Source organism: Dermacentor variabilis, chromosome 1 (genome assembly GCF_050947875.1).
Source record: "Dermacentor variabilis isolate Ectoservices chromosome 1, ASM5094787v1, whole genome shotgun sequence".
In the NCBI taxonomy this organism is placed as follows: domain Eukaryota; kingdom Metazoa; phylum Arthropoda; class Arachnida; order Ixodida; family Ixodidae; genus Dermacentor; species Dermacentor variabilis.
Window position 1 is genome coordinate 79,282,838 of NC_134568.1, and position 288,358 is coordinate 79,571,195.

Below are 288,358 nucleotides of genomic sequence, written 5' to 3' on the forward strand. Positions count from 1 at the left end.
TATAGACATGCTGAGGCAAAACCACCTCACGGCACACTTTAGAGAAATGAAGCGGGTTCTCTTGGAATAAGCAAGGCTCGCGTGAAGCAATGGTACCTGGAAGGTGGCTTCGGTAGGGCCCACAAGAAGCGATAATCAATCGTAGAGTAAGTAAAATTAACAGTATAGTCTTAAATGGCGCCAATATAGACGAAAATTAACCGCATTGCATCATAGTGACACGTGGACTTGCTTATCTTTTTCCGGTGACCGCTTTTCACCGACAGATGCTAAACGTTATCGCTTGACGCAAGACGCGCCTGCATTTATCAGAACATTCTCGATTGTTGTAGCCGATTCTATTTGTTGTCTGTTGTCGCCGAGCCTCTTCTAATGAGATTACATGCCCGCCGCGAATAGTGCTGTAAATTTTAGAATTTATGCGAGCATCAGAGATTACGCTGGAACGTTCGATGAATCAACTATAAATAGCCGACGCATCTGACCCGCAGATAAGATTTTCGACCATCGACGAGTCTGCTCGCCGCTATCATTGTGCTGAGTGTTAGTTGTGTTGCTGGGTGCAGGTTCGCCCAATAAGCAGTTAGTTTCGATATTTGCATTGTGCCACTGTAGTTGTACACGATCACCACAACGTGACAATAGACTGCACTATCTCCGGGTTCAGCTCACCTGGCATCTTGGTCAGGAAAAGAATGGGCTAACCAAGTGTCGACGCTAAAGAAGACGAGGTCCACGTAATCGCGCTTGTAATGCAACACGAATGAGATATGAAATGAGCAAATATTGAACATGAAAAAGAGACAGAAAGAGACAGAATACAGAGACACAATCAACATTTAATCATCGAATCATTTGAACCACCATGTACGTCGACCTTGTCTTCTTCAGCGTCTACACTTGGTTGACCCTTTCCTTTTTTACCTTAAGTTCCTGTTGCATGTTCAGTCTGCAAAACATGTTCAAATACGTGTGAAAGACGCGCCTTTTCTGGCGAAAAATTCGCATAGTCGCGCAGCCTCAGCAACGGGCACTACTTCGTGCCCCAATTCCGTGCTACATGTAAGCCGAGATACCGACCGACAGGCCGACGCGAAACCGTCGTGGGCTAGGCAAAGAAAGAGTCGCTCGCTTTAAAATGCGTTGGTGGTTTGACAGCCTGGCAGAGGACGTCCCGATCGTGGTTCGCTGCCAATGCCATTTGCCTTTTCTGGGGACAGGTGTTCAGCCCCTTTATCCTGGAAAGCAGCGACACTCTTAGTATAGACATGTTTGCACAGCGCAAAAGACGAGGACTCAAGTAAGAACACAACACAGGCGCTGACTTAAACTGATCTTTATTTGCGAAATCGCCAGGACTATATACATGAGCAAAATCAATGAAAAAAACTACTTTTGCATTATGTCACACATGACACCCTATTGCACCACAGCCAGATACTTGATATCGTTTTTTGTGAGGGCAATAGACGGCATGCTGATGCAAAGGTCACCCAGCCACTCTGTCTTGTCAGCTTCTATGATTTCATGTGTAAGCGGTTCTCGGAGTTTGGAAATTATGACGCAGTTTTCAAATTCAGGGTCACAATGGCAGTCTCTGCAGTGAATGCCAAGATGACCTTGCACGGCGCACGGCGGTATAAACATTGTAAAAATGCTATTTCAATCGCTCATTTAAACATCGGCCTGTTTGGCCAACGTATTGCTTTCCGCAAGTCAAAGGAATGACGTAAACCGCACCCAGGGAGCATGCTCCAAACCGCTTCCTATGGTTACTATTGCAAATATTTCGTCGTTTGGCATGAGCATTCGCACGCCTACAGAGCACTGATAATTTTTCCGGGGCAGAAAAAACAACTTTAACATCTGCTTTGCTGCCTATCTTCTTCGAGCTGTGCGATATCTTGTGCAAGTAAGGGAGCACCGCGACTGGCTTATTGTCTCTGGCAGCGCTGTGAGCTGGTGCTTTAACTCCCAGCTTGATTTTCTTTAACATCTTTTCTGCGTCTTAAACTAACAAGAGCTCGGGGTACCCAGAATATGTTAGGCGAGAGGCCTGCGCTTGGAGACTGCGCGTTAAAGAGTGGAAGCAAGACTTGTTTAGGGCATTTGTGGAGCAAAGATTTACAATGCCCCGTTTAACCAGCTTAGAATCGGCCGACAGATGAGACAAAAGGGGCTTGTTCCCTCTGGGTTGGTACATCCAGCACAAGTGATCTCTAAAGATACTAAGTCGCAAATCTAAAAACCTTAACCAGTCATCTACCGGTAGTTCATGCGTCAGGACAAGTGGCGACAAACAGTCGTTGAATAGGCAAAGTGCATCTGAAACAGCAGCCTCAAAACCTTGACCTTCACTCGCAAGAACAAGAAGTCGTCCACAAAACGGAAAACCTTTACAACCCGGGTATTATCAAGGCGGCTATGAATAAATCGGTCATGGTAAGCGAGAAAAATGTCGCTTATAATTAGTGCTATGCGTGAACCAGTGCACACACCGCTTTCTTTAATGTAGATGTGTTCATGCCATGAGGCAAACGTTGTCCTTAAATATAATACAAGCAGCTCAAGGAAGCCGCTTACCGAAACAGCAGAAGCATTCTGGAACGCAACTGAGCCGTAATTGTCAATACAGTCCCTCACTTGCACAAGATATCGCACAGCTTGAAGAAGATAGGCAACAAAGCAGATGTTAAAGTTGTTTTTTCTGCCCCGTAAAAATTATCACTGCTCAGTAGACGCGTGAATGCTCATGCCGCACGACAAAATATTTGCAATACTAACCATAGGAAGCGGTTTGGAGCACGCGCCCTGGGTGTCGTTTACATGATTCCTTTGATTTGCTGAAAGAAATACGTTGGCCAAACAAGCAGATGTTTAAATGAGTGATTGAAAGAGCATTTTTACAATGTTTATACCGCCGTGCAAGGTCATCTTGGTATTCACTGCAGAGACTGCCATTGCGACCCTGAATTTGAAACCTGCGTCGTAATTTCCAAACACCGAGAACCGCTTACACATGAAATCATAGAGGCTGACAAGATAAAGCAACTGGACGACCTTTGCATCAGCATGCCGTCCAATGCCCTCAGAATAAATGAAATCAATTATCTGGCTGTGATGCAATAGGGGTTCATGTGTGACATAATGCAAAAGTTGCTTTTTCATTACTTTTGCTCATGTACATAGTTATGGCGATTTCGCAAATAAAGATCAGTTGGAGTCAGCGCCTGCGCTGCGTTCTTCCTTCAGTCCTCATCTTTTGCGCTGTGCAAACATGTCGATATTGAATCACCAACTCTTCCAAGCTTTCACCATAGAGAAAGAAATTTCAACAAGAGCGGACACTCCCATAGAGCCCAGCGGCCGAATTGACTGTAGCACACCAAGCGGATGGTATTAACTTCTTCCGGTTTCGGTTTTGGGCGCGCACGTTTTGACACCGGTTGGTACACGCCGCGCCGGCTCCGTTGTTCGGCGCAGCATTTTTTTTTTTTTTCCGCTTCTGCTCAACCCCGCGTGGCCTTGGCGTGGAATCGTTTCATCATTTAGTAAAAATGATTGCGAACGACCTTTACAAGACTCCGCCGAATCCGTCAGGTGCAATTTCATAAAGAAAACACAAGACGTCTTCTGAAATATGTTTATTTTGCGCTATATAAATACTCGTTCCGGGCTTCTACATTCATCCAAAGTTGGAGCACCAGGTAAGCAGCAGTCGTTGCCGTACAAAGCTCCACCGGATGCCATCAGCTGAAAGAAAGTAAATTACAAGCATGTATCATTATGGTATATTGACCCAACAGGAGTATTGCGTGTAGAGGCGAAACGTGCGTAAATGGTGAATGAGCGGCATTACAGATAAATTCACTTTTACGTACATTTCGCAGCAAAGACTCCTCCCTAACAATGCCATAAAATCTGAACAGAACATCCGATTTTCAAGCACCCCTCCCTTCCCGGGCATTATTTACTGCACTATAAGTGCACAAATACACGGGTGACCGCGTTTCCAAAACAACTTGGCCTCAGTCGACGCGATGGTACGCCAAGTACACAGAGGGGGCTACAACACAGGCTCAGCCAGACCATGTTACACGCTCGCAGAATGCCTTCTAGTCTCACTCAAGACAGGTTCGTGGGTGCAAAGCCTGTTTTCAGTGGCTCAGAATACATAAACGTCATGTTCTTGAGCTCCTCCATGTTATCTTTTACGCGTCCTGCCGGCGCATGCAACTTCCCCGTGTTATCACTCTCGGCAATCACTCGTCGCGTTTTCGACAAGCGTGAGTACCGAAATAAGGTATATGTTGTTGCAGGGCTATAAAATGCGTCACAATCTTGTCCCACTAAAATTCAGTACACGCAAAACTAACTCACTATGGCCGGCTTGCTTTTTTGCTAACAGCTTCACAAACCCAAGCGCGGCGAGCATGCCTCAAGATATCCCAAAAAGTTACAAAATAAATTACAATACTTTTTCGGGTCAGAAAATGCGTCACGAACTTCTACCAGTAGGATTCAGTACACGCGAAACTAACTGCGGCACACAGCCGAGCTGCTTTTCGCTAACTGCGCCACTACGCCTCATTACAATAAAAGTTTTCACACACACACACACACACACACACACCACGCCGAGCGCGGCCACTGTGCTTGAAAAGTACCCCAAAAATTAGTGAACTTAGTTACCATAATGTCAGGGGTCAGAGAAAGCGCCAGAACTTGTACCGGTAAGATACAGTACACGCGAAACTGCGTCACACGGCCAAGGTGCTTTTTGTCAGAAAGCCAGGTGCGGCGAGCGTGCCCAAAAACTACCGAAATAAGTTATAATTATCCTTGGGCTCATAGAAAGTGTCGTAAACATCTCCCAGTAGGAGTAATTAACTCATTAACTAAACTTGGACTACGGAGCTGTTTTTCGATAACTGCGTCACTATATAGGTTCAGTTTTGGGCAGACTGAACCTATATAGTGCGTTGCAGACTGTCAGACTATAAGTGCGTTGCAGACTGTCAAACAAAATTCCTCACCTTGCTGTAGTCCAGTAGAGCTGCGGTGCTGTGTCGAAATGCAGACGGAACACAAGAGCACGCCGGGAGCCTAAAAAACTGGCTACATCCAAAAGAGACGGGTCGCCGAGCACGCGAGCTTCACATGCGCAGCCAGCCTCGCTCACTCCTGCGGCTTGTCTGGCGCATGACGTATGCACGCGTGTCTGGCGTGCCGCGAGCTTGTTGCTAGGCATCGCAATAAAAATAAGTTACAAAGTATAAGTTCATTTACACGCAAAACTTTTTAACCTTTAGTGCGAAAGAATAAAAAAATAAAACGTTGTCTGGAAGTTTATTTCACATTCTTTTTTTCTGATGCTCGCGTCAACTAACGGATGGAGTTGAAACTAGGCGTGACGTGTTTCCTGTTGCCAGTTTTTGAAGAGTGTCCCCTCTTGTTGAATTTCTTTCCCTATGCTTTCACCTTATCAAGACCTTCTTAGATCTTGGCCGCCGCACCCTCGCCCGCGCCACTGTGTTGCTCTCTTTCCTCCTCGCTGTTGCCACGCCTGCGCTTCCTGCGCGCTGATTGGCTGCGGCGCACGAAACCGCCCTATCAGCCGACCTTCACACCAAGGAGATGTCATGAAACCTGTTTTAGCTATTTTTACTTTTTTTTTTGGACGCCACTCGCGGGCGGCGTGTACATCGCATTTTGCAAGTTAGGTGAGCTTCGTTTGCCGAAAGCATGCCTGGCTGTTGCAGTGAAATTTCAAGTGCAGTGAAAGTGCAGTGAAATTTCATGCATGGTTTTAGTTCACTGGGCACAGCGCATTGCATATATATGTAATGCAAGCTAAATTTCATGTTCATTACAATCTTACCGGCAAGCTCTTGGGAGCTGCATTTACCTCATGAAATTATGTTCACCAATTAGAAGAAAAAAACTTTCAGGTCACAATAACTAGTGCGAGGCTAACGTCCAAGAGTTTTTTTTTTTTTTGCTAATCGCCTACCAGTCACGAACAATTAATCACGCCTACAAATCCCTGAACCATCTTTTCATTCATTAATTAGCACTCGAATCCCTAGAAGCTCGACAGTTCCGTAGAGTTAAGTATCGGAAATTCTAGAACGCCGGCGGCGAATGGCTTGACTAAAAAAATGCGCATAAGAAATGGTATCCTAGCTGTCAAACCAAGTAATGTCAAGTTCTTATGCATGAATCGGAGAATGTGGCCTGATTTTTCAAAGGCATGCTGTAGGCGCCCACCCTTAAGTTTGTGACGTTCCGAATGACAAAGAAACTATCAATTAACCGCTGCTAAATGTTATGTAGTCATCAGCTGTACAGTAAGCAGCCAGCAACACGAAAGAAAATTGCCTAATTGACGGGCTTTATTCGATGCTTCTGACAAAATGCGATCTACGCGCATTGCATTTGTCCCATTAATCATGGTAAAATGTACATGTTGCATGCTGTTAGTTTATCGTGAAGCGACGCAAGCTAGGTTCACTCGCGTGCATTGTTTCCTTTATTGACTCCTCGCCAAAGCCCAGAAAGCGTCTTGCGTAGTGGTATTGGATCAAATACTTTCGGTGCCCTCTATAAAGGTGGATTTACTGTAAAAAAAAACATCATGTATATTTTTGCTTATTTTTCGTAAGTTTTTAAATCCACCCATATGAAATGAACGCATGAATTGTCTGCACTGCTTAAATTTGCCGCATTCCATACTCCGCCGCGCCATGGAGGGCCAAAACGACGCGGCCATGGAGAGCAACCCGCTGAACGATAACCATATTTTAAAGCGCTTCCGCTAGTTTATCTCGGAGTCTTTCTTCGAAAATATTCGTCAGCACGACCTATCGCAAGTTTACTATAGTCGTATCAGTGTCATTAGGTAATTAATGGAGTAATAATGCTTTGAACGACTGAAACAACACGCGCGCGCATTTATTCTTACGAGGCGTCCGACATCCGCTGGCCCGAAAAGCGTGTCGTGCGCAGTGCGCCAGCCCATGGGAGAGAGTAATCCCAGGATAACTGAGGAGAAAAGCGCGCGCGCGAAGAGGAGAGTGTTGCTACTTTCTGAGAATAAAAGGGTTATAGAGCTACCTGGAGCATGTACAGTAACTCTAGAGATTACTAGAGTCTAGATGTCCTCCTCGCCCGCCGCTCCGTACAGTGTGACGCGCTGACGGTCGTTCTGTACGTATGCAGACGTTCGTGCAAGGATTTTTTTTTTTTTCAGCTTGGGCGCACCTCGAACAAGTTTGTCTCTGGAGCTGGTGCATCAAAAATCAACTTCTTTTTTTCTCCTTTTACAGTTGTGAAGAAAAAACAGAACACATCTGCCTCCAATTTCTGCGCATATATTTTTTAAAGTAAATACTAAATAATAAAAAATGTTTGCAGGGTACAGTTGGCTCACTTCACGTATTTCACGTAAGAAAAGAGCAGATTGGGGGAGGGAACAAACGCGAGTTAATGACATCTTGGTTGAAATCAAGAAAAAAGAATGGGGGGGGGGGGGGGCATGGGCTGGACATGTAATGAAGAGGAAGATAACCGATGGTCATTAAGGGTTACGGACTGGATTCCAAGGGAAGGGAAGCGTAGCAGGGGGCAGCAGAAAGTTAGGTGGGCGGATGAAATTAAGAAGTTTGCATGGACAACATGGCCACAATTAGGACACGACCGGGGTAGTTGGAGAAGTAGGCCTTTGCCCTGCAGTGGGCGTAACCAGGCTGATGATGATGATGACATATTTCAAATGTTAGAGGTGATACACAGTGCATGATGCAGCGGCAGATCAGCCGCCACCCCTAGTCATATATTCGGAAATAATACGGCAAACAACTAACTAACATAGACTGTAGTTCCACTAAATAAGCCAAATTTATTGGATGCTGATTCCTGAGCATGTTTTGTGCCCACGGCCGTCAATCACTCATGTTTAATTTAATTTCACGCAGATGTATCCGCAACCTTAGTGAGCGTAGCTGGCGATCAGAATGTTCTCAACAATCTCCTTGTGCTGGTGACATGCCTCCACACATGGCTTAAAAAGAATTCTAGTGAGATGCCTGATCACAGCCTGCACCGGCGACCTCACTTTGAAGACCGTGTCAGTTCAAGCAACAATGTCACTGTAGTGCTCTTCACATGATTTCAGCGTTTTCATTAGTTCTGTGCTTGTCCAATAAATATGTTCGCCTTCGCGAACATATTATTTCAGAGTGAATAGATAGGCTTGCTCTCTGGTACTTGCCCCCAAAAATGCATCTCTGCATAACACACACTGATCTATCCTCTTCAGGATTCCTTTTAGAAGGAAGCCTGAAAAAGAAGGAAGCCTCTAAATGAAAACACTGTTGCCACAGCATTTGGGGTCAGCTTCTTCCAGCCTTCTTCCAGATAGATGGAAGCTAGATTATTCTAAGTGAGCCTGCAGGTTTACAAAAAGCGCACCATGTTAATCTGCGGAGAATAAAAAGACCACACGCTCACGGTGGTGTGTGGCACATAATTAACGTCCCGGAGTACTTCTGAGCGCCAAGTAATTGTCGTACATTATAGCTAAACGAAATATCTGCACTGCATTCAAAACAGTGCTCGGTGGTCTTGGTTTACGAGCGCGTACCTTCCGTGCTTTGTGTAGTGATACGCAATCATGCATGGAAACCCACGAGATCTACAGAGTAGGACTGGCTGTGGCTGCAGCACAGTTTGCCAGTAATTACCTTTTATTTCATATTTTACACGGAATCTGTTATCGCGACTGTATAAGCGCTCGGAAAAGTAAGTTGACACGTGCAAGAGTAAACGAACGACGCGTAAATACAAACGTGTGTACATAGACGCACAGCGTAAACCCGAACCTATATGAAGAACCAAATTTCGCAGCGAGCTGGAAATTGTAGGTAACTCTGGAAACGATAAAGGTAATATCATAGGTACGAGAGGGGGAGAATTGCCTCCGCTGTAAGAAATTACGTCAGTTTCGGTCATTTCAAACTTGTTCGGACCAATTTAGGGGCTTCATAAACCGTCGCGAGCGAAAAACTAGATTTGTAAGACACAAAGCTCCTACGAATACAACGTACACCTTTGATAACGTGCAGACGAAATTAGAATTTTGTAGGGCAAGTTAGGAAGCCAGAAAATATCAACATTTTACTACAACACTTGACGCTTAAACCAACTGAAGTGTGTACTCTTTAGATAATTTGGAAGGAATAAATGCATTTGGAAATGAAAAAGGGGTTCGCAAGTGTCTATCAACGCTAACAGCCTCGCTGAAACTTGGATATGATTCCGCAAGGTTGCACAAGTCCGACGATTTTTTTGCAATGTCGCGTGGTCAACACGTGCACGAACAAGCTATCAACTTTACTTTGTGATAACAAACCAGTTAAAAGAATGCAGAACATGTAGTATACTCACATTGCAACACACGATCCATTCGTTGGTTGCCACTTGTCCCATTTAATCCTCACCGTCCATAGAAGCCTTCCTTTTCGATCTCTCGGAAATGAAAACAAACGCCAGCTATTTGTAAGATTATTAGAGCACTGCGGGACGGAGCACCCAGTCATTCTGCAAAAGCCACAACACGACTGGCAATTGGCGTGCGACAGCTGCTAACCACTCACATGTACGGCGGCCGTCGGAGGTGAGATGAAAAATGGCGCAGCCTCCCGAGAAAACTGTTTTCCCAGTGGTTTTGTCGGCATCGACCCCTTCAAATAATGTCGCCACCCTGCACGGAGCGGGAGAGGAAGGGCGCATTCAGGCACGTACCTTAGTGCTACTTAGCCCCCATTAGAGCCAACTAGGGAGCGTTCGAACACACGCCTACGCCCTGCGCTTGAGTGCGTGTGCGTATGAAAGCTCCGTAGAGCTAACCCGGGCCGCAATTTTGTTGCGATGCTTTCCCGATGCTATTCCTTTTCGTGTTTCTCACACATGGCCAGTGGTCATAGCGACGCTCCGCCTGCGTTATCAGTGGGATCAGCTGGTCAGGAAGGGTGGATGGTAAGAGTGATATAGGATCTGGCATAAATAATCGCTACATTATAGCGGCCCTCCACAGCACGGAGTCATCAAAAAGAAAGCGAGGAGCATAGAGACGGTAATGTGGATGCAAATGATGGAAACAAAATAAGTCCACGGAGATTTACAAATACAGAAATAAAGAAATCAGGAGAAAAAAGTCACAGTTTCGCCCGAAAGGTGAAGCATCGATTGCGATAGCAAATTGTTAAACAACTATAGAAAGCAAGGATAGTAGTTTTATTGGCTGTGAAAACGTGTAAACATTCGCTTAGTAACAAAATTAACAAGCATGGTGCCACGCGCGCACAAGCAAACATAACCACATCTCACTCTACGACCACGGACACTCGCTGTCAAAATGCTGGCGTAAGAGCGACTGCAGCGAGTGGATTGACCGTCATGCTGCCTCTCGCTTCAACGCGAACTAAGCGGCGAGAACAAAGCACAGACGAAACTATCAGCCGTCGGCGAACCTATACTCTGTACCCATCACGGATCGCTTTCAAGATAGGGCCCGCGCGGCCGCACTCAGCCGCGCCATACGCAGTCGCCTCCGGAGACGACCCCATCCTCGCCCCCCCCCCCCCCCAACTGTGCATTGTGTGCGATGGAAGACAGCGAGCTTTCTCCCCGTGTTCGTCCCATGCGCGCGCAAGGTCAAGCCACCATCCTCGGCTCACCCTCGCAAGATTTCACTCTCACCCACAGCATACGGCGTGTGGCCACGATGTTATCGCACTTAGACTTTGTACAGAACATCACGGCGATGCTGACGGCGAAAATGCGCCTGAGGTGTCCATATAATTGCTCTCACAATACAAGTTGTACGATAACAGTAGGGTCAGTGCCTTGCTATATGAGGCCCGAGCTGGCTGCCTGAGGGCAAAAACGTACCGGCGCAAATATCCGCAACAGGATGACTCTTGTATCTGCTGCAGCAAAATTCTGTAGATGACTCAGTGCCTTCTAACCAAATGCCAAGTACTCAGCAAGTAACCTCGGGAACGTCACCTTCCAGAAGCGCTGGAAGTCAAACCGGATAGGAGCATTAACTAGTCAGAGGGCGAGATAAGCAAAATATGGTTGGAGTATTGCTGGAGAAAAAACACACGGAAGACATCGATAGAGCCGGGTTCGTTACAGGCATAGGTAACAGTACAATATATTTAGAGATAGAGGTTTAAAATATTGCAGAGACAACCAAGGAGAGATCGGTAAAATGCTAGACTGCAGCAGATGTATATAATAAAACCTGATTAGCTCACACAGGCCAGTTGACTATTTATCGCCGCCCCATTTCAAAGGGGATGCCAATCGAGATAATCGGCAGCAGTAGCAGCCAATATGCTCCCGCCTTCGCCCTCCGTAGGTTATCGCTGCTAAGATTAGCTAATTGAACACTTTCAATACCGCATGTCAAAGCAACAAAATAAAGGGAACAAGAACTAAAACATCTGACTTGAAGTCAGGTGAAAAATGCACCATGGACTGCTAACATACACTGGAACGTAAAGTCAGCTCACATAGATGCATGAAAGGCTTTTCATGTTGAGTGCCGGCTTGTTCTTTCATATTTATATGTATGCGTTCTATGTGCAAAGTAGTTACCGGCACCACTTAAAGACGCCAACCTCTCCTAAATGTGATGTAATGCAAACATTTAGTGCATGCATGAATGAAAGCGCTGGACTTCTCCAGTAACCGGGAGTCGTATTGTGTGAGGATTCTTTTCGTATGCTTCTATTCATTTATCAGCCGCCTCGCTGAGCGGCCGATTAAGGCGAAAGCGAGAGTGCGGGTATACGTGAGGGCAAGAGACGAAGGGAAAAATACTTAAAAAGAAAATGTTTACAGAAACTATTCCCGGTGACTGTCAACGTAAGCGAATAGACAAACGCTTCTAGAACACCATTTGCTTTATTTATTTATTTGCTGCAGCGAGGGCATTCAGGTAGCGCTTGTTGTTACTTTACGTAATTCCGTGAAGAACCATTCCGTAAAGAACAGAATCGTCAACCAGCACATTTGTAGTGGCAGTATAGGTGGCCATGCATATAAGCCGATTCGTCATATGTATGTTGTCTTCAGAGGCGCGAGCGCCGGCGTGGAAGGCGACTGCCATCGCCCTCTCCAGCAGCCGGAGCTCCTTCTCACAACCGCCACAGTTGGAGAGGACGGAGAGGAGGAAGATGGTCCTTCTTGAGCGCTCTACTCCAGCCGTTTAAACAATCAGATACCCAAAGCTCCACAGCAAGTGCGTCTGAAAGAGTTTTAATAGTTGGCGTTCGGTGACGAACGCGCCCGCCACTAGGCTGTGCAAGGGAGCGTGCCCTTGTTATCGGTGCCTTTGTAACGAGCTATGGAAAGAAGAATGATAGGTATAACGTTAAAGGATAAGAGCTGATTGGGTGAGCGAACAAACGCGAGTTAATGACATTTTAGTTGAAATAAAGAAAAAGAATGGGGGGCATGGGCAGGATATGTAATGAGGAGGGAAGATAACCGATGGTCATTAAGGGTTACGGACTGGATTCCAAGGGACGGGAAGCGTAGCAGGGGGCGGCAGTAAGTTAGGTGGGCCGATGAGATTAAGACGTTTGCAGGGACAACATGGCCACAATTAGTACATGACCGGGGTAGTTGGAAAAGTATGGGAGCGGCCTTTGCCCTGCAGTGGGCGTAACCATGATGATGATGATGATGATGTAACAGCGGGGAAATTCTGACCACAACGAAAACGGGCTAAAGAGCCAAAGATAGCTGTTTGCTTGAAAATAATCCTTACATAGGGTGGCCACTGTTTGATTTCCTTAGTGGAGGAGCAGCTGCATTTTCTACCGCGTTCTTGTAGTTGGAGCATGGTGGAAGCTCCGAGAGCCCACATGCATTATTCAAGCCCCACCTCCACTCACCCCTTCGTATTTACTAGTTGCTTCCGCCAATGTTCTGGCAGCTTGAAGCGAGCTAAACCAAATCTTATCGCGTACTTTTACCTCGAAGATCACACATGTGATTGGTTAATGCAGGTCTCGCGCTCGCTCTACCGCTCAGCGTTTCGCAACTGGCTCCTTTTCGGCTTATGGACGCGGCGGCTGTGTATTGCGGTAGTACATCGGACTGTGTGGAATACCGCTTGATGGCATAAATTAAGACCAAAGCTCCAACCGGTCAATCCAGTGCAGCTGCGAAAGCACTAGATTTTGCACTCCAGTTGTGCGCAACTATTGACAATTTTCCTGTCATTACTAGTGAAAAATGCCTACATTTACATACGAACAAATGCTGTTATCAGTTGCAAGAACTGACATATGCAGCAGTACCATTTAAGGCATAAGGGGTGTGAACAGTGGTATTTGCAAGATTCGCCGATGGGAGCCGCAGTGCTTTACTGAAGCTGAGTCCTTTCCTTTATGGCTTTCTTCTGAACGGCTATTCTTCCATAAATACGGGCTAGCAAAACATCCGTGGTCTCGTTTTTCCCTCCTATAAAGATAACATTTGCCGTCCACCGTTTCATAGATGATATCTGTCGGAGCGAGAGGAATCAAATGCGAAGGGCAGAGAGGTTAATTGCAAGACAAACATCCAGTTTGCTACCATGTAAAGAGGAAAGGGTAAGTGGAGACAGAAAAATGAAAACGCAGACGTACAGAAAGAGAAAAACAACACACACATACGCATACACACGCACGCACACAAAAAACGCGTGAATGTTAAAGTCCTTCAACTTGAAAGGAGTAACTTCAGTAGCACCTTCGTCGCATCCTGGTGCGAGGACCGGCATTCCAAGACTGTCTGATCAGAAAGCGACCGGCCGTCGAGGCGTGCCAATATTGTCGCGAGCGACTGTCTGTGCATGGGTGCTGTAGCGACGATAACAAAAAAGGACGTGTTCGATTGTTTCCTCGCTGTCCTAACAGTAACAGGCTGCACTCACGTTCATTCTGATGCAGAAAGCAAAATTGCTTTCCCAAGCCACGGTCGGTCGGTCGGTCGGTCGGTCGGTCGGTCGGTCGGTCGGTCGGTCGGTCGGTCGGTCGGTCGGTCGGTCGGTCGGTCGGTCGGTCGGTTGGTTGGTCGGTCAGTTGGTCCAGCAAGCCCCAGTCGGCAAAGTATGGTAGGTCGGTTCGTTGGTCAGTCGGTCGGTCGGTCCAGAAAGCCCCAGTCGGCAAAGTATGGTCGGTCGGAACGCCTCTTATTTGCAGGTTGTCAAGTAGCGCCTTCCTTTCGACATCGAAGCACCGGCAGAACCAAATGAAGTTTTCCCATGTCGTCAATTTCTTTACATTCTTTGCATGAAGGAGAGATATAACTCTTCCAGTTTTAAACGCTCATGCTGGATTACAGGCCAATGCTTAAAGTGGTTGCGAATTACATCCTTTGGGAGCCAGTGGCGAATCGGTTCTCTGCCTATTGGTGGCCTTGAGAGCGCTTCTTCTCAATAATGTCAGCTCTTTCATTCCTAGGAATACCGACATGGGAACACATACAGTGGGAGACAATATTATATTCTTTGCTTCTCAAATACTTAATTAAAGCCAGTGACTTCCGACACAATTTCTTAAGGAGTATCACCACGGAAGAGTACTTGAAGTGCAGGTCTCGAGTGCGTTAGCATGACGGCGTTCCGTTCAGGTCCCTGTTTGAGCCTTGAGCATAGCTCAGCTCAGCCTACTCAACCTACTACGAGCCTTGCATAACACGTGAACATATGGAGAAAAGGAGGGTTCAATAACTGTTTGCAAAAGTCATAATTAAGCCAGGAACGTTAAAAGGTCCGCGCATATATTCCCTAACATGGTCCATTTTTTCCACTGAATGTGATCTTGGTGTCACGTTCAGTTCTCTGGCGCAAAATGCTTCACAAACAAAAAACTATGTCATCTGAACGCTATAAAGACAGCCCATAATGATACGAAAATTCTCGAATGTTATCGTAGCATATGTATCTTAATTTTTGTTGCATCACGTCATACTACGTCACGGCATCTAGCTTCATCATGTAAATAAATCCATACCTTTGTAACAACAGGTGAGCAGCGTGAAACAAAGTTCACTATCTCTCTCTCTTACTTCATCAAGTTTTCGCTGTCTGCGCTTCGACGTGGAAAATTTCCACGAAGCCACAATTGTGCTCCAGAAGTAACAGCAGTCACTGAAGGTACAATACAAACTGCAACACGCATATCGGACAGCACAACCGGTTTCCTACTGTTCCTGAACGCAGCAGATGCCCTGAGCACAAGCAGTATCCTCCATTACGACGAAGCGTCAGCGATGGCCTGTCTACGCAGCGCGCGCCGACTCTGCGCACTGCGTACATTTGATCATGCGTACAGTTCAGTGAGCCAAGGAGATCACTGTGGAGAGCCACATGACTATTCCCGAGGCGACGCACCCCGTGCTGCGCCGAATTGATGCAAAAGGCGTCGTCTGCTTCCGTAGAATTTCAGCAACAACGACCCTGGGCAGGACCTGTAGTCGAAGCGCCGTTCGGAGCCGTGCCTGCGAAAAGTACGGACTCGATTCTAAGTTGGAGGAAAAAATGTCGGTTCGGTTTGGTTCCGGTTCAGCTGAAGATAACGGTTCAGCTCTGGCTTTCGGTTCAGTGTTTCGTTTCGTTTGGACACCCTGGAATGATGTATGTGTACATGGAAGGTGGCGTATTTATTTATTTATTCATTCATTCATTCATTCATTCATTCATTCATTCAAAATACCTCACAGGCCCGAAGAATGGGTATTCGGTAAGGAGAGCTTCAAAATTTTACATGGTATAGAGAGCATACAATTATTCAAATCATAAGAACACTTTGTTAATAATGATACATGAAGAATCAAGTGTACACAAAGTCGAAAATACTCAGCAAAAAAGACAAGAAATGCAGTCAATAGGTTAATTAAAGGAAGGAATGCGTGTTTGTGTTGTGACGGAGTTTTTCTTTGTTAGCTTCAGCTACCAGGATATCGAGAAGGTCGTTCCACAATCAGATGACACGGTGAAGGGCAGATGAGTTAAAAGCGTCTGTTTTACCATAGATGCGCGTGAAAGAAAGATGATTATATAATCTTCGTGACGTTAATGTAGATAGATAGATAGATAGATAGATAGATAGATAGATAGATAGATAGATAGATAGATAGATAGATAGATAGATAGATAGATAGATAGATAGATAGATAGATAGATAGATAGATAGATAGATAGATAGATAGATAGATAGATAGATAGATAGATAGATAGATAGATAGATAGATAGATAGATAGATAGATAGATCTGTCTGCTTCCCTGTTCGACACGACATTCTCAGGGTACTACTGGCGCGTTGTCGGGTGTCCTGTAGAGTGACCGGCAGCTATCCAATTTATTAAATATATGTTACATTGTGATCACGTGGGTAACTGCACCATAAAGATGCTTTAGCTGACTGTCGAGGTGAACCATGCATCTGGTTCAAAATTGACTTCGAAAACCAGAACTGTAATCATGAAGCTTTACCGACATCAAATATGGCAGATGCGATCGAGAGTAAGCGACTTTTGTGGACGTTAATAGAAGACAACAAATGCTGATGTATGCGGTCAGCGATCGAACCGCTGCTGTATGTACGTACGTATGCTCTCTTAGCTAAGGAGAGTAAGAATGGAGGGCTCCTGTGTTCAGACGTGAACGCCCCCTCCGTGCCGTAACTATACGGGCGTTCCACTCTGTTGCATACGTCTGCGTGAAGTTAACATACTCCACTTCTGTGACACTGCGTGCATAGGCATATTACAAACAAATTACTCGAATCAATTTGCAGCGTTAATTACAGAGTGAAACAAAATACATAAAAAATTTGTTTCATTCATTGCATAATATACGTCAAGAGTAGTGTGAGTTGCCGCGAATGCCACTGCTGTATACTATTCATGTTCCCGTTCATTCACACGGCAATATTGTTTGCCAATTTCTACAAGGTTTTATCCGATACTGTCCAACGTCTAGATTAGGGGCCGAATTCACAAAGCTTTCCGTTCCAAAGTGCTATAGTCCATTGGTCGGGCCGTGTCTGCTAACTATACGTTTAACAATCACGATTGGCTGCACCTGCTCTTGCGAACAGCTGTAGCGTAAAAATTTCGGGCCGAACCATTCACATGGCGGCGGATTAGTCAGTATAGAGACGCCCCGTTTTCGAATAAAAGAAACCTTTGTCATACCTCAAGCACAGATGTACGTACATATACTTCCGTGTATTCTACGGCAAAATTGATTGATATATTTGTGATTACCTGCAGACGAAATCTGTTGAGAATCTGCAGAGTTCTCTTTTGCCGCACAACGGCGGCGCTGGCCATTGTCTTTCTTGCGCGCTCTGTTTCTGTTGTGAAAAACCTGAAGCTTGTCAGGATCCCCGTTTACAAACAACAAAATCGCCTATGTGTGCAAGGACCTGGGTTCGTACCCCATCTTCGGCGAGCTGCTCTTTCATCCACTTTCATTTCCATTAATTTATCATTTCTTTAATTCAGTTAGTGAGTACAAGTAAGTTCCCCTATGTTGTCTTTGTTGACTTCTTATGCTATGACTAATAAAAAATCGGACCCCTCGGTTTTCTTTCTTCTCGTTCATTACATAGCGAGGGTCTCGAATCCGGCAGCTTTGATGCCTTCAGGTAGCATGTGTGCTTTATCGACCAGTTGCCTTCTGCTAAAAAGTTAACGCAGACATGACGCGTGCGGTAGAAAGGATGTTCCACATCCGCCGCCAAGGCTTGTGAGTGGTGGCGCTGGCTAACATACACCCGGGGGTAGTTCTAGTAGATAAACATAAATAGCCCAGAAAGTGGATGGGAAAACGGCGCCGCAGTAGCTCAATCCGCATTTTCTTCATTTTCCTGTGCTGCCCTCTGCCGCACGCCGCTGGAAACGTTTTGGAAGGGTTCCGGGGCTTTCGCCGGTTGATTTGTGTACCTGCGCCCATGTTGAGTGCATGCCGATTGTGCGTTTTGTGTATCGCGAATAATTATTAATGGCTCCTCCGGGGCAGCATGTCGTTCCCTGGAAGCCATGTAGCACTCACCGACTACTGGGTGAGCAGGACCGAGTGCGCTGCGGTGCTAACAGTGCAGCCGATAAAGGCACACTCAGTTCCGCCTGCCGACGCGGCTGCCTTGGAGCTTCTTGTCGCTGATTTCTGCACTTGCACATCGCTTTTTATACTCTTTTTACACATTCATTTGACATTTCGAATTTCAATAAGTCTTCAAGCGCAGCCTTCTGCGTCGCGTTTACCGAAGCAGTGCACTTCTTTACAACAACTACAACCACAGATCGTTGTTGTTAGCGTCAAATACTGGGGAAAAGGTGTATCACTGATACGAAATAATGTGGAAACGTAGCAAAACATACATATCGGCGCATATGAGCTGCGTTGTTCCAAAGTGAGGCGAGTCAATATGAGCGGTCGAGTGACTTAAACAACGGCAACTGTGATCCGGATACACAGTATGTTACGGACTGTAAATTTATTATTAATTCTCGCTTTTATTTTAGTGCTTAGTGATTCTCGCTTTTGTGCATGCCATAAAGCGTTATTAGAGAAAAGTGTGGTCGCATGAGCGCTCATTTATAGGCCATGTTGTTCTCGCGCGAAAGCGCTAATGCCTTCGTTGACACAGTATAGGTATAACTGAGCGAGGCAGTTGTTTACGCTGCTTCACCGAACGTCTCTTGTTTCCCGTTTGACGGAGAGGTAAACAGTGCATCTCTTGAATTAAGAAATGCCTCAGCACATCAACACGTATAGACCCACCCATCTACGTAGCGAATGCGACCGGCAGCCTACGGGAGGGGTGACGTACAGAGTTGGCACAGCGCTGTCACCGCTTGCCACTTATTGTGGCACGCTGGGCGAACTCAATAGTAGTTGATTTCTGATCGCTAAGGCCAGAACTGAACTATGAAAGCAGTTTCCTTTGTCCTTACTTGCTTACTTTTCAGTTCAGGTCCTCCGGTAGCGGGTGCACGAACTCAATGCCGCCAGCTGAATCAATCGTGGTCCTGTTCACCTTCGCTGAACAGGATCAACATTGGCTCAAGCTTCATGTGCACGACTTGGGAGGGCTGAAGCTTGTGTATTTCAACTTCGTAGGTATGGCTTGACTCATTTTGAGCAGGATTAATTATATATACAAGCGAAGGCGCTGCGGCTATCGCGTTGTCGGTTCGACGGCCGATTGCGCGGTCGGTTCGGTCGAACGATGGTGAGCACGATGATTTTATCGGTGCCGTCGAGAAAAAGTCCATCGCAGTATACGACTACTCGTTCTCGGCGGTTTTCGGCCTGGTATGATAAAATGGTCTCAGCGACACAGTGTGCTGAATAGTCGGTCAATCGTTGGCGTGAGCGTCATGTCGGTCTCGCATCAAACCAGTGTTATCGTGACTTAAACGAGTGCGTGAAGTTAGGCACATGCTGTCACTGCCAGCAAGTGAGGCCCGGCGCTGGAAGAAGACTTCTTCAGCAACGTGATATCTTTAAGTGTCGCCCAAGTGTAACACAGGAGGCTTTAGTTAAGTTTGCTAGCCACCAGTGATAGGCGGCAACTACGTGGCTTACGGTGCAGTCCGGACCACTCATTAGTCCGGTCGGAGCCCTGGATGCTTTCTGCTTTGGAGTTGAGTTGTAGTCTTACGCTACGCATGTTTTCGGCAGTGCACCGACGTCGAGCTACCAGTGGAATTACACCGCTGTACACGGCACGAGTGTTCGCAGCAGTGCCTGTCGGAGCGCTTTTTTTTTTTCGTAGAACTTCGAAATCGGGCAGCGCGACCGTGTGCGCGTCCCTCCCAAAACGTTCCGCGACTAATCCGCTATGGCAGGGCGCATGCGCCTTCGCGCCGAGAAAAAGGCGGATTGGTAAGAACATCGCACGCGTAATGCGAGGGTCTGAGGTCGTATCCCACCGGCGACCCGTTGTTTTCTTTTTCATCCGCTTTCATTTCCATTAATTTATCGTTTCCTTAATTCAATTAATAATTCGAACTAATTTCCCCTATGTTGTCCTTGGTGTCTTGTTTGTTGGCTTTTTATGATATGACTAATAAAGGTCGGCCCCCTCGATTTCCTTTCTTCTCATTCACACACATGTGCGTGCGTGCGTGTGTGTGGAAGGAGAAAATTAGAGGTAGCAAAAGCAGATCGAAGGAAAGACAGACACGCGCGCTTTAAGGAGCGCCCGAGGAAAGGGGCGCGGATCTATTGTACAGGCGAGGCCTGTTCAGATATGCTTTATGGACGCCTCGAAAGCAGGAACTCTCTGCCTCTCGAGGCAACATTTTCCGCACCAGGCGGTTTTGCAGACCCGAATGACTGTGTACCCAACAATCAGCCTTCATGCAGTAGAGGTGGAGTTGGCATGTTTACTTGTGGACAGGTCGCGCGGTGCGAAGAAAAGCCTACTTTTATTCAATGTCTCTAGTTCCAACTGCAAACGTGGTAGGCCCGGCAGAAAGAAAGAATGACTATGAAAAGAAAGGGGCGAAATGGTTGTCGGCCCCTAAACGCAGACCATTGCCTCAAGACTATTCCCTCTCGCGGCCACTTTCCCCTGCCCTTTGTGGTCCTCCGCTCCCGTCGGAAAGCACCGCGGAAAGGCGCTCATTCTCTTTTTTAGTGTTCCTCGATACGCTCCCGTACCACTCTCGTTGTGGGAACTTCTCGGCGTCGCTATCTTTTCCAAAAAGCTTTTCTGAGAAGCCTGAGTGGAACAAAACAGCCCGAGAACGTATAAGGGCTCGCTCTGTCAAGTCACTGGCGAAAAGAAACCGCCAATGTCATTGCCCTGTACTAGTGCTATTCACTGCACTGCTCCCTAACAAAAAAAAAAGTGCATTAAGAAGAAACGAAGAAAATGTGTTGAAACATGTATCTACGCAGCACGTAACGCTTGGGGCGACTCTACGCATGGATGCGACAGCAGCGTGTCGTATATGCCAGCTACTCGCCGCGGTGGCTCAGTGGCTATGGTGTTCTTGCACTGAGCGCGACATCGTTGGTTCGATTTGCGGCATCCACTTTCGACGGGGCGTAAAGAAAGACGTACCTAGTGTACTTTGATTACGGTGCACATTAAAGAATACCAGGTGGTTACACACACACACACACACACACACACACACACACACACACACACACACACACACACACACACACACATATATATATATATATATATATATATATATATATATATATATATATATATATATATATATATATATATATATATATATATATATATATATATATATAGAACACCGGGCTTGTAATCGGAAGGACGTAAGTTTGAATCCTAGTCCGGTCCACAACATTTTCAGGACATTTTCAAGCTTGGATTGGCGCCTGCCACCGGAAAAAAATGCCGAGAGCCAGCGGGGCTCTCGGCATTTGTGGCACTAGAAACTGGTGTCATTCTAAGAATTCATTCGAAGTGATACGCCTTGCGCACTCAGCGGCTACAATTGATAAATTGCAATATGTGTCGTAAAGTATTTTTTTAATACGTCTTTATTTCTGCGTTTAAATGGAGGGCATGAGGTACTGTACAAATGAAGTAGGATGAGGCATAAATAAAGAACGCAGAGAAATATTTACAAAACGTCATCGATGCCCGTTTCGTAAAGTTACGGCATTCTGAAACAAGGCATGGACGCTCCATCATTCACTTCGGTGGCTTGAGTTTTGCATAAGTCCGTATATTTATTATTGTACCAGAACTTCCCTCAAAAGTTCTCTCGACGCGATCAATCCGGAGCATTTACACACCAGCAGGTATTCGGCCATAGCCACCACACCAAATACAGCGGACCCGCATTGCTCGCCACGAGTTTTCTTTTCACTTGAAATGCTTGAAACGCCGGCGATAGGGCTGATGTCCTTCGCGAACGATGCAAATATGTTTCTTGTCGCCTTGGTTTAGGTAAGGCGGCCTACGCGTCCGTCCAACTTTCTACACTAACATGTCTCTCCTAATTTTACTATACAAGCTTTCTCTCTGTCTCTCTGATTTTTCTTTTTTTCTTTTTTACGTGAATTGTTTTTAAAATCGGCCCCAGGGGGTCGCTTGCTAAACCGCATGCGACGAAAACATGTCATAGCATTATCGCTTATATCGTTGCAACCGTGCTAGCCGCGCGTCTTATTTTCGTATCGTTGGGTAGAGGAAATGAGTAATTGAGCGATCATGCTTATTTGACGAATACAGATGGCACCGTTGTTGCGCCTCGCATAACGCAATCGCAACTGCTTAAATTTAGCCTCTCTCTCGACGTTCATAGGCGCACAGCTCGGCAGTACGTTTCTCGATCCGAGCGTTTGAGAGAGCACACTGAGCCTTAGTAGGAATAATTAATCAAACTCAAACCATTTGCCTTCAGGAGTAATAAGGCCTACAAGTGTGCAATTCTTTTGCAGAAATTTCACGCTTGCTCGGTTTGGCCCCCCTGTGTTCGACACGTATGGTCCAGAAATGACGTGAAGAGACTCGGGCAACAAGACAGAGGGATGCCCAGCGCCTTCTACCACGGATGAAGGGGGAAGATCATCCACATGTTTTTATTTATTTTTTTAAAGCTTGCCTGAGTATATACCCGTCTTTGCAGGGATATATACGCACTTTAGTAACGAGGATTTAGCTTTAGATGCAGCACACCGAACAGCAACAAACTTGGAACAACAAACAATGACAAGCAAAAAGATATTTCTAGATCAATGTAACTTTTTCAGCCTCGTAACTGCTGCAAATTTCACCTGGTTCAAGAACTTTTTTGCATAAACTTGCTCGAATAAAGTATCCCTCTTCGCATCCTTTCGCCATTACAAGGCCTGAAGCGGAAGCTACGGAGACCCGACGCGAGAACGTTTTCGCAAACAAAATTAGTTTTTCGGAAAGCTTGACGGAGTTTTCGTAAAAATTCGGGAGTTGGCAGGTGTGCCCCTCTCTCTCTCTCTCTCTCTCTCTCTATATATATATATATATATATATATATATATATATATATAGCGCCGTACACAGTCTGCAGCCCGCACAAGACGTTTCACGTACCCTACTGTGGCTACGTCTCTAGTAATACTTATGGGCTATTCCACTCCGCGTGCCCCAAACGTGTCGCTCGACCATCTCTAATTTCAATTTTAAAAAATTGTGGCTCTTTACTACCTTGCTCATAGTTATTTCCCAAGGTCTTTATGATCGTCCCATTGTAGCGATAACGCCGGCGTCTGTAGCAGCAAAATGCACCTAAATTTGCATTGGCTGCGACGCCACGTCACATGCGCGCCTGGACGGAGCAGAGCCGGCCAAACGGAACGCCTTCTGCAGCGATGGAGCGCCAGGTGTTGCGCGAGGGGAGAGGGCATCGCCGCGGCGTCACCCTCGCTCTCGGAAGCCTGTGTTATTCGCGCGCTCGTTGACCGTGCAAGCTCTCGCCTTCGTTCTAACTTCGCCTCGGTAGTCGCTGTAAAGAAAGTAATGTATAAAAAACAGAATAAATTCGAAAGGAAAAACGTCAGTGGTAGTGCGTTTCGAAGCTACAAGCCCACGCTCAAAAGGTGATTACCTTACCTACTGAGCCATGACCAGCGCCTCTGAGAAATAGCAGGCCTGCGTACTTTATGACATCCTGCTACTTGGACTGTAATTTCGATTGCAAAGTCCGGCATGACGAAGCGGTGACGTTAAAATCATCGCGGCTTACTCGGAACCGTCCCCATTAGATTCTATGGCAATCGGGCAAGGCAGCATGACGTTCCGGATCGAAGTGCACCGGTCTTGTGCTATTGGAGCCGTTGTCCAAGCGTCTCAACGCGCTCTCTTGCCCGCGAGGAGTTCATAACTCAAAGAAGCATTCAGCGGGGTTCAAGTGAACATTAATTCTTTCGCATTCACAAATCCTAAGAAGTGCTTAGGTGTCCTCAAATTTTTGGTTATCTGGTATCTTTTAAATGTATCAGCAATGCAAGCATGCCAGCGAAGGTTTGTATAGATTGGTTCGTTACATAATATGATAACAGCGCTCATATTCACATGTTTCTATGAGTGATTTCTCTTGTTTGAATACAACGCTTGTGTCCAAAAGGAGGCCTATGACAACCGTTTGTTAAAGTTGTCACAAAAATCCCCCAACCTCGCACTGCCAAGAAAACAAAACGATTTCTCGCTGCTTTTTCTCTTAAAACAGCACCCAATTTTTACCCCCCGAACTTCAGAAAATATAAAACCCATAAACGATGGACCCTGAATATATAAAAGAGGCTGATTTTCCCCCTCTTAAATACCTATATATTATAAAGGAGATTTATTGGGGTTCGTAGCAACCGCGGGTTCTAGGATGCACCGAGCAGTTCACGAGCTCGAGCCTCTGCTGCGCGCTTGATGCTGCCGATACTGCTGACTCTGTGCGCACGTTGGTTATCTTCCTTACAATGGCGCCGCGGAAATAAAGGAGCCGTCCTGGCGACTTAGTTTTCTGGAAGGACAGTAGAATGGTAGTACGGCTTGAGACGCTGAACCTGAACGACTTCGCGGTTACGACGTCGCATGTCGGACGGCGGCGTTAGCGGCTCAACCAGGTAATTAACGGGTGATGTTCGCTCGAGAACGCGGTATGGCCCGTCGTACTTCGGCAGGAGTTTTGAAGCGAGCCCAGCCGTGCGGTGTGGCACTAATAACCAGACGAGAGCACCCGGGAGAAAAGTGGGAGTCGAGTTCTGGGCATCGTGAACGGCTTTTTGACGGTTCTGGTCATCCGAAGTGAATCGGCGGGCCAGCTGGCGACATTCCTCGGCGTGTCTGACAGCTTCTGAGATCGGCAGGAATTCTGATGGGTCCGGCCGGTAGGGCAGAATGGTGTCGATGGTGTGCGAAGGATGACGGCCGTATAGAAGGTAAAAGGGTGAGAATCCGGTAGTGGCCTGAGTCGCGGTGTTGTAGGCGTAGGTGACAAACGGAAGAAATAGGTCCCAGTTAGAGTGATCAGGCGAGACATACATGGCGAGCATGTCACCAAGAGTTCGATTAAAGCGTTCCGTTGTACCGTTAGTCTGTGGGTGATAAGCAGTGCATTTACGATGTACAATAGCGCATTCAGCAAGCAGTTGTTCGATGACTTCAGATAAGAAGGCGCGGCCTCTGTCGCTTAAAAGTTCACGTGGACCTCCATGACAAAGGAGAAAACGGCGAAGTATGAAATTGGCTACCTCCTGCGCTGTAGCATTTGGTAGAGCAGCAGTCTCCGCATAACGGGTTAAGTGGTCTACCGCAACTATTATCCACCTGTTGCCGGTAGGAGTCAACGGAAGTGGCCCGTAGAGATCTATGCCCACGCGATCAAAGGGCGGTGGTGCTTTGCGGCGTTGGCACTCATGACAAGAGCGGACGAACTTTCGAACGAAATTGTACATTCCCCGCCAGTAATAGCGGCGTCGAAGTCTTTCTTAGGTCTTGAAGACTCCCGCGTGGCCACACTGAGGGTCGACGTGGAACGAGGAGCAGAGCTCTGATCGCAAGATTCTCGGAATGACGAGTAACCAGGTGCGTCCCTCTGGGGCATAGTTGCGTCGATATAGTAGTAGCTGGTCGCGAATCGCAAAATGAGGAACTTGGCGCCGAAGCGTACGTGACGCTGGAACTTTCGACGCATCCGAGAGAAGGTTGAGCAGAGATGCAGTCCAGGGATCATTACGCTCTGCAGCAGCGATAGCGTCAACGTCCAGAGAGGATAATGTGCCCTCGCAAGAGGAGTCGTGACTCGCCTTCGGGGGAAGCGGCGATCGCGATAGCGCGTCAGCGTCGGAGTGATTTCGGCCGGAATGGTAAACCACGCGGATGTCATATTCTTGGATTTGCAATGCCCAGCGGGCAAGGCGGCCCGATGGATCTTTGAGCGTCGACAGCCAACATAGTGCGTGGTGGTCGGTTACTACGTCAAACGATCGGCCGTATAAATATGGACGAAACTTGCCAAGCGCCCACACAATGGCCAAACAGTCCTTTTCTGTAACGCTGTAATTGGTCTCCATCTTGGTTAACGTGCAACTCGCGTATGCGACGACGTATTCTGTGTGGCCAGGTTGACGCACTGTGCCAACACAGCGCCAAGGCCTACACCGCTTGTATCGGTATGGATTTCGGTTGGCGTTTGAGGGTCAAAATAGCGAAGAATGGGTGGCGTCGTGAGAAGACGACGCAAGGTTGTGAAGGCGTCGTCACACACTGGAGACCACGATGAGAGATCTCTAGCGGCACCAAGGAGCTGTGTGAGAGGCGATATAATTGACGCAAAGTTTCGAATGAATCGCCGGAAGTAAGAGCAGAGGCCGATAGTAGTAGGTTTCGAGAACGCAGTAACAGCACGTAGCTTCTCGGAATCCGGGCGAATGCCCTCCTTTGACACGACATGGCCTAAAATTGTGAGCTGACGAACAGCAAATCGACACTTCTACAGGTTAAGTTGCAACCCGGCGTTGGTCAAGCAAGTGAGTACGTGCTGGAGGCGGAGCAGGTGCGTTGCGAAATCAGGGGCGAACACCACAATATCGTCAAGATAGCAAAGACAGATTTTCCATTTGAGGCCACGCAGAACATTATCCATCATTCTTTCGAACGTAGCAGGTGCGTTGCAAAGTCCGAAAGGCATGACGGTGAATTCATACAAGCCGTCTGGTGTAACAAAGGCAGTTTTCGGGCGATCGGCCTCTGCCATCGGAACATGCCAGTAGCCTGACCGCAAATCCAGCGAAGAAAAGAACTCGGCTCCCTGCAAACAGACCAGAGCATCATCGATGCGTGGTAATGGGTAGACGGCCTTCAGCGTGATCTTGTTCAACCGTCGAAAATCAACACAGAAGCGGATGGAACCGTCTTTCTTTGTGACAATGACCACGGGAGAGGCCCATGGGCTTTGGGAAGGTTGAATGACGCCTCGACGGAGCATGTCATCGACCTGGTCTGCAATGACGCTACGTTCCGTAGCGGAGACGTGATATGGTCTTTGTCGCAGCGGTAAGTGAGAGCCAGTGTCGATGTAACGCTTGACCATCGATGCACGGCCAATAGATGTTTGCGCAACGTCGAAAGAACGGCGGAAGTGCTGAAGGATTGCGAGAAGTTGAGATCGCTGCGAATGCGTCAGATCTTCGGCGATGAATAGGCTGAACACACCAGTCCATGTTGAGTCGGGTACGGAGAGGGCACTCAGTTCATGGACGGCAGTAGAAGGCACTTCGTCGAGGACGGAGAAAATTCGTGTTGAATTGACCGACTCGACGTAACCAAGGCATTCGCGGCGGAGCAGTGATAGCGGCGACGAAAGATGATTGTAAATGGGCATCGTGCTGACACCGGCGGCAAGGTCAAGAGCTGCAAAGGGCAAAGGAAGCGCTTTTCTGGTAACAAAGTGATGAGAGGGCATGAAGAAGACCGTCCCGTCGGATATGGTAATACAGAAGACTGGTACGAATGTTGAAAAGCACGGGGGAATACAGGTGTCTTCTTTCACGACAATTTTAGCGGCAGGATGAGCATCGACGGAGGCCAGGTCACCAAGGTGGAAAAGTTCAATCTCAGCCCGAGCGCAATTGATGAGGCATTGTGGCGTGAGAAAAAATCCCATCCCAGAATAACGGCGTGGGAGCACGATGAAAGAGCTATGAATTCAATTGTGTACAAAAGGTCCTGTATGGCCACACGGGCAGTACAAGCAGCAGTAGGGCAAATGGTTTGAGCACTCGCCGTTCGAAGCGACAATCCAGCCAGAGACGTCGTCACTTTACGTAGCGAACGGCAAAACCTAGCATCCATAACTGAAATAGCGGCACCGGTATCGACGAGGGCGACTGTAGCGACATCTTCGATAAACACATCAATGACATCGGTAGGTAAAGGAGGAGGACTTCGGCATATCGACACTTGCGCAGTTCTTGCCTCAGGAACTGCGTCGTCTAGTTTCCCTCTTCGTTAGAGACGGGTCGTCGACGCATAGGGGAAAGCGATCGGCGACGTGGGAAGGGCGATCGGAGGCGTTCGATGCGAGGACGGCGATCAGTCTGGGAGCGAGCTGGTGATGGGTCGAAGGGCCCGTAAGGTGCATTTGAATCAGGCGGCACATAGGGAGCTCGGCGATCGTTATCGAACGCCTGCGATCGGCGGCGGCAGAACCTTGCGACATGACCGGGATACCTACATGCGAAGCATACGATTGTCCGGCGTACGCCACGGTATAGCGACGGCAGTGGTGGTCCAGGGGACGGGAGGGAGAGGGCGGTGCACAGGCTGCTGGAAGCGACGCACGGGCACAGTGCGAGGGGCCATTGCAGCAACCGTGGCATAAGTGACAGGTGTAGTCACGACATCCTGCTGGTGAACAGCCGGCAGCGCTTCCGCGACCTCTTCGTGGATCACGTTACGGAGATGAGAAGGCAAAGTGCTGGCAGACTCCTGAGTGACGGACACCAGAGATAGCTGTCGTGCGACTTCGTCGCGAACGAGATCCTTGATTTGGGTCATCAGGGAGGCTTGTACTGGGCCGGTGGTCAGGCTGCAGAGTGACGCCGCATTCGGTGTGGGATGTCGCCTTGTCAGAGCTCGCTGCTTACGCAATTCATCATAGCTCTGGCACAAGCTGATGACGTCGCCAACAGTGCGCGGGTCCTTGGCCAGAAGCATCTGGAACTCTTAATCATCGATTCCCTTCATGACGTGCTTGATCTCTTCCGCTTCCGTCATGGCAGCGTTCACGCGCCTGCACAAATCTAGAACATCTTCTATATAGCTGGTGAATGTCTCACCCGTGTCCTGTGCGCGTGTACGCAAACGCTGCTCGGCTCGGAGTTTCCTGACGGCGGGTCGGTCAAATACTTCTGTAATCGATGTCTTCAACGCCGATCACGTTCGGATATCCCTCTCGTGATTTCTGAACCAGAGACTGGCCACGCCGGCGTGGTAGAATGATACGTAAGCCAGTTTGTCCGAGTCATTCCATATGTTGTGCACGCTCACCCGTTCGTAGGACGACAGCCACTCTTCAACGTCGTTGTCGTCGGTTCCGCTGAAGATAAGAGGCTCCCGCTGGCGAACGGTGCCAGCGCAAGGGACGGGTGGCGATGGAAGAGTCTGATGGTCGGCGTCCGGCTTGGCGCAGGGTAGCGTCCGAGAACGGAGTTCCAGGATGGTAGAATGGAACGTTACCCTGCACGGCTCCACCACTTATAAAGGAGATTTATTGGGGTTCGTAGCAACCGCCGGTTCTAGGATGCACCGAGCAGTTCACGAGCTCGAGCCTCTGCTGCGCGCTTGATGCTGCCGATGCTGCTGACTCTGTGTTCACGTTCGTTATCTTCCTTACAATATGAAATCCGGTTTGCAGAACCGAGGTTATTTTTTGTTGTTGTTTTATTTTCACGCCTGGTGCGTGCGTGTGTGTGTGTGTGTGTGTGTGTGTGTGTGTGTGTGTGTGTGCGTGCGTGCGTGCGTGCGTGCGTGCGTGCGTGTGTGTGTGTGTGTGTGTGTGTGTGTGTGTGTGTGTGTGTGTGTGTGTGTGTGTGTGTGTGTGTGTGTGTGTGTGTGTGTGTGTGTGTGTGTGTGTGTGTGTGTGTGTGTGTGTGTGTGTGTGTGTGTGTGTGTGTCAAAAACGACATAGCTGGAGAAGAGAAGAACGATAACAGGGAAGACCGCAATGGCAGCTGACTAGTATAATGAAAGTAGTGAAGACTTTTACCGTGTGTAGGAACATTATATCTGGCGCAGCCAACAGGATGGATCAACATGTGGATGAAATTCTGCCTCGCCAGACGGGACGGCCACCCTCTCGTCACAGGCTATGCTTTCGAAGGTGAGAACTTCGTTGTAGCGCTGGAAGAAATGACTACACCAGGCCTACTCAAAACCATCACCGACAAAGCCAAGGCGCCAATTAGCGACGTCACCGAAAGAGGTACTGTGAAAATCGACATGGAACTGGCAGAACTTGAATCTATGAGGAAACAAATTGCAAATAAGTGTGATGCAAATATGTGATCAGAACGCACTGCCGCATCTTCAAGGCATATTAAATGCGATAGCACAACTAACGCAAACGGAAATGCAGTACATGGAACAACAGCAAGCAATTTTGTGCACACTTGCCGCTGGATCGATACGCCGAGATACAGTGAAGCTGGAGATGATTGATGGTAGCACAGCTGGTACCGCCCTCTGGTTGGCTTTTTTCCAGTACGTGTGTAAGCAGAACCACTAGTTAAATGACTCCGATCAGATACCAAACATGTGCCCGTACCTATGTGGCAGTGCTAAAAAGTGCTATGATCTGCGCATCACAGAACATATGACAGAAACATGGGAAACGTGGAAAAAACGTTTTATTCAGGCATTTCAATTGAATCCACTCCACTTGTGGGACAAAGCAATTTTTACGTAGGCCGATCCCGAAGGTAGTGCAATCCCAGGCCGACCCAGAGCGCAGGAGAAGCAGGCGTTAAGCAATCCTCATACGTGGGCTGATCCCGAAGATAGTGCAATGCCGGACCGAACCCCCCCGGAGGGAAAGCAGGCATTAAGCACTCCCCATACGTGGGCCGATCCCCAAGATAGTGCAATGCCGGGCCGAACCCCGCCGGAGGTAAAGCAAGCGTTACGCACTCGCCATACGTGGGCCGATCCCCAAGATAGTGCAATGCCGGGCCGACCCGGGGCGGAGGAGAAGCAGGCGTTAAGCCCTCCCCATACGTGGGCCGATAACCAAGATAGTGCAATGCCGGGCCGAACCCCGCCGGAGGTAAAGCAGGCGTTAAGCACTCCCCATACGTGGGCCGATCTCCAAGATAGCGCAATGCCGGGCTGACCCGTGGCGGAGGAGAAGCATGCGTTAAGCCCTCCCCATACGTGGGCCGATCCTCAAGGTAGTGCGATGCCAGGCCGAACCCCGCCGGAAGTAAAGCAGGCGTTAAGCACTCCCAATACGTGGGCCGAGCCCCAAGATAGTGCAATGCCGGGCCGACCCGGGGCGGAGGAGAAGCAGGCGTTAAGCCCTCCCCATACGTGGGCCGATCCTCAAGGTAGTGCGATGCCAGGCCGAACCCCGCCGGAAGTAAAGCAGGCGTTAAGCACTCCCAATACGTGGGCCGAGCCCCAAGATAGTGCAATGCCGGGCCGACCCGGGGCGGAGGAGAAGCAGACGTTAAGCCCTCCCCATACGTGGGCCGATTCCGAAGGTAGTGCAATGACGAGATGACCCGAGGCGGAGGTGAAGCAGGCGTTAAGCACTCCCCGTACGTGGGCCGATCCCGAAGATAGTGCAATGCGGGGCCGGCCCGCGGTGGAGGTGCTGTTCGCCATTATTCGCCCACATACATAGCTTCGCTGGTCATCCTTCTTCACAGAGTGGAAGGGCACCGAGATTTTTTTTTACATGATTATAGACAACAATTTGCTAGACTGTTACTTTAAGAAGAGGGGTCTGCTGCGATTGGTGGATTCCACGCTTCCGTATTCCTGTACCGTGTCGCTAGTGACACACGGGAGGTTGCCAAAAACAAGTCCAGGCTCAAGCACCGTCCTCTTCCGCGCAGCGGCTCTACTGCTTAAATTATGTGTCGTTCGAGCCCTGGCCTCAATATCCGTCAATACGCGAGGTGCAACACAAACTGGAAAGCGAAGGCACACAGAACAGAAGATTACCCTGCCAACATGAGTTGTCACATCCCTAATCAAGTCGAATCCGCTTAGAAAGTGTTCGGAAAGTCCGTGAGCATCAGGACATCTGAGACGCAGGAGACAATATTCCTTGTGAAATCCAACATTTTGTTTGTCCCAATGATCGTGAATAATATCGAGATGCCCGCGGTCATTGATACAGGTGCCTCGGTCAGTCTGATTAATGAGAAAAGAGTTGATAAAGACGAAATCTTTGCCTGAAAAGCTGTCCAAGTTCAAGGTGACGACGGCAACTGCCGAGAGCTAGCAAAATGGACGGATGCAAAAGGGAAATTCAGAGATCTAGCGCTCTCCGTGAGGAGCCTTGTCATCTGAGTAGCGGAGTTTCATTTTCTTTTACCCCTGCCTGACATGAAACTATTCAAGACGAACATTCTTTGAAACGACATCATCACCACCCAGAATTACAACCTTATTCAGTCACAAGATAGGACAATCACAAGCCCTAACGAGGTTTCGTTGAAATTTCTGGAACTTTTGTGTGTCGGCATATATCCTCCCGCGACGACAGCAATCTAAGTGCCTTTTGAGCTTCGAGACAAAAGTGTTGCGAGGAAGAAAGCCTATGAGCTAAGCCATGAAAAGAAAGTATGGCTTAAACAGTAGCTACAAGGAGCGTTGGATTCTGGCATCATCAGACCTACGACCTCTCCGTTTACCTCACCCATTACCATAGTGCCAAAAGAAGACGGATCATATCGCTTGTGCACAAATTACCGGCATATCAACCGACAAAAAGACTTGTTCCCTTTCTCGATGCCACGAAGTGATGCAATAATTGACGAGACCGGTGGGTATCAATGGTTTTCCAGGATATACCTATGTAAAGGGTATTGGCAAGTACCACTCAAAGAGGAAACCAAGATGTTAATTGCGTTTATTCCACCTTTCGACATCTACGAATATAACCAGCTACCATTTGTGCGGGAAAACTCAGGCGCATGGTTCCAGAAAATTATTAACTGTGTGCTAAAAAATTTATTGGCAAATTTTGTAGTGTGTATGTCGTCGACATACTTGTCTATTCAAGAAGAAGAGTTGACCGCATTAGTCATATATCAATGATTCTAGGTGCACTGAGCAGAGCACAGCTTAAAGGCCTCCCACCAGGCCCCATAACAAATTTTGTTTATACGCTGGAAGTTGTTACGTGTCCTCTAGGGAGCGTTCTGCCGTAAACATTTTTCAGGTCAGCTCATTAATAGCCGAGATAGAAATATTTCAGTGCCGCGAACCCATGATTTCAGCAGGCAGGCTCCACTGCCAAGCAAGATGCTCTCTCCAGTCGCTCCGTCTAGCTACCGCATGCGAAATTCCTTCCCTGCGTTCTCTTATATCGGACCTCGAGGAGCGCGTGACGCATACGTCACAGGCCCCGCCTTTGTTTTTTTTTCTCCTCGTTTTTTTTTTCGGCGCTACGCATTTCCGCTGACGGCGTCGCGCGCGAGCTGCTGTCTCATTCGCGCAGCGCACTATTTTGCGCGCCGCGCACAAGGAAACATGACTAGCGGTATAATTCAGTGCTACACGAATACTGAGGCAGAACAAGCGAATCGCGGAGCATGATCACGCGCTGGAACACGGTAGAAAATGGCGTAGTTCGGGCACCTGCGGGCGTGACCACACGACTGTGGGAACAAGCAGACGAAGGGGAAGTACTTCTCTCTTGATTCGGTGCGAAGTAAAACAAAAAAAAAACACGCAGACATTCCGTATGCGTGTTTTATTATTTCTCTAAACTTCAATTCTTCAATTCAAGCAACAGATCTCACAGATAACAGATGTTGTCTTGAATAATTCTCGAAGTCACGTGTCACCACGAGCGACGTCACACTGCGGACACCAATTCGTAGGCGAAGGCACACGAATACGTCATCCTCCGGCTTGGAGCGGGGCGTCCGCGAGGAGAAGGAAAAACGGCGTTCGGTTTAATATTTCAGATATTTCCGCGACGCGTAGTGATGTAATACTTTGCAGACACGATCGTTATCGCGCAATGTATGCTCTGTGCCTGTCAGTTCAAAATGGCCAGACCTGGTGAGGGGCCCTTTAATATCAACGTCAGAAAGAGAATTCTTCTGCCAGGGGGTTGTTTTTCTCGGCAGAATGTTCGATGGGAAGACAAAGAGTACCAAAGAAGGAAGTGTTCAGCTTATCAAGCATCTTCCCAAGTCCTTTGATCTGCACTCTCTTCGATTGTTCTTAGGTCTTTCTGGACCTTTCCGGGCCTTCATAAAGGATTATGCAACAAAGACAAAATGTCTCACAGCCCTTACCCGAAAGGAGGCCCCATTTATGTGGTCTGAAAACTGCGAGCGTTGTTACGCAGAACTTGTTTATATTATTTCTTCAGATCCTGTCCCGACTGTCCCAGACTTTAACCTGCCTTTTGAACAGTACACTGACGCCTCTCATTATGGTACAGGAGCCATTCTTTATCAAAGACATGTCAACAATCCTGTCGCGAAACAACTAAACGTGATAGGATATTTCTCTTACACATTACACAGTAAACTATGCTACGACATAAAAAGAAGCATTGGTTGTAGTCATGGCCCTCAAATATTTTAGAAGCTTTCCAGAAGGAAGAAGCTTCAAATTGTTTACGGATAATCAAGCCCTGACTCGCCTCTTGCAACTCACACAGCCAAAAGACAGAGTAGCAAGATGGGTGAGTGAAATTCAACAGTACACTTTTGAAGTAGTGCATTGCCCAGGACAAAACCACCAGGACGCAGATGCTATGTCTAGACTTCATGTACCAAGAGAAGTTACCCATGTAGAAGTGAATATGAGCAAATTGTGGGAAGGAACGCAAGACCTGAAGATACAAAACGGAAAGTTAGAAGTGCCAGAAATAGCAATATCGACCATACTGCGACTCTGCCACGACAGTCGAGAGTCTGGAGGCCATGATTGGTTCACTAAATGTACAAAAAGCTAATGCAAAGATTCGCTTGGAAAGGCATGAAGACAGATGTCGCTAAATATATAAAAATGTGTCACAACTGCCAACTTTGCAAAGCCAAGTTCAGGCTGCGTGGAAACAAAATGGTCACGCCGGAATATTCGAATGTATTATTCGAAATACTACATCTTGATTTTGCTGAAATCAAAAAGAAGGGCAAGGGGTCAAAAATACGGAACCATTCCTAGTTGCAGTGGATGAATGTACGTGGTTTGTGGCTGCTAAAGCTGGCAGGGAAGATGCGAACTGCGTAACTTCTTTTCTGGAGTGGGTATCTTCTCCAATGTTAAGGTCATCGTTGCGGACAATGGACCGGCATTCCGAAGCGAAAAATTACGCCGTTAGGCTGACGCAAGAGGCGACGAGCTGCGTTTTCTAGCACCCTATCACCCAGAAGTGAATTCTCTCGCAGAAAGGGTGATTCGAGATTTGAAGACATTTCTAGCTCTATGCCCCGACTTCAAAGGCGGGTCGAAGTGCCCTCTGGAAGCAGCTGTTCGTCACCATAACCGATCTCACACTACAGCATAGGGATGTACCTTTGCTTCGCCGCTATTCAGAAACCCTGTTGGTTACCTGCGGACAAAGCACTTGATATAGTTGAAAAAATAACACTTCGCGAAAAGCCACTGGATTTGAACCAAAAAGAAAAGAATCGTAAAACAATGAAAAAGAACTTCGACATACGTCACTAGTCCACGATGCCCGATATTGAACAAGGATACATGGTGCTAGTCCGTAAGGGGTTGGATTCAAAGTGCCCCTTTATAGGCCCATATACTGTATTGAAAGCAGCAAAGCACCAAGAGATTCTGAAGACCGCGTATTATCAAGGACCCCGAGGAAAAACAGAAGAGCCGTCAATCGCTAATATTCTACAATATCATCCCAAGAGAGACGGTAATAGAAGCTCGGGGGGATGTAGTGATCCGGGATGAGCCGATAACGGAGATGGAGAAGAGAAGGAGAACGAAGGCAGGGGAATACCGTAATGGCAGCTGACTAGTATTATTAAAGTATTGAAGATTTTTACTGTGTGTGGGAACTTTATAATATATATATATATATATATATATATGTATGTATGTATGTATGTACAGCTAACGCATCCATAATGGCCCGAAAAGCACCACGAATTTGCCACTTATTGGAGTAGGGGCGACGGTCGCTGCAGCTCGCTCGGTACAAAGAAACTTAGAGCGCAGATGGCGAAAAAAGGCGCGTTTTTCCATACGTCGTCTAGACGGCCCCGCGGCATTCAGTTGCGTTCCTTTTTGTGTCTCCATAAATATAGGTTACCTTTCACATTTTGTTCCTGACCCTATTGCCTGGTTCAGTTTGTCGTATCGCGTGTTTGCTCTCCAATGTGCGACAAGTGCAATTCTTTATGAACATTTGAAGTATCGTTTATAAATATTTATAAAGAAAAGAACAAGCATTTCTCACAGCAGGTCTGTAACAGACACAATCATTCAAAATAGTCCATTATTTTAATTTTGATGTGTAGCTCTGTAGCTTTTATAGCGACTATACGGAGCAAAATATTTTGTTGCGCGGTGATTCCTTGAAAAGATTACGGCGCTCAAAAAAGAGAGAAGTCAAACATGCGCAAGAATAAAAATACGTCTTGTTTTTCCATTCCACAAGAAAAAAAAATGAAAGCAGCTATATACATAAAAACAAAAAGAGCAAATAGACTCGAATAAATCTCTATAAACGCCTCAGTTTGATGATCCTGGATTTATTAATGAGGATCACTCAGGCGTACGATCCATACCATTCGTGCAATAATTATAATTCATTAAGTCGTTCCTTTGTTAAACAGAAATAAGCTTATGCCACAGTATACAGCTGCACAGGCGCCAGTTCCTGCGCGATGGCACGGGGCCTGGTAAAGACTGCTCAATAATTTCCAGCCACTCGGTAAGAATGCCTGGAAATGTATTCCAGGCATTCAGAGGCATCCAAGGCAAGGAAATGTGTTAATTGGTAAGTCTCATTGTATCACTTTAAAACACTTGCTGTGCTGCTCCCTCCTTCCACGAATGCAACGCTCTACATGCACATCGTGACATGCTGTTGCATTGTTTCACTACTGTCATTTTCATGGTGCACGACATAAGTTCTGCTAATTTCTCAGGAAATTAGCAGAACTAAAGAAAATAACGTTAAGCTATCCAACAAGACATCTTAAGACTCTTCTTAATAGTTATAGTCTCATTAATTTCGATTTGTTTTCTTGTTCGCGCGAAGAACTTCATACTATGTGTTTAAATAGCATGGCTTGAGTTTACTTATGTGTACGCATTGCTGTTTCGTGTATTCTTTAGTGATTACTTGATATAATTATCCGTTTGTTTGTTTTTTAATTGTACAAGTTCCAGTACTGCCTCCCTGCAGAACATTAGGTTTGTAGACTTGTCAAGCTGCCCTGCTGTAGCTTTTTTCTGCAACCCCTCCATCTGTATTGTAAGATAGGAAAATAAAAATTGAAATTGAAAATTGAAGTGAAATCAGTCGTTCCTCATTTACCAACTTCCCGATTGGGCAGACGTCAAGTTGCGAACAGCATTGCATGCATTTCTCAAATTATGCGAATAAGCTCGTTCTTTTCTTTCTTGTTTTTTTTTTTTTTACAACGCGGAATCCACGCAAGATTTATAATTAGCTTTTATTATGGAAATGAGAAAATATGCTATATTTGACTCGATATTCGGGGGTCCTTTTTCTGGAATATCCGCATTCGATTCGATTGGGAAATAGCGCTATTAGAACACTTCTAATGAATGTTGAAAGCTGTTGAAACCCAATGTTGAAAACTGTATGGGAAGGAATGAAGTGCGAAACGCGGATGTTTTTGTCACATGAAGCGACTGCTAAGGATCACGATGACCGTCGACGAATACGTCCACCTCATATGAATATCCGCTTGACGCTCTTAGTCATCAACCCGCCGTGGTTGCTTAGTGGTTATGGTATTAGGCTGCTAAGCATGAGGTCGCGGGATCGGATCCAAAAATGCGAAAACATCGGTGTACTTAGATTTAGATGCACGTTAAAGAACCCCAGATGGTCGGTCCTAATTATTCCGGAGTCGCTCCACTACGTCGTGTCTCATAATTAGATCGTAGTTTTGGCACGTAAAACCCGGTAACTTAATTTTAATTTTAATCTTAGTTATCCTACATTATCCACAGCACTCCCTGTCGCTGTCATCATTTAAAAGCAGCCCTTATCACGAAGTGCAGGAGGAAAATGTATGCTGTTAAATGGAAGAATTACGGACACAAGGGCTGACTACCAGCTCAACCTTATTGGACAATGAGAGGTTTTGGTTAATTAAAATAGAGAATGAAATCCAGGGTTCGACAGAAGTGTATGTGAGGCGATAATACGTGGTAGCATCGGTAGACCTATAGTACTGACATGACATTTCTGTCTGGTCATTTTTTATCTCGTTAAGCTGAAATAATAATAATAATAATAATAATAATAATAATAATAATAATAATAATAATAATAATCAGCCTATTTTATATTCATTGCAGGACGAAGGCCTCTCCCTGCGATCTCCAATTACCCTGTCCTGCGCCAACCGATTCCAAACAGCGCCCGCGAATTTCTTAATTTCATCACCCCACCTAGTCTTCTGCTGTTCTCGACTGCGTTTCCCTTTTCTTGGTACCCATTCTGTAACCCTAATGGTCCAACGGTTATCTAACCTGCGCATTACATGACCTGCCCAGCGCCATTTTTTTCTCTTAATGTCTATTAGAATATCGTCTATACCCCTTTGCTCTCTCATCCAAACCGCTTTCTTTCTGTTTCTTAACGTTATGCCTATAGCATTATTCCTTCCAACGCTCTTTGTGCGGTCCTGAACTTGTTCTCTAGCCTCTTTGTCAGTCTCCAAGTTTCTGCCGCATATATCAGCACCGGTAAAATGCACTGATTGTACACCTTCCTTTTCAATGATAATGGTAAACTTCCAGTCAGGAGCTGACAAAGTCTGCCGTATGCGCTCCAACTACGTTTTATTCTTCTGTGAATATCCTTCTCATGATCATGGTTCCCTGTGAATAATTGACATAGGTAAACGTACTCCTTCACAGACGCTAGAGGCTTACTGACGATCCTGAACTCTTGTTCCCTTGCCCGGTTATTTATCATTATCTTTGTCTTCTGCATACTCATATTCAACCCCACTCTTACACTCTCTCTGTTAAGGTCCTCAATCATTTGTTGTAACTCGCCCCCAGTGTTGCTGAATAGAACAATGTCATCTGCAATCCGAAGGTTGCTGAGATATTCGCCGTCGATCCTCACTCTTAAGCCTTCCCAGTTTAACAGCTTGAATACTTCTTGCAAGCAGGCAGTGAATAGCATTGGAGAGATTGTGTCTCTATGTCTGACCTCTTTCTTTATAGGTATATTCCTGCATCTCTTGTGTAGAATTAAGGCAGCTGTGGAATCTCTGTAGATATTTTCCAGGGTATTTACGCAAGCGGCCTGCACTCCTTGATTACGTAATGCCTCTATGACTGCTGGTATCTCTACTTAATCAAATGCCTTTTCATGATCTATGAAAGCTATATAGAGAGGACTTTGCGGATTTCTCGATAACCTGATTAACGACATGGATGTGATCCATTGTAGAGTACCCCTTGCTGAAGCCAGGCTGTATCTTTGGTTGACTAAAGTCCAGGGTTGCCCTTATTCTATTGGAAATTATCTTGGTGGATATTTTATACAATACTGGGAGTAAGCTAATAGGCCTATAATTTTTCAATTCTTTAACTTCTCCATTTTTGTGGATTAGTATAATGCTTGCATTCTTACACTTCTTTGGGATCCTTGAAGTCGACAGACACTTCGTATAGAGAGCCGCCAGTTTTTTTAAGCATTATGTCTCCTCCACCTTTGATTAAATAGACTGTTATTCCATCTTCTCCTGCTGCTCTTCCTCGTTTTATGTCTTGCAAGGCCCCTCTAACCTCATCATTAGTTATAGGAGGAGTATCCTGTTCATTACTGTTGTTAATGGAGGTATCCTGATTCCTCTGGGTATTGTACAGGTCAGTATAGAATTCTCCCGCGTCTTTTACTATATCTTCGAGATTTCTTACGATATTACCCTGCTTATCTTTCAGTGCATAAATCTTGGTTTGTCCTATTCCAAGTTTCTTTCTGATTTCAGGTTGCGTACGTTCTTTACCGCTTCTTCCGTCTTTCTCAAGTTATAATTTCGAATATCCCTTATTTTCTCCTTGTTGGTCAGTTTTGACAGTTCCGTGAATTCTATCTGATATCTTGGGTTGGACCCTTTCATTCTTTATCGTTTCTTTATTAGGTCCTTTGTTACTTGCGAGAGCTTGCCTACTGGTTGCCTTGGTGCCTCACCTCCCACTTCAACTGCTGCCTCTGAAGCCAGCCTAGTTACAGTTCCATTCATTAGCTCTATGCCATCTTCATCTCTCTGTTTTAAGGATGCATATTTGTTTGCAAGTAGCAGCCTGAATTGGTCTGCCTTTACCCTTACTGGGTCTAGGTTGACCTGTTTCTTCCTGACCAATTTTACTCTTTTTCTCTCCAAATTGAGGTGAATCCTACGCCTCACCAACCTATGATCACTGCACTTCGCTCTGCCTAACACTTCAACATCCTTCACTACGCTGGGATTGGCAGAAAATATGAACACTATTTCATTTCTTGTTTCACCATTAGGGCTTTTCCAGGTCTCCCTTCTGTATACGCTTCCTGAAGAAGGTGTTCATTTTTCTCAGCTTATTCCTTTCTGCGAATTCTGCCAGCATCTCTCCTGTAGCGTTCCTAGAATCGACGCCGTAGTTGCCAATTGCTTGTTCACCAGCCTGCTTTTTCCCCACTTTTGCATTGAAGTCACCCATTACTACAGCATACTGAGTTTGCACTGTTCTCATGGATAATTCAACATCTTCATGAAACTGATCTACTTCATCATCATCATGACTGGATGTTGGATCGTAGGCTTGTACTACCTTTAATCTATACCTGTTATTAAGTTTGATTACGACTATACTGCTACCCTCTCATTAACACTGTAGAATTCGTCAATGTCGACCGCCATGTGCTTGTGGATTAGGAATCCTACCCCGTATTGCTTCTTATCTGAGAAAACTCTGTAGCAGAGGACAAGGCCGTTAGTCAACACTGTATAAGCCTCAGCAGTTCTTCTAATCTCACTAAGGCCACTGATATCCCAAATAATACCTGATAGTTCCTCAAAGAGTACTGCTAAGCTAGCCTCATTCGACGGAGTTCCAGTGTTAAAGGTTGTCAGGGTCAGTTTCCATTGGCGGCCTGTCCGGGTCCAGAGATTCTTAGCACCTTCTGCTGCGTTACAGGTGTGACCGTGGCCTTGGTCAGGTGCTCCGCAGCTGCTGGGGACTGAGGACCATTGATTGATCGAATGAGCCATTTGGGAGGGAGTGGCCGAATACTTCACCAGGGAGGCCAATTGCTGTTCTGGTGAGGGAGTGTTTTTGTTGAAGCTTAGCGGTTCTTCCTCATTTGGTTGTACCTGGATTAGTATAACTCCACTCGCTCCTGGCATCTTTTGCCGGTGTCAGGCGCCACTCCAAGTCTGGAGATGTAGTGCTCTGGAGGAGGTGAAATTCGAACTTACCATCCTCAGATTAATATATATATATATATATATATATATATATATATATATATATATATTGTCGCGAAGCTCTTTGAGCAGTAGGTGTTCGTGACTAGAACGATAGAGCATGGAGAGGTAGTATAGCCGATCGAGCAACGAAACAAGGTTTTTCTCTCTTGTCGTCGTGGTCTCTCTCATGGCCACAGCCCCACTGCTCCTTATGTTACAGTACAGTTATCTCCCCCGCGGAAAAGGAAGCCGTCCCGGCGACCTACGGGTAAGACAACACAGGCGGATCATAGTAGGGCTTGAGACGCTGGACATGCACAATTTCGCGTCCTCGACGGCGATGATCCAAAGGTAGCTCGAGGGGTTCCACGATACAGTTGACTGGAGACGTTTGGTTGATCACGTGGTATGGGCGCTGGTACTTCGAGGCGAGTTTCGGTGACAGTCAAGGGTAGGAGCTGGAACCCAAAGCAACACTAGCGAGCCAGGAGCATAGTATACAGGAGCATTGGAAGTTTCTCGATGGTGCTTCTGGCGTTGCTGGTCTTCTGACTAAAGTATACGGGAAAGCTTGCGACACTCTTCTGCGTGTGCAGCAGCTTCGGATAAGGTAGTGGTTTCCGTGGTATCAGGGCAGTACGGAAGGATAGTAGCCATTGTGGAAAAAGGTTCGCGTCCGTACAGGAGAAAGAAGGGCGAAAATTCCGTGGTAGTCTGCGTGGCAGTGTTGTAAGAATAGGTGAGAAAAGGTAGAACATGATTCCATTTGGTTTGGTCGGATGCAACGTACATGGCCAGCATGTCACCAAGAGTGCGCTTAAAGCGCTCGGTCATGCCATTAGTCTGCGGATGATACGCAGTAGTGGTGCGATGGGTGATGCGGTATTCTTTGAGGAGACCCTCGATGACGTCGGAGAGGAAGACGCGGCCTCTGTCACTGAGTAATTCCCTGGGAGCTCCGTGGCGAAGGATGATGTGGCGCAGCAGAAACCAGGCGACGTCACGTGCAGAAGCGCTGGACAAAGGGGAAGCTCCGCATAGCGCGTAAGATGGTCGATGACCACGATTACCCAGCGATTGGCGTCTGATGTGGTTGGCAGAGGTCCATAAAGGTCGATGTCTACTCGATCAAAAGCACGTATTGGGCAAGGCAAAGGCTGCAATGGGGCGGTTGAACGACGAGGGGGATCTTTACGGCGTTAGCAAACGAGACAGGGGCGGACATAATGACGGATGAATCGATACATCCCCCGCTAGTAGTAACGAAGGCGTAGACGCGCGTATGTCTTCAGTACACCTGCATGCGCGCACTGGGGATCGTCTTGGAACGCTGCACAAATATTCGAACGCAGATGCCGAGGGATGACAAGAAACCATTTGCGGCCGTCCGGGAGGTAGTTGCGACGGTACAAGAGCCCGTCGCGAATGGAGAAGTGATGTGCTTGGCGACGTAATGCGCGATTTGTAGTGGGTGTCGATGGGGTGGACAAGAAACGCAGCTTGGACACAATCCATGGGTCGTTCTTCTGCTCCAGAAGAATGTACGTGGCAGCAAGGGAAGACTCGGACAATGAGGCCTTCGGGGAGCTAACCTCGTCTGTTAGTGGCGAACGAGACAAGGCATCCGCACCCGAGTGTTTTCGGCCAGAACGGTACACCACTCGAATGTCGTACTCCTGCAGTCGAAGGGCTCACGCGCAAGACGACCGGATGGTTCTTTTAAAGAAGTACTGACACAAAAATTTGAAGTCGAGATAACTTGTGAGATCGATTTAGTTGGTTACACACACATCGTCTATAGAATGTCAGCGGCGAATATCGCTTAGAACATATTTAAAATCAATTTTAAAGTACGTGCGCGCAGCCAACCGCAAAACAGAGCACCTCGCGACATTGACATCAAGCGGGATTGTAAATAGCCAAGAAAACGCTACGTCATGTGGTTACGTCACGAATTTTCGTTGGCTGCCATGCGGCTTACATGTGCTCTTCTCCTATGTTGTTGCTTGTTCTAGCTGTTGTACTTGTAGTGGGACGCTCTCCGTGTCGCTGCAACTGCAGTTTTTGTCGTGTCCATCGGGATATTTCCCACACTATCAGCTTGACTGCGCTGCCACAACGTTCAACGCCGATTTGTTGTGTCTTACCATTGATCGTGGCCGATGCGAGGGTTTTGTTGAGGTTCGTCCTCGCCATCGCCGGCCGCAATATCTTAGTTGCTAAGTGATTGCCCACGTCTAAAGCGCGAGACGCATGGGGCGATTTTCCGTGCGATCTGTCGTACGGCGCGTCGTGTGCGACTTGCCGCATGCGGCGATTCGGGACACATGGTACGAATGAGCGAGCGGCGGGTAGCTCTTCCCAGAACCGGCGCCCCTGCGTGGAAGTTCGGAATGCTGCGTAACTTCGAACAGAAAGTGAAAGCAACCGTATTTGCACAGCTATCTTGTTTGAAACAAACAATGACAATATAAACATATCTATGCGAGCACAGTAGACGTGTTTCCGCAAGGCCGCGTTAGCAGTATCGGATCCGTTGACAGCCGCCGATGGCGAGCCGGCAGGCACAGCTCGCTGGGCCATCTAATCCGACACCGGTTGCGCTTGTGACACGATCGCTTGCAGCTCGTATAACGAAGCGCCTATGTTAGTCGGCACAACGTGTACACAGTTATGTCACGCTTAAATTGCAGCACATTTGATTTCACTGGCGCCGACAGAAGCGAACGAGCATGTCAGGCGAGCTTGCGATCGCTGGGAGACGATGTAGGCCTAGCTCGCCGGCCGTCTATCCGGGCCGAGGGTCCTTGCGATGCGTCTGCAGCTCGTATTAAAGCGCCTAAATTCGTCAGCACAATCAATGCCTGAACATTTATGTTTCTCTTAAGTGAAAATACGGTTAGTTTTCCCGGTGCCGTTAGTAGCGATGAGTAAACACGCCAGTCAGGCGAGCCGCTTCGTATACAGACGATTGCTGGCGCGTCTGCGCTTACCGCGTCCGAGTAGAAATCACGCCAACGATTTACTATTTCGCACAACGATTTATAACTCGTACTCTTTCGAGATCACTTTATTCTAGAAGTTATTTCGTGTCAGAAACAAATTGTAGCCGATTTATGTGCCGCCGTCAGCGGCGAAAGAGGCCCGCGTTTCGACCAGGGAGAGAGAAAAAAAAAACAGACATGATCAGAGCGGTGAGGCGCCCGCTCGGCGGCCCCGCCCCGCCGGGTCTATCACGTGGCCATGACGTTCACGATACCGGCGCTGTCATTGGCTGCGGTCGTCCGACCGATGCGGCAGTCGCACGACAATATTCAGCCAGTTGGTCGCGCACGCTGGCTGGGTGTCAGAGCATACGTCATGGCTTTTTGCGAACACGTGACCACTTTGTTTACATTCCCGTTTCTCCCGTCTCGTTGCTCTCTGGAACCGAAACTTCGACTGGTCGCTACAAAAAAGACTGCAAATAATTACCTGTCGCGCTCTGAAGTAAATGAGGTTTCGTGCCGTGATTACTGGGTCATTAACTACTTATTAAAGCAAAAAAAAAAACACGTGGATTTTTTTTTGTGTCAGTACTCCTTTAAGGACGACAGCCAGCACAGCGAATGGTGATCAGTTATCACGTCAAATGGGCGGACATAGAGATACAGACGAAATTTGGTTATGGCCCAAATTATAGCCAGTCATTCTTTTTCTGTTACAGAATAGTTCGATTCAGGTTTAGTGAGTGCACGACTGGCGAAGGCAACGACGTACTCATCGAAGTCAGCCTTACTCTGAGCGAGAACGGCACCAAGGCCAACGCCACTGGCATCCGTGCGTACTTCAGTTGGAGCACTTCGGTCGAAATGGCGCAGTATTGGTGGTGACGTCAAGAGACGACGCAGCTTTGTGAATGCGGCATCGCAATCCGGTGACCAGGTCGAAAGGTTGCGGCCACTCCGAAGAAGCTGCGTTAAAGGTGTTATTATGGTGGCAAAATTGCGGATGAAACGGCGAAAATATGACGCTAACCCAATGAAGCTGCGCAGTTCTTTCAAGGTCGTTGGTCGCGGAAATTGGGCAACAACTTGTAGTTTCTCCGGATCAGGGAGTACACCTTCTTTCGACATGACATAGCCGAGGATAACTAGCTGCCGGGCAGCAAAGCGACACTTCTTCAAGTTAAGCTGGAGGCCAGCATCGGCGATGCACTTGAGGACACGTTCAAGTCGAAGTGGGAAGGAAAGTCTGGTGAAAAGATAACGATGTCGTCCAGATAACACAGACATATCTGCCATTTGAGACCGCTCAAGATGTTGTCCATCATTCTTTCAATGTGGCAGGCGCGTTACACAGGCCAAATGGCATCACGGTGAATTCAAATAAACCGTAAGGTGTGGTGAAGGCCGTTTTTAGACGGTCTGACTCAGCCACTGGCACTTGCCAGTACCCGGATCGTAAGTCGGGTACCCTGATCGTAAGATGAGTAGAATTCGGCGCCTTGGAGGCAGTCTAGCGCGTCGTCAATACGGGGTAGCGGATAAACGTTCGTGCGGGTGATCTTATTGAGTCACCGGTAGTCCACGCAAAAGCGAATTGTGCCATCTTTCTTTTTTTACCAGCACTACAGGAGAAGCCCAGGGACTGTGCGGAGGTTGTATGACGCCGCGTTGGAGCATGTCTCCAACTTGCTCAGCGATGACGCTACGCTCCGTGGCGGATACACGATACGGCCTGTGGCGAAAAGGCGCATGGTTGCCGGTGTCGATGTGATGGACAATAGTGGAAGTACGGCCTAAGCGAGATTGTTGTAGTTTGAATGACGTGCGAAAGTGGTCTAGGAGATCAACGATATGGGCGTGCTGCGCTGGAGTGAGGTTGGAATCAATACACTGGTAAAATGTTGGGTCACACGGCGGCGTGGGGGGAGAAACTTGAAGGGCCAGAGCATCAACCGGAGGAGAAGCCGGGTCGTCAGGCACATCGTAAAGGAAGCTTGGTTCGATTTCCTCGGCATAACCAAGACACTCATTGTGGAGCAGGCTAGCAGGGCAAGGAAACAGGTTCGATACATAAAGTGCGCTGGAACCTTGTCGAATGGCAAGAAGGGCAAAAGGAAGCAAGAAAGGATGACGGCGAGCAACAAGCTTAGACGGCGTGAAAAGAACTGTGGAGTCGGAAAACCCAACGCAGGAAACGGGTACAAGTGCGGCAGAGTATGGAGGAATGTCGGTGTCGGCGGTGACGAACACACGCCCGGAAGCGCCATCAGTATCTTCAAAAACGTTATTGCCGAATGGCGACAGCGCGAGTTCAGCACGGGCACGATCTATAACGGCATGATGAGAGAACAGAGAGTCCCATCCTAAAACCATGGCATGGGAGCAGCGAGGCAGAACAACGAACTCAACATGGTATAAAACGCCGCCTATAACAACACGCACGGTACACTTCCCTAAGGGTTCGATCGGCGCAGCGCTTGCTGTACGTAATGAAATGGCAGAATATGGCGTCGCGACTTTTCTAAGGGTAAGACGAAGCTGGTCTGAAACCACTGATATTGCTGCTCCCGTGTGTACAAGCGCATGAACGGCAATGTCTTCTGCATAAAATTCAAGGAGGTTCGCAGGAAATAAATGAGGTCTTGAGGAGTTCGTTGAGATCGCAGTTCTTGCCTCCGGAAATGCGGTCCTTAGTTTTCCTCTCGGATAGCTTCAGGGCGACGGATAAGCGGCGACAGAGAACGCCGACGGGGAGACGGAGACCGACGGGTATTGAAGGTTCAGGAAGCAGGAGGCGAGGCTTCGAAGGGCTGAGCGGCAGTAGCGGAACGGGACAGAGAGTCGAAATCGTTGCTTTGTGCCCTCGGATAATCGAAGGATACCATCTGCGCCGGCGGCAAAGCCGTGCTACATGTCCAGGTAGGCCGCACGAATAACAGATATGCCGGTTGTCATAGGTGCGCCATGGATTGAGAACAGCGGGAAATATTGGAAATATTGGCGAGGTGGGCGCACGGGCTGCTGTGGCGCCAGTAGCTGCTTGGAGGGGGGGGGGGGGGGGCGTAGGCGCATATGTTGCAGCTGCTTGCGGAGGAGAGGGAAATGCGCTGGTAAGTCTGGGTTGAATAGCTGCAGACGAAGGCCTTGGATTCGCGACAACGGCAGCGTAGGTAAGAGGAACAGGCGTAGGTGGCGGTTGATGAGCAAGCTTTACTGCGTTAGCGACTTGTTCTTGTATCACCTGACGGAGATCGGGAGACAAGGGCGACTCTGAGGCTGGACGGACTGGCAGAAGAGAGGGTTGGCGTGCCACTTCTGGTACAAATTGCTTGATTTGGTCGAGAATTGCTTAACTGCAAGGAATAGAACTGACACCATCACTCAGAGCTGAAAGCGCGACGTCTGGAGCGAGAGCTCGGCGAGTAGAAAGCCGTTGTTTACGCAGCTCCTCATAGCTCTGGCAAAGCGTTATGAGGTCGTTGACCGTCTGAGGATTCTTTGCCAAGAGCATTCTATGCTTTGTCTCTTCTATGCCTTTCAAGATGTTCTTGACCTTGTCATCTTCGGTCATATCTAAGTTGATACGCCGGCAAATGCCAACTACATCTTCAATCTAGCTCTTAATGTTTCGCCCTTTTGTTGGGCACGACAGCGAAGCTGTTGTTCAGCCCGAAGTTTGCGCACAGCAGGACGACCGAAGACTTCTTGAAGTGTCGTTCGGAATGCTGTCCAGGGGGAAAAGTCAGCCTCATGGTTGCGGAACCAAAGATGGGCGACCCCGGAAAGGTAGAATGTATATTGTATGTGTATATTTTCATACGAGGATTCGAACTTCTGACTATGACAACCGAGCAACCGACATAGCTCAGTCAGATAATCCTGTAGGCGGCGAGGCTATCTTCACGCGGAGAAGTCCAGCCCAGAGGGTCTTACATGCCTAAAAGATCCCTTGATTTATCCCTCGAATTGCCTATGCACGAAGATACACCCGTCCGCTTTTTGTCGCGTCTGCCTGCCTGTCTGACGGCCGCTTTCTGGCCGTCGTTTGCATATATACCGAAACTTTCGCCCCCAGGCAAATACTAGAGTGGCGAGACGGGCTGCCAGAACAATATGGTCCTGAGCCGCACGTAAAACAGGTGACCTCGACAGAGGCTAGGTATCTTCGACCTTTCTACAGGTTTGGACAGCGCTTATACCAGAGCTAATGAAAAGAAAGAAATAGCAGAACGGGCCCCTTAGCTTACCGCGAACGCTTCAGACTCAAACGCTTGAAAGTCAGGAATGTTATGCCTCCTTTAAGCTAAAGCAAGGCCGTCTGCGATCAGTAAGACATGGTTTGTACACATCGCGCGTGGAAGCAATTGACGGTCCTGTTACCGCCGCGCTCGCAATACAATTCGTGGGAACACAAACGAAAACACGCAAGAACGAATAATTGCAAATGTAGAAGAAAGGAATAGACGCAAATACGACCGTTCTGACGTGATGAAAATCTGTGAGTTAACTTTGCAAGTGGTGTCGCTACGTGCATTTTCCTTATTCTTTGCGTGAATATGGCGTGAATACTGTAAAGCCTTCTCGTCACTTTTCTCTGTTCATTTTGCGCGGAAATTTTGCATCATCAAAGAAAGCACGTTTCGGCAGCGCGCCTCGTAAGTTGCTGCGGATAAATTCTTGTGAACATTTGCGGTGTTATGGAGTCTTTACTCTGGGGGAGACAGAGAGAGAGAGAGAGAGAGAGCGAGAGAAAAGAAGAATGCCGGCGAGCTTCAGCGAGCCCTAAGTAATTACCACTTTCGGTTTCGGTAACCATGACGCCATGAAATTTTGCAAGGCTCACCCCGTTCCTGCGAACGCTGCGGCTACCACTCGAAGCACACCGAAAAGAAACACGGGCAGCGCGCTTGTTTATTCTTTAGTAGCACCGTCACCATACCTAGCCTTATTGTTACACGGTGTTAGCAAACATTGCTTTTTATCATGACGTCCGATATATAGACCCTTTTCATGCTTACAAACATAGTTCCCAGAAGACTTCCGGTTAAACACTCCGGGGCAACACAAGCATAGACGCAAATTACAATAGCCTAAAAATTTATAGGACCCTACATCTAACACCAATTCTGTTGCAGAGTAGGAGTGTTTGACAAGTGAATTGCAGTGTTAAATGCAAAAAAAAAAAAAAAATAACGTGTATACATGAGATCGACATACGGCGCACGCTTTATATATCTGAAAACATCAAGAATATGTGTCTACATTATACTATGCGACAAAACACTTCTTTTTTTCTTGGCTAACTGGACTGTCAAAAATGGCTGACCGGAAGTTCTGTGGGGTTATGAAGGCACTGCTGCTACATCGTGGATGAAAAATGTCTATAACTTCACAACACCCCAGCATTTTCGTACCAACGTTGTTCGTACTATAGCTTTAGTATCATACTAAACGTGTTTCCAAACCTTTCTACTTACATATGTGTTATCCACGGTGGAAGGTCTCTTAATTAAGTGCGAAAACCATATGGTAGAGTTCCTACAGCTTCAACAATATGTAAAAAGTAAGGAACACCAGAAACGATTAAACGGACTTAGTGGGCAAAACAACGCACAATTTCAGATATTCTAGATTAAGGGGCACAAATGTTCAAAAGAGCGAATTCGTCGTGCAAGGTCATTGAAGGTTGTCTAACGCATCTGTCACTTAGTTTTCTTTTTAAACATGTAGAATGTTTCCCAGATTTCTTGCGTGTCCTGATCGTGGTGGTGATCTAATATTGTACATTCCAAATACAGCGCAAAAAATACACATACACATGCCCAACAGACGGTTTTTATGGTGATCTAATAAGACTGTGGCCTCCAATCACCCGCACCCACCTACAATACATAACTAGATGAGAACTCCTTTTATCGATTTCAATAATTTTTATGTTCGGCCAAGCCAGTGTCACATTTGGCCAATATAGCTACGGCGGCAAATGAACGGTATGCGATTTTTTACGTTTGTATTGCATCCGCCAGCTGCTAGACGAGAACTGAACGCCAGAGCTGCGAATGCACTTTTTCGACCAACACATTGCGGCTAGCAGACGATCATCTGCTAGCCGTCTTGAGTTGGCGCCATGCCTAGATGACGCCACTAAATGTTCTAGATGTTACTCATAGCAAATAAAACATAATTTTACTTATTTTATGACCTCTTATTTTAAGCGCTGAAGGGCATTTATTTTGCTTGCAAACTATGAAGCATCTTGTACGAAACTGCGACCTGCTGTATCCTCAATCCACTTCCCGTGTATTTGATGCTAGATTAATGGCGGACGACCCGATGGCGGGTTTGTAAGGCTGGCGAAATGTAACGTCTCTGTTTGTTAATATATGGCAATCGATCTTCATGTTCAGCGATAATTTGATGGAGAAGTGGATGCCGTAGAACTAGGTACTGATTCTCGATGCTTTATTATTTGCCTTTTCTGTTACTACTATTTGGCGCATTGTAGCGCTTACTCAACAAAAGGCCTAGGTTGTTCCAAGTCGCCGAGCAGAGCCGCGTTGTGCGGAAGAAGCAACATGGATTATCCTTCACCTTCGCTTTGGTTGTATTACATAATTTCTTGTGCATTCAACGTGAGCTGCGTTATATGCGTTTCGAGGCAGCCTACTACCTTAACGTGATGCCTGCGAGGAGTCCCAGAGATCGTTTCGGTTGAACTGCCGTCGTCTACGTGGGTATACACCTCGTTATCGTGGAACTTCCGTTTACATCTCATGGCGGTGGTTAGATAGCGGTTCTACTCGCCCTATTACCTTGCTGCCGCATGGTGACTGCTTGCCTTCGACTTCCGAGGCGCGCTTGTGAACTCGGGTTTTTCGGCTCTGGCGCTGTTTGACCGCTGATGGTAACGCTGGTTATTACGTAACCGAACCATGCGCTGCCCGCCAATTTTGCTGCGATTGCATGTTTAGTGTGCCAACATTTGTCCGCAATTATTAATGCGCCGAAAGACCTTCGATTTTATTTACACAACGGCCGGCAGGCACTAGTCATTTGAACTTCCGCACCCCTAATGGTGCCAACACGCATGGCATGTTCTAACAGTAAACTGAAAATTGCAAGGTAACAACGCTGTCCTTGCGCGCCTTGCACCCAACTTCGAAGCCAGTGTCGCAGATGTGAGGTTAACAAAGCGAAAAAATGCCACGCTAAGGCTGCTGAGAAAATGCCACGCTAAGACTGCTAAGGAGGACATCAGTGTGAGTACAGGAAGCTTTTCGCAGTTTTTTTGCTACAGTGCATCGCGATGGTGTCGCTGGCATTTCTCGCATGTGTACGTGGATAGCTATTCGCGCCTGTCGTGTTGAGGCGCCCCGCAGGTAGTACTTGGAGCAGCAGCTGCAATGCGACGAAAAGTGCTAGTTTTAATTCCTCCATAATTTACTGGCGAGGCAGCCGTTGCTCGGTGGCGTTTTGCGGAGAAGATTACCCAAGTGAAACATAATAGTGTTTGAAAGAAATGTAACAATTTCACAATGCTTGAGTTGTGTGTTCTCATGCTGCACAGGACAAGAGAATATGTGTACTCAATGCTTATGTTCAAATTACTTGTAACAGCTGGAGAGTTTATAATCATTCCACAAAATTTAGCAAGGGTCTCTATGTGCTCTACGCCTTTTCAAACAGGTCTCACTGGTGACATAAGCAGATGCCCTTATGTCATGAGTGAAATCTATGCACATTTATTGTCTGGGTTTCCTATCCAATGTCTGAGTAGTAGCATGGTCACTTAGGCCATTCGCTGTGATCATTGTGATTGATGGCACCATTGCGCAGAATCCATTTTAGAGAGTTTGTGTTTTCCTTTAAAGCAAATTTCTTTTCGTCGTCTTAAAGCATGCAGCCATTCTTCAGAGATCACTAACCACTGTCTTAAGGAATTAATAGCAGGTCTGTAAACAAGGCACTGATAGCAGCAGTGTGAACAGACTGTGCTTTCATTGTAATCCTGTTCATGCCTTTGCTTTTTGTATTCCTGCCCAGAACATTTCTCAGTGCATACCCTTGGCATGTCTGGATAGCTAATCATTCCTTCTTTGTTGTGATACACTGTCACTCATCTTAAGAAATGAAAGGTCTGTGTACTACAGAACAGTTGCTGCTGTCTAGAGCCCTGACTTATTTAAACTGGCTGCGTTAATTTTTTTATTGTGGCATGCACAATTATGGCAGTATTGCTTGTGTGCATGTTCTACTCACTAAACCTCTCTGTGATGTGTGGGAATAGACGATTTCAAAATCCCACACCTATTGTGTACATTATCTTCGTGATGCATAAAACACCACAATGGTGCATGAGTGTCTTTCTAACGGCCAACAGCTAAGTATCATTTTTAAGCTTGCATGGTTATGTTCTCATCGATATTACGTGCTTTAAAATGTTATATTATCGTCAAAAGGCACTGTGGTTTATGGCTTTTCCTTGCACAGAGCCATCTTTGCATAGCATAAATATATTTAAGCTCTTGTGTTCATTTGAACATGTTTACAGGCTTCCACTTATGGTCCCGTGTCATAGGAAGAATCATTTTGCTATGTTCATTGGGTTCACCTTTTTGCCTGTGCTGATTGAAAAGTAGGCTGCTGAAAGCACCTTCCTTTTCTGTGCTTAATACTAGCCTTCTGGAAGATTTAATTTGCTGCTTGTATATACACCTACATCAGTACAATTTGAGTGCTGTTCAAGATCTAATTTACAGACACTTTTGACACTGTCTATATGAGGAGGAATCTAGTACGCCTTAGTCCAGATTACCCAGATCGTCTACTGCTTGAGATACTTTTTTGACTGTGCTTACTGATGCAGAAGCAAGTTTGTTCAATGCAATCTCAAAGATATAAGGCAGTTTAACCATTTTTGCGCTGGGTGTTCTGAACTGCAACAAATTCAATTTTTAAGGAACACATTAGCAGGCTTTAAATTCAAATGCTATTTTATTGCAGATATATTGGAAGAAAGATTTTACTTATCTTTGAATCTGAAAATTCAAACAAAAATTAAAATGTGACAATTGATTTAAATTAGGATAATTGTTGTTCCTCGGGCAACATATTCTTTTTGTCGTTGTTCGTGCCCTTAAAAACCACCTCGTAAACAATATTGAAGTTCTTTGATACAGTGTACAGCGGAAGTTATTAAATTACTGCATTGTTCAAAAAGATATTTACTGGCTTTTTGAGCTGGTCCGCCATGTTGGGAAAACAATAGACATGAGTAACACCAACAGTCAATAAGCTTTATTGCGCCGTCTAACCTATAAAATCAAAACCTACCCTAAAATTTTTATTTAACCAACTTCTGAGAAGTTGGTGCAACCAGTTACGAATGTTTCATGTTCACGAATTGTCACGGGTGACGAGCATCGGCGCCAGATGAGTCTTTTTGGGCACGGCACTTAAAGGGTTAAAGAACCCTTCCATTCAGCCATTCCCAGACATTGCGAGTTTCTGCAGTGTTAGTGGTGAAGTAGTAAATTATGCAATGTGTAGAGAGATGAATATTTAAGCTGATGTTGTGAAAATAAAATGATTTAGCACAGTAGTAGTAAAGGGCACATGTACTACATGTGCCCTTTACCACTTAACAGTGGTTGTATGTACAGTAGGCCATCACTGCAAGGGCATTCATAGGTACTATTCTTGGTTTGTCGACAATTACAAATGCATAGCACCTGTTATTTTTGTGACTAACAACAGCAAGTTATCCCCCCTTTATTGAAAATATCCTTTTTCATATTTGGAGAGCTGAGGAAATGATCTGGAATACAGCCAATTTCAGTCATTGTTTGCAATGAAACCAACCAGGCCTTAATAAAAATGATGTGGGCTCGCACGCTGTCAACACACAGCATGCTGTAGGTATAATTTTGCTAAAGGCGGCAGCAAGCAGTTCAAGCAACAGAATAAACCTTTAAAAAAAAATCAAGGAGCCATTTCACTCTGTGAAGGTGGATGACCAGTGAAGCAGTAGCACATCACACAGGATTAGACAAGGGTACAGGTATTAATTTTCATCATTTGGTAATGGTAGTGATGATAGAATTGTGATTACTGATTGGTACTGTTGCAGCCTTAGATGCTGAGTGAACCATTTCTTGTCTGGCTTTGAAATGTCCACATTGAAGTCTGCAATGATGATGACTGGGGTAGTGTCATCACGGCTAACCTATACAAAGTGCGTGGTCATGAACTTCTCAACATCAGACTTGAGTGTACCTGAATATATGTACACAGTGGATATCGCAATTCTATTTCTTGTTTGTACGGCCGAGACATCCCCACAGTTGGTGGCATTGACCTCTTGCGAGTCAAGGGTGTATGGTTGTAAATACATTTTGTCCTTTGCGCATAAGGAACACCTCCTGCTCATTAACCCATGTGCTGTTCACAAATTATTCCAGTATACCCGTCGACTTGAAACAATGCATCTTGATTTATTGATTTCATTTATTAATATTTATTATTGGTGAAATGCGAAAGCACCTGTGTAGTTAGATTTAGGTGCACATTAAAGAACCCCAGGTGGTTGAAATTTACGGAGTCCTCCACTACGGTGTGCCTCATAATCAGAAAGGGCTTTTGGCACGTAAAACCCCATAATTTAATTTTAATATTTATTATTATTACTATTATTATGGGCAGAGTGCTTGAAGCTTGCTTCACCTCCATTGCGGGTTGGCCCAGTGTTGCACTATCTCCAGGGTTGGCCCACGCTCACCATTTTTATTGTTGACGCATGAACACAAAAAATATATGGAACCCTAGCCATATACAGGTTCGCTGTAACATGTCAAATGATGCCAAGTTTCTGTGTTGTTTTAATGAAGTCATTTAAAGTAGAGAAGGCAAATGATGATACTACTTCTTAGAGTCACTTATCTAGTTTATGGGTCTTGTCTTGCTTGGCAATGTTAAGGTGACATTTATTTTCTGCAACTAGACTGTGTGTTTCTATTTCTATGATTTCACAAGCTATAGAACTATACTAGATGCTTCATTTATTGCATATTATTAATACACTACATTGACCTTTGACTACCTCCTTCGAAAGCAGTGTGATTACTATTAATTTGGCTGCAGTAGCATACTAATGCATATTGGACAGTGTGTAACTTAATAGTGCTTGTGCATTTATGTGTGTGTATAAACTGATTTTTGAAACATTTGGGCCATCATTCAGCGTTTTGTCTTATGCTAGGCAGTAAAACTTTGCAGCACGATAACTTCAGAGTGCTTGAAACCTGTAGCCATGATGGCAAGCAGATATGGACTTTAGTGACAGAAGTAAACCAGTCGCAGCCAGTTGTAATATTTAAAGGCACGCGCCACCTTTTGAGCAGGGTGAGATATTGCATTCGGTTGGTAGAAGTGGCAGTGCCACCCGTCTTTAGTTTTTGTGCCTTTTTGGACTTGTCAAGCATCTTCTCACAGTAAGAAAGGCATTCTTAGTATCATAGAAGTACTAATGCAGGTGAAATCATTTTCTCTTTAATGTCCCTTGAAGAGAGGCAGTTCTTTTATTGATGATTGACTACTTGCTACTGGGAATGCAAGACATACTTGCTCTATTAACATTACCGTTCATGCACTGCATAATAAAAGCATTCAAGAACTTCAGACAGAAAGATGTTGTCCTTTTGGTGCCAAACAAGAAGCTGATTAGATTTGTACTAATGCAGTATAAAACCTTCATGGCTTAATTAATTTGCCAGATAACCATACTATACCAACTATACGAAGAACTGATAGTACAGAAGCAATTGATATAGAGGCACAACTTCTAACCAGTTTTAAGCAAGATTGTATATTCCTGGTCTATTTTACTTGCTTGCTGTTACCAAGCTATAACATAAAAACCACAATGCTTTTATTGATAATGCAGGCTTTAAAATAATACCTAGCTGGTGCTTTAAAGAGACAGTCTTGCAGTTTGGAAGGATGCGTTTATGCATCACAAGGATAATATACTGAAGATGTTGCCGCTTTAAAGATAGCAATAGAAAGAAAAGAAATCTTACATGTTTTCTGGTGTTGCTCGTTTCTCCTGTATAGATTGGGTTTAATTTGGCAGAATGATGCCTTCTGGTATCTTGGCTTATGTCGTGCCGAGAGTCAGTTTCATCAGTCCCGATTTGCATGATCTGCATATGGCTTTGATACTAACCTTTTATGTTTTGTGCAAGTCCATGCCCTCACTTGCATGTGCCATGGTATGCTCGCTGTTTGTAGTGCCTACGTTAAGCAACGATCATCAAATGCACACCTTGCAACAGCAGCTGTACAAGGCAGTATAGTGTGTATGGTACAGCAGCTTGGTGTGCAAGCTGCTCTGTCTGCCACTCGCACGTAGGTACCAGGCCATAGGCAAAATCGGAGATGTATCAAACTCTCCTTGAAGGCGTACATGATTCTATTTGCCATTTTAGGGTGACCTCTTATTTTTGTTCATAAAGTTTGTTCATTACTTGTGACCCTAACAGGACTGCGTTATTCTTACAATGAAAGCGGCGCGACACACAAGGAAAGACAAAAGGAAAGGGCGGCAATCGCAGCTAACTTTGTTCCTTGAAAACATTGCAATATATAGCCACACCATACATGAGTAGCACGGTTCTGCACGTCATATAACCATAAATCTGTTATCAGTCATGTGCTAACTTAAAAAGTATATAAAAAAATTCTAACTCAGCACTGCGTAACACTACTGACTTATTGCTAATGCAGATAGATATCTTTTTTTCTTATGTAATATGCCTCCAACATTTAACGTGCCAGCACCTCGTTTCTTCTGCCAAAAATTTTTTTAGAAGCTTTTTAAGCTAGCACATTAATAATATTGACATACTTATGGTGATATGATGCATGGAACCTTGCTGCTCATGTATGACATGGCTATATGTTGTGATCTTTTCACAGAATAAAGTTAGTTGCAAGTGACGCCCTTTCTTTTCGCCTGTCTTTCTTGGTGTGTTGCGTCGTTTTTGTTGTAAGAAGCATGCACCAACTAGCCCAACAAGTGTTATTAGGACTGCATTATATTGATTGGTTGGAGCTTTCTGATACCTTGGCTATCACAGTGTCCTTATTTTAGTTTCAGTATTACAAACAGGCTTTAGCTTGTTTTTGTGTGGAGATTACAGTAAAATTTTGCTAATTGAGCTCCTCCCTTGGCATTCCAGTCACCCACGAAAATAAGAGGTCAAATTTGGTTTCATTGGCCATGGTGGCTCTGTGGCTATGGTGATGTGCTGCTGAGCGCAAGGTCACAGCTTTGATTCCTGGCTGCAGCAGTTGCATTTTGATGGGGCAGAACGCAAGAAAAAAAAAAGGCCTTTGTGATATGGTTTGCGTGTGAATTAAAAATAACCCTGGGTTGTCAGCATTGACCTGGAACCCTCCACCACACTCTTTCTCATAACCCACTCTGCAGTTCCAGGATTCAAACATAATTTTTTAATAATAAAATCCTGGTCTAGTGGTACTTCACACTTATAGTTATTTTGTTGCACCAGCATAACTTAAATGGACAGCCTGGTAAAAAGTACTCGTGCAGCATTGTTTATTCATATGACTGTGCGTGAGACAAATCATTAAAAGAGCATCTCCTGCTGTTCTGACTAATTTAGTAAATAATATCATCATGCTCTTTGCTGATAAGCTGTTGGCTGTAGTGGCTGTGAAGTGAAATGTGTGCTGCAACACTTTGGCAATGTAACTTTAGTATGGACAGTGGCATTTGTACTTAATGATACAGCAATATTATTTCACGTTATACAGTAAAAACTTGCTAATACATACCTGTTTAATAAGTAATTCTGGTTTAAATATAGCCGTGACTAATCCCCCACCTGGCCGCCATTGAACTTAATGTATTGTCTGACAGCTTAAGCCGTAGTCACTTATCACATGCCAAATGGTTAGTGCGTAGTATTCACTTCATCTTTTGGCATAAAATTGGTTATGTGCCCTGCGCGCAGACCATAAATAGGGAAACTTCAGCACATGGACTTTTTACGGACTGCAGTTGCCACTTATAGCAAGGTCAAAACATAGTGGTCATGATGTAGTTCCTACTCCAATAGCTTCTGGCGCTTCCACGTTGTCCACGGCGATGATGTAGAAGTAGATAATGGCCCTTCTGTATTCAATGTGGCACGTGCATTGACCGTCATGAGGGCGTTTGCAGAGAAGTGGGGCCTAGTGGAGAAACTGGCTTGTGGCATTGCCGAGTTTGAGGGTAGCGTCGTCGCTGCAAGGCTGCCACGATGGCAAGTTAAAATCACAGATGTTTTGATGCCTCTTCACAAATAAAACTTGTCTGTGTGTGTGTGTGTGTGTGAGAATCTGGCCAGTAAGTCTATAGTCACTCATCTGTTCTTGTCGGTTAATGAGTACATCACTTAGTGCGTGCCTGATCCACATTCCCCACCATTTATGTATTAGCAAGGTTTTACTGTATATTAGTCACATGTTTTTAGTGTTAGAAACAATGCCAGTTGGACTGCATTATAATGCAGCTTTATTCAGCAACATTTTGCTTCACTTATAGCTGTGCATTACTGCTTCACACACACACACGCACATGCTCCAAAAAAAACTGTTTGCTTAATTTTGTTTGCTTGGAGAGAGATTTAGCACTTATTCTGCGCTCTGGCTGCAGAGGTTGCACATGCCTTAATAGGTGTATAATAGCATCAAGCATGAAGAAAATGTTATCAGACTTTCTGGCTTCCTGTCATGTTCAATCCTGCGTTTTGCCTTATAGGCAAAGGGTGGGTTCCCTGAAAGTTAAACTTATCCATTCTATTCACTGTGAAACTGTGTTTGTTTCTAGTAATATTGAGGCCAGAAATGTGTGCTTGAGACCTACTTATTGGGATTTTGCTTTCGTAGGTCTACATCATGTCAAAGTTTGGAGCAAAGACTTATGGCCGCAAGCATGACTGCCGCTTGGCTCCTCCTTTGGATCAGATTCTTCTTGACAAAGGAGACAGCAAGACCAGTTCAGCCAAAATGTCAGTTGCAGCTGTGCACCGGTGGGGCATGACTTCATTCACGTCGCTTCGTAAGGCGACTCAGGTAGGTCTTGGGAGACCAATCCCTTTTCCTATGAAGAACATCGTTATTTTTTTTTTTTTTGACAAGTTTCCACTGGTGGCCCATCTGTGCCATTTGTCCTGTTCTGATATAGATATTCTCACTGTTTGTGGCCAAGTGCCTGTTAGCAAGAAACCATGGCTGGTATAATGTAATGATTCTATTCCAAAGTGCTATTCCTTTTTGTTCTTTGTCAGTGGTCCGAGCGGCGCTCTCCCCATGTTATCACTGGAATCAGCTGGCTGTGAACAGTGGATTAAGAAAGTAATAGAATCAAGCGAAAGAAATCCTTGCATTATACTGGCCCATGCCTCACAGAACCAGCGTGAGCCTGTTGATCTATCTGTTGGTTCCTCCTGAGAACTAAAAAAAGGAGAAAAAAAAATAATGGAGGATGGCTTGCTGTCGACCTGATTTTCATTTACTCCAAATTTGCTTACTCTTTTTGGTTGTTTCTCAGTAGCACCAATGGGCAATTATGCAGTTGCATAATTACGCTTTTATGCTAATTGCATTTGGCTACGCCTCTTTGGGTACATCCTAGATATAGTTCAATGTGAAATCAATGAAAATCAATTTCATGTTGTTATTGCACACCTTCTTGAAACACCTTGGAGCATGCATGTGCTGTGTGTGCTGTTTACTTCTTGAATATACGTTTGTTCACTGACTTCTGCTGAATGGGTTCTATCTGCCCAGTATACGTACACGGCACCACTGCATGAACTGCTAGAAAGCTTGTTTCGTTTGTCGTAAACATCGTTGTCAGGTAAGCGTCTCTCTTCCTCCTACGTTGAATACTGGCCAATGACTTGGCACCTTGCAATGTGCTTCCTCATACCTTTCCTGGGCAGTGGAAGTAGGTCTGGTGGAAGCTGACAAATGAACATGCTTGCAAGATGGTGATATGCCCATTCTGGGTCCCAGCAGCCAGCTGTGTAATATTACATGGCGTAGCAGCACAGTTTTGTTGACTCTCCAAGGCCTTGTATATGTTAATGCTTACAGTACACTTCTTGCTACCCCTGTGGACAGCATATAGAGCTGTTGTATGGCTCTCGCGCTGACTGGTCTGGTTGAAGGTGCTTTTTACCTCTCACCTGTAGGTTGTTGCTAGCGGTGTCATGGATGTTTTAATGGTGTATGTTGCGTTAGATGAAAGTGAGTAATAGCTTATAACTCACTCGGGAACTTTTGTACCTGTGATTGCTGTAGAAGTAAAGTATGATTGTTTTGCTGTAGAATGTTAGTGTAAAATATAATTTTCATTTCTGAAATTCATTTCTTAATTTTAAGTTTCACTTTGATAGGTGAGGAAAATACGTTGACTAACTTATGCAAATGTATCTGACTTTTTTCAGTCTAATGGCCAGCCTGACGGGATAAATGATGGACCAATGTCATCTGATGCAAAGGCTCTCAACCCTTCAGTAGATGATGATCCGTTCAGTTTTGACATTGACCATGACGAAACGTCCCGCAGCAGCAAAAGTGCGTTCTCACGTTTGCATGGATCGGCACAGGACCCTGCACAAACAAGCAGCCAACCGCTGCCTCCAAAGCCCAAGAAGTTCTTCAAGAGCCGCAACACCACTTGTACATCATCACCATTGGCATCTCAAACATCAGCGCGTGCATTGGCACAATTTGATAGACTGCGAACGTCAAGTTCCAACTCCGTTGCGAGCAAGTCGAAGGACAAGAATGAACCTGTGTCTAAAGTGGGCATAAGCTGGGGTCCCGATGATAATGTGGACTTTCGGTGTGTAAAGCTGGAAAAAAGCAGTCGTGCAGCTGCACTTTCAAGGGATCATCCACTTGCTTCTTCCCTGTCATCTGGACCTGCAGCTGCTGCTCTTCCAACAGCTGCTTCATTGACTGTGGCTCCTGTGGTGGCTGCTGCTTTGACTGTGGCTCCATCTGCCTCATTACCTTTAACCGCTGCACCTCGGATGTCTGCTTCTCTGACAGCTGCTCCACAGCCTGCTGCGCAAGGCTTACCAATGCCTTCTACTTTTTTCACTGACGAGTCTGTAAAAGGCAGTGACCCCTGTGATGGTAATGACCAGAGCTCATTCCATGCTCCACCAGCCATACGGACATACACTCGCAAGAGAAACCTGGGTGCTCCAGTGGAGACACCAGGCATGGTGATACCTGTCAAGAGAACTGCAGCAACAGTAGCTGTTAGTGATGCCCTAGTATCTAGTTTGGTGCTCGTGGTGCCTAGTACAAACGTCGGTGTGACCTGTGTGACAGATGTTAGCGAGGTGGCAAGCTCTGGTGAGACATCTTCTGGAGAGGTGGCTAGCACCAGTGAGACACTTGCTGCTAACTCATCGCACATGGAAATGAAAATGGATGACGAACCACCAATGACCCTGCAAGATACTCTTGCAGTGACCTCAAACTCTCAGCTTCCCAGTTCTCAGGACTCTGAGCTGCTCCATATGACAGCTGATGGAACCTCCCAAGGCTCAATCACAGATTCGCAGGAGTCGGAACCTGCATCGCAGAACTTTGCATCAGGTTCACAAGAGGATGCAGAAAAACCTCCTGAACCAAAAGCATCATCTTCTAGATGCATATTCAAAAGCAAAAAGATATTCCAAAGCCCGAAGAAGGTGAGCAGCCAAGCTTATAGAAGTGCATCCATGACATTTGTCATTCTGTAGCTGCATAAGGCCTCAATATTGTACTGTATGCTGTTACTAGCATACAGTACAGTGTCATCACTTATCTAAATATGTACAGGATATGTGTTCATGTTAAGGCGATATTAGAAAGCATAATGGCCCATGTGACACTGCAAATTACTAGTAGTATGCACATAAGAGACTTGTGATATGCAAAAAGTGTATCAGAGAATGGATATGTTGAGAATGGATTGTTAAAGTACTAATATTCTGTAGTTTTTGTCAAAAGAGCAAAAGACAGCATCGAAAAAGGCATCACTACAATATAGCGGCCCTGCTCTAACCATGCTTTCAAAAGAAGGGGAGTCGTGCACCAAACTTTATATTTCTCGTCCTCTGTTCCTGCTCTAATCCAACAAACCCCACCTGCGGCAAGTTGTTTTTTCATCCACTTTCATTTTCATTAATTTATCGTTTCTTTATTTCATTTATTAAGCATAAGTAATTTCCCCTATGTTGTCCTTGGTGTCAGTGCTTGTTGGCATCTTATGATATATCTTTCATATCTGGTGCACAATTTTTTTGTGGTGAATGTGAGCAGTGAAAGAAGTCTCTCTAACCTTTTTGGCATTGCCTGCTATGTATAAAACAGGTTATAGGTAATTAAATTGTTGCCTGCACTGTGTATGCATGCAGTTATTTGCCCAAGTAGTTCAGTGGCTATGGTGTTCTACTCACGACAACATAACCACATGGCTAAATTGGGAAATCAAAAGTAATGTTCTCTGCAATTGAGTTAAAGAAATCAGGGCCACCAGAATAAAGATTAAAAGGACTTTCTAAAGGTATAATCAGTGCATTGTAAGGAAGCGCAACACACACACGGAAAAAAAGATGAAATTAACTAAGGGGGCAGGCACATTGTTTTGTTGGAAAGGTTGCCAACTTTTTCTCTCTTCCTTTTTATGCAGCTACAGGGTGTCTACCAACCGGGAAAACCGGCAACAAGGATTTTGAATAGTCTGGAAATACTCGGGGAAAACTCGAGGAATTTGTACTTCTATCAGGGAAAATTAGCTGTCATTTTATTGAAAGGGAACAAAACTCACCCGAATGCTGGCTCGAGTAAAAGAGAGGAATCGTAACGAATTGTCTTTGACGCCATGTCGTCTGCTGGAAGAGTTGCGAATGTACAGTCACCGACCGATTTTCTGAGCGCCCGATTTTATAGACATGCCCGATAATGCGGACGGCTTCGCGGAACCACCACGTAGCCCATAGACTCAATGTCTGAAATGTTTGAATGTCTGAAATTTCGGACGCAAGAACCCTTTGCCGTCCGACTTGCTGAACTTTTTGCCGTGACCGCAGGTCCAAAACGGCATTAATCAAAGCCAACGCCGCCGTTTTAATTATCCCGCCGCCTCGAACTGGCGCTGTTGCATGCAGATCCGCTGGCAGCCGTAGCAACTACCATGGCAACACGAGGCCTAGCTGCTTTGGTGTTTGCTATTAAGGTTCTTGGCGTTTGGCGCCATGTTTTTCATTGAAAGGATTCGCCATTGGCAGCAATGGCACCGACTCCGCCTCTGTAATCCTCGCGATTGGCTTCGAAACTTAGAAAGCATGGCGCTTTGCATAATGCCTGTTTCCAAAAAGCAGCTTCGCCTCAGCACTGCAATTTAACGCTGTGAAGCATACGTGAAGTATTGCAGTGAAGCTTAACTGTGGGAAGGGGCAATTGGCCATGGGACTCTGTACGTATTCCCTAACTATACGTGCGTGCACCCGCCGTCTCCTATCACAGTACGAGCATCGATATGTCTAATAAGTGTGCTGGCAGGCCTTAGCTTTTTTGGACGTGCCTGTGGCGATTTGAGCCCTTAAGGGCAATAAAAGACATGCATTCATTTTTCGGACTGCCCGATTTTTTGGATGTTTTCGCGGCCCCTAAGGAGTCAGAAAAATCGAACGTTGACTGTAAAACTGATCAAGAGGGTGCTTCAATAATTCGCGGAGCAAACACGCGGTGGAGTGAAGACGAGAACAGAAAGGACCATCGCATGGAGGAATGATCAGGAAAGTAACTGTGCTGCCTCTTCCTTGAAGGAGCTTGAGCTCAAAAAGCGAATTGTTGGCTGACGCTGAGATGCAGGTGTCCCTCATCCAAACCAAAATAGACTCTTTAAAGCAGTGAAACGCAACACTCGGGCATTGTGCGCGTGTTGAGAGTGTGCCAGGACAGCTGAGGTTGACTTTCCAGCTGCTGAGAGAATCTCAGTTGTGACAATGTTCGAACTTAATACCAATGAGTTTGCTATCACTTGATAGAAATAGCTCATTTTTGAAAATATTTGCTTCTGTATGCCTGTATGCATCTTTTTATTCGTATTTGAAAATGTTCGACTCAATTTGCAATGAGCTTTGCCATATTTTTAAAGATATTTTATTTGCCGTGCATTTTACTAACCCCTCCCTTCAGTTTTCTATTTTTAATAGAATAATCACTACTCCTTACTATTCAAAGTGGGTTAAGTTGTTTGTTTTTATTTTTAACATGCTTACTAGAAAGTGACAGTATCTGGCGACATGGTGTCACCCGTCTTGACGTAAAACAAAGTTCTGTGTCACTCGGGGAATTTTGCAAAGGCACTCAGGGAAAACCTGTAAAACTCTGGGAATTTGAAAATGTCAGCTTGGTAGACACCCTGAGCTACATATGTGTGTACAACTAATATATATTTTATGACAGTGGTATAGAATAAGCATTGTAGTGCCTACCCATCCCACTTCTTTGTTACTCCCCCTTTATTGTTTTAGGATGTGTGTGTCTGTGTGATTGAACTTCCTTACAGTGTCAAGAGCCACTCGAGAATTAATTTATTTTACATTATTTTATTTAATTACGTGACTTTCTTTGCTGTTATGAATGTTGACTGTAAGACATAAATTGCTAGGGCCATAGCAATGACATTGTGTGTGTTCTGTAGGCATGCATTACCACTTTGATTGTGGTAGATTGGATGCTTGCATGTATGTAAAGGAGTTGTGAAGGGCAACCTTTTAACTTTCTGACATGAAGTCATGAGCTCGGAGCACATACTTTACTGGCACTATTGAAACTTAGTGGTTTCAATGTACAAGAAGTTAATTTTCAATTTCAGTTGCTTATGGTCTATACCAATGAGATTTATCAAGAAACACTTGTATTTTCTTGTGTAGCCAAAAGCAGTCTACAAACTGCGACACTGGCAGACTCCAGATGCTGAGGAAGACCTTGAATTGACAGAGGTAAGGAATCCTGTCCATGGCATTCTTTCATTGCATTAAATGGATGCAATGTGTAATTTTTGCTGCATGCTGTAATTGAAGATCTAGAGGAGCATCCTTCATGACATTTATGGCCTGTTTAACTCTTTCCATACCATGGGGAAATTAAGTGGTTTTTGTTGGTTACATCATATTTCTTTTCTGAAGGAACTGCTCCACTTAATATTTCATGTAATAGATAAACAAAAAGTCGAATGAATGCACTTTGCACGCATAAAATCTTTATTTAACGAGATTTATGCCATAACAAAGGTTTATACTACAGTGAACTCTCACTTGAGTGAACTTCAAGGGACCCAAGGAAATAGTTCACTTAACTGAAACTTTACTAAACTGACTATTTCTTATAATATAGAACAGCATAGGGCACAGCAGGAATCGAGCCAAAAGTGTGAAATGCAATTTATGGAGTAACATACATGAATATATATGAAATATGTAACAGTTACATTGCTGCCTGTCTCATTTTGAAAATCTGATTTTCATTTGCACTGGTGCTCTTAAAGTGCAAGAAGTAACAAAGCCGTCCAGAGAGTATGTTTTTGTGCACTTCCTCTGGCACAGCGTGTTGCTGAGACACAGTCTCTCAACTTTCTAGGGCATCCTACAGCCTCGGCTAGAATTACAGGATTTGAATCTGCCTCTGCCATTGCATCTTCCTCGTCACACTCTTCTTCAGGATGAACACTGGAAACAATTTCTAGATATGATAGTTGATAGGTAACTAGCTCACTGTTACACTGCACATAGCCGCTGCTGGAGGGTCGATTTGGGGGCGGCGGGAATCGGTTATGCCAGCGCTGCAGAGCGCAAAACTTCGTTGAACTGATTTCAAATATGAGCCCAGGTCCACTGATCAAGTTCGCTCAACTGAAATATTCGCTATTCAAAAATTCGTTTAAGTGAAAGCTTTTTGCATTGAATGCATAGGAAAACTGCCGGGGATTTTCTAAAAGCTTGTTATGCTGAAATATGTTTTAAACCGACATTTGTACAACTGAGAGTTTACTGTAAATTGTCAGAATCAAAATTGTGGAATAAAATTGAACAAAGTTTGTGAAGACATGGTAGTATCTAGTAAGAAAAAAAAAACGTTACAAAAATTATGATATACAGAATGTATTTCTAATGGGCACTATCTCCGAAAAAAACCAAATTTTTTTTGGACAGGTATTCCACTGCAACAGTTGAAGTCCAAGCACTACAACTTGATGTACCGGGCTGCGGCCGCCATTGTTCAGGGCTGGCTTGCGTTGTCGTGGCTGGCTTGCGTTGTCGTCACTCTCAAAGTCAAAGCCCGATGAAAGGGCAGCACCCCGAGACTTGCTGCTCCTCAATCCATCGATAATATCAGCCGCAGAAGACGCAGTGGAATCGCGAAATCTGCTATCTTTCGAAGCATGTGCGCCACTCTCGGAGGTGGCCATTTTTGCCTTCTAATTTGACGATCATAGAATTTGAGTGCGTTCAAGAATTAACGCCTGGTGGGGAAAAAGCAAGCTGCTTAGAAAACAGAAATATACTGTATTTACTCGCATAATGATAGCACTTCTTTGTCAGAAAAAGTGACGCAAATTCAGAGGTGCGATCATTACGCGTGTTAAATTTCCTGCGAAAAAAAAAAAATTTTTTTTCTACCCGCGTTTGCTGCGGGATGCGGGTGCGGGACTCCAAAACAAAAATGGCGGCCGGCGGAGCAAGCCGAACGCGCCGAACACGATTTGTTTTTCTTCTCGCAAGTACAGTAGGTGCATTGAAACAGTTTCTTCCGTATCAGTGATGAATAATATTGCGACAATACCGTAGCCATGTCCACTTTGAGGGAACAGAAACAGATGGGCGCGCTTAGCTACCAGTGACAGAAACGCACGGCCGGCGTGCTGCGGAAACTGCGGCATCTGTCTTCACTACTATCCTAACACGGCATGTTTCCGCTAAGGGCGGGCGAATATCTTACCAGTGTTACAAGCGTCGGCGTATGAACAGGGTACACTTTTAACGTATCAGTGTAAATGTGGCTACTATCATTGCCGCGCACGATTTGTTGCGTGCTCACGAGTGCAGATGAAAAGAATCGAAAGGCGCCTTTTTTGTTTTTGTTGACCACAACCATTATAAAGCCTACCCATAATAAAGGCAAGTTTGGTTGTACCTCTTTTTGTCATGGAAGTGCGGAAAGCGATGAAAGTAATGAAATGAGGCATCTACCTAATGTTTTGTGCGTGCAGACAAGTCGTTCATGTAGCATTCGACAGATGGTAAGCGCGATAATTATTAGCTAGCCTTGGCACACGACATATCGCTGCGGCAAGTTCAGGGTGCGATCATTACACGGGAAATAAAAAAATCGAATTTTGACGACAAAATTTAGGGGTGCGATCATTATGCGAGTAAATACGGTAGTTCTCCTCCTTCACGTCCTATGACACAGAGTGTCCGTGAGTGGCGCGCTCGAAAGGGGTGTTTCAAAACATCGATAGCGGGCAGCCATCTTTGCTTTCTATTTTGACGATCGCGAAAACTTAGGAGTGCATTTAAAAACCACCACCGGAGGGGGGGGGAAGCGAACTGCTTACGAAACAAAAGAATAGTTCTCCTTCTTCATGTCCGATAGCACTTTGTGTCCGTGAGTGGCGCGGAAGGTCTCGAAAGTGGCATTTCAAACCATCGTTAGCTGGCTCAATGGGCACGGTACGGAAAGAATTAAGCTGTCACAGGACAGATATGACTCTGAGCAACGTCTAAATGTACTCACCACTGCAGCGACTTTACAATAAGAAAGATGTTTTACTAATGGTAATGGCGTCAAACTTGTTTCAGGTTGCTTAATGGTATGGTCCCAACTTGACGGCCAGGGTGAAAATACCAGGTGTTGTAGCTATCACACTGTAAAGTCCGCAAACGGTGGGTTTTGTCCTGCAAAAGGTTGCAACAGATGTATCGTGCCACCTTGCAAACCTCAAAAATTGAATGGTGCCTTTGAACAATCTGGCTCTCTACTATATTGTAGAAAATAATGAGGAAAAGGAAAAATGAAAGCAGATGGAAAAATAGCTTGTTGCTGGTGGGAGCCGAACCCACAACCTCTGCATTACACATGCGTTGCAATGCCAATTGTGCTACGGCGATGGCCATAAATGCATCCACTCTCTTGGATATTTATGTGTACTAGATCTAGCCCTGGGAACTAGCTAACACTCCCGATCAAGCACACATAAATACCTTGCTGGCTAACCTTCCTGGACTATATGTAGTACACATAAATACTCAAAGTAGTGAACGAATTGATGGTCATTGCTGTAGCAGAACCGGTAGTGCAATGCACCCGTAATGAGGAGGTTGTAGGCTCAGCGGCCACTGGCGATTATTTTTGCACCTTCATTTTCCCTGTTCTCATTACTTTCTACATTTAAATTTCAAACTCAGCTAATTACCCTTACGCTTTCCTTGGCTTCATTGCCTTTTGGCTTCATATGGCCGTGATTACCAAAAATCGATCCCCTCGGTTCTCCTTTTTGTCATTATTTATTATATTGCATTACAGGAAGTCTATTGGTAGCAGACATTAACAGCTCATGGCATGCTCAATGGACACATGGGCATGCAACAGCTTTTACAGTTTTCAGGCATAACACAGATTGAACAAAACACTGTTCGTGGCATTTTAATGTTTATTGCAGTGACGCTTGCAGTAGCTGTGATGGAACAGTTGCACCAGTGGCACCAAATTGTGTCAAGAGGGGTGTTTCGCGCAATCCTGCTCGAAAATGGCATTATAGTGGAAAATTGCACTGAGCCTGTGCCAAGGGAAGCATAAGAACGAAAGCCTCATTTCATTGATAGTGCCTCGCTGGTAAACTTAAAGCACCCTATCATTATCATCCTTGAAATTGATAGAGCAGCCGTAGCTGTGGATATAGCCAATGCCATCAGTCCTCGATACACTGTTTTGTGCTTTTGTTGCATTTCTCTTAAGTGGAGCTTCCATTGTATTGCCGCTATGTGGTTTCATGTCTTGTTGCTTGTGCTGTTTGTGCTGAAGTTTGGTATTCGTGATATTAGCATGGTATGGAGCACAAGGAGGATGTTGGATCAAAGGAAGCTTTGGATAACATCTGGTCTCAAGTCGTTTTGGTGTAGTTGTTGACAGTGATGCTTTAGAAATATTTCGTAATATGCATACTCAACCACTGAGACATAATTTGCTCATTAGCCTGCACGATCAGAAAAGCAGATTCCGCGATTGTAACTTAAACAGGTTTCACATGTTCTACTGCATAGTGGTGCAGGAGAAGTTGTGCACGTTAGCAGTAAAGAAACCTGTGGATGTCATTACTCTGAATTCTATTTATTCACGCATGTCTTGCTTGGTCTTGTTGACATGTTTTAATTCTGAGATCTTTATTGTTTTTTTCTTCGCTCACTCGAAGCACACCAAATGCACAAAACCTGTCGCAAATCGAAATGGTAGAAGCGACTTTATACCACAATATACGTGCAGGGAAAGTAATTCTATTAAAAATTTAAAGAAGTTTGGCCTTTCTCTTTTCCTGAATACATTATTGATGGGCATAAAGCTGGCTCCAATAGTATATTTATTGACTACTTCAATATTATATTGAGAAAATATCTGCAGTATAGATGTACACTGGACACTGGCAAAAGTGCTTGTCATTGTCCCCAATCATTTCTCTGCCTGCGCCAAAACCTGCGCCAAAAGAGCAACTAGCTGTTCCATCATTGCAGTAGATGTTCACCAGTGGGTGGACAGAGGGTGCTTGTGTACCAGTTGCTGTTGTGTGACGATGTGCACTACAACCAATGCTTCAGCTAAGCTGACCACAGCACATGCCGGTAGTTTTTGAAAACTTTGATAATTTTCATTTTTGAAAGAGGCACTTTTTGAGGCAGCATCAACTGAACTGTCTGCCCAAATTTATGGCCAGGTATAGCAGGCGAGCACTTGTTGTCAATTACTAAAACTCTAAAAGGCTTGGGTTTCTTTTTGCCGCAGCCTACTTCCTGTTCGAACTTTGCTTTTCCCTAGCCACAGTCATTGAAAGCAGGTTGTAGCTTAATGTCAAGCCAAAACTCTGTTTTGGTATTCAAACTCTGCCTTTTTTTTTTTTGAGAAACTGTCTTTTAATATGTCTGACAAATGCCTATTCCTGTGCACAACGCTCATTCTCTTGTTGCAGTGGTTTCTAGTTTAGGCAACTCACAATGTTAGCAGCCAAATGATATTTCAATGATAATTCTGTGCATTCTTGAAATATTAAAACTGAAATTATTATTTGAGCAAAATGGTTAAACATTTTCAGTGAGCTAACAATATATAAGAATTAGCTAGCATAATAACTGGTAAAGAATATATATATATATATATAACTAGTAGTACCCGCCGCGGTGGCTTAGTGACTGTGGTGGAGGTCGCGGGATCGAATCCCGGCCACAGTGGCTTCATTTCGATGGGAGAGAAATGCAAAAATGCCTGCAACCCAGGCGTTGGGGGCACGTTAAAGATCCCCTGGTGGTCAAAATTAATCCGGAGACCTCTGCTAAGGCATGCCACGTAATCAAATTGTAGTTTTGGTACATAAAACCCCAGAATTCAGTCAATTTTTTAGTGGTGGCAAGTAAAGGCTGACACACGTTGACTTTTAATACTGCATAGAATTTAAATTATCGCAGAATTAGATATATTGACTATATTTTGTGCAAGCATTCATCAAACAATCTTGTAGAAATGAATTCTTTTAATGAATTGCATAAATTCTATTTTACAACTGAATTTGTTTCTTGATGTGGGGAAAATAAGGTGTTCATATAATTTTCAGGCTATACAAGATCGAAACAAGCTTGCTGAGGAATTCGATGAAGCCACGTTCAGTGACAGTGCTCTAACGAGAGAAGTACATCAACCATCACGGCCATGGAAAGATGCTGTAACATCTGTGAAGTGCCCTCGCAAGGCTCGTGAGGTGAGAGTTCTTGTAATTTCTTCTTGGTAAAAGAAATTTAGAGTAAAGGATTATGCTAAGGAGTGAAATAAATGAACTTCATGGTTATAAGTAATCTGTGCAGCATGCTTTCAAACTAATTTGGGTACCTATGCAGCTGTTTGCCATACTTGACGATCAACATTTCTGTAATGACTGTGTGCAGTTAAGTCTTGATAAAACTAAGTTTCAAAAATCAGCACTTCATTACATAGAATTTCTTGTTATATTGAAGTATCATATATTGGTGCAAAGACATGCTGCCTGTGTAAGGGGTGGGGGGGGGAGCCTGCATTCTTGCATCGTATGTACGTCGCTTTCCGAAGTTGGCACCTACCGCTTTGCAGGTGCTGTGCATGTTTCTGCAGTAAGCTTTCACCACTTTCGCACAACCTGAGATGTGCATATAAGAGTGCCGTTGACTAAAACATGCATTTCGTATAACCTTGATAGCATTTTATTGTGCAGCCTTGCATGTGACGTGACGTCTGAATGCGCATCCAATAATGGCTCTGACTTCTAACACGATTGTGATTCGTCCACAAACAACCACATGTAATTAAACCATTTTGCCACTGGCACCCACAGTATAGTTCTGCTTTATTGCCTTGCTCTGTCTTTGGAACAGTGATGAAATTTCATTACATTGAAGCTGCGGATAAGTACAGTTTATTACTGTACCGTATTTACACGATTGTAAGTCGACCCCTTTTTTAAAATTTGAAAGTCTGAAGTTGGGGGGTTGACTTACAATCAAAACCAAAACATGGCCCGCCAAAAAAAAAGCGATACCAACAAGAGCTACAACGTAGTTAAAATTTTATGTTTGCTCTATGGCCCTACCCGTATCTTTTCGCTATCCCGCGTGTTTGTTCGCTTTTCGGAAGGGTTTTTCAACATTTTTGAGAGTCTTACAGTGCATGCAACACTCATGGGGGGGGTGTCGATAGTTGATGGAAGCGTCGCTGTTCCCATTTGCAGCGGCACCCTCAGAACGGTGGCGCTTGCGGGGAGTATCGGTAGTTCATGGAAGAGCAGACACCGCTCGCGTGTTTCTCTTTCTCTGTTTAAAGGCATTGGTATTGGTTTGACCAACTTTTTGACGCGCTCCACTTGACTGCCGGCTACGTGCTACTTCTATGCTTCCCCACTCGTCATGAGTGCTGCAGGCCCACTAATCTTTCGGCACTCGTTCACAGCAGCGTTCAAGAGAGCTGCCATCCTTTACGCCGAAGAAACAAATCACTGTGCAGCGGGCCACAATTTCGATGTTTCTAAACGGGTGGTGCGAGAGTGGCGACTGCAGCGAAGCGAAATTTTCACCCTGTGGCGGCAAGTGAGAAATTTCCCACGTGCCGAAGTCTGGACGCTTTCCGGAGCTGTAGGCTAAGCTTGCGGCGTACGTCGCTGAAATGCGTGATCGGTCCCTGCCATTGAAGTGCGACGTGGTCATGAAACAAGCCCGGACCTTCGCCTTAATTTTAAGGTTCTGCTCCGCCGTGAGTACGACGAGTGGCTGGCGGCAGAAGACTGCGAAATTACGCCAACCGGACCTGTCAAAAGAGCCTCCCTGACGGCTGCGTGTGGTTGGGTGCATTTGGCGTGGGCTGCTGTTCTGCAAGATGTCCTGGTGCGGTCGTTTGCCAAATTTGAAATTTCCCTGGACCACGACGCGCTGTGGGACCGCAGCAACGATGACGATGGCAGCGCTAGTGAAGACGAGTAGTCCAGTGACCATGTCGGCTACTAAAAAATTTTCGTTATTAAATGTGCCCTCGGGGTTTTTTTTTTTTTTTTTTCCTGTCAAGCGATATGGGGGGGTCGACTTACAATCGTGTAAATACGGTACTTATTCCAATATAAGGCAAGGTTTTTTCTCGGAATCCTTAGCCTTGAAGTCGCCTGATTCACTTGCAACAGCAACTGAATCTATCAGCCTTGAAGACTGATAGATTCAGTTGCTGTTGCAATATGGTGGCAGCAGTGCCACATTTAGGGCAATCCAGTTTTTAGAGGGCAGCTCGAATTGTAGCAACTAATAAACATTGGCAGGTGTGGTAGTACCGTATTTTTGTGCTATAACCCACACCACCAATTAGAAGAAAAGTTTGGCAGCATGTTACACTCCTGTAACACGTGAAGGCGAAAGCCTGCTGCACACTTGGTAATGCATTAAGCTATACGATCGGAAGGGTCAGACTTCTTGCAAGACCTAACGAGTCAGTGTGAAGCACACATGTGGCGCTTAGGTCGACCTCCTCAACGACACAGGCAACCACTTAATGCAATGCCTAAAGGTGCAGCATGCTTGTTGATAGTAAGTGTTAGAAATGTGTAACACAAGCCGAACACAATTATGTCGCATCCTCTCAGCAGGGGAAAGCAGTACTTGCGGTCGAATGCCTTGCTTCCGCCGCTTCGCATGTCGCACCTCGTTTCTCGCTTGACTAGCATCCTCGGACATAGCGTACTTCCGGGGCCTACCACGCAATTCACTAAGCCCTGGGTGAGTGTCCTCCCTCATGGTCTCTCTCGCTTCGCACTCGACTGTCACCACAACCGCCGCCGCATGACGTCAGCGACGCAACACTTGTTTCTTTGTCCGCACGCCACTCACTCGGAGACGGTCATGTGGTTTTTTTTTGTACCGCTCAAGTAGCCAGTGCATTTCTTTTTTCAAGGCCATCACACAATGAGCCACTTTAGGCTTTTGCCTTAAAATTTTAATACTAAATTTAACAGTAAATTTGACAGAACCCACCCTTTGTGGTGTAGCTTCACTGCAGTGTGGCGTACTCTGCCGTGAAGTCACACCACAAGGCAAAATTTGCATTTAACCTGACCCGATTATTTCAATTATTCTGGGGGCTTCGATTATTCGGTATTTAGGACAATCTCTGCAGATTCTGAATAATCCATTGGCCACTCTATATCGCCTTATACAGTTAAACCTCAATATAAAGAAGTATATAATTTTTTATAACTTTTTGTCCATAGAACACCATGTATTTTGAACATCAATATACCGAAGTGTGTTTATACATTATTTAAGTATAATGAAATTTTACTGTCACAGCAAGGGACTGCAGAGACAATAAATGGAAACTTTCGCAGCAGGTGCAGATAGTCAAATGATTGAATTACAAGTGGCTGCTAAATTGAGCGACACACGACCAAGAGCGACTGACTGCTGAGGTGAAGATATCATTAACATAGCATGAAACTGCATCTCTCGTTGCCAACTCTCAAATTTACATACAGTAATCCCTCGTTATAAAGAAGTCAGCAGGATGGCGAAAAAATTTGTTACAGCGGTCGTTTGATATAAGCGACCACTCGAGAAAAGCTAAAGCAGTCGAGTTCTAATTGTGCCACAACTATGAGGAAGTCAAATACAATGTATTCAGTGAAGCAAAACTTTATTCACGTGCAAAAAAAGCAGTGAGCTTTGCCTGTTTCAAGTTCTTACCGGGTGCAAGCAACCCCTGCTCTAATTTGACCAAGCATTGAACGAGGCCGTTGTTGCCGCCCATGCATTCGACCTTACTTCGCAGCAGACGTAGGTACTCCCGCGTCTGCACCATAGTTCATATTTCACGTGGCTTTTCATCTGCCGGCTTTTCGTCCTCGTCGGGGCCACCAACAGTGTCAATTAGTATCTCCGCTTCCGTCACTGGGTCGACCACGGGAGCAGCAGCGTCGGCCAACACGAATGTCTCGAAGTGGTCAGCAATTTTATGAACAGCCTCGTACAGATTGCTGCAATTCCGGTCATTGTCAGGCTGGTCATCGTCAAGGTTGCCGACGACGGCGCAGGTAGAGCAGGCGTGCGCAAAGCAGTTGGCAACCTTCTAAGGTGCGAGCTTTTTCCCTGAAAAGTTCGGCAAATAGATAGCACCAAGCAAATCAATGTTGTACCTCTTGCTGACGTCATACGCTGTGAGCATGCACTGTAAAAGAGCCTTGCAGTACTGTGGTTGTGTTTGCAGGCAAAAATTTCATAGTGATTGCCTTGATGTTGTCGATCTTCTCGTGGCTCGGACAATTGTTAGTTATGAAAAGCACTTGCCGATTCTTTGTGTCAAACTGTCTGTCCAGAAGGTGCATGTAGTCTTCAAAAATAGCAGCAGTCATCCATGCTCACTTGTTACTTCTGTAGATGCATTCCTTGGGAGTAGTTGCATTTCGGAAGCACCATGGCTTCTCAGCCTTCCCCAGTATTAACAAGGGAAGCTTGTCCTCACCTGTTACATTGGCACCAAACAGCACCCAGACTGCTCCTTGCTCTGTTTTCCTCCGGATGAGTATCCGCCAGCTGTAGTGAATGTGTGATTCGGTAGCATCTTGTGGAAAAATGCAGCCTCATCTAGGTTGCAGATGTCTTTGTCTTCATATTTTTCAAGTAGAGCTTGGAGCTGATGTTGGAGCCATACGTCTGTGTCATGGTTCACGACTGCACTTTCACCAACAACCAACTTCAAGGTCACGTCGTGTCATTTCTTGAACCGCTCAAGCCAGCTATTGCAGCATTTGAAATCTTTATGGCCCATTCGGAGAGCAAGAGCTTTGGCTTTTGCAGTAAGTGCAGGTCCATGTACAGGGAGAGTTGCACTCCTAACATTCTTCAGCCACTATAGAAGTACACCTTCCACTTCGGGGTATTTCGAACCACGATTCCTCTTTCTCTTTGTCGAGAAGCTCTTTTCAAAGCCATCCAGAACAGCTTCCTTGTTTTTCAATACAGTTGGTAAAGTAGACGGTGGTATGCCAAATTCCTTCGCGATGTCAGTTTCTGCCAGTCGTCTTTTTCCACTTTTTCTATCAGCAGAACTTTCCGCTCCAAGCCGGACACTTTCGCCTGGAGACTGATTGAGCCATTTATCACTGTAGACCACAAAAGCACATGCGAGGCATGCCTAACGAAGCACTCCGAATAACACACATTCACATGGCCTGCAGCATGGATACGAACGCACGTGCCGTCGGCACCAAAGTGACTGAATGTGGCGGGCGACGCAGAAGGCAGAAGCTTATAAACGTCATCGGGGCACCTTGCTTTCCTTGTCAGTGCGCGCTGGTGATGGTGACGGTTGCAATGGCGGGCTTGGGATCAGCTTCACATGTAGCGGAAAAAATGCGATTGGACTTGTGGAGACCAAGAAACAGGAACCGCAGAAGGGCACCCGTTGATGGAAGATTGTGCTCGGGAGGGCAGCCCGGAAAAGGGCAGCTTTGGAGGAGCACGACGTTGAAACTGGCAGCAAGGAGGTGAGGAGTTGACATGAAGGCGAGTGAGAGGAGTGACTGGCGTCCAAACGGCTTGCAGACTGGAGAGTGAATGAGGAGGGGAAAGCAGTGGCCGCTTTTATAGCGGGGGGGGGGGGGGGGGAATCACTGAAGACTACAAGAGTATTGCGCTGGAAAGCACCGCAAATGCCGTGGCTCGAGTCTCAGGTTGTGTTTGTTGTGCTCAAAAAACGATTAGCCGCTCATTGTGGGTACGCAGCACGATCGTGAAAACTGAACGGTTTTGCAGTAGGGGCTTTGCATGATCACTAAGCAATTTTTTCCGGAGGTGTGCAGCTGTGAAGTTTGTAAAACGAGAGTTTTTCAGCACACCATTGTCAACGACACTGCTAATTCTACGGTTCGAGTGTCAGTGTTTGGGCACTGTCGCGTCTGCACCATTGACAAATGTCTAGGAACAAAATTCAATGACCCTACCACACATTTAGACCGTTTGTCAAATGTTCATGGCGTGAATTGAGCATGATCGGTTCGAGAAAATTGCTGGGGAAACACCAGCTTGTGTTGACCCGCCATGTTGACAGCCTAACTCACCGCTGGCGGCGCTTGGATTTTTCATGTTTTCGGCAAGTTATCGGTTGATTTTCACCGTCAAAAGTGCAACGAAGCTAGGGGCAGCGTTTTATTGTGATGCAGGGTGTTTATGCCGAGCAGCAAACAAGTTTCTAGGCCGCCCCAAAGTCGTCTTCCCGATTTGTTAACATAGCTCTTTGCGTCGAACATGGCCCTTATAATCGGAGGGACACTTCTTTTGTGCTTTTCGGCATGTTTCAGCGCCAGAAGTACTCTTTAGAGCAGTAAAACTTGCTCATCAAGTGAACCCTATGGAATGCTATGGCACAAGCCTGCCCGTGGTTTTTTACCAAGATTTTTTGACATCGCAAAGTGTCAGGAAAACTTTATTTTTGTGTGTATTATATCACGGGGGACACCAGCGATGCGAGTGCGACTGAGATTAACGGTTCAGACGCACTGCACCATGGAATTTGACAGCTTCCGTTCACTTCGCAGTAAACAGCTGGGAGCACTCGGCATTCGCTTGTACCTGTTACTAGGCAGTCATCAGTCGTGGGTTGGGTACTTTTGTGGCCTGTTCTATGCCTGTATGAGACTAATTCGTCAGTGGTATTAATTTGACACTGCATGTGCAAAAAAAGTCTTCGCTCGCCACTTCGCTAAGCGGGTCAAGCTCTTTGTGTGCTTCGAGTAATGCGGCTTAATATGCATGCGATTGGGTCAGGACCGGGAAGAACTTCTAATAAAGCGATATTTCGAGTAAAGCAATTTTGTTGTAACAACGAATTACTGTAAGTGTATGTTTTTCTCATTCAAATTTGCTTTTTCCAATTTCTCGATAATTTGGAAAATTTTTCGGCCCCTTCCATGTAAGAAAAATCCGTCCGCACCTCTACTTATTTGTATAAAACATCGAATTTCAATATAACAGAGCAAATTGCCTTTACCAACTTTGTTATATCAAGGTTTAACTGTATTAGTGCGTGTACATAAGTTCTTTTTCTCGGGTTCCCCAACTGCACCCTCGCCTTATAATCGAATAAATGCGGTATTGAGTCTAAAAATATGTAGAGTTCTATGGACATAAAGTTATGAAAAGTAAGACAATATTTTCTGTTGAGGATTTAATAGGTTCGTTACATTGAGGTTTAACTGTATATCTCATGCATATAACCACTGCATATGTATCTCAACTATGTCGTGTCTTCTTTTTTTTTTTTTTCTGTAGCTCTACACAGTGGTCCGCAATGTGAAAAAGGCCTATCAATGCCATGAGTCGGGAGAAACCCAAGAATTCAATGACGACATTGATTACCTACTGGAGGGAGTGCAGCCTGGCAATCCCATAGGAGCTAGATGTCTGAGGTAAAGCAGGATACATGGCTTCTAGTTGCAGTTGATTATAGTTAAGAGCTTTCAAGTGGTTGTAAACTCTGCCAAGTGTGAATGCACTTGGTGACAATTGCATGCAGGTTTTGTAGCAATTTGCCACGGATTTCAAGTTCCTGCACTTCCACCATTGTATTGCAGTTACTTAGTAAACTGGCTATGCTTTCAGGTCTATAGTCTTGTATGTGCTGTATTTGCAGTGTTGTTGGCCTGGCATCTAAGTGCATGGTTCCAGCATTCCGGATGCACCTACGAGCTCATGGAATTGTGTGCAAATTCTTCAGTGCCTTAACTGATGCCCCTTCTGATCCAGTGAGTTTCATTGTTTATTCTTTTTCCTTTTGCATGCTTATCAGGGAAGGTCAGAGTGAACTCCAGATTATTAATAAATTTTGGCACTGGGAAAGCAGTTAATGCAGGTGTTCAACATAAAGCGGACTAGTTGCAGTGATAACAGTAGGAAAATATGTTAGATGCACCGAGTCACAGTGCAGCATAACATTCGTTTGGCAGTTCTTTTACGTTAGGTTTGGACTGATTTGCACAAATTGTACTGAGTCAAAGTGTTTGCTGTTTTCACACTTGCTCGTCCTAATTGCAGGCAGCACTGTGCTCTGGAGCTTAGAGATACAAAGGCTTGATTTATTGCTATTGGAAGGCTTTTAGCATTTGTGCAAGGAAAAGTTGGCCTTTTTGATCATCGGATTTGACTTATTATAGACCCTATTACAGTTCCTGTTACAGTTACTTTTGAGAAGTGAGAAAAAATTTGGAGGACGCTTAAGTTTCGCCTTTAAGAGTGGAATGCGATAACATTCAAAGCTCCCTGACTGCTTCTCACACTTCCCGCCATCTGCAGCGTATGTAACCGTAATGCTTACCGGGAAACACTCGTGGCGAACACTATGCATGAAGGCGGGCTTTCTGGTAGAGACGCGGTCTCTTTCATGGGCCGCGATGCGGTGCAGGCGAGTGCCATCTGGAAGTGTTTCAAGGAAGTGGGCGTGCTGCTCCGTGGACTCTGAGATATGTGTGTGCCGGGGTGTGCAAATGATGGACGCCGTCTCCGGTCTATGCATTGTAGAAATGCTGGAAAATGGGTTTGTTCGCGTTTTTGTGTAACAGAATCATGTTTCCTTGTATAGTCACATTGCAATACAAGAGCTGTCATGTCTGTAAGTTGTGTGCAAGTTGTAGTTTACAATTTTCCCATGTATGAGAAATTGAGAAATTCAATTAGTTCAGTCAATTCCTTGCGTCACATGGAAGTCCTGGGTATGCGTGGTTTGAAAATCTTTTTGCCGAAATGAAGTCTGATGCCGGATGCGGGATGCCCACAATGACACCAGATTTTCTGCGACACGGGCTCCTTAACGCTCTCGCATTGAAACTTGCTCTTGTTTTGGTTCTGAAAAAGTAATGGTGGCTAGTGGTCTATGATTACCGTATAGTATGTACCATATTTACACGATTGTAAGTCGACTCGAATGTAAGTCGACCCCCCCATATCGCTTGACCGGAAAAAAAAAAAACCCGAAGGCGCATTCGATAACGAAAATTTATTAGTAGCTGACATGGTCACTGGACTACTCGTCTTCACTAATGCTGCCATCGTCATCGTTGTTGCGGTCCCACGGCGCGTCGTGGTCCAGCGAAATTTCAAATTTGGCAAACGACCGCACCAGGACATCTTGCAGAACAGCAGCCCACGCCAAATGCACCCAACCACACGCAGCCGTCAGGGAGGCTCTTTTGACAGGTCCGGTTGGCGTAATTTCGCAGTCTTCTGCCGCCAGCCACTCGTACTCACGGTGGAGCAGAACCTTAAAATTAAGGCGAAGGTCCGGGCTTGTTTCATGACCACGTCACACTTCACTGGCAGGGACCGATCACGCATTTCAGCGACGCTGCCGCAAGCTTAGCCTACAGCTCCGGAAAGCGTCCAGACTTCGGCACGTGGGAAATTTCTCGCTTGCCGCCACAGGGTGAAAATTTCGCTTCACTGCAGTCGCCACTCTCGCACCACCCGTTTAGAAACATCGAAATTGCGGCCCGCAGCGCAGTGATTTCTTTCTTCGGCGTAAAGGATGGCAGCCCTCTTGAACGCTGCTGTGAACGAGTGCCGAAAGATTAGTGGGCCTGCAGCACTCATGACGACTGGGGAAGCATAGAAGTAGCACGTAGCCGGCAGTCAAGTGGAGCGCGTCAAAAAGTTGGTCAAACCAATGCCAATGCCTTTAAACAGAGAAAGAGAAACCCGCGAATGGTGTCTGCTCTTCCATGAACTACCGATACTCCCCGCAAGCGCCGCCGTTCTAAGGGTGCCGCCGGAAATGGGAACAGCGGCGCTTCCATCAACTATCGACACCCCCCATGAGTGTTGCATACACTGTAAGACACTCAAAAATGTTGAAAAACCCTTCCGAAAAGCAAACAAACACGCGGGATAGCGAAAAGATACGGGTAGGACCATAGAGCAAACATAAAATTGTAACTACGTTGAAGCTCTCGTTGGTATCGCTTTTTTCTTGGCGGGGCCATGTTTTGGTTTCGATTGTAAGTCGACCCCTCAACTTCAGACTTTCAAATTTTAAAAAAGTGGTCGACTTACAATCGTGTAAATACGGTACACTCCCAAGGCTTGCTGCTTGGTAAAGTACAGACTTTTTTTTTTTCATGGGCACCGCCATATTGTGTAGGCAGTGGCATCTTCTATGAGCTGTCGTTACGCTGGCTTGGGCAAATGCACCCCGTGTTGTTGTACGCCAGGTATATGCTTGGTGGCAGTTGTTGATGTTTGTTTTAGGGCTTGCATGGTGTACTTAGCATGACACGGGGTCTTCTACATTAGAAACGATTCTGTGCAATGCATTGAAGTGATTTAACTTGGCATGGCCAGAGTTTCTGCTGCTGGTGAGGCAGGTGGAGCACGCAGTGCGATATGTGTTTTTGTGTTTAAGCCTACAATCAGCCTTGGAGATCAGTTGTGCATTTCTAAAAATTATTTTCACAAATGTGTCCTTACTGCAACATTCTGCCTGTAATTGTAAGATGTGGTTTAGCGGCAGTGAGTAGTTAAGAATTAGTATACATGAAGATCATAACAGGTGTGGGTAATGCTCTGCTATAGAATAAGTTCTGCTGCTTACTTAAACAAGCGTTCAAATTGTTATGTTTGGATACAGTGTGCAACTACCTCATTTTTGGGATTTAGTTTCCACCCACAAATAACATAGTTTTGGTTAGTACTAATAAGAGCATACCGTACAATGTGAATACCACTTGTCGAGGGATCGAGTGGCTGGCTGTGGACTGCGCAAACGTCGGATGCAAAAGGTAGCTGCTGGGTTATAGATCTGTTTGTCCTTGGCACATGGGCTGAGCAAGCAGCATGACCATGCGTGGCCTTACTGAGACATCACCCGTGGCTGCTTTTTCTTCTCTTTTCCCTCCCTCGAGAGACGGTGACCGAATCGACCGATTGAGCACTCTGGACAAGCATGATTCAAACTTTACAAACTACAATGGGATGAAAACTGATTTTTCTGTTAGTCTTGATCAGCTCGTCCTCTACGACGCACTCACCCGTTTTACGGAAATTATGTCCTCAGTAGCCATCACATTCTTTTTATGTGATCCCCTTTGGATATTACTGCTTTGCAGGGTAAAGAGGCAATCCCAAAGCACAAAGCTTATGTATCATGCATGTTTATCAACTGCAGTGATCGCTGTGTTGAGCCACAGCATCGGCCTCATACAGGAGGCTAGCACAGACATAGCCTAGTAGACTTGAAATGCATGAAAATGATGCCAGTGGCTGAAGCAAATATTCTATCACTGTTGGTGCTTAGATGTTTCAGGGTTTCATTGGGTTAGGTATACACGAGCAGTCTTATGTTGCAGTTCCCACGCCAAGTGATCACATAGTGAGATTTTCCAATTCACACTGGCATTTCACATATGCTGTTGCTCTTCGTTGAGTGGAAACCAATAAAGCCAAAATAGTTGACAACATGTACACACACTGTGGCTGGTGATGCATGTCGCATGTTTGCACAGCCCCCCCAAAAAATTTGCATACTGTAGTTACTGTTGCACCCAAAAACTACACAGTTTCCCCCTGATGATTTTGTACGAACTGGCATCATGTAAATTTTCTCACAGAACAAGCTTAAAAACCTCCAAATCGTTCTGCTGCATGCTATGGCAACACATTCAAGCAGGGCCATGCCAACTCACACGAGCCAGAAAGAAGGAAAGGCTCACCATGCGCTAATTGCCAGACCTTTCCTCCTCACCCAAGAAATGTCCTCACCTGATGAAACAGTCTTAAGGACTGTACAGTGAAACCTTAATACAGCAGAGTTGTACTTGTAGCAAAATAAACCATTGCTAATTTTGTTAAAACTAGGTTTCTAAATTTCAGTAGTGGAAGTAATTTTTTAGAATCTGAGGACAGTCCTGATGGCTGTTGTCGTGTCAATAAGCATTTATCAACAACACCCTGAAAGAAACTAGTGCAATAATTATGGGATCAAAAGAACTGGCATGTGTGGCAGCGATCACATCAATCACAAAGCTTCAATGTTTCAAACCTATTGATAGCAGCCGCTATCAGAAAGCGCCATGCATACATGTGTGAAGGTCACGGCCCATCATCAGCTGTACAACAAAAGGCCCACAACAAGAGACATTGGCCATTGTTAAAAAAAAAATAATTTTGACACTAACAAAAAACTGATACAGTCGAACCCGACTATATCGAACCCGTTTACATCGAATTATTCTATATATCGAACAATTTCTGGACACGATATAGTTACAATGAGTATATATCGCAAAAATTACGTTTACATCGAACAAAAATAGCAGCGACACCCGATATATCGAACGTCAAGCGGCGGAAAGTGCCCCCGGAAGTTGGCTTTCCCTCGCGGTGGCGGAGAAAACCCGGCTGCGCGGCTCCATCTAACCGCTCTCCCTACCGTGACCGCGCCCAACCACGCTGCCTCGGACGAGCCGTCGGCACCCCCCCTGCAAAAAATGATCCTGGCCCGCCCACAGCGCTTGCTCAGACAGCCAATCAGATGCTCTTGTGCCCTCGTCATGCAAGACGGGGAAAGTGCGACTTGTCTCGCTGCTTTTGTGTGCGCCTTGTAGGCCTTCTCCCGCAGTGTTGCCGTGATGAAGCGGAAGAATTTGCCTTTCGTCGTGAAGCTCGCAATCATAAATCGTGTCGAACGCGGTGAGAAGTCGGATGTTCCCTCAGAGCACAAGATTCCGAGGAGCACTCTCGGCGCAATCTTGAAGAATAAGGGGGAGATTAGGGCTAAAGCGTCCAAACTCGCGACCCGGTGCCCGTGGCGCCCGACCCGTACGCACGGCTGTGTACGAGTGTTTAATCTGAAATTGCTTCAGCCGTGCCGACTTCCGCGTGCGCGGTGATGACCGTAAATTCTGATGAATGCGACGAAGCCGTTGCCAGTGTTGCCAAAGTTTGGAGCGAACTGTCAGAATTTCCGGAAGCTGTTGACGAATCAACGGTGGATGAGTTCGTGAGCGCAAATGATGTGTCGCGACCACGGGAGAGCCCGAAAACGAAGACTACATTGCGAACATCGTACCGAGCACAAGTGAAAGTGGGCACAATGAGGAAAGCAACGATGGTCCTTGGCCCACATCCTCCGAAGTGATTGGTGCGCTCGCACTAGTCCGGTGCTTCTGCGCGAATGCGGAAAGTTGCGGCCTCAGCTGCTCCGACTCCTTAATGTGGAAAAGTGCGTGCGTCGCAGGCAGCGAAATTGCCAAAGCAGAAGAAAATGCAGGACTATTTCGTGCGAAACTAAGCTAGTTTAATCAATAAAGTGATTTTATAAATGGTATGTGCTTTTATGACATCCAATTATTTAGCAGGCTTATATCGAATTATGCTCTATATCGAACTGATAGGCGTTTTTTTGCGAGTTCGATATAGCCGGGTTCGACTGTAAACGAATGTGTGAATTCTAATGCTTTATGCTTTTTTTTTTCATCTCTGCTTTCCTCTTTTTTGTTTTGCATTGTCCAGATGCACAATTATTTAGCATTTTGTATCAAATCAAATCAAATCAGAGTTTATTTCAAATACATTCTGACAGATCATGTTTGCTGGTCAATCTAAGCACATCATGCTTGTTAGAAGACCAGGCAGCAGATGGTACAGTTTTCAATAGAGATATGAAGCATTATACAATTACCGTTCAAAATTATACAACTTCAAAGTAAATATTCTAACATACAAAGAATAAATACTAAGTTTTCCAGTCACGTAAGAATATGAATAAAAAATCACATATTACAATAAACAGTCGAATACCACTTCCTCACGTGTTTCATAATTTTACCTTTTGAGTTTATATCATAGTGTTGCATCAAGTTCATTAAAAATATGGGGGACATAATTTGTTTTCTTTCCATAGTTTGTTAACACCCTTGGCTTAAAATACCTTTCTGTATTTCGTAACGCAACATCTTTTTTTACCAATACTTTAACAGAGTTTGAATAATAATAGCGTGTTACAACCACATACTTAAATAGCTCCTGTGCGAAGTACTCTTAGAATATTATACTTTTCTTCTCTGTCTGATTATTCTACTCCGGTTCCATAAGTTATGCTATTGACAATTCTTTTGACTGCGCGATCAGTGGCTTGCTTTTTATAGTCAGAACATATACCATATAATGTTATACCATATGTAATTACTGATTCTGCTAATGCCTTATATATAGTAACATATAGGTTGATAGGCGTTTTTCCGCGCATCATGGCCGCGACAGCTCTTAGCTTTCCACAAACGTGTGTGGCATGGTTATTCCAGGTAAGATGCTGATCAAATAAAATTCCTAAATACTTAACCACACACTCAAACTGTAATGGTTGACAAATACATGCGTTGCGATGGGAGGTGTGCAAATATGCATTCATGTTAAATGAAAGCACATTATGTGGATTCCTGAAGCAGATTAGTTTAGTTTTTTGATGATTTATGAAAATTGAATTGTGTGCGAACCAGTCCACGATAACTGATATGTCCCTTTGGAAGATTTGACATTCTGAGTTATAGTCGCTCATTTGTAGCGCTATCGCAGTGTCATCAGCATAATGAAAAAGTTTTGATTTCAGTGGTAGAGGCCGAGATCTGAGACATATATATTAAAGAGTATTGGCCCTAGCAAGCTTCCTTGGGCACACCACACTTTATTAATTTGAAATTGCTGTAGCTATCATCTAGTTTAATGCATTGTAGTCGATCAGTAAAATAATTCAGCAAAAATTTATAGAAGGGACCTCTGAACCCTAGATTCTTTAGCTTGTTGAGTAATATCTTAAGTACTACCGTGTCAAAAGCCTTTGATAAGTTTAAAAATAGGGCTAAGACTACATTATTATTTTCTATTGATGCACTAATATAGTCAGATAATTCTTCTAGCAGAGTAATTGTGTTTTTGTTCTTTGTGAAACCAAACTGCACCATGTTATTCAGGGAATACTTTTCGCAGAATGATTGCATTAGAGGACCACATATTTTTCCATTATATGTGCTACTATGGACGATATCGCTATCGGTCTGTAATTTGCACAATCGTTCCTCTTTCCGTTTTTGTAGACAGGCCTTACAATTGAAATATTCAGTTTTTTGGGTATTATGCCTGTTTTGAAAATTCCGTTTAGAGTTTAAAAGTGCTTGTTTAAGCATGTGAAGTTAAAGTACAAATCTCGAGGGCGAATTTTATCAAACCGTGGTGATTTGAACTTTGCCATGCCTTGAATTATTGTCCAAAGATCAACTTCGGTCATCGCTGGAGATAAGCTGAGTGCGCGCATGTGCGTTACAGTTCGTATTCTAAATGTTGGCCTCTTCCTGTTTCTTTGAGCCTCTCTGTGGCAGCAATAAAAGTTTCATTAAATTTATTGTGCAGCATTTGTATGTTTTCATTTGGGAAATTTCTTTTTACGGTATCATCAACGCTAACTCGTTTGGATCTGCCCACTAATTTGTTTGCCCTAGTCCAAGTCTTTTTCACCTCCTTCTTGCATTCCGAAAATCGGCGCATCAAATATTTTATTTTTTCCAGGCGTAACTTAGCTGTCATTGCATTTCGTAAAGTTCAAAATTCCGTTCTGTGTTTTTCGTTGCCTGGTTCTTTTCTACACCTTTGCCAGGCTTTGTCCTTTTGAAAGCGCAACTCAATGATATCACTCGTAATACATTTCGTATTAGGACTTCTTTGCTTAATTGTTATGATTTTAGAAGACTTTACATATATCATCCTGAAAGTTTCAACAAATTTGGCATATAAACGGGCTTGGTCTAAAGGTAAAAGTGAAATCCAATCTGTGTTCTTTATGTACATGTTAACTTTTGCATTGTCTATAATTTGTTTTTTTGTTCTTACATCGCAATCCTCTGTGTCATTATCGGACATGACTACAAGTGATATAAAGTAATGATCTGCTAGTTTGACTTTAATTACGCCGCTTGCATAGCGCTGCTGTCTGAGCCGAATGGCAATATGATCAATGAAGGTTTTCATTATTCTTGAACCCAAGTATTCCTCTCTGGTGTATTCATTAATTACATTTATCAGTCCATGTTCTGCTAGTAAAATAAGATAATCTGTCACTGCTTTCCTTGACACTTGCATTATGTTAATATTCAAATCCCCTACCAGTATAAGCTGCTGCTCATTAATGTACTTCTTCAACAGAGAGTTTAGCTCCTCTAGAAACAAATCTGTGTTCATTTTGGGAGGCCTGTATATCGCACATACGGTGTAGGTCACATCTACTTAGGGTGACAACAATAACTTCTACATAATCCAAAGCTACTTCGAGCCTATTAAAAACCCAGTTATCTTTCACAAATAAAAGGACTCTTCTCTTCCTCTTTGATTTTCTCGGCATAAAGCAATCTGGGAGTGACCCCTGAGCCTGTATCTACCTTGTTCACTTGCATTCAGATTAATCTTGGTGATCACAGTTACATTGATGGTTAAAGAGTCTCGTGTGTAAGTATGCAAATAATTGATCCCAATTCTTCTTTATGGTGCGCACATTTATGTGTACTAAGCCAAGTTCTCATTTTATTTTGTTATCAGCTAAGGTATTTGTAACATGAAGGTCCCAGTCATGAAAAGATCTGAACGAGGCCATCTAGGACATTTTTGCAAGATCATTCTCAATGGTAATGCTTTGTCAGTTTAAGTTTAAACAAGAGTGCCGTCTGCTTTTCTGAAGTGCTTACACCGCATTGTGCTGTGTGTCACTGGCGAAACTCCTTTTTGTAAGAGGTCTTTCAGCACGAAGTAATACCCCTGACACACGGGCAAAAGTAAAGTTCTTTGCAGTAAACCCCCTTTTGTTACTGAGTACTCTGAAGGACTCTTTACAAAAAAGAGTTGTGCCCATGACACACGGCACCGCACTAACTTCCTTGGGTGGTTCCTCAGATCAACGCCGCAAGAAACATAGCGCTGCTTGTTAAAGCAGCAAGAGAGAAAACTTTTTTTTAAAAGCTGCCTATTTAGATTGCATTTAGCTACTGTAGAACCCAAAACATTTTTTTTTGTTGTTGTTGTTGATGGCTTATAATGTGCATATTCGTTTATTTTATTCGCATTTTTTCGCTCTTAGAAGCAATTTGAATTGGTCCAGCAACTATGTACAGTCGGTGTTTTGCTGTCATGTTTGCTGTGCATGCTGTTTATTCTGGTGCTGCCCAAGTTTTTGTTCTTCCTTCCTTCGTGCATGCAGGCATAACGCGTATTATTCAATGTGTTATTCGCACAATTGCGATAGCGTGACAGAACTGCGCAGTTGCATTATGGCTCAGCGAAACGCTAGCAATGAAGGAAGAGTTGAGGTCACTCTGACGCTTGTCACTCTCGGATCTCTTGAAGATGAGATAAATGCAGCCAAGGCGAAAGTGGAAAACATCAAACGTTGACTCATCATGAACAGCGCCATGTTGACTGCTTCGACACTACCCTCGAGCTGCAAACTGCGGAAGATGGGCCTACGTGCACAATGAACGATGGTTTCATGATGCTAACACAACAAAGACGACACAGCAAATGATATTGCCGGAATTCAACATGGCAGCACTAGTGATGTGATGTGAGCGTTTGAGAGTATAGCTAGAGTAAATCTTCACCGTTCGACAAATCAGATTACCGCTAAAAATTTAAACATTTTCGCAAGGTAAAAATATACTTATGGGGCACCGTAGTTGTGTGGTGGGTTTCCTTCTATTGACAAGTTGGGCACTCTGTGTGCTAGAGTAACGCCTTTTCCACTCAAAAAGTAGATGCTCGATCTCCTTTCCTGCAAAGGAACTTCAGCGGGAGGGAGGCGCTTGAACGCCTTTCCAGTAGATGTCCCCCTACTTGAAGGACTTTAGAGTGCTCATGTGTCAGGAGTATAAAGGAGTTTACTTCAAAGGTTTTTAGTTCGTCCATGTGTCGGGAGTATGTGATATCATAAGAACCCAACAAACACTAACACCAAGGACAGCATAGGGGAAATTACTTGTGCGTAATAAATGAAATAAAGAAACGATAAATCAAAACGAAAACGATAAATAAAAAACAGAAATGAGAAATAAAGAAAATGATAAAAGGGTGGAAAATTTATCATTTATTTATTTCATTTATTAAAGGGACACTAAAGCGAAACAATAAATCAGTTTAGACTAATGAAGCATTGTTTGAGAACCCTGCAGGTAGTCATTTAAAAAAAATAGTTTGATTATTGGATGAGAAAATGAAGGTCCAAGTATCAGTATTTGAATTTCGCGCCGAAACCCCAGCGACCGTACGTCAGCTGACGTTAGGGATTCCAAAGTATGTTTTCGCATTTGGGCCGTGTTGGCTGAATAAAGGTTCCTGAAACTCGCCATGTTTAATATTTGGTTCCTTTAGAACACAGTGTAGTCAATCTGTACCGCTATATATAATTAGTAGGCCCTAGAAGATGCCATCAAAATCCAAGACGTCACAGCCCCCAGGTGCGTAAACTTAAGTAGGCGTCACCACCCGTATTTCCTTGTTGCGCTTTTTCTGGCTTACCAAACGTCTTATCGTTGTAAGAGTGGTGTTTTTGGTGTTGTATAGTGGTAATTTACTGATGCAGAACAAATCATTTTTCACTTTAATGTCCCTTTAAGCACAAGTAATCTCCCCTATGTTGTCCTTGGTGTCAGTGTTTGTGGGGCTCTTATGATATGACTAATAAAAATCGGGCCCCTTGGCTAACCCCCTTTCTTCAGGAGTATGCGATGCAGTTTCAATTTAACCACTTTTATACTAGTACTAAGGAAAAGCACACCTCTGACTAACTGTGGTGGTCAAATTGTCCACAGGATAAACAAGTAATTTTCCACCTGTTATGAGTTAGAAAGCAAGCTTCTCCCTGTGACAGGTAGTCATTGCAGTCCATCATTCAATGAGAATAGCTGCTAGTAGTTTCATGCAAGGTATGAGTGTGTTCTGAAATGGAAGCAGGAACTGTGCTTTCATGACTTTTTAGTTTTAATTAACACTCGCTCTGCATTGAGATATGCAGTTGTAATCATAAGTGGGAAGTTGTAAACAAGCGCAAGTACAGAGCAGCAGGAGAAATTGCAGTAGAGCCTTGTTGTTCCGAAGTCTGTTAAACTACCGGAAATGTTTGAGATAAGCATAACTTTGGATTATCTGAAAAGATAACTGGGGAAAAGAAGCATGAAACTTGTCTGTGTAAATTGCTATCACGCTTATCTATTTTTCAAGCCGGTGTATTAACCCTACACAGGCGAGCATACCCAAGGTGTCTACCAACCGGGAATTCTCAGGGATTTTGAGTAGTCTGGAAAAACTCAGGCAATTTGTGCCTCTATCAGGGAAAATTAGCGGTAATTTTGTTGAAAGGGTCGAAAGTCGCGGTAATGCTGGCTCGAGTAATAGATGGGAATCGTAATAAATCGTCTTTGACGCCCTGTCATCGGCTGGAGGAGTTTCCAGTGTACAGTCAACGACTGACTTTCCGGATGGCTGATAATTTGGACGGCTTCGTGGCACCACCACTGACCCCATATAGTCAATGTATCGGAACGTCTGAAATTTCGAACGAAAGAACCCTTCGCCGTCTGATTTTCCGGACATTTTGCCGTGACCACAGGTCCGAAACGGCATTAATCAAAGCCAACACCGCTACCGTATTGGTTACCTCGCCACCTCTAACCGGCGCTTTCGCACGCAGTTCCGCTAACAGCCGTAGCCAGCACTGCGGCAACGCTAGACCTAGCTGCTTCGACGTTAGCTATTAAGCTTCTTGCCATTGGGCGCTGTGTTTTTCATTGAAAGAATTCGCTGCTGTCAGCAATGGCACCGACTGCGCCTTTGTGGTCCTCGCAATTGGTGTTGAAGCTCGGAAAGCACAATGCGTTGGATAACGCCTGTTCCTGAAAGTCAGCTTCGCCTCAGTACAGAAATGTTACGTGGTAAAGTTTACGCAAAAGTATTGCGGTAAAGCATTACAAGCGTCGGAAGGGGTATTGTCGTGGGTCACAATATGCATTCCTTAATTATACACGCGTGCATCTGGGATCTCCTGTTACAGTACGAGCACCGATATGCGTAATACGTGTACCGACAGGCCTTCAGAGCGTTTTTGAATATGCCTGTGGCGGTTTCAGCCCTTAAGGGCAGTAAATGACATGCATTTATTTTTTCCAACTGGCAGATTTTTCGTACGTTCTCACGGCTCCTAGAAGTACGAAAAATCGGACGTGGACTGTGCAACTGACCAAGAAGATGCTTCAAATGGTTCGTGGGGTGAACGAGGGGCAGAAGGAGGACAAGAACAGAAAGAACCTATGCATTGAGGAATGAACGGGAAAGGAAGCGTGCTGTCACCGTATTGAAGGAGCCTGAGCTCAAAAAAAAATGTATTGGCTGATGCCGGGATGCAGGTGTCCTTCATCCAAACCAAAATAAACTCTTTAAAGCAGTGAAACACAACACTGAGGCGTCGTGCGCAGGCTGAGAGTATGCCAGGGCAGCTGATGTTGACTTACAAGCTCTTGAGAGAGAATCTCAATTTTGACAAAGTTCGTGCCTCATACCACTGAGCTTGCTATCAGTTGATAGAAATAACTCATATTACAAAATATTTGCTTCTGTATGCATCTCCTTCTTATTCAAATTTAGGATGTCCTACTCGATTCAATTTTTTGAAGACATTTTATTTGGTGTGCATATTACTAACCCCTCCTTTCTATTCTCTTTTTGAATAACATAAACACTACTGCTTAGTATTCAAACTGAATTGAGTCGTTTTTTTTTATTTGTTTCATATGCTTACTAGAGAGTGACAGCATTGGGCGACGGGGTTTCAACCCGTCTTGACATAAAACATAGTTCTACGTCACTCAGGGAATTTCGTAAAGGCACTCAAGGAAAACTTGGGGAATTTGGAAATGTCAACTTGGTAGACACCCTGATACCATTTTTCACACATTCATTTTGATACATCCAAATTTGGGGGCAAAATGCAAAAGCACCCATGTACTTAAATTTAGGTGTACATTAAAGAACCCCAGGTGGTTGAAATTATTCCGGAGGCCCTCACAGATTGTGGTACTGGCACATAAAACCCTGTAATTTAATTTTAATTTATTACATCCAAATTCCAATTTAAGTGTGGGAAACTTAATGCAAAGCCTGTACCTAGCATATATCATATCCTAGAGCAAGTATTCAGTTGTGGGTAGTTGAGGAAAACAGTGACTAAGTAATTCATATTGTAATTGATTATTTAATCAACTAACATTTCATTTTCTATGAATGTACTTTTCATAGTAAATTTGCAATTATCAGTGGCTGTATGCACTAATGAAACACTTTAAAAGATATGCAGCACAGCAGTGGTCTCATGTGAGAAAATCTTTGCAACAGTGAATCTAGCTTCCACACTGATGAGACACTCTCACTGTTTATCTTTGGCATAATCTTTACAGCTCTTGTCATCATCGCTGATTGTACTGCTGCTGAGGTCTTTGTCTTTGCTTGCTGTCACAGTATGGATATCTGCATCACTATAAAATCCACCTAAAATATGTGCAAGGGGCATCTCTTCAACAGCATGGGTGTTACCTGGCTGGTGTCATCATTATAAGCTGCTTACTTCCAGCAAACAGCTATTAATGTCTACTGTTTGTTCCATCTATGTCGAGTCTGCAATAGGAAATGATCATAAAATAATACAAAAATTCAAAGAAGGAGCCGGCATGGAACCTAGGCTATTTTGCGGAACAAAAAGAGAAAGAGATGGTCCGTAGATACAAATTCACTGGTCAGGACCTTCAAAGGAGGGACTATGAAGGGAAAGATTGCATTACCAGAAGTCCACTGTATCTGGAATTTTAATTAAATGTGTCTATAATTACTGAGGACTCTCACTGTCTTGTAAAAATTTTAAAGTGAAAGGTTTTCATGTATTACATGTTCTTGTAGTCGTGCAGTTGTTGCAGACTTGTTTGTTTGTAGCCTAGAGCAATGGAAGACCTCGTGTCAGTTAAATTTGCATCGATTATTGCCCTCGTTTAGTGTCATACCCATGGGCAACTTTCTGTGGCCATGCAGCCACACAGCTACAGAGCTAAAGTTCATGTTAGAGTGCTAGTACTGGATATATGCACCAATTTATCATTTTGTGGTAACAAATAAAGTTATTTCACTGCCTACAGCAGTACTTGCAGAACAAGTATACACTGCTCTTTGTGTTTGTGCCTAAGTTTAAACATGCTGAAATAGCATGCATACACATTACAAGCAACATGAGGGAACATGCCAGTACCTGCTCAGCTTGCTTCATCGTGAATGGCACAAAACGCTCTTGCTTCCTTTCAACTAGCAATGACCATGAAACTGACCACAAAGTGCGAGGTCTTTTGGAGACTACATTGCAATTTTTAACATCGGCAAGTTTAGTATAGATGTGTTGTTACGTAAACAACGCATCATAAAAGTAAGCTGTTAGAATGAAGAACTTTTTTTCTAACACGACCAAAGACAAAATGAAATAATTTTTTTTTGTCAGTCAAAGTTTTCTTTAGTTTGTTACTGTATAAAACAGGCAAAAATAGGGCGGAATATTTTGCTAGGTTTAACTTTTCTACAGTGATGGCTGTAGGCTAAGAAGTCAATATATTAAGCAGTGTAAAGCTGAACCAGATTAATTAGCAAAATAATTTTACATGGGCAGAAGCACTGGCCTGGTAGCTTTTCTTTCATACCCTATCTGGATTCTCTTTACAGAGCCTGTCACTGTGCACAGCTACGTTGTTCTTTGTCCTGAGCCAGGACCGTCTTACTATGGACCTGGACGCATCCACACTCTCTCTGATGCTGCAGCTGTTTGAGTCAGACCCTCAGCAAGGGGAGGGGGGCTTGACTACCTCCCGGAGCCCCCCTTCTGATCTCATTGAGAGGCATCGTGAGAAGGTACAGCAGCTTTGTGAACAGATGCAGCAGAAAGGCCATGCCAAGCACCTAAACCTCAACAGAGTCAATGTGAGAGCCCTGCCAATTTCAACATTCTTTTTTCTGTTCGCATGTTGTGCGTGATTGTTTGACTTTTGAATGTTAATTGAATATCACATCTTTCAATATCTGTATTAGATGTGAAAACTGTGTGTGGGACTGTTTTCGAATACTGTATATACTCGCGCATTGAATACGCTCATATATATATATATATATATATATATATATATATATATATATAAACACCCCAAATCTCGCTCTTCAAAATTTGAATTTTTGTTTTCCCCCTAATAGTGATTTATCACACTCCCAACTTTGGTCTTGCGCAGTCCCGCGATCGTATTCCCAACTTTGGTTGTGTGCAGTTCCATGATCGAACGATCGTGCTGTAGTTTCGGGACCTCCATGGTGTGCCCATGGAGGTCTCAATGCCTGAGTGTTCGGCAGTTTGCCCTCTTGTTGATTTCTGACATCAATGGCCTCCTCCCTTCATGGCTTTCTTTGTTTCTCGGGTCAGCTCAGGACGTCACAGGGGTCATAGGGGTGACGTTTTCTCTTAGACGAAGGCAATTAGTTCAAAAACAGCAGGCGAGCTGAAACATTGCCCGGACTCGTGACACTGAATTTAGGGCCAATTGTAACATCCCTCACTGGTCCATCAACCTTAGCAGGCGAGGTGCACGCAAGTTCAAGGCAGCTTACAAGTGTAACTAAATGGAATCAAATGAGTTTCTGATGCATTGGGCACTGTGGCCTTCGAAAACAAATCACAGCATGTCTGCTTGCTTTGGGTCATAGTGTGCCAGTTTCTTGCATAATATTAAAGACATCAGAGATACATCGACCCACATCAAGAAATAGTAGAATAGCTCAAATATGTTCGGGGGTGAGGCTGAAAAACATTTGTCTTCTAAAGCACCATCATATTTTTTTGCTCTGGACCTGAACCTGAACCCGAATCAGACCCGAAAAAGTTTCACTTCAGCACCCTGGCTGCAGAGCCATCTTTTGCAAGGTACTGCGGGATCTGGCAGAAAGAGTGGCTGTGATAACACTCAGCCTGTTCTTACCCCATGCTTGCCGTCAGTGCTCCCTCGTCATGGCTTTGTCGTCAGCTGCTCCGTCATCAAGCTTGCAGCTCCTGTGCAGGCTGCACCAACACATTGAGACGAACATCGTGTGCTTGCTCCAAACACATGTAAGAGATCAAAAGATTGCAGTCAAATTCCTTCATAGTGTCTAATTTACCATCTTGTCAGCTCTGATTGGCCCAGAGGGTTGCTCCAGGCTTTCTGATTGGCTCAAATTGTTGTAATTGTAGAATTTTACATTATGGTCCTTCACTGTGGACAATATGCTCTTTGATAGAATGCCCACTGTTTTATCCAGTAGTGACTTGTAGACAGTTGCGCCTAGTTGCTCAGCTACAAGCAGGTGAACCAGTAAGCTGTATGTTAGCCCTATCTTTACTACTTTGAATGCGAGTATTTTGTGACAGCATGTCCTGTTGCTTGCCTTTTCTGCCTGTCTTGTGTTTTTCTGTGTGCCACGCGCCATGTTACAACTCCCCCCTATGTCAACAACAATTTTGGTGCACGACTCATGTCTTGTGTGTTTGGGTGTGATATGACGCCTGCTGACGTCAGTTGCTACATCTTTGTGCTTCTTGTCACCCGAATGAAAGGACTGAAAGCATGGGAATTGTGCTGCTGGAAGGCATTTGAATGTTAACGTGAGCTACTGCCGGAAGCAGCAGGACAAGCTGCTTGCTACAAATCGTACGTGTCACGCCTTCTGGGGGTCAAAGACCGAAAGCTTCCTCATGTGGAAGAAGTCCTCGAATATGTCGGGAACCTGTCAAAGGAACATTGTGCCATTTCACACAAAATAACCAGAATGCATGTGCGAGCCACGGCAAGAAAGCATGGCTTTGCACGAGTCCATGGATCTTACGCTAGCAAAAGGTGACCTACATGGTTCATGTGACACAACGGACTGTGTTTGAGAAGACGCACTTCGCTTTGCCAATGTCTGCATTCTTGCTTCAAAGAGAAGATCCTCATTTTTCACAGATTTGTGATACTCCTGCGGTGGGACAGAGTTTCACCTCTCGTAGACCAGAAATGCCAATCAGACCCTAACAAAATTTGACATGCTGATAACAAGAACGGTCGTGGGAAGAGGTGTACACAGCATGCTTGTCAAAACGACAGGTGCTGAAAAGCAGTGCTTCTTAGTCATGCTTGCGAGAACAGCAAACAGCCGGAAGCTGCTGCCATATGTTATCTCCAAGAGGAAAACCATTGGCCACAAGGTCAAGCAGTCACTGCATGGCAGGCACTGGCTGAACCACAGATAGTGTGGATTGCACTGTACATTGTCTGCTATGCCTGCCGTGTTTACTTGTGTGTACTGTGGGAGTATCTTTAACTATTGCACCGGCTGTTGTGTTAGGTCTAGAAAGTTGCATGTTGCACATGCCGGAGAGTCTATTGCTGTTGTTTTATTGAATTTTCATCACATATGCAGCTGCGTAGCGGTTGTATCATGCATACACTTGTAACAGCATGGTAGAGCGAAGCTGCCTAAGGGCTGATCTTCATGATGGATGCATTTGCAAGTAGAAAGGCTTCTTGACTGTAGGTGTGCACCCACACAACAGCACGTAATAACAGATAATACAGCTGATAAACCAAGCAGCTCTTGGTTCCACCTCACTCCCTGCATTCTTAGGGCCATAATGAGGCTATACGAGTGCAGTGTCCAGCCCAGTTATGGCCCTCTTTGACAGGAAGATGGCCCGAGAGTGGACATTGTGCAATCCAAGACGGAAAATCTGCCTGCTGTCGAAAACTTTTGAGAGAACCAGCACAAAGTTTCTTCAAAGCAGCGATGGCCTTACAACTTGCACAATGTGACAAAGATACTAGCAACACGAGAGGAGTGTGCTTTCATAAATGAGGGCATCTTTTATTTTATCGCCATTGACTTGTCCAAGCATCTGATGCTGAACAAAAGTGGAAGTACTGATTGCCACACCTGCTGTGCCACAGGAATTTCACATACTACGATACACACATGAAAGAGAGAGGCAAGTAGAGAGAAAGGAAATGGAAAGTGTTCCCATGCTACCTTTCCAATTGATGGTCATAGCAGTGCACATTCCACTGCTTTGTTACAGTTCGACACTAACACCACTTTTGTTTTGTTCACTTGTCATCACCTTTGCAGCACTTGCCACATTCGAGGGCTTGTCATGTGGCAAGTGCACCATATGATAACTGGCATGTTGCCAAATGTCTCCAAGTTAAAAGATTGTATGTTGTGGAATAATGCACATGTTTTCAAGTAATTGTTGATGGCAAATTCGAAATATTGGATTTTCTTAGTGGTATAGGGTTAAATGAACAGAGTTTTACTGTAAATTGTTGTTAAAATCATTGCAATGTTTGAATATGTCAAACCTTAAAAAGTTGTAAATAAGTGCATGTGCATTTTATTATGCAATGTTTCGAACTAGGTAGTGTCTATATTCGATTTGTATTGAAATTTGATATTGGCACACTACAACTTTGGTGTGGGACATATGCAACCCCCAATTTTGCATGGAATACTACCATACATGACCTCTATCGAGGTCTAAGGTGCCTTGCTAGCTTATATAATATAAGTTCAGGGTGTTCATACACCTGGGAAGATTTTTGCAGGATTTCATGCAAATGAGCTGTGAGCGGGTTGCTCTAGTATTCTGTTGTGTTGATAAAGCTCTTTTTCAATGCAAAAGCATTATATGCGCCATTACGCTAAAATCCAATGGCGAAGGCCTGACTGAGCAATGGTACCAAAAATGGCCAATGGCACAAAGTGTAAAAGCACATCAAAAAATGCTTGGATGTTAAATTTGTCAGGGACGTTCTTGTAAACAAAGTAAATGAATGGCTTTGAAAAGAAAATTTGGTACATTTTGGTCTGGGTGGGATTCGAGCCTGGGCCTCTGGGGTGCGAGACGAGCACACTTCCCCGACGCCACGGCAGCTCCTTGGTTCTTGCTGACTAAAGGTGTGCCTAGTGCATGCATCATTGGGCATGTGATGGCACAGCCAGTGGAGAGGAGGTCACACTACGTCATGTGTGTACAAAATGAGCATGCTGCCTCCCATGTGTCACTTGCTCTCCGGATTTCATCGGTGCTGTGTCTGCTGCTATGGACTCGATGCCATGTCATAAGGGTATAAAATGAGTGCAAATATTTCACCAAAGTGACTATAATGCTTCCACATTCCCACACGTAAGCAGTCGTGTCTCTGCTGAATTTTTACTTGAGCCTTATACATGTGTTGTTTTTTAATTCAAGAAAAAGATGCGCTGTTGTTCTTTATTTTACAATTAACAGCTGTTAGTGCCACTCTTTGTACCATAGCTGCACTGTTGCCTCCCCATCCAAGGACTAGATTTCCACAACAAGAAATTATTGTCATCATTTCAACATAACTACAAAGAAGCATGCTTTTGACTGAAAGGCACAGACAACCGCTCAGAATATGAATCAAGATAACCCCGCTGATGGAAAGATTGCCTGTCGTAGTGGCTAAAACGACCCATGTTTTTCTCATTCAACATAGATTCATATTTTTAATATTTCACTAAAAGTCTCGAAAAATGACCTTTGGCGCCCCACGAGGCAAAAACATGATGCATAAGAGGCCTATCACGTGACTTTCTATTAGTGTACACGTTTCCTTGTCTTTTTATTAGTATTGAAATGCAGTGCACTTTTGTTCTAAGTTTTTTCTAACTCACCATGGGTGCAGATAAGCCTTCGTTTGTAGTGAGTGGAAAAGTGGCGCTGCCTTCGTTTTCGATGACTTGGCTTGGCTAGTCTATTGACAGAACAACGACGGGGGCCAGCCAGCCATGATTTAGGTGTGTACTTAGGGGAAAATGCGGTACAAATATAAGAAAGGTCAGTACAGCAATGAGAACTTATTGTACCAGCTTTTTATTTTCAAATGTGGTTGAAAAGGTCAAAATGTAAGTGGTTAACCACAGTTACACTCACTCCTGTGAAAGCAGAATGTTGGGCAGCTTTCAGAATTAACAAGTTGGGCTATCGACATCGCTCTCGCTTCTCAGCGTTGCTGGAGGAGGGACTCTTACTTTTTTAGAGGCTGCTCAGATAGAAAAATTCTGCTTACAAAATATCCACGCGCTTTTGGAAGTAACTGCTGCAGGTGTAAACACTACCGAGGGTGAGCTTTGCATTGCACCATAAAATAGGTCCTTAAAAATCGGTTGTCAGTCCCTTTAAGTTTTGTTGCTTCACTCAGTGCTGCAGCTGTCCAGCCATACCTCATCTGTAATAAAAAAGGGTTCAACAGAAAGAAGGTACTACAATCAGCATCAAACTTGGGACCCTTAAAAAATTGAAGTTCATCTAACTTCGCTATGACAACATTGATAAAACTGGAGGGTTAGAGGAAGCTTTATAGCTCGGGAGCACCTATCTAAATACATCAGAACGGTTAAATTTTTTTACTCAGCAACCTTTGCAGTGATTTGATGAGGTTCATGACATTTCAAAGGAAAAGCTAAAATCTTGTGTCTCTAGGAAGCAGATTTTTTTTATTTAGGCTGTCCATTCACCAAAAATGGTTGAAAATAAAATTTGAGAACAATTGACTATCGACTTTTCAACACAGTAACTCTGTTAACGAAAAAAATTAGAGCACAATTCTCTGAATTGCACCGACCAATACATAAATGCGAGCAAAAATTTGATTAATTGTACACTACTCTGAAATATATCACTAATCTGTGAGTAGGACTTAAAACCCTCATAAACATTGGAACAATTTATGTAAATTCATATACTAAAATTTCCCACTTTAGATGCTCTAACAGATGCAGTTTACAGAACTGTGATATTTGCTCTTGATACGGAGTTATGAATTTGTAAACGTTGTGCTTCAATATTTTTTTAAACATACCAATTTTTTTTCAATTTTTGAAAAATGTTACAGGCCCATATAAAAATTTTGCTTCCTGGAGTCACCACAATATAACTTTCTCAGGTGCAACAAATTTCACTCAAATCATTCCGGCAGCTCATAAAAGCATTTCTGCATTTTACATGTATTGCAATAGGGAAATCAAAGTTGGCACCGAGCTAAAGCTTCCTCTTGAAAGCAGCAATTGTTCACAGGGCACACATTGTAGTTTGTACTGCAGTGCACAAGGCAGTTTTATGTAAACCAGTATTGAGGTGAGACAAAGAAAGCAAAAAAAAGCAAAATTTATCAGCAGTTGCTGCAGAAGAATTGATGATGGCCCATTCCTATGGTGAGTAAGTGCCGCTATTTTAGGAGCAAGCAAGTGCAGTGAAGGGTTGGCCTGAGAAATCTTGCCTGCAGCATCTCAGGATTGTAGTTCACTTTTGTAATATTTTCTGCCCTGAACATTTCGATATCAGTGCAATCACCAATACCAGCAGTGTAACAGTTGTTCGCTGTGGTGTCAAACTGCTGAATGTTGCACAGGTCTCCCCCCTTTTTTTTTTATGTAAGTCTCCCTGGAATCTTGCAAGTCACATTCTTATTGTCATTCTAATATGTAGCAGCCAGACTGCCACAATTACTGCACTCTATTTTGTGTTTTGTCTTGCAGACTGGCACACTAGCACTTGAGACTCTACTAAGCTTAACATCTAGGCGAGCAGGAGAGTGGTTCAAGGAAGAGTTGCGGTTACAAGGTGGACTGACACATATTGTAAATACAGGTAAGGCACAAAAGCCTTGTCTGCCTTTCTGGTTTGGGTTGTCAATTGCAAGTCTACTTACGTGTTGAATTTTAATTTGCTTTGGTTACACGAGGTACAGCCCAATGTGCTTGAACCTTGACGTAGCTAACATGAATAGTATAACCAAGTTAATATGAAATTTGGTTGGCCATGCTTTATTTCAATGAGTATTCTACTGCTACTGTATAACAAAACCGAAAATGGTAAATTTTGGAAAATATCAGTTACAGCATAGGAAATATTTAACTTTCAGCCCAAGGTATTGTACTTATTCTGGTAGAAAGAGAGTCAAGTACTTGGCAAGAGTAACTAGAAAGTGCACATCCTGAACGCATGAGTGCATTTTGGCCAACGACTTAGCTTGGCTGACCTGTAGCTGTCATACCAACTCTCCAATCCTGTGGCATCACACCAACTGCATGGTCGCATATTAAAAGGACACTAAAGAGCAAAATGATGTTGAGCCGTGTAAGTTACCCTTCCACAAAACCAAAAAAGCTACACAAAGATGCATGGTCAGCCATAAAAGACGTAGAAATGAGATAGGTGGCAACGATACCTTGAAATTCCCGCACCAGCTTGCCGTAATGTCACAAATTTTGATGACGTCTGCTTGGTCCTAGTTAAATTTTTATCCTTAAGAATGGACCACATTGTATTCTAAAAGAGCCATGGGCTGAACTTGTGAAGTTTCAAGAAAAATTTCTTTGTAATCCATGATGTCGACTGACATGTGTATGACCCTGGGGTGTTGGCGGGAAATTCAGAAATGTTACTTTGAACATCATTATTTCTTCTGCTGTGAAATCAACAAAAGTATAGAGTTCTTTAAGGATATGTTATCAATGTAAACTGATTCAATGTTTCTCTTTAGTGTCCCTGTAATGACAGTGCACAGCGTGTTTGTAATATTGTCATTCAAGCTGCTGCAAGCCATCAAAATTGACTGAACCTTTGCTGGCCCATCAGGAGGCATTACACTTGCATTTCTTTTGCATAGACCCAATGACATTTTTTTTTCCTGCAGTATGTGCATTTATAATGACAGTCTGGCATAACGAAGATATGTTATGGAACTTCGTTATAACAAAGTTCGACTGAATAACAAATGTGATTAAGTACGTAAAAAGTGGTCATTTGTTGCATCTGGACTTAAATGATCAGAGGTTGCTCAGTTTTCAGAACCTTGCTTTAATGTAGAACCATGTGAAAAGATCCTGCCATGTTGTACAGTAAAGGGGATCCATGAGTCCGTACTGTTTCGCAACTTGTTTTGTGTACATTCTCCTGGCAGCTTGCCACATCAGTTGTAGGAGTTGAGGAAAAAAACTGTTTCCATGCAAATTTTGTGTGCAAGAATAAACAATCGTAATGTTATTTACTGAATAAGGGTACATTGATGGCAGTACACATTTGTCAATTGTTTCCTTTTGGCATCTTCTTCGGTCATGTAATACATTATTAAAATGTTAAGGCACTTTGTGTTCATCATGACCCCTAGATCCTTACATTTCACTGACCGATAACTGGTGGAAGCCACAGGGGAACAAAGCCCACAATGTGTTTTGTAAAACTGCTTTGATGTTCCATATGTAGTGGTGGCATCAGGTAACATTGCAGCACAAACTCGTACCATCTACTGCACTGTCCACTTTCAATAAGTGGAAACTCGCAAGAAAACCTTTATTCCATCCAACCTTACAAGCTACATTGTGAGAGGCAAAATCTGGGACAGTTAAAAGGACATGAAATGAGTTTAGACTGATAAGGTATTCTTTGAAAACTCTTATTTTTTTGCCAATTTCGCAATAATTGGTTAATTACTGTATTTACTTGAATCTAACGCACACTTTTTTTCCGATACAGGTCCAAAAGTTGCGTGGACGTTAGAATCGAGTACGACCCTAAATCTGCATTACCATATTGCCATCGGCATTTCAAAATGGCTGCCTCGTACGCGCTTCGAGCCTAGCTGCCGTAGCTTTCTCCATGTGCTGTAGTATGTGTGCTTAGGCAATGCTTCCTTTAGCTTACGTTAGTGCGCTGTCTGTCTTCCCGTTTTCTGCGTTTGCTCTAACAGTATGGAAGTGCCGACTACAAAGACATACCGAGTTTATCACGATACCGCAATTAAAAGGAAAGCAATCACGTGTGCGGAGGAGGCAGATGGAAATTGAGCCCCATCACGGGTGTTCAGAGTTTGTGAAACTTGCATGCGGGACTGGCGCAAAGAGGAGAGGCGTTCTACACCAACGGCTGCTATGTACGGTGTGGCTGTGTGGCCCCTATCTTGAAAACGATCTGCGACGGAGACATGAGTCCGCGAATCAAGGCGCACCACACTTTTCTCGTCACTTAGTTCACATTGAAGTGAGAGGCCGCACAAAGGTCTACTCCCTCACTCCTGCTACCACCCTTCCTCGCTCCAGCGTTTTGATAAAGCGTTTCCACAGTCATTGAGTGAGACGTGTTCATGTTTGCTTGTGTGCGCGTGACACCATGCTTGTTAATTCAGCTAGTAAGCAAATGTTTAAAAGTTTATATGGTCGATAAAACTACTATCGTTACTTATCATATAGCTGTCTACTAATTTGCTACTGTAATCGATGCTTCACCTTTCGGACAAAACTGCGACTTTTTTTATTTATCGCAACTTTAGTGCATTGGCAGTAAATCTTTGTGTTTTACAAATGAGAAAAAGCTGTATTTCTGTATGAAAGAATGAGCTGCGCGGTACTGTAAAGGACTTTTCTTTCTTTAGGTCACGGCAAACTGATGCGCGTTACAATTGAGGGCAGTTTTTTTCCTTTTTTTGGGGCACGAAAAACGGGTGCGCGTTACAATCGAGGGCGCAGTAGGATCGAGCAAATACGGTATTAGAAAAGAAAACGAAGGTCAAGTTAAATTCTATAATTTCATTACGAATTTTAAATGTTGTTTTCTTTTTCATATTTCAACCGTGTTGGCTCAGTAAAAGTTCACGAAACTTGCCATGATGAATCTTTAGCTCCTCTAGAACACGATGTAGTACATATTTATCGATAAACAATGAACTAGGCCCTAGCAGATGCCATCTAAATCCATGACATCTCGGTACGGGTACACCAAGGCGGCATCACTACCTGTCATTTCTTTTTGCAGTCAACCCTTTTTGCTTTAAGTGCTACAGTAAGGAAATTCATAATGCACGAAAATGCATAATGTATTCGTGTATGCAAAACTTGAATTCTGTCTGCTTTTCTGATGCGTGTTTATAAAGATCTCATTTATTGAGGTTTAAATTAGCATCCGTGGGGCAGTGGCTTTGGTGTTGCGCTGCTTAGCCTGAGGGTGTGGGATCACATCACGGCTGCGGTGGCGCCCATTTTGATGGAGGCAGAATGCAAAAACGCTTGTGTACTGTGCATTGGGTGCACATTAAAGAACCACAGGTGGTCACAATTAATCCGAAGTCATCAAATATGGTGGCTTCATAATCATATCTAGATTTAAGCATATAAAACCCCAGAATCTAAACCCCAGTTTTTAAAGACTTTAGTTCCTGTGTATAAATTGTAAACATAGTGTTTTAAAGCATATTTCGCAGTTTTCAGCAAATTTATTTTAAACTTTACATGCTCATTTTTTTAAATGAGATGAATGTGATCGCAATAAATCTCTCTACCTATTGAAAGCATTTTTTGCATTTTCTTTTGTTTTTTTGTGGGGAAATTGAAGGTTAACCAGAGTTGAAGCTTCTCAGTTTTTACGATCACACCTGTAATTTTAATCTGCATTATCGTTATGGCATTTCGTTGACATTATTACCAGCACTCACTTATGCCAGTCATTGTTTGTCTTTTATTTTAGTGAGTGAATGCCTCAGTTATTTTGGAGAAGGAATCACATTCATGGAAAATCCAACGGACTTCCAGCTGGAGAAGCTGAAGAAGATTGACAGGTGCTCTCGTGTACTAGAAAATGTGAGTTACGTTTAAGTTTGAAACACCCATGTCACACGGCCATCCTTGCGCTAAGATACTTTAATGGAGCCTTTCGGGAAGGGAGGTTGGCAATCTCCCTTAGCAGCTGAAAAGAGTACTCTTGTTCCCACAGTGCTTGATATAGAAATGACATGTTATTTTCATTTGTCTTTAATTTGCTATTGCTTGTAAATATAACAAACCTTGGTCCCATAACAGAACAGTTCAAGCAGTGGTTGATCACATTGATGCTTGCTGCTTCCTTGTACTCTGATATAGAGTGCCCCGTCGTGCTTCATAATTGTGCACAAAATGTCTTAAAAACAAATTGTTGCAGTCAGGGCACATAGTTACAGCAAGAACAGCAAAATCAGTAGCCGTGCCATGCCGCGCCAGGCACTCCTGCTGTGCCAATTGTGCTGAACTATACCAAGAGGCTCTGCTACATCCTGCTACATCCTGCTACATTTCCGCAAAATATGAGAAATCTGCGGCCACTCTGGTGCCGAAAGGGTTGATCTGGCTTTAGAAAATGGAACTACTAAGTCGTCAAGCACCTTTTCTCCACACCAGCAAAAGCGCGTAGCTTGGACCAGCGGCTGCAGTTGCCTCTGTAGTTGACCGAGCCAAACTTTTCCAATTAAGCCTGGATCACACTGCTGTTTCGTTCATGAACTGTTGTCTATTTCCAGTACCTTCCACCCCACTGCGTGCAAGTTGCTTAGGCAACAGAACAACGTCGCTTTTCAGGCGGCAGCTAGTAATTGTGCTGGCACCGAGCGCGACGCTGTATGGTGTCTCACTCAATTTTTTTAACGTAAAGCACACAATGTGGTCGTCAATATGGAATGGAGAGAAAAAAGTTCTTCCCTTCCTTATACAGTCATAATATACCTCTGCACCCAGTCTTCTTTTTAGGCAATGACCCTCTATTTAATTTTAAATCAGTGCTCAAGTTCTTAGAAGAAACTAATACCATAGCAATCATTTGGCCAGGCTATTTGTAGCACAGCCTCTGCTTAGAGGCTGTAGCTGCAATGAAATCACTCACACAGCACATGCCTCGCAGCCCTTGCACTGAAGGGCTCTGCAGAGGCACTGGTGCTGCTATAAATTAACATGTTTTAGTATCTTATTGATCTCAACGTACTTTTACAACCATAGGACTCACTTTTCATTGACATTATTTTAATAGATAGATATTTTACCCCATTTTAGGCTAATATACAGCCACTCGATTGCCGCCATATTCATCAATACTCATTGCCATTCATCACCAAATGTCATGGCGCTCTTTGGCCATTTCTGGCCCTTGCGCCAAGAAACGATATCCATCATCATCCATGGCGGCCATGAACAAGGTTGCCGCCATACAATTTGTCTCTTATGCCTCCTCTTTCGTCGGCAAGGCAATTTCATGGCTTTAAGAATGCCATATACGGCTGCTACTAAGTTTTTGTTTGACTCGGCACTAAACAACTTTCGTCGCTGGATACTGATAGAGCGGCGCTGGTTAGGCCTAGCTCCATTCTACGGCCGTGACAAAAATGAACTGCTCGCCAACATGGTGGTGGGCAGCAGGCCGTCGCGGTGAAGTGGCCGTCAATATGTACAGACCAGTAAACTATCTCGGCAATTGGGTGCGAAATCAGGAGCTAGTCTGGCGGCCGGAAGCCGAGATTGGGTCCACTGGTGACATGCCGGCAACTACCATGAACGCATCGCAGCCTAATCTGCCCACTCACTGCACAGTCAAAGGCTAGTTGTGCTTATCTGCACTTTGCGACAGCGTGTGATGCACACCGAGCTGCGCAAGAGGTAAAAGCGAAATGCCCCTGTGGTATCGATCATCATAGTTTTTCAAGTAGATCTTATATCGAGAAAGCATAGCACAGGGCAAATTTAAGTAAATTTTTTATATTGTGGACGTTTAAAGAAGCAACAAATTAATTTTACTGCTAAAGTTTGTTTTGGACTGCCTGATTATTTGTACACGTTTTGAAAAAATCGGTCAGCAGCTGTTTTCATCGTCGAGTTTCGCACTCAGTATGCTAATTCCACGTTCAGTGGCGAAAGTCCCGACACAAAGGCGAACCCACCATGTGATGTAGGTGATTATATAGCACACCAGCCTAGAAGCCTGGTGGAGCTATAGCAGACGCGCCACTGCCCTCTTTCAGTTGACATTCCCCCACAATAAGCTACATAAATTGGAGGGAGGGAGAGGGAATTTGTGTTTAGACTCCCACCCACGAATGTGAAATGGCCCTCAGTCCCCAGCAGCTGCGGAGCACCTGACCAAGATGGTGGTCAGACCTGTAACGCAGCAGAGGGTGCTAAGAATCTCTGCACCAGGACAGGCTGCCAATGGAAACTGACCCTGGCAACGTTCAACACTCGAAACCTCTCGAGTGAAGCTAGCTTAGCAGGACTCTTTGAAGAACTATCAGGCATTGTTTGGGATATCATTGGCTTTAGTGAGAGGTTAGAAGAACCGGTGAGGCTTATGCATTGCTGACTAACGGCCATGTCCTCTGCTATTGAGGACTCCAAGATAAGAAGCAATATGGTGTAGGATTCCTAATCCATAAGGACATAGTGGGCGGCATTGATGAATTCTACAGCATTAATCAGAACATAGCAGTAGTAAAAAACTTAAGGGGTATAGAGTAAAAGTAGTATAAGCCTACGCTCCAACTTCCAGTCACGATGATGATGAAATAGATCAGTTTTATGAAGATTTTGGATTAACAATGAGAAAAAGGAAAACTCAGTATACTGTAGTCATGGTCAACTTCAATGCAAAAGTGGGGAAAAAGCAGGCGGATGAACAGGCAATTGGCAACTACGGTGTCAATTCTAGAAATGCTAAAGGAGAGATGCTGGTAGAATTCACAGAAAGGAATAAGCTGAGAATAATAAACACCTTTTTCAGGAAACATAGCAACAGAAAGTGGACCTGGAAAAGTCTTAATGGTGAAAGAAGAAATGATATTTGTTTTCATACTTTCTGCCGATCCCAGCATGGTGCAGGATGTAGAAGTTATAGGTAGGGTAAAGTGCAGTGATCATAGGTTAGTGAGGGCTAGGATTCACCTGAATCTGAACAGGGAAAGAGTAAAATTGGTCAAGAAGGAACAGGTCAACTTGGAGGCAGTAAGGGTAAAAGCAGACAAATTTGGGCTAGTACTTGCAAACAAATATGCAATCTTAGAACAGAGAGATGATGATGATGACATAGAGGTAATGAATGAAACTGTAACGAGGCTGGTTTCAGAGGCAGCAATTGAAGTGGGAGGCAAGGCACCAAGGCAACCAGTAGGCAAGTTCTCCTAAGTAACAAAGGACCTAATAAAGGAACGACAAAGAATGAAAGTGTCCAACTCAAGAGATAGATAGAATTCGCGGAACTGTAAAAACTGATCAACAAGGCGAAAATAAGTGGTATTTGAAATTCTAACATGAGAAAGACTGAAGAAGCCATAAAAAATGAACTCAGCCTGAAATCAGTGAGAAGGAAATTTGGCATATGACAAACCAAGATGTATGTACTGAAAGATAAGCGGGGTAATGTCATCAGCAATCTTGAAGGTATAATAGAAGCAGCAGAAGAATTCTATACTGACCTGTATACTACCCAGAAGACTCGGGAGTACTCCATTCGAAACAATAATGAAAAGGATACAGAAACTCCTCCTATAACTAGAGATGAGATCAGAAGGGCCTTGCAAGACATGAAACAGGGAAAAGCGGCAGGAGAAGATGGAATAACAGTCGACTTAATCAAACATGGAGGAGAGATAATGCTTGAAAAACTGGCGGCCCGATATACGAACTGTCTATCGACTTCAAGGCTGCCAGAGAAATGGAAGAATGCCGACATTATACTAATCCACAAAAAGGGAGACGTTAAAAAACTAAAAAATTATAGGCTCATTAGTTTACTCCCAGTATTATATAAAATATTTACCAAGATAATCTCCAATAGAATAAGGGCAACACTGGACTTTAGTCAACCAAGGTAACAGGCTGGCTTCAGGAAGGGATATTCTACAGTGCATCACAGCCATGTCGTTAATCAGGTTATCGAGAAATCGGCAGAGTACAATAAGCCCCTCTATATGGCTTTCATAGGTTACGAAAAAGCATTTGATTTGGTAGAGATACCAGCAGTCATAGAGGCATTGCATAATGCTGCATACCGCTTACATAAATACCCCGGAAAATATCTACAGATATTCCACAGCCACCTTAATTCTACACAACAAAGGTAGGAAGATACCTATAGAGAAATGGGTTAGACAAGGAGACACACTCTCTCCCATGCTATTCACTGCGTGCTTGGAAGAAGTATTCAAGCTAGTAAAATGAGAAGGCTTAGGAGTGAGGATCAACGGCGAATATCTCAGCAACCTTCGATTTGCAGATGAGAATGTCCTTTTCAGCAACACTGGGGACGTGTTACAACAAATGATTGAGGTGCTTAACAGAAAGAGTGTAAGAGTGGGGTTGAAGATTAATATGCAGAAGACAAAGATAATAATGAATAGCCAGGGAAGGGCACAAGAGTTCAGGAACGCCAGTCAGCCTCTAGAGTCTGTGAAGGAGTATGTTTACCTAGGTCAATTACTCGCAGGGCACCCTGATCATGAGAAGGAAATTTACAGAAGAATAAAAATGGGTTGGGAGCACATACAGTAGACGTTGTCAGATGCTTACTGAAAGTTTATCATTATCAATGAGAAGAAATGTGTACTATCAATGCATTCTACCAATGCTGACATATGGGGCAGAGACTTGGAGACTGATAAAGAAGCTTGAGAAGAAGTTTAGGACTGCGCAGAGAGCGATGGAACGAAGAATTCTAGGCATAACTTTAAGAGACAGAAAGAGAGCGGTTTGACTCAGAGAGCAAACGGGTATAGACGATAAGACATTAATAGAAAAAAAAATGGTGCTGGGCAGGTCATGTAATGCGCAGACTAGATAACCGTTGGACCATTAGGGTTACAGAATGGGTACCAAGAGAGAAGAAGCGCAGTAGAGGACGGCAGAAGACTAGGTGGTGCTATGAAATTATGAAATTTGCGGGTGCTAGTTGGAATCGGTTGGCGCAGGACAGGGGTAATTGGAGATCGCAGGGAGAGGCCTTCATCCTGCAGTGGACATAAAACAGGCTGATGATGATGATACTGCTTTTACTTTTCTCCGTCTTGATTCATATCACATCAGAGTTCAGACAACACTGAGGCAGCGATGCTACAAGGTTACAGTATTGCAAAAATGGGCTACTACACGGCAATATATTCTTCTTGCTGCTTCCACATGGGTGGAGGCCATCAGTGCATGTACGTGGCATGTGATGATTTTGTTAAATAGAGATAGCAGTGCGAAATTTCTTTCTGAAATTATGAAAGTATTTTATGGTCTTTCATAAAGGCATCCTAAGGTAGTGGAAAAGGAAATGAAAATTAAATTGTGAGTTTCATTGAATTGACATTCGGCTGTATTTTTATTCAGCCCTTCAGCAGACTTTGTGTATCTGCCTAAAGTAAATAGAGATTAACAGACCACTAGAAAAAAATGTGTGAAAAAGTGTTGAAGGATGTCAGTGGTCAATAGGTACTGGTCGGTGCAGGTTAGTAGAAAGTCTATACAACGGTAATAACTGTTCTGATTGATCTGTCATATGTGTTTGGCCTAGGTTACATATATGAACCCTGACAACCAGAGGTACCTGCTGGATTTCAAGGGCTCTCTCATGGTGGCATCTTACGTCAGGCAAGTTCATAGCACTGTTATACCCACTTGGAACAATGCTGTACATAAGAATTTATAATTGCAATTTTTCAGACAATTGTACTTTCACATAATACATATATGTGTAATAAACTGTACTGCTGTATAAACTGGACTGCTGCACTTTTTGATGCGTTCTGAAAGAAATGGGAGAGACAAAAGTACCAAAGAAACTAGCTCAAAACATGCTTCCCAGTTTTTGTGGGTTGTATCGTATCACTATCAAATGTTGTCATTGAGGGCATCATTCAGTTACAGCAGATTCCCTTTGAGGTGGGCATGAGTCTGTGAACAAGTGCGCATGGGTTGTGCGTGTCTCCTGCCACTCAAAGACTCTTGTTTGAACATTTCCCATCTACTGTGTACAAGCTGGATTGCTTATTGATTGAGAGCATAGTGTGTTTACTAAGATTTACTAAAGGGGAAACCTAGCGTGAGTGTCTATGTGTGGCATGTGGTAGTTTCACCAATTTCATAGTTAAACCATCGTGAGAACAGTGGGCAACACATTGATTCATGTAACCTTTTATCTCTTGGAATGTTTGACTTTTTTTTTTTGGCATTGAAGTTGATTTGTTGATACACATTCATTGTATGGCAGAGGTTACCATTACAAATTTATTTGATCACATTTATATCCATAGTACAGTCGAACCCGACTATATCGAACCCGTTTACATAGAATTATTCTATATATCGAACAATTTCTGGACACGATATAGTTACAATGAGTATATATCGCAAAAATTACGCTTACATCTAACAAAAATAGCAGCGACACCCGATATATCGAACGTCAAGCGGCGGAAAGTGCTCCCAGAAGTTGGCTTTCCCTCGCGGTGGCGGAGAAAACCCAGCTGCGCGGCTCCATCCAACCGCTCTCCCTACCGTGACCGCGCCTGACCGCGCTGCCTCGGACGAGCCGTCGGCACACCCCCTGCAAAAAATTATCCTGGCCCGCCCACAGCTCTTGCTCAGACAGCCAATCAGATGCTCTTGTGCCCTCGTCGTGCAAGATGGGGAAAGTGCGACTTGTCTCGCTTTTTTTGTGTGCGCCTTGTAGGCCTTCTCCCGCAGTGTTGCCGTGATGAAGCGGCAGAATTTGCCTTTCGTCGTGAAGCTCGCAATCATAAATTGTATCGAACGCGGTGAGAAGTCTGATGTCCCCGCAGAGCACAAGATTCCGAGGAGCACTCTCGGCACGATCTTGAAGAATAAGGGGGAGATTAGGGCTAAAGCGTCCCAACTCGCGACCCGGTGCCCGTGGCGCCCGACCCGTACGCACGGCCGTGTACGAGTCGTTAATCTGAAATTGCTTCAGCCGTGCCGACTTCCGCGTGCTCGGTGATGACCGTAAATTCTGATGAATGCAACGAAGCCGTTGCCAGTGTTGCCGAAGTTTGGAGCGAACTGTCAGAATTTCCGGAAGCTGTTGAATCAACGGTGGTTGAGTTTGTGAGCGCAAATGATGTGTCGCGACCACGGGAGAGCCAGAAAACGAAGACTACATTGCCAACATCGTACCGAGCACATGTGAAAGTGGGCACAATGAGGAAAGCAACTACAGTCCTTGGCCCACATCCTCCGAAGTGATTGGTGCGCTCGTACTAGTCCGGTGCTTCTGCGCGAATGTGGAAAGTTGCTGCCTCAGCTGCTCCGACTCCTTAATGTGGAAAAGTGCGTGCGTCGCAGGCAGCGAAATTGCCAAAGCAGAAGAAAATGCAAGACTATTTCGTGCGAAACTAAGCTAGTTTAATCAATAAAGTGATTTTATAAATGGTATGTGCTTTTATGACATCCAATTATTTAGCAGGCTTATATCGAATTATGCTCTATATCGAACTGATAGGCGTTTTTTTGCGAGTTCGATATAGCCGGGTTCGACTGTAAAAGATGTGAGCAAGGCAGCAACCTGCCAATTAAATGAAAAAAAGTTATTCACGATGCTGCCGCCTTCGGTGGTGAAAATTTTCTACGGTGCATCAGAGTGCTAGAGCTTCAACACCTTTGACTGAGGGATAGCAAATACAGTCAACGACTGAATTTTCGGACGCCCAAATTTTCGGACATGCCCGATATTTCGGACGTTTTCGCGGCACCGCCACGAGCCCCATAGAATCAATGTATAAGGACATCTGAAGTTTCGGACGCTCGAACCCCCCGCCGTCCAATTTTCCGGACTTTTTGACGGACGGAAGGTCTTTTGGCTCCTCGCGCAGCGCCCTTGCGAAGGAAATCCACTTGCAGCCGAAGCATATCACCGCTTTGAACCACAACTAGCCGAATCTAGCCGTCACACCGATTTGGTCTGGCCACGCTGGGTATGTTCATCGCCGCACTTCCGCCTCCGGCGAAGTTTCCAGAGCGGCGCCTTTTTTTTTGTTTGTTTGCGCAGGCCACGTTTTGGCTAGCGTGGTGTGTGGTTATGCTGTTGTGTCAAGTGTGCTCTGCGACGCTAGGCCTAGGTGCTTCGACGCTCGTCAGCGAACTCCACTGTTCGCAACTTGAGGATTTCGCTTGCCTTCGATGGCGCCCACTCTGTCTTCGTCGTCCTCGCTGATGGCATCGAAGCGCGGAAAGCAGTACTGTCGGACGACGTGATCAACGACCTCCGCTCTGCTGGGGTTTCCATACCCACGGAAATAACTTTTGAACAGTTTGTTGACGCTGACTACGAGCTCGACTTCCGTGCAGAACTGACTGATGAGGAAATAGTCCGTTAGGTTGTGGGGGATTCAGAAGACTCCGATGTTGAAAATGAGGAGCCAATGCCTGCGCCGCCTACAAGCGCCGAGTTGACGCGAGCACTGTTGACTTTCATCGGTGTACAGTGCTGACATGACCCTTGCTCAGATCGAGGCGAATATGATCGCATGCAACCGGAACGCCCTCAAAACAACAATCAACAAGTTCTTCAAGCCATTGCAGCAATAACACCGGCTGCCCGACGATGCACATGTACATAATAAACCGGATATCGGCTGCATACAGAGTTTTTGAACGCCTCTTCTTATAGCCACTTACTGATGCTGTGGCAGGGTTTCGGAAGCCTGTTACTTCGCCCTTTACCTCTAGATCTGAGAAAAAAAGAAAAAGGGTGCGTGTTTTTTGCATGCATTCATTTTTTCGGACTGCCTGAATTTTCGGACGTTTTTACGTTCCCTAGAGGGTCCGAAAAATTGGTCGTTGACTTATTTCTTTCCTGCCGTTCCTTATGCTAAGTGCTGGTTGCATTTTTCTTACTGCATTTTTCTTACTTATATTGATCCCAGATATAACAATCTATCAGTTGTAACGACCACATTTTTTTTAATTTTATTATTTAGAAAATACTGCAGGCCTTGTAGTGGCCCTTGCAGGAGGGGCAGAAATACAGAAAAAGACAACAACAAGGAAATGCAAGAATACATGAGTAGCAAAACAGTAAGAGCAACAATTAATTACATTGGAATGATTGCAGGGAAAAAAAAAAAATTAAACAATTTCAGAAACACTGCAACAAAACAAGATAAAAAGGAGCAAACAACACTTTTCAACTGTCGCATGTTCAGCTTTCAACGCATTCAATGCTGTCAGTGTCAATAAGAAGCGATATGGGCAAGTTATTCCATTCGGTTATTGTGCGAGGAAACAAGGAATATTTAAAGGTGTTGGTCCTGGCAAAATATGGAGTTAATGACTTGGCGTGCCGGTGCCTTGTTAATCGCCCTGTTAGTGGTTGTATGTATTGCTGCGGATTAAGAGATAGCTGATTATTCTGAAGCAGATAGAGGAACTTAATCCTTTCAATCTTCCTCCGCAATTTTAGTGTTTGTATATTATTCATTTTCATTAAGTTTGAGGGAGAGTCTGTTGGACGGTATTTAGAAAATATAAAGCGCACAGCTTTTCGCTGAATTTTTTCTAATGCATCGATGTTGCGTTTCGTGTGCGGGTCCCAAACAATTGCCGCATATTCTAGTGTAGGCCTTATAATGGTGTTGTAAGCCAACAGCTTGGTTTCCGGAGGTGCCATTTTTAATTTATGCCTGAGCAGTCCAAGTTTTCTTAAAGCTGAAGCACATGTAGTAGAGATATGTTTATTCCAGGAAAGATCGTGCGTTATGATAACCCCCAGCTACCTATATTCCTCGACTTCGGATAAGGGTTGAGATGCAAGATCGTAAGTAAACAGTAAAGGGTACTTTTTTTTAGTAATTCTCATAGAAACTGTTTTATTAATGTTGAGCTCCATGTTCCACTGCTGGCACCAGGAATTAATGCTCTGAAGGGTAGAATTTAAGAGGACTTGGTCTTCGTGGCATTTAATTTCATTAAATAAAACACAATCATCAGCAAACAATCTTAATTGAACGGGTTGAGCGATTACTTCTACAATATCATTAATATATATTAAAAATAACAAAGGGCCAAGCACGCTTCCTTGAGGAACACCGGAAGTAACTGGCACTTCATCTGAAGAGCAGTCGCTTATGCTGACGAATTGTGTGCGCTTAGTTAAGTATGCAGAAATCCAGCTAATTAAGTATGGCGGCAGTTTTATTATTTCGAGCTTCTCAATTAGCTTATGGTGACAAACAAGATCAAATGCTTTTCTGTAATCCAGAAATACAACATCAATCTGACCAGGTTTATCAAGAATGCTAGCAAAGCTGTGGATGACTGAAGCTAACTGAGTGATTGTGGAAAACCCCTTCCTAAAGCCATGCTGTACCGGTGTGAGGATGCTGTTGTCACTTAAGAATTCTTTTATCTGGTTAGCTATAATATGTTCCAATAGTTTGCAGCAAGATGAAGTAAGGGAAATCGGTCGATAGTTCGTTATTAATGTTGCTTCGCCTTTCTTAAGCACCGGTACAACCCGAGCCGATCGCCAATCTTTGGGAAGGGCGGCTGAAGATAAAGATACACCAAAAATGCGCACTAGAAAACGTGCAACCATTTCTGCATAGCGGCACAAAAAGGCATTTGGGATGTTATCCGGTCCTGGTGATGATTTCGTTTTTAAATTTAACAGCATAGAAACCACACCGCTCGTCGATATAACAGCAGGATCAACATAACAAGGGGTACGGCTGAAGGGTACATGGTTCGGGGCACTTGAAAATACGCTGTGAAAAAATTGATTATAATGTTCTGCTATACATCGCTTCTCAGTAACCGTTACACCATTGTGTACAATGCAGTCAATGGGTTTCTTTGTGCTAGCTAGATGGTTCCAGAATTTTCCTGGTGCACTGCGCATAAAGCTAGGCAGGGTATATTGAAAATACCGTTGCTTAGCCTTGAATACAGCCTGATTCAAGGCCTCTTGAATGTTCTGGATCTCAGTGCAAAGTGCATGCCGTTGCCTTAGCCTTTTTAGTTTTCGTTTAAGTTGCAGTACTTTTCGTGTAATCCACGGATTACGTTTGGACTTCTTTTTAACTTTGTTTGGAATAAAGTTATCGAGACAGAAATGGCACATTTCTTTGAACTTATTCCAGAGCACCACGACGTCATTCCCATCAAATTCACTCAGCCTGTGATCTAAGTAGTCCAAAACACTTTCATCTCTGGCACGGGAAAAATCCTTTACAATCACTGTTTTATCAAGGGCAATATCGCAACGGTCCATGGGACACGAAAAGTATACAAGTTCATGATCCGAAATACCTTTTTCTACAGAGGTGACAAAATTTTCAATAGAGCGACTAATAAAAATGAGATCAAGCATAGTTTCACTATCTTCTTGTAAGCGCGTCGGCTGTGTCACAATTTGTTGCAAGTTATTAGTTAGCATAATATCAATCAAGTAATCGACATTCTGATCGTAACTGTAAGCAGAATAATCCCAGTTAACGCCAGGCAGATTGAAGTCACCAACGAGAAGTATTTTATCCTGAGAAAAAGTCGACATATGCGCATAAAGGTCATTTAGGAACTGCGTAGGTGACTGAGGTGCGCGATAAACCGCGAATAATAAAAAGGATCGTCCCCAACAACGAAAGTTTAGGCTGATACTTTCGTGATTTTCAATCTGCCGAAGTAGAAAAGCAGGTATGCTATGTTTGACTAGTACAGCTACACCGCCTCCTCTGGAAGGCCTGTCACGTCGAAATACTTGATAAGAAGGTGGAAAAACGCTTGTGCTATCAATGTCATCGCTCAGCCAAGTCTCAGTAATCACAACAACATGTGGATCGTAATTTAAAAGGGTAGCCTCAAGCAGGGCACTTTTGTTCACTACGCTGCGCGCGTTTATGTTTAAAACCCGTAGATTCTTAGTAGTCGAACTAATTCATTGAGGGGCGGATGAGCTTTGACGAGTATTTAATTCTATTCTGGAGTTAGTGTTTTCGTCCCACATAAACAATTGTCCATCCACTCGTAGCTTATCATTGATAAGTTTTACTTTCTTGCCCAGTTCTTTCTCGCTTTTTGCACTCTCCCACAAAAGTTTCCGCTTTCTGCGCGTGTCCGGAGAAAAATCGCTTTGAACTGACGTTCTCGATCCTTTAAGCTTGTATGCGTTTTTCAATACTTCCTGTTTTTCGTTATAATCTTGAAAATATATTATAACTGGCCTATTTTTGCTAGGTTTGCCCAACCGATGAATTCTCCCTACCGAGTTGCAGGTAACATTAAGTTTCTGTAAAAAGATGTCCCTCAAGACTTTTTGCTTCAAATCAGTAACAGTTTCGTCACTGCCTTCTTGTACCCCGAAAACAATCAAATTTGACCGCCTGCTCCGGTCCTCTAGGTCAATGATTTTTTTATGCAGAAGATTCACCGATTGTTCAAGGGATGCAACGCGAGCACCTTGTTTATTGATTTCGTCGAAACGTAACGCCATATCTGACATTAACTTTTTCATCGTGCTTTGCTGAGTCCTAAGTGCCGCCACTTCAGCGGTAAGTTTGTGTTGCCCTTCTAACAGTTCTTTCAGAAGTTCTGCTGTCTGTGGACCAGGGTTCAATTCTACATCCCCGCAAAGAAGCCGACACACAGAATACACATTGTACGCTATGATAATGCACTGTTGTGGGCATGGCACGACCAATATACTGCGGCAATCACTTCTAAGCGTAGTAAAATATGAACTAACCTGCGCGATACAGAAGAAAGGCTTAGACATCATGCCGAAGCTCGGTCTGCCATGCCCACTGAACTCGCAGAGCTGTAGTTGTTCCTTTATAGTCAGGCATGATGACGTCACTTGGTCCCGAGGTGGCGCTGAGGATGCGTCGCAGATGATGCCCTCGAAAACGAGGCACTGCGTCGCTGTTCCTGCTGTCCACGAGCAAGATTCATCCGGCGGTATCTTGAAATGGCCAGACAAATGATGAAGCGGCGTTGACGCTCCGGCTAAGCTCAGCAGAAAAGCCTGCGCGATACAGAAGAAAGGCTTAGACATCATGCCGAAGCTCGGTCTGCCATGCCCACTCTGCGGGCCACATTTAAGCGCATTACTGATTTTCCGACCCTCCCTGTGGAAACTGCTTCCAGATATAATGCATGTTTTTTATATAGCCGGCCACTCCACCCGCCACACTGCTTAGGCCTAACCAGTGCTGCTTCATGGGGAATCAGAAGCCAAAGTTGTGGTTTCATACGTACACTCCGTTTCATATTTAGCATGCAACACTGTGGACGCTAGACAAGAAGTTTGGTCATCCTGATGTATCAATTCGTGTATTTCATGGTCAAGTGGTTCAGACATGAAGCTATGAATCAAAAGTGCATTGGTTCGGCAGCAGACCTGGACACTTGAACATGAACTTTTCGTACCATCTGTCCAGCGTCATGCGAGATATGTGAGATTTCACACAGTGTCACGCTGCGGGCCACCAGTGTATGCTTGCCCCGCACGAGCATGCACATGAAGTTGCCGCGACGAGCTGCAAATGAAAAACACAAAAGGAAAAGAACAGCAAAAGCAAAGTAATCTACAGTCGCCGACCGTTTATTCGGACCTCACGGGGACTGCGGAAATGTCCAAATAAACAGGTGTCCGAAAAAGCAGATTAAGAAAAAAAAATGAAATCCTTTTATTTCCACGCACTTATTCGGGCTCGGCAGTAGGCTTGAAGAAATCGTGAATGCGCCATTACATGCTGTTCCGTTTACGTGCAATCAGATTAGCGTGAATCTCGGAGAGGGTCGTACGGTCACTATGGGCGGCTGAAAGCACAGTCACTGCTTGTACACACTCCGCAAGCGACGGCAGCGTAGCACATGGTGCGTCATCTTCCGACTCAAAGTCATCGTCTGGCGGTGCAGCAGATACCTAACGAATGATCTCGCCGTCGTCGAGTTCTGCGCATGTCAGTACAGCAGTGTCAGCACCTGTGAAACTGTCAAATCAGACTGTGTCCGGAATCACAATGCAACCACTGCGCAGGTCTCGGCAGAACATTTTCCGCGTCAGTAGGGAGCACATCGGAAGGCGACAAATCTTAGGCCTCCCGGCACCCGCTTGCTGGCATTCCCCAGCATAGTCTGCGCGGGCACTTTCGGCGCCATTAGACACTTGACGCAATGTTTCCGTATGCCGTCTTGGATCACCGGAACCTCGACACAGCACGCAAAGCAAAAACCGCCATGCCAACACCAATAGCACAAACGAAAAACATGGCCTACTCGCAACGTCGTGCGCAAAGAAATAAATCAGCTGCTGGATTGTCTTGACATGGCTTACTAAGCTGAAACCGGAACTGCTGTAGAGCTACTCTATCGAACCAGGCAGAAACGATGATGATGAGCGGGGATTTGCAGTAGCGCCACTTCGTGGGGCAGCAAGTCGAACCATGCACCGGTCAGAGTCGGTGCATGGTGCTCTCGATCGAGTTGGCTCAAGGAGTGTCCAAAAAATCAGACGAGAGGTTGCAAGGTGGCGGAACTTTCGGCAGTTGTTATACATTATGGTCTATGGGGAGAACGGTGGTGCTGTGAAGCAGACCGAATAATCGAGCATGTCCGAATTTTTGGAATCCAGAAAATCGGTCGGCAACTGTAAAACAATGTAGTACAGTTAAACCTCGGCATAACAAACTTCAATATAATGAAATTCTCGATATAACTAAGTATTTAATTTTTCATAACCTCTTGTCATAGAACACGATGTAGTTAGAACTTCAATATAACAAAGTGTGTTTATATGCGATTTATGTTATATGCGATTGTGTTATATGCAAATATGACGAAATTTCGCTTACACAGCAAAGGACTGCCGAGGCAATAAGCGGAAACTTACACGGACGCAGATGGTCAAATGATTCAATTACAAGCGGCTACTTGCAAATGCACCTCGCAAATCGCACTTGGCACGACAAAAGCGACCACCTAAGTGAAGCCACATCATGTTCCATATACAGTCCAAGTGCGATAAGATCGTATCGCGCACTTTGTGCTTTGTGCACAAGTGAAAGTGTGGAGGGCCTGGCCCACTGTTAGGTGGCCAACTTTTCGCTGCCTTTTTCACTCCTTTTGGATGGCGGTAGTTATCGGCATCTCCTGGGGTGTGAAGGCCAGTTTTCGCATCGATTCGGTGCCCGCGCGATTAATTTGTGATGCGTTCATTTGTCAGCATCTATTCAACAGCCAGGCGCATAGCTGTTGCTTCGTTGGTTCAACATTCTTTGTTTTAACTGATCAAGGGACCAGGAATGAGATTCGGTTCGTGGTCAGCTGGTCTGTATGTTCGTGGAACTAGTTGCGGCGGGAGAAAACACCAACTGCGTTTCACTTCATTAATTCCTCGAGCTCACTGCGACACTGGCAGATCCTTGGATTATACCCGCGTATGGGTTAGATAAGGTGGAAAATAAAATAATGTGAGGCAGCATCCATCATCAAACCATGCAATAACCTTTAAACCTATAAGCAATATAACTGTCACCCATTACCTCGTCTGGTTTTCCCTAATTGTACAGCACTTTTCGTGCAAAATTGGCAACTGGAAACAAGGAGTCGCAAGGAGGTGAGAAATTAAGTGATCTATTAAGAGAGAGAGAGACAAGGCAACAGCCAAACAGGAAGGAAAAATGAAAAGTAACAAATTTAACAATTGTTTTTGAAAATATTTATGGATCAATATCTATTTATTTAAAAAGGAAGTAGAGAAAATGGCGCCGGGCAGTGAGAATAATTCCGTGTATTTTGAATGACACTTCTGCAGTCATCAGTCGAGCCGCTTGATGTAGCCACTTCTCTGCTGTGCTTATGCGGATGTTTTGCTAACCTTCCGCAGTGGGCGCAGTGTGTCTAAAACCGTCGCGTCTTGCGCTGTGCACGGTTGTACGGGACTGGAGGCTACGCATCGTTACGCAAGTTCCCAAATAACAATATGAGTCAGTTTGGGCACTTAACTTTTGCGGGTTTACGCGTCTTTATGGCGAATGGTGGGCGTTATTCACATTTGTACTAGTAAAGGTAACCCCCCTCATTTGCATAAAAGAGTTACCTTGGGTTACCCCCCTCCCCCCCCCCCCTAGAAAGAAAGTCCTGGGTACGTGCCTGACAGTGTAACATGGCATTGGACCTGAAACGGGAACTTTCTCCAAAGCATCCTTGAACCATGTCAGCACTGTTGTGTCTGCATCCTGAAAGTATTGTGCAGTTGGCTCCTTTACGGGGCTAGCTGCGGTTCTTGCTGAAGCTTTATAATTGTTTTTTTCTTCGTGATTGTTGTGTTCGTCAGTGGTAACTGTCCATGCGCTTTGTCACACATGCTTGCTCTTTTGGGCATTTAGTATTTCATGAATTTTGGTTTTCTTACTGAAAGAAAATTGCCTATGATCTGTTTCACTAAAGCACAAGGCTAATTTGCTGCAGCAGGAATTCTGGCAGGCACTGTACACTTCGGACAAAATGGTTACCGTACTTACACGATTGTAAGTTGACTCCCCCCCCTCCCCATATCGCGTGACAGGAGAAAAAAAAGAGAGCATACCCGAGGGCGCATTCGATAACGAAAATTTATTAGTAGCTGGCATGGTCACTGGACTACTTGTCTTCACTAGTGCTGTCATCGTTGCTGCGGTCCCACAGTGCGTCATGGTCCAGCGAAATTTCACATTTGGCAAACGACCGCACCACGACATCTTGTGGAACAGCAGCCCACGCCGAATGCACCCAACCACACGCAGCCGTCAGGGAGGCTCTTTTGACAGGTCCGGTTGGCGTAATTTCGCGGTATTCTGCCGCGAGCCACTCGCACTCACAGCGGAGCAGGTCCTTAAAAGGCGAAGATCCGGGCTTGTTTCATGACCATGTCGCACTTACTGGCAGGGACCGATCACGCATTTCAGCGACGTACACCGCAAGCTTAGCCTACAGCTCCGGAAAGCGTCCAGACTTCGGCACGTGGGAAATTCCTCACTTGCCTTCACAGGTGAAAATTTCGCTTCGCTGCAGTCGCCACTCTCCCACCACCCGTTCAGAAACGGAAATTGTGGCCCGCTGCGCAGTGATTTGTTTCTTCGACCTAAAGGATGGCAGCCCTCTTGAACGCTGCTGTGAACGAGTGCCGAACTTGTGGGCCTTTAGCACTCATGACGACTGGGGAAGCATAGAAGTAGCACGTAGCCGGCATTCATGTGGAATGTGTCAAAAAGTTGGTCAAACCAATGCCAATGCCTTTAAACAGAGAAAGAGAAACCCGCGAACGGTGTCTGCTCTTCCATGAACTACCGATACTCCCCGCAAGCGCCGCCGTTCTAAGGGTGCCGCCGGAAATGGGAACAGCGGCGCTTCCATCAACTATCGACACCCCCCCCCCCCCCCCCCATGAGTGTTGCATGCACTGTAAGACTCTCAAAAATGTTGAAAAACCCTTCCGAAAAGCGAAAAAACATGCGAGATAGCGAAAAGATACGGGTAGGGCCATAGAGCAAACATAAAATTGTAACTACGTTGTAGCTCCCATTGGTCTTGCTTTTTTGGCGGGCCATCTTTTGGTTTCGATTGTAAGTCGACCCCCCAACTTCAGACTTTCAAATTTTTAAAAAGTGGTCGACTTACAATCTTGTAAATACGGTAGTAATCACAGTGCCCTTGTTCTGCAGGCTTTGTTATTATGATTGTGCAAAGGCTGGTTATAGGTCTTTGCACAAGCATACTGCAGTCAGGAACTAAATTAAACATTTGTACATGTCAGTGCTGAGCCGGTACTACATACATCTCTTGTGCATTCTACGAGTAGCTTACAGTGACTAACGGTATTTTTTTCTGTGTTTGCAGGCTGCTGCTGTTGTGCCAGTCAAGCCTGATAGTACACCCTGTTCTGAATGAGCCTGCTGCAGGAGCTGGTGGCAGCAAAGCAGGCGAAGGCCAGATCACCTCAGTAGTCTTGCAAAGCCTGCGAGGACCTGGTGCCGTTTTTTTCTCCTGCCTGTTATCTGTTCTGCGTGTGCTGTTGAATATGACACACGAGAGCCGTGAGTACACTGCACATGCTACCCTTGTCTTTCTCTTTATGGTGGCTTTCTAAAGCCATCATTGCTCCTGGAAGTGTGGTGCTTTCTTTTGTGTTCATGTATGTTAATGCCGACACAGTCTGACCTCGATATGACAAATACTGGTGTAACAAAGTAAACCTAAAATTTGGTTGGTCACGTTCTTATTTTATGAGCACAATTGCTGACGAATAATTTGGACACAGTGGGGACTGCATAAAAGTTCAAATAATTGTGAGTTTGAAATATCAAATTTGCCAGAGTGTGAGAAACACTAGTAGCCCCTCAAAAAAAATTCAGAAGCATTGCTGTGCGCAGATATGCTTGCATGCTCCTTGGTCACCCTGTATTTTAACTTTTGTCACGCTGTCACTACAGATAGACGAAAGGATGGTTGATGCGTGCACCAAATCTCAATTCCCCAGAGGTCGACTGCACTCCGATAGCTGTATGATCACAGGTTTCTTCACAACAGTCACAGTCCAGCACTTCTCTTGCTTCATTGTTGCCCTCCTTGGTGCAGATACTGAGGGTGGAGTTCGTGCCAATTGAAGCTACTTCATGATTCTGAGTGACGTAAATTCGTAGCAGCAGCCAAAGAAGTTGCCCAAAACTGTATTGATATTTAATGCACAAAGTAACTAACGCTGCGTACTACATAAAATGCTAAACTCTATGTGCATGAAACGCATGACAAATCTCAAGTGCAGCCTTTACAACTTGGTGGCCTGGCTTGGCAGCCTGGCTTGTTGTTTGTCCCATGGTTTTGGGCATGTTGTGCGTGCTGGATCAGCTGGGCTTCACTACTTTTTGATTTTAGGAGGTGCCAGTGACAAAAACATAGCTCTTTTGGCAGCTGAATTAGCATGCAGTCGTGCAGACAGAGTCCGAATTATTGAATGGTGCGCTGTAAGGCATCCTAAATTTTGGTTGCCCTTATACATTATGTTTATGGGCTGAGTGGTGGGGCTGTGAATAAACTGTCTTAGTAATTGAGCATGTACGAATTATCGGTCGGGGACAATGTCCTCCTGCTGCAAATGAACCAAAAATGCAGGATCTGACATTTATCAGTTACAGTGATGATCTTATTTTTAATGAAGCTGAAAATACAGGGGGTTTTTCTTTGTGGTTGCACCAAATTTTTTTAGTACTATATTGTGAGAGCCTTTTGGGCATGGGGACGTGATGCTGCCGCAAGGGTCGATGAGAAGGAGAGTGGCAGAAGGAGGCAACGGACAGTAGCGAGTCAGTGGAAATTGTGCGTGTTGTGTTGTGTGTGTAGATAGAGATGTGGGAGCGTGATTGTCGAACGGTGGAACTGAAATGACTGGACTTGGGGACACTGTGTGGTGACAAATGGTGAGTTGAGATAAGTGAATCTAATAGAATAAATCAGTGTGTTCACTTAACTAAGTTGCATTAATTAACTTTAAAAAAAATTAAATAAACAGTCCCTTGCGATAGCCACATGAACAAATATTCCACATTCAAAGTGAAACTTGGAGAAAGAGCGCTTGTAATGTTGACCTCACTGCCGCTTGCCTTTCATCGTGTTGCCACTGTTACCAATGGCATGACCCCATGTGTTGGTCTTTCTGCCTCCCGGCCTGCCTGCTTTCTTTTTTATCAGCTTTTTTCCTTTTTCTTTTTCCAGTGGCAAGCAGTTTAGAGCTTTAATGCTAGTAGTGTTAATGCTTACGGAAACCTTGATGCTGCATAGAAAGGATGCATGAGGGGATGATTGTGAAGGTTTAGCGCATCACTGGCATCACAACAGTGCGCTGCCACTGAAAGAAAGAAGATAGTAATGACGATTTTCAAGGCACCTCCTCACAACGCCATACCAGTAGTGCCAGTGCCAGCGGGATTAAATGTGGAGTCATGAGATCGGGACGTCATAGGCACTTTTTTTTTCTATTAAGTTTCGTTTTCATTGGGCTTTTGAATGTGAAATATTTTTTCGCATAGGTGTTACAGGAACTTGTGTAAGGAAAGTTTTATCGCTAATTAGCTAATTTGTTTTGGTCAACTAAGATCAATAATTTAAAAAATAATTAATGTAACTTTGTTAATTATGCAGGTAACTGCGTGAGTTAATTTTGGTGCAGCTTGTGGCCCACACTGGGACAACGCTATCGGGAAAAGCGCCGGCAGCGGGAGCGAATGCTTCATCTGCCTCTCGCTTCAGTGGGTTACCGAAACTCGAGATTGCGCAACCTCCAATACTAAATGCGCGGTAAGACAGCTTACATTGTGCCACGCCATCTCGGTGCACCCACTCTTTACACACGTGGCAGATTACCTCTAAAGCAGGGTGCGCGGCTGCGTATGCGCTCAGCCATGCGTAATTACGGCCAAGACGCGCCCCAGAAATCAAGGCGCACACCAACTTACCCCCACTTTGCCCCCTCGTGCGCACTTGATCGAGTTACCACGAGCGAGCTCCCTTCCCCCTCTCTCCCTTTGCTCGCAAGGGAAGGCGGCACTCTTTAAGCCACCATCTTTCTTGTCTCACCCTCGCACACGTTCACTCGCACCTAAAGCACACGGTGCGTGGGGCGCGATAGGATTTTTTAAGGCGTAAGCCTTTAGTGGCGCATGAGTGTTCGGGCTCAATCCGTGGTTGACGCAGGAAAGCAGTGATCACCAGCGAAGGGAGCAAGGAGAGGAGGTGCCATGCCAGTAGCGCTGTGCGAGTGAGTGCATGGGAGAACGCGGACATGCGCATGAGAGAGCGCGGACATGCGCGTAGGGGTGCACGCACATCGGCCACAAACCTTGCAGCCAAATGGCTGTGATTGCATCCTATGCTTGCGGCCACGGCGGCGTCCGTTCGCGGAACAGTTCAGACAACAGCTACAGAGGCATTCATAGATAGGCTTTCGCCTATCGCAGTTTAGCTCAGCAAAGTGCCCATACATTATTATCGCACTTTATATGGAACGCGATGCAGCTCCACTTTGGCCGCTCAGCGCGCAATTTGAGAGGTGCATGTGCAAGCAGCCGCTTATAATTCAATCATCTGACCATCTGCATCGGTGTAAGTTTCCATTCATTGTCTCAGCATTCCTTTGCGGAGGCCTGGAAATTTCGTTTTGCAGTGAAACCTCGTTAAACCATAGTTGGCCGGAGCTTGGAAAAAGTATGTACTAAACTGTAGTACTGCTTAACCAAAATAGCATGAGACCACCCACTTACCTGTCAAAAACGGAACTCAAAGAGAGTGCGATGAAAGGGAAAAAACATGCAGTACAGTGGCCGACCGTTTATTCGGACCTCACGGGGACTGCGGAAATGTCCGAATAAACAGGTGTCCGAAAAAGCAGATTAAGAAAAAAAAAATGAAATCCTTTATTTCCACGCGCTTATTCGGGTTTGGCAGTAGGTTTGAATAAATCGTGAATGCGCCGTTGCACGCTGTTTCGTTTACGCGCAGTCAGATAAGCCTGAATCTCGGAGAGGGTCGTAAGGTCACTATAGGTGGCTGAAAGCACAGTCACTGTTTGTGCAAGCTCCGCATGCGACGGCAGCGTAGCACATTGTGCGTCATCTTCCGACTCGGAGTCATCGTCCGGCGGTGCAGCAGAAACCTCACGAATGATCTCGCCGTCGTCGAGTTCTGTGCATGTCAGTACAGCAGTGTCAGCACCTGTGAAACTGTCAAATGAGGCGGTGTCCGGAATTGCAATGCAACCACTGCGCAGGTCTCGGCAGAACATTTTCCGCGTCAGTAGGGAGCACATCGGAAGGCGACAAATCTTAGGCCTCCCGGCACCCGCTTGCCGGCACCCGCTTGCCGGCATCCCCCAGCGAAGTCTGCGCGGGCACTGTCGGCGTCATTAGACACTTGACGCAATGTTTCCGTACGCCGCGTTGGATCACCGAAACCTCGACACAGCACACAAAGCAAACACCACCGTGCCGACACCAGTCGCACAAACGAAAAACGTAGCCTGCTCGCAGCGTCGTGCGCGAAGAAACAAATCAGCTGCTGGATTGTCTTGACATGGCTTACTAAGCTGAAACTGGAGCTCCTGTAAAGCCACTCTATCGAACCAGGCAGAAACGATGATGATGAGCGGGAATTTACAGTAGCGCCACTTCGTGGGGCAGCAAGGAGGCTCAGTTGAAAACAAAAATGGTGTTCAGCAAGTTGAACTATGCGCCGGTCATAGTCGGTGCATGATGCTCTCGATCGAGTTGGCTCAAGGAGTGTCCGAAAAATCAGACGAGAGGTTGCAACGTGTCCGATCTTTCGGCAGTTGTTATACATTATGGTCTATGGGGGGAATGGCGGTGCCGCGAAGCTGACCGAATAATCGGGCACGTCCGAATTTTTGGACTACGGAAAATCGCTCGGCGACTGTATTTATTCACTTTGCGTGACAAAAGTTTGTTGTCTTCATTTGATGCTGCAGCGGCCTAGCAGCGATGACAGCAGCCTCAAGGTTACTGAAGCTGCGAGCCAGCTTTTCAGCCAGTCATCTCTTCTCGGCAAACACTCGCATGGCAGATTCCTCGTTGCTGTTGCATACCGTATTTACACGATTGTAAGTCAACCCCACCATATCGCGCGTGACAGGGGAAAAAAAAAAAAGCATACCCAAGGGCGCATTCGATAGCGAAAATTTCGTCTTTATTTTCGCCATCTTCACTAGTGCTGCCATCATCATCGCTGCTACAGTCCCATAGCGCATCGTCGTCCAGCGAAATTCCACATTTGGCAAACGACCGCACTGCGACATCTTGTGGAACAGCAGCCCACGCCGAATGCACCCAACCACACGCAGCCGTCAGGGAGGCTCTTTTGACAGGTCCGGTTGGCGTAATTTCGCGGTATTCTGCCGCGAGCCACTCGCACTCACAGCGGAGCAGGACCTTAAAAGGCGAAGATCCGGGCTTGTTTCATGACCATGTCACACTTACTGGCAGGGACCGATCATGCATATTAGCGACATGTGCCGCAAGCTTGGCCTACAGCTCTGGAAAGCGTCCAGACTTCGGCCCGTGGGAAATTTTTCACTTGCCGTCACAGGTGAAAATTTTGCTTCGCTGCAGTCGCCACTCTCGCACCACCCGTTTAGAAACATCGAACTTGCGGCCCCCTGCGCAGTGATTTGTTTCTTCGGCGTAAAGGATGGCAGCTCTCTTGAACGCTGCTGTGAACGAGCGCCGAATGTTTAGCAGGCCTGTTGCACTCGTGACGACTGGGGAAGCATGGGAGTAGCACGTAGCCGGCAGTCATGCCGGCAGTCAAGTCTAACGCATCAAACCAATGCCTTTGGTCAGACTAAGAGCTACAGGCAAAGAGAAACACGTGAGCAGTGTCTGCTCTTCCAAGAACTACTGATACTCCCCGCAAACGCCGCCATTCTGAGGGTGCCACCGTGAATGGAACAGCGATGCTTCCATGAACTATCAACACCCTCCTATGAGTGTTGTGTTCACTGTAAAACTCTCAAAAATGGTGAAAAACCCTACTGAAAAGCGAAGAAATATGCGGGATAGCAAAAAGCTACGGGCAGAGCCATAGAGCAGACATAAAATTGTAACTATGTTGTGGCTCCCATTGGTCTCACTTTGTTGGCGGTGCCATGTTATGGTTTCGACTGTATGTCGAGCCCCCCCCCCGCGCACTTCAGATTTTCAAATTTAACAAAATAGGTCGACTTACAATCGTGTCAGTACGGTATTCTTCGTGCATGGGTGTGGTAGTGCTGCAGAAGTCGCGAGGCGCCTTTTTCATTGTGGGGCACTGTTCTCGTCACGACAATTGCATTCATGAGGCTGACATAATGTGCAGCTTGTACCAATATCGGGCCTGAATCACCTGTGCTGTCGCTTTCCGTGTCGTCCTCATCACTGTCGTTAGGCGACACTTCGGCAACAGAGTTAACGATGGTGAAAAGTCGAACCTCGTAGCCGTCATCTTTTCGCGGTTGCAACAGTGCTTCCGAGCAACTTCTTCGCATTCCAAATGCCACACACCGTAGTCAACGGTAGATTGCTGTCACATGCCAGCGCCGACTTCTTCGTGCCACGTTCGATAGCATGAACGATGTCCAATTTTTCTTCTATGCTGAGCACCCGGTGTTTTTTATCCGAGCTTCGGCATGTTGCGAGTCCTTGCTTGCACAACACCAAAATGATGTTGCTGTTGACATGGCTTCACGTGCAAATGCACAGGGCACTTGGAGGCCGTTGTTCCAATCTCTGAGGCTCGTTGTTCTGACAGGCGACACACCACCGTGATTGCGCGATGAAAAGCAGAAACACTACGTGGTAACCGATACGTACGCAATAAGCTGGTCCGGTTGATGTGGATAGAGAACCCATTATGTTCATTGGTCGCGGAGTTGGGGATTTTACTTTACTTTTAAAACGAAACTACTGTTTAAGCGGGTACGGTTTAACGAGGTTTTACTGTATAAGTTTTTCCTGACTTACAATGTGCTGATGAGCCTTCATTTGTTGTGAGCATAAAAGTGGCGCTGCCTTCACCTTCATTTTCGTTGAGTTGGCTTGGCTCGTCTATCAACAGAACGACGGTGGGGGGGCCAGCCAGCCATAATGTGGGAATGTGCTTGGGGAAAAATGCGGTACAAATATAAGAAATATCTGTACAACAACGCGAACTTATTGAAAAGGTCCAAATGTAGGTGGTTGACCGTAAACTGTAAAACTGTTGACCGTTGACTTACCGCAAAAACCGGACTATAGGTCGGACCGGAATGTAGGTCGATCCCCCAGCTAACGAATTCTAAGAATGAAAAAAATCTTTTTCAATGGCAAAAGTACCGAAAGACACCCTTACCTTGAAACAAATGCAAATCAGCCGGATGCACAATGGTGACAGTCTTTATTTAAACGCTGCTCGCATGTGCACCCGGCCAAGTTAACAGTATCGCGCGAGCATCGACCCGCGTGCCTGTCAGCACCTTATTAACGGCGCTGAGCAGCGAAACAAACGAGATATACACATGTGTACACATGCGCTTACTTTCGCTATTTCGCCGCTCTGTGCCGTGATGATAAGGTGCTGACAAACACGCGGGTTGATGGTTGCGTGATACTCTTAAAATTTGGCTGGGTGTACAGTACACAGAAGGGCACGAAGTGCGCAAGCGCTACTCTGAATCAGAGCAACGCCCTTGAACAGAGTCGTCCGAACTAGAGTCAGATGACGAGTGCTTCTCGCTGCCCAGTCCAGCAGCCCGCGCGATCTCTACCGCTTTCAAACGGATGTTTTCGGCAGTCACAGGCAGCGATCTTACAGGCAGCTCCCGGACGAACTCCGCAACCTTGTCTTCCAGTTCTGCAGTGCGTGCTGTGATCCGCCCATGAATTGACGTTTTCTTTTGGTTGCTACAAGTTGTGATACGTTGCTTTTGCCTCCGCCACTACCGAATGCTCTTTTCGGATTCTCCAAGTTCGCGCTGTGCCGCCAGGTTGCCGTGGGCTTCCGTGCACTCAATCGCCTTTTTCTTGAAGGCGACGGTGAATTGATGTTGGCTTCCGCTCATTTTGAAACAAAATGTAAAAACGCAGCCTTTAACCAATATAACTTTGTGACAATGGAAACGCAAAATACTGGTGCCACAATGTCGCCACGCCGCGCTGCTTCTGATGGCGATGGCGAAGGCGGCTGTTTACTTCATCCGCCCATTGTTGCAATACTTCCGTAGTTTTTCCGCCAATGTCCAGTTTATAAGACGAGGGTTGACTTTTCGCGATGGTTTTTTTTAAAAAAGTTCAACCTGGGGGGTATTCCGGTTTTTACGGTACTCCTTTGAAAGCAGAACAATGGGCGGCTTTCACAATTTGCAAGGCAGGCTACTGACATCGCTCTCACTTCTCAGCATTGCTGGAAGAGGGACTGTACTTTTTTAGAGGCTGCTCAGATCGAAAAATTCTGCTTACTAAATATCTATGCATTTGTGGAAGTAACCGCTGCAGATGTAAATACTACCGAGGGTAAGCTTTGCATTGCGCCATAAAAAGCTAGGTCCTTAAATATTGGTTGTCAGTCCCTTTAAAACAATTTTCAATCACAGCCGGACACGTCGCTACTCATGAGGCGGCCAGCATCTCGTGCACCATGAACAAGTCCACGTTAGTACAGCAGCACATTCAGCAGCAGACGCTGAATCAACCTCTCTTTGTAGTTGCATCTGACGCTGTGAATGCCGCCTTGGTCAAGCGGCTGCAGCACGGAAGTGCAATTTGGTGGGGGGGAAAAAAAAACACGCGTTTCCAAGCTCCACCTCATCAACCATTTCTGAGCGCGCCCAAAATTGAGGCCTTGTTTTTCACATTTGTAGACAACAAGCTTCACATAGTTCTGATTTCGTCAACAATCTTCATCTTCTTCCTGCCCTTTTCAACCAGGGCAATAATTGTAGCCTTATCTTGCAGCGTCAAAAACTTTCCACTTTTTTGACTGGAAGCAGCATCTTGGCAGGCTGGCAAAGCAGACGGTCTGATTGCCTCACACGCACAGCTGACCCACCCTAGTACCAACCACGCACACCGACCGCACTGCGCACACATGATCTTGTGTGCAGTACACAAAGCACAAAGCCCATCAAAAGTGTCATTGGCATCTTCATGTGTGGACGTGGACTTGGCTTATCAGCAATTATGGATCAGGATGCTATATACAGGCGGTTCCGCTCCGCATTAGCCTGTGCCATGATGGCCCACAGGATATAAATGTGCCCACTGTGAGGTTGCCTCTGCTTTATTTTGTATTCCTTTTCTTTCTTTTTTTAAAATTTATATTACATTTCCAGTCTGGACACAGTGCAGTACTCACCTGTTGCAAAGGATCATCGTCATCACTGTTGCCTGTTGCCAGGTGCAACTGTTATACTGGTGGCTTTTTTTTTTTTTTTTCGTGGCCGGTGGCCGCCACGCAAGTGTACTGTGGTGGTAGCTTATGCAATTTAATGGTACAACCAGTGCGTTTGAGCAGTTTTTGGACACTTAGTGTTACGTGAGTAGGTAATATGCAGATTGCCATTTCAGCAAATTTCGTTAATGCGAGACTGCTGTCAAAAAGTTTCGTTGCTGCGAGAATTTCGTTGCCTCAGGATTTTCTTATCGCGGGTGTCAACTGTACAATACCTCGTTGAAATAAAGCATGGCCAACTAAATTTTATATTTGCTTCATTATATCTGTGTTCGTAATATCAAGGTTTGATTATTGTATTTACACGATTGTAAGTCGACTCGAATGTAAGTCGACCCCCCCATATCGCTTGACCGGCAAAAAAAAAACCCGAAGGCGCATTCGATAACGAAAATTTATTAGTAGCTGACATGGTCACTGGACTACTCGTCTTCACTAGTGCTGCCATCGTCATCGTTGTTGCGGTCCCACGGCGCGTCGTGGTCCAGCGAAATTTCAAATTTGGCAAACGACCGTACCAGGACATCTTGCAGAACAGCAGCCCACGCCAAATGCACCCAACCACACGCAGCCGTCAGGGAGGCTCTTTTGACAGGTCCGGTTGGCGTAATTTCGCAGTCTTCTGCCGCCAGCCACTCGTACTCACGGCGGAGCAGAACCTTAAAATTAAGGCGAAGGTCCGGGCCTGTTTCATGACCACGTCACACTTCACTGGCAGGGACCGATCACGCATTTCAGCGACGCTGCCGCAAGCTTAGCCTACAGCTCCGGAAAGCGTCCAGACTTCGGCATGTGGGAAATTTCTCGCTTGCCGCCACAGGGTGAAAATTTCGCTTCACTGCAGTCGCCACTCTCGCACCACCCGTTTAGAAACATCGAAATTGCAGCCCGCAGCGCAGTGATTTCTTTCTTCGGCGTAAAGGATGGCAGCCCTCTTGAACGCTGCTGTGAACGAGTGCCGAAAGATTAGTGGGCCTGCAGCACTCATGACGACTGGGGAAGCATAGAAGTAGCACATAGCCGGCAGTCAAGTGGAGCGCGTCAAAAAGTTGGTCAAACCAATGCCAATGCCTTTAAACAGAGAAAGAGAAACCCGCGAACGGTGTCTGCTCTTCCATGAACGACCGATACTCCCCGCAAGCGCCGCCGTTCTAATGGTGCCGCCGGAAATGGGAACAGCGGCGCTTCCATCAACTATCGACACCCCCCATGAGTGTTGCATGCACTGTAAGACACTCAAAAATGTTGAAAAACCCTTCCGAAAAGGAAACACGCGGGATAGCGAAAAGATACGGGTAGGACCATAGAGCAAACATAAAATTGTAACTACGTCGAAGCTCTCGTTGGTATCTCTTTTTTCTTGGCGGGGCCATGTTTTGGTTTCGATTGTAAGTCGACCCCTCAACTTCAGACTTTCAAATTTTAAAAAAGTGGTCGACTTACAATCGTGTAAATACGGTATTTATTTCTAATGCCCTATTTATGCTTTTAATAAAGCATTCTTCATAATGGGCAGTGCAATGACAGAAACTTGCTAACATTCTCAATACTTGGATGTGATCATTGCTTTATATTAAATGTAATCGTGAAAAAGACTGTTCATTATTTGCAAAGTATTTCATATTCAATTTGATTCACTTCTGGCACTATTTGACTATTGTTCATGGTCAATTCCACTTTTGTCAAAAATTATTTGCATACCCCTAATCTCACCGAACTAACAGATTTGTGTCCGCATTAAAGCTCATTAAACCGCGCATTGAAAGAGAATAGCTGTTGTTATGGTTATTTTTTAATACTTATCTCGTAGTTACTGTCAGTGCGCAGTAGCAAATTAAATGTGCATTTGGTACTACAGCTCAGGTGGCCAATAACAATCGTGAAAAATGAATTGAGTGAACTGCAGAGGCTCTTTATAGTCACTCTTGCTTTTATGGAAACTGCCTCATATGTTCTGAAGAGCTTACTAATGCAAAACTATCTTTTTCGAAAAGCCTTTCAAAACTTTTTATTATAGTCGTTGGGGAACCGAAAGAACCTCATGGAACTGATGATGATCATTATTTATTGGCATCCACTTTGAAATGGGGCGGTGACTAATAGTCTTGAATGAAAAACTATTGTGACTTTAATTTACACACAGCTGCACAAGACGTATTACACAGTGCCGTGATCCTATATAATATTTCCGGAATCTTCCGTTTCTTGCCACCTCGAAAACTAAAAAAAGGTTGCAATATTGTTGGTGTTGGTAGGGGGCAGACATTGCCTGTAGTGCCAACTCTCATCACCAAAGCAAAGTACGAGCTATGATCGGAGATAATAGTGACAGATACTGGCAACTTATTTTCATCTTTTAGACATGCATGCTGAAACTCAACAGAAAGGAATAAAAAGTGCAAGAAAAAAGACGGGATGTATAAATTATATTTTATTTTTATAACTTGTGATTATAAAAAACAAGAACCACACATGTTTCATTCCTACATTAAATACCTTCTTAAATGCCATGACTGCATGGCAAACATGTACTGGCAAACATAGCGGAAGTGACATCACTTGTAGGTGGGACAATCAGCATCGCTGTAATGTTGGGCAAAGATGATTGTTACAGCATTCTCTACAAAATATGTATGCATAAAATGTCAGGTGGCTTGTTTGGGCCCCTTCAAGTGCTTTTTAGCTTTTGTGCGACTACGAACAAAGTGTTCTTTTAGTCCCATTATAGTATGTGGATAATTTTTTTCTTTCTAGCTTTCCGTCTTTCCTTCTAGTCCGCAGTTCTGAAATTTGTCCTTATATTATTATTTGATTTTGTGTAATATCTTGGATGTTATGGTAATTGTAGTCCCCACCCAGCAGATTTCCCCATCTATTTTCAGTGTTGGGCAGCAAAGTTGTTGGTAGCCAGCCAGGATTGCTCTCTGCCATTTTGCTCTGCATCTTACAAGCCCCTAAAGCAGTGCCAACGGAACAGCGTTTTGATCTTCTGGTTTTGGTGAGTATAAAACTCTTGCCTTGTCTTCTATGAGCACACGTAGGCATGTTTTTGCCTCTTTTAGTGGCATTCAGAGTCCAAAGTTGGAAAATTTGAATCTTTGGAAAGTGATACCTTATTACTGGAAACCTCATATTTAGAATCTTTGTTGATTCAAAATGTTAATTCACTATAAAATTGAATATGAAGCATCCAAGCTTCATTTTTAATAATTGCAGCTGCACAGCTAGTTTGCGTGCAGGAAAACATCTCCACAGCCTCCTGCGCTCTCTGCCCATTGTAAATACCTTTTTCTTCATCTGTTCCTCAAGATATTGTGCAATTCTTTTGTGTGTCGAAGAGTTGTATAACCCCCTCCTGTGTCTCATCACACATTGGTCATTGTCACCAATTTGTATTCACAGTATTGCACCAAAGCCTCATATCAGTCATTTAGTCCCAGGACTTCACACGAATAGAAGCGCTTTCCTGACACAGCTGCTACAATTGACGATAGTGCAGTTTCACATGGCCTTAGTCAATGTGAACTAGTGCGTAGCATTTGCTGAAACTTGTCAAATCTTGCACATTGTTGAAGTTCAGTTGTTATTTCAGACCTTGCATGATGTTGCTAGTAGAAGAGTTCCAAAGGAAATGTTTAACAATGCATAGAAAACTGCAGATCAAATTGATCAATCTTTATAGGCGCAGTAATGAAAGAGCTAAAAGAAGGAACTGTTTTGAAGTGGATCCAGCATTCTTGGGAAGGCCGTGACAACCTCGAGGACTGTGCAAGATCAGGACACCTCTTCACCTCACGCAAAAATGAAAACATAGATCCTGTATATTCTCTTGTGCTTAATGACCACCAAGTGACTGTTAAAATGATATCAGAAGCATTTGGTTTGACAAAGTGGTCTGTGCGCTGGATTTTGACTAAAAATGAGGAAAACAAGAAGGTTTGCACCAAGGTGATGCCAAAACTGCCAACTCCTGGGCAAAAGCTTTTATGAAAAGAATGTTGCATTGCATCAATATTTCTTTTTATGCCAGTTGGTTTATGTGTACGTGTCTCCCTTCTTGTGGTCGTCTGTTTGCGCTGTTACCGATATGTTTGAGTGTTGCATTAATTGGAAAACTTCAGACAAACAGCAATGAATTCTTGCAAAGGGTCGTCACCAGCTGCAAAACATTGATTTATGAATACAGTGGAACCCCGTTCGTACGTCTTTCACCGGACCAGGGAAAAAAAACGTAACAGCCGGGAAAATGCAACAGTGAGGAAAGCTCCGAAAATGAATTAAAAAAAGTGCAGCTTCAACTATAGACAATTTATTTCCACAGTGCGCTTAGGACCTAAAATAAGTCCAGAATGGTGGCTTGCCGCTTCTTTCGCTCGCTAGAAATCACCACACGTTTCTCAATAGCCTGGAAGGCTGCATTGCTGTCAGCGTCACTGTGAGGTGCGACGTACCTGCGGGGGAGGTCCAGAGCCGCGACGGCTTCTCCAAAGCTAGGATTTGGCAACTCCCCGGCATCATGCGGCTCATGCATCGCAGTCTGAGGCTTCACTCGCGGCCGAGTTCCCAACAATCTCGGCGATGCTCTGACACTCTGACGTCACGATGACAGCATTCACGGCGACGTATATAGTCGTCGTATGTGACCGCCATTTTGGCTTTTGGCGAGTTTTGGCCGGGCTTGGCCGGGCTTGGCTATGGAACTGGCTGCAAGAAGCCGCACGCCAGTTCCATGGCGGCCTCTCAAACTGGCGTGCGGCTTCTTGCAGCCAGTTCCATAGCCAAGCCCGGCCAAAACTCGTCAAAAACCAAAATGGCGGTTGGAGCGCGTTGCCTACTTTAGCCCAGGCGGGTTCGGGGGGCTAAGTTGCGACGTATCATGCGGGAATGTTTTCACAGCTACTACGTAACAGCGGGGTTCCTTATACATTGGATCCTATGGAAGCTATGCCGGGACCGGATGAAAACGACGTAGCAGCCGGGAAAACGCAGCAGTGAGGAACGTAACAGCGGGGTTCTACTGTACACGTAAACCTTGTCATAAGGAAATTGAAGGGGGAGCTGAAATTCATTATATTAATTATTGCCCTTTACTGTAGTATTGGAATTGTGGACATACAGTAGCGCCATCTTCTGGTAGCACGGCACGCTCCTTATAGTTTGGCTGCCGGCACTCAAACGAAGCACCGTGGGGTCACCGTCCAGTTCTGTGTTTTCAAAACAAGGGCAGTTGGTAACCGCAGTATGACTGGTCCTAGGCAAACTTCAAACACGAAACACTATACACATGATGTATTTTCAAAAAATAACATTCACGGCCACTGGGTGCGGTTGTTCCAATGTAGTCCGCCAAGGTGATTTTGTGTGAAAGAAACGATCAAATGTATTCATGTTGTAGCATTGTTGTCGCAAGCAGCAGTCATACAAATTCCCAACTCGTGGTTGCATGTGCACGTGTATTTTATCGTGCAATATTTCCATTTCGCTGCAAGCGGTGTGTGTCTTGTTGTGTGCCTCCGTCTTGTTTCTTCTTTTTTTACTTGGAATGGATTTTGCCAGATCGCCTGTGAAGGATCGCTTGTCAGTCTATTCAAGTGGATTACATGAAGAGGTGGACATTATGTGCATGAAAAACTGAAATGACCACGTAGCTAATTAAAGTGATCCACTAATAAACTGTAAATTATTCACTTAATATTGCAAATTTGAAATTGAAACGTAGGGAAGTCCTATTTGCCTAGTGGAAATCCTGAGGCTGTTGCATCACTTTCAAGGTATTCATCCCCATAATGCTCTTAATTATGCATTGGTATTACACTTTTAGTTCCCAACTCTTATTAAAGCTCTTGTGAACCTGTTAGCAGATATGCCAATATATTTCGTACCATATTTTGGAGATGCAGATGTCAGTATTGATGCTAGTCAGAGTCTTTAGCAGGCATTACTTTACAACTGCTCAATTTCAATACATCTTTCAACATATGACGAAGTGAACAATTAAAAAGACAAGCAAATCTTTTCAATTATAGCTTCCTGTAAATTGCGATGTTCTGTGGAAATAATGTCACCAGATAACCCACCTAAACAGGCCGAAAGCGCTTTCAAGGCGTTTTTTTTATTTTAAAGGTATTCTTTATAACCAAAAACATCTAAGAAAAATAAATAAATCCGTGTATGTTGCAAACGAGTCTGAATTTAAGGGGAGACGTGGCAATGAAAACATCTTTTTTTTTTTTATGGGTATGAAAATGAATTGATTAAATTTCACGTGCAGAAGGGATTTGTTATTCTGATCTCATAACTAAAATCAGTTTTGTGCTATCTATTATCAGAGTGTCTACCAACCGGGAAAACCGGGAGTTTTCAGGGATTTTTAATAGTGTGGAAATACTCAGGGAAAATGGGGAATTTGTGCTTCTATCAGGGAAAATTAGCTGTAATTCTATTGAAAGGGAACGAAAGTAGTGGTAATGCTGGCTTGAGTAACAGAGAGGTATTGTAACGAATAATCTTTGACGCCATGTCGTCAGCTTGAGCAGTTGCCAGTGTACAGTCAACAACCGACCTTTCGGACTCCCGATCATTCCGACTGCTTCACGGCACAACCACGTACCCGATAAAGCTTATGTATAAGGACATCTGAAATTTTGGAAGCAAGAACCCCTTGCTGTCCAATTTTCCTGTCTTTTTGCCGTGACTGCAGGTCCAAAACTGCATTAACGCCGCCACCTCACTGCCTTGAACCGGCGCTTTCGCACGCAGATCTGCTGACAGCCGTAGCCACCACTGCAGCAGCAACACTAGGCCTAGCTGCTTTGATGTTCCCTATTAAGCTTCTTCCCGTTTCGTGCCATGTTTTTTCATGGAAAGAATTTACCGCTGTCAGCAATGGCACCGACTCCGCCTTTATAATCTTTGCGATTGGCTTCGAAGCTCGGAAAGCACAGCGCGTTGCATAATGCTGGCTCTCGAAAGTCAGCTTCGCCTCAATACAGAAATGTTATGCGGTGAAGCATACACAAAAGTATTGCGGTGAAGCATAACAAGCGGGGGAAGAGGCAATTGCCACAGGAAACAGTATGTAATCCTTAATTCAAGACGCGTGCACCTGCCGTCTCCTGTCACAGTACGAGCACCGATATACCTAAAGTGCACTGGCAGGCGTTCAGAGCTTTTTCACATGTGCCTGCGGCGAGCTTAGCCCTTAATTCTTTCGGTACCACACCTATTCAAATCGATCACCGGTGATGATGCCTTATATCACTGATATCGACATGTTGTATCCATTTCTTATCCACTTGAGGCCATCCAGTAGTGAGTACAGGCACTGACTGCACTTTCAGAATCAGTTTAAATTTTCGCGCTCTGGCGATGTGATTTCTGATGGAGCTTCTTGCAAAGTAATGTGAGTTTGTTGTAGTGAAAAGAGGCATAGCCATCACCTTCTGCTGCACTCGAGAAAAAGCATACCTGTCACGATTACTCTGCACTAGCATAAAAATTTTGTAATCAAATGACTCCCAGCAAGTCAAGGGTTAAATTATATCGCCGGCTTTGCCGTCTGACAGTGCTGAGTGGTGATAATTAACCGAAAATGACGTCAGCTGTTCACCAGCAAGCTTTGGTTTGGAGTCCGAGTCGTTTTATTCCACCAAAGTGTATTTCTGAAGGTCTGTCGCATGTCCAACATGTGGAGCTGGCTTTTTCAACCAGTTTCCAAGAGTTTCCAAGAGCAAGGAGCGCTGCCGGTGTCACTGCGCAGTTGTTGTCCCGCGCGGCTGCACTCTCACTTCAGTTTAGTGATGAGGACTTGAGTTATGATTCCAATGATGACAACAAAGCTATGATGGCGATGGTGTTTTGAGTCAGCATGGGACATGTGCAGCTGTTCACTGGCGAGTTTCCTTTACAGCCTTGAGCGGCCTCCTTCCTTGTGTGCGCTTATCTTCCGATTTTTAACGACCTGAGAGCTCTACTGATTACCGTATTTACTCTCATAATAGGCGCACTCGCATAATAGGCGCACCCCCAGTTTGGTCGCGGAAAATCGGATTTTTTTATTTCCACGCATAATAGGCGCACCCCGAACTTGGCACTGTGATCAGTACCGCATTTACACGATTGCAAGCCGACGCCCTCCTGCCCCTCCATCTTTCTCGGGTGAAAAAAAAAACAAAAAACGCACGCTCATTCCACAACCCAAGCTTATCAACGCATTTGCTGGACTACTAGTCTCATTAGTGTTGCTGACGTCGCAGCTGCTGAGGGCCCACAGCACATACAACATCGCCTTCCCCGAACCGCCCCCCTCCCTGAACCGCCGCGAAGCCAGCGAGCACGACGACTTAACGCGCCCGTAGAAACAAAAAAAGACAAAAAATGCATCAACGAGTGAAAAATAGTTCTTCAGATCGACTATCGATAACACCCCCCTCCCCTCCAAACCGCCGTGCGGATGTAAGCTTTTCGCTACGTTCGCTACCTTCGCTTGGAAAGCTGGGCGACTCTCGGAGGCCGGGCGACTCGACACAAGCGACAGTGCCATCGCCATCAATGCTCTACACAGGCTGACAAAGGCAAAGAAAAGACAAAACGCCACATCTCGCCATTTTGCAAGCGCTGTGCAGTTCGTGTGGTCGCGTGTTCCGCCATGGGCAAGTACGGCAGCTACACGGCTGCATTCAAACTGAAAGCTGTGCAGTATGCACTCGAGCATGGAAACCGTGCTGCAAGCAGGCATTTCAGTGTCGGTGAAACAAGCATTCGCTACTGGCGAGGTCAGCAAGAAAAACTTCAGGCCACAAAGAAGTCGCGACGGGCCTTCCGCGGTGCAAAGTCGGGAAAGTATCCGCAAGTGGAAGATCAACTAGTTCAACACATATGGGGCCTTCAACAGGACGGCTGTGCAGTGTCTCTCGACATAGTGCAGACTGAGGCGCGCAGAATTGCGCGAGCGCAGGGCATCGAAGCGAAAGACTTCAAAGCAAGCTCCGGATGGACAACGCGCTTCATGCGACGCCACGGACTTACCTTGTGGAGGCGCACAACGTTGTGCCAGCGCTTGCCCTCAGCATACGAGGACAAGGTACTCGAGTTCCACCGTTTTGTCATACGGCTCCGGCAGCAAAAAAAACTTCATTTTGTCACAGATAGGTAATGCAGATCAGACTCCTCTCTGTTTCAACATGCCGAGAAATACAACAGTAGAGGAAAAAGGTGCACGAAGTGTGCTTATTCGAACATCTGGCGCCGAAAAACAAAGGTGTACTGTCATGTTGGCAGTGACTGCGGATGGGCGCAAACTACCGCCTTATGTTATTTTTAAGAGAAAGACGCTCCCAAAGGGAAATTTCCCTCGAGACATCTACGTGAGGGTCCTAGAGAAAGGTTGGATGTTCGCGGAATTGATGGTGGACTGGGTCAAGACCGTCTGGGGCCGGCGGCCGGGCGGCCTGTTGTATCCAGCCATGCACGTTTTAGACAGTTTTCGCGGGCGCCTTGTAGAACGTGTACGAGAAAAGTTGTCAGAGCTGCGCACAGATATTGCCGTGATTCCGGGAGGCCTCACTTCCGTGCTGCAACCTTTGGACGTTTCCCTTAATAAGCCTTTTAAGGACAACATTCGAAGGCTGTACACCAATTATATGGCTGGAGGACAGCGTCAACTAACCCCCGGTGGCAAAATTAAGAGGCCGCCTATGGAAATGTTGTGCGAATGGATAGTGGAAGCTTGGCGAGAGATCTCCAATGACGTCGTCAGGAAAAGTTTTAAGAAGACTGGGATCTCCAATGCACTGGATGCAAGCGAAGACGACATGCTGTGGAGCTCAGACAAAGATGACGAGTCTCCACCCGGCGGTGATGAGGATGTTCTCTCCGACTCGGACTCGGACTCTGAATAATCTTAATAAATTTTATGTGTGTGTTCAGTCAACGTCTCTCGCCTGTTCATTAAAAGGTAAGTAGGTAGCTTTTATTTTCCCTTTTATCCTGGGTTTATTGGTAAATTATGTGAGAGTAGCCATATTCCTGCCATATATTAAAATTTAAACCGCGAGAATGCGAGTTGAAAAAATTTCGTAAATTTTACCCCGCGTAATAGGCGCACCCAGAACTTCGAGCCGGATTTTCTGAAAAAAAAGTGCGCCTATTATGCGAGTAAATACGGTATCTTCAGGGTGCATACCTCACTTGGTTATGATGTGCTGCCATCAACAGCAGAGAAATTTCCGTTCGTGCCAAGAAGGCTGCCCATAGCACATCTCGGCCCAGCACTACAGATCAGCGCAAGCCAGTTCAAAATGGCGTGGGATTTCTTTCTACTCTTCTTCTCTGCAGTGGTGATAAAGACAATCTGCAGAAATATGAACAGATATGATTGGATGCATAATCTTGTAGTTGCCCAGCTACGCTGAGAGCAATCGGTCCTGGAAGAGGTGCATGACTCTAGACGAACTGGTGAAGTGCGTTCCTTGGGCTTCTCATCAGACCATCCTCAGAAGGTGCCGAAAAGACAGAACTGCGAAATATGTTATGAGGACCGCAAAGTTGAACAAAAACCAGACATTTTGTGGGAAAAGTGCCGAGTGCACCTATGCATCACAAAATCCAGGAACTGCTTCACCGCATGGCATGAGCGGGGAACTAGTCTTCGTTTCGTTTTTGTATCCAAAAAATGGTCAACTTGATAAGTGTACATCACTTGCGTAAAAGCCAAATGGCAGCACTCATTGGCTGTTACGTACGTTTTCGCCACTTGTATTGCCACCACTGAAGTGAACTACGCTTATTGGTTGTGCTTGCTTTAAGGTCAAGCTACATTTCTAACTATACTTTTATATGCATAGATAATGTAGTAACATGTGAACGATGCTATGCTCACAGTGAGTATGCCACTACCATCTACAGTTGTTTTCATTGGCTATTACTCGGGTATGACAGACATGGGATAGCGAAGGGAAATTCATGAGTTTGCATGGGGAAGGTGTGGCAAAACATTTGATACATCCTTTTAGACACCACATAAATTGTGGGCTTCTTGGCTGTCTCTTGACATTCAAAAGGTAAAAATTGCTCCGAGACAAATGCTTCACAGTTGGACTGTTTCACCACAGCTTCCAAGTGCTGTTACGTGTCTTTCCTTTGTTGGCATGTATGCTATGTTTTATCTGTGTTATGCTTTAGGTTCTAACTCTTGTATAGTCATCTTCATAATTGTTACTTTGTCTTCTGTATCTGGATTTAGTCACTTGGATTACTCATCAACCTGGTGGAGCACTGTGAGGAGAACAGGGAGCGCCTGGCTGGTACACAAACAGTGGGTTCGTTCGAGTCCGTCTGTGACCAGATGGAGATGCCGGCGTTCAATGCTCTCATGGATGTGAGTAGGCATTTAAATTGTGCCCAGCATGCTAATGTGCACAGAGCTTCCAGTTCCAAAAAAGGTCTTGGTGTACTAATTACTTTAAATGACCTCAGACCACTTTTTGCATTATTAAAACACATTTAAAATAAACACATGTATTGTGTACAAAAACTATAATGGTAACCTTTGTCAAATATTACAGTACTGTGTGCTCCAGGAAAGCCGCAATCTTAAAAAGTAATCGTCTTGGGACCTTTCAATCCTTTTTTTCGTGTGTGGTAACACCAGCAAGACCAGGCCTAAAACATCATGATGGCAGGAGTTTTTGATTGAACAATTCACAAACTGTGTTAGTTCTGCTGCATCTGCCAGTTGCTCTTTGCCATGCAGTCATGCATGCACTGTTTCCTTGTTGTCATAGTGCCATAGTGCTATGTTGGCACGTTGTGTTGCCATACAAGTACACTGCACTGACACGACACTGATGCCAATGAGATACTAATTCCATAAATCAACTGACACATAAACAGACACAGTCACTGAAAGACTAGTTTGTCACTTAGCCACTAATGGCACCTATGCAAACAATAACCACAACTTGCTGTTGATGTTTGTGGTGCAAACAGTTAGGGAAGAAAGAAGAAACAGACAGGAAGAGCACCAATTTTCAACTAATCTTATTTCAGAAAAATGTGCGCATTCTTTGAATGCTTGGATGGTGCAGATCTAGAAAGAGTAATAAAAAATAAATGTACATGACCTGAGACACTATTGCAAAGCCATATCAAGCAACTGAAACTCCCTTTTGTAAAGTGATGCTGAAGGTATACTGATACATAAGGCACCCTTCTTCCTAATATAATATGCTTCCATTAGCTCTCGTGCCATCATATCACAGCTTCTTTCGAGAATGCACTTCCTTCGTCAAACTTTTGTACCTCAAGCATCTACAGCTGTGCACCAACTAGCCCAACAATGTACTTTGCTAAACCACGAATCGCCTTAGTGTGAACGGCTTTTGTGTTAGCAAAGCCGATAGAACCAGCCTTCCTGATGTCGTTTGACCAATGATTGGCTGTTGAACAAAAACATTGCACTGACATGACTGCCTTTATCTATGTGTATTTATAATGCAGGAACTTCAGCACCGTTCAACAGCCCACATCAAGTGTGAACTGATGTTGGTTTTGTTCATGGAATGAAATGCATCAGTCTGAGGCTAACAATATACACACAGTAAACCCTCCTTATAACGAAGGGAACGGGATGGCGAAAAAATTTTATATAAGTGCTAATTTAACGAAAGCGACTTGCATCATAAGAGCTAAAAAAGTACTGCTGAAAAGCACACACTGTGGAAGTCTAATACTGGTGTCACGCGGCGCATTTTCGATCGCGATCGAGCCAGATTGGGATTGAATTTCTCGGTCCCAATTGGCTCCTTTGCGCAAGCTGCGGGAGGCAGCCAACAGAGTCCTGGTTTTATTTTTTTAATTTTTTTTTATTTCGAAGACTGTTAGCCCTTTTCGGGCTGGTACAGGGTGGGAGGATTGACACATTTTGTCAACACATCAAGCAATGAAACAAAATAAATACATCACGAGAGGTACATTTCCAGTTTCCGTTCAAATGATTGTACAGTCATTGTGTCATCAAAAATCTGTACATCAAGGCCATTCCAGTCTTCAATTGTCTTAACAAGGGGAGAATATTTAAAAACATCAATTCTGGCATTGTAAGGCATAAAAACATAAGGATGATTCACACAGGGAGAGACTCTGCCAGGACGTAACAAATAGCGCGACTGATCTAAGTTAAATTTATTAGTAGAGAGCTGGTACAAAAACTTCAGTCGTGCGATTTTTCTGCGTGTTGCCAGTGTCGATAAATTAGCCCTAGCCAGCAAAGCGGTTACGAACTGTGTTTTGCGATACGCTGAAAATATAAACCATACTGCAAGCCTCTGAATGTGTTCAAGTTCGTTAATCTGATATTGCTGGTGAAGATCCCATATAACACTAGCATATTCCAAAGAAGGTCGTACAACAGCTGTATAGGCCTTAAGTTTAACTGCAGGCGTTGCATGCGCCAATTTTCTTTTCAAAAATCCAAATTTTCGCTGAGCTGATTTTATTTGTTGTTTACATGATTCTTCCAATTGAGGTTATTTGAGATGGTGACACCAAGATACAGTCGCCGACCGTTTATTCGGACCTCACGGGGACTGTGGAAATGTCCGAATAAACAGGTGTCTGAAAAAGCAGATTAAGAAAAAAAAATGAAATCCTTTATTTCCACGCACTTATTCGGGCTCGGCAGTAGGCTTGAAGAAATTGTGAATGCGCCGTTGCACGCTGTTCCGTTTATGCGCAATCAGATAAGCCTGAATCTCGGAGAGGGTTGTACGGTCACCATAGGTGGCTGAAAGCACAGTCACTGCTTGTACACGCTCTGCATGCGACGGCAGCGTAGCACATGGTGCGTCATCTTCCGACTCGGATTCATCGTCTGGCAGTGCAGCAGAAACCTGACGAATGATCTCGCCGTCGTCGAGTTCTGCGCATGTCAGTACAGCAGTGTCAGCACCTGTGAAACTGTCAAATGAGGCGCTGTCCGGAATTGCAATGCAACCACTGCGCAGGTCTCGGCAGAACATTTTCCACGTCAGTAGGGAGCACATCGGAAGGCGACAAATCTTAGGCCTCCCGGTACCCGCTTGCCGGCATTCCCCAGCGCAGTCTGCGCGGGCACTGTCGCCGCCATTAGACCCTTGACGCGATGTTTACGTATGCCGCGTTGGATCTACGAAACCTCGACACAGCACGCAAAGCAAACACCACCGTGCCGACACCAGTAGCACAAACGAAAAACGCGGCCTGCTCGCAGTGTCGTGCGCAAAGAAACAAATCAGCTGCTGGATTGTCTTGACATGGCTTACTAAGCTGAAACCGGAACTGCTGTAGAGCCACTCTATCGAACCAGGCAGAAACGATGATGATGAGCGGGGATTTGCAGTAGCGCCACTTCGTGGGGCAGCAAGTCGAACCATGCACCGGTCAGAGTCGGTGCATGGTGCTCTCGATCGAGTTGGCTCAAGGGGTGTCCGAAAAATCAGACAAGAGGTTGCAAGGTGTCCGAACTTTCGGCAGTTGTTATACATTATGGTCTCTGGGGAGAATGGCAGTGCCGCGAAGCAGACCGAATAATCGAGCATGTCCGAATTTTTGGAATCCGGAAAATCAGTCGGCCACTGTACTTTAGTTTTGTCATGCGGGCTATTTGTTTGTTGCCTACAGAGTAATTAAAACACAGTGGTATTTTCTTGTTCGAGACATTCATGCATGCGGTCTTTTCAAAATTAATTTCCATATTCCATTTGGAGCACCAATTGTGGATTCCTTCCAAGGATTTATTGAGTAATTTTTGATCATCTATTGATTTCACTGGGCAGTACAATATACAATCGTCCGCAAATAAACGAACCTCAACACTAGTATCTATATGCTCGGCTATATCATTAATGTAAATCAAGAATACTATCGGCCCCAACACAGACCCTTGCGGTACACCAGAAGAAACGGGTAAACTTTGGGAGTGTTGGCCATTAATTTCAACAAATTGCAGCCTATTTGTCAAGTACGCCTGAATCCAATTAATAATTTGTTCGTTGACCTCAAAGTCATAAAGCTTGCTGATCAGCCTGCTGTGACAGACCTTATCGAAAGCCTTTGACATATCAATTGAAATTACGTCAACTTGCGCTTTCAAGGTGACTGCCTTAGCAAAGCTGTGGATAGTTTCAAACAGTTGGGTCAGAGTTGATAGACTTCTTCGAAAGCCATGCTGCTTACTGTAGAAAAGATTATTATTTTCTATGTACTGAACTAAGTCCTTAGCAATTATGTGTTCCAGGACCTTGCATATTGTGCACGTAATAGAAATCGGGCGATAATTCCCAATGGCAAGCTTGCTTCCAGATTCGAAAATTGGTTTTACCCTTGCCATCAGCCAGTCAGTAGGTATAATACCACTGTGAAGCGATAACGAAAAAAGCTTTTCGAAAAAGCATGCCACCCACTCAGAATAATGTTTAAGAAAAGTGTTTGGAATCTTATCCGGGCCCGGTGACTTTGTCGTCTAGTCTTAGCAAGGCAGCAATTATACCTTCTTTGGTGATAACAATATCGTTGCTGGAAAGATTCATTTCCGAGTGTTTTACGACAGTACTATCATCCTTTGAAGTGAATACAGAGCAGAAGTACTTGTTAAATGCTTCAGCAAGGAGGGAGGGTTCAGAACATGACATACCATCTACAAAAACGGCTTTGATTGTGTCTCTACTCCTTGACATGTACCTCCAAAATTTCTGCGGCGATTCTTGCATATATTTAGTTAATGTATTGGAAAGGAAAAAGCTTTTAGCTTTTTTTAATTTGCTATGCACTTGCGCACTGAGGTTACTGATAGCTGTCGCGTCTCTCTGAATTCTCTGACGTGCACGGCGCAGTCGCCATTTTAGATGGTTTGGGTGACTTTGGGCATGCTGGGTACACAAGGTGGCGCCGAGTAACATTTAGTTGTCTGTTCCGTTGCACACTATTTCCGCAGCGCCGTGGTGCCATGGCGGCGCTGCCACTTGCCGCTTATAACGCACGGGTGCAGCACGTGAATAAGCCCTCGAAATAAAACTAAACGTAGAGGCGTTCTTTTATCTTGCCGCCCGAGCCAATGAGTGAGGGCAGGTGAAGAGGTCCGGGCCTTATTCGTGTCACCCTGTTGGTGGAGTGGAGTTGAAGTGAATTAGAAGAGGGTAGTGGGGGCTCACTCGTTGGCCGGCGCCATTCATTGTGATGACGCTGGCTATGTCGCCATGTTGTGCATCGGCGCACCTCTGCAACCGCCGCCTTCAATGCTTCTCCGCAGTTTGCAACCAGCATATTGCTAGAAGTGATTCCAGGCTTGTCTTTTATCTTGCTCGCCATACTGTGCGAAAGTGTGCGTTGAAAATGAATTGCCAAGTTTGTACAAGCCTGCTAACGATGTCACCGCAAGGATATTTTCAGCTTGCTCGCTTAACAACCTTTCGTGACAGTGAGTGGCTGTTGTCCCCTTCTAGTCATCTGTACAGTTTTGTGACGAAACTGGACAATATGTTCACGGATTGCCTCTCCTGCCATGAGCTGCATTCGGACAGCATTTTGGATTTACTGGGAGTTGTGAAAGAAAGGTTTTCACAAGTTGGGCGTACACAACATGCCTCTGTTCTGTCAGCAAACAATCAGCTTTTATGTACTTCTGCATTTCTTTTTTTTTTTTTTTGTCAAAGGCATTAATTCTGACAGATCAGAGAAGCGGGAAAGGCAAACATATAAAGTTGAGCCGCTGCTTGTGAAGCAGAAGTATCAAGTGATGAAGTGTGAGAATGGCTGTATCAAATAAATGTTCATTATTTGTGCTCAGGACTTGAGAGAGTCGCCTCCTATTTAGCTGTCCATTTTCATAGTGCATGTATTATAGCCTTCTGTAGAAATAGGTAGTTCACAGTGCCAAGGTTTAGAAGAACTACTGCAAGGATATCCAGCTGGAAGCTTTTAAGCTGTGGCTTACATGGCATTAATAGCTGGTGGTAAACTTTTCAAAGTATGTTTGCATCAGAGTCAGCATCGGCAGTAATTTCATGTGACCGTAACATGCATGCATGATGAAACAATGCTAAGCTTTTTTCCGACAAAATACTAAGAAAGGATCCAATTGGAAGTGCAATTGGAAAGTTCGTCATCACTGCTTTGCCCATGCCACTCCAATACAAATGCATGGAAAATATACGCACTAACCCACCTATGCGCATAGTTCTGTGCGCATTTTAATCGCGTGTTCGTAAGAGTAATAATGGTGACTGAGGTTTGGAAAAGACGCTATTTTCTGCAGCCCTATTGGCACGAGTACTGACCGTCTGCAGTGAATTTTATCTAATGCGTTAACAGCAGAACCATCTGCCCAGCCTTATGCATGAATATAGGTCAACGCATGTGCCTCGCGCTTTTTTCAAAATTTCAACTGCATTAGCGTCGCGTGTTATACTGCACAGATTCATGTGCAATTCCATGTAAATATGATGACCTTGCAAGAAAACAGCATGGTTTTAATCGTGCACAAGCACCTTTGTCAGGCAACGTCTTACATTGAAGCCGCTAGTGGTGCCACTTCACATGTAGCATACTCGGCATCAGGCAGGGGACCCAAGTAAGCCCACTACCCCCCTTCTAGCTCACTTTAGCAGAGTTGCAAGGTTGTGCACACGCCGTTTCCGCAGAAACAAGTGCACGAGCGTCCGCACACTGGCGGCTGTGCCTTTTGTTATCTTGTTTTTTTTGTCTTGACTTGCGCCAGCGCCATGACGTTGCTCTTGATTGCAGTGATTGTGGATTCGGCGATAAGCGACAGTCTGCATGCTGCGTAGCGCAATCGCCACGATCAAAAGGAACGAACTGAGAGGAGGAGCAGTGAGGGGAGGCGCATGTGACGAGGAGAGGCCATGAGTGCCGCCATGAGTGTGCACCTGCTCACTGCTGATAACATGCATGTAGCATGGAAGAAAAGGGTCGCTTAGCACGAAAGGCACTGAGCTCAGCCGTGACTATGCGCACACCCCTTGACAGTTCACTCTAAGCGGGCAGCTGATTGGTATGCTTCGTCTAATCTGGTTAAAAATGTGTGTGTTTGGGTCGGGAACGGGAGAGATTTCGAGTAAAGTGGCTTCATTATAACAAGGGTTTATTTTACTTTCATTTTCACAATCTCCACTTAAAGTGCAATTAGCACAATCTTTGCTCTTATACTTTAATCAGAGTCCATTCCACCTTTAGGAACTATATATGCATCAGCATTACATTGTACTACCAGGTAATTAAGCAAGAGGTGTTCTACTTTACAGTGCCCCTATCATGTTTCATTTAATGAGTATATTACCTGCTACTGGTGCATTTGGGATGAAGTAGAGCACTTATGACAAAGAAAAGTGCTTTTAGAATTCAGTTGAGACCATGAATTAAAGTTGAGCATTCATTGTGTCGTAGGGTGTCTAAGAAGTGGTAAATGCTGACACAGTGAACTGTCAATGTCATATATGCTTGTGCTGCCCATGTGGCGCTGCGAGAATGAAGAAAACTGCGGTCAGCAGCACCCTCCATGCCTTGTCTCTTCTATTTCGGGTACAGTTGAATTCCCACCACAATGAAATTGGTGGCGCTTTCCATAAAGTTTTGTCACTGCGGAGCTTCATAGACGTGAAATTTACAAGCAAACACGAACCATGGTTTAGCAGCACAGGAAGGAAGTTTTAATTGCAAAAGTGTGAGTTTGGCTTCCTTGCACTTGTTGGCCAGCAGTGATGTGACACGACTTTCGCATTTAGTCAGATGAGCCATTACAATAATGTTGCATGCATTTCTGATAAAACTCCAGATTGTATTGGTAATGTGATATGCTGCTGGAATGAGGGCATGCTCTGTGGCACTGCCATCACAATCCGATGAAGGAAAATAATCTTATACACGTGTCATGTTTTTGTTATTGCTCATTTCTTCATGAACACTGACGTGGGAGTTGGCCTTGACAGTCATGAGGGTGCTGACGCAGCAGTGGCATGCTTTTGCATCCCATTTAACTCAAAGTGACAACTATTTAAAGTGAATAGCTTTCCTTAGCTCTTTCAGCCGTTTTCGTGGTAGCTCGGTGGTTAGTACAATGATGGTCAGACTTGGGTGAGGGAAGGCGAGGAAGCACACCCTTGCGAGAAACATGTGCTTGGTCAACCGAGTTGCAAGGGGTAGGGGGGAATCGCGTGTTACGTATCGCATAACTGATTGGTGGGAAGGGGTGGGAAGAAGGGGGGTCGGTGCACTGTAGCTCCCTTGCTCGTTCGCTGCAGAAAGGTGAGAAAAAGGGTGCGTGCTTTTGGGCTAGCTAGTGGCAGGGAAGAACCATAGGGAGGAGGTGGGGTGGCTGTCAATCAATTGTTCGCTCGTTCGCCACACATCTCACTGGCCACTCGGGAATGGCCAGCCTATCGTAGACAATGCGTCACATGAGAATCCATAGCGGATTCTTGCCCACAAAGTATACATGGCAGATGCAGGCAAGCGTTCCGTCGAACGCTGACGGTGTTGACACCAACACATCAAGGAGAGCAAGAAATTGATGCGTTTACCCTCCACAACTGCCTCGAAGGAACTCCAGGGAGGCGAGGAAAAGGACATGGGCTCTTGGGGATTGTGGGGATTGGGGCAAGGAGTTGGGGGGACTTGTTCGTTCATTTGGGCTATTTGCTTACATTTACAATCTTTCTCAATGGTTTCTGCATAATTTTTTCAGAGTACTAAATGTCTCCAGAACACCAGAAAGATGTGATGCAGCTTTGTTGCCACCAGCTTAACAATAATGTATCTCTTGAATGAGCTTTCGTAATGAAAGGTATGCATTATCACCAATTACATGAAAACTTGTTCGGTCACCATCTTGTGATGGCAATGGTGATGACTCTCTCTCTCATGGTAGGGTATTGCTAATGATACCTTTAGGAACTTTCAATGACAGTGGATGCTTGCATGTTGCTCAGTTGTCAGCACTCACAGAAGTAACTTTTGAGTATTATGTTTTCATAATATGTTTTCATTATGTTTTCATTGGGAGTTGGTGGTGTTGTGGCTTGCTGCATGAAAGATTTGTTGGAACAAAAATTGGACCCTTCACAGACTTTGCTGTGGCAGTATTCTTGATGCATTGCATTCTGTAGTATACTGAAAGGGAAGAAAGGAAACTTCACTGTGCTGGAAATTTTGTTGAAAAAGTATTAGTTGTGCAGGGATTTGACTGTATACAAAAAGCAGAGTCTCTGCTAATGAATGAGTGCATGGAGCCCTGGTATGTCTGTCTGTCTGATCTACGCAAATTTCAAATAATTTTGTGCATAGGAGGTGTGCATTCACTCTACATCATGAAAGCAGGAAAAGTTTGTGCTGAATATGTAAGGGGCACACAAGAAGCCATAGGCGCAATTGCCTTTGCCACTTTCAGGTGCAGCTCAAGTTGCATATCAAGCTGCAGCAAACTTATGCGATGCATATTCATTCACTTTACATGCAGAATCTCAAAACTGTAGTCCCTGAACACTGATTTAATCAACTAACCAAGCTTATAAGAGTATGAAATCAGCTGCTAGCGTTTGCACTGTGACTGGCAGTCTGACCACCTGTTGTATGTGTTGACGCTTGCTGCTGTTAGACGGATAACCGTAATCATGTTTCTATGGCAAATGCAGAATTCCTGGCTGTGACAATCGATAAATGGCATGGTTCAGTTGCTGTAGGCTGTGCAATTACATGTGGAAAGATTGCATATAGCAAAAATAAACGAATAATGCAATAGCACTAGGTAAAGGTTTTATCTACTACCATTGCTGCTGTTGGTTCCACGTCAGCTGGTTTTCTTTGGCTTGTCATCACGGCAACCTGTATTGCGGACAGCCTGTGTTATGCTCTGAGCTTTTGCTTAATTGATTGTGCTGTTTCACCCACATTTTCCACCTGCCGTGTATTTCCATTATCGCATATTAAAAGCATGCAGTAGGCTTCCAACGCCACTACGCTTCGCGCTGTCAAACAGATAGGTCACCATGCTTATCGCAATAGTGTTGGCGGCAATAGCTGTGAATGTGGTGTGCGACGACCCGGGAAGAGATGTGCTGGTACTGGAATAGAAAACTGAGTGCGTGCTGTCATTTTCATGTCAGATGGATGAGCGAGTATTGTGGGGAAGCTGCTGCGGCAGGCGACGCTTCTCGATAGTGCACGCCTCGTGCCTTTGCTTGTTTACATTGGATTTAGCAGCCGGAAAACGTATCATACGGTTGCAGTTTAACAATGTACTGAACGTTGGTGCTGAAAGATCCTGTTTTCCGGGAACGTACAAACAGATGAAAAACAAGCGTAGCTGTATTGGGCAGTCTCTTGCGTTCTTGATCACAAGCGTTGGCACCGGGAAATCATATGTAATGGGATCATATCAATGAGGTTCTACTGTCATTATGCAAAATAGAAGTGAGGCGTGCAGACAGGACACAAGAGTAGAGAAGTGGACAACACGAACGTCGTGTTGTCCACAGCCGTGTTGTTCATAGTGTATACTGTCATCTTCATTTCTGGCACTGTGCAAAGCTCTCTATCTGCCCACAGTGCCAGGAATGCTGTCGGCCGCGTAATTCTACAAGTTCGATTCAGTGTCGTGTAAAATCTTGCAGAAATGCTCAAGTGATCGCTCAAGAATACCACCCCTGTGCGCTTGGTATCAGTGGGCAATGAAGCGCAAATGGCAATGACGATGCGCCACTTTCATTATGAAAGCTGATTTTTTTTATATCCTTTCTGTGAAAGTAAATTCTGCACATCTTGTTTTTTTCTGATTGTAAACATGGGGGAATGCTACACACACAGAGAGAGAGAGAGTAGAACCCCGTTGATACAAAGTAAGCAGCTGCCACTTCAATGGGGGCTGCCATATCATGTGATTGGCATACTATTTCATGATCTTTAGGTTTGGGCTAAATACAGACCCATAGACCTGTTTGCATATTGCGCTTGAGCAGTGACAAAATACTATTTCATGGAGTGCGTAAAGTGGTCACCATTTCTTAATTTGACTTTTGCTGTATTTCCGTAGTTGACCATACACAGGTTTTGTAGCTGTTCTGTGATTATGGTTTGCTCCCATGTGAACACTTGTTTCTTGGGCACACAGCTGTTCACAGACAAGGTTGAGGCGGCCCACCAGTCTGAGGAGCAAGCCAATGAGCTGCTGAGTACTCAGGAGAAAAAGATGAAAGCTTCCCTGGAACCTCAAAAAGGGGAGCCGCTGCCTGCCAGCCAACAATCTGCGCCTTCTCAGGCTGATGACCTTGAGGAGACCCTTATGAAAGGTAAGGGCACAGTGTTCCTGCTCCACTTTGCATACTTTACTCGACGCAACCTCCCCTACGCTGATTGCTTAAAGAAGTAGGAGTACTTATACAGAATGCAGGCTTCATACATCTCCTTGAAGTCCTCGAAAACCCTTGAATTCAGAAAAAAAATATTCGAGGGCTTTAAAGCTCCTTGAATATAATGTGTTCCTTGAGTTCCTTAAAAACTAGGGTTGGGGGTAACTCTTGAACCTTCAAAGTACCAAAATTCGTATAGAGGCTATGTCATGAAACTCTTATGGGGGAAAATCCAGACATTTTGTTTTGAGAGTGTCACTAAACGATTGCAATTGGCATGTGCACAGCCACCAATGACAGGCTTGTTTAAGTCGCAGCTACCATCGTGGAACTAGTCAGTCAGGTCTAAGCGGCCATGCCATGCCACTAGTGTTTTGCTTGTCTACACCACAGCGATTGTGGCTCCATTTTCAAGCCTCAGGCTCTAGAAGTGCCTGGTGGAAAGTAAGTTTCAGCCGTTTGACTATAACACGGCAAGTATCCTTGGCTGAAGTCAAACACTATACTAACCATCATGCCAGAATGCAATTGACATGATTACAATAGGAATGTCAACTTAGAGAAGCGACCGGAAGAGCTTGAGGCATGCGCTAGCAGCAGCTGCGAAAAATTCGACATCCTTGAAATCCTTGAATTGTCCTTCAATTTTGAGTCAAATGTTCTGCACAGACCCTTAAAATGTCAAAATTGACTTGTTCATAGTGTTCATAGATTTCTGTGTTTTCATGGTAAGCTTCGCTATAAAACCATATTCATTACTTTGTTATAACGGTTGTCCACTCTCAATGCTAACATCGCCTGCCAGAAGGAAGGGGTAGGGTAGGGTAGCTAGGGGAGTTGTAACACGGTGAACAGAAGCCAATAAAGGGCCCACGGTGAACTGACCAAGAACCCCAAAAGCTTGTTTTCAGCCGTGCCCTTCTTAGTGAGATGGCTGCTCTCACACAGCTATCAATGCTAAGCCATCTTTGCCAGCAGAGTGCTGCAAGCCTTTGATTTCATTTTACTTACTGATCAGTGATTTTGTACAGCGCTTGTCACTATACATACATAAACCAGCAACACTTCACCATTGTCTTCATATATTTCAATATTGAGTGATCACTGAGAACTCAAAAGCAGTGATTGGATTTTGTAATAATCCACTTTATTTTTTAAGCTTATCTTTTTCAACACTGTGGTCGATCTTGGCGATAACAGTTGTGTAACTGCGTCTGAGCCAATGACAAAAGGCAAAAAAGAATGGAAAATAGATTGTTATAAGATAGTGTTCCATGACATAGAAAATCTCTTGGCTCCACATGTGCAGGACATTGTTCTGAATGGGGTTAGGCAGTGTAGTATGTATCCCCCCCTCCACATACCTAAACCTGCCGTGGTTGCTCTGAGCAGTGGCTATGGTGTTGGGCTGCTGAGCGCGAGGTCGCAGGATCGAATCCTGGCCACGGCGGCCGCATTTCGATGGGGGTGAAATGCGAAAACACCCGTGTACTTAGATTTCGGTGCACGTTAAAGAACCCCAGGTGGTCGAAATTTCCAGAGCCCTCCACTACGGCGTACCTCATAATCAGAAAGTGGTTTTGGCACGTAAAACCCCATAATTCTTTTTTTTCCACATACCTAAAGCCACACACTGCGCTGATTGTTTTATTCTGGCATAATACACTCCATGCCCGTTACAATGGATCAGCTTACTTTCGAATATAACAGACCGTAAATCTCACTTAGTAGTTTAGTCTGCCTATATTATCAGTGCAATAAATTCCACTTTTAACAGACCAGACTAGAACTGACTATCTTGTACAGTTAAAACTCGATATAACAAAGTATTTAACTTTTCATAACCTCTTGTCCTTAAACACCGTGTATTTAGAACGTCAATATAACAAAGTGTGTTTATATGCCATTTCAATATGACGAAATTTCGCTTACGCAGCATAGGAATGCGGATACAATGCGAAAACTTTCGGGGACGCAGATGGTCAAATGATTGAATTACAAACGGCTGCTTGCAAACACACCTCTCAGATCGCATGCTGAGGGACAAGAGCCACCTCCGAGTTTGAGCCGTTTCATGTTCCATATAAAGTCCAAGTGCGATAAGATTTTATCGCACCCCCTGCACTGTATGCTTTAGATGCAAGTGAGTGTGTGAGGGTGATACAGGAAAGATGGCGGCTTCACGAGTGATGCCTTCCCACGTGAGTAAAGGGAAAGAGGGAGGGGAGCGAGCTCGAGGTAGCATCAAGCGCCCCGCGATGGGGGTGGGGGGTGGAGGGGTAAGTTGGCGCATCTCTGGATATCGGATATCTGGGGCACGTCCAGGCTGTGGCTGCACATGGGCTGTAAGGGCAACTGGGCGCATACCCACCTGGGCATGTGGTCCGAGTGCTGGTGACGCTATCAGCCACGGGGTAGGAGTGCATGCAAAAGCTTAGCTGCCTTTGCCTAATTTGTACCGAGAAGGTATCTTTGTCTTACCTGGCATGACATCGTATCATTCGTCGCCGACTCCCAAATTTATTAAAGTGTATTGTTTTCCCTATCTAATTTGCTTTTTTCGTTTGCCTGATAATTCAGAAAATTCTGCGGTTCCTTTCCATGTAAGAAAATAGATCGGCAACTGTACTTATTTGCATAAAAGGTCTACTTTCAATAGAGCAAAATTTCAATATAATGAAGCAAATTGCCAATTTTACTGACTTTGTTATATCGAGGTTTAACTGTACAGTGGACAAATTTGGAAGTAAATTTTGTCTAGATGGTGTAAATATAACGTACTTTGCTGCAATGATGCGTGCATATGGGTGTTTTATAGTCTTGTATTCTATGTATTTTCTATGTACTGCCCCCCTTACTCAATGCCTCACTTTGAGGCCTGTAAGGTATTTTTAAATAAATAAATAAATAAATAAATATGGCAGTGTGCTGCATGCAACTATTTTCAGCCACTTGTGAAATGTGCAAAAATGCACTTTTTCTTAAGGAACAAAAATGCTAGCTGCAAGGTTCCCACATGGCATGCCTCGAAACGCCAAACAGTTATCAGATCGACACATGCCGCTCGTTGCCACCCACAACTTGTCTGCTCAGTACCGAGCAAATACCAAGGGTGGCGCTATGCCTAACCAGCTTAGCTTCAAAGCTTCAAAACTGCTTTAAAAGCAACTGACAACGATCCCAAGCTGCATCGTAGTGATAATTTATTTCTTATCACTTCGATTTGCACAAAAAAATCTAGGCTGCTATTCGCGGCATCCGGAAGCGCGTGAGGCAGTTGAGTTGTCTTGTCAGCAATGCAGCGGCAGCGAGACGTGGGCTACTAGTTGAACTTGCTTCTTACTGCAGCTCCCGTTCATGCTACTGGTTTGACAGTGGTCATAGCTTGTCGCGAAACATGCCCGTTACATCTCAACATCACAAACGCGTTTGCCACGAGGCAAACACCCATCCATCCACCAGCGCCTATCCAGATGTCAACGCACCACGGGCACCAACTGTTGATGGCTCCAAGAAAGGCCACAATCCCCATCACTACCTGACATCTTGAACTAATAAGGAGGGGGGCCACCATCAAATGCTACCGAACAACGACGGCAACCTTGGATTCGCAGGTTGCTATCCTGCAGCATGTTCCATACCATCGGACTCCGGAGGTGGGATTACTGCTTGCGTTCCGAGCATGGGCGTGGTATCGAAACGGATTCGACAAGTGTCAATTGCTGCTGGACAGTCTTCAGATTCCCTAGTAGACTCGCCTAAGGAAGACGATGGTATGAAAAGCGGAGACTTTTGGTGCAGTAGGGCAGAGGGTCCTGATGTGAACTCGGACGTTTCACTTGCTCCTGCATGGAGTGGGCTTCTGCAACTGAAGCTATGTAACTAAGCCAGTAAACCCTTTTTCCTTCATTCTTACAAGCTTATGTAGCTGTCGATGGGCTTGGTGCATTCCTTGCCCTAACGCCACCCTAACCCGCAACATGCCGCTGTAGTTTATTCTATGTTTGGGGCAGCAGCAATGCACTCCCTGCTGTCGTGCCTGCCATTTGTTAGCAGCCAGCATCCAGAAAACGGTGGGGACAGCAAGGCGCCGTGCCACGTGGTAGTACGATATCCGTGTAATTACCCATTTGTTTATTTCAATTTCGTTTTCTTCGTTTTTGCGGTAGCCTTTGAGTTAGCGGTATATGCAAAGCTCTGCCATTTCACAAAATACCGCGTCCCTAATTTTGGATAGAATGAACTTTGGATATACCGTATTTACTCGAATCTAGGCCGACTCAGATTCTAAGCCGACTCCCTAAAGTCCAAAGCCCCCCAAAAATATACATATTATTACGATATCATCGAGCGATGCTCAAGAAACGAGCCGCCGCGAGAACGACGATGAAGTTGGTCGGTGCGCTTGGCGCGAGCGAGTGTCGGCCTGGCTGCCTGGCTGCCTGGCTCCAGTGTAAATAGCCTGTAAATAGCCTCTTCTGTCTGTGTCTTTCCACACGCAACATTCTGGTGGAGGTCAGCGATCCCCGTCCTCACCACGGAACTCAGAAGGGGTCGGCACACCGAGCTTGTCACCATGCCTCCCGGTGACACGCCCACCTCTGCAACAGCTTCGGCTTGTCCCACTGCTCCAATCGTCACGGTCGCCCCACTTCGCGACCCAGGTGTGTTCTCTGGCCTGGAGGGCCAGGATGTTGAGGACTGGATCAAACTCTATGAACACGCAAGTGCTAATAACTGGTGGGACCCAACGATTATGCTCGCCAATGTCATCTTTTATCTCAGCGGCACCCCATGCATGTGGCACCAAACGCATGACGACGAGATAACCAGTTGGGACAATTTCAAAGAGAAGCTGCGGGAACTGTTCGGCGACCCCATTAGGCGCAAGGCTGCCGCGAGAAAGGTTCTTGCGTCTCGTGTTCATTCATCTACGGAGCCGTACGTTTCCTACATCCTCGACATCTTAGCTCTATGCCGCAAAGCTGACGATGCTATGTCCGAAGCCGATAAAGTGTCACATATTGTAAAAGGCATCGCCGACGACGCTTTCAATTTGCTTGTTTTCGGCGTCTCGACTATCGACGCCATCATCAAAGAAAGCCGTCGCCTTGAACAAGCTAAGAGCCGCCGTATCACACACCACATCATGCGGCTACCCAACACTGCTGCTACGTCGACATGTGAGGGTCGACCACGTCAGACCACCACCTGTGACAACGTCACCCGTATTGTTCGCCGCGAACTCGAGGCCACCTGTTCGCCAGCTTTCTTCAAGACGCCTCCCGATCCGCCAGCAACCACCATTGCGATGATCCAGGCCGTCGTCCGACAGGAATTTGAGAACATGGGTCTGAACTCCGTGTGTTCCACGTCTCAACCCAGCGTTCCTCAGTTCTCTAGCGGCCCTCCTCGTCCTCGGCACTCCTTTTCCGCCATATCTCGCCGCAACCCATCCGATTGGCGTACCCCTGATGACCGGCCGATCTGCTTCCACTGCTGTCGCATCGGCCACGTCGCTCGTCACTGCCGCAACCGATGGCCACCACCTCCTCGGACATACACTGCCGCTTATTCCCGCACCTTCGGACCTTCCATTCCCTATACCACCTGTCATGAATCCACTGCCGCTGATGCTCCTGCTCCGAACCTTCGGTACAGCCGCTCGCCCTCACCTCGACACCATCAGTCTCGTTCGCCCCAACCCCGTCGCTTCTCTTCGCCGCCTATCGCTTCCCGGATCCAGCCGGAAAACTAGGCACTGCAGCTTCTGGAGGTGAAGCTGTGTTGTCGACCCTGCCCTCAAATCCTCTGCTCACGTTACCCACGAACCGAAACCTTCTTGACGTTGACGTTGACGGCTATCCTGTCACGGCACTCATCGATACAGGAACACATCTTTCAATTATGAGTGCTGCCTTCCGACGACGACTGAACAAGCTCCTCACCCCAGCGTCGGCACGCGTCCTCCGCGTTGCGGATGGCGGTACTGTGCCTATCATTGGCTTGGGTACGGCACGCGTCAGCATCGCCGGCCGCCACACTCCTGTCCTCTTCACCGTAATTGCTCATTGCCCCCATGACCTCATTCTCGGCTTCGATTTTCTCTCCGCACACTCTGCTCTTATTGACTGCTCTTCCAGTACCCTTCGCCTTGAGTTGCCGATGCTCGCAGAACCTTCTGACGCACCCCACTGCTGCTTACGTCCCACCGGCTTTTTTCGCCTGCAGCCAAAGTCAATAGCCTACATTGAGCTGTTGTCTTTCCCACCAGTTCCTGATGGCGAGTACCTCATCACTCCTCTGCCCGACATTCCAATAAGGTATGACCTTACAATGCCTCACAGTATACTTAATATTACTGGGAACCGCGCTCGCATGCCTGTCTGTAAATTTGGATTGGCAAAGCAAATTCTACCAAGCAAATTCTACCACAAGGTATTTGCCTTGCCACCGTTGATTGTCTCGGCGACCAATACGTGGCAGCGTTATCGACCGATGGTTCTCGCGAGCTTAGCAGGCCCCTCGCGCCAGCCTCGGGTGCCGATCCCAATATAAAGAAAATGGTTGTGACGGACCTGTCCTCGGCGCAGGCTGAAGAGCTTTGCCAAGTATTATCGTCCTACCGAGATATTTTTGACATCGACGATCGCCATTTAGGCCAGATGCTCGCGGTCAAACATCGGATTCTTACTGGCGATGCTACGCCTATTCACCGACGACCGTATCCAGTTTCTGCGTCGGAACACCGAGTAATTAAAACGAAGTCAACAAAATGCTCGATAAAAACATCATTGAGCCTTCTTCGAGTCCCTGGGCGTCACCTGTGGTGTTGGTTAAGAAGAAGGACGGCATGTGGTGCTTCTGTGTAGACTACTATCATCTGAACAACATTGCTAAGATGGACGTCTACCCGCTCCCACGTATAGACGACGCCTTTGACTGCCTGCACGGTTCCAGCTACTTCTCGTCTATTGATCTTCGTTCGGGATACTGGCAGATTGCTGTTGACAATATGGACCGAGAAAAAACCGCGTTCATCACACCTGATGGCATATACCAATTTAAAGTAATGCCGTTTGGATTATGCAACGCCCCTGCCACCTTCGAGCGTATGATGGACTCCTTGCTCCAAGGTTTCAAATGGTCCACATGCCTCTGCTACCTCGATGACGTCATCGTCCTATCGCCAACGTTCGACACTCACCTTGAACATCTCACAACTATACTTGATGTATTTCGAAAGGCGAAGCTGCAACTTAACTCGTCCAAATGTCGTTTTGGCCACTGGCAAATTACTCTTCTGGGCCATCTCGTTGACGCTTCCGGAGTACAGCCTGATCCCGACAAAACTCGCACTGTCAGAGAGTTTCTGATTCCAAAGACAGCCGCAGACGTTCGAATTTTTGTAGGGCTATGCTCGTACTTTCGTCGTTTTATTCAAGATTTTGCGGCAATTGCTAGACCCCTCACTAATCTTTTGAAGAAAGGCGTACAATTCTCGTGGGGTACGGCAGAAGCCACCGCATTCTCTCGTCTCGTTACTCTTCTCTCCTCACCACCCATTCTCGCCCACTTCGACCCTGATGCCCCTACAGAATTGCGTACAGATGCCAGCGGTCATGGCGTAGGTGCCATCTTAGCCCAGTGTCAGCATTGCTTATGTGAGCCGCCTCCTCACACCATCGGAGCACAACTACAGTCGCCGACTGATTTTCCGGACTCCACAAATTCGGACATGCCCGATTATTCGGTCAGCTTCGCGGCACCGCCATTCTCCCCATAGACCATAATGTATAACAACTGCTGAAAGTTCAGACACCTTGCGACCTCTCGTCTGATTTTTCGGACACTCCTTGAGCCAACACGGTCGAGAGCACCATGCACCGATTCTGACCGGTGCATGGTTCGACTTGCTGAACGCCATTTTTGTTTTGAACGGAGCTTCCTTGCTGCCCCACGAAGTGGCGCTACTGGAAATCCCCGCTCATCATCGTTTCTGCCTGGTTCGATAGAGTGGCTCTGCAGCAGTTCCGGTTTCAGCTTAGTAAGCCATGTCAAGACAATCCAGCAGCTGATTTGTTTCTTCGCGCATGACGCTGCGAGCAGGTTACGTTTTTTTCGTTTGTGTTGCTGGTGTGGGCACGGTGGTGTTTGCTTTGTGTGCTGCGTCGAGGTTTCGGTGATCCAACGCGGCATACGGAAACATCACGTCAAGTCTCTGATGGCGCCGACAGTGCCCGCGCAGATTGCACTGGGGAATGCCGGCAAGCGGGTGCCGGGAGGCCTAAGATTTATCGCCTTCCGATGTGCTCCCTACTGACGCGGAAAATATTCTGCCGAGCCTTGCGCAGTGGTTGCATTGCGACTCCGGACACCGTCTCAATCGACAGTTTCACAGGTGCTGACACTGCTGTACTGATGTGCGCAGAACTCGACGACGGCGTGATCATTCGTCAGGTTTCTGCTACACCGTCGGACGATGACTCTTGAGTCGGAAGATAATGCACCATGTGCTACGCTGCCGTCGCATGCGGAGCATGTACAAGCAGTGACTGTGCTATCAGCCGCCTATAGTGTCCGTACGACCCTCTCCGAGATTCAGGATTATCTGACTGCGCGTAAACAGAACCGGGTGCAACGCCGCATTCACGATTTCTTCAAGCCTACTGCCGAGCCTTCGAATAAGTGCATGGAAATAAAGGATTTCTATTTTTTTTTTCTTTTTATTTTTTTTTTCTTAATCTGCTTTTTCGGACACCTGTTTATTCGGACATTTCCGAAGTCCCCGTGAGGTCCGAATGAACGGTCGGCGACTGTATTCTATTATGGAATGAGAATGCCTTGCTGTAGTCTGGGCAGTTGCGAAGTTCCGTCCCTACCTTTACGGTCGCCTTTTTTCTGTAGTCACTGACCATCATGCTCTCTGCTGGCTCTCGTCGCTAAAAGTTCCTACAGGCCGGCTTAGTCGATGGGCTTTGAGGCTACAAGAATTTTCATATTCCGTGGTGTACAAATCTGGCCGCCTGCACCAAGACGTTGACAGCTTATCATGTTACCCTGTTGACGACTCTGACTCCTCTAATATTGCCAGTGCTTCTTGCGTATTCTCTGTATCACAGCTGCTTCATTTCGCCGATGAGCAACGCCGTGACGCCTACATCAGAGCACTCATCGACCGTTTTGAGCACTCTCCGGCCAATGCTACTCTATGCCTCTTCGACCTCCGCGACGGTACTCTCCGCTCGACTGTTATAGAAGAGCACCACGACGCACCAACGGCAGGACATCTCGGCGTATCTCGAACCTATGACCGTGTACCTCGCCGTTTTTTCTGGCCGGGTCTTGCCCGTTCCGTACGACGTTACGTTGCCGCTTGTGAAGTTTGCCAACGACGCAAGAAGCCTTCCCAGCTCCCCGCTGGTTACCTGCAGCCGCTCGACATTCCTGCCAAGCCCTTTCATTGTGTCGGCTTAGACCTCCTCGGCCCATTTCCGGAATTTTACATCAGGGAACAAGTGGGTTGCAGTCTCGGTGGACTACGCAACCCGCTACGCCGTAACCCGTGCTCTTCCGACCAGTTGCGCAACTGATGTTGCGGACTTCCTCCTACATTATATTATTTTGATGCATGGTGCTCCGCGTCAATTGCTAACAGACCGTAGCCGTACGTTTTTGGCCAAAGTCATCGACGACATCATGCGTGCCTGCTCAATACGGCATAAATTTACCACCTCCTACCATCCCCAAACGAACGGCCTCACTGAGCGCTTGAACTGCACCCTTACAGACATGCTATCCAAATATGTTTCCGACGACCACCGTGACTGGGACCTGCCTCTACCTTACGTTACCTTTGCATACAACTCTTCCCGTCTCGAAACTGCTGGCTTTCCCCGTTTTACCTCTTGTATGGCCACGAACCAACGCTACCACTGGACACTGTGCTTCTGTCCGCCACAGCTTCAACTAGCGATTATGCCCGTGATGCAATCGCCCATGCTGACCACGCTCGCCAACTTGCGCGCGCTCGTCTACAAGTGTCTCAAGACAAGCAGAAGCAACGCTACGACCTCCGTCACCGTGATGTCCATTTTGTGCCCGGCAGCCTCGTGTTGCTTTGGTCACCTTCGCGTAAAGTTGGCCTATATGAAAAACTCCTTTCTTGTTACACAAGTCCATATCGCGTGCTCCACAAAGTGACCGATGTCACCTATGAAATCGTTCTAGCCACGCCCACTACGTCCACCGCTGTGACAACCAGTGACATTGTCCATGTCGCCCGACTCAAGCCCTACAACTCTCCAAGTGCCTTGGATATTTAACAGCACCGTGACGGTGCTTTTGCCGCCGGGGGGGGGGGGGGGGGGGGGTAGTATTACGATATCATCGTGCGATGCTCAAGAAACAAGCCGCCGCGAGAACGACGAAGTTGGTCGGTGCGCTTGGCGCGAGCGAGTGTCGGCCTGGCTGCCTGGCTCCAGTGTAAATAGCCTGTAAATAGCCTCTTCTGTCTGTGTCTTTCCACACGCAACAATATATTACCTCGAATGTAGGCTGAACAAAAAAGCGAGGACAGCATTCACAAAATGCAAACAGCACTTATTGAATCTGAACGTGCAGAGCTCATTCAACGTCGTCGCTGCTGTGTTCCTTGTCACTGTCACCTTCAAACAGTGCACTATCTTCGGTACCATCAAGCGCATTAGATATGCGGCACTTTTTAAAGGCGCGCACGATCAAAGTACCTGGGATGTCGTCTCACACTGCAGCTACCCAGCCCGCCAGCTGCAATAGCGATGCACGTTTGATGCGGCCTGTTGCCGTTAGCATGTGTTCTTCGTCAGTTAACCAGTCCGTGTAATATTTCCGCAGACGATCCTTGAAAGGTTTGTTGATGCAGACATGAAATGGCTGCGACTGGCCCACCATGCCACCCGGTATGACAGCGAGGTCCATGTTTGCTTGGGCGAGCGCAGCCTTCACGTTGTCAGTCAAGTGCCTACGGTAAGAGTCGACGACAAGGAGCGAGTTCTTTGTCAAAGGGGCTCGTGGATGTTGTCGCCACACAATCTTAACCCACTCTTCCACCATCGCACCTGTCATCCACCCGTTCTCATTTGCCCGCACAATGACATTTCTTGGGAAAGTTTCTCGAGCAGGCAGTGTCTTCCTTTTAAATATCATATAAGGGGGGAGTTTATGTCCATCAGCTGTGTAGCACAGCATCACAGTTGCGCGCTGCTTCTCGTAGCCCGCAGAGCACACCTTCACCTCCTTGGCACCCTTTTCATTCACGGTGTACACCACTGGCATATCAAAATACACAGCTGTCTGGTCGGTGTTGCCGATTTGCCCAAGGTTGTAGCCTGCCGCTTCTCTCTTTCGCAGCATGTAGCGCTGAAAAGCTATCAGCTTTTCTTTGAAATCGCTTGACAGCTTCTGGGTGATTAAAGTGCGACGTCGGAGGCTGAAGCCGAAGCACTTCATGAATTTCTGAAGCCAGCCCCGGCTGGCTTTGAAATCCTTGGCGTTAGGCCTTGCTCCCTCGAAAGTTCCCTAGCTTTCACTTGGAGCACTTCTGTTGTCACTGGAAGGGCAGCTGCTCTCTGCGTCCGAACAAAGTTGGCCAAAACTGTCTCCACTTCGGGGTGACGGCCTTTCTTTGGTCTGCTAAATGCCATCCTCGTTGCGGCGCACGCAAAAAGTTGCTGTCACTGTCCCCTCCAACGACGGACATTTTTCTTGTCAACGCTGAAGTTCTGCCCGGCTTGAAGGTTCGACAATGCCTCTGCGGCTATCACAGCTTTTCGCTTGAAAGCGACACTGTAGTGGCATCTCCTGCTTGGTGCCATCGCGATAACACTACGCCGCACACCGATACGGCCGATACGACACAGGTCAAAATGGCGACCTCGCTTGTGTACGGTTGCCTACTAGCACGGCTGGTAGCGGCTGCAATGCTGACTTTTCTAGATGGCGCTAGCTATGCACCATATTTAGCAGTTTCAATGAAAAACTGCCGCGTTTTTTAAAAAGCCTCGAATCGAAGCCACCCCTAAAGTTTGGAATATGATTATTTGAAAAAAACTATCCACCTAGATTCGAATAAATACGGTAGCAGACCTTTCTCGCTGGATTACTATGGTTCGTTGTGAAGGAATTCTGATTTAGGCACAGTATATTGAGTGCCCAGAGAACAGAAGAATAAGGGTGTCAGTGGTATTTGTAGTGACTTCAGGGTTTGTACACCTCCTTGAAATCCTTGAAAACTGGTGTTGGAGGTAACATCTGCATAGCAAAACATTCAAAGTCGCAACCTCTCTATCAGCGCTACGCCATGGACACTATTGAGAAACCATCGTATATATTCTGTTATGACAATTTCACTATGTGGTTGCATTGTAGCTGTAGTGTGGCATGTACACAGCCAGTGACAACAAGCTTGTAGTTCAAGGAGGTAGGGCTGCATCGTCATTGTGATCACGGAGTCGGATAAAGCCAGACTAAGCCATAGTGGCTGCAATTTGGAGCCTTGGGCTCTAGGAATTACTGTATGAAAGTGTTTAAGTTTCAGCCATTTGGCTTCAACTGAACGTGACAAGTACTATCATCACTAGGTGCAGCTGGACATTGCTACTCTTTATCATGTGAAGTGTGTGATATGCCAGAAGGCACTTTATATCTCTAAATGGGCATGTTGGCTTTGAAAAGCCACCTTAACAAGTTCAAGCACATGTCCAACTCAGGGGCTGCTTACCTGCGACTTCCTGTTTAGATTTCAATATTCATTACTTTATGTGTATAAAGTTTGTTTCCCCTTCCTTGAATTTTGGTCTTCAGCATCCTTGAATTGACTGTGAATTTGAGCTAAATAAGCTCATCACCAGCGAGTGCAGGCATGGCTGCCAACTTGCAGCAGGTGGTTTACTTGCACAAAATTTGTAAGCATAATAACTTGCATTAAATTTTATTTATGTGGGATTTCATATTTGGCTTTCTTTATCTTTCCTGATTAAATTTGAGAGCTACTAGTCTGTATTTGCATGCCACTGTAATGGCATGTGTTAATTGCTATGAAATAATTGTGACTTCCTCTGTGTTTATTCTCTTGATTACAGCCCTTCAGAAAGCTGGCAAGCACATGGAACATAGCATAGTGTGTGCCTACATTGCCTTGCTCCTTGGCTGTGCTGTCCAGAATAACAAGGTAACTAGTATTCACTGGGTTCAAACATCAGTATTGTTGTAGCTTCTTATGAATGTAAAGACCACTCTAAATTGCATCTACTACCAGTGTTGAATCACAAGAAATTTGTAATGAATGCTCTGATGTTGAGTGTGTTGTCGTAGTGTGCAACCTTGTACTTCAATGCACTACCATAAAGAGCCTCTGTTCAAGGCAGCTTCACCCTCAGATATTGTGTCTTGTAGTGAATACTGCATCATGCTCTCGTATAAGGTTCTCTTCACAGTAAAGAAGGAGCCCTGAAACACTTTTTGAACATAGTAAGAAAACTTTGCTGATCTGTCTTAGATGCTGCTGTGAGTTCACATGTGAGTCGCATGTTACTGCATGCAGCAGGGAAATTACAATCTCATGTCAGAAACTATAAGAAATTGCTTGCTATCACTTTCGCAATGTTGTCATGCAGCATGTCTTGTCTACATGTGTGTTTGAGTGAAAATTAAGACGTAGTTCTTTTCCCTGCGGTAAGTCTATAGGTACTCATCTGCCATTGTCGGTTAATGAGTTCATTGCTTAGTGCATACCTGATCCACGTTCCCCAGCAACTACATATTAACAAGGTTTTACTGTATATGTCTGTGATCTCAAAGAGACAGAACAATCATTTCATCTTTACACTGCCAGTCTGTGCGTGGCCATGGGGCGCCGCAACAAGCTCTTTTGTTGCCATGACACTAAACATTTAAGCAGGGCTTTGCACTCTTGGCTCCCCTGCTGTGTAACTTCCAGCATGATAGTGGAAACAAAAATAGAGAAAGCCGGGCATCGTTGCAATAAATAACTCCAGTTATAATAATAGTTAAAGGATTCGAAAAATTTTTGCAGCGTGATATTCTTCGCAATCTGTCCAGTGGCTGCAATTACAAACAGGGACATACAGTTGAACCTCTATGTTACGAATTCCTGGATTTTACGAAATTTTTCAATTCCCCAACACATCCCCCATTGAAGCCCATGTATGGGCGACCTCCATGTAACGAACGCGTTGTGGCGGTTGACCTTGATGTAACGAATTCGCGGCGCAGATAATCGAGCTGTATCTTGTAATGTTTTGCCCAAAATTTGACCGAGCAGTGCACAACTTTAATGGATATTGTTTAAGTAAGTTCTTATATTACAAGGTAAAGTAGACCGCAAGCAGAATGCTTGCAATCACAGCAAACAAGCAAACCTCGGTGATGATGATGTTGAGCGCTGCTCCATGGCAGAGTAGCAACTTTTAAGCTTTCATTTTGTAGCTTGACACTACGTGGCACTACTATGACAAATTCTTTGTGGTGTCTTGCGACGCATTTATGATAAGCCTTCTTCGTCAGCGTGTTGACATGCATGTGCAGGGCCGGTATTTTGTAGCGATGCCTTTTCCGATTCTATGCCTTTTCAGGCTTTTCGCACTTGGCCACTGGTCAGAGCGACGGTCTGCCCACATTATCAACGCGATCAGGCGGCCGTGTGTGGTGGATGATAAGAATAGCATAGAATAAGGCATAAGGCATCACTACAAAATAGCGGCCCAGGTGTGTGTTTACGGTGTCGGTTCGTTGCGATGAGTTCCGCTGTGAGGAAACGAAAAGTTTTGCCGCTTGAAGATAAGCTCTCGATTTTGAATGCGGCTATCGCCGGCAAAAAAAGAAAGATGTCGCTACCCGCTTCAATATACCAGCCAGCTCCCTGTCAACCATCCTTGCTGCAGAACAAAGCATCCGCACTGCGATGGAGTCGGGCACAAGTGCCGTCAACGTATGCTGATGTGGGCAACACCGTGTTTGCCTGGTTTTTGGACAGACGAGCACAAAACGTGCCCATAAGTGGCGCGATTTTGCAGCAGAAATCCATAGATTTTGCTTGCATCCTGGGCCACGACGACTTCAAAGCGAGTAACGGCTGGCTACAAGGATTTAAAAGCCGGCATGGTGTCGTCGGAAAGGTGATACCTGACGAGTATGCCTCCACAGACAGCGATGCTGCTGCCTCGTGGTTGGCCGAGAAGCTTCCCGGCATTTTCAGCTGCTATGAAGCAGCCGACATTTATAATGCTGATGAGACGACCCTATTTTATCAAATGTTACCGAACTGCATTTTGTCACTAAATGGAGAAGACTGCCGCGGTGGAAAGCAAAGTAAACTCCGCGTGACGGTTTTGCTTTGCGTCAACACTGATGGCAGCTACAAGCGAATCCCATTGGTTATTGGCCGCAATGCCCAGCCCAGATGTTTTAAAGGAACAAGGCGGATGCCAGTAAAATATGTGGCAAACTCCAAAGCGTGGATGTCACGGGCAATTTTTTCCGACTGGCTGAAGGAGTTCAACCAAGATGTCAAGCGACAAGGCCGCAGCATTTGTTTGCTGCTTGACAACTGCTTCGTGCACCATGTGGAAGGCCTACAGCTTTCGAACGTTGAGCTGCAGTATTTGCCACCTAACTGCACTTCTCTCGTGCAACCCTTAGACAAAGGGGTTATTAACAGCTTTAAATGCTGTTACTGCCGTCGATTGATACAAAAGATGCTCCTGGACATCCACCTTGAACGGCCGACGAAAGTGGATATCTACCAAGCAATCCAAATGCTTGCTGCGTCATGGCAAGAGGTCGAATCCGAAGTGATCGCCAATTGCTTCGCCAAGGCTCAGGTAAATCAGGCCATTCAAGCTACAGTCCTTGAAGACGAACCTTCAAGCCCACCCGAGGTCGCAGAAGCTTGGGATGAACTACGCATGAACGGTGGGGTGCCCGACAGTGTCGAACTGTGCGACTTTTTGTTCGTGGACAATGGTGCCGTGTCTACAAAAGAGATGACTGATGTGGCACTTGTGGAAACCGTTAAAGAGAGTCTTGAAGGTGACGGTTCGTCAGAGCCTGATACGTTTTGTGTGATGCCTACCACAAGGGAACTGATGGACGCGGTGGACATTCTGCGCCGTTTCGTCGGCTTGCAGGACGATGAAGCAGCCCTGGATACCTTAGTTTCCTTGGAGCGCCGAGTAGTGGCTTCGATCGGGCAAAAATAGCAAGCGAAAATTACGCAGTTTTTTTCTATTAAATAAATTCCTTGAATGGCGAGTTCACTTCAGTTGATATCTGTCGCATTTTTATTTTGTTTTGGCATGATCCTTACCAGTCTTAACCCGAAACTGCATGTAACGAAAACCTGGATATAACGAACAATTGAAATCTTTTTTCAATTTCGTTATATCCAGGTTTGACTGTACTGTAATCCAGTACAGTAAAACCTCGTTAAACCGTACCCGCTTAAACAGTAGTTTCGTTTTAAAAGTAGTAAAGTCAAATCCCCGACTCAGCGGCCATTGAACATAATGTGTTTCGTATCCGCATAAACCGTACCAGCTTACTGCGTACGCATCGGTTAAAACGTAGCGTTTGAACTTCTCGTCGCGCAAACATGGCGCTGCGCCGTCTCCATCGGGCGGCGCGGCAGAACAACACGCCTCAGAGATCGGAACAACGGCCTCCAAGCGCCCTGTGCGTTTGCGCGTGAAGCCACATCAACATCAACATCATTTCGACGCGGTGCCAGAAAGCGTTAGGGCGTCGTGCAAGCGAAGACTCGCGTCGTTCCGAAGCTTGGAGAAAAAAGACGCCGGGTGCTCAGCATAGAAGAAAAATTAGACATCGTCCGTGCTATCGAACGTGACACGAAGAAGTCGGCGCTGACACGCAACAGGGATCTGCTGTTGACTACAGTGTGTGGCATTTGGAATGCGAAGAAGTTGCTCGGCAGCGCTGCTGCGACCGCAAAGATATGTCGGCTCTAGGAGGCGTTGGTCGGCTACGAGGTTCGACTTTTCGCCATCGTTGCCTCTGTTGTTGCCGAAGTGTCGACTAGCGACAGTGACGAGGACGACACGGAAAGCGATAGCACGGGCGATTCAGGCCCGACAGTGGCATAAGCTGCGCGTTGCGTCAGCCTCATGAATGCAATTGTCACGACGACAATAGGGGCGCGATAACGTAACTCTATTCCAAATGAAAATTATTCCAAACTCCGGCACCCGTAATGAAAAAGGCGCCCCCGGGACTTCTGCAACACTACTGCGCACGTGCACGGTGAATACGTAACGCCAACGAGGAATCTGCCATGCGAGTGTTTGCCGAGAAGAGGGGGCTGGCTGAAAAGCTGGCACGCAGCTTCAGTAAGTTTGAGGCCGCTGTCGTCGGCATGCTAGGCCGCCGCGGCATCAAACGAAAATAACGCTTTTGTCGCGCGAAGTGAATAAATACTGCATGTTTTTCCCCTTTCATCGCACTCTCTCTGAGTTCCGTTTTCGACAGGTAAGTGGGCGATCTCATGCTATTCGGTTAAACAGTACTACCGTTTAGTACGTACCTTTCCCGAGCTCCGGCCAACTACGGTTTAACGAGGTTTCACTGTAATGTGGAATATAATTTATCCAGATACAGTTAATCCTCATATAATGAACTTCAATATAACAAAATTCTCGATATAACAAAGTATATAACCTTTCATAACTTCTTGTCCATAGAACACCATGTATTTAGAACCTCAATATAGCGAAGTGTGTTTGTATGCGATTTCAATATAACGAAATTTCACTGCCGCCACAAAGCAATGCCAAGACAATAAAGGGAAACTTCCACGGACACAGATGCTGGAATTACAAACGGCTGCTTGCAAACGCACCTCTCAAAACGCACTCTTGTTGCTGAACAAGAGCGACTGCCGAAGTGGACCCGCATCATGTTCTGTATAAAGTCCAAGTGTGATGAGATCCTATAGGGCCCCGCGCTCTGTGCACTTGAGGTGCCAGTGAAAGTGTGCGAGGGTGAGACAAGACAGATAGTGGCTTCACGGGTGCCACCTTCCCGTACAAGCAAAGGCATAGAGGGGGAGCGGAGGTACCGCGATCAAGTCCGCGCGATGGGAGTGAGGGGGGGGGGGGGAGGTAAGTTGATGCGCTTCTCGATTTTTGGCATCTCTCGGCCATGGCTGATCATGGCTGTAAGCAGGGCTGAGCACATACACAGCTCCACACCCTGCTTCAGAAGTAAACTGCCGCTTGTGCAAAGAGTAGGTGGGCCGAGAGGGCGTTACAATTTCTAAGCTGTCTTCCCACGCTTTTAGTATTGGAGGTTGCATAATCTCGAGTTTCGGTGACCCATCGGAGCGAGAGGCAGACGAAGCATTCATCCCTCGCTGCTTGCACTTTTCCTGATAGTGTGGTCCCACTGCACACAAAAGCGTGAGTGGCTTCGCTTAATGCATACCGCCAATGTAAATAAAGATATCGTGGAGCCACATCACCACGACCAACTCGTCCAAGCCTCTACCCTAACACACCATTCTATGATTATTTAGGAAAAGTGTTTTAGGACCCCTTTAAAGGCTTTTTAGTTTGTATCCTATGGGACCGGCAATAAAAGAAGTTGAATTATTGAGTTATATCCAAAGGAAACGTTTGTTAAAAAGCCAAAGGCTTTTTAGTTTGTATCCTATGAGACTGGCAATAAAAGAAGTTGAATTAAGTTATATCCAAATGAAACATTTGTTAAAAAAGTGTTTGTTATGGAGTGTGCATCTGCTAATAGCAAAATGTGAGTGTATGGCTGACAGTACCATCTGCGCTGTCTGCTGATGACCTCTGACAGATGTACAAAGGTGTACTGCAATAACCTGGTGCTCATTGTTAGACCATGTCCACCTTAGTAAGGACACCAGTGGCTTTCGCAAATAATGGCTTGGGCCTTAGGCATGGGAATTAACTGCTGTAGCCAGCAACAGCAGCAGTTTGAGAGAGCTGATAGCATGTGTCCCTGAACAAGGCACTGCACACAAGAGTCACTGTTTAAGTCCTTCATAAAGCCAGTTTTGCATGTTGCGATCGTATAGTGTGAAACACTCCTGTTGGCATCTGTGACATTGACGGCTTTGCACACCTCCTGCATTCACCCTATTACTAGAAACACCACACACGGCATAGATTACTGTATATATTTGTGTAAGGGCCGCACCCATGTGAAGGCTGTACCTTAAATTTGGGCCCAAATATTTCAGAAAAATATTTTTTTTTTTCACACATGTGCATTGTTAGCTTCAGTCGTGTGGCGATACCTCCACAGGATATTCACGCAATACACAGATGTTGTTGGCCTCCGCTTGGTTTGTAGTCATCGTTTATAATCCTATGGTGGGAAGCTCGTAGTTGGGCATGTTCATTAAATTTGTTGCTCGGGGCCCCATGGTTTGTGTCATTGCTTTTTTGCCACATCGTCTTCCAAAGCCAGCTGTGTGCCACCGCGTGCATGCACACAGGACTTTTCGCACTTTGTACATGCGTCATCGCTCTTGCACCGCCTGAAAAATATGTGGGTGTTTATCAACTGCGACATTCCGCTAACATTTCACTGTCCAACTTTAAAGGGACACTAAAGGCAAATACTAAGTCGACGTGGACTGTTTAAGTACCATCCCAGAAGCCTTGCATCACTTGTTTCGTGCCAAGAAAAGACTTAGTTTACGAGAAATTGCATCTGAAAGGTCCGAATGCCTTTTTCTAAATTCAAGTCTCCCGCCACCCAAATGGGGGAGGGGGGACGTTGCATATGCCATCACCACCCTTTGCTGCCTGCCATTGGTGAGTAAAATTTCACCCGACAGACAGCGGTACCGAGTCAAGACAGCTTTGGTGGATTTGCCACTACAGCTGCTTTTTGGTCAAGTGGCGTGGACCGTTCAGGCATCCCGTGACTTCACATGGAAGTTGAATTCTCTGCTACTTGCAGTTTGTGCGAGTTTCGTTAGCCAGCAAAATCAGCACCGCACTTCGCTATCAGGAAAGTGCTGAAACGCGAAAGCGTGGGCGGCGCAGAGTCGAGCGTAAACAAAACCGTTCGACCGTCTGCGTTGTTGTCAACGGCAATTCCAATCAGTTCTTTTTTTCTGGAAATGAAATATAACTGGACAAGTAGCATTTTATTTCATCTTATAATACAACACAAGGATGTTCTTTGCAGCGAGTAGTTGAGCACTAGTGACTGAATTTAACTGAGGAGTGCCTTCGTCATTGGGCAAGTGCTTGAATGTCCCGGGTGAGTCTCTAATCATGTCCTGCATTTATCTTAATTTCTCGATTATTAAGGCTCTGTTTGCGATAATATCGACACCTTAGAGATTCTTGAGCACTAATCTATCACTTTAGCTTGACTTGGTATTTTCCTTTAGTGTCCCTTTAAGCGCAGCAGGACATCAGAGCCTGTGTCCAAGGCTGGCTTCACTTTTAAACAGCCTGGTATTGACATGGTGCTAGAGACATCTATCATCATTTTCCTCTTCAGTTTTTCGGCATTTGTTGGCTAAGCACTGCCAAACGTTGTGTACTGGCACCCCACGGCTTGTCCTGTAGCGCTGTGCGTACATATTGTGAGCGCAGCACATGCCTTTCAATTTCATCATCTGCACATATCATCATCCATTGTACGTCTCCTTCATCTGTATATATCATCACCAGCAGCACAGCTTGATCCTTGTGGTAGTAGCACGAGCTCAGCTGGATTAAAGCGGTTCTTTACAAGTGGGTGGGGCTGTGCATTTCGTTCCCCGAGACCTCTCACCTGTCTGTGCTATCTCGATGACATTGTAATGTTTTCAGCCATGTTCTCACAACATTTGCAACATCTTGATGAAGTCCTTACCTGTCTTGAAAACGCTGGCCTGCAGCTCAACACAAAAAAATGCAGTTTCGCCAGCAAGACCATCAAGGTTCTGGGGCACATAGTCAGCCAAGAAGGTATTCGAGCGGACCCTGAGAAGTTCGCTGCCGTCCTCGAATTTGGCGTCTGCTGCGTCAAAAAGACCTGCGCAGTTTTCTTGGACTTGCTTCTTGCTTCCGGCGCTTCATACAAAACTTGCGCTTGCGACCCCACTCCATCAACTCCTCGCCAGTAATGCGCCCTTCGTTTAGTCCGACGAATGGGAACGTGCTTTCCTGGCTTTGAAACATGCCCCAACGTTGAACCTAGTACTGTGCCACTTCGATCCGAGCGCACCCACCGTCCTTCACACTGACGCTAGCAGTCATGGTCTCGGTGCCATTCTACTGCAACATGACAACACCTTCCACGAACAAACAATTGCTTAGGATAATCGTACACTAACCACTGCAGAGAAGCATTACGTGATAACCGAGCAGGAGTGCCTTGCTGTTGTTTGGGCAGTGCAAAAATTTCCCCATATCTTTACGGCTGCCATTTCACAGTCGTTACTGACCATAATGCATTGCGCTGGCTTTCATCGCTAAAGAATTTATCAGGTCACCTGGGTCATTGGGTGCTTCGCCTACAGCAGTATGATTTCGTTGTCACCTACAGGGCTGGAAAGAAGCATCAAGACGCCGATGCTCTGTCTCGCTACCCTCTGCCGTATCATGACAATTCACCATCACCTCCCCGTACTAGCATTCATCATTCTCTTCATCGGCTTTACCCATCGCAACCCCCTCGATTGGCTCAGACACGACAGCCCATCTGTCCTTGTGTCCCGCCAACGTATCGACCCATACTGTCGCACTATTCTTCAACGCATGGAAGGTTCTTCGTCACCTCTGAACGCCCAACTTTGTCGACAACTTAATCACTTCAAGCTGCGCAATGGGGCTTTGCATCACTACATTTATCACGTCGATGGCAACAAATGGGTCCCGGTCATACCATGTTCTCTGCAAGGTGAGGTGCTCGAAGCCTTTAATGATCAGCTGATGGCTGGTCATCTTAGCGCAACACATGCCTGACTTTCAACTTCATCATCTCCACATATCCATGGTACACCTTCTTCATCTGTATATATCATCACCAGCAGCACAGCTTGATCCTCGGGGTAGTAGCATGAGCTCGGCTGGAATAAAGCGGTTTCTTACAATATACAGCACAAGTGTGTACAGTGCATACGGAGTGCTCATTTGTGCAGTGAGTTTTGGTTGCTTCCATGTAAGCTAACGTACTCGAACACTGTCAACTGTAAAGTTTCGTGTACATTTTGCATGAAAAGCTTTGGTGGTTTTTCATTGCATAACCTTATGTGTGAGCGGTGTACAAGCCCTCATCCAATGATGGCTTCATTTTGTAACAGCGTGCTTATAGTCGACCAAAGTCTAGCTGCTCCAGCTGACTGGGTTACATGCCAGTAAGGACGGATGGGGTAGCAAATGAAGCTAAAGTAAAGGCTTCCCAAGGCACACGGCGGCAAGCATATTAGTTTTTCAAAGCAGATATAACTTGATTGTTAATTCATTTAAAAGCCAAACTCGGGTAATTTGGGCCCAAATTGTAAAAAATAAGTGTGGCCTTTACATATATATACCGTCAAATCTCCATATAATGAATTGCGTGGGACTGCCAAAAATCGTTTGTTATTCTGAAAGGTCATTATAGTGCAAGCCTCAAAATTAACCATTCTGTCCATCAACCCATCAGTTCATAAGTTGTCACCGTTTAAGTTATCCATGAAAACGTCGTTGTTGGCTCTCGGCCCGCACTGTTGCTATTTTCCATAGATTCCGTCACCACGCACCATCGAATCACTGTATGCAGTCGCGGACCGACAAATCGGACACCGATAATCCAGACATGCTCGGTAATTCGGACAGCTTCGCGGCACAGTCAGTGGCCCCATAGACTCAATGTGTAATGACGACTGATATTTCGGACAGCCGCCATCTCTACGTTCAATTATCTGGACTCTGTTCATGGCTGTAGCGTACGCCGACTCTGCTGCCATTATCTGCTCTGGCAACCTCGACAAAACAAAGTATGGCCTCAGAAACGCAAGACATCAAGTATGGCCTCGGAGATTACATGCTAGACGGTAATCCCTGAGGCTTTGCCTTGGTCGCAGTACTACGCCTCAGAGATTTAACTGTAAATGCCAACCTTATAGGCTTTGTCTGAATCATAGGTCGCATCAACATCACGATCATCATATCCCATTCCGGCGTATTGCAGCAGCCCTGCATATGGCCTGCTCTCACCATTCTGTTCTTCTTTGTTTAGTTTGCATTCCAGACAGCGCCCTGCTGGATCCAAGAAGGGTTTCTCGTGACCTTATCAGCAGGCCATGTCAAATGGCACCAACGGTGCCCTCGCAGTCCGAATTAGCTCGACTCCGCAAATGGAAGAGCCTGAACTGCGGCTGCCTACCACGACAAGCTCCAATACGGACACATTGATGACCTGCTAGGCTGCAGTGTGCCGATTTCTGCCGCCGTTACATTTGAAGACATTGCAGACGTCGACAGCGCGGTTTTGTCGTGTGCCGAACTGAACAATGACGAAATAATTGAGCAAGTTCTCCCACCGTCAAACGACGACTCTGATGATGTGTCGTGTGCTCCCGTTGCGTTCGCATGCGTATCTGACGCAAGCCTTTGCAATCCTTATCGGCAGCAACAAATCGACCACTTATTCCTTGCACAGGGTCCTTAAGACCTAAATAATATTGTTTTTTTTTTATACATTCGATTTTTCGGACATTCGATAGTTGGAACTTATTTACATTCCCCTTGGAGTCCAAATTAATGGTTGTCGACTTTAATAAGAGTGACGCATGCACAGCAAACACTCACACTGAGAAAACTACTGACAAAAAGGAAGCTCCATGTTGCCTCCAAAGCACAATGTTTCTTGTTTGTTTGTTTTTCGCATTCTTTGCTGGGGACATTGCAACTGTCTCACTCGAGGCACACACCTGAACTATTCCAAAGTGCAAGCGCACGTAAACGACACTGTCCGGAAAGTGCAAAGTGCGACCATGTTGCATCCCTGCAAGTACGGAGGCTACATTTCTCCATGCGCGTAGCTAGTATAGACGCAGAAAGAAATATGAAGGAAAGAGGCATGCGTAGAAAGAAGGGCAAAAGAAAAAAGAGACGCGCCTCCATTGCTAGGCGACACTTGCCTAGGCAAAGCAAGCTCTCGCAAAACCTGATGCCTCGTCGTCTCCACAATATGCAAAAAAAATTCTCTTCTGCGTTTTTTATTGAGTGCCATCTCATGTTTTCTGAACCTGTGTGCCGCAGCATCTGCTTTCTGCGCCCTGTCATCTGCTAGCCTGCTGTTTTGGCTGCCGTGAAGCATACACGGAAATCTAAGAACCCTCAGATTTCGGAATATTAGTTGTAGTACTGATGCATTGTTAACATGACACAGAAACTGAATACCAATCGTTATTCTGAAGAGTTCGGTATTTTGAAGTTCAAATATAAGTCAGCAGGGGATTTCTGAAAAGTTGTAACGCTTTCCTGTCTGCGGGAAAACAGGCAATTTTCGGGTAGTCTAGTAAACAATTTTTTACTGCTACAGCAAATGCTTGATATTAGAACGTATGGTATCAATTTGTAGAAGGAATGTGCTCTCTAATGGTATTATTTTCAAGCAAACATTTATTACCAGTTCTTCGAAAAAAATTATTGGATAAAAAAATGTGTGACAAAAATGAGAAAACTTCGTTAAACCATTGATGCTGCTTTGCACCAAGAGAACATAAAAAATTTTGAAATATACGTTTTGAAGGAAAATTCTATATACAGCATTCCTGCAAATATAAGCTTTCTATCTTTAGAACTTCTTCATACACAAAGGAAAATGTTAGCCCAAGTGGCTGTCATGCCACTGCTCAAACCGCCGAAGTACCACCGTGCGGCACTGCGGAGCACATTGCTGAAATCAACTCTTTGTGCTGCCGCCGACAAGTGATCCTGCCTAAACCACGTTGACACCTTGCAGATGAGAACTGTGACCTTTAGAACACACCGGAAATCTTTAGATCTGGGCGCAGCCACGATGAAGCAGTTCGGAGTAGAAAACGGAACTTACCGGCGAGTACCTGTTGATGTCCCGGGGCTATTCGACGCACTTTCAGCATCCGTGCTAAAGTCAGATGAATCAAAATCATCTTCTGAGTCTGTGCTGCTACCATCATCATGAAATTCTGACTCGGGCTCATCTGAATCCGTGGAAATTCACTGTTTCCGAAGGGCAGCTGCGCATGACATCGACGCCTTGTCGGAAGCTATGAGCGCTTGTCATGCGCACCTAAAAGGTGATTTAAAGATTCCCCCCCCCCTCGCGGTGAGAAAAAGAAGCACAAAAGCAAAACTAGAGAAATAGTTCCTCTTTTAGATGTTGGATGTTGCTACCTGTCCAGAAGCGCTTCAAGCGTGGCAAAATTTTTAAATTTACACCATTGACAATATATTATTGACAGGAATAGGGGTGGTCAGGAAAGTGTTAATCTGAAAAGTTCGTTACTGTGGTGTTCATAGTAACGAGGTTTCACTGTATACTGTAGTCATATTTTAAATAATCAATGCCAAATTAATGAGGCTTCAGTTGTATTATTTAGGGGCTCGAACCTGTCATTCTGTGCCTAATGCATTCCTGGTTTGCTTGCTCATGTCATTATGCATGGTTCAAACATGCAGTTGTGCCACATGCATGTTACAAGTGAGTATAGAGCTGTTTATTAATGTTATTGATGTTCATATTTGCAGGAGCTTGCCGAAAAATTGCGGCAGTACACACCGGAAGGCAAGTTTGACCCATTGGTCGATGCACTTAAGAAATTTCATAATTTTATCAATCTGACGGTAAGTATTGCTTCTTGTGAAAACTAGCTAACACATTAGTGCCAAGCCTTGTTGTCTTTGAAAAAGCAGAGATCTTTAATTAGTTGTTATGGCTACACTATTGTGTATCCGACCACTATGCGACACAGTGCATATGCTCCTCTATAATCAGAAGATTTTTGGTGCATAAAAGTATAATGAAATCCAGGTGATTCGAAATCTCTTCATTCGAATTGATGCACACCATATTTACACTTGCGTAATGAATGCACTCATGTAATGAACGCACCCCCAACTTTGCTACTGTGTAGTCCCACGATAAAATGGCCGTGCTGTAGTTTTTCGGTGAAACTACAATCTTTGTCTCTCACACATGTTTAAAGCAAGCGCACTTAATGCTTGTGAGTGAAGAAAAACCAGAGAGATGCTGCTGCCTGGTGTGTACAAATTATATATTTTGCCGAGCCTGCTCAATCAGGCGGAAGTCTGATTCTGCCCTTTCCACTGCTCGCACACCATCAGCGTGCTGGGCGTGTCCTTGTCGTCTTTTGTGACTGGACCATTGTGGCATGTAGTAGTGCCCTATAGCGTAGTAGTGCCCCCCCCTTCTAGCGAGAAAGCTGGAGCTGGACGAAGGGCGAAGCATGGATGGCGGTGGTGCGAAACGCACACGGCGAGTAGGACTGGCCTGGTCAGGAGGGAATGTTATAGCAGAAGTGGTCAAAGCGTCAGAGACCAAGTAGGCAGGCTTTGGACGGTCGACGGAGACTGTATTTTCCCGGCCATTGATGAGCAATGCATGCAGTTCTCAAGGCCACGGTTGACGCATACACGCCGGGAAGAACATTGTCATTATAATGAAAGAGTATGCCCCTCTAACATCTACAATGCAGATGAGATGGGATTCCTTTATGAGCTGCTGCCCGCAAAGACACTGGGCATGAAGGGCCAACCATGCAGCGGGAGGGGAACGCACATCGCTGCGTAGGCAGTAGGCATAGTCGAAAATGTCGGCAGGTTTCGTGAGCAAGATGTTGAAGAATGCACTAGGAACGCATAGAGTGGTGCCAAATGTAAGCTCGATGGCGCTGGTTGTGGAAGAGTCACTGCGAAAAGTGGTGTGGATGCCAAGCATAACAAAAGGAAGGCGCTCGATCCATGATGAAGGAAAAGTCAAAGCCATGAGTGAAGCCTTCAGTTGGCAGTGAAAACATTCTATGATCCCATTGGATATCTGGTGGTAAGAAAGAAGTAGTCTTGTGATTGACGCCGGGTAGCCAAGATAGATTGGCAAACAATGTTGAGTTGAATTGGCAACCACGGTCAGTCGTAATGCTGGAAGGGACACTGTAGCGGATAATCCAAAGTGTGATGAGTGCTCGAGCTATCGACTCTGCTGTTATGTCCAGGAAGGGCATCACTTCAGGCCATCTGGTGAACCTGTCAATGCAGGTTAACAGGTAGTGATGGTTCCCGCAAGGAGGAAGAGGGCCAACAATATTGACGTGCATATGGCTGAAGCGGGCGTACGGGGACGGGAATGTGCCAAGAGGAGTCGCAGTGTGGCGATGCACTTTAGACTGTTAGCAGTTGAGGCACGCGTGGGACCACCGAAAAACGTCTACGTTGATGCTGCGCCACACATTATGAGAAGTGACAAGTCGCTGTGTTGCGCGAATGCCAGGAGCAAAAGAATGGAGGGCATCAAAGGCGGCCCGGCGGTATGGGCGAGGCACATAAGGACGAGGACGTCCGGTCGACGTATCACAAAGGAGGGGGTTGTCATAGTGAGGAAGCAAGATATCAAACACCAGAGAGGTACCGCTCGTGCAAAACAGCTGGAGCTCTGTGTCTACACTCCGGGCGGTAGCCATGGCCGTGAAGTTGGTGACCGGTCGGCCGTGGTCGCTCGCATGGATGGCAGCGCGAGAAAGTGCGTCGGCAAGGGCATACGATTTTCCGCTGACGTGACGAATGTCGCTGGTGTATTCAGAAATGTAGGTGAGCTGTTGGGGCGCGTAGAAGGTGCTGCTGGACACTAGGGCGGAAGTCAGTAAGGACATGCAAGGAGCGTCCCTTGAGAAAATGTCGAAGTGCTTCACAGCCAAATAGATGGCGAGCAGCTCTCGGCCGAATGTGCTATAGCGGCACTCAGGGGACACAAGCTTCGTCGAGAAGGAAGCGATGGGCTGCCAAGCACCAGCAAAGAACTGCTGCAAGACTGCGCCGACAGCGGTGTTCGATGCGTCAACTATGACAGATGTTGGGGTGTTGCATTTGAGGTGGACGAGTAGCGTCGCACTGGCAATAGCTTCTTTGGTGCCTTTAAACGCGCAGCCAGCAGTATTGTTCCAGGCCACGGGAGTATTCGGTGTCTTGGGTGACGAGAGAAGGTCGTGGAGATGCTGCAGTATATTGGGGCAGCGACAAATGAAGCAGGTGTAATAATTGATGGGGCCAATAAATTCACACAGTTGCCTGGTGGTGGATAGCTGTGGTGTGGGTCAAGAGTGGACAAATGCTGTGTGTGTTGATGCAATGGCCGAGGAAATCCAACTCCGTAACACGGAACTCGCTCTTCGCACTTACAAGACCAAACTTGCTGAGTTTGGTCTTGTCTTCTACCAGCATCACCACCAAAGCTTATGAGCTTTGGTGGTGGTGCTGGTCAAGATAGGCAAAGCAGCACGTCAAGCCATGTAATACCTGTTAAACAAAATACTGAAAGGTCTGGACTGCATTACGAAGACCGAAAGGCACGTGCAGATATTCAAACAGGCCAAAGGGTGTTATATTGGTGGTCTTCGGAATATCTGAGGGCTCCACAGGAATCTGGTGGTAGGCTTTCACCAGGTCTACCTTGCTAAAAATGGTGCAGCTGTGCAATGCCGACGTAAAATCCTGAATGTAAGGTATTAGGTACAGGTCTGGGACAGTCACCTTGTTAAAAACACGGTAATCGCCGCAGGGGCAACAGTCTTCTTAGGCAGCATATGGAGTGGCGAGGCCCAAGGAATGGAGGAGGGACGAATGAAGCCAAGGTCAAACACGTGTTCAAACTCCTTTTTGGCGACAGCTAGACGGTCCGGCGTGAGGCGGCGAGCCCAAGCAAATACGAGAGGGCCAGTCGTGACGATATGATGTGTGTCGCTTTGAGTGACTGAAGACTGAAAGGAGCGGGGTCGGAAGAATCCAAAAACTCTGCAAGGATGGCTGACCAAAGGTCGGGAACGGCCATGTGCGCCTAGAGAAGTTGGAATGGTGGAATGCAGCAGGAAATGCCTTGGACGGTTAAGCTCGTCTCGGGAGTCCAAGATGCGGCTGTGCCGCACGTCAACAACAAGTTTGTATTGCCAAAGAAAGTCGGCTCCAATGAGGGGCTGACGCACGGCCGCGATGACTAAAGATTCAGCGAAAGGTAAATCTGAGGCCAATGTCAAGAGTCACCAACTTTTGGCTGTAGGTCCAGATGGTCAATCTGTTGATCGCGGTGAGAGGAGGTGAATTGGGAGGGTGGCATCGCTCAGCCACCGTAGGAGGAAGGATGCAAATCTCGGTGCCAGTGTCGATGAAATAGCAGACTTTGGTGACACAGTTGGCGATGAGGAAAAGGCGATTGGATCTGGGGCTGGGAACAGCGGTCGTCGTCATTGTTCCGCCCAACCGTTTCCTGCGTAGGAGAATGGCTGGCGGCACTGGTTTGCGCAAGAGCCATAGTGACAGGGGTACAGTCAAGCCCGCTTATAACCAACCTGAGCATTACGCGGCACCTGTTCGCTATACCCTGAAGTCCGTAGTCAGTGAACGACAGCTTAAAAAGAAAGAAAAATTGGCTAGTCAAAACACAAAATTTATTTATTTGCAATGAAGTTCGTGACGCTCATCTGTTTCTGCAGTGTAGATCCAGTGAGGGCAATCTTCAGTTTATTTAAAGCAGAAGCATGCTCTTCGCCAAGGCCCTTGGCTAGGCAAGTTGCCTGAGGATCCCTATGTATCCCATTGCTACAGGCACGCTTATGGGTGCTGGCCCCAAAGTTGCACGCTTATGGGTGCTGGCCCCAAAGTTTCATCGTCATCCGATTCCTCCGCATTGCTCTCTGCACTTCGTAAGCGATATGTGCTATGTGCTATATATGGGAGCAAGCGTCTGTGCTATATTAGCGTTTTCATCAGCAGAAATAAAGTCGTCCCAATCAGTGTCGTAGGGCCCCATGTCGGAGTCGACAACGCGCTGCCACAAATCGCCGCCGGACTGATCATCTTCGGTAGCATCAGGCTCGACATCAGGCACAGCATCAATAAAGCTGGCCTTGCAGAAACAGTTCCGCATGCAAGCGGCTGTTACCTCTGCCCAGGCCGTCTTCGCCATCTCCGGCTGAATACAGTGAAACTCGAAGCGGCAAGTTGGCGGCCGGGCGGTTAACAGCGATGAGCAAGCGCTCCACAATGCGACGCCTATACGATGCCTTAAATGTGCATATTGTTACAGGGATGTTAGGAGTATATAAAGACTGTATTTACAATATATATACAGGATGAGTCAGCATAGACAAGATGACTGACCAACAACAACATGCAGCAGCCAGCGTCTCGCAATCTTCTTCTTCCTCTGTCTTCTTTCATCCTTCCATAACAGGACCCCCGGGTGGTAAAGTGCCGTCTCGGCGCATGGTAGGCGGAGGATTGCGAGTGAAGTATGGCTTCAGCCACGAAACGTGCACGACGTCAACAGGCGTCGGACCTGAGGATGCATCAAACTGTAGCGGTGCAATCTCGTAATTTATGTCGTTAACTTGACGTAGGACTTCATAAGGCCCTGTGTAGCGAGAGAGAAGCTTCTGGGAGAGACCAACCCGACGACATGGTGACCAAAGGAGCACCTGGCGCGAACTTAACATCGCGATGGCACCGGTCATAACACTGTTTTTGTATATGCTGCGAGGCTAATAAACGAGATTGGGTGACTTCACGAGCCATGTGAGCACAATCGATGACTTCACGAGCGTACTCAGTTGCAACATGTGGCACAGAAGGGAGGATAGTGTCAAACGGCAATGTGGGGTCTTCACCATACAAAAGATAAAAGGGTGAATATCCTGCGGTGTCATGTCGGGAGGAGTTATACGCGAACGTCACGTAGGCCAGCGTGGCGTCCCAGTAACGGTGATCGTTGGAGACAGTGATCGTTGGAGGACAAGGAGCAACTCAGGGCCGTCAGGGGTCATGTTGCGGCGGTAGAGGATGCCGTCGTGCAGCACGAACATGTGGCACATGCCGTCAGTGCTGCTAGATTGCACTCCGGCGATGATGGACTGTAAGGATTCGCAGCTTTGTTGTCGCAGCGCACATGTCAGTAAAAGACATAACACAGGTCACCGGATCATGCGCAGCAGGATCAGGGGGATCCACGTGGTGAAGAGAGGAGCAGTCAGCGTCCTTGTGGAGGCATCCAGTCTTGTAACTGAAAATAAATGAAAATTCCTGGAGCCGCAAAGCCCAGCAACCAAACCGTCCTGTCGGGTCCCGGAGAGAAGACAGCCAGCAGAGTGGGTGGTGGTCTGTGACGACCGAAAATCTGCGGCCGTACAAATATGGCCAGAACTTGGCGACAGCCCAAACTAAAGCCAAGCACTCCTGCTCGTTGATGGAGTAATTTCTCTCGGCAGGCGACAACAGGCGGCTGGCGTAAGCTATCACGCACTCGGTACCATTCTGCTATTGGGCGAGAACAGCGCTGATGCCATGGCCGCTTGCGTCAGTGTGGACTTCAGTTGCTGCAGATGGATCAAAGTGGGCAAGTATGGGAGGGGTGGCAGTATGGAGGGAGCCCCATGAGCCCTCAGGCCCTCCTCCGCACCTCCACCAATATGTTACGGGGATGTTAGGAGTATATAAAGACTGTATTTACAATATATATGCAGTATGAGTCAGCGTAGACAAGATGACTGACCACCAACAACACGCAGCAGCCAGCGTCTCGCGACCTTCTTCTTGCTTTGTCTTCTTTCATCCTTCCGTAACAATATTATGCCCAAATCAATCAACTGCACTTTCGAAGTGTTATTGGGCAGCAGTAAAAGTAGAGTATCTGCTGTCAGAGCAGTTTCCACGTTGTGCGCTGAGCAGTTGTCAAGCACGAGTAGCACGCGCCTTCCTTGCCTCTGCATGTCGCCTTAGTATTGTGCCTGTAGCACACAGGTACACAGCTCCGAAAGCAACACAGCTTCTTTGATTTTCTTATTACAAAAGGCACACGCCAGTCTCTGCCATCCATATTAGTGCACAAAAGTACTGTAACGTGCACTTTACTGTGCTTGCCACCAGCACATGAGTCGCCTTTCATGGCGTGCGTCTTGTCCGGCAGCATCTGATAAAATAATGCAGGTTCATCTGTTCTATACACGTCCTGCTCCGTGTAGCTTTAAGCAGCGTGTCTTCTACATCTGCATAGGTGGCTTTCCGCAGCCGCTTTCTGTTCGTCGAGTCAGCGGCAGAGCTGGCGATCTTTTCCTTGTGTTTTAGAATCATCGAGCTGGTTGATTCAGACACGTTGTACTTCTTCACCAACTCGCAGTTCTTAGCATCTTGAGACAGTTCCTTCAAAATTGCTCGCTTCGTTGCCATGCTCAGTGCTTTTCGTTTCATGACCGCTGCAGGCACGGCATTCCCGTCTGCCATCCTGGATTACAACTCGGGCCGACTAGAACGAAGCGCGGAAGCATGGATACTAGTGTGGAGAGGCCTGCTCCGCGGTAACTTCTGAACTTTAGCCGGTGCCGTAGCGGGCGCGCCGAGACAGCGAGGGTGTTGCAAGAAAGAGTGAGGAGATCGGAGTTGCGAGGACGGGCAGGAGGGTGATCTTGGAAGCCACACGCCAACACTCGCGGGCAGCGCGTGACGGCGGGGAGAGGGTAGAGGGGCACGAAACGGGTAGTTCGCCTTCGAGGAGGCTTGTGAAAACAGACCGCGCATGCGAAGGGGTCGGAGGTCATCGTTATTTCGCATTGCGGCAGCGGGCTTATGCTGTCCGTTCGCTGTAACCAATCGGCAGGGCTCTAAGACGTTCATTATGCGTGCGATTTTATGGCATTAAAATAATGTATATTTTGACGGTCATTTGGCTGTAGTTCGTTTTAAGCGAAAGTTCGTCTTATGCGGGTTTGACTGTACCAGCAAAGCTTAACGGGAGGAGGAGAACGGCATCCAGAGTGACCAGGGCTGGGACGGCAAGGTCGTGATGAAGAACACGACCGGCATGTTCGGATGGCAGCGACTTCAGCTGTCAGTCGCGCTACTTGTCGTGGAAGCTCCTCATGAGCTTTGAGGAGACGCACGTAGCTGTCGCCAGTGGCTGCGCCATGGGACGGAGGGTCAGGGGGGCGATGAACTGTGACCACAGAGCAAAAACCCACATCTATAATCTTGTCAGCCAACTGAGCCAGAGATTCCAGCGTCGAGGATGAAGACGCGTCAGGATCATGCGCACCTACGGTGGAAGGCGTTGCAGGAAAAGTTCCTGGAGAGGTGTGCTGTCGGTTCAAGGAGTCAGGTCTCCAGCCCAGTCTTGCATGCAAGCCTGGGCTGGAGTGCAAGCAAGTTGGTAGGCTTGCGGCCGCTGAGCTCCTCCAATGTAAGAAGTTGCTGTAATCGATGCCGCTCCGTTTCAGTGGTGCGCTGGATGAGCGCTGCCTTAAGGTAGTCATAGGGGCATAGGAGAGTAGAACGGCGCTAGCAATCACAGGAGTAGTAGGTGGAAGCGCTCCAACGACGTGGTCGAACATGGTCAACTGCGAACTGAGGTGGTGGCGACGGAACAAGGATTCAATGGTAAGGAACCAAAGTTCAAAGTCCGACGACCAGAGCTCTGGGAGCTTGAGAGTGGAGACCTCGGGATCGCGGAGTAGTGGCATTGACGGCAGTGCTTGATCAGGAGAATCCGGTGCCATGACTGACTGGGTAGAAGGTGGACTGCGAAGACAACGGGGCTCGAGCTCCTTGCGGCAGTAGGCCCAGTGAAGCGGCTGAGGCGCCCGGAGATGAGAGCGATGACAAGAGTTCCGGATTCGCCAATTTGTGGGTCAAGAAAAACCAGACTAGACGTTGGGAGCCTGATGACCACAAATTATATTTTTTGCCAAGGCCGCTCAATCAGGTGGAAGCCTTACTCTGCCGATTCTACTGCTAGCATGCCGTCAGTGTGCTGGACATGTCCTCGTCGTCTTTTGTTACTGGACTATTGTGGCATGTTACGGTGCGCTACATGCTTAACATGCGCACCTACGGTGGAAGGCGTTGCAGGAAAAGTTCCTGGAGAGGTGTGCTGTCGGTTCAAGGAGTCAGGTCTCCAGCAGCAAGTTGGTAGGCTTGCGGCCGATGAGCCAGTGCCAGCACAAAGGCACCTTAGAGGTTCAAGAGAGAAAAAAACCGCAACGGGCTCTCTGCAGCATACTTTATGCTAACATAATAGGAGAGAGCGTGCGCGGGATGCGCGGCCTGGTGTGGCACACGGGAGAGTCAAGATGGGCCAGCCAGTACTTCATCGGCATAGTGGTCATAGTCGGGCATAGTGTCGAATTCATATGTCTGTGGCTCTCATTCCTGCCTGCCTTGGGTTTTGATGTTTGTGATATATGCCTGCTGCGGGACATAGAGTTTATCTGCTCACAAAATGGAAATGCTGATCAGACACCGATAAACCTTGACATGCTGATTGGCAGGACGGTCGAGAAAAGAGACGCACACAAGCGTGCTTGTCAAAATAGGTGCATATTTCAACATAATGCTTGTGATAACGGCAGACGGCCAGAAGCAGTTGGGAGGATGAGCTGTGACGCGATCGGAGATCGCTGTTCAGAGTGCGCGTTCAGTTTCGCTGCACACAATTGGCCTAGGCCGTGCCGACTTCGCACAGCTGATGCACTGGTTCTTTATTCTGTGGTGGAACCACGATGTGGATGAAGCGGTCAGCGACTTGAACGGCAGGTCTGGTGGTTCCGGCGCGGAGGGAAGTTACGGTTTGCAAATGGTATGCATGTAGTTTTACTGCAAAGATAAGTTATCCTATGCGTCTTCCAAATCATTACCTTCTTACGTTGCAGTTTTTGCTGTTTCGAAAATGTCTCCATAGAATTTACCCCGCAGATGAACCGCACCCCCAACTTTGCTTTGGTATATTGGGACAAGAAGTGCTTTCATTACATGAGTATATACGGTAATTTGAACTGATTGGTTGGCTCCAGAAGGGTCAAATGTATTTGGATAGGGAAAAACTGTCGCAAATTGAAACCGCTGAAAACTCTTGACAGTTATTTCGAACAATATTTTGCTCTCTCACTGACTGTTTGTTTAAATAACTTTGTCGTGCAAGGACAAACCCCCGCCTTCCCTGTATACAGTATACTTCCATTAATTTGACTCTGGTTAATTCGATTTTTCAGTTAATTTGATCCCGACTGGAGGTCCGGAAAAGTGCCCATGCATTTCTATGGACCCAGACTTTCGTTATTTCAATCCTAAATTTGGCCTTTGCCAGATAATTCGAACTTGACCAGTAAGCACGCACGTGCCCCCCCCCTTGTGGTGACCCCACTAGGGACGCCTTTAGTGGCAGTGTCTGTGTTGGCAGAATTGAAGTGCCAATTTCACAGACTTTGTTATATTGAAATCTAACTGTACTTTGATAAAGCAAGCAGACTTTTATGTTCCTTAATATGCAAGGGGAGGCTACCATGTTTTGAATAAGCTTTCATCCAATTTGGAAGTGTTCTATGTAGCAGATATGGCTTAATGTCCGCTGCTCTATAGCATAAGTTCTCATCTGCAATAAAAATATACCTAATATGATTTTGTAATGATATTTGAAGTGTTGATGTGGCTTCTTAATTTTTTTGCAGGGTGTGCTCGGAAATAGAGCCACAAAGAGCATGCAATGTGTCATCAAAGTCCTTGAAGACAGCTGATCATCCAAGGCGAGGCACTTTGATCCCCTTTCAAGCTTGCCTACCTTGCCTTTGGAACCCATTTTATCAAGGCAGCCAAGTTGGATTCCATGACAGCTTTCGCTCACTGGCACACGTGCATGCTAATTGTGAAAGCCATTTTCTTGAACCCCCCCCCCCCCTTTTTTTTTAATTAATTCTGTACATATGTGACATGTTTCTCCATCATCTTTTTCCCTTAACTTTTTCTTTCTTCATTGGAAAGGTTTTACATTGACATGCTTTGTGACATGAGGTTGAGGGAAGACTGGCTTTATTGACAACACATTTTAAGAAATTTTGAGCAGGCCATGTTATCTTTTATTTTTTTTAAGTAGTGCAGAATGTCTGTCCAGCAAGCAACCTGTTCTACTTTGGAGAACACTTAATATTGCCAAGACTTCATGTAACCACAAGTGCATACATCAAAGAGCAGTGTACTGTGTTTTATCATTCTTTTAATGACTATTGTATTTTATTACTGTTGTCACCAGATGATATAGCTTATTTAAAGATCTTTGAAACATTGTTTCCGCATTTTATTACTTTTAAACATCTCTTTTACTTCTCCTGAAGAGTTTTTTTTATTTTATTTTTAGAGGTCTCTGTCATCTTTACAGTGCACTTCATTTATAAGGATATTCACAAAATCCTGACGATACCTGGTCATTGTAGCTGGTTATATTTTTAGTGGCCTTAAATCTGCTACCCAGTAATGTTTAAGTTGTACATAAAGGCAGAGTGCTGCATCATAAAGTTGTGTGTGCCAGCCTTGCCTCATCTGCGTAGATATGTGTCTGCACAAATGAGGCCACACAGTTTGGTTTGCCAAAACATGAGGCCCTAATTGGGTGTACAGTGCGGTCCATGGTTTAAGCAAACATTGCAGTGTGCAGCTCCAATTTTGCATGCACTCCAGCTGCAAGTGCTGGCTGAAGTTATGTCAATGTATTGAAGAGGCATGTAGGAAAGTACCAATGCCACCGACCACAAGTTCCCTCACCTGATAGAAAGCTGAACGGTTCCACACATGCCAGAGGGTAAATTTTGCATGTGCTGTACACATGTGCTCCCTTTAACAGTGGACTGCACTGAATGTTGTAGCAGTTGACCATGCATCCGCAGTAGGCTAGAACACCCTATTTTAAAGCCCACTTACAGTTGCATTGCACATTGTTGCATTATAATCAGGATGTCGAAAAGAAAAAAAAAAAAAATACCGGGTTCAGGTTTGTCTTCAAGCTGCTTCAGTTTCATTCCGATTTGGGAAAATTCAAAACAATACTGGGTTTAGCGCTTGGTGCAAACTAGTGCAATGCACTTTATTCCTGGCCTCTGATGATGCCTCTAACACTGCACTCAAGCTACCATTGAGTAGTATGTATGTTTACCTGGAAGAATCGGAGGTGATCTTACTGGCATGTGGGCGACAGGGCTTGATGTTCTGCATTATTTCAAGCACAAAATTTTAATTTTCTTAGCTGCAGAACATGAACATAAAAAAAATTGAATAGATTAAGTTAATGTCTGATTTTGTTCCTTACATTAAGGTGATAGGCCACAAAAATTTTTTTTTGAAAGCCAAAGCCAGGATTTAAATAACCTTTTTTCCTGAATAAGCATGTCTTATTTAGCTTATTCAACTGTTTAAAAGTGCAGGAAATGGTTCATTTTATTTTTTGGCGGGTAATTTTTCTCATACAATGCGGTAAAAGTGCTAGTCGTGCCAGCAGTTCTAAGTAACTAATGAGTTGCTGAATTGAGTAAAGCTTTGACATTAATTTAGCTAAGGGGAAGACCTGTGCAGTGAACTAGGAGAAATGCAGTGTGAGAAACATTAAAGTAAGGTTCGAAAAACTAAGCAAGGTGAAAAAAATTGCCAATTCTGACCAAATTTATTTGCAAAGTGAGATGTAAATGTGAAAGTACTGCATCAATTTCTTTTGTTCTACTTCGTTGCGCACATCCCTATACCAGGAATGAGTATGCAAGATTTAATATCACAATGTTCATTTAAAAAAGTTATCAATGTTTGCATAACATGAGGGGGAGCAAAATCTTGTTTTGGGGAAAAAATTAAACAAATCTTCAAACCATGTGGAAGATGTCAAAACTACGGAGGCCTAAAATGCACCATCAACATAGCGGGAGCCCCATGCGATGCACTAGTCTCCTTTTGTTTGTGTGGCTGCTTGGCGACAACATTAAATGAAAAAGCATTTTGAATAATATTTATATAAAAGAGATAGCACTGATTTTTGGCTTTGCAATACGAGGGTGTGGGATGGAAAACTCACTGTAACTCCCGAACCAATGATGACAGGAAGGTGATCTTTATGCAACATGTTGATGAATTTTTGGGTATACATAAAACCTAAAAAATAATTATAATAAATTTTCTGAAGAAAAAAATTGACTTGAATATGGCTTAATAAAGAATTGAAAGTTAGACTGCACACTGCAGGCAGTAATCAAGTAACAACTACACAGACCAAATACGGAATGAATTAAACTGATAACTAATACCACCCATTAAATATACAGACGGATGTCAACCAGTATTTAATAAGTCATGCAAACAACTTTTTAAGAGTGGTGCTCCACGTTTCATATGCATTGCAACGTCTAGCTGGCACGGCTGAGTTTGGGACTGTGTGCACCTCGTCTAGGTGCCTTAGCTTTTAGCACATACACACCTTGTGTTTCGAATAGTATGCTGTTGGGCTAGTTGGTTTGACCTTATACCTTGCGAAGGGGAACGCAAAAGTGTTGCGGAAAAAGGACACCGAGACGGAAAAACGGCATCTGTCCCGACTCACGCATACAAACCGCATTACAAGTCATAGCAGGCTGCTAATGAAGTGGGCAGAGTAGCTGTTTTGTTTAGCCTAATGCATTTCTTTTATTCGTGCCACCTAATATGGTTGAACAACCGGCAACCACTGTTATTATTTATTTGGGTTCAGGATCATTTCAAAAATATCGGTTCCGGTTCAGGTTAGTTCTGGTCAAAATTTCAGTTCAAGTACAGTTTTTAATATCTTCAGTTCGACACCCTGGTTATAATGTGTTTTTGTCAATAACATCCTTGATCAGACTGCGCTGGAGTTGTGCCAAAGCCACTATGGTGTGCAATGCTCCACTGTGAAACATCACAGAGGCGGGTTGTGGCGAAGAACAAACTGCATAAGTAGAGCACCACATTCTCTTTTGCATCCAAGGCATGTGATGCAAGCAATATAAATTAAGCCACGAAGGCAGTAACGAAGGGTCTGACAGCACTGCTAGACCAAGGTTTATCCTATAATTGCAGGGCCACAATGTGCAAGTGGTCCTTGGACTTGCTCCTTGTGTAGCAAGAAGCTGTAAACAGCAGCATTGCTGATACCCCATATGTTGGCGGAGTTTACAGCTACAATTAAAGCTCGGTTTAACGAAATTCTCGATATAACGAAGTACTTAACTTTTCATAGCCTCTTGTCCATAGAACATGTTTTTATAACCTCAATATAACGAAATGTGTTTGTATGTGGTTTCCATATAACGAAATTTCACTGCTGCCGCAAAGGAATAGGAATGCGGAGACAATAATGGAGACTGCAGGGGACACAGATGGTCAAATGATTGAATTACAAGCTTCTGCTTGCAAATGCGTGTCTCAAATCGCAGGACAAGAGCTCCGAAGTGGAGCCGCATGAGGTACCATGTGAAGTCCAAGTGCGGTAAAATCCTATCGCACCCCCCACACTGTGTGCTTTAGATGCAAGTGAGTGTGCGAGGGTGAGACAGGAAAGTTGGTGGCTTCACCAGTGACGCCTTCCCGTGCAAGAGGGAGGGAATCGAGCTCACGGTAACGCGATCAAGCGCGCGCGAGGGGGCGGGGTGGGGGTAAGTTGGCGTGTGTCTCCACGGTGTGACCATGCATGGCTGTAAGCGCGACTGAGTGCATGTGCAGCGGCGCACCCTGCATTAGAGATAATCTGCCGCATGTGCAAAGAGCAGACGTGCTGAGACGCGTTTGGTATTGGAGGTGGCGCATTTCTCGAGTTTCGGTGACCTGTTGGAGCTAGAGGCAGACGACACATACACTCCTAGCTGCTGGCACTTTTCCTGATAGCGGTGTCCCAGTAAGGGCGGCGCTGTCAGCTGTGGGGGTGGAGTGCACGCGAAAGCGTGGCTGGCTTCGCCTAATTCGTACCGCCGATGTGAAGATATCGTCGACGTAGGTGCGTAAGCATGAAACCGTATCTTTCATCGCCGACTCCCAAATTTATCAAAATGAGTTTTCTTATTCAAATTTGCTTTTTTCGGTTGCCCAATAATTAGGAAAATTCTGCGGCCCTTTTCTGCATGAAAAAAAAAATTATCGGAGCTGTACTTATTTGCATAAAAAGCTCGAATTTCAATACAACGAAATTTCGATATGACAAAGCAAATTGCCGATTTTACCAACTTCGTTATATCGAGGTTTAACTGTTTTACCTCTACACAAGTGCGCTAACCTTTGGTTACATTTTGCATAGCTGCCAACTCTGCCGAATTTTCCGTAAAGTTTACAAATGTAGGCTCCTGCAATTTTACAACTGTTGCATCAAGTTTTACAAAAGTTTCCATTCGTTAAAATGTTAAGCTTGCCATCCTCAGACCATACCCTTGGAAGGCTTTGTTGTTCAACGTTTCCTGCTGCTTGTGTACTGCCTTTAAAGGTACCGTATTTACTCGCATAATGATCACACATTTCTGTCAAAAAAATTGACGCAAATTCAGGGGGGCGATCATTACGTGGGTTAAATTTCCCGCGAAGAGAAAAAAAAAAATTTTTCTTCCATCCGCGTTTGCTGCAGGATGACAGCGGGTCAACAAATAGGCGGCTGCCACTGTATGTAGTGCGGGGCACCAAAACAAAAATGTTGGCTGGCGGAGCAAGCCGAACGCGATTTTTTTCTTCTCGTGAGTACATTACGTGCATTGAAACAGTTTCTTCCGTATCAGTAATGAATAATATTGTTAATATCGGCAAGTTTGCAGCAATAATGTAGCCATGCCCACTTTGAGGGGACAGAAACAGATGGCGGGCATGCTGCGGAAACTGCGGCATTTGTCTTCACTGCTGTCCTAATAGGGCACATTTCCTATAAGGGTGGGCGAATATCTTAGCTGTGTTACAAGCGTCGGCGTATGAATAGGGTACACTTCTAACGTATCAGTGTAAACGTGGCTACTATCGTTGCTGCTCGCGATTTGTTGCGTGCCCACGAGTGCAGACGAGAAGAACCGAAAGGCGCTTTTTTATTTGTTGTTGACCACAACCATTATAAAGCTTACAGATAATAAAGGCAAGTTTGCTTGTACTTTTTTTTGTCATGGAAGTGTGGAAAGTAATAAAAGGAATGAAATGGGGCATTTGCTTAAGAATGTTTGGTGCGTGCAGACCGCTTGGTTTGTCTTGAATAGTCGTTCGCGTAGCATTCGACAGATGGTAAGAGCAATCATTATTAGCTAGACTTGGCACACAACATATCACTGCGGCAAGTTCGGGGTGCGATCATTACATGGAAAATAAAAAAATTGAATTTTGATGACAAATTTGAGAGGTGTGATCGTTATGCGAGTAAACACGGTAAATCATCGTTAATAAAGTGCAGTTGTGTCTCACAACAAAAGTTTTGTGCTTGGGGAAACCATATTGAAAATATGTGCTATCCACCCCCTGCCCCTTCTCCGGTGCTGTGGTGTATAGGGACAACTAAAGACTGCTTTGGTAGGGTGCACCCCACTTGGTGAGGATGTCTGGTGCTGTTGATCAAGGATGCTATTGTAAGCCCCCAGTTTCCCTTGATTATCATCATGGTTGCATTATGTTTACACAAACCCATTAATTTTTGTGTAAAGTCACTACAGAACTTGATTCTGCTAGAGTGGCTGATTGATATGCGATGTGTATGTATCTATATAACTGGACTGCACTGTATTTAATTTCTTGTTAGGTTACCTTGCGACGCCTTCCCTTATAACATAGTTACATTCACAGTATGAAATTTTGCTTCTTCTTGATGGGGATCCTTTTTTTTAGTTATTTATTTATCACCCATTTTTTCTGGATTTGAGCAAGTCAACCAGGATTGAAGGGTTTTGCACAAACTTTATTCTTCAAAGGGGGGCTGCTTGAGCACAGGTGTTAGCTAGTATTATGCTAGCACGTTCGTCTTTTCAATATGAAAGGGGGTTGTCCTATGATAGGGCCTCCTAATATTATATCGTTCTTGCCCGCAACATTCGATTTTTTTTTTTATGTGCAAATAAAGATAGAGGCAGCTATGCTTGCCTCGGTTTAAAGCTGCACATAAGCAGATTTCAGTCTTGTATATGTGTTGAAATGGCTTAGCAAAATGAGGAATTATTTGGGCACCGGTGTTATATATGCAGCAGGCCTTTCCCATTTTACACTTCTTCTCTTGAATCTTTTTCATCCACTTGTTGTTGGGGAGCCCTTGCCAATTTTGCAGACGGTAAACCAAGGGCTAGAATGGCTTAAATGTATAGGTACTGGTGTAGGACACATCTGTGGTATTGTGGAAGCACTCTGGCCTTTCCTTGCCATTTTAGAGGGATGTGTGGAATTGAGCAGCATATGGTATACATGATTTTTGTGCTTTGTGTGTATGTGTGTCTGTCGGAGCAGTGTACCCTAGACTGATCAGCAACATGGCTGACAGAGTAAAGCCAGATTCCAGGTTCAGCACTTTTCTTTTATATAGCTGGATCATCAACCTGCCTATGAATTGGGCACAGTATGTACATACTACCATTGTTTCACCACCACCACCACCACCCACCAACGCATTTTAAAAAAAGTTTCGTTTACATGTCTTTGTTTACAAGGCTATTTATTGACTCTTGAGATATTCTGGTTCGTTGTGCTTTGTGGCTGTTTCATTTTCTTGTGGGCACCATGTTAATTATGAAGTTGTACAAAGTTCATACGTTCAGTGAACGTATGCTGCACGTGCTTCCCCCATTTCATCTTCTTGTGTTTAATAAGGATGTGGTATTTGTATCAGAATATTTATTTACAGGACAAAAACAACCAATGTTCTGAAAAATGGAGTCAATAAATTTTATGAAAATAAGGCTTTTTCTTTATTTCAATTCTGAGAGGCATCCATGTTATGGACGTAAGTAGGCTGCTGCTAATATGTATGAGCATTTTATTCTAGCGTCCACATGCTAGGTTCAGTTGCTATGTTAATAATGTGTTCAATTGAATACCAATGTAGGTCAAATTTCCTGGGGTACTAGGGATCGAAAGCCAATTGATATGCAACTTGTTTTCTTTCAGTCAACCGTAAGATTTTTCCCTTGCTGCTGCTTTGTTTTCACTCTGACTTCACAAGATAGCATTTTCGGGCTTGTATCATTCAAGAAAACTCGGATTCTTTGCCTGCCTGGTCTCTTTGGAAAAACTTTAATACCACTGTTGTATGCACACCTCATTGTCAGAAAAGCGAGCTGCTGCAGATATCAGCCAATTTTGCTGCCTGTTGGCAACAAAAAAGTTAAAACCAGGCAAGCAATGATGCCAAATGTAACATTGAATGATACACAAAAAATGTGTCCTTGTTGCTGAAGTTGAGTGAAAATAGAGGAGTGGTAAGTATCGCTCCACTTTTGCCCATTGCCCCGTAAAGTCGGAGCGTGATTGGCTTCAGTCTGCCGTGACGTGACTTTGCTGTTTTCCCATTTATCATCTGACGTTAAGTGCAAAATCTGATTTTAAACTTGTTTGAGTAAAAATGAGTTGCTATGTACTGCTGCTGTATGAATTTGTGTAATAGCTGCACCCTTTTCTACAGTTTTGCTTATACTAAAGTCAGGGCGCAGTATTACAAAAGTTTGTAGTTCAAGCAACTTCTAAAAAGTCTACTTCTTATACCATATATTCAATACTGGTTTCACATATACACAGCACGTCATCAATCACTGGCAGACTCGCAAATGAGAGGACTTGCCAAGCCGACGGTACTAGTAATCCAGTAATTGAAACCTAGCATTGAATGCCATGTTTCGTGAAACCGATACGAGAGAATACATTTCACTCATGATTACCCTGAATTCGGTACAGAAGGCTTCCGTTAATTAGAGTCAAGGAAGCCCAATGACTCAGGGCGGCTGCATATGGCGTGGCAGCATGCGGGCCCTATCTTGAACGTGATCTACGATGAGTACAGAGTCTTGGCTCACCGGGGGCTGATAGCTTTGTGTGGGCTATGTTCTCGCAGCTTCGAGTTGAAGCGAGAAACAGCACGAAGGTCAATTCTCTCACTGCTGCTGCCATGCTTCCTTACGCGAGCATTTTGACAGCGAGTGTCCACGGTCATCCGAGATTTGTTCATGTTTGCCTGTGCGAGCATGACACCATGCCTGTTAATTTAGTTAGTAGGCGAGTGTGTACAAGTTCATGCAAGTTACTAATTTGCTATCACAATCCAAGCTTCACCTTTCGCGCAAAGCCAACTTTTTTAGGCCGTCAATTTTTTCACAAGAATTTTGAGAATAGAAAAAGAAACGCTTCGAGTACCGAGTTTTAAAATAGCCCAGTAATAAGAATATCACAATTCTGTATGTAAACTACACATGTAAAGACATCTAAAGTGGACAGAACTGATTTGTGGAGTACTTGTAAGCATTGCATCAATTTCTCGTAAGCTGTAAATTCGTATATCAAATTTGTCCACTCGAGATGCTCTAACAGGTGAAGTTTACAGAACAGCGATATCCGTTTCTTTGGTGCAGCGTTACTAATTTGTAAACTTAATGCTTCAATATTTCTTCTAACTAGCCAATTTTCGGCAATTTTTTGTAAAAAGTATGGGGTCCCAGGTCAAAATTCTGTTTCGTGCACTTGCTAGAACTTAAGTTTCTCTCTTAAATGCAATATATTTTATCAAATCGTTCCATTGGTTGTCTCATCAAAGTATTTCTGCGTTTTACGCGAACTTGAACGGGAAAATTGGAGCTAAAGCTTCCTGTTAGGTCCGGTTATTTCGCCGTGCTTGTAACCTTCTGTCATGATGGCCGCATCTGCGCCAGTCAAGCCACCTATATTTAGCATTTGTATTGGATATTTGAATTAGAATTTGAAGGAGCACAGTGTGGTGCAGTTATTTAGTTTAGAGAAAATCGTGAATGAAAGGGCCACACAATCCTTTCGCACTTCAAATCGCCCGAGGCGAACGAGGCAACTCTCGAGGAAAGCTGCGGAAGTTATCTCGGAGGGGATGCTCTGTCGGATGCTGCCCTACACTATAACAATGTTTACACCCTTAAGGATGTTTTCTTTACGCATTGGTACCCTTACCATTACGGCCTTACAAAAAGTTTACAGATGCCGACAAAGGAGCTCTAACTAAACGTGCGATGACAAAAGAAGCAGCTGAAAACTACGTAATCATTCTGACAGCCTTGGGCATACAGAAATATCCGACAAGAGAACTTCACAGGGAGAGATATGAAACTGTCCTGTCTCTGTGCGCCCAAGGCTGTCAGAATGATTAGATGGTTTTCAACTAAGTCTTTTTTTCCTCGCACGTCTAGTTAGAGTTCCGTTGTGGGCTTCTATGAATTTTCGTGAGGCCCTAATGGTAAGGGTGTTACCGGTGCGACAAGAAAACACCCTTAAGGGTGTAAACATTTTTACAGTGTATGAGTCATGGGCCCACATAGGGAGGATGCCAAACTTTCCAATATAGCGCCGGCAAAGTGATATGTGGAAAGGTGGCATGAGCGAGTCCTTCTGTAGGAAAAGGTATTACAAATGAATACAACGTAAATAGCTATATTGTATCAGTTAAGTTATAAATGAGGCATGATATTGCGTCATCAGGAGCTGGTACCGTGTTTTGACAACGGCGGCGTCGATCTTCACCTTTATGCTGTAATTTTCTAAGTAATTTTCTTAGTCACGAAAACTTTGCTGTTCGTAAAAGCGACATTTAGGACACATTGGGTGATAATCTGTCATTTTTGTTAGACTCTTTAGTGTCGTTTTAAGCATTTTCTGGCTTGAATTCCGAATTCCAATGTTCTAATAATGAAAAGTTGGTGAGACTTGTAATCTAGCAAATTGTGCATTGCGATTTTTTGTGCAAATAATGTCCGCTTTTAGGAAAGGTAATCTGAACAGGCGCAATAGCGCCATCTTTGACAGGCAAGTGCCCGAAATAAATGCGCACAGCAATCGAATGGAACCACCTTGCTGCTGACATTGCATCAATTATTGACAACCAATGTTCTCGTGATGCACTAAAAACCATTGTTTAAGTACATGCCTGTTTGAAATTGTTATTATAACTCTCTGTAGCTTGTTGTTCTCTTTATGATTGTATTTTTTTTCACTCCCCCTCTTTAATGCCATTGGCCTTGAGGGTAAATAAATAAATACATAAATAATAAAAATTCGTCAGAACACATCTCGCGATGAATGTCGACGTTAATGCAATTAACTTAGAAGCAATCTAGCGACACTGTATTGCCGCCACCGAAACACTTCATGTGCAAGGCTTGTAGAGTGTACTAGAATGGTGAACTGTAGAGGTGTGTATGCCGCCGGGCTCCGCTCTCACGCATCCCTCTTAAAGTTCCTTGATACGAGGGTGAATCAGAGTCTTTGCCCCTATTTTCTTAGTCATATTATGGCTGTAAATGCGAAGTCAACATCTATTCCAAGTGGTGGACGTTTCTTGGTCCGGCCCAGCTTTATATGCCTGTAGTTCCGCGTCACGGTGCTGCTGTCAGTTGTTGAAGAGGGCGGTTGTGCTTCACATGTCCACGGCGTACTAGCAACGAAATGTGATTCGTTTTCTATAGAGCAAGGGACGAACGCCAATCGCAATCCACAGGGAAATGCAGCCCGTGTATGGTGTAAGGTGTCTCGCCTTGACAAGCGAGGTGGTGGTGTTGCGAGTTCGCAAAATGCTGTAAGGACTTGCATCACAATGAGCGTTCGAGGAAGCTAGGTGTACGCTGACTGACCACAGGGCAACTTAAGTTTAGTGCTGCGATGGGACAAATGGGTATGAACTGGTGTGGGGACTATGAGGAAAAATAGTGTGAGGTGTCGAAAATGAACCCTCCTGATGCGTAGAAAAAGGGGGTTTATTAATTAAGCATAAACTGTAGCCAGACTCCGTGGGTAGCTGCTATTGCGCGTGATCCGAAGCACAAGAGTGCTTTGTTTCCTTCATCATTCTTTTTCCAACAAAGCGCCCCGTGCTCAGAAGTTCACAAAAAGTTTGATTTAGTGGGTACAGGTGTTGAATGGTCCGTTTAACGGTAGATCCAGCCGGTAGTCTGAAGGTTCTGACAAGACCTTGTCAATTCTGTCGAAAGAGGTCGCTGACTTGAGGCTGGGCATTGTTCTTAACTCCGAAATGTATTCTTTGGACCAACGCTCCCAGAAAAGTCTTAGCCTTTTTTCTTATGGATAGCATATGGCGACTATCTGCTGTGATCTCGCCAAGTGTTGGGTCGGGAAGTGCAGGTATTCGCCTTCCAATGAGAAACTGAGACGGGGAGAGAGGTTCCTGATCTCGACAGTAGCTATAAACGTATGTGATTGGTTTGTAATTTATCACAGCTTCTATTTCTGTTGAGATTGTTTGTAGCTGTTTCTCGTTAGAGATCACTTTTTGATGCACTTCTTCAATGTCAGCTTGACAGACCTGCTTAGTCTCTCGTAAAAATCGCCCCACCATGGTGCATGATCGGTGATAAATTTCGATTTTATATGATGGTTAGCGATGTAGTTGCAAACTTTGTTTCTCAATGATTGCCACAATCTCGAAAGCTCTCTCTTGCTCTTCTTGAATGTTAAGGCAGTCTGAATATATAACAGAAGAAAGTCCGCGACACCGAGCGTCGGGATGCGTTGAGAAAGCTTGTGACGGCTATGTCTTCGACCAGCTCAAATAGCGGTGCACGTGTACAGGCAAGTATACACTTTGGTGTAGTCATCTGGATGTTTAACCTAGAGGGGACCGGCGAAATCTAGTCCTTTTAATTGAAAGGGTTCCGAAGCAGTCACTCTTACAGGTGGTAATGGGACAGTTACTTCGGAGAAAGGTCTGACGTAGTGTTGGCGCACGATGCATCCTCGGATAACCTTTTTGACTAGCTGCCATCCTCGTAATATCCAAAATTTTTCCCTTAGTTGTACAAGTGTATCCCGAACTCCTGCATGAAGAAGTCGATGATGTTGCACGACGAGGAGCTCGCAGTAGTAGTGGTCTTTTGGTAAGACGATTGGATGCTTTTCGTCATAAGATTTCTTGCTGAATTGTAGGCATCCTGCAACTCAAAGAACTCCATTCTCGAGGAAGCAGGTCACGTCCCGAAGTGTTGAATCCTTTATATGCTGAGCTCCTTTGAAGACTCTGTCAATTTCTTGCAAAAAGGCTGAGCTTTATACCTTTTTTATCCAGTGTAGTTCGCCGGCATGTATTTCTTCTGCATTCAGGGCTCCCTGGGACGCGCTTCTCCGCTTTAGTTTTGATGCAAATCATAGTATCCGAGTTGTAACACGGTTTAGTAGCGCAAGAGAATTGTATTTGTGAATGTCCGTAATTGGTGGTTTGCTTGGCATGGCAATTTGCAAGGATGGTGCCTGATGGGGATGTTCCTCCATGACACTCTGGAACATCGGTAGAGTTCGGTCTACGGTGGGGTGGCTATTCATTCTCTTCACATTTAAGCCACTGGGGTCCTGTCCACCAGACTGAGTTTGTTAATTCACGGGCCGAAACTCCTCTTGTCAAAAAAATCAACAGGGTCCTGCTTTCCAAGGTACCACAATGTGATGTTCGTTTTGCTCTGAACCTCCGTTACCCTATGGCGAATGAAGTCTTTCCATCTGTTGGGATCCCCGTTAATCCAGTACAGTGCAATCATTGAGTCAGTCGAAAACTGCACTGATGTCATTGAGTCAGTCCAAACTGCACCTCGGCTAGCTCTTGGCGTACGTACTCATAATTCATGCTGAGACGACTCAGGCTAGCAGTTCGAGTCTGGCAACGCTTGTCTCCTTCAATGGCGCCACCCTAGACCTGCACAAGACTATCGTTGAGCATTTGTCGGTCGTATTTTCTGCTGTGCAAATGCAGCAAACGGCGCCATAGGCCGACTTACTGGCGTCAGCAAAAAAATGCAGGGCGTATATGTTGCCAAGTCCGTTTACGCCCTGTTGGTAAAATCGGGGAATTTCATATCACAGAGCTGTGGAAGTTCATTGTACCAATTCTTTCATTCGTGTAGAACATCACGTGGCAGCTGTTCATTCTAGTCAACACCTTTCCTCCAAAGCTTTTGAAAACAGATCTTCATCCTTATTGTGAAAGTGGTCAGCATGCCGAGAGGGTCGTATAGGCGAGAGATTGTCTGTAGCTTGAACCGTTTGGTATCGGTTCTTTGTTGAACAAACACCATAGCGTTCCCCAGACTAAACGACAGTACGTCGGTGTCAGGTGGCTATACCAATCCCAGCCTCTTTGACTACTAAGAGGTAACTCCAGAGGTCCGAGAGGTAACTCTGGCGGTTGCGTCGATTGTGTGCCAAGAACGCGGGGTCGTTCAAAGCCCACTTGTGTAGCTTCATAGAGGCATTTGAGAATCTCGGTGACTTCTGACGTCAGCTTCGACGCGTCTTCGACGGAGTCCGCTCCGGTTAAAATGTCAAAATATATATGGAACGCCACAGCCTTTTTGTAGTGTCGGGGTAAACACGGCGTTTGCTCAAGAGGATGCCGAATGGTTGCCACCAAAAGAAAGGGACTACAGGTCTTGCCAAATGGTACTCTGGAATAAGAACGACGGAGAAGGAGACGAAGTGCTCTCGTGCTTCGGATCACGCGCAACAGCAGCTAACCATAGAGTCAGGCTACGGTTTATGCTTTATAAACCCCTTTTTCTACGCATCAGGACGCTTGATTTTCTACATAAGGTACGTAGAATAGTGCGTATATTTGTAATTATCTGTATGTACCTGATTTTGGCTAATAAAAAATGGGCGAAGACTGATTCGCCCTAGTAATATGCAAGTACCGCCGCCGCGCGACCTTGTCCCTTGCGTATGCTCTCCGCAGGAACCGGTTTTGCACCCGTTTTTCTGCACGACGATTAGTCTCCCTGCCGCTGCCCATGTAGACGTGCGGTTCTTGCGTTTTGCTTGTTTTTTTTTTTTCGTTGGCGCCATTTTTCCCCTTAGCTCGGCGCAGCGAATGTTGCACGCTGTGTTTCCTGCGGTGTTCTGCTAGCGCTACGCTGTTCTGTAGCGCATATAACTGCTGCAAGAACCCGGAAAAATTGTTGTGCAGTTTTTATGATACCACAGGAAAGCGTGACGGCTTGCGCAAGGGCACTGGCTGCACAACATTGGCCGAAATAACTTTGTTCCGACATAGTGCTGTTTGCGAAGTGAGGCGCGCCTTATTGCTCGTATCAAAGCATCCCCTATTGTTGCATTTTTTTTTAAATTCTTCCGACCTGCTCATCAGCGTTTTTGCTGCGACAATTTGTACGTTGCATAGAAATGGGGTTGTCCTCAGTATGCTGAATATTCCGCTAGGACTCCATCACCTCGCACGTCGCCAACTGTTCTTTAGTCGGAAATGCTGCACTATATATGTTCTGCTTTGCGCTGTGAACAGTTATGTGCTAAGGTACAGCTTCTCGATCGCGTTGCCTGTTTTCAGAAAGTCGAAATAGCGCCTTGTAGTAGAGCTTTATTTACAGCTTACTTCGATGTGTGCTTCAATGACTTAGATACAATGCATGCAGGTGCTGAAAAAAATCGTGGCAAGTATACCCGTTGCATTGCTAGTCCACTTATCGTTTTTCAGTTATTGTATTTGCTTTGAATTGGGCGACCACGCACACATGAGCGGGTGACGATTATTGCTTGGTTTTCTCACGGATACAGGCAATGTACAGTGCTGTTCACATGATCGCGCACGTTTGCTCGCACTGAAATGGCGCAACCGGCCTGTTCATTTGAGAGACCATAGCGCAAAAGCTACTTTTACATTGAGAAGACAAGCACGTAGACGGACGATGCACTCGGGACTAATTCATTATATGAATTAAGGCACGTTGACTACCTGCGGTGCACATGCGCGCACAGGCAAGAAAGCACCTTATGTGGCAGAAAAGTCATGGAGAATAGAACTCGCCTCAAAGCTCCTTTTACATCAGTATGCCCAATTCATACGGCTTTAAGAAGAAACCAACCTCCTCGTAAACGTTATCGTCAGCATTCTCGATGCTGTTACTACCATTTTTCAAAATTTTCTACACCACTGGTGCGCACAACTGTCCCAAAATCGTGCGCTGCTGCGGCCCGTCCGCTAAGCCCCTGAATTGGCCTCGAGCTCCACCACTGGAAAACCTGGCGCCACCGTCGGCGTGACGTGCTAGGAGGGATCACGTGGACATAGCGGCCGCGTCGGCTGCTTCGGGAGCGCCGAAGCGAGCTGAAAACGAGTTTAAATTCTCTCGTGCGTTGCGGTCCTCATTTAGTGGCGAAATTTTCCTGCTTCGAGTGTCTCCTTTACAACGCTTGAAAGCACTACAATAGGTAGTGGCTGCCTTTGAAGGCGCGCAACATGGTAGGCTACTGCTCGGTGCCGCAAGGCCGGACGCACGTAACGGCGGCCGGTGTCAGCCTTATTCACACGTAGCCGCAGGACAAGAAGTTGCGTGAAGCTTGGCTCGCGAAACATAAAACCGCAAACAGTCATCGGCTACAACTCGGGTATGCAGCAAGCACAGACGCGAGGAAGGTTTCTGCTACAGCGCCCGGACTGCAATGTTCTGAAAACGCGCGCTGAGACGCTCGCCCGAGTCCGCTGCCCGACTAATGTCATAACGGTTTGGTCTATGAACTTGTCGATGCTATAGATACTGGCAAGTTCAGTGGAGTGGAAAGGCAGCGGTAAGAAGCACATTTAAAGAAAGCAGGGCATATGGTCATGTTTGTGTTACGAATTAATGCACTGGATTATAAAAAGGAGCAGCGGGAAATTGCACGCTGAGAACACTGATAAACATACAGTGCGACGCAACTCGACAAATAATATTGAAAAGTCAAAGAATTTAGAAGAAAAAAAAAAGATTGAATCGTCGCGACGGCACATCACAGTCCCCGTAGGCGTCGAAGTCTCTACAATGAAATTATTTTTGAACAGCTCTGATAGCGCCCACGCAACAATGGTTGCTTGTATACTGTCAAATGCTCATATTCTGCGGCCTAAAGCTCATGGCACGGTGCGAAAACGCGCGCGCGGAGAAAGCGAAACAGTGCGCGGACAAACATGCAGACGCGCAGTCGGTCGCTGCGAATCTGCGCGATCGCTGCGTTGAGGTTTCGTTCTATTACGCTCCATTTAGTTATACAAACACTATAAGAACATATTTCACATAGTTTGCTCTCAGCGTTTACCTAACTTTCACGCAAGAAGCCGGTTCGGGAGACTCCATCGCGGCGACCGCGCTCAGTGGCGTTCACTGTACGTATTCGGTAAAGAGATAGCGTCTGTAAACGATTGTGTGCTTTCAGTTTGCCCAAGATTATAATTTAGACAGTAAAAAACTTATTTCGTTTCGAAAGTACTTATAGAAATGTCCGGGAGAGCTCGCGCGTAGTGTTTTCAGTGAGCGCTGACAGCAAAACCTATGAGGAGCGCGCCGCGTGATCCCTCATACTACGCCAGAGAGGCGCTTCCGATAGATGGCGACTCCGTAACTCCTCGCCGCCAATACCGTCCGCAAGAGCCAAGGAGAGAAGGAGATTCTTGAATATGGGAAGGAAAGGCTGGGGTAAAGTGCAGCGCAGTAACTGTCTCTCAGCAGAGGACACCTCAACCGCGCTGCACAGGGGGTAGGGAATGAAAGTAGGGGGAGAGAAAGAGCACCAGAAACAGCAGCACGCCGCGGTAAAGTGATGGAGCTAAAGGCGGTCGGCGAGGCCGACAGCCTCGGCGAATGTCAGGAGCGCACGTAGAAGTGTCCTGTGGCGTGAAGGGCAGCCCAAAATGTGCCGTGCGCAGCGCGTGCGAGGAGAATCGAGGAGGAAAGCACCGAGCGGAGGGTCGTTACTTTGAAATTATCAATAGGGTGACTCGATGTCCTCCTCGCCCGCCGCTCCGTTCAGGGTGGAGACATTCTTTGACGGCGCCGGTGCCGCCAGAACCGGTTCGTTCTAGCAACCGCCGCCATGTTCATGCCCGCCGCGCGCGCTGTATGGTGCAGGTGGTAGGACGTTGCTGCGACGAGTTCGCTGGGTGTCGTCGGCACAAAATGCCCAGCTGCTGCGTGCCGTTGTGCAGTAATCACTCAAGGTGTTTGTGTCAGCCAATTCTTCCACACACCGTCAACGACTAGCTACGATGTCGATAACGAACACTACCTGATCGACCTGCTGTCTGCAGGTATGCAAGAAGCGGAAGCCGAGATTGAAGCTATCGACGACGCGGAGATTCCGTTTGTCGAAGAGCGAACATCAGCTGAGTGCGATATTTTGTTTCATATCGGTGGGTTTCTTATAAAAGGGATCCTCAAATCTATTGGCCACTGGGAGCAGTGCAAGCCTGCATTGTTAGGCTCAAGCAGCAATGAGCATGAGTACTTGACGTCCCACAAGGAATACGTCTCTGAAGGCAGCAACCTTCATTACCCAAGCGATGCAGTCATGCTAGTTCTCAAATCTTGCGAGAAACATTTTAATGGTATCACCACCTGGACGGAAAGCGTTTTCACCATGAAATCTCCTTTGAAGGCTGTAGCCGCATGCTTGACAAAGTTGTTGCGGTGGGGCGTAACGGGCGCCTGTCAGGAACACAAAGAAACAGTGGAAAAGCTCCTTATGTCAAGCTACGCGAGACTGAGGCTGCGTGTGCACCTGCGTCAAGCCGCGGCAACGGGACTTGACGGGCATCTAAGCAAGACATGTGCAGGAGTGAGCCTACAGTGAACACTGAAATTAAATTTAAATGCATATCGCCAGAATTCAAAAACTTTCGTTTCATTGTGTTACTCTTTTAATATAGTTTTCGTTCATGTGTTTATTTTTACTTTGCTGTGCATGCTGATTTTTCACCTTGTGTCTGTACAAATTTTCCGCTTTTTTTTCCCAACTTATCGAGCTGAGCTGCAAGCTGACATTCTAATTTATTTTGTTCAAGTTAATTCAAGGCTTCTTTGTAGTTTCTGGTCGCTTGTCTGAGATCTACGAAAGACCTGTGGCAATTGACACCTCCTGACAGCTCACATAATAAAAACCTGCATGGCGACCCAAACGTCGTGACCGAAATCACGTATCTACTCGTCACTTATTGACCTCTTTTCTTTACCACCGGCATCTTCTTAGGCAATGGGAATTTCCAGGGCTGCATACCAACATGCTCACAAGCAACACAGGTTCACGGCGTAACTCTTCTTGAACAGAAATGCTGGCAGCGTAGCAATTTTTGAATTCCTCTATGAGCGCTTGTGTTAAACGCATCATTTCCCACTGTGAAACAAAGTGATTGCCTCGCAACTTATCTTCTGTATTTACAGTTCGTAAACAAAACACGCCAGGCCGCTGATCAGTGGTTGCAACGCGTTTTACGAGGGTACCTCCAGACGACAGCATTAAAACGACACTAAATTGAAACAGGAAGCTGAGCTGGCATAAAAGAGGGCCCCTCTTAGGGAATGCGCACATATTTTTTCGCTGCAAAAATATTTCTTTTTTTCGCTGCAAAAATATTTCTTAATAGTAGAGAAATTCGTAATCGAAGTAATCGAAGTAATCAAAAAAGCGCATTGCTTTCGTCAAACCGCTCATCCACACGCGCGCCAACAACGCGCCGCTCGAAGCGGGCAAGAACATGGCGGACGCCGTAGCAGACGACGCACTTGTCTCCACCCTGAACGGAGCGGCGGGCGAGGAGGACATCAAGGCACCCTAATTATCAAGGGGTTTTTATCCCTCTGGATGCGCTACGCCATCTAGCGGTGCTGCCGCGAAGTCCGCGTGTGTCGAATATGAATGACACGGGTTCGATGCCGCTCAGCAGCGGCGGAATTCTTGCGGATATTTTTCTCTTTTTTTTTTTGTAATTGAAGAGTGGCACGATACCCAGTGGCACATATTCAGTGACCCAAGTTGGTCCATCGGAGGGTTTCGAACACGGTTGTCGTGGTGTGAGTGGAGGCGCTACTGACTACGTGGGAAGAGAAATCACTAGCGCCTCCACTCACAACACCACTATCGTGAAAGCAGAATAAATCTTCGTAGATCAAAGCAACGGAACCAAACCAACAACAAATGAGCATCCTATCGGACTCGCAAGCGGCATGCAGAAGCTACCTCAGGGGACGAATATGCACCGCAGCATATATAGGATGATACGAAATATAAAACCTCGAGCCAAATTTAACCTTTTTTGGTACCGACTCATCAGGGAATCGGGGGAAACGAAGAGGCTGACAGAGTAGCTCGTGCGCATATTACACACCACGGGTGCTCACAGGACGCCTCTGACGACCTCACCCAGATTGACCAGAACTACTCTGCAATTTTACATTATGGGCTTTTACGTGCCAAAAGCACGATCTGATTATGAGGCACGCCGTAGTAGCGGACTCCGAATCAATTTTAACCACTTGGGGTTCTTTAACGTGCACCTAAATTTAAGTACACGGGTGTTTTTGCATTTCGCCCCCATCAAAATGCGGCCGCCGTGGCCCGGGATTTGATCCCGCGACCTCGTGCTTAGCTGCAACTCTGCAATTTTAAACTATCACAGAGCGAATAGAATACTTCCCTCAGCGCGGCAGCCAGATGCTCTCCCATTAGACCGTGGACTACCTAGTGACCCCAAGTTTGCGGGAAAACGGTTTGAGACTTACAAATATACCGGAAAGTGCATGAAGTATCCTAAGAATGCTGATCCCATTAATTAAAAAAAAAATGGGAGGTAGCTTCATCGTCTTGGCGACGGAAGGGACTATAAAAATTTGAGAAGTGAACCTTAAATGATGACAAGGCGATAAGATTAAAATTATAGCAGATTTACAATGATAGTACCGTTCTCCTGCAGGGGATTATGGGAGTGTATTTTGCATGTAATAAGCTAAACGGTAAAAGATGCAAGTCCTGACCGCGTGGGCTCCGATGTCGCTTCAAAAGTGTATACTACCTTATTTTTGATAAAGATGAGCGTATTGAAAAATACACAGTCTATTAGCATCGTGATGTGCCGTGTTTTTTTCTTTGTGTGTATGACATAACTGTGGGTGAAGCTTGCCTACAGTAAGCTGGTAGAAAAAGCGGTTGCGTAGAGACAATGCTTTAGTAATTGGTGTGGGTACAGTTTGTTAATGCACTACGTCTAAATGCTAGCTTTTCGCATTAAAAATGGACTAAGCGCTCAGATATAGGGGTTCCATAAGTCTCTCGCTCTGTGCACGTGTGTATGTGCGTGCGTGTGTGTGTTTGTGCATGCATGATCACACGTGTGTATGTATGTGTGTGTGTTTCGGGACGGACAGGGGTGAAGCAGGTGTTTAGCTTGAAAGGGCGCTGTGGGACAACGCTGTGCAATAAGGCTCTAGCTCCACAGCATTATTAGAACAGCGTCTATCCTGATAGGCTTTGATGACCACAAATTATTAGATCTGTGCATTGTCCTTATTGCAAACGCAACTTCTGCCGCCACGAACATTTGTGACGGGAAGTCGGGCTCACAGTTGCCGAGTGCTTAGCTCGTGTGCATCGGGGGCAAGTCGAAGCACGTTAGACTAGGGTGACCACCTTCCTCCTCGCGAAATGCGGGACACGCTGAACGGGGAGGGGGGATTCACACAGTACGATGAGAAATTAACTACAATAACTTATTTGCTAACTCTTGGCGAGAAATTTCCTTTTGCAATATTTTGTCATCTCTGAAACAGGGAAATAGAGTAACTGATAAAAGTTGAGGTTTAAATACATATCTGTGTAAACAAAACTATTTTATACATCACTGTAATATGCTCCGACATGAAGCAAAGTTATTAATATCAGCATAAAAATTCGGCAACTCAAGAAATAGTCACTCACAAAACAACTGTGGCTTTATTTCCACACGTTACTGATTAAGGACTTGGAAAGTACTCGACGCCGCTTGTTTTACTTTCTTGAAATCGTATTTCTAGTCAGATCGAACCACTGATCGCACGAACTGGTAGAACTCCCGGCAGGTTTGCTCACAGTTTGCCTTTACCAATATTTCGGCCTTGATCAGGTCCACGCTGCATCGGCTTCGTTCACTGCTCAATTCATCATACAGCACAACAGCACAATTCATCATACAGCTCGTCCATGTTGATGGCCGATGCCAACTGAACGCTGCAACAACTTTCGCAAGGTCACTGAATGTTAGTTCACGCTGCAAGTCCAAGCACTGAAGTTGCTTCGTTAAAGACACGACGGCAGCGCTCGTGTTCAACCGGGGGCCCACATCGCGGGGAACGGCTGGACGGCGCGGGTATAGCTGGCGCCAGAGGCATTCGTCGCCGCCGTAAACGCCCGGCTGGCTTTCTTTTTCGGAAGCTTGGAGTGCTTGCAGCTAACACATCCTCAAACAGGGTGGGCAGATGCAGCTGAACTCAAGGTGCTGCCGGACAATAATAGTAAAGTTGTTAAATGCAGGACAGTTTTGAAGATTTTCGTGTCTCTCCTGTCGTCAGCGATACGCCAAGCACTAAGTATTCATCCATTGCCACGTAATATGCACCCGAGCATGACAAAGGGGGGCGCAAAGCCCGTGTACGATACATTGGCCGCATGCTTGCAAACATCCCGGAAACACATACTTTATACACACATCACGCATTCAAGAGGGCTATACCTCGGTAGTTTTGGATGGCACCGAATCCCTGAGAGACTCTGCTGCAATGCGCGGAACTGAGAAATTCTCGGTGTTGCTCTTGCAATTCGATACGCCATCCGTGTTCCTGAGGAAGTGCATATATTGACCGACTCGCAACAGGCATGCCGGGCGTTCCTATTAGGACATAGCATCCCGAGAGCGGCACACCAAATTCTCAAACAGATACCGCAAAATACACCAACCACACCTCCCCGCATTCACTTACTCTGGACCCCTGGTCATACCTCGCTGCCGGGCAACGAACGCGCACTTGCGGTTGCCCGAGAAATTTCCCTCCGGGTGGGTCGGCATGGTGAGGCCACCGGTTCAGGGTGGGGGGATCCCTTGCTCCGTTACAAATACATACTCCGTCATTATACACGCATTCGTCGCACCCACGCCGCACCACCGCCGTCCTTCTCGCGGGAGGAAGCAGTGGCATTACGCCAGTTACAAACCGCAACTTTTCCTAATCTTGTCTCTCTCAATAAATTCTACCCACACTGTTATGCAGATCGTTGCCCTGGCTGTGGCAGCTCGCCCACAATCTTCCACGTCACGATTGAGTGCACTGCAAACCTCTTTCCTCCCTTGCCAACTCTTCTTTACCCCCTGCGCAACAAAGAGCTGTGGGACGATGCCCTCCGCGACGGACCTCCCTAGGTCCTCCGAGCTGTGATACAACGGGCTCGAAACATCGCCGGAATCATCTTAGGGACCCTGGACTGAGGGTTCCTCCCACACTGCTCTCGCCATTCAAATATTATTAATAAAGATGATTTTAAGGCAGTTTGTCGTGTGCTTATCATGGCCACGCACGCTTATATCGCCTTCCGTTTCTCTACCACGGGTGCGCTTTAAAACCACGGCGCTGCAATTTCGCTTCAGAGACTTTCCTTTCCTTCCTTCCTTCTCCGCCCTTAAACTGGCTCTCTTAACTACTACACGCAGAGACAAAGCAACAGCGCAGCGCATGCGATCCCATAGATGAGATGAATCTATATATATAAATATATATATATATATATATATATATATATATATATATATATTTATATATATATATATAGAAAATTATCAGTCATAGCTCTCGTAGTATAGCCCTCTGGGCCGTTTCCTTTTTTTTCTTTCGAAAATAATCCTATTAGGGTTATTATAATTACACGAAGGTATTTCGCCCTCGTCAGCAGCAGTCCTTGAGATAGTTATTCTGGCGGCTAGCTTCCCACGCTATGCGTGCCGCCCTCGCACCTGTTTAAGCTTTTCCTAGACGCTAGAGTTATACTATGTCCGCGCAACCTTGAGCGATCGGAAAGCGCGTTTTCCCCTCTTGGCCGGCGGAGAAGGGAGGCTTTGTTCCGGCCGCAGAGCCCTCCACGTCTCAGTAAGGTGCCTGGTGGTGGTCTCGTGCGGACGATGCCCTCTCGGTGAGCGCATATTCCCCCTCATCTTTTAAGAGGTTCAATACTTACAAGCATTTGTCTCGCAAACCATATTTATTTCAAGGGAATTTTCCACGTCTCAATAATTTGTCTCGTCGTATTCGAGTGCTGATTACCGTGTTATAGTTTGTTAGCGAAGCTTTCCCTCAAGTCTAAATATTTTAACGCCGTTTTCCTAGTCTCTAAAGTTCGCTCTTCTCCTCGGGCGGCCATTTTTCCAAGTAAGTATGCCTTCCAACCACTCGGCTATCGCGGACATCATCAATCGACTATCGCGGACATCATCAGTCTCTTTTCACGTAAGTATGAGGCTCGGAGCAGGAGCTATGGCGCTTGAAAGTAACCTGGGGCCTGACGAACCAACCGACTGAGCTATCTTTCCGGGCAACATCCAAGGGTCACGAGTTCAAATCACCTGTTATGTTCCTTCCCCCCCCTTTTTTTTTCTTTTTTTTCTTTCCTTTTAATGTCTTTTCCTTTATTTTATCACTGTACGGGAACCCTCCTAAATATATATATATATATATATATATATCCTCAATTATGTATGGCCACGCATGTGCAGGTCATAAATACCTGGTTCTCTAGCCGAGTGCCATCCGTGCGGTATAACCGAGCTCAGATTGGTCCACCTTGACTGATCAAATAGGGCACCACTGTAGGTTAAATGAGGCGTACAACTCCTGCGGGACCCGCCGTGGTTGCTCAGTGGCTATGGTGTTAGACTGCTGAGCACGAGGTCGCGGAATCGGATCCCGGCCACGGCGGCCGCATTTCGATGGGGGCGAAATGCGAAAACACCCGTGTACTTAGAATTAGGTGCACGTTAAAGAACCCCAGCTGGTCGAAATTTCCGGAGTCCTCCACTACGGCGTGCCTCATAATCAGAAAGTGGTTTTGTCACGTAAAACCCCAGAATTTAATTTTTTAATTTAACTCCTGCGGGGACGGTAGAGTATCCGCCTCCCGTGCAAGAGGACCGTGGTTCAAATCCCGGTGCCGCGCAATTCTCCACTGGAAAATACAAAAAAAAACTGTGTTGAGAAAATTGCACAAACAGGCCTGGAGTGCGGCCTGATCCCGGTGACCAGAACCGGTAACGCACTCTCTCACCAGAGCAGGATTGGCCACCCTGGTGCAGTACTTGGCCACAACCTCCTATATGAATACAACAATCAAACCCTGGCCCTCAGTCCCCAGTAGCTGCGAAGCAACTGACCACGGCGGCGGTCAGATCTGTGACGCAGCAGAGGGTGCTAAGAATACCTGGCTCCGGACAGGCCGCCATTGAAATCTGAACCTGGCAACGTTTAACGTTAGAACGTTATCTAGTGAGGCGAGTCTAGCAGTGTTATTGGAGGAATTAGAGGGTAGTAAATGGGATATAATAGGGCTCAGTGAGGTTAGGAGGACAAAAGAAGCATATACAGTGCTAAAAAGCGGGCATGTACTGTGTTACAGGGGCTTAGCGGAGAGACGAGAACTAGGAGTCGGATTCCTGATTAATAAGGAAATAGCTGGTAACATACAGGAATTCTATAGCATTAACGAGAGGGTGGCAGGTCTTGTTGTGAAACTTAATAAGAGGTACAAATTAAAGGTGGTACAAGTCTATGCCCCTACATGCAGTCATGATGACCAGGAAGTCGAAAGCTTTTATGAAGACGTGGAATCGGCGATGAGTAAAGTCAAAACAAAATACACTATATTGATGGGCGACTTCAATGCCAGGGTAGGCAAGAAGCAGTGTGGAGACAAGTCAGTGGGGGAATATGGCATAGGCTCTAGGAATAGCAGAGGAGAGTTATTAGTAGAGTTTGCAGAACAGAATAATATGCGGATAATGAATACCTTTTTCCGCAAGCGGGTTAGCCGAAAGTGGACGTGGAGGAGCCCGAATGGTGAGACTAGAAATGAAATCGACTTCATACTCTGCGCGAACCCTGGCATCATACAAGATGTAGACGTGCTCGGCAAGGTACGCTGCAGTGACCATAGGATGGTAAGAACTCGAATTAGCCTAGACTTGAGAAGGGAGCGGAAGAAACTGGTACACAAGAAGCCAATCAATGAGTTAGCGGTAAGAGGGAAAATAGAGGAATTCCGGATCAAGCTACAGAACAGGTATTCGGCTTTAACTCAGGAAGAGGACCTTAGTGTTGAAGCAATGAACGACAATCTCATGGGCATCATTAAGGAGTGCGCAATAGAAGTCGGTGGTAACGCCGTTAGACAGGAAACCAGTAAGCTATCGCAGGAGACGAAAGATCTGATCAAGAAACGCCAATGTATGAAAGCCTCTAACCCTACAGCTAGAATAGAACTGGCAGAATTTTCTAAGTTAATCAACAAGCGTAAGACAGCGGACATCAGGAACTATAATATGGATAGAATTGAACAGACTCTCAGGAACGGAGGAAGCCTAAAAACAGTGAAGAAGAAACTAGGAATAGGCAAGAATCAGATGTGTGCGTTAAGAGACAAAACCGGCAATATCGTTACTAATATGGATGAGATAGTTCAAGTGGCTGATGAGTTCTATAGAGATTTATACAGTACCAGTGGCACCCACGACGATAGTGGAAGAGAGAATAGCCTAGAGGAATTCGAAATCCCACAGGTAACGCCAGAAGAAGTAAAGAAAGCCTTAGGAGCTATGCAAAGGGGGAAGGCAGCTGGGGAGGATCAGGTAACAGCATATTTGTTGAAGGATGGTGGTCAGATTGTTCTAGAGAAACTGGCCACCCTGTATACGCAATGCCTCATAACCTCGAGCGTACTGGAATCTTGGAAGAACGCTAACATAATCCTAATCCATAAGAAAGGGGACGCCAAAGACTTGAAAAATTATAGACCGATCAGCTTACTGTCCGTTGCCTACAAAGTATTTACTAAGGTAATCGCAAATAGAATCAGGAACACCTTAGACTTCTGTCAACCAAAGGACCAGGCAGGATTCCGTAAAGGCTACTCAACAATAGACCATATTCACACTATCAATCAAGTGATATAGAAATGTGCAGAATATAACCAACCCTTATATATAGCTTTCATTGATTACGAGAAAGCGTTTGATTCAGTCGAAACCTCAGCAGTCATGGAGGTATTACGGAATCAGGGTGTAGATGAGCCATATGTAAAAATACTGGAAGATATCTATAGCGGCTCCACAGCCACCGTAGTCCTCCACAAAGAAAGCAACAAAATCCCAATAAAGAAAGGTGTCAGACAGGGAGATACGATCTCTCCAATGCTATTCACAGCATGTTTACAGGAGGTGTTCAGAGACCTGGAGTGGGAAGAATTGGGGATAAAAGTTGATAGAGAATACCTTAGCAACTTGCGATTCACTGATGATATTGCCTTGCTTAGTAACTCAGGGGACCAATTGCAATGCATGCTCACTGACCTGGAGAGGCAAAGCAGAAGGGTGGGTCTGAAAATTAATCTGCAGAAAACTAAAGTAATGTTTAACAGTCTCGGAAGAGAACAGCAGTTTAAGATAGGTAGCGAGGCACTGGAAGTGGTAAGGGAATACATCTACTTAGGGCAGGTAGTGACCACGGATCCGGATCATGAGACTGAAATAACCAGAAGAATAAGAATGGGCTGGGGTGCGTTTGGCAGGCATTCTCAAATCATGAACAGCAGGTTGCCATTATCCCTCAAAAGGAAAGTGTATAACAGCTGTGTGTTACCAGTACTCACATATGGGGAAGAAACCTGGAGGCTTACGAAAAGGGTTCTGCTGAAATTGAGGACGACGCAACGAGCTATGGAATGAAGAATGATGGGTGTAACGTTAAGGGATAAGAAAAGAGCAGATTGGGTGAGGCAACAAACGCGAGTAAACGACATCTTAGTTGAAATCAAGAAAAAGAAATGGGCATGGGCCGGACATGTAATGAGGAGGGAATATAACCGATGGTCATTAAGGGTTACGGATTGGATTCCAAGGGAAGGGAAGCGTAGCAGGGGGCGGCAGAAAATTAGGTGGGCGGATGACATTAAGACGTTTGCAGGGACAACATGGCCACAATTAGTACATGACCGGGGTAGTTGGAGAATATTTGAAGTCGGAGGCGATCCCACCGCTGCCACCAGATGTTTTGGATCCCACCGATGGCATCGGTTGTTGGGAACTCGGCGCTGACGCCCGTGGTTGTACCTGGGTCGCAAGCCCCAAGGGTAGCGTTGGCCTGGCGGCCTGGGGTACAACTGGAAGCATCCGAAGGTCCCGGCAAAGCATGAGTCGACTGGTAACAACAAAACAGCTTGTTTATTTTAACATTGCAAAGAGTTGGCGGTCAGGTTGACCGAAGTAGAGAGACGGGAGAGCACTTTACTCAACAGAAGAAATCGGAGCCCTCCTTTTGGCGTCCGGGGGCAGCTGTTTTTATACTCTCGCAGTTGAGGGCAAGAAGGAACCCCTCAATAGACGAGCACGTGAATGTACAATGGGCTAATGGTGACGCACACTGTCGTAGCGCTGCCGGTCGGGCACAATGACTGGAACGAGAGGGTGATCCCTGCTTTCGCATCGCCTGGTTCGGGCACAATGACTGGAAGGAGAGGGTGACCCCTGCTTTCGCATCGCCCGGTTTGGGCACAATGGCACATACACTCACACACGCACATGAAGACACGTGGCATCGGAACATGCCTGGAAACGCCTGGAAACACCTGGCGGGGAGCGTTGCGGCGACGACGAACGGGCCAAAATGTCTGCCGCCCCGCCGCAGTCGCGCCGGCAAAACCGCGTGTCGCAGGCGAAACGCAACAGACCGCCCCGCCGGGGGAAGGAGATCCCGATGGACAGGGGACTGCATCCGCTGTCCGGAGGGATGTCGCTCGATGATGCTCATAACCGAAGTCGGGCGTCCCTCGACGTTTCTTGAGCGCAGCGCACAGAGAAGGCCTCGTTCTCTCGTTCAGGTTCGCACGGGACACTGCAAAGTGACTTCGGGAGAGTTCACATTTTTGTTCTCGTTCCCGGCAAGCGTTAGAACTACGCTGAAACTCAACCGCTCAGTCAGCAAGCACGGCACAACCCTCACTAAGCCCTGCCAGGCTCTTTCCCCTTTTTATACCACTGCCTAGTTCCTTACAGTAGTCTAGCATCACTCAGAACGCGTCCACAAATTGGAAAATTGCACTAGAAAGCATATCATCACTTTGAAACACTAAACAAAAGCAATATGTAAAAAAAAATCCTGCCTCAGGAAGAAAAACATCAGTAACCAACAATTTTGAGGCTGATTCCTACGTTAGGGGCTTCGACTTAAGCCATCGGCGTTACCGTTGAGACTCCCCTTTTTGTAACGCACCTCAAAGGAATACTGTTGTAAAGCGAGGCTCCAGCGCAGGAGGCGGCCATTTTTGGGAGAGATGGTCTGCAGCCATTGGAGAGGGCAGTGATCCGTCTCAATGATAAACCTCGAGCCGGCTAGATAGCATGACAATTTCTGAACGGCCCACACGAGACACGCACACTCTTTCTCGGTGGCGCTATACGCCTGCTCACGACTGGTCAGCTTACGACTAGCATACAGGACGGGGTGTTCTACTTCTCCATTTTCCCGTTGGCACAGTACAACGCCCATGCCTCGCTCACTAGCATCGCACTGAACAACGAACCCTTTTGTATAGTCTGGCGATCGTAGCACAGGCTGGTTTGTTAGGGCACTCTTTAGGGCGCTAAAAGCTCTTTCCTTTGTCTCGTCCCAGACGACTGTTTGAGGCTCTGTCTTTCTTAGAGCATCCGTCAGGGGAGCCGCGATATCAGAGTACCTAGGGATGTACCTCTGATAGTAGCCGGCGACACCCAAGAACGACCGAATATCGGTCTTGGTGCGCGGTTGCGGAAAGTCTCGCACAGCGGCCACTTTTATTTCAGAGGGGCGGCGACGACCCTGACCAATCACGTGACCGAGGTAGACAACCTCGGCCTGTGCTAACTGGCACTTAGGAGCCTTGACTGTCAAGCCCGCTTCGCGCAGGCGGGTTAGCACTGCCCGCAAGTGTGCCATATGCTCAGACCAGGATGCGGAGAATATCGCTACGTCGTCTAGATACGGTAAAGCGAATTCTTGCTGTCCCCGCAACACTTTATCCATGAGGCTTGAAAAACAGTATGGCGCGTTCTTCAAACCAAAACTCAACACTTTAGGACGGAATGTTCCCATTGGTGAAATGAACGCCGCATACCTACTAGCCTCTTCTGTAAGTGGAACCTGCCAATAACCCCTGACAAGATCTAGGGTGGAAATAAACTGAGCGCTACTAACTTTCTCAAGGCGCTCCTCGATGTTAGGGATCGGATAAATTTGATCCTTAGTGATGGAATTAAGCCTGCGGTAGTCGACGCAAGGACGAGGTTCCTTGCCCGGTACCTCAACTAAAATCAAAGGGGAGGTATAATCACTCTCACCTGCCTCAATAACACCGAGCTGTAGCATTTTCTTTACCTCAGCCTCCATAATATCGTTCTGGCGGGGTGACACCCGATACGCCTTGGATCGTACTGGCTCTGGGGAGGTAAGTTCTATATCATGAGTAAGTACAGAAGTCCTACCAGGCCTCTCAGAGAACAGACCTTGAAACTCTTGTAATAGCCGGTGTAGTTCGGTTTTCTGCTCGGGCGACAGCGGTGCTTTACTGATAAGGTCACTAATGACTTGACCGGTGTCTTCCCTGTTCGTCACTGAGCCTAGTCCCGGAAGCTCGACCGGAAGCTCTTCAGGAACGTTTACCATCATGCACACCACTGCTTCCCTTTGTCTATAAGGTTTGAGCAGATTACAGTGGTAAACTTGCTGTGCTTTCCGCTTTCCTGGCAGACTTACCACGTAGTTAACGTCCGACAGTTTCTGAACAATTCGTGCTGGGCCCTCCCACTGCACGTCTAGTTTGTTGTTTAGCGATGTGCGCAATATCATGACCTCATCGCCCACCTCAAAACGACGGGCCCTGGCTGTCCGATCATAATAAACCTTGGCCTTCTGCTGGGCCTTTGTCATTGCTTCACCTGACAACTCCTGTGCCCTTCTTAAGCGTTCGAGGAGCTTAAGTACGTACTCCACCACGACTGGGTCGTCGCCCCTACCTTCCCACGATTCTCGAAGCATGCGAAGCGGAGATCGAAGCGAGCGACCGTACACCAGTTCAGCTGGCGAAAACCCCGTAGCCGCATGCGGCGCGGTCCTTAAAGCAAACATCACCCCAGGCAGACACAGCTCCCAGTCAGTTCGATGTTCAAAACACAACGCTCTCAACACGCGCTTCATGACGGAGTGGAGCTTCTCAACGGAATTCGACTGTGGGTGGTACACTGAGCTGTGTAGCAGCTTTACCCCACACCTTTCGAGAAAAGTTGTCGTCAAAGCGCTAGTAAACACTGTGCCCTGATCTGATTGAATTTCTGCAGGGAAACCAACTCGCGCAAATATGGACAGTAGTGCATTAACTATCTCAACTGAGCTGAGTTCTTTAAGCGGCACTGCTTCAGGGAACTTTGTCGCTGGGCAGATCACAGTCAAAATGTGTCTGTACCCCGTGGCTGTTACCGGCAGAGGTCCCACTGTATCAATAACGAGCCGTCTAAAAGGCTCCGTTATGATAGGTACCAATTTCAACGGCGCCCTTGATTTGTCCCCTGGTTTGCCCACCCGCTGACAAGTGTCACATGTCCTCACGAAATGGTCTCGTCCCGAAAACACCCTGGCCAATAGTACTCTTGCAAGAGACGGTCCTTAGTTTTCTTAACTCCTAGGTGTCCGGACCACGAACCCCCGTGTGACAAGCGCAACAGATCCTGACGATAGCATTGAGGCACGATCAGCTGATCGAACTCCACTCCTCGGCGGTCTAGATACTTCCGGTACAGGACTCCACCTCTTTCCACAAAACGCGCAGTTTTCCTGGCGATACCTTCTTTGACATTGCAGCGCACGTTTTCCAGGCTGCCATCCTTTTTTTGCTCGGCTATCAAAGCCGACCGGCTGACTTTTAGCAACCTATCAAGTCCGTCTGACGTAGGCGCGATGAGCAAATCAGTAGATAGCTCTTCTAACTTTCCCGCATCGGGATTTTCCTCTCCGGTATCTGGTGCCTTTAACGTTACAGACTCAAGTTTATTCAGTTCGGGCGTGCTCTGAATATCAGCTTGCTGCGCCTCTGACCCTTTTTCGTTGTTTGATAACGTCGGCCCCGCAACTACCGCCTTTGCAGCGAGCTCCCGAACCTTCGATCTGGTTAAGGCCTGAACACTAGCTTCACCAAACAAAAGCCCCTTCTCGCGCAGGAGGTGATCGGACCTGTTTGAAAATAGGTACGGGTACTGGGGTGGCAGCATAGATGACACTGCCGCCTCCGTCTCAAGCGCTCCGAAAGGTCCTTCAACAAGCACCTTTGCTACTGGCAGACACACGCTATGAGCTTCCACGGCTTGCTTGATCCACGCGCACTCGCCCGTGAACATATGGGGTTCTACATAAGACGGGTGAACTACATCCATCGTAGCTGCGGAATCGCGAAGCACCCGGCACTCTTTCCCGTTCACGAGGAGGTCTCGCATGTAAGGCTCGAGAAGCTTCATGTTCTCGTCAGTGCTGCCTATTGAAAAAAACACAACTTTTGGTGTTGTTTCCGGACACTGCGCCGAAAAGTGACCCGGCTTCTGGCACGTATAACAAACGCGCGCTCGCCTCATCTCGAACCGCTTTCTGCGTTTGGCTGCCGCCGTCTCTTTACGTTTGGTCGGACTGCTTTCACTCGCATCCTCACTACGCGTGTCCCCCTTTAATCTCATGGGCGTGAACTTTGGCCTCTCAAACTTCGAGCCAAATTCACCCTTTTGACCGTCCTTAGCTCCGCGAGCCCGACGCGTCACAAACTCTTCGGCTAGCTCAGCGGCTTTAGCCACCGTACAAACGTCTGGCCTATCCAAGACCCAGTATCGCACGTTCTCCGGTAACCGACTATAAAACTGTTCTAGCCCGAAGCACTGCAGAACTTTATCGTGGTCACCAAACGCTTTCTCTTCTTTGAGCCACTCCTGCATGTTCGACATAAGCCTATACGCAAACTCTGTATATGACTCACTTTTGCCTTTCTCATTTTCCCGAAACTTCCGACGGAACGCCTCCGCTGACAGCCTGTACTTTTTTAGCAGACTCGATTTCACTTTGTCGAAATCCTCTGCCTCCTCTCTATCCAAGCGAGCGACTACGTCGGCCGCCTTGCCGGGTAACAAAGTGAGCAAGCGCTGTGGCTACGTTTCCCGAGAGAACCCCTGCTTCTCGCACGTTCGCTCAAAGTTAACCAGGAACAAACCAATGTCCTCTCCAAGCTTAAACGGCCGCATCAGGTCAGTCATTTTGAACAATACGCGTTCTCCTGCACCGTGTGCCTGACTTCCATTACGAGCGCGTTCCATCTCTATCTCGAGACGCTTCATTTCCAACGCGTGTTGACGGTCGCGCTCTTCTTTTTTCTCTTGTTGCTCTCGCTCTTTCTGTTCTTTACGTTCACGCTCTTCTTTTTCTTTCTGTTCTTTAAGTTCGCGCTCTTCTTTTTCTTTTTGTTCTTTAAGTTCGCGCTCCTGTCTTTTTGCAGTCTCCCTCTCTTCAATGGTCTCAAGGCATTCCGACAGCTCGTCATCCTCAGCCTCTAACTCAAGAATAGCCTTTAGCAGTTCTGGTTTTCTGAGTTTGTCTGAGACATCCAGACCCAACTCTCTTGCAAGCTCCAACAATTTCGGTTTGCGCAACGACTTCAAATCCATGGCTGCTCTGAATGCTGCTTTCTCTACTGCTTACTATTGTCTTGCCGCAAACTAACCCGGCAGCAACGACAACCACAATTACCAGCTCTGTTTCTGACACTAACAAAAGCCTGGCAGAGCTCAGAAGAAGAAAGTCCCGCACTCACCAAACCTCGCAGCCAAGAGTTCCGCGCAGTCGTTCCGCTGCAGGCAACCAGTCATCACACAGGGCTCGTTGCACTGCTCCCGGATCGTCGATGAGCTGCTCAGCATACAGTCAACTGCATCTCTTCGCTGCTGGCCTCCGTTGTCGCGATCTCACCGCTGGCAGACAGTTATTTGAAGTCGGAGGCGATCCCACCGCTGCCACCAGATGTTTTGGATCCCACCGATGGCATCGGTTGTTGGGAACTCGGCGCTGACGCCCGTGGTTGTACCTGGGTCGCAAGCCCCAAGGGTAGCGTTGGCCTGGCGGCCTGGGGTACAACTGGAAGCATCCGAAGGTCCCGGCAAAGCATGAGTCGACTGGTAACAACAAAACAGCTTGTTTATTTTAACATTGCAAAGAGTTGGCGGTCAGGTTGACCGAAGTAGAGAGACGGGAGAGCACTTTACTCAACAGAAGAAATCGGAGCCCTCCTTTTGGCGTCCGGGGGCAGCTGTTTTTATACTCTCGCAGTTGAGGGCAAGAAGGAACCCCTCAATAGACGAGCACGTGAATGTACAATGGGCTAATGGTGACGCACACTGTCGTAGCGCTGCCGGTCGGGCACAATGACTGGAATGAGAGGGTGATCCCTGCTTTCGCATCGCCTGGTTCGGGCACAATGACTGGAAGGAGAGGGTGACCCCTGCTTTCGCATCGCCCGGTTTGGGCACAATGGCACATACACTCACACACGCACATGAAGACACGTGGCATCGGAACATGCCTGGAAACGCCTGGAAACACCTGGCGGGGAGCGTTGCGGCGACGACGAACGGGCCAAAATGTCTGCCGCCCCGCCGCAGTCGCGCCGGCAAAACCGCGTGTCGCAGGCGAAACGCAACAAGAAGTATGGGAGAGGCCTTTGCCATGCAGTGGGCGTAACTAGGCTGATGATGATGATGATGACTCTCTCTCGTAGGACGCGGGACAACAGCCCTCAATGCGGGACTGTAGCGCGATTCGCGGGACCTGTGGTCACCCTACGCCAGACAGTAAAAGTTAATTCGAAGCCCCAAGAGACTACGGCATCTCCCATAGCCAGTTCATGACTTCGGATCGTAAAACCCCAGTATTCACCGCCCCTCGCCCCCGCTCATTTTTTGTACGTATGAAAATGTATTCACCTCTATATTTTATCAGCAGCATGCTATCACTAAAACAGCTACTGCATGCTGTAGCTAAACCCTGTTACCAGCGTTTGAGGTGAAGGCTGGAGGCGAAATGCAAGAACGCCCGTGTACCATGCATTGGGTACACGTTAAAGAACCACAGGTGGTAAACATTCTTTCGGTTCCCACTATACGGCGTGCCTTATAATCATCTCGGGTTTGGCGCGTAAAACCCCAGAATTTAATTAATTTTGGCATGCGCGCTAAATCATAGCCAACAGCCGTATTCATTCGATATTATTAGAGGGGAAACAAATAATTCCGCTTAGCACGCTGATCGCCGTCGTGACGTTTCTGCCGTCGGAGAAGCGGTGCCACTAAAGAAAAGAAAAAAAGAGAAAGAAACCGCGCAACTCTTCTTGAAGCCTTCGCCCTTTGCTTCCCTTCCCTTACTACTCAAGGAATACTTCCTGAGTTGTCGTCGTCGACTGGAAGTGACAACTTTGACAAGCGTGTTCCGCGCCAGTCGAGCATGGGGCGCCTGTCAGTGCGGTGCCGAAGAACGATTTCCTGCACCGGCCGGCTTCGAATCCCGCAGCGCGCGACGCGCCGCCGCGGTTCCTCGATCCCGCAGCTTGGGCGCCTCGCGAACACATCGCGGCCCCGCGCTGCTCGTTACTTTTTCCTCCCCCTTTGGCTCCTCTTGTCTTCTGCCACGTCATTGGCGGCTGCGGCGCGGCTGCGACAGCCGGCGCGGCGATATCGGATCTGACATTCAGCCGACAGCCACTTTAACAGCCCGACAACTCCTTCCGAGGTAAGGGTTTCGATCTCGTCGCCTGCTTTCCGCCCCTCCGCCACCTTCCTCATTTCCCTCCGCTTTTTCGTTTTATTTTTCATCACTTATTTGGAAAATGCGAGCGCATAAAATATTACACAGCCTGCCCAGCCGCTGGCTGTATGTATATATAGGCAGGCAGCTCGAGCTTCGTCTCCGCTGCTTCTGAGACAATTGGGTGTGGAAGCTGCACTTAGCACTGGGCGAGAGCTGCGGCATCAAGAGCGAAGCACAAAAAAGGTCCTTCGCGGAAGTGCATAGATGGAAACAGGTGTAGTAAGCCCCAACCAGACGTACGCGCTGGTACGCGGCCGCACGCGCAGCGCCGCGTCCGAACGCGTACGGCGTCAGGCGCGGAGGCTGCATCGCATGTTGACGCACGGCGGCATGGAAACCTTGCACTCATAGAATTTCTCACTACATTACCTAGAGGGAAATCTGGCGCTGATGCGCTGTGGTATGCATGGGAATGCCGGTATATTGTGGATTCGGATTGGCATCGTTCTCGTAGAGACAGGACACCTTGAAGACGCGCTTGGCAAGTACCGTTCCGTCTGTCACGATGATTCATTTTCTACTAGAACAGCACGTGAAAAGCTGTTTTAGCTTTATTATTACGCGAAAACGTGTTTTGTTTAACTATGAGAACTTGTTATTGTGTGTACGACTACATGTTACGTAAAAAGTATCAGCGGGCCGCTAAAGTTGGAGGACAGACGACAAGGTTCGCGCTCGTTTTGAAACAGTTGGTCGTCTGTTCTTGCTTTTCTTCGCTTGGTCATGCATCGTGGGTGAGTAAAGATGTAATATGCGTGAATGGAAACATTTTATGAAGATTTTACTTTGAGAACACGTTATTTGCGTAGCCATATCCACGTTTTAGACGAAGCCTCTTACAACACCAGCCAACACGAGCCTCGCAGACACATATACCGTCATTCCCATGACAGCACGAGGCCCCCTTAAGGAACTCCCATAGACGGTGGCGCCAGATTACCCTCTAGGTGTTATAGTGAGAAACTCTGTGCTTGCACTGCTAGGTTTCTTGCGCCCGCACCGGAAGCTGACGCTCGCGTCACCCGCCCTACGAGTCTCACGTGACGACGGCGAACCAACGTGACTTCCGGAACGATTCTTCGCGCGGTGTGCAGGCAAGCGCGGGAAGCGCATTTACTGCGCGTGCGTTGTGATCGGAGTTCCGCGCGGGTTTTGGAATTTTATGATGGCAGCCGCTGAAGTCTTAAGCCGTACGGGTGCATTATTAACGAAATGTTCATCGCCGAAGTTCGGGACCTGACACAGCGTGCAGCACGCGTAAGGCACAGCGCACGCTACGTCGGAGTATATATGCGCGTCCGTTCCTGCGGCGAGCACAGCGAAGGATGAAAGAGCGAACGCAAAGCGCAGTGGGGGATGAAAGACGTGAGGAGGAAAGCGGAGGAGGAAGGTATGGCGAAAGCGTGAGACGAAAAGCGTAGTGCGGCGACGATGGCTACGAGATGACTCCAGAGTAGCGCGCGTCGTCTGGGAGATCTGTCTGGTCTGCGGCGCTGCTGTGAATCGCGCCCACGCGTCACCCACGCGCTGCCTCTCGCGATCTCCAGATTAGCGAGGCAGTCACGCCACACTTCGCTTTGTTAGCAACTGTGCCGCACGAGAGAGATTATCCTCGCCGGCCAATATATCGCGACATGAAAACACTTATAGAGCCGCGCTCAAAATTTTGTTTTGTATACTCCTTCTTGCTGCTCAGACGAGTATATAGAAATGAAAGATTTTTACGGTGTTCGTGCCCTTTTGATAATATGCGCCTGATAACGCTCGTTGCCATTCGTGACTATAGAATGTGCCTACAACGCGATAATTAATTCGCTAATATCACTCCCTTTAAAAGAGGATTTCTGAAGGAGTCCCATATAGTGCGTGCCGACGACAACAGCGTGTTTCTGCAGTGACTTATATAAACGCCATGAGGCGCACAAAATTCTGGGTACACGAGCGTTTTTGCTTTCCGTCCTTATTCTAATGTGGTCTCAGCAGCAGGAAACCGAGCCGGCGACCTCGTGCAGCGTGCAGCGGCCGCATGGTGCCAGATAGATAGATAGATAGATAGATAGATAGATAGATAGATAGATAGATAGATAGATAGATAGATAGATAGATAGATAGATAGATAGTCTTTCGTATCAGAGTGGCATCACTTGACCTAAAGGGATATTTGCATGACTACCATTTCCGTCACGCCTAGACAGATAAACCACCTTTGTCCCAGCCTCATCATGACTACATTTTGCATATTAACTTCCTCGTAGCTGCTTTTAACACGGGGCCAATGCTTCCGCAATATCGATGCTTACCTCGATCGTTTATATGGAAATGAATGAAGGGCCATCAAAGTATGTTTATACTATACGTATGTCTAGAGCCCTAAAGTAGCGAAAGGCTTTGACCTCGCCGCCGTGCTACGCGATTGTACGATACCTTCAGCGCGTCTCCTGGTTCGGTCCAAGAGCAGCAAGCAGACGACGCGCGCCTGGCGCGCATCGTTCGCCGTTCTCAAACGGAGCGCACGCATAGATTTCACTTGATTCACCCGTGTCCTGCACCGCCCCCGTGTCATTGCGGGGTGCCGTTGGTGGCTGCTCGGCCAACACGTTGTCGATGCGGCGAGGGCTCAGATCGGAATGAAAGAAGAAAACCAGGCTATTTTCTGCTTGTTCACCCAAAGGGAAAGCAGCGAATGGCTATGATGCGACGTCGATTAACCGATTGGCATGTTAGAGACGCACGGCCGCATAATACAACGCGTCGCGTCGGGCGCGCGCATTTCGAATCTTTTTCACTTGGACCAAACCAGGAGGCGCTGCAGGCAGTTGGCGATACTTTTAGAAGATCAGGGTTTTTACGTATGTCCGAGTTGCAACGCCTCCTCTAACTCACCTCTGGTAACAGCGGCATGTGACCTTTTCGCCACTTTCCGCAGATTGGTTGTTTAACTCGTTGCAGTGGTGCTGTAACTCTTGGTTGTGATATTGCGTTTACCTCCGGTCTGTGTTGACGCACACCTTTTTTTTATTGATATGATGTAAGGAGATGATGACGCACAATTTAAGGCGCCGGATACTCCATAGCTCTTGAATGGTTCTATCTTACAACATGCAGGGTTCAAGATTACGCATGAAATAACCTTTTCACACAAGCACCAGAACTTGTCACGCAACATTTTCACAGTAACACCACGACGTAAGAAACGCATGGTACATACAATATACAAGTTAAATGTCTCCGCAGTTCTGTAGAAAAAAGTCTCAAAAATACAAATGATAATGTCGCCTAATATCGCAGTCTCTAGTCAGCGGGTGGTACATTCCTCGTGTAAATTCATTATCACATATAGTCACATCAGAACAGTCAACATAACATAATCCACAAACACATACATATATACGGCGACATTGAAATGAAAGGGACAATAAAAGCGCTAATAACGGCCAACAATGCCGCTGTCTTCGAGAGAAGTCTTTAGTGCTTTTAGAGCTCTCTTCTGCGAGGACGTTGTTGGTCAAGGACCGAAAAGTTTCTTTAGATTGAAAGGTATGCGGTCTAATGTAATTAGGGCTGATTTAAATCGGCGTCTTGGTGTGTCGTGATGCATGTGGGCAATCTAGAAGGAAGTGATGCATATCTTCGTCTACAAATCCACAATCACATTCGGGGGTTTCCACATGACCAATTCTGTGTAAGAAATGTTTGGTGTAGGCTGTGCCTAGCCTTAATCGATGAATAAGGGTTTTCATATGTCTGTCTAATGACAATGATAATTTGAATTCAATAAACGGATCAACATGATACAAATCCGAGCTCCTAGAATTCTGGTCGAATCTTTGATATTAAGAACTGAACCACATCATTTTTGAGGTGTGCTTGTCGTGCTGCTTCATCGGCTGCTGTGTTGCCAGGAATGTTACAATGCCCTGGTATCCCCTGGAATGCTATTTCATGGTTCGCTTGGCTTGCTTTTGTGAGGTCTTTAAGTGTTTCGTATATTATACTACCACTGATTGTTTTTCCTTTTGTGCTGCAGAGTGATGTTAGAGCCGCCTGTGAATCGCTGAAAATTACGCATTTTTGTGCATCTCTTACTGACAATATAAATTTTATCCCATATAGGATTGCGAATAGTTCAGCCATTGTGGACGAAGTCGTACAAGATGACTTAAATGATTCTTGTTTGTTGAAGTGCGGTATAATGAATGCTGAAGTTGAAGAAGTTGCTGTACTGGCGCTATCTGTATAGACGTGTCCTGAATACCGCATATTTATCTGGTGAATTGCTAGTTGAGCAGTTTGAATGAACATGTCTTTTTCTGAATATCCCGTCTACTGACAATTCGATTTCTGGAAGTGTAAGCAGCCATGGAGCATATTCGACGTCTGAGTTCCAAAATTCATTTCTTGGCAATATATATGAAGATTTTCTCGAACTTCTTTATGAACACTACTATTTCGTTTCATTATGTCTAGAGCCAACGGGTGGCTTTTATGTTGTGTTTGAAGGCGGAAATAATGTCGACATGTTTCTGTAGTTCTCATAACTGGAAATGGTGATTGGCGAGCCTCAGCTATTACAAGACAGCTAGAAGTCGCTCGTGGAACTCTAGACATTTGCGTAGCTAGTCCTCTAGCTAAAAGTCTTTGAAGTCGCTCTTCTGACGTGTGGGAAAGTCCGTGTAAGATGGGCACACCTCCTTACACCTTTAAGCGCGCAAAATGTAAATCGTTGTTCAACGAGGCTGCGGCTGTTTATATAGTGGTGAGCTTCCATACAAGAAAATATTTATTGCTCAGACTCTGGCATCTTGTTTTACTTGTGTGTAAATCTGTGTAAATGTCATTCACGTAGGAGTGATAAAAAGAAAAGGACACAGGGGACTGAGGTGGTTAGATTTTAGTGTACGTAGTTCTTAATAGTCCCTGCAACGTGTAACCCTCTGAATAATCCTTCTGCAGGAAGAGAAAGAGAGGGAGAAAGTTCGATGACATCCGGAGAGGCTATGGCCTTGTGACAGACCTCGCATGCTACTCCAGGCGAGATTCAGATACAGTGGTCTATATTGAGGGTGTCTGGTCCTTGGGCTGCCAACAGATTTTTATATCTCAATTTATATGAAATAGTGGTTCATTTTCTTGATCTAAGCTCATGATCAAAAGTAAACTTTCTCGAAAATGTTTAATTCCTTCGTTCATTATACGCACAGGTGAGAATTGACGCGTGCATTATGGTGTCTGTGTCAATTTCAGGGTGAATGACTAAACTTCGAAGAAATTCAGCTTTTTTTTTTCCCGGAACCCGTGGTCCGCATACCTTTGCTCACAGGTGTTTGCATCACAAGAGTGATAATTTTCAACTTTAGGTAACGGTATAACTTCTCTATAACTATAGCATATATACTCTACTCCTGTGCAGGTTATGTGCGGGCGGCGGCCGCATTTCGATGGGGGCGAAATGCAAAAACGCCCGTACGTGTCCCGTGCACTGGGGGCATGTTAACGATCCCCTGATTGCCAAAATTAATCCGGAGTCCCCCACTACGGCGTGCCTCATAATCAAATCGTGGTTTTGGCATGTAAAACCCCAGAATTCAGGCTACGCGCCAGTTTTCGTCGTTGTCATTGTCATTATCGCACTATGCATGCAGATACGACCACCTTTAGCTTATTTTATATTTAAAGCGTGCGCAGTTGATCAGACCTATACTTGAGTGGCGTTACGTTATTCGTCGATATCGAAAAGCTTTATTTACCGTGCAAGTGTAATCTAACCTTAGCATATTTTTTTTTAGAATTGAAGGAATTATTCGATCTTTAATTCAATAGTCGAACACAGCATTTCACTGCTAAAAATATTTCTTCATTCTTTTCTTGTAAGCACGACTTCTTAGCTGGAGCGTTAAAAGCGTCGCAAGTACTAAGCTTATAGTGTTTCAGCAAACACTTTCAAAAATCTTTATAAGTTGCCTGTGGAACGAATTTTCAGGATTACACCAGTTTCGAGATATAAATTCCCGAACTTTGCGGAGAAATGCATTGGCGTTCCAGTTAATTTGTGAACAAACGTCGTTTCATGCACTGAAGACACAAGTAACTGGAACGCGAATGCATTTCTCCGCAAAGTTGGGGAATTTATATCTCGAAACGGGTGTCGTCCTGAGAATCCGTTCCAAGTGGATCTGCCTTGCGAAGTCCACTGCTAGAATTTGTAAATTGCAATATGGGTCATAAGATAATTAGCTTAGATGTTGATTAGTGAATTCTTGTTAATTAGTCGATTTTGCATTTCAATTTTTTTGTGCAATTGATGTCCGCCGCTTCGAGTAGACCGGCTCATAAAGTAGAATTGAGCTATCTGCCACAGGCAACCTTTAAAAAAATGTTGAAAGTGTTCGCTGAAACACTCTGTATAACGACGCGTCCGATCGTTGGTTGAGCCCATTGCTAATCGGTACCGGTGAGCGTAGGCGTGTCTCGTTAATCTCACCTGCACCCAGATTCCGCGTTTCTTTTTTCCCCTACTTCTGTACGTCGGAAGGGGCTTTCTTCAAACTATTGAAGTGCAATGAACAGCGTTCCTAATATTACTGAATGAAACGAGGAAATAGGGTGAAAAAGGATTAGCGCAGGCCTAAATGACAAAGTGAGAGAAAGAATAGGACTATACGTTTTCGGAACATAATCCGTAATGAGATAATAAGCGCGCAGCGGTGCCGCCTTCCCGGCCCTCGGTCTTAACCGAGCCCAGGTACCCTCTCCGGTAGCTGAGCTCGTGGCGGGCTCTTCTCTTTAAAGCGTACGCGCCATTTCCGCACGGCCGTTTCTTTAGCCAGCTGAAAAAGAAAATTACGAAAAAAAAAAAGGAAAGCGCCGACCGTGCCAATTTGAACGGGTGGGGAAAGAAAGTCGTTATTTTTGCCCAGGCGAGCGTGAAATACGCGCCAGGTATAAACGACCACGCTCTGCACCACGCGTAGGCGCGCGCGATGAAGTGTATTACAGGGTGCGCACACTGCTTTTTGAGCGCTTTCTTTCTTAATGCTTTCTGTTGTTGCCCTCCTGCTCACTTCTTCAGCACAGCTTTGCTCGTTTACGTAAATACCTTCTCCGCGCATTTCCGCCGAGCGAGCACCTGGGCACATTGCGGAACAAGAAGGTTTAGTCATAATCTTTCGAGATCGGGCGCGAATTATACACACCGCGGACACGTGTGCTCGAGGCTGAACGAAGTGTAGAACGTGACTCTCTTCAGCGAGAACGACACCGCGAGCGGGCACGCGGGTTGAAAGACCGTTTACCGGCGCCCTTTGACGCGCGCACTTATTTAATGCGCTCGTTACCGGGGAGAACGACGTGTGGACATGTCGGGTGCGCTTTCTTAACAATACCCGGTTGAACCTTGGTCTATATATACGTGCACGCCTGGTGTACACGACGAGCGCGTGACTGCTTGCAAGTGCGAATGTTAGGGCGGCGTTTATTCCTGACAATACATGGGATTATTGAGCCACCAGAGACATGAATATGATGTGCGTAATTCGTGCACACGCACAGACGGCGTGCAATCGCATCGCAAATAAATATGTAGCGCGGAAAGAGCTACCACGATCTTTAGTGGCTCTTTCCACGCTTAACTGTGCCTCGCTGCATTGATCAGACAGATGATGTCCTTCCATTCTCGCAGTAGTTTCCTACATGCACGGTCGCGGATACTTGTTGCTCTTTCTGAGCTTGTTGCACTGGCTGCGCATGAGTGACATTTTCGTGGCTGCTGGCTTTCCATGTCAAAATTTTCAAAAAAGTGCCGGTAAGTTTGCCATATTCCACGGTTCCTGTTTTTTAAATGATGACACCGTGGTACTTAGGGCACCGAGGGGTCAGCAATCACAATCATCAAAAGTAAACTCCAGCGACAAAGGAATGTAGGAAAAAAGAAAACAAACAAAAGAAAAACAAGTGAAAGAAAAGGAGTAAGGTAATATAGCGGAGGAATAGAGAATCACTCAACCCGGGCGTAGCCTACTGTACTGTCTAGCCTACCTACTGTACTGTGTGACTTGCTGTACAATGAGCATAGTCAGAGCGCGCTGCATGCATCAGAGACTAGCGAACGTCCAGTCGCAGCTTGCTTTACCAAAACTTTCTATGTCGGTACAGTCACGGACTTAAGAAAAAAGAAACGAAAAGAAGAATACAGCACAGAATAGAGCGCATGGAAAATTGTGCAAGTTCACATAAACGTACACAAAGTCAGATAGTCGGACCTCATATGGATCCTCTTTAAAAAAATCCGAGAACACCTAAGCACTTATGAGCTGGGAATTTCGGAGCCATTAATGTCCAATTGAACGCCGCTGAGCAGTCCTTCGAGTTTCGCGCTGCGAATAATGTTTCCGTGCTTTGCTGCGGTGTATGGTATCAAGTTTTGCTATTAAATTGGTGCAGATTATAAATATTATTATTTTTACCGTTTCTGCGATAGCGTATCAGCTGTTGACCGGAATAATTTGGACAACATTGCTGAGAAATCAAGGACGCTACATAGCACCGACTTCCTGCGCCACGAGAGACCGAGGAAGCAGCAGCGGCCATGGGCGGCAGGCGTGCGCAGAAGCGAAGCCCAATGGGGGTGAGAGAGAGATACGGACCGCGCGCCGGCTTCCGAGAGCGAGACGGTGGCACCCGCAGGCGCGCCCCACGCGACTGCCTCGCTCACCGTCTTGTCCCGCGATGTCGCGTCGCCGTATCTGCTCCGTCGAGGCGCACTGGTGACGGAGCGTCGTTAGGCGTCGGGGCTATGCCCTCTCCCCTCGCGTAACATCTGGCGCGCTATTGCAACAGCAGGTGTACCGTTTCGCCCGCTCTGCTCCGTCGAAGCGCGCACGTGACGTGCCGTCGCAGCCAATGGGAATTTAGGTGCGGTTTCGCTGCTACAGACGCCGGATTTTTCGCTCAATGGACCATCAAAAGACAGTGTAAAGTCGCTATCAGAAAATCACTATAGCTTTGACAGCGTGTCTTGGTTTGTTAGGCACGACCGCAGGGATCAAGAACCTTCTCACCCACCGCGGTGGCTTAGCGGCGATAGTCGCGCTGCTAAGGACGAGGTCGCGGGATTGAATCCCGGCCGCATTTCGTTGGGGGCGGTATGCGAAAACGCCCGTGTCCTGTGCAATGGGGGCACATTAAATACACCCTGGTGGTCAACATTGATCCGGAGTCCCCCACTACGGCCTGCCTCATAATAAGATCGTGGTTTTGGCGCATAAAACCCCAGAATTCATTCATTCAAGAACCTTCTCCACAGATAAAGGACGCCTATCCAGCCAGTTCGAGCGGCTGCGCAGGGTCTCTCAGGCGTTCGTATTGCGGACACTCGATCAGCAGGTGTTCCACAGAAGCATCCGTCCGGAGTATTACAGTACGTGCAAGCAGTGGACGACCTCTTCCCCGGCGTACCGTGTGTGTACCTCTGAGGGGTTCGACGATCTTCAGGAACGTCACGCCATGCTCGAAGCCAATCGTATACTCAAGCGCCCACCGAGTCACCAATCCTGTCTTCCGCTTGCAAACGATTCAAATTTAAAAACGGCAAGGCGTTCGCTGTCGCACCTGGCGCGCTCGTATTCGCAGGGTTCCTGCGTCTGCCTGCCGCGCGGGCGAGCGGGAAGCGCCAAGGTCGGGATGGCCATCCATTTTCAATTAAAATTAAGCGCGGCCCGTCAGCGCGCTGTGGTTTAATCGTATGATCGATGGGCGCCGCTGTCGAGGACGTCTCTGCCGGTCCATATTTCACGACTGAATGACGGAGGCGCCCGCTTCTGGCCTTCCCGAACACCGCCGTCTTTCAGAATAGCCCGTGTCGTTTTTTCTCTCTTTTTTAATTTTTTATTGCGTCTTTCTCTTTTCTTTTCCTTGGGTTTAAAGTTGTGAAGCGAAACGGACGAGAAGACAAAATAATAGAGAATGAAGTGCTGGGCAGTTTGAAGAATGACTGCGCACGACAGGTGCTTTGCATTTTGTGTGCGTGCGTGAGTGTCTGCGAGGAAGCGAGCCTGGTGCGGTGACGGTGCATTATAATATAGGACGCAGCTGAAATTTCCGCGCGTGTCCCCTATCGAGCGCCCACGGTGCGTCGTGGTCATTGTCGAGTTCAAGCCGGAGCGATATTTCAAACGGGCGGTCATTTTTCATCGGCTTGCCGGTGATCTGGTCCATGTTAGGTGTCGAAACAGAGCTTCCGTCTTGGCGCCACTTCTCGGGCTCTGACGCAGAGGCTGGGCAGTTGGAGACGGGAAATGGAATATATGAACTGATACTCTTCGGTATACATGGAGCCTTCTTTGTGTGTAGTTAAGTGGGCTGAAGAATAACAATACCCTTGCACGTCTCAGAGGTTTGAGAATTTGAGTGCTATAGGTTGTGATCTGCCGAAAGCGTTTAATTTATCATCACGTGTCTGAGGTCTGAGCGGCTTTCAGGAAGCCATGTAAGGAAAGAGATGCAAATATGCAAATACGACAACGTTCTTTCTTTCTTTTTTTTTCTTCTTTTTGTTGGTAAAATCGAGTGACGAGGCACTTTCATGAGAAGTGATACAGAATAACTCATGAAGGATGAAATCGTTGAGGAGCAACTGGTCCGTGGCGTTACTTTCTGCATAGTCGGCTAATGAATGATAGTATCAAATTTATCCATATATGAAAAATGTTATCCTTAGCGTGTGGCAATTCTGGTGGTTAACTTGATTTGCAGAATCTGTGTCTTGCTATTGTGAAAATTTTAATTTAAATGCGATGAATATGTCTGTAGGCGTCGCACTTGTATTGCTGATTGTGCTACATTTGCAAAAATTGTATCCTTGTCATTTTCGCTACACGCCTGAGAAATTAGAATAGTGAACTCACAGGGACAGCCAGTGGCTACAAGAAAATCACCCACAGGGCTTTGTTAGCTCACATTTCGTTGTTTCGAGGGACATTGGTGGCGTCTAAGCAATTTCTTTACAAACTTGAACGCCTATAAAAAACCACTACGAAGGATCCCTCGCTACTGTGGGAATATTGTGATCATCGGTTCTAGTGATTTGCGCTCTCTGAACACGTTGCGAGCGAACGAAAATGATGCATGCATTCGATATCCCGTATACTGCAAAAGACGGTGGGGGTATAGGCGAACATGGAGACTCCGAAAATACTTGCTGTATCCTTGCATTTTTCTTGTGTCCATGTTATATAATTCGTTCTTGTAGATTCTATTGATTTTTCTTGTTTAGTTTGGTTATATCAAATACAGCAGTATATATGAGCAAGGGCGGACGTATATGTCTTATTTTGGTTCTGCATTATTTCTCTCCGGAGCAACGCCACCTATAAATCGGCGTCAAAGTCTCAAAATTGTTTTGCGCGTTTGTTATTCCCAGCTTTAAAGTAACCTCTAGCAGCGCCAGAAAGTGTGCGGCAAAAACAACAGGTACGTAGGCTCACACTTTCTGCGAACCTACAGGAAGTGATCATTCTGTAGGGGTTGGTACCAGTTGTTCTTGGTTGTGCTTTATTGTCTCCTGTACAAAAAGTAACCCCGACTGCAGCTGAAGTCTCAAAATTATTTTGTTTAGCCGTTATTATTATTCTTGTTTTTATTGAAATGAAAATAAAAGAAAGATGTAGGCACCCTATAATGGTGACGGCTACTCCTTTTCGCATAGTAGAAACAACAGTATAAAGAATATATGTAGTAAGACAATGAAAAGAAACAACGTCACAGGGCCAGAAATCCACAGCACATGGTCATATAGACCGACGAACATATAAATATAGAAGGCAAAGTCATGTCGCACAAGAATGAGTTCGTAAACAGAGTCACAAATCCACATAAGCGGCCGCGATGTAGACTGTGACGAGCATGTAAACAGATGTGGAATAGAGAGTTAAAATAATGCACGCATATGACAGTCAAAAGTGAGCTTCAGCACAGAATACAAAAGAGTATAATAACACGTAATATAGTACAAGCGCTAATAATTACAAATAATGGAAGCAAGTTGTAGCTCCATTCATTCACTTCAACATAGCTGTCATGAAGAATAGACTATGTGCCCGTTGTTATGGTTGTGTGCGCAGTTCGAACCCCACTCGGCCCCCGAGTCGGTGGCCACGTTTGTATCCGTGAGCCCTCCCAAGCCCTATCGGCACACGATAACTAAAAGGGACACTAAATAGGTGGAACTATATTACTAAATTACCTTTCTAAAATACAAAAGAAAAAGTCACTCATACCGTCAGGAGGCTTGACAAGGCAGAAAGGACGCGAAAAATAAGACAGGTGGCGACACCGCCTTGAAGTTCGCGCACAATCTAGCCGTGATGTCATGAATTTTGCTGTTCCCGCCTTGTTGACCTTTTGGTGGGTTATTGTGGGCTTCATTGTATTCGGAAGGAGCCAAATACACAAGTTATAGGAATTTTCGACAACTATTACTGTGCCTCGGAGGCTCAAGTACGAGAAGATGCATCGAGATCAGTGACGTCACACTGACATACCGGCGCTGAGGTTTCGGTGCGAAATTATTAAAATGGAAGCTTGGCTTTCATTTTTTCTTCTAGTAATCATTCTGTTACCACGAAATTAATGAACACAGAGTCTTGAAACACTCTTTTCTCAGTTTAAACTGACTTAGTGCTTCTCTTTAGTGTGCCTTTAAAGAAAGAAGAGCTGCCCAACCTTCTCTGTGCTTTGGGGGAAATTACCGTAAGTGAGATAAAGCCAACATTATTGCCAAAAGAAAATTTCCCGTGTGAGTTCGTGCATGCGAATGAGAAAACGCGCATAAGTGTGGCGCTACACTGACCACAAAAAAGCGTATGCTGCAGTAACATGCAATACGTGACGCGAATGTGCCCACTGTTGATGTCGTGCTATGGGGTAGCCTTGCTTGTATTGGCGAGCAGAAGTTGCTGTTGCCGATATTAGCCTGGCTGACATCATGCTGTCAGCCAGGCTAATATCTCTAGATAATCATTACAGTCTGTAGCGCTTTTTCTCTCTGGTACATATGCGTCACCTAGCGACGTAAACTACAGGGGACTCTGGCACATGCAAGTGCGTACATTCCGGCCGTGTTTTTTTGGTGTAGCGGCTCGCAGAGCGTGCCCGCAACCGTTCCAATGGCAGCGCGCGTCCGCTACCGAGCCGCCGCGGAGGAGAGGGGAGTGTGGCATCGTCGGTTGGAGTGTCTCGACCTGCGCACAAGGGTGTCTAATACACGCGGTACACGTGTAGCAGGCAGGCGGGGATCGCCGGCGGCGGCGATAAGGGTGACTAAAGCCGAGCCGAATCCATTGGGCTAATGACGTATTCAGGGCCGCACCGACAGCCGTTTGTCATGGCTTACTGCCCGCGCTCGCTTTGGGGAGCCTCGAGGGAAGGGTGCCTATTCCTCCCCCCTCCCTGCTCCTCGCTTCGTTCGGTAAATGTGGTTGCTGGGTGTCACGGCAGTGCATGCATTGCTTTCCCCGAGATCCGGAGAGGATGCAGCGTGCCCAGTGTAGTCCCGCGTTTGTGTAGCGAGAATGGCGGGGCTCGTAAAAAGGGAGGCGTAAAAGGACGCCCGTTGGCGCGCATGTATTGTCGACAGCGCTGGTGCCCGTGCCGGCGGCGCATCTCTTCTGTAGCAACACAGTCACTGGGTGCTTCGACCCGGCTCGGAAGACGCGGTGTCGCTGCAGATTTGTGTGCGCCGCTGAGCGGTGGCGCTACACTTTAAATCGAAAGAATGGGCCGGCTTCGTTCCTTTCCAGAGCCACTTTAGGCGCACCTGATCGTAAAGAAAGAAAAAAAAAGTTGAGTATACCGTGTTTTGAACTGCGTCTGTGCGCGACCTGGAAGGCTGTGTGCGTGTATGTGCTTGCGCGTATTACCTTATGGTGCAGCGCCGTTACGAAACAAAATCCAAGAAAGGCCAAGAACAGAGATCCAAACGTAAAGATGTTCATTGCTTTGTTTCGGGGATCTAGATGCTTGCAGGACTGTCTTGTAATAACCGCCTGCGTAACTGAGGCACACGTGCTGTGTCTAGGGACAGATGCCACACGAAAGAAAGTGCTTAGAGGTGCCGGGACACGGGCAGACCAACCCACACACTACGAACGGTTAACTAAGGACCATAAGTTTAATTTAATTATGGGGTTTAACGTGCCAAGACCACTTTCTGATTATGAGGCACGCCGTAGTGGAGGACTCCGGAAATTTCGACCACCTGGGGTTCTTTAAAGTACGGACCATAAGTTCCTTGCAACTCCTTCACGAAGGACTGCACGCATTTATTTAACTATGATATGCCGTGTGTCAACCCGTACGGTCAACATAAAAAGAAAAAAAGAAAAAGCGGCTTTGCAGGAACCGGGTATGGCTAGCTACCATCGAAATGTTTTTATATTACCAACTGTTGCTACCAAGGCTTGGCAATTGATCGATTAACGTTCCAAATTATTGATTAAAGCTTTAATCCTGACATTGTTTTATCGCGATTGATCGGTTAGGTTCGCATGACCAAACTCGGGCAAGCGGCGGCACTGACGCCCGCGCTTTTCTTGCTCAACAGCAAGGAAGGGAATGTGGTCCGACTGTACACCCGCCGTGGGTGGCTAAGGAGCTATGGTGCTCCTCTGCTTATATATAGCATGAAGCCGCAGGCTGGATTCCCGGCCGTCGCAATTTGATGGGGACGAAATGCAAAAAAAAAAAAAGAAAAAACGCTCGCGTAGCGTGCATTGATTGCACGTTAAAGAATCCCAGGTGTTCGAAATTAATCCAGCGTCTCTCACATTACGGCGTGCCTCATAATCATGCCGTGGTTCTGGCACGCAAAACCCCAGAACTTAATTAATTTAATTGTGCTTGTACCCCTCCCAGCTGCCATTGCGAAACCTGTCGCGACCGAGCCGCGTATAGCATAGCATGCTACTCCAGGTGAAGATGATAAATAATATTACACGTACAGGGCACACCCGAAGACACAAAATACACCACAGCATAACAACCTGCAAAACTAACTTAAGTATAGGGGTGTGTGAATATTGGAAACTTTCGAATAACGAATCGAATAGCCTCCTATGTGATTCGGTCTTCGAATCGAATAGTCACTTTTCGTAACTGCTAACTTTTTTTGAATAATTTTCGAGTATTTCACAACGTCAGCTGCGCCCAAATGAACATAAAATTGGAGCACAAGTATGATAAATTTTCACCCTCGCCGGCATACTATAGACATAAAACATGAGAACTTGTGTAGGGGAACAGGCTACGTCACTTAGGTACACCCATACCGTACAGGCTGCCCAGCGATCATTCACACTCCCTGAAGGGCCCTGTGCATGAGAAGAAACTAGTTGTTTGCTCCTAATGCTCCATTTGTGCTTTTAATAAACAGCACTTCCTAAGGTACTATGTGATGACAGAAACTTGATGACTTTGAGAATACCGGGACCTGAACATCGTTTTATATTAATTGTGTTAATGGCTGTTTTTTACTCAAAAACTATTCAATTCGCTGCTGGCACTGTTCGATTCGTATTCGATTCGGTCTCAAAAATCACTATTCAAACACCCCTACATTTAAGTATCTGGTTGAGGCGAGTGTCTTGTAGAGAGGTTAAAGTGCCTTCGTTGCCCGGGACACACAGGTAGCACTAGTCCATGATACAAGTACATGTCGTAGCTTAAGGCGCCATTCATGAAGTGTATTCACTGCAGACATTGTTGGGATTCTTTGGAATGGGAAAAGGCTGAGATAAAATGGGCAATGTCTTCGTGCACCTTGCAATTAAGGCACACTGGCGATACAATCAGCTTAATATTAAACATGTATTTTTATATTAGCAACTAGCAAACATGCGCGATCGAGTTTGTCAAGACCACACAAAATTCAGAACTCGCACATTGGATAGTGTTATGATGGACCTGAATTCGACCTCTCAAGTGTGGAAAACGTTCCAGCTCGCTTTCCCGTATCGAGGTAATTGCTGTAATCCCTGAGAAAGCGTCACCCATATATGCTGCCACATTCTGAACTGACACGGGTAACTAGCAGGCCACGAAGGGGAGGATGCCATCGACTTCACAACTTGACAAGGGTACACAAGCAGGCGCGTAGCCAGGATTTTTTTTCGTGGCGGGGAGGGGGCGAGAGGGGCTAAGGAAGCATTTCGGGGGGGGGGGGGGCAGGGGGGTTGGAGGGTAAGGTTCCATTATTTTCTGCTAAGTTTCCCGTGCTTGGTGCATAATAATACAACTATTGCCTTGAGCAGGCCCTTGGTGTGCCTGAAGGCATGTGCTATCCTGTACTTGCCTGGGGTCGGCGTTCGAAGGATGTGCGCCTTTGTTCATAGGCGACGTGCCAGGCGTAAAAGGGAGCAGGGCGTTGGTCGGAAAAATTTTGGATAGGAGGGGGGGGGGGGGGAGTGCGGGAGCCCGGTCAGCCACTCCCTGGCTACGCCACTGGACACAAGACTGCGCTGAACATGCAGGCACTGGCCACCTCCTTGGGCGCAACCCCAACAGACTTCGGCTACCAAGACTACGAGAAGTGATGTATGGATCGATTCTGTGAGCGTCTCCGTTGAAATTAATTGGTGGGTTGCCCCACCGCGCTCGTGCTCTTATTTTTGCCTAATGTCCTACCTATCTTTTTGGAAAAGAAAAGAAACACACACACAAAGAATTACCAGCGTCAAACTGTCTGAACTACTACGGAAACTTTGTTTTTGTACACCTACGTTGTTTGTGGTCTCTACTTTTCTGTCGCCGAACGTCTGTCTCCTCTATCCCGGGCATGTTTACTTTTCCCCTGTTATCCCTGAACCCAAGAACTTCAAGAAGGCCAGAGGAGCCTAAGCCGACAGTTGGGCAGACATCTTCACGTTCTAATAAAACATGTTCCATCGTTTCCCTAGGTTTACCGCAGCAAGCACGTGCTTCTTCTTCCTTGGAGTACGCCTACTAAGACATCCTGATCTCGCTTTGAAAAGTAAGGAGCTTGCCTTTGAGTTATCATATATCGTTTCTTTCCCGATTTCGTTTTTTCCTCTTACTCATAGCAGGTTTCTATTCCATTGCCGCCACCAATGATTTTGTCTCAGCCTCACTCACTTCGCGTTTGGCGTTCTTTGTTGCCAGGTTGCTTAATATATCGGTCGCATACTTGCTGGTAAGCTTCCTAGTTTTTTTCTTCCTCTGTGACTCAATGTTTCTCCTGTACAAATACCTGAACATTCTCGCAACTCATGTACTTTCTTTCATATTCCTCAGTCGTCGTACAAAATAAATTTTATTCTGAGTTTCCCTCACTTGAAAACTTGTCCCCTGAATGATCCCTTCGGGGGGAACTCTCCACCTACTGTAACGGCTTCACGCGAGGGGTTATTTAGGCCGTCCTTGGGCCAGTGTTAGGCAGAACCGTTCGAGGCTTGGATAGAGTCACAACCAAATACCAACGAAGTGAATGCATTCTTTCTATTTTTCATCATCCCGATGCCTGCCTTCGTCGCCGTCTCCTAATTCTTGCGGTGGCGATCCACCTCACCCGGTCGAGGTCATATCAATAGTAGGTACAAGTACGCCCGCACTGATGCTCCAAGTCGGTCTAGATAGCATGCTGGGAGCGCCATGGCCGCAGACACAAGAGCTCCACGACAGTCTCGTCACACACGCCTGGTTGCCTTCTCGTGAGAGAGCAGGTCCAGTCGATCTTGGAATTAAGCCCTCAACACAGGGTTTTTTTCATCGGTTGGGTTACCTCGCTCCAATTGGCGTGGGCGCAAAGCGGATCACCTGGCGCGGCTTTGATTCGCAGAACGAAAACGCGGACGCTCACATCTGCATTTGTGCAGCTGTTTGACAAGTTCCAACACCAGTAATACCCCGCGCTCTCCCTATAACGGTTTACATGCGAGCTCCCCCACCACTTTATATATATATATATATATATATATATATATATATAAATGCACCCTCCGCGGTGGCATAGCGGCTATGGCGCCCCGCTGCTGAGCACGAGGTCGCGGGTTCGATTCCCGGTCGCACTTCGATGGGGACGAAATGCAAAATGCTAATGTGCTTAGCTCTAGGTGGTCAAAATTAATCCAAAGTCTTTCCCTACGGCGTTCGTCACAGCCTCAGTGTTGTTTTTCAATAAATAAATAAATAAATCAGACCTACATAAATTTCGGTATACGCTACTGGCTTCAGCGTACGTGTTATAAGTGCTGGAACAAGTTTGCCATTCAGAATGTCTTCCCTTGCTGAGGTGGTTGCATCGAAGCTGAGCGAAAGAAAGTGCACACCGCTGCTTTGGGCTTACAGAAAGCCTCGTTAATGATCCTGCCGAAAGAAAGGCAGGCTGAAGGCTCCAACGCATGTTGTCCGTCTTTACGGGTAGAAGGGTCGCTGCTCGGTCCGCATGGGAGTTTCTAAAGTCGAAGCAACGCACGAGAGCAGGATGAGCCCCATATGTTGAACTATTCCAGGCCGTATAGCAAATTGTCTGACGGGTGCCCATGACTCAGTTCGCGGCTGTTTCATCGCGTTTCGTGCTTCCGTAAGGAAGCAACCGCCAAGGGTCCGTGCCGTGCCACACGGGACAAAGCTGTCCCGCTGCGACCCGAGTTGTCGCTGAAATGTGCGAATCCGCGCACCTTCCTCGCATTCAGTTGTCACATCCTCGATATCGAGGCCAGCGCGTAGAGGGGAATGGCACCGCTGTTCTCCTTGCCCACCCTTCAGCCGTGCAGGCCTCCGTTTCGACCCGCGGACGCGTTCTGTATAAACCCGGAGCGCTCACAAAGGGAGGCGACATTTCCATTCGAAGCGATTATCACCCCTAATGACGCCGTAAATTTCTTCTCCCGCGCCACCTTCCCTTCCTTTTCATTGCGCGTCCGGAGGGCGACATTTTCACGCGCGTCGGTGGCCCGGTCGCATGGGACGACCATTTGTGCAGGTGGGGTAAATGCTAGTTAATGTGCGAACGCGAGGGACGCTGGCACGCCGAGATAAACAATTTCTCGAGAACGGACAGGGCGTAATCCCCGTATCGGACACGCGATCGGCTGCCGGCGTCAGGGAGCGCGCGCGCCGGTGAATACGTGCCCGAGCGCCGTAATTCACGGCACGCCAGCTTTGAAGGCGTCATTATGTGATCGCGGATTTGCCGCGCCTGTGGCCCCTTTTCTGCCTCCGCACAATGACCTCGCGCGGCGAATAGGTTTTATAATCTTTTTCTACACCACGCGCCATTGTCGTTGCCGTGTACAATGTTGGTGCCGAGAGAAGTATGTGTGTGAAAAACTCCAGCTGTATAGCTTCCTTGTCCGTTGTTCGCAGTGGGGCGCCCTTATTTTTTGCTTTACTCTCGTGCGCAGTTGACGAATATTGCAAGTGCAATGTGTTGCTCCCTTCGAAAAAAAAGGCATCTCGGTTGTGACGGAAAACAAACGAAGCTTTAAGCGCCCGGCGCTTATTAGACAGACTACAGTCATGCCTGCGATCGTGTCTTCTCCATTGTACGGTTTCCTTTCTGCTGGGTCCTCCGTAAAACTCGTGTGCTTTTAAATTACAACGTCTCTGAATGCAAAATGTATGCCTTCTTCGGATAGAAGTATTTTAACCGAAATATTTACCTAAGAAATATGATATGCAGTCGTCTAGCGAGGAAAACTAGGTAAATTGTGTAGACTACCATGCGCGTATACGATGGAAGCAGTGGGCGGCGGCATTCTGTCCATTTCTCTGTCCACATGTAGTTGCTCAATATACTAGGCAACTTTCTTGACTCTGTTAATTATTATTATTATTATTATTATTATTATTATTATTATTATTATTATTATTATTATTATTATTATTATTATTATTGCTGCTTCTTCAAAGTGGTGATAAATTACGTGATAAATGTGTTATAGGCATTGCACCATCGCGTTCGACTCTTGGCAACCTCGCGAATAAAAATTACTTCTAGTGAGACCTGTTTTACTCCTCTAGTGCGATGGCACGAATTTAGCGCGTCTGGAAAATTTCTACTGCCCGTTTCGCGCAGTAAACGCCAAGGTCTACCGCCTTGTGGGAAACTTACGTTCACCGGGATTCTCTTAAAGGCCTCCCCACGCACCCATTTATCCACCTGCATAACGCGCGGTCGGATGACATTCCTATGCGTAATATATTTTTGTAATGCTCCGTAACCGGTATTCGTTATACTTTGTGCGAATGCGCTAGCGGCACCGATGCCAGCCGATGATGGTTTATGAAAGGCGCTCGACGATCGCCTGTGAACCCTGTGGCTCACGACAGACAACAAAAATTACAAATATTTTTTGCTGAAATCTTTCTTTCTCTCTCTGCATCTGTTTACATTTTAGTTAGTAATTTGTAATTTGTTAACGGTGCTGCTAAAGTTAAAGAATAATGCGATTAGGTCAATTTGTAACTTCCCTTATCTTGAATGCAGAATTAATGCCACATTTCGTTGAACTGAAAACACTAGCGCGTCTACTGAATATTTAACAAAAGGGCAAGCAAACAGTCAGGATTTCCATAACAATGTTCACATTAAAGAAACTCGGCAAGATGCGCGCGTGATCACATGCCGGGATCACAAGGGTCGAGACTGTATTGAAAGCAGTCTCTAACATTCCAGGTATTTGGTGATCGCACTAATGTATTGCATGATTTAAAACCCCAGAACTCCACTTTCTGGTTGAGAGAGAGAAACTATATTCAAAGAGCAGACGACGATGGTTGTCCCCAGGTGGGCGGCATCCTCAGTCCAGGACGCCGTGGTCCCTCGCTGCCCCTCATGCTCCGTCCACCGGTTGAAGCTGGTTCTTAGGGCACGAGCTGGTCAGCAGGTCCTCCCACTTCAGAAAAACAAAAAAAAAACATTATACAATATTTTGTGAGTTTGCCTTGATGTGGCGTGTTTGTTGCTTAATTACGCTTACTACGACTTTTATGCCTCGACGTTTGTATACGCTATGTCTGGTGCCGGCGAGTGCACTGGCCTTTAGTACGTGGCGCCATACGCGGGTGACCCCAGGCAAGCACGGTGGCTATTGAGCGGCTTCCGTAGCAGCAACGCCTGGCTTGTATCTCTCTGAAGTTGAACCTATCGTGTGTACATCCCATATAGGCATGGTTATTGGCTTTATAATGTGGTTACTTTTCTTTTATTGTCGGTGCTCCGCGTTGGGTTGGGAACTGCCGGGATTTCAGGCTAAATTCGTATGCCCTTTAGGTATACAGCACCCAATACCTTGTCTAGGCCTGGAATATGTTTAAAATAAATAAATAACTAAATAAATAAATAAATAAATAAATAAATAAATAATATGCAGATTCAACGCGCGTCTTGGAATCTGCGTGAAGCGAAGCTTTCGTGAAGCGGTTGATCAAATATGCTATAAATTTGACCATTTCTTTCCTGCGTCTTCGGTGTAAAGGAAACTGGCGCGCGCGCTGCTTAATGAGACAAACGCGCCGATCATTTCAAAGAGCTAGTTGTCGTTGGCACGATAGACGTGTGCGTGCGGTGATTGTGGCCCTAATGGTTAGAGCGTCAGGCTGCTGTGGTGGGGGAGGGGGGGGGGGGCGAGGTTCGATTTCACCATCGGACACGTAGTCGGGAAAGTCTGGGAGGGTTCGCAAAGAGAGCTTTGCTTTAAAGACTCTACCAGAATTATAGCACCTAAGTATAGCTCTCTTAGTGTGCGACATCATACTTAAATTAGGACGTTTCGACAGCAGCGCGGATATGCGTCGCGGGCGACCTCGCACACTCTCGTTTATCCAAGTGACCTTTGCACAGCTCGTATCGCTTTTGCGACTTCATGCGCACGGTGACACGATCGCGTACGCTCAACACAGCTCGAGCTTTCTGTTGGATACCTCCAAAGTGGGTCACCGTAAAGATATGCGTGACCGATGGTGGGATCGAACCTCGGTCCTGCTGCAAAGCAGTCGCTTGCATCGGGCCGCGGTGCACGGTGGCACGCGCGCTTTTGTCGGGCCACAGTCGCTCGTTGAAACGTTTCGAGCGTTCGCCACGTGATAGCTCGTTCACTCGTTGCAGCTAACGCTTTGAAAACTGTGTTAGACTGCGCTGCCTTCGGGATAGGCCAACATTTTCCGTCAGACTGATACTGTAAACAACTTCGAACCCTCAAGGTGGTTTCGAGCACCAAAGAACACCCTTTTGCTGAAGCAAAATTCACAAAAAATGTGGGTGTAAGAGTGCTTTGATTACCAAAACAACCTTTTCGTTTCCGTAAAGATGTGTGTTATTCACTTAAACCGCCATTTTGGCGCTAAGGGTGTTATGGGCTGTCGCAACACCTGTTTTTTTTTTTGTACATGTCCGCGCCGCGCTAATAATTGCAAGTCGCTAGTCGAAATGCATTCAATATGTTGCGGTCTTATATTAACAGGTATGTGTGCTTCTGAGGTGCCTATCAGCGGACTATATTGACCCGAACATTCTATCGATATTTATTGTTTAATTATATATAAAGGACAGAGATGCTCCCACTGGAACTACACTGATGTACACAAGCCGGTTAATAGGCACATGGGTGTAGGCAGCGCGAGCAGTGTTCGTATATGCGAATGAACCGTGCGTATGTGTGCACCATGTCGGGCTTGTTCTGACGTGTCCACACGATATTCTCGAATGTCAAAGTCCTGTTGTGTTTTACTGTCGCCGTATCGTAATGTAAATCAAGCTCTGCCGAATTTTTTTTTCTAGAGTGTTTTAGTGACATCTATCGGTCCAATGCAAACTGACCCTTGCAACGTTTAACATCTGAACTCTCTCGAGTGAAGCTAGCCTAGTAGGACACTTTGAGGAACTATCAGGAATTGTTTGGGATATCATTGGCTTTATACTGAGGTTATAAGAACTGGTGAGGCTTATACAGTGCTTAATTGATTACGACGAAGTCGCCAAATAAAACGACGGACTAAGGAAGACGACACGGGACAACGACGTTGTCGTCTTCATTTGTCCACCGTTTTATTTGGCGCCTTCGTCGTAATCATGTATAACCAACTCACCCACCAGCACGTGCTCAGTTATACAGTGCTGACAAACGGCCATGTCCTCTGCTATAGAGGACTACCGAATAAGAAACAGTTCGGAGTAGGATTCCTAATCAATAAGGAAATAGCGGGCAACATTGACGAATTCTACAGCGTTAATAGAGGGTACAGTAGTCGTAATAAAGCTGAATAGGAGTTGTAGAATAAAGGCAGTACAAACCTACGCTCCAACCTCCAGTCACGATGATGAAGAAATAGAATAGTTTTATGAAGATGTTGAATTAGCGATGCGAAAAGTACAAACTCAGTGTACTGTAGTCATAGGCGACTTCAATGCAAAAGTAGGGAAAAAGCAGGCTGGTAAACAAGCACTTGGCAACTACAGCCTGGATTCTAGGAACACTCGAGGAGAGATGTTGGCAGAATTCGCGGAGAGGAATAAGCTGCGAATAATGAACACCTTCTTGAGGAAGCGTAGCAACACAAAGTGAACATGGAAAAGCCCTAAGTGTGAAACAAGAAATCAAATTGATTTCATACTTTCTGCCGATCCAGCATAGTGCAGGATGTAGAAGTGTTAGGTAAGGTAAAGTGCAGTGATCTTAGGTTAGTGAGGGCTAGGATTCACCTCAATTTGCAGAGAGAAAGAGTAAAATTGGTCAAGAAGAAACAGGCCAACCTAGACGAAGTAAGGGTAAAAGCAGACCAATTCATGTTGGCACATGCAAACAAATATGCAGCCTTAGGACAGAGAGATGAAGATGACATAGAGGCAATGAATGAAACCGTAATTAAGCTGGCTTCAGAGGTAGCAATTGAAGTGGGAGGCAAGGCAACCAGTAGGCAAGGTCTCCCAAGTAACAAAGGAACTAATAAAGAAATGACAAAGAATGAAAGTCTCTAACTCCAGATATAAGATAGAATTCTCGGAACTGTCAAAACTGATGAACAAGGCGAAAATAAGGGATATTTGAAATTATAACGTGATAAAGACTGAAGAAACCGTAAAAAATGGATGCAGCATGAAATCAGTGAGAAGGAAACTTAGCCTAGGACAAACTAAGATGCATGCAGTGAAAGATAAACAGGGTAATATCATCAACAATCTTGACAATATAGTAAAAGCAGCGTAAGGATTCTATACTGACCTGTACAGTACCCAAAGCAGCGACGGTAGCTACATTCGAAGTAGTAATGAACAGGTTGCAGAGATGAGGTTAGACGGGCCTTGCAAGACATGAAATGGGGAAAAGTGGCAGGAGAAGATGGACTACCAGTCGATTTAATCAATTATGGAGGAGACATAATGCTTGAAAAACTGGCGGCTCTCTATACAAAGTGTTTATCGACTTCAAGGGTCCCAGAGAACTGGAAGAATGCAACCATTATACTAATCCACAAAAAGATAGACGTTAAAGAATTGAAAAGTTACAAACCCATTAGCTTACTCCCAGTATTATTTAAAATATTCACCAAGATAATTTCCAATAGAATAAGGGCAACACTGGACTTCAGTCAACCAAGGGAACAGGCTGGCTTCAGGAAGGAATGCTCTACAATGGATCACATACATGTCATTAATCAGGTAATCGAGAAATCCTCAGAGTACAATCAGCCTCTTTGTATGGCTTTCATAGATTATGAAAAGGCATTTGATTCAGTAGAGATAACAACTGTCATATAGGCGTTACGTAATCAAGGCGTACAGGCCGCTTACGTAAATATCTTGGAAAGTATATAGAGAGATTCCACGGCTACCTTAATTCTACACGAGAAAAGTAGGAAGATACCTATAAAGAAAGGGGCCAAACAAGGAGACACAATCTCTCTAATGCTATTCGCCGCGTGCTCGGAAGAAGTATTCAAGCTGTTAAACTGGGAAGGCTTGGGGGTAGGAATCAGCGGCGAATATCTCAGCAACCTTCGGTTTACAGATGACATTGTTCTATTCAGAAACATTGGGGACGAGTTACAACAAATGATTGAGGACTTTACCAGAGAGAGTATGAGACTGGGGCTGGAGATTAATATGCAGAAGACAAAGATAATGTTCAATAGCCGGTCAAGGGAACAAGAGTTCAGGATCGCCAGTCAGCCTCTGGAGTCCGTGAACGAGTACGTTTACCTAGATCAATTAATTACTCACATGGACCCTGAGCTGTGTCTTACCAGTACTCACCTACAGGGCAGAAACCTGGAGGCTTACTAAAAGGGTTCTACTCAAATTGAGCACGACACAACGAGCTATGGAAAGAAGAATGATAGGTGTAACGTTAAGGGATAAGAAAAGAGCAGATTGGGTGAGGGAACAAACGCGAGTTAATGACATCTTAGTTGAAATCAAGAAAAAGAAATGGGCATGGGCAGGACATGTAATGAGGAGGGAAGATAACCGATGGTCATTAAGGGTTACGGACTGGATCCCAAGGGAAGGGAAGCGAAACAGGGGGCGGCAGAAAGTTAGGTGGGCGGATGAGATTAAGAAGTTTGCAGGGACGGCATGGCCACAATTAGTACATGACCGGGGTTGTTGGAGAAGTATGGGAGAGGCCTTTGCCCTGCAGTGGGCGTAACCAGGCTGATGATGATGATGATGATGATGGACCCTGATCATGAGAAGGAAATTTACAGAAGAATAAAAATGGGTTGGAACGTATTCGGCAGACATTGTCAGATCCTGACTGGAAGCTTACCATTAACATTTAAAAGGAAGGTGTACAATCAATGCATTCTACCGGTGTTAGCACATCGGGCAGTAACTTGGAGACTTACAAAGAGGCTAGAGAACAAGTTGAGGACCGCGCAAAGAGCGATGGAACGAAGAATGTTAGGTGGAACGTTAAGAGACAGGAAGAGAGCGGTGTGGATCAGACAGCAAACGGGGATAGTCGATATTCTAATGGACATTAAGAGAAAGAAATGGAGCTGAGCAGGTCATGTAATGCGTAGGTTAGATAACTGGTCAACCATTGGGGTTACAGAATGGGAGCCAAGAGAAAGGGAGCGCAGTCGAGGACGCCAGAAGACTATGTAGGGTGATGAAATTAGGAAATTCGCAGGCGCTAGTTGGGATCGATTGGTGCAAGACAGGGGTAATTGGAGATCGCAGGGAGAGGCCTTCGTCCTGCAGGGGACAAAAATAGGCTGATGATGGTCGGTCTATAAGGTAGCTACGTTTTAGTGGTTCTCTTTTTAGGTGGTACATTTTGGTGATTATTCACTTGGTGTTTATTTACCGCTCCGTTTTGAAGGAGGTGCCAATAAATCATCATCATCACTATAATCATCACTGGAATAGCAAGGTGCAACAATGAATAATGCGTGCAGTCATGGCGTCTAAGCAGTGGGTGCAATGGCATGCCTTGCACCCTTTTTTTTAGAAGGAAAGGGTGTTGTGTAGCTAAAAGCACGCATGGTGTTTGTGGAAACCCCCTTTTTCTAGCGTGTTAGGGTGTAGTTAAACACGCAATAATACACTCTTCATGGGGCAAATTGGTTTACAGTGACAAAGGTGTGAGGTCCACCTATAATGCTATTGCATTAAAACAACTTCTTTCAGTCATCTGGCGCACCATTACAATGACAGTAATGAAACAATAGAACAGCACGACACAGCACGCAGCGTGTTGTGCTCATTGAAGGAAGTAGGTGCTATACATTGTTTTAAAGAGATGCAAATACGGTGAGCCTGGCCAAATAACAAATTACTTTGCCTAAATGGAGGAAAGAAATTCGTGTAAAACGTGCCTAAAGCGAAACATTCTTATTGTGTGACAAGGAATTAAAGAGCGGAAGTTACCTGCCCTGTGTGTTAGCTCAGGAATAAGTGCCTCTGCGCAATAACAGCAGCTCTCCTGCAGGAGAATCATCCGAAAGAGTCTCCACATTTATCGGTATCTATTAGGGGTGTTCTAATATCAAATAAAATGTCGAATATTCCCAATTTATATAAAAAGTGAAATGAAAAGTTCCGTGGAGTCTGTTCAGTGTATCGGACACGTGTACTGATTATATCAGCGCGGATGCGCATCGGTGATGCGCAGTATGTACAGCGCGCTGCATTCACGTCTTTATAAGCCACGCTCTCAATAAACCTATGTTCTTTCCTGCACTGACCATGCTGCTGTAAGCGTCGTCTCCCTTGGCACGTTACAGTTACACGTTACAGTGGCACGTTACAGCAACAAAAGGGCTCGTTTAGGTTTTTTGATATATGTATTACTGTTAACAACTGCATGTTAGGTCAACTGAGAGTCTTGCATAGGAAGAACAAAGGAAAGTACGGTCATATTTGGTGCACGATGACAATGACAGGATATTGAAAAAAAAAAAAAGGAACAGTCCGTCACCAGATGCATGTAGCAGTGTGTAGGGTTCGTCGAACGAGCTAAGGGCACTACACTACAGCACCGCACATCGTTCTGAAGAAATTTATACATGGTGAAATTGGCCAAATGATAAACTGATTAGTCTAAATAGAGACAGCGAATTCATAGGCTGCCGAAGGTGAGACATACTTACTCAACGGTTGGCAACTATAGTGCATAAGTGACATCCTCCATGTGTTTCTTCAGGAACTGGATCGTCTGCGAAACAACTGTTCTCCTGCACCACAATCATTAAGACGAGTCTCCATTTGTATCATTATATTTTCTACTTGGATAAATGTTTCTCCTTGCAGTATTCGAAGAAAACGAATATTTTTCAATTTCGGATACTGCATTCTCGAATCGAATAGGAAAGACTATTCGATTCATATTCGAAATTTGGAATATTCACCCACCCCTTAGGTATTAATCTCTCGTGACTCCAATAACTGTTGTTATTCTACATCGCGCCCCACGCGTTGGAACAGAATCGAATATTCGACAATAGCGAATATTCAATTTTCGAATCGAGTACGAATCCAACAGCAAGGACTTTTCGATTCGTATTCGAAATTTCGAATATTCTGACGCCGCTAGTTTTCGGGTGCGGTTCGTCTATATCCAAACTTGCCTATGTTGAACCCTCCTCAGAAGCCACCTTCTTCTGCTATCTTCGTGCGCAATTTAAACCTAAAGTCACGCGCTGTGTGCACTTACTTAGGAGAAGCAGCAGTCACGTGCTGCGCACACCGTTCAGACGCAAGCTAGCTATGCCGCCACCTCAACGCGCCGCGCGACCAGGGGGCGATCAGTGCCCCGATACGGAGATGTTCGCGGCGCTGTATAACCACGAAGTTTTGAGCGCGCTCTAACCTCGTCGGTCTTATGCTAAGCGCGCCCCATGCTAAGCAGGCCTCGGGTTGTCGGAAGCCACCAGTGCTTTATTTTCCGTAAAAACGTGCTCTTCGAGAGGTCGCTTCTCGGCAACTATTTTCCCTTGCTCTGCTGTGGTCGTTGACGCCCCCTCGCCGTATAAATCACGACGCCGGAGCGATCCTTTTGCGTTCGCCGCCGCTCGCGTGAAAGACGCGCGACGCGCTGCAGCTGGCGCGGCAGCGCATGTGCCGCCGGCACTTACGGGCGCACAGCCTCCTCCTCTTGGAAGACGACGAGGAGCGCGACACGCCGGGCGCGCCACACTATTTTCATGTTACCGGGCCGGTGGCGAGCAGCGGTTAACTCGACTCCCAACCGCATCAGCGATGCAGCGACCTGCGGCTCAAGCCGAGTCGACCGTGCAGCACGTGCGCGCTCGCCTTGACGACGACGACGAGCTTCGGAGACGCAGCAGCAGCCGCGGGGCCGAGGGGCGCTCGGCTTCGGGGCTTGCCGCTCTCGGGCTCATTATGCCAAGCGTATCCTGTCGCGCGACATCTGTCGAACTCTTTTCAAAAGCAGCACCGCCACCACCAGCGGCGGCGGCGGTGCTCGGGAGACGACGACGCACCGCCGCTGACACTCGCGGGCGGGGGCCGCTCTCGCACGCCATTAGGCTGCTGTGCGATCCTGCTGCGGGCGCTTCTTCCGCCAGCGCTTGCTTTTTCTCGAATCGGGCACGTTTCTTCGCCTTTCTTGCTCGCTTCATTTTCAGTGCGCCCTCCCCTCCTCCTCTCAGTACTTTCCCCTCTGCTCGCTTCGTTGCACTAGATTTGCCGCTATCCCTCTTTCTTGAGCGGCGCTTAAGTATAATGTAAACAATACACTAAAGGCGCGGTGTTGTAGATGGGGCGAGGCGTTTCTGGATGGGAACACACTTTGCGGTGAAATGAGTTGCTCTACAACGCGGAACAGCGCCGAAGCGATACAAAAGATGGAGCGTGATGCTACTCTGACGACGACGGCGGCGACGACTCGACGATCGACGTGCCAATCGTGCGTGGAGAAGACAGTACCTTTTCCTACCCCTCCCACCAACCTCGACTTTTTCTTTTCTCTTTCTTTTTCTTTCAGTGGTAGGAAGAGTTTCTGGGGGAAATCATCATTTTACTTTCCATCCAGGTGTCACTTTCTCTCTCTCTCTTCGCGCTTTTTTTTTTTCTGAAGTAGAGTACAAAATGGGAAACGAAACCTCGCTGAGCATTTTCCAGCGTTAGATACGCGGTTGTAATTGATGTTGCTTTCATTCCTTTGAAGTCTAGAGAACGCGGCAGCTCAACTGCAGCTGTTAGTGTCACAAATGAAGATTCTTTCGTCTTTGTTTTCTTTCTTTCTTTGTTTTCTTTCTTTCTTTCTTTCTTTCCTGTGGAGAGCTGCTATTAAGGCCGATGAAGTTCAACCACGCCGGGTGTATATAAGCTTCTCATTACGAAATACATGGCGCTTTGCTCAGCGCAGTCGCCTTTCCAAGTCGGGCTGTGACCTGCTGCAGTGCTGAGACGTATTCAGTTTTTGACAATAATTCTGATCGTGCCGTTTTTGTCTGTGTCTTTAAACATTCTTACGTGTACCTCCGGTTTCACAGCGTCGCTTTAAACCATCTGCCGCTTCAACCACGCCCGGCCCACTTTGTTCCGTTTCTTTTTTTTTTCTTTGTGTATGTCAACGATGACAAACAAAAGTAAAGTGAGAAAGAGAAACAGCTTGGTCGCTTTTTTTTCCCCTCGTCAGTGCAGCCAGGCAAGACGCACTTTATCCCGGCACGTCAGAAAGAGGAAGAGTTGGCGGATGAGACGTCGACAATACCCTGCCGCGGGAATCCGGCAGAAGACGGCATCGGCGACACGTCTGTCGGAATCGAATGTCATCTCTGCGACTTCCTTCTCTTTCGACACGCCGAGCCGTCGACACGCCGAGCTGCCATTTCTCGCTTTCAGTCGCCTCTGTGCATGCGGACTTCGTCGAAGACGATTCAAGCGTAGCACAGACGTGCACGTCGTGAAAGTGGCAGATGCGTATAAGTAGGTTCTCACGAGAGCTCGTTTCCGATAAGAGAGTGAACAGGCTGCCGTTAATGACCTAAATCTTAGGGAGACCTATGGCAACAACAGTAATCGAGTTTGGTGTTCTACGCATGTGTAGGTGCTTGCGACCTTTCTCTTTGGGTGTGATAATCCACTAGCGTACTCTCCTTTCAAAACTCTTTTTTAACACGAGGCTGGTTGTTTCTAGCTGGATACCGCTGCATTTTCTTCCAATGGGCATAGGGGACGGAAACGCCGCTTCATAATGAACCGAAAGTTTCGACTACGTTTCATCTAATTTTCTCGATAGAAGAAGCGATTGATAATGCTTTTTTTAAAGCAAATTTGATTATTATTATCGTTGTTGTTGCTGTTGTTATATTTGCGAACATAAAATAGACATGTAGAAGAAAGGAATAAATGACAACTGGAAAATGCCACCGGAAGAGGTAGCACGGAGCTCTCCTGTACTTGAAAGAGGAAGGGATAGAAGAAAGAAAAAGGGAAACGTTATGGGCATAAGAACACGACTCTTTGTTGTGGTCCTTCCTCTGAAGTCAGGCGTGGACAGGCCAGCATTTGCAGCACCTCGCTTTCTATCTTCCCGGTATGATCGGACCTTCGGCGCAGAAAAAAGTACTCGCGAGGAAGAATTGTAAACACAATGAAGAGCAAGCTACCGCGGTCACTCAGCCCGGCAACAGGGGTGTATGCCTAATCTTTATTAATTACGCATTTTAATTGAAAGCAGTTAGTTTCCTCTACGCTAAAAATTAGGGGCATGAATATATTCGGAATTTCGACTCGAATACAAGTCGTAGGAGAGTATTTGAAGATTTAGAATATCAAATTCTCAAATCGAATACAAGTCGTATAGTCTCGTATTCGAGTTGTATTCGATTTGAGAATTTGATATTCTAAATCTTCAAATACTCTCCTGTGGCCAGATAGTACAGGGTGAGGATAGTTTAGTCGCTGTCGAGTGAAAAAAAGAATAGAAAGGACGAGGTGGTGGGCGGCGGGGCATGCAATGCAAGGCTGCCAGAAATATGTGTTAATTCATTTCTGCTGGAAATATTAAATGATTACATTTCTTTGCGATATGTTGCAGTTATATACTTGATCAAGAATGTATCTTTTGTATGTTTCTTCTCTCTGCAAGTCAACCGACAGACCAACGTATAGGCTGGCCTGTAGATTTCCTATAGTGCATTCTTTCTTCTATTCTGCTAAAGGAAATATTCGGCATTTGATTCTACATTCGAAGCCAGAATTTTGCGAATATTTTATTTGATTCGACATTAGCACTATTAGAACACCCTTTCTAAAGGTAAAAAATACCAAGATATCTTGAGGACAACTGCCACTTTTGGATTTATCGCACCGTCTTGGAACCTGCCAGCATCATATGGGGCATCTCAGTTACTGGAGGAGCTGGTTCGGTAGCTTGAAGCGCTTACTAAAAATGGGACATTGTGGCGCAGACCAATCAAACCGTCTGCAATATTCGTGGAAAAAAATTTCAATTTTCTTGCCGAAAATTCAATAAAAAAAGAAGCGACGTCAGGATCACAAGATTACCATTGTACTTATAATAGATATCACATTCCGAAGGCAATCAAAACAGTATTCTTGCTATAACAGTGCACGGCATTTACGGATCTGTGTTCTGGTTTATCCTTGCCTACGGTCTTCGTCTTGGCTGTCTACAGTACTGTGTAGCTTTGTGGTGTAAAGAAAAGAAAGCGTAATCTCTGAGCATTGTCTAAGTTCAAGATACAATGCGAAATTAGTGCGACTTTCCTTGAGGTCCTGAGCTCTAGCACTATATTTCAAACCTTATATCTGTCTTCAAATATGTGTTTGTTCGTTCAGCAGCACAACGCTCTATCGCTCTTGGAAAGAATGATGAAGCCTTACAGGCAGCATGGAGTGACGCCTTTGTGTCGCTCGTTACACATATACGCTAAACTCGCACTCGCACCTCCTTCCGGACGGCGTCGTGTTCCGGTCAAGCTATCGCTCCGAACCGTCGCCGCCAACGTTCCACTCGGGTTTCACAGAAACCGTTCAACCTCCACTCCGCACACAGAAAACGCGCATACTGCCTCTCTTTGACGCCTGGCTGGGAGCGCCGTGGCGCGGGCCGAGACACGAAATCAAATGGGCCGCTGCTTCAACGTACTGCTCTTGCGTTTGTCGCCTGCCGGTTTTCCGGCCTCAAAATGAGAAGCCTAGTTTGATCGGGTGAGACAGTTTGCCTGCTCGCGTCGGCTGCTTCTTTCTCTCTTCCGAGGACGTGAAAAAATAAAGCCTGTCGTTCGGTTACCGCGGGCTTCGCGAGCTATGAAAGAATGATGGCGGTTTTACTTTTGCTTGCACGCGTGTGCAAAGCGTTGCATTTGGCCTCGCATATAGACATTCTGATGGTTATTTTCTTTCTTTCTTTCTTTCTTTCTTTCTTTCTTTCTTTCTTTCTTTCTTTCTTTCTTTCTTTCTTTCTTTCTTTCTTTCCTTCTTTCTTTCTTTCTTTCTTTTGTTTCTTGTCTTTTTTCTTTTTAATGGCGTTGTCTCTTCTCGTTGGCCCTGACGGCGAGCGTTGACTGCCTTGTCATGCAGCGAAGCTGTTTTGAGAGAAATCCGCGGCAAGTCCGATGACGCGTTGTCGATCGGTTCTTCTAAGTCTTCTTGTCACGCTAGTCGATATTCAGCATTGAGATGTTTTATTCCTTCAAAGTTTTGCTACGACATCTGACAACTAAAGATTGGATTTTTGGCAAATTGTCGAGAACGCACGCAGTCAAGGCGCATCCGAAAACAAGGCGAAAAGAATTAAATAGTGAAAGCAGGTTGCAGCGTTTTTCGTATATTGCAGGTGGCCGTGTGAGGCACGTTTTTAGTTGTCAGGCCCGTTTGCCTAGTAAATTTGTACTACCTGGCATAGTGCGCGCGCATGTGCAGACATGAAAAAAGAAGAAGAAAGATGAATAATGTCGCTGTCTGAGCTTGAGTGTCAGGCTGTGAACTATAGGTCATTGCGGAAAACGATTACGATTTTCATGCTACGCAGTGCTTGCACTGTGAAGTGCAGTGCTCACGCGCTTCTGATTTCCTGCTCATAAATCCCCGCTGCTGCTGCAGTCGCTATAGTTGCAGCGAAGGGACGTAAGAACTGATGTATTCCGCAAGTTACCTCACAGGACTCTGCCTCTTTAATACCACACAACATCCCCAAAGTCGCAACAAACGGCAGCACCCCCCCCCCCCCAAGATGTACCTTTACCGTCAAAAAAAAAAAAAAAACATTTCGGAAGTCGCGCCTCAGTCGTTTCTGTGGCATGTTGCTCCAGCATATAACCTTCCGATACGGAGTATTGCAGGTGATTTATCGTGAACACTGAAAAAATGTGGTGAAAGCATCACACACTGAAGCCTGCAAGTTTACAGTAAGAATGACAGTAAGAATCTGTTTTCTCACGCTCGAAAGTAACATTCTTTGCTACGTTGCTTAAACCTGCTGCAATACAGTAGGGTGTGCCGTCAATTAATTGTTTAGTGTAGAGAAAAATCATCTGAGCTCACTAAGAAGAAAGGTCAAAGACCCTATGGCATAATATGAAAAGACCCTGATGCGTTATCAGCTGTGTCATCAAACTTGAGACTGCTTTGTACACCTAAATTGCGCACGTCGAACGGTCGATGAAAAGATCTGGAGGGGCTGCATCAGGCAGCGGCTTTTTTATGCGCTCGACGAAGAAATGTACAGGGTGAGATAAGAAGAGCTCCCCCCTCCCCCCCCCCCCGAACATGTCACCTGTTGCCCCTACTATAAAGTCATTTATCAGCATCTTTAGGCTCCTGAATGTTTGGATGTAGTAAAATAACTGTATTCTCTGCATCTGTGCATAGATATAGTGTTCATGAATAGCCTAGAACAATTTTCTTTAGATTAAGAATGTTCCGCTGTTTCTCAACGTTGTCACGGAGTCAGGCGCAGCTCCCCTCCTGTCTCGTGGTGGCCGCCAACTGCCTCGCTTCAAGTGTACAGACAACTGAGAGTATTTAGCTACAATGAGCTAACGTAGGTATGCAATAACGATCGTGTCTCACGGGTAGTATAATATTAAGGAGTGCATGTCCTGTTTCCCCTAATTTGGGTATGGCTGTGGGGACAACCTATACTGAAAGGCAGCACCATGCGGAGCAATGGGGTTTTTATCTCGCTTAATTAGCCTCACATATTGCTACTGTTAATAAAGTTGGTCGGTTTGACGAATGGAGTCGGAGTTTCTACGATTGCGTTTCAACCCAAATGTACAAGTTTTGCGTACGCTTTACCAACATTCTGAACGTTAATCATGCCGACAGAAGTGACTATTTCTCAGACCTCCTTTTCTTAAACCATCCGTGCAGAAAGCGTTGTAATTCGTTGGCCTGCCCATAGTCATTTGTCTCAGTATATTCTTTTCCGTCAACGTCGGGAATTCATTTCTTCGATCCGGAGAAGATTTCCTTCGCAAACGTCAATCTTTTTTTTTTTTTTTTGCTGAACCGATAAAATGGCCTTGAGAGTTAAGTGAGCCATTGATTTCACGAGCTACAACTCTGGAGGAAGGGGGGGGGGGAGGCGTATGAGGAAAAAAAATAAAGAAAGAAAGAAGAAGAAAACAGAAGCGAGTAAATTGTGGTGAGCATATATTTCTGCGGCGAGGTGCGCACTCGGGAAAAATGGCACACGTATGCCCCCCCCCCCCCCCCCCCTTCTGCGTGCGAGAGGCTCTATCGCCGCCGCAGGGGAGGCCGAAGGACTAAGCACAATGTGGAAGCGGGGAATCAAGCGAGCAGAGATCAGGTTCTTGCGTCGTTCGCGTGGCGCGCAGGAGAAGGACGCCGGAAGAAGGAAATGTATACACGTCAAGCGCTGCCTTGTATAACGCGGCGAGCTGTGTTGTGCAGAGCGCAGGAGTGCGGGGAGAAAGCTGCCCGTCCGCGTACCTCGCTCCTTCACGTGGCCACTTGTGCGCGCTCGCATCACAGAGCTCTGCCCCCTCGGCTGTTTCCCTTGCTCGTGATATGAAGGGGATTTCTCGGTCGTCTTTCTCCGGGGCTAAGTGGATCAGTCAGCCGTGCCGATCCCCGACAAGACGGCGAGACCTGTGAACGCGCCAAACCGACGAGCCGCCACTGCCGCCGCACCGCCACCACCGTGTACGGTCGCTTGTCTCTTCTGTTCGCGACAGAAACGGCTCTCATCTGGTGCGATGACACGCGCGTAGTCAAGGACGGGAAGGAGGAAAGGGTGGTTGGAAGTGTGCTTGCCTACGACGAAGGGGGAGGGGGGAGCGGCTCGTTCGATGACGTCGGGAGCAGCGATGTCGCCTTGCCACTTTGCTGGTCGTTTTGGAGGCTCGAGAGCAGGAGCTGGAGTCGAGGGAAGTTGACAGCAAGAACGCGCCGGAGGAACTGACGTGAATAGACGAGAGATGGCATCCGCACGGGGGCTTAGAGCACCGAGCGACAATGAAGGACATACTTGCGCTGCCGCCGATTCTCTTGTCTTCGCGGGCGGCGCCGGTCGCTCTGCAGGAAGCTTTTCGCCGAATGAGCTGCACTTGTCTCTTTCGACTCGTCCCTCAGCGCGCGTGCCAGCGCGCGCCTTTGTGTACGTTTGAGCGCACGTGGTCTTTTCTTTATTGTTTCCCGTTTCTTTTGTTGCCGCCGGTCCTGGGTTCATTATCCTGTGACAACTACTACATTGCTTGAGTAGGCTTGCAAGTGGAGCGATGTGCTGGCGGCTTTAGCCTTCTTGTTAGACGACAGGAGCGCTTCTTGTTTCGGGCTGCCTTGTAATCGGTCCTTCGTTCATTAAGCTGGTCGTAGTTCTGGACACTTTCCTGTCAAGCTTGTATGTACACAAAAACAAGCGGACTCACGGTGCTACTTAATAAATAATAACGTGTCACGATACGTATACGCAGGGAAGTAAGCAAGTACGACGTTTTTCACAAGCTTTAGCAAGCGCTTTAGCACATTTATGTATTAAAAGACTCTCTTTGTCAAACGAATGCAGGTCCACAAGAAACACACAATAAGCATATATCAATATCAAAACAATAAAATTTTCAAAAAGTCTATCAATAATTTTTTTCGTTTATAAGACCTCTAATTTGAGTTTTATACTATGCGCAGTAGAAAGGGAGACAAAAAGTGGTGCTGTGCACAACGACCTTATCGGCAGATGCTTAGTAAAAATCTCGATTAAACTCTATCACAAACATGGGGTTACAGAAAGGACGATAGTCTTAACTTAAACGGACAGCGTATCGTTATTCTTAACGTTATCACAAAATTCGAACTTCTGCACGAGAGCTTCGTGATCGGAGATGTCAGCACGCAAGTTAATTGTCGCATACCGCACCATGTACATTTTCGTACACAACAATCAATTGCATATTGCGCCACCTGACAAGTGTTAGCTGTGCTCCAAGGAGGACTTGCTTAAGAAACTCGTATGACACGGCTGTTCGTGGTTCGTGCTAAATCAATATAATTTTTAAAAAAAAGTTTCGCTCTGAGCAAGATTGCTAGTTAAAAAAATCGGGCAGAGCTCATGTACGATGACTATCCAAGTACTATGTGAATAGCCAAAACGCGTAATCTATGAGGCGTGTACTGCAGCCGGGATCGACTCTCGCGCTTCTCTCTGGACAGGCTACGCCTTCTGGCGGCGGCGCCGTGAAGTCCGCACTTGCACAGTGGCGCATACACAGTGACCCAAGTTGGCGTCAATTAGGTTCATTTAAGAACGGCAAGTACCCAGTGGCACATAGCCACGCGAACGGTACATATTTTTAGATTTTACTACCTTCGTGATCGGCCCACATATTTGGTGGTATGGCTAGATAGCTAGATAGTCGGAAAGAAAACGTTGCAACGTTGAACATTGCAGTAGAAGGTGCGCCAGACACACTGGCACACCTTATATTGCAATGCAAGCACACCGGAGCAAACATCACAGCGACACAGTCAGCAGCAGCAGACGCAGACCTCTTCATTGAAACGTGGGAGGCTGCCATCTCCAAGCGGGACCTGGTCGACCAGCGCGAACTCGTCGCCTGGTCCAGGCCAGAGGGTTCCTGGAATAACGGACTCTCCCACCTCGAGTGACAAGTCACTGTTTCAAAATTTGGCAGTCACTTTAGCATACGCCAAAGAGAGTGAAAGCGTAAGTTTGCGCGCTCAAGGGCATTCATTAATTTACTTGACATTCTCATTCGAATGCCTTGTTACTTCTTATCACATGTTTTCTCCCGCCAAAGTTCGTAGGTTCCAGTGCCTTAATTGACGCTATCTTAATTAACCTCACCCTAATTAACACCAAAGGTTGTCCGTTCGACTCCCAACAAAGATCGTGGGTTTGAGTACCTTAATTAACTCTATATTAATTAACTGCGCCTTAATTACCTTGGCTTTAGCACCAAAGTTCGTCGGTTCGGCTTCCACATAAGCTTGAAGGTTCGACTCCCACCGAAGGTCGTGAGTTCGAGTGCCTGAATTAACTCCATCTTAAATAACTCTCCCCCCCCCTTTTTTTCTGGCATGATGAGCGGCATCGGAGCTAGCTGTGAAAGAAGATGACGGCGAACGCGCGAGCAGTGGCAGCAGCACGTGTCCGCGTGAGGCGAGCTCAGATTATTTTCTGTACTGCACGCCGAGTTTTCCAGACCATTGGGGGTATGAGCCACTTAAGGCTTTCGCCTTAAAAAAGGTTTATTCCACCGTAGGGTAGCAAACCGGATCTTCCCATCTGGTTAACCTCCCTGCCTTTCCCCTTTCTTCTGTCTCTCTCATTGATAATTCTAAGAATGCTATTCGCATTAAAACTGGCATCTTCTTGTAGAATGTCCGCGACACGACATATACAGACAACGCTTAGCACGTGATTTAGTGGCATTAGTTTAAATGTGATAAGCTAATTCTATGGGATTTTTGTTACCAGACTTTGGCCAATTTCTAGATTCATGTACCTTCATTTGAATCTAACAGTGCTTTCTTATGTGCCCTGATTTTAGTGTAGTAATGTGACCGAACTTTGTGTTTACTTTCATGCACCTATGTGACTGGACTTTGTGTTGCTGTGTTTCTGAGTTGACTTTCAGTTTATTGTGGCATTAGTGTACTTATGTGAGAGGATTTTGTGGCTTTACGATTTGGAGTTCATTTTCAGTTTTAATGCGTTTAAGTTCATTCTTCTTCTTTTTTTAAAATTTCTATGTGAATAGGAGTAGCCAGCCCCAATTAAAGGCGACATCTCCTAAGTACCGTATAATAAAAATACAAGAAAAACTGGCACCTCGTATATGAGCATATTCACTGCCGCACTAGAACACACCAACACCTTCACTAAACATGGGCACCGATTTTGTGCCGTGAAGCGTGCTTTGCCACTCACGTTGTCTTAGCGAGGTGTAGCCAACATAACGTTGCTTTATTTTATTTTGATAGTTTTCTGTAGATGGCGTAAATGGTGTCGCAGGGAAAAGGTTTAAACTTTTCACGGCGAAAAGTTCACCTGTCTTTTGATTTGTTTGTTTGTTATGACAGCTGCCTTAGGAGACTTATGCGCTTGCTCTCTGCGGTACATTTGAGGGAAAGGTGCCTGTCACAGTCGAGTCCCGAACATGACGGCGCCCGCTAAGCTTTCTCTAGCGCGTGTATGCAGCCATTTACACACAGTAACGTCGTTTCGGCGCATTACAAAACTAAAGGAGATTGGAATTTTGATAACGTTGAGGAATTTGTGTGCACGAAAAGAAGAGGCCATGATCGGCGAACAAAAGCGAGAAGCCCTACCTTCTTTCGCATGATACACTACGCCTTCCTTATCAGCTACGCGGCAAAGGCAGAACACTTGATAAGTTGCTTCGAAAGGACCCAAGACTCCTTGTTTCTTTAAATAAATCTTGCTCAATGATTCAAGTTCGTGTCAAGAATGACGTCAGTTCCCTTTCAGATTTTGAGGGAAAGTTCCGGGTAGAGAGCTTAAAGATGCTCCCGCAATAAAAATGGAGTGCTTTCTAGCAATTTTTTTTATATCAACCAGTATAGAGGGAACAATAATGTCAGCAAACCGATGCATCTAAGAACAAGCCTAACCCATCGCGTGGGCTTAGAGCTTTTGTGTTCTCAATCATCAACTGGTTAAAAATTAAATGAGACGAACTATGAAATGCGCCGGAATGGATAACTCTGTATTAATTGTGACCACTTGTAGATCCTTAGAGTGCACCCAGTGCACGGTACACGAGCGTTTTTTTTTTTTTTGCATTCCGCCTCCATCTGGATGCACGACCGGGAATCAAACCCGTGACCTCGTGCTCAGTACCTGAATGCCATAGCTATACTTAGCCGCCATGAAAGGTTCGGTAAGTGATAGTTATTTCTAGAGGCTTGCCTCAAGGATGATGTTTTCAAAACGACGAGAGGCCCCAGCAAATTCTTATGCATTTACGTATGCAGTCACCGACTCTTGCAACTTAATTCTAGCCGAAACTGAATCGGCTTCTTTAGGATGGCAACATCAGACACGCTTATCTCACTAACTTAAATGGTCCCTCACCAGGCCTCATAGCAAGTTTTTGGTTATACGCTGGAAGTTATAATGTGCCCTCTAAGGAGTTTCCTTTACATTCGTTACATTCGTTACCACCAGGCTGGCACAGTGGTAACGAATGTAGTGCAGCTTCTGTCAAAAGCCGTTAGAAATTTAGAGCTGCTTTACCACTTTACATATTTTTGATGAACGTGAACTCCAGTGCGCAGTGTGCCGCCAGAAAGTCGTGTTCACCTTTTCATTGTCGTCAATAAAGAATTGTTGAGATTTAAAGGCATCCCGAACATAAATGTTTTCTGGAATTCCCGATCTGTTAATTACCACTGCTTTCAAACCATTTATTACCAGCGCTGACAAATAGAGCAGCGGGCAAGAGTGCAAGGTTTTATTAAGTGAAATTGAGAAACATCGCAATTATTTTAAGTAAAATGGGTGCGGTGTAGCCTAAAGCCGGTACAAGCAGTTCAGTTTATATAAGTAATGTGTAGGGAGCTTGAAATTTAAGGCACAGAACGAGCCAGTAAGTCATATATGTTTTATTGTTGGGGTTTTTCCCTTCTTTTCTTTGCGCTCCCTAGGTATATTAATGTACTAATCACGAATGCAGAAATGAATACGAATAGGTCGTCGTTTCTTCCTGTTGTTGGTCTGATATCTCATAACGCGAGGTGAGAAGCATGGCGTTCTGTATATCAGCGTACATTTAGCGGAAATAAAAACAGATTAATGATCGAGTTCATTGAATAAATGGAGGGAACGATCTACGAGCTAAAAAAGAAGAAAAGATATAACAATTCTATTCTCGAGCGATTCGCACAGCGGAAACAAAGGCAAGTTTGGAGGTGCTATACGACGGCGAAGCCTTTCGATTCATTTTCGTTTAGTGAAACTCCGTTGACCGATGGCTCCGGCGCCAGGCTTCGGATAAGAAGAAAGGAGGGGAGGCGGCAAAGAGGCCCACAAAACGCTAGCGCCGCCGCTTTGATTTACTTCCTTATATAAAATCATTTTCTTGTTCGGCCCAGCTTCGGCGCAGCAAGGAAGTTGGTCAGCGGGTGAAAAATCGCCATCTCCTTCCTCTCCTGATCTCTTTCAATCTTGTCGCGTCGCGCAGAACCAACTTTAAGGAAGATAAAGCGCCGCCCGCTAGAGGACGCGCTTGAAGTTGGCGGCGGCGCTATACGGAGACTGTGCGCGTCAGGTGGAAATGGCGGGAGGGGGGAAGTGAGACAGGATGAAAGAATGAATAAAAGCGGTACAGCAAAATAGAAACACTTACGTTTAATGCAATTAAACGGCCATTAACAAAGGTTACGCGATAACGAGACTGTACAGCGCGGCGAAGCCAGCCAGTAGGGGTTTCGCTGCTTCTCTTACAGTACCTGAGCAGTCGTTTTGTGCCATTCCCGCGCGACAAAAGAAACTAATGAAATAAATCGAAACGAAAAAGAACAAGCAAGATAGCAAGTGATGGTCTGTTCTGCGAATTAAAAAAAAATCGAACAATAAGAAACAAGTAGGAAGAAGAGGGAAGACTTATGCAGCAGGGCGGGGGGCAGTTTAAACGAAAGAGCATAAGGAGCTAGGATGGGGTGACACAGAGTGCCGCAGTGTACAGAGTGAGTGGACGTACATGTCTCGAGCACAAGACTCGTCTGCAGGGAACGCATGCGCGATGCAGCGACCCGTTCGCCCGCCTCTTGCGTGCGCTAGGCGCCGTCGCTGCCCCCCCCCCCCTCCCACAACGGCCAGTGAAGGAAGGAGCTCGGAAAGCCGCGGGATTCGCGCTCGCTTCTTCGCTTCCGAGCGCACCTGAGCGCCGCGCCGTCTTGCTTCCTCCGGCGCCTGGCGTAAAAGCGACGAGGGAGCCGTGTCGAACTAGATGAAGAAAAAAGACTCCGTAAAGGGAAAGTGAGACGGACCGTGAGATTTCGGCGTTTCTCTCTTTTGTCTCTCCTATACACCCGGCGCGATAATTGGCGCCCGATACCTCGCAAGAGAGCCATGAAAAACTTTGCGAACACGTTTTCGCCATTTGTGCGCCGCTGGCGACCGGGTTGGTCGTAGGTCGCGCGGGGGAGGCAGGGGGGAATGCATGCGCGTCGACGCCCGTCGCGCGTCTCTTCTTCGTCGATACACGATGATTGTCGCGAGCGCGCGCGCGGGCTCGCGCTCTCGGCCGATCGCGCGCTGCAGCGCCATTGCTCTCGATTGCTTCCTCCGGTGTGCCTCTGTCGGGACGGTCGTTTGGCCATCGTCCCAAGAGCGCGCCAAGCGATGACTCTCTTCTTCGTTCGTTGTCGAGCCCCCACCTTTTCTTTTGCGTTTTCTTTTTCGTATTACGCCTGCCCCCTGCGCTTCCCTGATTTTTGTGCTGGAATTAGAAGTTTTTCTTTTGTCGTTACTTCACCCTTGACACAAAAGGACTCATAACTTTCGCTTCCAAAGATAATAAAATGGTCATTAGTCGATTCGACGCTGTCGTGCCTACCTGAATTTCTGTTGCTTCATTTTATGTGTCTGTCTGTGTTCCCGAATGTAAGAAGAAAAAAGGCGATCTCCCTTTTTATTTGTTTGTTTGAATAACCCTGTCTCTTGAGCCTGCTATCGAGAACCATGATGAATAAAAACTTACGAGACGACGTTTAAAGTCCTTTATTATTTGTCATGCATGTGTTTTTTTCTCTCCCTCTTTCTTTTCTGGCAGGATGTGTAGAAGCACGTAGTTGTTTTATGTAATTTTCCCACTCTACACCTCTCTCTTCTTTCTCTTCCTCTTCTCCCTTCTCCCAGCTTAGGGTAGCCAACCGGACTCTTGAATGGTTAACATTCCTGCCTTCCTTACATCCCCCCCCCTCTCTCTCTCTCTCTCTCTCTCTCTCTCTCTCTCTCTCTCTCTCTCTCTCATATCTCACTGAGTGGTAGTGACAGAAGAAATCAAAACGTTCTCTTTTGTGTTACCATCCATATTTTGATGTTTTACAGTAGGAACGCACAAAACCTATTCCAAGATTTTTTTTCTTTTTTTAGAATGGACAGTCACGACAGTTTTATGTAAAGCTGATTTTACATTGTACGTGTGATGCGCATTTCTGTGCTTCAGACGCTGCAAGCCAAACAACGCTTCTAAATATCCTCTTCGTGACGTTTCGAAAGTGAACGCTCCTCATAAGCACTCGTCTTGCAAGAGTGAAAGCGTCGGCGGCATTGTTTCATATACAATTCATCCAACACTGCTTACTGTACTGTACGTAATTCACGGTGTATTCAAAAAGAACACAGGGTTTAAGAGGGAAGCAGACATAAACCATAACACTATGTTCGGAAATAACTTGCTAGTGGGGAGAATGTTGACCGGCAGAGAGGTAGGCATGAGGAAAAATTTATGGATTTGGGAGAGAGGTTGGAAGCAACGTAGTTTAATCTTTTCTATTTCGCTTGCGGGCGGACAAACAGAGTTTTTATTTACTTGTTGCTATAGCTTTGCACTACCATGCTTCCAGGATCCTTGTTAAACCACTGAAGTGTTGCGACTTAAGTTCAGAACCAATGCATGGTGGGGATATGAGTAATCAGAATAAAGTATATGAGGTGCGTGATTTTTCTCGTACTTCAACTAGTTCTAGGAGCGACTGATAGTGATCGAACAAGGAATGTCGCTAGAGCCTACGTTTCGACAAGGGTACTTGCCTTCGTCACGGCTAGTTCTAGGGTAGTTCTAGGGTACTACAAAGGGTAAACTGCTGCGGGTCTGAAGTACTGCGCGCGTACAAGTGGTATGTAAGTTAGTAATTCCACGAAGAGGGAGAGAAGTGCAGGCTGCATTGATGTAGCCCATCATGCACTATATATATATAGTGTAAGTAAGTACGAGATACTTGCGTGATTCGACCAATGGCATTTCCTTGCTTGAGATAACGTACTTCGGTAACTGCAGTGACTATTCCTTCGCTGATAGATAACAGTAGTATGTTTTTAGTGCTCAGTCACACAAGCCACAAGTTGCACCAGGAGGTGATCTTGTCGAAATCATCTTGTATTTAGTGGTTATCATTATTAATGATGGGACGATAAGTTGCACAATCGCCAATGAGTAAACTACACTAGAAGAGAGGTTAGAGGGCAAATCGTTAATATAACGAAGAAAACGAAAGGACCTCAAAAGTGTGCCTTGGGGCACTCCGGATGGAAATGAACTTTGAGCTGAGGAGTGATTTTCAGCCTACGCGAAGTTTTGCCTGTAATAGGCAGAAAATTATTAGTCTAAGACAAATGATTAAGGTGCAAGTGAGAAAGGTTCAAAAGTAGTCGCTGATGTAGCAATTCATCAAACGCCTTTTCAAAAAATCTCAAAAACAGGGTATCAACTGGAATGTCGTGGTAAGAATGAGAGCATATGTGTTTAATAATTGAGGTTAGTTGAGCGTGATTAAACTTTTGCGAAAGCCACGTTGGTGAGGATATATGAAAGGGACAGCTGTGAAAATATTGCCGTTAGGGTGAAATACATGTTTGATTGCTTTTGATCGTATGCTGGTCAGTGAGATTGAGGGGGGGGGGGGCACCTGCTGCATAAAGATGGAGGATTTTTCTTCCGGAAAGGGATTACTGCACAAATTCTTATTGTGTTGTTGTTTTCACGCAAAATTGTAAAACCGCGGACATGAGAGTGGAAATTTTAAGGGAAGCATGCCAGAACTGAGGTGATCTTTATGACCAAGCTAGTTTATGTGCGCTTTTTGATAAAGAAGGCGCACTGCATCGTATCATATAGAGATCGTCACGGCTTCATACGCCAATAAGAAACACTTAAAATATTTAAGCACAGCGAAATTGCACGCTTACTGCCATCGGTTTAACCGGCCGTTCGTAATGGCTTACTGTCTTTTGCAGACAAGAGTACGCTCATTTATGCTTGTTGTACCTTTTTACTATCATGCTAACACTAGCCTACTTGATGTGTGAGCATTACTACCACATGTGTAAGAAAAAAAAGGAGACGAAGGAAAAGCCCCGCACGCGGTGGATCGTCACCAACCAGCATCCGTGGTGGTCGCGCAGTGTTGCATGGAGGCTTCGTTGTAATGACGATGCGTAGGCCATGTATACCGACGCCTAATGCCATTGACTGCTATGTTTGCAGCACCCACCGAACACGCTCTGAAACACAGGCATGGGGTGGGGAGAGCAGGGGTGGATAGAAGAGCGCAGCGGCGTTGATTGCGACGTTTCGAGGTGCCTTGATGCATGGTCGGCCGGGAGGGAGGGGGGGGGGGGGGGAGGGCTAGGTGAGTCAGCGTCTTTATTGCGGCTTGGTCCATTCGCACTCCGCGTGATTAACGGTCACCACCCGGGGCCACCGCACAGCCGGAGCACGTTTTGTGAGGCCAGGGCGTGGACGGCCTGCCCGGAGGAGAGATAGTAGGGGGAAGGCGAGCTTGCATTTGCCAACGGGCTGTGGCAGTGCCCTCTTCTAATGCGCTAAGTATATAGATGCGGCCATAGATTATGCTCTCGCGACTTGGGTGCGCGGCGAATCTCTCTGTGCGGCGGGTTAAAGGAAGACATAGAATAGCGCTGGGCGGTGGCCCGTTGTTTATTCATCGGGCCGGGATCGCGCGAGCGCCCTTCTGACGGTGTTTAGTGGTTATACTCGCGCGAGGTGCTCGTGTGGTTGCAGCAGCAGCAGCCGGCCTTTCGCGTATTCGATGCGGGAACACGACCGACCCGCATTCAGGCTGAAGGGCAGAGAAGGAGACAGCGCGGGGAGAGATGTGCTGCTCGCGAGGAATGGAGGCCTTCGCTCAGTTCTTTTGGGGCCTTGTTTCGGTCCCCCCGTTTTGGTCCTTCTTCTCCTTTAGTAACCGCCTTGAACGTAGGAGGGATTCATGCTGACGTGCCCTCCTTGCACCTCGAGTTTGGGAGAGGGTAGGGCGATAAATTTCAACGGCTGTGTCGCACATTTCGCTGCCTAATGAATATGACAGCCGCTGACCCTGCGGCCTTTCTCAGCAGAGGCAAAGTCTGAGTTTCAGCATTTACGTATTGTGCCTCGTGGCTGTCGAGGGACGCCCTATAGCTCTGGCGTGCGCTATGAATACTCGTAGCTCATTTTGTAACCAGAAACCTTTTCATGCCGCATCCCATTCACGATATGCAGGAGTAATACAAGGTAATCATAATTCCGCTGTCACAGGTGGCGAATGCAATGGGTTGCGTGACTTCTTAATCTGTCTTCGCAGTTGGTTGGTCTCAAGTGAAATTGCGCAACCGACTGAAAAGGATGGCAATAACCGGGCTTAGAGGACTAGGATAATTTGAATCAGAATACATATATGAATGCGCCAAATACGCGCCATGAGAATTTCAAGAGTTATATGGTGCAAATTTTTAATTGGTATTGTAAATAATTATTGTTAAGGAATAAATAATAAGGGTTGCTTTAATATGGCGGCTTTCTCGCGCCACGCAGTAAAGCGACTGCGGCACTACGAGCTTTCCTCTGGCTGAAGCACAAGAGATCCCCAGCGATAGAACCATCGAAGCAGGTCAAACTGGCGGGAGCGTTTCAATGGAAGAATTTTTGTTGTTGTTGTTTGCGATAAGGACCAACCAAACCTTAAAAAGAAACGGTCCATGGATTTATTCTCGTCAAGGAAATAGCACTGAGAAAACGGAGCCAGAACTGACCTGTATATAGACACTGTAGCCCCAAGTCTAACACGGCGTTAAGCAGCTTCATTTCCAAGCACTCTTCGTACGGCCTACCAACCCCGCTCACACGAAGCACATAGTTTCCTACTAAACTCGCTAGAGGAAACTCTGGCGCAGCGATCGTTCATGCAGCTACCATAGGAATGATGGCTAGTATACTTGGACTTGTCTGATCTTCGTGCTTGTGGCATGATAAGTTCTTGTGGCTTCACTTATTACGCTGTATCTGCCTTTATTGACCCAAATTTCGAGGCAATCCTACTTTTCTAAACGCAGAAGGCAGTAAGACTCTGTGTGCATGCGTAATAACTGCGAATTCTTGAGATTTTTAGCGCACTAGTCTGTTGACAATTACCAATTCGCAAAGCCACAATGGTGTTCGAAGCCAGAAGGCCTAAGTTTGGGCAAATCCATGTACTAGCCGTCGTTCCGACGCTGGCTGAACCGTAACGCTTGCAGCTCCCGTAGACACTAACGCCAGATCGAGTTCCCTTTAGTAATTTGTATAGCAAACTCTATGATACGAACAACCAGTTGTTTACAGAAGCAATGCTCCATTTGTCTTCACTTGAACGCAACTGTGCACTGCTCAGTAACTGTTGCGATCTGTGCTTTTGCAAGCGGGCAAATTCATCTAGCGGGCCCCACGTTTTCGTGGGGGAACTTTGGCTTGAATGGGGAGGCGTAATGTGTCTGTGTGCGTGTGTGGCGCTTTAGGTCCGCGGTAAGTCGCGGATTTAATTGTGAATCGACGAACCTTAGAGCGCGGGGGCCGTAACTCTCGTACGCCGTGGAATTGGCTATAATGCACGCACTCTTCTAGGCGCTCCGTTTGATAGCACTCGTAAACCACAAACGTAACATATTTTGTTATTAATTGAACAATACTGCGCATGCAGATTTAATTTCGGTCACGGAAGAAGGGCTTCTATAATTTCTGACGCTGCCTTTAATGGGATCCGTGATAACCTTTTCGCGAACTAGGAAAGCAAAGCTATAAAGCAAAAAAAGAAAGTATGCGCGGTGCAATGCAATTGTGACGTAGCGGTAAGCGGGCTTTCCCAACAGTGAAGTGTTTTGTCAGAACGGAAGTAATGACGAGTATTTTTAAAATATTATTTTACGTTGTAGAGGTGTTCGAGCGTGATGTTTTTTATACGATGTTACCGAGATAGCAGGATTCTGGGCTCATAACTGCTTAGCCAGCAATCATGACACTGGACACGCACGCACGCACGCACGCACGCACGCACGCACAAACCCGTCGGGGTGGCTCAGTGGCATGGAATTGCGCTGCTAAGCACGAGGTCGCGGTGTCGACTCCCAACCGTGGTGGCCGCATTCCGAGAAAAAAAAGTGTCCGAATAGCCAATGAACACGCATTATACTGCTTTCTCTGAGGAGAGACATAAGTCTTTAACATGGTATAAGTGTCAGGCTACGGAAACGCCCAAGAGAAGGCAAGTGTACTTTCTATTATTAGACATTGTAAAAAAATTCAGGTATGTCGGGACATAAACGTAGAAGCTGTCCTTGTGAGGCAAATATTGCAAGCCGGACTTCAGCACATGGCAAATATGTATAAAGGGTCATAAAAGGGGCGTCCTTGCGAAATCCAGAAAAAAATGCCGTTGTGTGTACGCAAAACAGCAGCCAAGCATTGTCAATACGTCAGCACGTCAACCGACGTGACACGCTTTCTGAAAGATATGCCAGTTAAGCCGTAGTTGCTCGACATTGTGGTCTTTCTCATTTTGTTGGTCTTTGTCACGTCCCGTTGGTGTTTTATGTCACTGTAAGAGGGAAAGAGGAATCGCTGTCGTTCAACAGACTCTTGTCCGCTTTGAAGATCAGTCCATCGTGTTCTGTAGAAAAAAACATGAAGCAGAAGGGGGTACACCGTCGGCATTTCCGGCAAGGGATGGAAGCTGGCGCCGCCAAATAAAGCAGCCGCGAGGCCGCCGCTTGGCATAGTCACGAACTCGAGACATGCTTCGGCCCCTGTCATACATCTGTTCGGACGCTGTTGGGCCGCGCGCAAGCGGCTGTGTCTCTGCGGCGCTTCTGGGTTTTGCCAGCGTCCAGCAAGGGCCTCGACACAAGGCAGGAAGGAGGCCCCGTACGGAAACGCCGGAGGTGACATGACTCGTTTGGTGGACATGGGATGCTAGCCTTCACTGGGGAGGCAGGCCGAGCTTTATGCACCGGTGCCATATTTATGGACAAAGTAACGGTTCATAAACACACACGGGGCTAGACACTCGTTGCTGAGTCGTCTCGATCACGCGGCCTTGAAGTGAACCGAAGTGGGACCAGTCGTGTCTGTAAAGTGCGGGTTCTCCTGAACAATATTCGCAGGCAGGTGCCATTATTTACTAGGCCGTGGAAGTCAAGCTGCTCAGCCTTATGCAACATTTGTGCCGGACGAGGTCAGTACGGCCAACTTCAGAGGCGCTGCTGTGCTCTTTGAAAACATCAGGATTTCGCGACAGATGTTATTTGCTGTGCGCTTTCTCGAACGGTTGAGTAAAGTATTTTGTCACCTTATTTCTTTTACCTTAATCGTCCTAACAACGAAATATTTTCCTCCAACAAATAGCAGCGCAATCGGGCCTTTTCCTATTATAATCTCGCTCGATTTCTTTTGCATGAAAGCGCTTCACTGACAAGGTAATGAAAGATGACCTAGTCGCCCCATATGGCCGGCCGAACGAGCATCAGAGTTTAATCAGAGTTTAAACTACGAGTGCTACAATTAAGTAGAGAAAAATACATTAACGTTCAGAATAAGTTTAGCGCCAGGTAAGTAAAAAAAGAATAAATTAAGCCAGACGTTTGTTCCTTGCAACAGATTTCTCAATGTCTTCCTACCATATATTTTTTATAAACTGAAGATGGTGCTCACGAATCTCCCAACGCCAATTCAACATAATTACAACTTGGTGTCCTAGTAGGTAAGCTCTAACTTAGCGTGTTCTTGTGAACAATATAACAATTAGACAAATAACCTCAAAACTATAGGGCAAATCCGAAAGAAAGGATCTTTAATTTTTTTCTTGAATTACCGTTAAATATTGTTGAAGATCTCGGCATAGTAGGCCAAAGAAGACAGCCGTTTTTGCAGTACTAAATTTTCTTCTATAGAGCGGGTGCTCATGGTGTAAGCTATGCAGCACCCAACTACCTAGGTGCCTATAATTGTCCGTGTACCGTGCATTGGGTGCACGTTAAAGAAACCCAAGTGGTCAAAATTATTCCAGAGTCCCCCACTACGGCGTGCCTCACAGTCATATCCTGATTTTGGTACGTAAAACCCCAGAATTTAATTTCAATCTTAAAACAAGCAAGCCATCTACCTGTCTGAATCAGTAGTCCCTGTATTAAAGCCAGCAGGCAGCGATATTATTTTGAACTGATATCATTGTATGTATGTATGTATGTATGTATGTATGTATGTATGTATGTATGTATGTATGTATGTATGTATGTATGTATGTATGTATGTATGTATGTATGTATGTATGTATGTATGTATGTATGTATGTATGTATGTATGTATGTATGTATGTATGTATGTATGTATGTATGTATGTATGTATGTATGTGTGTATGTATGTGTGCGTGTGTGTGTGTGTGTGTGCGTGTGTGTGTTGCGCGCGCGCAACGATGTCCGGGAAGTTGAAGCTGTCATCTTTAGCACTGATAACTAAGCGAGTATGTAGGGCTAGGCGTTCATACCAGTAAAAACGGCGAGGCAGGTGTGGCAGATGAAGTTTCTTGCAGAATTTGTCAGTTGTGTGCGTATTTCCCATTTAGCCTGGGCTACCATACATCTTTTGTGTCTTATTTCATGACAACTTTTCGTTTTATGAAGATCTCTATATGTGCAAGCCAATGCATTAACACTTTTCTGGTATTGTTCATCTGCATGCTTGAATTTCTTTCTAAGAAGAAAAATGAGGGGGGGGGGAGGGGAGCAAAAAGAAATCACATAACCAGGCTGCTCACGTGGATCAGGTTCGACGTCTGAAATGGCGTCGAAAGCGGAAGATCGAGAAAGAAGGCCAGAGTAGTTTTGATAGAAGTGTGTCCACGTTCACCACAACTCTTTACTCCCCGCCCGCACGAACGTGCCGCGAATGGTGTGCCCGAAAATACAGGGTTGCTGCCAGTCCGTGGGCCCGCGCACGGAAGTGACTCGACGGTCGCTCCCGCGGTGCGGCGACCAAAGCGGCTTCGCCTCGGAACGTGTTATCTGCCATGTCGGAGCCTTTTCCCAGGGGGTCGTGCCGACAGCCCCTGAAGCCCCCCCGGGGAGGCTCGGAGGGGGTCCGGTGCCCCCCGTCGTGTTGACGGATACCCCGCCGCCGCTGTGGAACTGTGGCGGTGCTCGACAGCTGCCTCTTCTATGCGGCCATCCCTAATGAGAGCAGACACCGCGACAGCGAAGGAAGCGCACGAAACAGCACGGCACTCGGCTAGCCACCATAATGCTGCAGGCCAGAATGCGCGGCCGGCTATAGAAGCAACAGACCGGCGAAAAGACATAGGACATGACGAACAGAGACAGTTGTTTCCTTGATTCGGCTCGAGGAAAGAGAGGCGGCAAAGAGCGAGCCACAGAAATGCAAGAATGACGAGGAAAGACGACGACTACAGCTGCTTCGATCTTGATGTGGCGAACGAGACGAAAAGGGCAGGCACGCGCCGTGTCATTCAAAACGGCGCTGCTGAAATAGACGGTGCTTTGCTTCTGCTGGAGAAACGTTACATAAAACATACTGTGCAACTTACAGGTCTGAGAGTGTACAAGAAACTACCGTAGCGAATAATTATGGGAATACAATGTTTCTTGTTATAAAACCAACCCGAAACTTTAAATCCCATCTAACTAAGGGAAGAAGAGACGTTTAACAGCCCATACATGCACTATCGAGGGCAAGTGAAACGTGAACAACTTATAAGTTACAGGGATAGCGAGAACGCGCTCTTTTGTTTCCGGTTTCAGCACCTCGGGGGGTGTCGACACGATTTCGGCTTGTACCTTCACTTTGGGACTTGGACCGACTTCGGCGAACTGATGCAAAATTGCGAGTGGTGCGAAATTGTACTTATGTTCTGCTTCATACTATTCCGTTCGCATCTTTAGCAATTTTCAATATACGAGATATGACGTATACAGCACAGAACAAGATTGCAAGAGCCAAGTGGGATGAGTAATGGTCAGAAGTCGGTTGCTGGTACTACCGAGAAATAAGCACAACGACGCTATGGCTGGAATCATTATTTATCCAAACGAAACCCGACAGATATCAACAGAAACGCTTGGAACTTACCTGCAACCTACCAGCGTAGTCCCTATACGACATATCTTGGGGTTTAATGCGTAATGACAGATTCCTGTACGCCTCAGTGTGATCCGGTAGCTAGTTCGGGCACCGAAACGTCTCTCCCTTAACTTGGGCAGTGACCGCGTATTTCCCGCGTTATTTTACCTGGATAGCTTAATATTAGTCGGCTGGTGCCACCACCTAAATTAGAAAAGTAATCATTCGTCCTAGCACCATCTTGCACCCTTTAACGCCGATGATCAATGGTAATGGCGGTTCTTGTCCTCCTAGAATAATATCTCGCATTCGACGTCAGGCTGCCGGCAGGCTGGGCACTTGGGTGCGCCTTGGCGCCTGCCTGCCGTCCTCCGGGCGGCACCGGTCGGTGCCAGGAGACAGCGCTACGCGCCCCAAATCCTGTGACGGTAGACGATGTGCTGTGAAGTGTGGGCATGACGTCGTGGCATCGCTTACCTTCCGAACCACGGATGTTTTATAAGCATAGCATTGCTTGATCAAAGATTTGCCTTTCCGGCTTCTTTTACTTCTTTTTTTCTTGTTGCAACTATGCTGTTCCTGTTGCATCTTATGTTACAATATGGCGCTGCGCTGTCCATTCACAAACAAATCCAGAAAAGTTCCCACAGCTTTGTCGAAAACAGCAGACGCGGCGAGGCGACTTCGTTTGCGCTCACACCACGACGCAAATTTCTTGAAACACCTGAGTGTATCAAGCTGTCATCTTCACCGACTCAATCCTTCGTTAAAAGCCGAAACTGCTAGTTCACCTTTCCCAGTACGATGCAAATCACTGTGCCCTCACCGGATAGGGATGGTTTTTAGAAAAAGCTTTCTCATTCCCCATTGTAATGGCTGACACACGCGCACAGACACGTGAATCACCAGTGAATACCTCTTATTGTTTTCTTTTTGCCCTTGTTTTATGATATCGAGTGTGACTTTCTTCGGACTACGCTAAATCAGCTCGACGAAGCACTATACTCAGCGACAAAGGTTCTTGAGCATAGACCTCACGTGTCGCAGGCTTGAAAATCAACGTGGGCATTCCTCCAAATGAAATCGACTGGTCACATGGGTCTGTTTGTAGCCGTTGTGGGCACTCGCGCGTGGTCGAACAGCTGGTGCTCCTTTTCTTTCCGCCTCCTTTTTCTTCGAACCCCTCACATGCCTTTCCTCTGTGTAGGGTAACGAGACAGACGTGCGACTGGTTGACCTTTCTTTCTTTTACTTTCTCTATTTTTTCTCTTAACTGTGCAATCCTTTACGACATTATGATATCAGGCCACCGCTTTGAGGGAAAGAAAGAAGAAAGAAAAAGCAACACGCCTCTTCCTAGGTAAGTTGGGACCATGCGGCATGCAGCTGATCACCTGCAAGTTGGTGTCTTGTCAAGATACGTATGACACAGCTTGCGTAAGACAAAACGTGGAGATAAAGAAGCATGACACAATGTGTGCACATAAAGTAATGTTTAGGTTAGCAGAGAAAATGAGCGCTGTTTGGCTCAGTACAACTACTGGCAAGGTACCGCTAGTGGCTTTCTGAATCGCACTTCATATAGTATTAGGAATGAAAAAAACATTAATGTGGAAGTGGAAAACGCTGTACGAGATTAAATTAACTGATAAAGATGAATCTAAAGCCGAAGGAAAGGAATTAAAGTCTCATAGGGAAGAGAGGAAGAAAGAGTGGATGTATGACCACGTATAACCCTATTCGCGCACACGTTTAGCGGAGGGTCTGATGTCACAAATGTCAAAAACGAGCGGTAGAGGTGGTGGTGGCACGTCGACAGGGACAAGCTCTACTCGGTCAAATATTCAGCTCGACGAAATACACGGAAGCGCGCCCGCGCAATGAGCCGAAACTGATCACTTCTGCCACCCGTATTCGTTTATGCTGGTGGAAGAGATCAAACGCGTTACCGAGAGATAAAAGCAGCGAGTATAAGAGTGAAGTATAAGGGGAGGGGGGAGAGAAGACCGGGAACACAAACGAAAAAAGAACGATTGATGTATTACATACGCAAGGAATTTCATTGTTGCGAGGATCATACCTCGGCGTTGTTCACGGAGAACTGCGTGTATGCTCACGCACGCTCAGATGAGCGCGCGGCGGATGCGGTATTATACGCTTTCTTTCCTATTCTCCCGACGAAGTAGCGTAGGCGGTCGGGTGTGCGGCGCTTCCTTTTGCGCGCGCTGCGAACCTCGCCCGAGGTTCTCTTTTAATAGGCCCGCTCGGGCCATGTCAGATTCGAAAAGGGTGCTCAGCGTGGTTCCGCTTCAACGACACCGCCGAGCTAGATGCACGCATTCAAAGCGCGCCCGCACCGCCCTCCCCTTTGTGTCTCCCGCGCGGCGCTCTTGCGTGCACCCGCGTGACATGACAGCGTGTCGCGCAGCGTGTTCCGTGTGTGCGCAAGGCTGGCGGTTCCATCGCTACCGCGCCAAAGCCCCCGTGCGACGCCCCCTCCTCTGTCGAAGGCTTTGAGCGAGGCGCAGAAATATTGTGGTTCTTTTTCTCCGCCCGCTTTTCTGCTTGTCAGCGAACCGATCCTCACGTTCTGACGCGCAGCGTGCTCCCACTGAGCGGACATCGAGAGAGAGAAAAAAAGTGTGATAGAGAGACTGAGGTGTCTTCGTGCGAGTGGTGGTGATGAATGGAGAAAAGTCGGTGTTTTGTGGTCGTCGGTGTCGTTTCCATCGCGGGTGGCCTGCAGGGCTTCCGTGTACAGCGTGCTGCCTTGTGCTGTTATTTGTGGTTCCTTCGGTAAACTCCCTCTCAGGTTGCTGAAGGAATTCGGCGCATTCTTGGCAAGTCAAAAACGCCAGTCTTCTGGGAAGCAGAAAGAGCCTTTGAAGCGGAAATGCTCTCCTTGCCCTGACAGTGCGAGCAGCGATGGAACAGCAAGCTTTCCGTGTCGTTATACGGAGGCTGATAGATTGCCTTGGCTTGCCAAGGTAATGGCTGATTAAGGTTCGTGCTCAAAGTATATTTGCCAGAGTGTAAGAAAAAGTATTTCATTCTGCGGTATTAGGTGCCAAAACCAAGATATGATTATGAGGCACGCCGTAGTGGGCGGACTTCGGGTTAATTTTTACCACCTATAGTGTTCTTTAACGTGCACCCAACACACGGTACACGGGTGCTTTTGCAGTTCGCCTCCATCGAAATGCGGCCGCGGCGGTCAGGATTTTATCCCGCGACCTCGAGCTTAGCAGCGCAACACCAGAGCCACTATGGCGCCACGGCGGCTTGCCGGAGTGTAGCCGGTCCTCGTTCCACTACGTGGCAGTTCCTCGTTTCAGGCACTCAGTGCTTACTCTCTCCATTTTTTCATCTTTCTATTCCCCTTTCTCCCACCCCCAGTGTAGGGTAGCAAACCGGGTGCTCTTCTGGTTGACTTCCCTGCCTTTCCTGTCCTTGCTTTCTTTCTCTCCTCGTTTCAGATGCATTTATAGCTCACAGCTTAAGGCTTGTCGATGCAAGTCTACTAGCTAAGATAACGCTAAACATTTGATGGAAACGTGGTTTGCACTAAATATTTGGCAAATATGAAGGAGAGTGGTTTGAAAAGGAATAACGGGTGGAATTACTTTCATCATACCGTATCTCTTAAGTTGAAGATATTCAAGTGAAAGCTGTACGGACGCGTCCATTGCTCACATACGCTTACCAAGGTAACATAACGCGCAGTCCGATGTCTACGTTGTTTTTCGCCAGATCTGAAGAAGCACCGATCGGATCAAAATTTATAGATGCAATTCGTGGCTAACTGCGGTGCCGACTTTGTGCTATTACATGTAGAGCGCGTGGAACTTTGACCTGTTATGAATTTCTTCTTATGCTTCGAAAATTCAAATCAGATATTCATCCACTATAGATGTCCATCAGATATCTACCACCGCCCGGTCATCGCCCTTTGTTGAGAAATAGTACGCAAGATTTTTGTTGCGAGAGTTTTGTACAGAACTTGTGGCAAGATCCTCAAGGTGTGAAGCAGCGTCAGCCCACTTACATGCTTATCGCATTCAGGTACTGACGGACAACCCGCGGCATAAAATTGAGAATCGAAATTCTCCAAAGCTTTAAGTGGATTGTCGCTGGTGATAGCAAAAAAACAAAACAAAAACAATTATGATGCTAAAAAAAGTAAAACGAAGAACAACCACTGCTATGACGGCAGTCTCATTCCGCGCAACTCAAGAAACCCGAATCTCGTAAGCTTGGTCAGTCGGAAAAGAGAAATGTACAGTACTTAAAATGACATGATTCTAATGACTAACGATTTTTTACAAGCGGGACGCCGTGAGCGTAGAATACTTAGTATGTCTTGCTATCAATTTATTGCAGTGCTTAGGACAAAAAAGAAAATAAAGAGAGGAAGCTGGCTAGGCAATTTCGATTTTGGTCGGGCTTAGGACTTTTCAGGCACTCCTCTATAAGTAGCCTTTTCTGGAAGCTTGTCACGAAGACGAACGCGGTATGGTGGTTTTAAGCCCTGCTTCGCGATGTGACGCATAAGCTAGAAAAAGGGAGACTTTTGTGTCATCCGTACTTTCAGGGAACAACGTAACAGCGTGACATCTGTCGTTGTGCATACGAATCTCCATGCAGCAAGAAGGCTACACACTCGCAGCCATCTGCGCGGTGTACCATTATCCGTGTGTACTAATTGGAATGTTCGTTTCTGCGAGCAAACAATATTCTACTAGCGTTTACAAGACGAGAAGCAGTGATCTTTTCAAGTCAGGTGAAATACTCTCAAAGAACATGTTAATGAAGGTAATTTTTCCCTCTCTCGATCTTTAAGGCCGTTGTAGCTTTGTCCTTAAAACCCCACTAATTCCGCTCTGGGTGACGAATGTTCTGAAAGTATTTTTGACATTTCTAACACACTCATCTTTTTGGGTGCAATTCAGTAATTGCTTTTTTTTTTAAACTGAAAGTTCTGCTCAGCAACCAGAACGGGGCGGGAAGGGGGGGAGGGGGGGAGAAAATGAAAGGTTATTCCTCACTCTTTTTGGTCTAAGGCTGCTAAATGAAATCTCGATTGTATCCGTTTGTCTGCCTCTTCCTCAGTTACTGTGGCATGACTTCCAACGATTTATCAAAGCCGAAACGTTTTCATATATTAAGTCAGTAACTACAGCGGACATATGATTACAGGCATTTATCTGAACGTGTTGTTTCACGAATGAGGATTGGATTGTAAAACTTTATTTGTCCAACAGATGTAGGGAAGGCTTTAAGCCTTCCCACCTAGACGACGGAGAGGAGTACTTGGACCCTAGCGGCGGTTTCGGCCAGTCGGACGGTCTTCAGTTGAATCTCCGGATCGGAGCTGAGTAATAAGGTCTCCCGTTGTTCTAAAGACTTTATTCTTCCCTCAGAGGGAGCCTGTGGGCATTCCAACAGAATGTGATTAAGATTAGCCCTGGCTTTACATAGCTTACACTGGCTGGAGTACTGACCCGGGTAGTAGAAGCTGCATGACACCGGGCTTGGAAACGAGTTGGTTTGCAGGCGACGCCAAGTGGAGGCCTGGCCCTTGTTTATGGATATATCAGCCGCAGGATATTTAACCCGCCTTAATCTGTAGTGTTGTGTGATCTCTCTGTAACTCACTAAGCGGTCCCGCCCCGTGAAGCCTTCGGCTAGCCCACCAGCTCGGAATGTAAGTCCTCGAGCTAATTCGTGGGCCGCCTCGTTTCCAGCGAGGGAGGCGTGCGCAGGTGCCCAGATTATTTCAATTTTCCTGCTATCTCTGCAGGTCTGCAGGATTCTGTTCGCCTCGGGAGAAATTCTGCCTCTGGCAAAGTTCATCACCGCAACCTTAGAATCGCTGACTGTAATTTTGGCTGAAGTACTTGCAATTACAAGTGCTATGGCAGATTCTTCTCCAATCTGAGAGCAATCCGTTGGAAGTGTGCCACTGGCTATCAATCTAGTTTCAGCGTTCGCTACAGCTAGGGCCATGCGACCGTTGCCATAGTCTGCAGCATCAACGTAGAGCACGTCCTTCGAGTTTTTGAAATGCTTCTCAAGAGCCTTGGCCCGTTTCTCTCTGCGTTCCTTGTGATAGATTGGGTGCATGTTTTGAGGTAGTGGGGGGATTATTAGTCGGTTCCGCACGCTTCGCGGCAGGTCGACTTTGATGCCTTCCTGCCCCTCATAGTTTATGCCTAGCCTAGCTAGGATTTTCCTGCCCGCAGTGCTTCCCGCAAGTATCTCATACTGCGAGATCCTCACTGCTTCAATAATCTCCTCAAGAGTGTTGTGGAGCCCTAGAGCTAAAAGCTTTTCATTTGCAGTGCGGATGGGAAGCCCCAGCGCCTGTTTTATACTTTTACGTATGATGCCCTCAATCTTCTTCTTCTCGAATGACCTAAAACTGAGGAAGGGAGCAACATAAGCTATTCTACCTAAAACAAAGGCCTGGACTAGCCTAACTAGATTCGCTTCTCTCATCCCGGACCGCCTGTTGGCAATCCTGCGGATCAGCTTCATGGTCTGCAGTGCGCAGCCGTCTAGTTTCCTTATTGTTTCGCCATTAAAGCTGTTGGCCTGAATCAAAAGTCCCAGAACTCTGATTTTGTCCACTTTTGGAATGGGGATCCCCCCAGCTGTGAGGGAGATTTGCGGTTCCTCCTTACTGGCCCTGCCTTTCGGCTGGTATAGAAGCAGTTCCGATTTTTGCGGTGAACATTTATGTCCCCTAGGTCCGACGTAACCTTCAACTGCCTGGATAGCCCTTTGGAGGGTCTCCTCTATTTGGGCATCGCTGCCCCTAGCTATCCACAACGTGATGTCATCAGCGTACATGCTGTGGTTTAGTCCTTCAATAGCCTCCAGTCTTTCAGGGAGTTTGATCATGGCCACATTGAAAAGAAAGGGCGAGAGCACAGAGCCCTGTGGGGTCCCTTTGCTGCCTAATTTAATGTCATCTGATTGGCATTCTCCTACCTGGATTTTTGCTTCTCGGTCTGACAAGAAGTCCCTAATGTAATTGTAGGTTTGTTCGCCTACTCCCAAGTCCTGAAGGTTCTCAAGAATGGCTTTATGTGTGACGTTATCAAAGGCCTTCGCTAGGTCAAGCCCTAGGATTGCCTTTGCGTCCCCCGTTTCCGCATCGATGATTTGGTGTTTTAGTTGCAGCATCACGTCCTGGGTGGAGAGCCTGGGCCTAAAGCCCACCATCGAATGCGGATAGAGGTCATTATCTTCCATGTAGTTATTGAGGAGTTATTGGAGTTGTGAGAAAAATTTTTGCTGCACAGTACAAGGTCGCTGCGTTGATTAGTGGCTACCGCATTCCCATGGTGGTAGAAAGTAAAAGCGCTCGCTCTATCAGATTTACACGCGGGTTAACGAACACTGAGTCAAGGGATCAGAATGATTCCACGGACCTCCACTATGGCATCTTTCCCAGAGCGCTATGCTGCTTCTTTGTGACCTAACGCCCCCCTGTTATTACACAAGGGGATATATACAGGGTGTCCCAGCTAACTTTAGCCAGAGTTCAAAAATATGCGAATGCCACGTAGCTGGGCAGAACCAAGCTAATGTAGTTTGCCGTCTCTTGGAGATACTCAAATATTTTTGTTCATTCCGCCAAATTAGACAATTAGTCTTAATTAATTAATAATCTTATCTAATATTTTAATTACATGAAAAGTGTCATTGAGAAAATTGTAGTGACATGAAAAACTCCCGATACAGCTTCCTGTTGCGCAATACCTGCTACATAAAAGTGTTTTTCACGTTCGGAAAAACTGCGGTAGGCGTCCACGGCGAAGAGACGACAGTGGCAACAAGGGAAGATTCCACAAACAATTAGGACGTACCAGCCTTGCTCTGGTAGAATGAAACTAGCTCCTTAGCAAGCATCAGTTAGTGAAAAGAAGGCTGGCTCATTGCAGGGGCCTTTTCATGAACTTGTCATAACATTCGGCTACGCCCTTAGGAATGTTCTTGTCAGCAGAGGTTAGCATGCCGGTGGTACGTAATCAGCTGACGCACAAAGCCGGCGTGACCAGTCTTTAGTAACGAAAGGGGCAAACTAAGCACCTAGGCAACGATTATCCGAAGTAAGTAACCAGTAAACAAAGAAATACAGATTTGTTTCATTTAGTTTTTGTTTCACGTGGGCCAATAGCTAAATTAAAGGAAGATATGTTTGCAAAAGCAAGGAGAAAATAATAAGAGGATCTTCGATTCTCTACTATGAGAGAGAGAGAGAGAGAGAGAGCAAATGATAAGGAAAGGTAGGGAGGTTAACTAGGACTGAGCCCGGTTGGTTACCCTACACTGGGGAAAGGGAAAAGGGGACGGAAAGATTAAAAGAAGAAGAGAAAGTCCACCGGGGATATCGTTCAGTCACTCAGTCCGGATCATAGTCGCTGACTCAATCCAGTAGCCTTCAAATATCGCAGCAGAGCTTTTGTGGCCTTTTGTAGCTGCGATATGCGAGGCCATGGTCCCAAGATCTTCTTCAAGGTGAACGGTGTTCTATCTAGCTGACCGAGAGCTGTGCAGAGGTCATGTCTTTCGTTTTGAAAAGATGGGCAGTAGCACAGTAGATGTTCTATAGTTTCCTCGGCACCGCAGGCATTGCAGTCGGCGCTATCAGTCATTCCAATCAAAAACGTATATGCATTGGTGAATGCGACGCCCAAGCGTAAGCGGCACAGCATTGTTTCTTCATTTCGCAGAAGTCCTGGTAACAGCCGCAGTTGCATAGAGGGGTCGAGGGAATGCAATCGTTCTTGGGTGAATTCAGGTGTGTGCCACGTCTGTAATGTCATACGGTGTGCTACCTTGCTTAGGTGTTGGGCTGCGTCGGTCCGCGATAAAGGTACAGAAACAAGGGTTGCTCCATCGTGCGCGTTCCTGGCAGCTTCGTCAGCGAGGTCGTTGCCGGAGATACCGCAATGGCTAGGCAGCCACTGAAACACGACGCCGTGTCCTTTCGCTATCATTGATGGTGCACTTCTCGTATCTCCGACACTAGTTGTTCACACGACCCGCGACGAAGAGATGACAGAAGACATTGTAAGGCCGCCTTCGAGTCGGAGAATATTGCCCACCGATTAGCGGGTTGGTTGTTAATGTAATCAACGGCACCTCGGAGGGCAACAAGCTCCGATCCTGTCGATGTTGTCATGTGAGAAATCTTGTATTGGACGCTAATTGATCGTGATGGTATAACCACTGCGCCGGTGGAGCTGGTCTGAGTGGAAGAGCTATAGCTGTAGAAGGTTAAGCAGCGAGGATGTCCAGTTACTACAACGCTCTGCTAAGCACAACTACGTAATAAAGAAATAATAAAAAGAAAACGAAAACAGTATCTTCACCGGGCTTGTGAAACGCCCCCAAAAAGTAAGCGCATTAAACTGATAAATTATGCAAAGAAACAGGTGATGTCCTTAACCCTTTAAAAACTCACAACTTATTTTTGAAAAAGTGTACAAAATTTGCTGTTTTCTTTCAGCAAATTATTGCAGATCATGTGGATGCAGAATGCATCAAGAATGCACCATATTAAATCTGTGAACTTCGCGATATATGTGTGTTTTGCCTTTGCTCCACCAACCACATCTGAACAGCGGTTGAACGCCGATTCCCTTCACAACGTGGCCGCTGATAAAAGAGGGAGCGCTAGTAGCTCCTTTGGCGGTAATAACTGCTTGGCACAGACTTAGGACCAGTTTCGTCAGTTTTCGTAGTCAATGAAGTACGCTAAATCTGAGTGGTCACAAATGAGGAGCAAACGTAACTGAGGAGGATGTTGTATACGCTAATCTAGCCTTTCAAGGCATGCCGGTAACTGCTCTGCCCGGCCGCCTCCTTTCAGAAAAGTTCACCACTGTTCAGAAGTGTCGTACGAGACTGGTGAAAAAGACGACGCGCACAGCGAAGGGGAACAGGACACGAGTCCGCAGCCCGTGATTCATCGCGCGCATGGTTCCGCGCCGGCCGTCCACTACCCCGACACAACACCTTGAAATGAACCTGCCAATCGTTACCAATCATTGGATAATTCATCACTTAAATATTCCATGAGGGGTCGCGGCACCTGAATTATAGATGCCCGGGGCCCGCGGACAAATTCCACATTGTTCACGCCAGCATGTGGAGAACCGAGACGCTGGAGTGCGTCAAACAAAATGTTGCGCTCTAAAGCAAGCCCGGAGCACTGCAACAAATAGTGCTCAACATCACCTAAAGTCCTACAAATCACACATAACGGAGACACAATGAGTCCGATCTTGTAGAGCCATGCCATAGTACGATGCAGCAGGAACGCCTCTGGCCGACTCGTCCGCTTTGTCACACAGCTCTGATGAGGTGGCGATCATTGTTGCGTTTGGAGGCGATCCCACCGCTAGCAACCAGTTTGTTGCGTACTCCAGGGTAGCGTACCGTACTGCTGCCGAGAAGTAGCGGCGCCTGCCT

At 46.0% G+C, this 288,358-nt stretch overlaps 1 protein-coding gene across 1 annotated transcript; it reads left to right on the forward strand.

The window, feature by feature from the left end:
* Positions 1-50,740: 50,740 nt before the first annotated feature.
* wapl (cohesin release factor wings apart-like) lies at positions 50,741-197,576 on the forward strand. The gene is made up of 18 exons (XM_075690464.1): positions 50,741-50,869; positions 59,378-59,563; positions 60,943-62,205; positions 65,440-65,508; positions 71,385-71,528; positions 78,598-78,734; positions 78,959-79,070; positions 94,096-94,350; positions 100,987-101,098; positions 104,969-105,081; positions 110,786-110,862; positions 123,103-123,299; positions 135,114-135,229; positions 143,474-143,608; positions 154,388-154,565; positions 167,747-167,835; positions 180,395-180,490; positions 190,363-197,576. The coding sequence occupies exons 2-18, from the start codon at positions 59,387-59,389 to the stop codon at positions 190,426-190,428; spliced, it is 3,336 nt and encodes a 1,111-aa protein (XP_075546579.1). The 5' UTR covers positions 50,741-50,869; positions 59,378-59,386; the 3' UTR covers positions 190,429-197,576.
* The last annotated feature ends 90,782 nt before the right edge of the window (positions 197,577-288,358 follow it).

Coding starts and splice junctions, on each gene's coding strand:
- wapl (XM_075690464.1), top strand. CDS start 59,387: ATGTCAAAGTTTGGAGCAAAGACTTATGGCCGCAAGCATGACTGCCGC. Junction 94,351..100,986: donor TAAACCTCAACAGAGTCAAT/GTGAGAGCCCTG, acceptor TTTGTCTTGCAG/ACTGGCACACTAGCACTTGA. Junction 101,099..104,968: donor GACACATATTGTAAATACAG/GTAAGGCACAAA, acceptor CTTTTATTTTAG/TGAGTGAATGCCTCAGTTAT.